Source organism: Lemur catta, chromosome 22, assembly GCF_020740605.2.
Source record: "Lemur catta isolate mLemCat1 chromosome 22, mLemCat1.pri, whole genome shotgun sequence".
NCBI lineage: Eukaryota > Metazoa > Chordata > Mammalia > Primates > Lemuridae > Lemur > Lemur catta.
Genome location: NC_059149.1, coordinates 17,142,761 through 17,431,118, shown reverse-complemented (window position 1 = coordinate 17,431,118; position 288,358 = coordinate 17,142,761). Strand labels below are relative to the sequence as shown.

Sequence of the window (288,358 nt, the reverse complement as noted above, 5' to 3'; positions counted from 1 at the left end):
TCCTTAGGCAAATTAAATTTAGCAAAGTATATTTAAGCAAAGAACTATTCATGAATTGGGTAAATCTTGGAGCCCTAAGGTGTAGCAGAGAGCTCTGCGTAGCAGTGTGACCAATGGGATTTTATAGGCCAGACACAAAAGCAAAGTAATCACCTGAGTGGCTACAGCTAGGCATCTGCCTTATTTGGGATTGAGCATGATGTGGTGAGTTGGCTGCCTGCAATTGGGTTAAATCTGGCTGTTTGTTATATTCCCAGGTTAGGTTTTTGTTTATTTGCATACTGAATTAGGTAGCACCTTGTTATGTAGAAACTCAAAATACGGAGACAAGCTCAGGCTAATGGCCACCTGCTTATTTATTTATTTTTACCCTTTTGTACCTTCTGGTTTATTTTTTATTGGTATAAATTTAAGGGGTACAAGTGCAGTTTTGTTACATGGATATATTGCATAGTGGTGAAGTCTGGGCTTATAGTATAACCATCACCGGAATAATGTATATTGTACCCATTAAGTAATTTCTCAGCCCTCATACCCTGGCTCTTTTCCACCCTTCTGGGGCTCCAACTGATATTATTCCACACTCTCCATCCATATGTACACATTAGTTAGCTCCCATTTATAAGTGAAACATGCAGTATTTCACTTTCTGATTTGAGTTGTTTGATGTAACATAATGGCCTTTAGTTCCATCCATGTTGCTCCAAAAGAAATTGCTTCATTATTTTTCATGGTTAAATAGTATTAACATACTGTTACTGTAGACAGTGTCCAAAGGTGAATATGGGCATAATGTTTATACTTTACTGTAATAATGATATCTATCTTTTTATTTATTTCAGAATATTATGGGGGTACAAATGCTTTGGTTACATACATTGCCTTTGCACCACTTGAGTCAGAGCTACAAGCATGCTCATCACCCAGACAGCATGCACCACACCCATTAGGTGTGAATATACCCATCCCCTCCTCCCCCCTCCCACCTGCCCAACACAAGATGAATGATACTTCCATATGTACACATAAGTGTTAATCAGTTAGTAACAATTTAATGGTGAGAACATGTGGTGCTTTTTTTTCCATTCTTGTGAAACTTCACTTAGTAGAATGGGCTCCAGCTCTATCCAGGATAATATAAGAGGTGCTAATTCAACATTCTTTTTTGTAGTTGAGTAGTATTCCATGGTATACATATACCATATTTTATTAATCTGCTCATGGATTGATGGACACTTGGGTTGTTTCCACATCTTTGCAATTGTGAATTGTGTTGCCATAAACATTCGAGTGCAGATGTCTTTATTATAAAATGTCTTTTTTTCCTGTGGGTAAATACCCAGTAATGGGATTGCTGGATCAAATGGTAGTTCTACTTTTAGTTCTTTAAAGTATCTACACATTACTTTTCATAGAGGTTGGACTAAATTGCAATCCCGCCAGCACTGTATGACTGTTTGTATTTCTCCATATCTATACCAACATTTGTTGTTTGGGGACTTTTTGATATGAGCCCATCTCAATGAAGTTAGGTGATATCTCATTGATTTTCATTTCCCTGATGATTAGAGATGTTGAGCAATGTTTCACATGTTCATTGGCCATTATTCTGTCTTCTTTTGAAAGGTTTCTGTTATGTCTTTTGCCCACTTTTTAATGGGGTTGTTTGATTTTTTTTCTTGCTGATTTTCCTGAGTTCTATATAGATTCTAGTTATCAGCCCTTTATTGAATGTGTAGCATGAAAATATTTTCTCCCATTCTATAGGTTGTCTATTCACTCTAATGATAGTTTCCTTGGCTATACAGAAGCTTTTAAAGTCAATCAGTTCCCATTTATTTATTTTTGTTGCTGCTGTGATTGCCTTTGGGGTCTTCTTCATAAAATTCTTTGCCTAGGCCAATGTCTATAACAGTTTTCCCAACATTTTTTTCTAGAATTCTTTATGGTTTCATGCCTTAGGTTTAAGTCTGTTACCCATTGTGAGTTGATTTTTGTGAGAAGTGAGAGGTGTGGATCCTGTTTCAGTCTTCTATGTGTGGCTATCCAATTTTCCCAGCACCATTTATTCAATAAGGATTCTTTTCACCAGTGTATATTTTTGTCTGTTTTGTCAAAGATCAGATGACAATTTGAGGATGGTTTTATATGTGGGTTCTCAGTCCTGTTCCATTGATTGGTCTATGTGTCTGTTCTTATGACAGTACCATGCTGTTTTGGTTACTATGGCCTTGTAGTATAGCTTGAAGTCTGGTAAATTGATGCCTCCCAATTTGTTCTTTTTTCCAAAGGTTGCTTTGGCTATACGGGATCTTCTCTGGTTCCATACGAAGCATCAAATTATTTTTTTCTACATCTGCAAAAAATGATATTGGTATTTTAATAAGGATTGCATTGAATCTGTAGATCACTTTGGGTAGTATAGACATTTTAACATTATCGGTTCTGCCAATTCATGAGCATGGTATGGTTTTCCATCTGTTTACATGCTCTGCAATTTCTTTTCTCTGTGCTTCATAGTTCTCCCTATATAGATCTCTCACCTCCTTTGTTAAATATATTCCTATGTATTTTATTTTCTTTGATGCTATTGTGAAAGATATTGCATCTTTGATTTGGTCCTCAGCTTGACTGCTATTGGCATATATAAATGCTTCTAATTTCTGTGCATTGATTTTGTAGCCTGAGACTTTGCTGAATTCATTTATTAATTCAGGAGTCTCTTTGTTGAGTCTTTAGGGTTTTCATGATATCATATTGTCAGGAAAGAGTGATAGTTTGTGATAGTTTGACCTCTTTTTTCCCCATTTGGATACTCTTGATTTCCTTCTCTTGTCTGATTGCTCTGATATTGACTTCTAGCACTATATTGAATAGAAGTGGTGATAGACAATGCTTTCAGTTTTTTCCAGTTCCGTGTGATGTTGGCTGTGGGTTTGTTGCATAAGGTTTTAATAATTTGGGGGTATGTCCAATCTATGCCTATTTTGTTAAGAGTTCTTACCATAAAAGTGTGCTGAATTTTGTCAAATGCCTTTTCAGTGTCTATTGAGAGGATTGTATGGTATTTGTTTTTGTTTTTGCTTTTATTTATATGGTAAATTATATTTACAGATTTGCATATGTTGAACCATCTTTGCATCTCTGGGATGCAGATCAATTTTCAATGATTTTTTATATTACGTTAAACAGCCTCAAAATGCAGTATTAAAAAAGTTAATACAAGTTTTTCTTAGAAAATTTATACTCACATAAAGTGATGAAAAGTTTAATGAGTGGGTCATTTAACATTTTAGTGTTCAACATTAGATGTGACTAATATCATTCTTATTTATTTCTTCACATATTTTATTATTCATTTTTCTTAGTTTATTAGATGCTGTAGGCTTCAACTGTGTCCCCCACCACTTATTTTCTTAACTCTTTTACCAAAAATTCTCTTCTCTTAATTCTTCTCTCTTATATATACACATTTTCCCTTTATAGGGCCCCTTCTTTTTTTTTTTTTTTTTCCAAGCCTTTTCTAACTCTACTTACAAACCATCAATTCAAAAATGAAATGCAACCAAAGGTTTTTGGAAACAGTGTAGAACTTGAATTTTGAGGAGTCGAGCTACCATTCACAAAAGAAGGATATTTCAAATATTCTCTAGTAGATATATACTGGAAGATAGCCACAAATATTTTTCTGAATAAAATGATGTTAATTATACCTATACCAAAGTAAACATTAAAGAGACATATCATGCAATTTCAAAGAATACTTTCATGTCATTTCTTAACCTGACATTCTTATTGCAGCAAATGTACAAAGATTGGCTCGTTATTCTGTAAATTAATTGAATTCCTTCTTGGGAAATTAACTTGTTTTATTTTCCAAATAGCTGAGATCTTCTAAAACATGACTTCCCTTTAAAGGATCTAGACACTGCTCAATTTAAAATATGACACCATTAAAAAAAAAAGTCATGTAGTAATAAGAGAAGTATGTTTTTTTAAAACCAGCTTAAAAGCTGTTTGTTGTCTAATGGAGTAGAAGTTACTAAGGTCAACAAATGTCTAGACAAGTCTGGCATAATATATGCCCACTCATTATTGTCTAATTATATTCTTTTGACAACAGACAGCATTTGTCAGAGTATTAATTCAAATAAGAGTTTTGGCTATCAAGAAGTTTTGATTTGAAATGTAATTGAATGAGACCTGATTAAAGTCTGACTTTCCTGGCCCCAGTGTTTGCAGGTTGGCTATTCCCATTTATCAGCCCTATCACTCCATAAGGTTCTTAGCTGTACCAAGTGATTGGTGAACAAGGACAACAGCAACAAAAGCAGAATACATTGTATGGATTTATTTCAACACTATTGTTTAATGGCTGTGTTTAATGTGACCTATATGGAAAATGAGGACTCTGAATAAAAAGGTATTACTAATAAAAAAAGATATATATATATAAATGGAAAAATATAACAATGTTTACTATTTCAATTCATGAACAGACATATGTTCATGTTAGAAATTTTGGTTTAAATGTTTTTTCTTGTGTTTTGGGGGAGTGAGTTTTATAAATTTATATACAGAGAAAATATGTGCTTCAATTTTTATTTCTTGTATTTTGCTATGTTGTTTACAAAATACATTAGTGTTTTGGGGTTGTTTTGGAGATTTAATTCATTTTTAGTTCAAAAGGTTCAAGTTTTTCTCATCAGTTTCTTGACAGCACATTTAATTTAGCTGCAAACATTAGGAAAGTAGTTTTGAATGACACAATGTAATGTAATTTAATCTGAAGGAATAAATCTAGTGTTTATTACATAACTCACTGTATGTTTTCAAATGAGTTTTGGTGACCTGTACTCACTGAAGGCAGTGGCTGAACTAACATAGTATAAACAATCAGTTTGGTTAAAAAACATGAAGCTGTCAATGTCATTAACAAGTCATTCAGTTAATTGTTTTGTGGCAAGAGAACATCTGCTAGCTTCTGATATTTTTTACTTTCTACTGGTTTTGATAGCCTCAATTTATACCATGTAAATAATATGAATTGGTTGCCATTTCAGGCTAGATTTTTATTCCTAGAAAAGAATAACCAACTTCATTAGACTCCTGCTCAACCCTCACACCTAACCCTTTCCATTTATAACTCTAAATCTGTGAAATTTACAAAATGATTCCAGTATGCTTTGTTTAGATTTTATCATTGATCACTGATATCTTATCTTTCCTATAGTCAATTGCACATTAAATGACTTCACCTTTAACTTCCTAATCTCTCTCTGTGCTTGGCCTTTTTGAAGAATACTGGCTTTCTGGATATGTTTAGTAGTTGGTTTAAGACTAGCTTTTTTATTTCCTCATATTAGGGAGTAATGCTTACTTTTATTTTTCCCTTGACCTAGTTTCATAATTAAGTTTAGGTTTTAAATGGGTATTTTAAAAGTTTATCAAAGCTATTGTATTCTATTTTGCTATTTTCTCTTACACATTCAAACATTATCTTCTCTTGGAATGTAATTATTTTAAGAGTGGTTTTCATACCATTTATGTGATCTAATAGAGTATACCCTTGCAAATTCTGCATGCACTGTGATTCAGGAGGCTTTGTTTTTAATGTTTGGAGATATCAAGAAAGAATTTATCAGCTATATCTGTTATAATCTACCTGCTATACAAATGACGCACAAAATACTATTTGCTAGAGTATATCATCATAAACTTGTTGTTCAATACATTTCAATTCAAGCTACTTGAATTTCATGGTCCTAAAGGAAAATGATGTATAACTTTTATCCAAAGAGACAATATTATGCCATGATATTTATCATTTCTTTTGTTAATAATCTACCTAAGAAATGTTCTGATTACACACTCATAAACTTACTAGTTTCATCTAACTCAATAAAATAGAAATAGTAGATTTCTGTTTTATACTACATTATACTTTTTTCTGTGTTATGAAAAAAAAATCTCTAGGCTGGAATAGCAATGTGCATTAAATCCTAAAAATTTATGTTTTAGTTAAAACATTATAAAAACTCTTCTGTGACCTCTTAGTAATATCCTCTAAGGCTTTGTGGAGGGCCATATTCAGCTTGCATACTCCCAGCAAGTTCACTCTCTCTGGGTGCCAGGTAGGGTGCTCATAGGGTGCAGGGCACAATGTGTAGGCTCTCTCTGCTGGTGCCCTACTATCCCAATGAATGAACATTTTCCCCCAGATCAAGAAGGATTTTTTTCTTTTAAAAATCTTCTCCCTGTCATCTTTGAAACATAAACTTGTCCTCATAAAAATATCTAGATGTTTTTTCAATTCTGTTACTTTTGGGGCAAAAAAAAAAAAAAATTCTAAGTTGTGACTAACCCAAACTTTGTAGCTGTAACTCCTAAAACCTCTTTTCCTAACAGAGGACAAATAAAAAAGAAAAGCTCCACTCTTGGATATGAAAACAAAAGTTTTCACAGCTCATGTTTTTTCAAAATTCTAATTTGAAGCCTCAAAACTGAATATTGCTGGAGTTTTTTTTTTTGTTGTTGTTGTTGTTTTGTTTTGTTTTTTAGTGCCTTATTCCTTCCCTCTCTTAAAAAAAATGGATGCCTTGCCCTAGAGGAGCAAGAATTACCAAGAATTTTTATAAATTCCAAATAATTTATAATATTTAAATATCTGACTTACATGTATTTTGCATAGTACAAATAATATCTATGTTTTATTACATTGGCTCATGAGTGGCATACTTTGCATCAAAAACATGTTTTCTACTCATTTAATGACTATATAGTAATCTATTGTGTTGATATGCCATGTTTTATTAAACAGTACCCCTAACATAGATTTGGACTTTTTCTAATCTTTTGGTAGCATAGGTGATATGAGAACTTCAGCTACATATGGAAACATTTCTTTATGAACATTATTGCACAAATAAATTTTATGGCAATTCTTTTCTGTAGTAGAGGATTGAAGGTGCTATCAAGAAAAGAATGTTTCCATTAGCATTTGAAAGAGTATTAAGCTGAAAACACTTTTTTTCAGCAAAGGACAAAACAAATTACCCAAATTTAATGTATGACTCTTCATTAATTCATGGTAATTTTATTAATTTATGACTATTTATTTTGTAACTTTTAGCATAGAGACCAATAAAATGGAATTTAAAGCAACTCTGAAATATCACTATTCCCAGAAACAATTTTTAGAAAGCAGTGATATCCATAAGTGGTATTTTCCCCTAGAAACAGTTCCCCAATAATATATCTCAGGCATGCACATACACAGATGGATCCATACAAACTTACTTAAACTCTCCATTTGAGATGGTGAAGATTATTTTCCAAGGGAAAAAAATGACAGACATGTTAATGGATCAAATATAAAGATATTTGAAAGTAACAGGTGGATGATTCAGTGTTGAGATACAGCATGGTAAGCTTTTTTTTAATTTTTAATTATTATTGGAACATAATAGTTGTATATCTTTGTGTAGGGTACATGTGATGTTTTGATACTGGCATATAATGTCAATTAATCAATTCAGGGTAATGAGGGTATCCATCACCTCAGGTATTTAAGATTTCTTTGTCTTAGGAACATTCAAATTCCACTATTTTAGTTATTTTAAAATATATCCTAATCAACATTATTATTTTTGAGTCACAGATTTTTAAATGAGAAATATATTATTATAAAAGAGTGAAAAAGATGGACAATCTTGGATCTCTATTCAACTGTTGATTATTATTTTGCTATTTTTAAGTAAAAGATTTCTTTTTTGATTTGTGCTTACTTTTTAATTATTAAAAATACATTTAAGTGGCTAAGAATGTCAAACCAATAATCATATTTAATTTTTAAAAGGAGGAATTAATATGAAGGTTTAGATGTATATAGTAAAAACTGCTGGGTTGTAATTCCATAAATATTGTATGAATATTTGATTATAACTCTCTTGTGTTCTTCTCTTCCATTTTACAATTCAATTTCTAAAGATGAAGTCTGTGTATTCACTATGTGTGCTTGTGAACATTTAACTCTCCTATTAATTCCTTCACATTTGAATCTTCCCTTTCCTTGAGGCAATGTCTGTGTAGTATAATGTCTTATAACACATGTATCTTTTTTTTTTTAATTTGTGAAACTCATTTTTTGCCTTATATCACCATCATTTCTATGCACCCTGTAGTGGAGGCAAAACTTTACCTCTCTACCCTCTTAGGGTCCCAGCTGGCCCTGAGAATTAAATTGACCTAAGATAGATTAATAATAGAAAAGCATACAAAATTAAAATAAGTTTTATGTGACACAGGAGTCCTCATAAGGAAATTAAAAGCCAAAGAAATGGCAAAACCTACATGCTTTTTTGTTAGGTCAATCAAAGAGAAAAGTATCTAAATTATATGTGGAACCTAAAGGAAGATAAAAATTTTTATTCTAAGAATATATGTTTGTACAGAATTCTCTTGGTTATGATTCCCCATCAAAGAATATTTCCTTTCTCTTGGTACAGGGAGGGCATCTTTCACAGGAGAAATTTTATCTCCTGTTTTCAAGAAGAAAAAGGGAGATTAGAATACCCTTCTTGCATGTGCTGTTTTTCAAGAGTCTTTAGCTCAAGGTCATCCTTGTACCAAAGTGACATATTTTGGGGCCACATATTCTGCCACCCTTCAAACTTTACTTCCTACTTAAAAGACTGGTCCCTGCCTTGCAGTCAGAAACTTGTCTTCCTTGTTGTGTATTTCTAGCAGGACCTATGTCAGTAATTTAAACCTAGTAGACCCTCAATGAATAGCAATTGAATTAAATAAAATTGTAGCAGCTGAAATCCCCAGTGTGGGCAGACCTATAACTTAAAGACCAAAAAGTTATCAATTTAATAAATTTTTTGTTTAATTTGAGCTTATTCACTCTAACTCATTAAACAAATTAGGTTGCTCAGAGCTGTCCTACTCATATGTAAAAAAATAACAAGATAATTGATAACCGCTTCACATTATCCTGCTGTATTATTTTCACCTTTGAATATTTCCCCTATTGTGCGACTTAAGGAGAAAGGAAAGATGTATAGGAACCACTGGTCTCTGAGAAAGCACGTTTATCACATCTTAGGAACCACGTTTAGCTCTAGCTTCAGCTCTAGGTTTTAGAATCATGTATCAGAAATAATGGTTTTTAAAGTGCTGAATATCAGAACACCATTCTTACTATAACTATGAACCTCATAGAGCCTTGATAATGGAAGAAATATAGCTTCATATCTTCAATTAAATTTTTCCTGCAGCACTTTTTCATGCAGTACTTTCCATCATGCCAGGAAGCCTAATTTAATTAAGACTTCTTCCAAGAAATTATATTACTTACCTAACATCTTCTTTTCATGGATTTTTGAAGTGACTTATGGTGACAGATATTATTCCTTGGAAATTCAGTTCATATTATTTGGTACTGTGCCAAGGCAATTTTCAACCAAGAAACTAATTTATTTTATTATAATACCAGCCTTGACACTACATAATGTAAAAATAAGGGAATAAATAAGCAACCAAATAAACCAAATATTACCATAGGCAAAAATTCTGTTTATTCTTAAATATTAATAAAAGTGGATTTCCATATTATCACAGTCTCAAATAGAATCTATATTTAGCTAAAGATAACCATTAAGATCTTCAAATCGTCTTCCCTAAAAATAACATGATACTTAATTAAAAAACATTTCATAATAGAAACAAATATTTGATTGCTTCCTTATGCAACACATATGAAACAACATCGGTAAAGAATCTTGCATCATCATAATGAATTTTAGGGGTGGAATTGTTTGCTCTGTTTTTTTTTCCTACTATTTAGTCACTGAAGTCTAATTTCATCTAAATTATCCTAAGAATCCAATTATTATATTAGAGTTTTAATGATCTTAGGAAAGGTTGGATCTTCTTTTTGTAATTTTTTCCCAAGACTTTAAAATGATATGCTTGTGGTTTCATGTCATAGGTTTAAGTCTGTTATCCATCATGAGTTGATTTTTGTGAGAGGGACATGAAAGCTTAAGAATTCTGGAAGGAAATGTTAGGAAAATTCTTATAGACATCAGCCTAGGCAAAGAATTTATGAAGAAGCCAAAAACAATCACAGCAGCAACAAAAATAAATAAAGGGAAACTGATTGACTTTAAAAGCTTCTGCACAGTCAAGGAAACTATCATTAGAGTGAACAGACAACCTACAGAATGGGAGATAATATTCTCATGCTACACATCCAATAAAGGGCTGATAACTAGAATCTATATAGAACTCAGGAAAATCAGCAAGAAAAAAATCAAACAACCCCATTAAAAAGTGGGCAAAAGACATGAACAGAAACTTTGCAAAAGAAGACAGAATAATAGCCAGCAAACATATAAAAAATTACTCAACATCTCTAATCATCAGGAAAATGCAAATCAAAACCACAATGAGATATCACCTAACTCCAGTGAGAATGGCTTTTCTCAAAACAAAAAACAAGAAATGCTGGCGTGGATGTGGAGAGATAGGAACACTCTTACACTGCTGGTGGGACTGCAAATTAGTACAACCTCTGTGGAAAGTAATTTGGAGATACCTCAAGAAACTAAAAATAGAAATACCATTTGATCTAGCAATCCCACTACTAGGTATCTACCCAATGAGGAAAAATACATATTACAGTAAAGACATCTGCACTTGAATGTATATGGCAGCACAATTCACAATTGCAAAGATGTGTAAACAATCCAAGTGTCTATCAATACATGAGTGGATTAATAAAATGTGGTATATATATACCATGGAATACTACTCAACCTTAAAAAACAGTGCTAAACTAGCACCTCTTATATTATACTAGTTGGAGCCAGAGCCCATTCTTCCAAGTGAAATATCACAAGAATGGTAAAACAAGCACCACCCGTACTTGCCATCAAATTGGTACTAACTGATCAACACTTAGGTGCTCACATGGAAGTAATATTCATTGGATGCCAGACAGGTGGGAGGGTGATGGTGGGGGTGGGTAAGCTCACAACTAATGGGTGCAGAATGCACTGTATGGGGGGAGGGCACACTTGTAGCTCTGGCTTGGGAGATGCAAAGGGCATTATATATAACCAAAATGTTTGTATCCCCATAATATTCTGAAATTTTTAAAAAAAGAAAGAAAAGAAAGAAATTGGAAAAAAAAGAAATTATCGAAGTTGTCAAGGTCATGAATGAAAACACTGAGGAAGTGCCCCAAATTGGAGGAGAATTAGGAGACGTGACAACTAACTTCAATGTATGATTCTCATTGGATCCTGAGCCCAAACCAACTTTGACAGGGCAATTGGTGAAATGTAAATAAATTTAGCAGATTAGTTATAAGTATCATATCATTGAGTTCCTAGTTTTGATCATTTTACTGCTATCAATGGTGATATCATTTGGGAAAGCTGGGTGAAATTTACATAGGAATTATTTGTAGTAATTTAACATTTTTGGTAAATATTAACTTATTTAAAATTGCAAATGAAAATTTCAAAAATAAATATAAAATTATCAAAAAATGATACGCTTGCATTTACCACATTTTTAAAAGAAGCCTCAAATAAAGCACTGTAAGTTGAATGAATTTACAGAAAGCTGTATTCATAGGTTATTTTCATTCCACCTTATGGAGAATTTTCACTTCATTTTAAAAAATCAGTCCTTTAGAGGCTTTTTATTATAATTATCTTTTTGTTGTGTTCAAATTACTCAAGTAACAAAGGAGTAAGGATATGCTTTTCCTGTTGAAAACAATGACACTGTGATCTTAGTTCTCAGTCTTAGAATTATATAACAATTCTATTATTCTTTGAAAACTCAGAAAGCTGGTTTTGTCTCATAACAGGAACAATTACTCTTTTACAAGCAGCCTGGTCAGATTTTTAACTACAATTAAAAAAATGTTTTAGAATAATGCTCTGAAATCTTTTCGCTAATATTTTGCAAATACATTTTAAGAGATTATACTGAGTACATAGGTATAGTTTGTATTAGGTTATTACGTATGAAATGTCTGATTTCCTTAAGTACTACGTTGATATCTCTGATATGTCACTTTGACACTTCTTGTTTTATTTTTATTATGAAGGTACATCCTCAGTCTTTCAAACACACATTGTGGCTTGTGATTATCCTTCAAGTTTTTTTAAAGCAATTTTTGTGAAACCATGGATAAGCAAAAAATTCATGTTATATTTGAATATTAGTACTGTCCTGGAACGAATGCCACACAAACAGCTCGAAATACCAACAGAATGTTTGGGAAGGATGTGGCTAATCAATGCACAGTATGTTGATGGTTTGAGAAGTTTTGTTCTGGTGATGTTAATCTTCAAAATAAGCCACATGAGTGACCTGAGACCAAGGTGGATAATGATAAGCTGAAAACTGTAGTGGAAGTGAATCCATATCAATCTATATGTAAATTAGCAGCAAGGTTTGATGTCACTATTCCACTAATATTGGACCATTTGAAACAAATTGGCAAGGTAAAGAAGCTGGATAGATGGGTTTCACATGAATTAAATGCACATCAGAAGAGAAATCGTCTGGAAGGTTGACTTTCTTTGCTGCCATGACATAAAGACGAACTATTTCTACACTGTATTGTTATGTGTGATGAACTGGGTTCTTTTTGACAATCTCAAGTATTTGGTTGCAAAATGGTTGGATAAAGTGCCAAGCACACTCCAAAACCGAATATTCATCAAAAAAAGTTAATGGTGTCTGGTGGTCCAGCGCTGGTATTATCCACTATAGCTTCATGAAACCTAGTTAATTGATTACAGCAGATGTCTACTCCAACCCAATTGGACAAAATGATGAGGATGCTTGTGATTAAGCAGCTGAGATGGGTCAATAGAGACAGACTGACTCATTCTCTTGCAAGATAGCACTTGACCACATGTTGCACAAACAACGCTGCTCAAACTACAGCAGCTGAACTTGAAAGCTCTCTGTCAGCCTCCATATTCAACAGACCTTGTACCAACTGACCCCCACTTCTTTCAGGCTTTGAACTACTTCTTGCAAGGAAAAATATTCAATTCTCCACAAGCTGTGGAAAACGCCTTTCATGATTTCATCACCACTTGCTCTCCAAGCTTCTTCGCTGCTGGCATAAACAAATTACTGTTAACATGGCAAAACTGTGTCGATGGTTTAGGAGTGTACTTTCATTAACTGCGCCGCTTCGTGTTTGAGATATAAGACATTACACTTTTGATTCAAAATCGGACATTTCATATTTAATGACCTGATATATGTGGTTCCATCTGTCAGTGTTAACATAATGATCCAGAGGAACCTGAAAAGCTTGTTCTCATGGACACTTTTCATTTTCCATTTATCTTTTCTCGATCGTGTAGATCCCACAAGTTGAAATCAATAATACTTTCCAATTATTTTATAATTGTCACTTTATTTCTCTACCCTGTGCATTTTGCTGGGACTCACTGTTCAGATAGTTAATTGAAATTGTTGTCAATTTGGGCAGCATTCAAGAGTGCATGTGGTTGATAGCAGCTGCCAAATTTTCCTGCATAAATGTTATGAAGAATCAATGTACCATAATGGAAGGAAAATGATGTCTCCTTTTGAAAATGGATTATTTTAAATCAGGACATAAACTATTACTGAATTATCCAATTAATTGAATTTATAGTACAGAAGATGAAGTTCATCACAAATCTTGAAAAAGATTTCATGAAAGTTATATTAAACAATGATGATCCTGGCACAGAGGTAAAAATATCAATGCTAGAAATTTATAATTTGAAGGACAATTAACAAGTTGGCAACCAAAGGAGACCAAGTGTATGTTGATGATCATTGGGAAAGTCAAGAGACTAAATTTGCTTTGTATATATGTATACATTTAAAGTTGTTTTCCACCTCCAAAAGAAGTCCATAAGATAGAATTTATTATCTTTATTTTGCAGACAAAAAAAAATGAGAACCAGACACAGTCAATGAATAGAGGAGTTAATGTTTAAATCTAAAACTGGTGGACAAGCGTGTCCCCATGGGTGTTCCCATTTCAATATTCATATCATAAATATGAAAATAGTATCATGTATTACTAGAAGTGATAATATTAACATCAGACATTGAGTTATTGGGCAATTTACCTAATATCTCTAATATGTAATAGTCTCAACTATAATAACATTATAAATAATCAAACAAAAACCCATCACCATCACTAATGATAGCAAGGACAGCAACATTAAATAAATCTCATTGTAGGGTTTCTTCTTATTCATTCCTCCACAAACATGTATTTAGCACTTACCATATGCCAGACACTTTGCTATATACTGTGGTGAATAAAATATCTGTGGACCTTTCAATTCAGAATTTTAGTCTAGTAGGGGAAAACAATAAACAAACAAACATATTTTAAATGCAATTTCTGGGACAACTATGACAAAACAAACTGTTATGAAAGAGAGAAAGGGTACATGAGGCTGATTTAGTTGATGTAGTCATGTAACTCTTGGCATTTACATTGATACCTGAAGACCTAGAAAGATGAGGTGCACATATAGTAGTAACATTCACTGGGTGTTGGGCAGGTTGGGAGGGGAGAAGGGGGTGGGTATATTCACACCTAATAGGTGTGGTGCTCACCATCTGGGGGATGGACACGCTTGAAGCTCTGACTCCGGTGGGGCAAAGGCAATATATGTAACCTAAACATTTGTATCCCTGTAATATGCTGAAAATTAAAAAAAAAAAAAAGAACAGGTAGTGAAAATAGCATGAGCTGAGTCCGTGAGATAAAGCCCTTTGTGTTGTTGAGGAGCTAACTATAAGATCAATTTGACTAGAATGGATCTAGAAGTAAAATAAGACATGTAATAGGAAACCATTGTTTAATATGGAGCAAGAAACTAGCATAATCAATATATATGTACGATAAAAGCAAATCAAATTTTCTGTTAGATAAGGAATGGATTGGAGGGGATGGGGCAATGTATAAAGGAGGCGGCTTGTAAGGAGGCTATTTTAGCACTATTAAGGCATGATTATACGCTACACCTAAGTGGTAATAGAAAAGCTGGAGAAAAATGGATGTATCAGTGACATATTTTAAAGGTACAATTGGCAAGACATTGATAAATTAGATGTGGTACTAATGTAGAGGAAAAGTACAAAGAATAAGTGTCAGGTTTCTGGCATATTATTAGGCTTATAAAAATAGTAATTTTTTACTTATTTATAAAGAGTGTAAAATAACATAGAATTAGGAGACAACATTTATTTCATCTTACCATTGTCAGCACAGAGATCTGTCTTACTCATTCATCCATTAATTCATTCTTTTTTATTTGCTACATAAGATATCAGTATGCTTTCTAATTTGAATATTCTTCACTCCTATTCCTCAAAATGACCATATTACATAGTTCCTAAAGAAACATTAACTATGTCTGCAAATATGACATTAAGTCAATTATTTCTATGAAGGTTTCCCTTTGATAATAAACATGGTGTGTGGAAATCTATAATTTACCAGGTGTTTTTGTTTCCAATGGAGTCAGCATACGTTTGTTACTTTTGGATTTTAAATTTCAAGAAAAACCTTTTCCAGGGCAAGTAGCTGAATATTCTTCTGCTGAATCTTTTTGACAAGTTAATTGGAGCCAGAGTATAGCTCAAAATCAAGAGATTAAAAACAAAACATCAAGCAAAGTTAGAGACAGAAAATGGACTCAAATTACTGAGTTTATGTTCAATACCAGAGAGCAAAATTGGGGATAAAAGCAAACAATTAATGGTCATAATCACATTAATTAATATTTCTAACAGTGAAAACAAAGCACTTTGACATTTCTTATTAATTTGCTTCCTGTGGTCACTGCTACTGAGAGGTCTATTTGGAGATCAAAGGTAGATCTTACTCTGAAATAAGGAGGTGGTAGAAGGCTGTGGAGTCAAACAATGATTTTGAATTTCCATTTTTTCCTTTGTAAAATGACAATTTCTTGTTTGACATCAAGAGTCACATCAAAATATATTTAAGTAATATTTAAATAATTCTCTCTTGGTTATTTTTTTTTCTTTCCTGAAAAGCTGTTGTAAAAGTCTCCCCTTAGAATAGTTTAATACTAGACACAGCACTATGAACTGTGACATTCTATTACTTTGACAATAGTATCCTGGAGGAATGATGATCCTTTTAGAGGTCTATTATCACTTCATCGCAACATGTAGTAAACAAGGCTTCTAAAAGTCAATGTACATCCTTAGAGTTTATTGTACCTGACATGACACTCATCTGGCAAGAATATGGCTATATCTTAATAATTAAAATGACTGCATATTTCAAGCTCTAGTGCACAGATTAAAAAACAACAACAACAACTCATAGCTTATGTATTGTCACCCCACTCTCTTGTATGCCCATGGCAGACATCAATAATTGATCTTGGCATACTTCCCTGCTGAGTCTACACTAGGCCTCACAATTCCTCTCAAAAAAGAACATTCTGTGCAGCTACGGACAATCGATTGAGGTTGCTGATGGAATGCAAGTGATTTGTCGTTTCTCTTCCATAAGAGTCGATTTGTACCTTGCTTAATACAGAAAATGGCATCCTTGTATTACATTAACATTTTGATATATGTTTCATAATGTTAAAAAAGAGTAACAAATGAGAGTAGTATATTTTAAGTAAGCAGTTTATCAGGGGAAAACAACATGATTTCTGAGCTTCATTTGGACTGTATTGTTAAGGAAATTGAATTATTTTTAGGGTAGTTTTTTTTTTTCACCATAGTAACAAAGTGAGCTATGCCACTATACAATCTTAGTTTGACAACAAGATCAGCAGGTCACATATGACTAAATCATTTCATCATATGGTTTATGAATACTTACAATGTAGTCAACAATAGCATGCTATTCTGAGGAGCACAAACTAAAGACGGGACTGAGGTTCTAACCTCAAGAAGCTAAATCACCAAATTGGGTAGAATTTTTCAGGAGAAAGCAGCAACTTCATTTTACTTGAAAGCCTGTGACAAATAAAAAAAAAAAAAACTGCTATCATGGAAAGAAGGTAAATTGTGTTTGTAGCTAACAAAATTCAAGTTCATGTCAAGTGTTAAGAAAAATTAATCAATATCTAAATTGCATTTGTAGATATTCCTATCTCACAATATGAACTTAAATGAAAGTTAAAGTTAAAAAATTAACTTTAAAAACACTGAAATCTTTACAATGACCTTGTTTAAAATATCATTATTATTAAAATATTGTTAATTTGAAGCTACTTGAAGAGAGTTCTTTCTTTCATATCTTTGTGTGTTTAAACTTATTCCATGGTATTTTTAATAAAATTAAAAGTTATTTTTAAATGAAAGGAAATTAAATATTTATATAGATGATAACCACTCTCTGGCATTTTGAGCTGCCTTTTTCAACAATCATTTGCTGTCTGACCACGCTCAAGCGACTTAGCTTACCATATTCTCAGTTCAATGTTCCTGACAGTAGAATAAAGAGTTTGCCTTGAGTTACTTCTAAATTTCTCTGACTCTTTCTATCACTTATTTTCAAACAAACTCATTTGAAAATAATAGATAGAGAGGTTTGGACCAAACAACCTCATTGTTTATCTCCAAAGCTAATAGTCTTCAAGAATGAAGGTCTGGATTGGCCCAAGAGTGACAATAACTCATGGCCTGAGAATGTACTCTGAGGCCACCTTGCTACTCCACAATAGATTGTCCCCTGTACTTCAGGCCGGGCATGGTGGCTCATGCATATACTCCTAGCACTCTGGGAGGCCAAGGTGGGATGATTGCTTGAGGTCAGGAGCTTCAGCCTGATCAAGAGTGAGACCCTGTCTCTACCAAAAATAGAAAAAAATAGCTGGGTGTGATGTCACACACCTGTAGTCCCAGCTACTCTGGAGGCTGAAGCAGGGGGATCACTTGAGCCTAGAAATTTGAGGTTGAGGTTGCAGTGAGCTATGGTGATGACATTGTACTCTACCTGGGGCAACAGAGTGAGACTTTGTCTCAGAAAAGAAAAAAAGAGACTGTCCCCTATATTTCTCCAAAACATGGTAAGCCCCTTATTAAAATCCTCCTGTGTCTCAGATGTCATACCTGAATGTTGTGTTTTCCTGGCATTGCTTCCCTTCCCTACTGATTCTACTTCTGTAGGTCTAGTATATGATTTCCCAACATCCTGTGTTAACCATGCCTTGCTTATCAAACTGCCTTTCCCTTAGTTGATAGTGTTACTATGCTTATCAATCTGCCTTTCCCTTAGTTGATAGTGTTACTTTCTTTATTCGTGATTGTCAATATTTGCCTCTGAGGCACTGGCCCTTTAGCTGAGAGTTGGTGAACATGAGATACCGGACATAAATAATTTAAGGTTTATGGCTCTCAAGATGCTTAAATTCCAGTGAGGGATATTATACTCAAGAGTGAGACAACTATAGTATGCTGTAACAGGATATTAAAATGTTGTCATAGAAGCACAAAGGAAGGAAAATATCAGCTTACATATGGAGACTGGTTCAAAGATGAATTAGAATTTGTTTGGACTCTTGAAAGATAGATGGATTTTAATATACAAAACCTATATGAATTATTCAGGCTATGCATTTCCAGATACATTATTAATTACATCAAGTTTACCTAAGTGTCATACACACAAGTCAGATTCATACCATGTTTTGAGGTAAATGTTGGTTAGAATTCAGATTTTAAACAATTACCTATGTGACTCAGAGATAATTGTTTTTTTCTGAAGCTGAAAAATTGCCATATATCAACATCATAGGCTTTTGAAGATTAATTTAAAGGGATGTACAAAAATCTTACAGCATAGGACTTGGAATAAAAAAAGAAATACCATTTCATTCACTTTCCTCTCTAATGCAATTCTGCAATGTATCCTTATAGATTTTCTCAGATCTGTCATGTTGAGGAAAAAAAATATAGAAATATTCTTCTATCAATAAGATAAGATAATCCTGGTGAGTGTTGTGGGCACCTCTTCTAAACAATGAAATAGGAGGTACCATCTAGTATGTTCTACATATTAGAATGAGTTCAGAGAAGAAAAACAGCTCCTGCCTCTGTGCATAAAGGACATAAAAATTTTCCAAAAAGTCAAACTTACAGACATTCCTTTGAATATTTATTTTCATGATTTTTGAATGAACCAAGTTCAAGAAACTAAGTATATTCTTCCATTTCTTTTATTTTAATATCTGAACCTACCCTTCTTCCTGCAATTGTACTCTCTAGGTATAAACCTTAGAGACAACCTTACTCATATACACAAAGAAGTGTGTACTGGAATGTTTAATCAATTTTTATAATAGCAAAGAATTAAAAACATGTCCATTGAATTTATACATTATGATTTAATCATAAATGAAATTAGCAGTAAAATAAATAAGTTATAGCTACACATAAAACATGAATGAATCTCATAAATAATATTAGCAGAAATATAATCAAGTTTCAAAGGAATAGATACAGTATGATCCATTTTATATAAAGCATTAAGCACAGATTTTACTAATCGTATGGACATAGGTAATATAATATAAAGAAATATATGGAAAAATTCATACCCAATTCATTGTTTGTTTGTTTGTTTTTCTCTTTTTAGAGATAGAGTCTTGTCTGCCATTCAGGCTAGAGTGTAGGGGCAAGATCATACCTCACTGCAGCCTTGAACAACTGGGCTTAAGCAATCCTCCTGCCTCAGGCTCCCAAGTAGCTAGGACTACAGGTGTGTGCCACCATGCCCAACTAATTTTTTTTTTTTTTAATTTTTGTAGAGCCAGGATCTTCCTATATTGCCCAACTGGTCTTGAACTCCAGGACTCAAGCAATCCTACCACCTTGGTCTCCCAAAGTGCTGTGATTATAGGTGTGAGCCACCATGCCCAGCCCATTCAAATCATAATTACTTTGAGGTTAAAGTGATCAGAAAAGTGTTACTAGGAGACTTAAACTCTATGTTAATGTTTTCTAAGCAAAATGGTCTGGTCAATTTATACTTAAATGTGATAATTAAATTAAATCAATTCTTTTTTCTTAACTTCACACTTAATAATATAGTACAAGAACACTTTTAATTTTAAAAGATGTAAATGTATATATTTTAGTTAAAATCAGGGACACGGCCCTAACATGTTCAATCCAGAGTGCAGAGATATCCTGTTGTGTGTTGTGGTCGGTTTTTTTTTTTCTTTTTATTTCTCTTTTTTGCCATGTTTTTGCCTTTATCAGCTGGTGCATTCATCCCCTGGGTGCTGTACATATTGCCTGCTAATGAATTACACCTGCATCTTCCTGTGGAGACTTGTGCCCAGCTGATGGGACCCACCTTCTCAGGAAATGCCTGGGAGGTTTGACTCCCCCACACCAGGAGGACCCTTAACTAATGACTAATTACTGTTAGGGTATAAAATCACAAACTTATCCCTTCTGGGTAGAACAATCTCTATGGGGGTAGATCATAGTGAGGATGCTGAGTAGGCAACTCATCCAAGTCAAGATGATAGATCCTAGATTTCAGGGGAATCTCTTGAGATTTACATTTGTGAGTCATCAGTATATACATGTGATTAAAAAAAAATAGATGGAGAAAAAAACAAGGATTGAGCCCAAGGGAGCTCAAGGAATTGGAGGCCGGGTGAATGCAGAAAAATTCAATAATGAATACTAAGAAGATGAGTCAATGAAGTAGAATTAGATCCAAGAGAGAATGGTGCCCAGAAGGCTAAGAAAAGAAACTGTCAAAGAAAGAATAAATCATCAGCTGGCTTAAGTGCGAGTACTAGATGGAGTGAAAAGAAGTCTTGTAATTAATCACTCAAGTGACTTTTGAGTGGTTTGTTCCATTGCTGAAAATAAAAGCCTAATAGGAATGAGGTTTAAAAGAAAATGTGAAGACTACAAAAATAATTCTTTGAAGAGATTTTTTAATTTTTTGCATGTGTCCTTGTTTTATTTTTTCCTCCCTGTGAAGTGAAGCAACGAAATAAGGCAGTAACAGAAGAGAATGTGTAGAGTGTGGAGCCAAGGGTCTTTGATTTATAAAATGAAAAAATATATAGCATGTTTGTAAAATGCTAGAAGATTTTCTGTAGAGAGGGAACAACTAATGATTCAGGAGAAGGGACTATTGTCAGAGTTTCAGTAAGAAGAAAGAATAGGGGGGTTTGTCTTAGGGTGGAACATAGTAGTTCATCCACTAGAGAAAGGCAGAGTTTATAGGTACATATGAGCATATGACTCCAGATTTAGTGGAGGGAGAGTTGAAAAGTCATCTTCTGCCATATTCAATTTTCTCTCATGAGAGTGAAGACAAGAAGGAGATTAGAGAAGAAGGAAAATCAGTGTGAAAAGTTCATTTGGCTGAGCAGAAAAGAAATTTGACAAGAGAAAGATAAAGGCCACTGGAAGCCACAGTGAGATTTGCAATTGTGAAATTAATGGGAGACCAGTCAGAATGGCTGTGGGGTCATTCAGAATGCATGTGCTGAGTAGGCAAGAAAAGTGGGCTTCAATACAAAGGCAGTTTTAAGAAGTGAATACAAAAAAGCAAGAGTGGAATAAGGGACATGAGAATATATGCAATAAATTGATTATAATGATGGGTGAGGAAGGACATGAGGAAATAGCAAGTATGGTGGTTGAATTATTAGAATGGAACTCCAAAGAGGAAATTTGTTGAACCATAGCTTTTTTAAAAGATAATAGGAAGTCTAAGGGAAGGATGTCTGAAATTGCATTATGAAGAGGGAGAAGATATTGATGTCAAGGTTTTGCATATGATCATGCTATTGAATGGATGAGGTAGGGCAGAGCACAATATCACTGGAGGAGACTAGGATCTTAGATGCCAGGGTATTATACATATTGAAATCACCAAGAGTCAATGTGGAGTAGTGGTGAAGAGAGAGAGAAAAAGAGAAAGTGAGCCTAATACCAAAATTCAAATCATGGTGGGCGATGGGGGTACCCTGGAGTTCCCTAAATGATTGCAACAGGAGGATAGGAATCTATAATCTTTTAAAAAATCTCTTCCAAGAAACATAATTAAAAGACACAAAATTGGAAGGGAACTAGCAATTAGGAAACTATTTGTAACAAATATAATTTTGATAAACTTAATATATAAAGGGCATATGTAAACTAGCAAGAAAACATTAAATTCAAATAAGGAAATTGATTTAACCAGATAATTCAAAGAGGCAATATACATTGCTAATAAATATATGAGAAAAATGCCTCACTTGAAATCAGATAACATAAACATTATTATCTGTAAAATTAACGAAACATTTAAAAAGTAAATTCTCACCCTTTTCCAAATCCAATAAAATGGGCACTTTTTTCTGAGGCTGGCCATTGCATAACATTTTTGAAAATCATTTACTAATATATACCAAAAACCTTAAGTATGATCATAACTTTTTTCCTACCTCTAATATTTTCTCTTAAAAGATCAATGATTCAAAGATTTACGTTCATATATGTTTTTGAAAACATTATTTGCAATGAGGAATAGCTAGAAATAATATAAATGCTCAGAGATGGTTGTGGCAGAGGAATATATTTTGTATATTCACCATTTAGGCCACTAAAGGTAGAGAGAACAAAATGTGACTCTTCACAGAGCTTTACTGTTATACATTCCAGTGCTTATGGTTGAGTCAACATGTGGGGGAGAAAGAGAAATTAAAAAAAAAAAAAAAATCCTTTTCCCAGGCTGTTTTTGTGGGAAGAGACTTGTGTCCATAATAATCTGTTTGTGAATTATCATATCTGCCGTTACCATTGAAAGCACTGAATACTACCTTAGTACTTTTTCTCTCTCACTCTAACTTTAAAATCTTTGACCTTTTTAAATGTCCTCCATATAGGGCCTAGTACAGTACCAGGCACCAAATTTTCCTCAAAAAAAGTGCTTACTGAATATATTGGTTGAAGAAATAAAACAACAGGGGTCTTAATAAAGCCAGGTTTTGTTAGGAGGATGTGATTGCAGCTCATTAAATTTAAAATCTTTCAAAATACTCTAAAAATAGTCAAAACTATCTAAGAATGTCTATAAGCAGTTCATGGCTGCTAATAGTTTAATAGTTTAACTTTTGAAAACATTGTCTACTAAACTACCTCAGGTATTTAAAGGTAGTTATGAATTATTTTGAATTTTCTAATCTATTACCATTACTTAGATTTCTGAGTTTCTTTTGGGTTGATAGCAGTTTTCATTTGGGTTTTTTTTCCAGTTTTTAAATTTTTAACTGAAACACAGTTTTAACTGAAACACCCTAAACCAATCATTTAGTGTTTTTGAAATTGCTGCAATTATTGTACTCCAAGAAATCTTGCTTCAATTTACAAAGAAAAAAAATAAACAATAAGATTTTTTTATTACCAATTTGTGTAATCTTTTATTGTCATTTAAACCATATGGAAATATCTATTTGGGAAAATTAAAATAAAATGTAAATCTGGTACAGCGAAATGCTAATCATTCTGGTAAAAAGTTTAAATAGTTTTTATTTCTGAATGATAAACTATCTTTCACCAAATATTTTTAGATACAAAGCATTCATCTCTTCCTTTATATTTGCTCTGGGCCATCTTCTATGGCAGAACTATTTTATGTGCTAGGCAAAATGTAGTTCATGCAAAGCCTTCTACTTTTGCCACAGTCTAATTGGGGAGGCTCTGTAAAATATTTTGCCTGAAGACAGTCATGAGGGCTGCATCTGGGACTATCAATCCATTCAAATGAAACACTTACAAATACTGCAGAGTATATCCTCACCCATCATTATGACAGATACTAAGTGAGATAAAGACCCCAACCTGTCTGGAGGATTCAAAGTCCATCTATCTGAAGGTGGCAGGTTTTATTTCTCTCATTATTCAACCGTGTAAACTGATGAATTGGAGGTCCAATGGCTGCCTGTTTTTGTTGTGTCTTCTTGAACATGCATTTTCCTTTCATTTTGAGTAGGTATGTTATTTTCCCTATGTACTAGACAACCTAACATTTTTTCTTCAGTGAAAATGATACAGAGTTCAGGAAATCTGCTATATTAACATGACAGAGTTACATTCTTAAAAATGTGACAATTATTAGAGCAATTAAATTATCTGCTCAATAAGATGCCACCTTTGTTTTCTCCATAAGTTATTATTGAAAGAATTTCTTGTCTAATTTTCTCAGGCCGGCATTCTGCCAAGGGCAAGGCATAGGATATTAAAGGTGGAAGAGTTTTAGAGCTGAGCATTTTGATATCCGTATGGAAGGTGAGGCTACAAACAGGCTTGAGAATTTGTTAAGGTCAGCCAGCTGCTCATTGATGCAGCTCTGTGGGATCTGAGAGCAGCCATTGGACTTCAATCCACTGTTCTATCTGCTAAACATGCTGGGCTGTTACAGTTCTGCCTGTGGATCAAGTCTTTGCCTCTTCCCAGCTGTCTAACAGTACACGTGTGTGTGTACATGTGTGTGTACGTTAGGTATTCATATATGTGTAAGTATACACACAGAGACACAGATACATATGGACTTGCCTTGATATCTTGCCAAGTGTGAGTATACTATGACTTTGAGGAAATATTTAGTATATTTTTAAAAAATACTGTTATTTTGAAATGACTTGTATTTAATCTTGTGTGAAGGCTTTAAGTAAAGAGTAATGGATAACAGTGGTTTTCCAAGAGAAAAGAGTCTAGTGGGACGTTTGAAAGAGTGGAACTAATTTCATTTATCACCATTATTGATGTTAATAAAATTTGCAGATGATAACAAATTAGGAAACAATGTAGACAAAAACCATTTCTATAATGCAAAAGTTAACATTGGTTTAACTATTGTGATTTACTACACAAAAAGTCTAAAATATAAAATAAATGTCTTAATAATTAGGATATACAAATATTTCCTTTTCTCGAAACATGCTGAGTATCTATTGAGTTTTTAACAATGAAATACTAACAATATAAATATAACAATGTCTCTGTAGTAATAGAGATATGCAAAATAATATATTAGGTATACAACATTTTTTTAAAAAAGAAAAAAAGGCTTAAATAAGGACATTAATTGTCTGGCTCTCAAATCAGGAAACACTGAATTATTAGAATCCACATAATATTTATGGTATTTATACACACACAAACACACAAACACATACATGAATCCCCATGTGCAAACACATAAACACATGCATGTTTTCTTTTTATTTTGAAAAGTAACTAATGTACATTTAAAGTGCTTGGAAAATAAATAGCAAATAAATACTTATGACATCCATTAGGAGAAAACTATCTGGAGTATTAAATAACATGACTGTAGGCATAAACTGCTTGTTCTGATTAATTATAGTCACTGTGCTTTTATATGACTTTATAGTCTACATATATTTTCATGTAGTGTCTTGTTTGAGCATCCCAACAGACCTGTGAGATTGAGCAGAAAGAAAACTGAAAGTCACTGATGTTAAGATATTGCAGCTAGAAAGTGACAGAAATATTCTATGAACCCAAATCTTATACATTTCATGTTTTTTTCTGCTACATCAGTTTTCCCCCCAGTCTGTTCTCTGGACCAGCAGCATCAACATCATCCCAAAACTTGTTAAAGATGTAAATTCTTGGCTCTGCCTTCAAACTCTGAGGGTGGAGTTCAGCCATCTGTACTTTAAAAAGCTTTCTAGGTAATTATGATACACACTCAAGTCTGCAAACTGCTGCCTTAATCAAATAATTACCCCTGCATCCAAATTTAGCCTATTCACCTAAAGATGTAGCAGAGTGTGAAATCCAATCTAGTGTAGATGTTTCAATATGTAATATGTTCCAATACAGAGTTGGCTTTTAAAATATTATGACTTTTATTTTTCATCATTTATCTTGTGTGGCTTTTCTTACTTTTTTATTTCAAAAAATTTAGGGGTTACAACTGGGTTTGTTACATGGATGGATGGTATCCTATACAAGACTTTTTAATATTTTGGAAACATATTTTCAGTGCTGTACTTTCCAAATTGAAAATCAGTGCATATAGTGTAAGGAGGAAACAGAACGCTTTAATTGGAATTTTCTTGGGAACAGGTGTATTAATTTCCTATTTCTTCTATAACAAATTACCACAAACTTAATGGCTAACACAACACAGATCTATTCTTTTCCCATTCCGAAAGTCAGAAGTCTAAAATCAAGATGCCAGCAGGTCTGTTCCTGCTGAAGGGTTGAAGGGGAGAATTCATGTCCATGGCTTTTGCAGCTTCTAAAGTTGGCCTGCATTTCTTGGTTAGTGGCCTTTTTCTCAAATCCCTCCAACCACTTGCTCTGTCATCATTATCTTATATCTCTTACTACTAAATCTGATTCTGCTGCTTCCCTTTAATAAGGAGATTTCTAATAATCCAGGAAAATCTCTCCATATCAACATTTTTAGTTTAATTCCTTTACCATATAAAGTAACATGTTCATAGGTTCCAGGCACTGGGACTCAGACATCTTTGGGGTTGGGGAGGGGTATTATTCAGCCTGTCACACCAGGGCAGGTGTTGTTAATATTTGAGAAAGATAATTCAGTGCCTTTTTGAAGACAATATGTCTGAAGCAACAGAAACAAAAAAAATGCAATAGTTACACATTAGAGACACTCAGTTTAAACTGATGATTGAAACATCTAATGATAAATGGATTCACATCAGTGGGATAACGAGCATGGCATGACAATCATTGCACTGTACTGTAATTATTTGTCTGCTAGTCTGTCTTATTAAACCCTGAACACCTTTAAGGGGCAATATCATTTTCTTTAATAATTTTACAATCCCCGAGCCCATCTCAGTGCCTGACAACTAATAAACACTTAGTAAAATTTAAATATCAGTGGTACATAAAATGAAATTTTCCACTATAAAAGTCTTTGAATTTTGGTAAAAGAAATGTCATGACTATTAATCTTTGATTTATCTGCTTAAAAGTTTATTTTTTTTCTAGTTTTACAGATTTTGGTGCTTTTTTAGAATAAGTAATCAAATATCCTAGGTTTTTAAGACTCGATACTGTGGATGAGATATATTATACTAAGGTAGATGAAAAAGAATAGAGCATAAAACTCAGAAGAGGCAAACCATGTATAATTAAGAAAGAAATCAATTAGTAGGCCAATTGAAAGTAGAATTCTGAATATTAACCTTAACATATATATTTTAAAGCTATGGTAGTAATAAAGAATATTGGGACTATATCAGAGTAAGATATAAACTTTTGCTCTGAAATTTATATTGTTATGAGCAAGAAGCAATCAAATAAAGAATTATTTTTCATTGTTAAAGATTTATTTGGAGCCATCATATCAGATATCCATAAATTCTACCTCCCTCAAATTTAACACTAGGAATCTAAAGCCTGGAGATAATATGTACTATGAATTATGTATAAATGAATAAATGAAAAACAACTGATTTATAGTAAACTTCTCAAATCATATTAGTGGAAAAAGCAAAATTTCCCTGGTATTGCCATTTTTTAAGTCTTTGCTATATTTTGTGAGATGATATAATGGCACAACAATATTTAAGACAGCAGTTTTTATGGCTCCTTTGTAGACCGTTGTTCCAATAACTGTTTAGTAGTGCTGGCATCATAGGAAGAAAATTGTATACCTCAGCTGCTGTCCTCCGTGTGGCAGTAATGAAGTCCCTGTAGCAATCTAATTGTATCGACTTAGCAGGAAAGTGGAATTATAATTGACAATATAGAGCCAAGCAAATTGCACTATCAGAAGAGACATGCTGACTTAAGTTCTATTGACACGAATGTCAAAAGTACTTTCTTTTTAATGGCTAAAGTTTATTTTCTCTAAATAATTTAACTTTCAAACGTAAAATTATGAAAGAAACTTCACGTTTTCAGTTAAAACTGTTTTATTTCTTACTCCCATAAATTTATAGTGAAATGATTTAGAAAATGCTGATGAATCAATATCCATTTATGCTAACATCTTATAATATTCATAAAATACAAATTCAAAGATAAGAAATGTTGAAATGCTTGCATCAGAGATTTTTTTATTTTCTTTTGTGTATTGTTTATATTTTGAGGATAATAAATCTTTTCTATATTCTGAACAAGGTTTTAAAATATTTATTGCAGTTTTTCAATTAAGCTTTTTTAACTCAACTATTAGCAAATCTGGAATGTACAAAAGCTTTGGAGGTGAGCATTATGACATGAAATATAAGACTAATAACATATCAATTGGTTTATTTAAAAGGAACCTGGATTATTAAAGTTAGGAATGTCAGTAAAACTTAATGTTAAGTTTGTTAAGTCAAAGAAACATTCAATGCTCAGGAAAAAAAAAGACAATAGAGCTTCAACTTTGTAGGGAGTTTATTTGATATTAAAATAATTGTACTCCTTTCAGTTATTTATAGTCACTGTTTATGAAAAGAGAACATGAAAGACATTGAATAATGCCTGATTTTTATTAGATAACCCTGGTCTCCTCTTCCTCATTTACTATTGTGCAACTTCAAACAAGTCTCTTGGACTCTCACTTTTCTCTGGAAATAACGATAGCACAATATTTGTGAAAAGTAAAATCATGTTACATAAAGCATTATATGAGTGTGTGCATATATATGTAATACAAATTATGTACATATTATATGTATGTACTATGAAATATAACATGCCTATGTGTGTGTGTATATATATATGTATGAAATTCTCTCTACAAAGAGAATGTACTACTCAATTGGAGATTTTAATGGTTTTGCCATGTGCTGTTCCATTTTCATAAAATATACTTTATAACAAATTCTAGTCCCCTATTTGAATTATAAAAAATAACACAAAAAATAGACTAGATTAAAAAATAAAAGAAAGAATAAAAACATAATTTTAAAGGATGAACAGGATGATGTGTGTGAACAAAATAATTTCTTAATTTTAATGTGTTCATAGTGCATACTACAATGCTGTGCATATAATGAATGACAAAAACAATATTTCTTGGCCAATTAAAATTTATTCTTTACATCTTTTCAAAAATCCTTCATGATTTTCCAATATAGTAACAACTGCTCTCTCTTGAGCTCCTTCATCAGTTTTTCTTAAACTCCTTTTTATGTGCTCAGGAATTGATTACTTTCCATCCTATATTATTCTTGCTTACTTATTGATCTTCTTTGTCCTATTAGTAAGTAATTTAAATCTGATTCTTCTTGGATTCAAAGTATACATAGCACAAGGTATTTGTTAAAGGAAGTAAAACTACTTCATTATTATTGAATGGTGGTACATTTTTACCAAATTATGCTCCTTTCTTTTGGGGAAGGCTGTTCTTCCTACCTAACGCACATGAAATAGCAAAGAAAGAAGGAAAATCCACTAACTATCCAGATCAGTTATATCAATTCCAGTGGTCAGTGAGGTAGCCTATGTAACTATCAGATTTTTCTCAAAATGAGGTGAAAGGAATTATAAGAGTCAAGAAAGAATACTTAGTAGACTAGAAGGTTGACTTCAAATTCTATCAGTGCCAAATCCAGTTAAGCAAAGTGTGTAAGATTTCTTATTGTCCTCAATTTCCACATACGTAAAATAAGAGAGATGGATCATTTATTTCAAGATTTATTCATATATATCTGCTTAGTAGAATAGTCTGTGTGGTATATTTTTCTATTCTTCCTGTCTCTTCTTATGAATATTTAAAGAGTTGTACCTCATTGGAAGAACTACCTATGTCCCTCCAAATTAAATGCAATTAATCATACTAAACATAATAATAATAAAGTCTGAGATTAGTCATACTTCTTCCTCAATTTTACAAATAAGAAACCTAAAGTTTAAAGAGATCAAGTCATTTACTCAGGATTTCCCTTTGAAAGACATGCTGAGCCAATCTTTTCTAAAATTCAGTTTTGTCTGAGTCCAAAGGTATATTGCCTAAATCTAGTATTATATACTTATCCTAATTTTTTAAAAATTCTATTAAATTTTGTTGATAATCATTATTAAATTAATTCTGACTCAATAGGTTATACATTAAAGTTTATATTTTTAGGAAATATTAACTATGCCAAATCTGTATGCTATATCCAACAAACATCACACAATTGGTAGAGGAATTAAAGAAAAATGTGTATTTTAGTGGTAGGCAAAAAAGAGAAAAGATATTTTGTCATGTCCATCACACATCAAACCAAATTAAGGACATCCAGTTACTTTTGACAAGTTTTTCATGCCATCAACAAGGGTAGTATCCTGTTATAATTATTTCCCTTTAATTATAGACTAGAACTGAGGGCGAGTGTTTCAAATCCCACAGGGTAAATTTAATCGATAACACTCTAAAAACAATATATAATTCCATGTTATTGTAAGTCTTTTAAAAAAACAGCCTTTACTGTCAATCTAATAAACTCATGGACCACATTTTCTGTTGAAATTTTATGAGGAAGTCATAATTCAGAGAGATGAAACATTTCTTCTATTATCTTCCTCCCTCCTTCCTAACTTTCTTCTTGTCTGCTGTCTTCCTTTCTTTTTCCATTTTCTCTTTTTAAAATCCCTTTATTTATGTATTTTCCTAGCCTTTGGTATTTGTATGACAAAAAATGTTCTAGCACAAACTTTTAATTAGTGGACTAATTTATCATTAATGTCTACTATTCTTATAAAATTATTCATTGAATAAAGAAGTAAATCAAAGTTTCTGTATCTCCAATTTTAAACATGATAGATTTACCTATATTATAAACTTTGAAATCTCTTGGTGGCATTGATTCAACGAACTTCCTTATTGATTGTGCTCACCAATGCTTTCTTGGCAACATTAAATTAGGTATACCATTTCCTGAAATCTTAGGTTTATGCAAATCCACTATGCTCAAGATAGACTAGGGCTTTTAGGAGATGGATGAGGCAATTTCTTCTCTTCTGAGTAACTGATGGCCGTTCCTGAAAAGTTTTATCATATTCCAATTTGTTATGATAACCCAGACACAAAATCCTTACTAAAACACCTGGAACAATTTGAATTCACCATCTTTAGAAAAACTAAATTGCTGAATTATTTTAATATTTATTGTGCTGGTCAGGTAAAAAAGAAAGTTTTTTTGGTCAGTTTAATTTTATTGATTTATAGAATATACTTGGGATTTAATATCATTTAAAATCAGTGACCTAAGACATTACCAAATTAATAAAATAGAGATGAAGTATTGGCTCTGCTTCCTATTAGATTGGATGCATCTATTCTATTGATGGCTACAAGATTTAAGATTCACTACTATAAGACTGTCACTCTGTGGCTAATTAAAATGGCATGTGCTGTTAAAAAGTTAATAAGAAGAGATAAACAAGTTGTTGACATATACTAAAATAGATTTGTCCACAATGCTAAGTAACTAAAAGGCCTGCTCTTGCGGCAATTATCAGAAGTGAAACTGATGAATTCCCTGTTCAATATTTTGAAAGTCTTCTGGATTTATAAACTTAGCATAGATTGCTTTTACCTCCATCCTTGCTGTTGTTTCTTTTTTTTTTTTAACTCCAAATGCAAGTGTAAGTAATTTCAACATATTCATGGCATGCCTGGTATAATAGTTTTTGTTGTTTTTTTAAGTATGAAAGTTTGTTTTTATTAAAGTGAGGATATGGAGAAAGGCTATGAGATTTTTTAAAATTTGGCTATATCCTCTGTTAAAGCTTGATTTGAACTCTATCACCATTTAGCAATTGTGTAAATCTCATTATGCAATGAGAAAATTTTTTATGACATGTATATAAAATATATATTACCAGGCTGCATATATTAAGTATTTAATGATTATGCCTATCTTTAAGAATTGCTCCCTCAGTTGTAATATAAAGGAATAATAAAAATCAAAGTTTATTTTGTTCTGTTCCCATCTGATTAGGGAGTTGGAGCAGGTAAACTCACAACTAATGGATGCAGTGCGCGTTGTAGAGGGGAAGGGCATGCCTCTAATCCTCGCTTGGGTGAGGCAAAGTCATAAAGTATCTCACAGGGTACTTGTGTTGGTGTGGAGCAGTAGCCATGCTTCTCAAGAGAGGCATTTACTCTTTTTTTTTTTTTTTTTTAAGACAGAGTCTCACTCTGTCACCCTGGGTAGAGTACAGTGTCATCATCATAGCTTATTGCAACCTCACACTCCTGGGCTCAAGCGATCCTCCTGCTTCAGCTTTCCAGAGTGTAACTGGGACTACAGGCACACACCACCATGCCTGGTTAATTTTTAGATTTTTGGAGAGACAGGGTCTCCCCTTGCTCAGGCTGGTCTGGAACTCCTGAGCTCAAGAGATCCACCTGCCTCAGCCTCCCAGAGTAGCAGGATTACAGGCATGAGCCACCATGCCTGGCCACGAAAGACATCTACCATTGAAATTACTGTGTTGATATTCTATTTACTTATCCTTTTAAAGACATAAAGGATTATAAATATGAGCACATTGTGCTTGAATGGGTCAGCCCAAATCAATCATGGTGCTCCTTCCCCTGGAGACTGGGAGAAGCCTTCTCCATCCCTCTTTCCAGGTCGCTACTACAAATTGATCAGAATAGGCACATATGCTGTAATCCATTTGCCATCCTTGTGCTGAACAGCTCTTACAGCTTCAGTAAAAGCATTTACTTGTAAATTAAAGAACCATAAAAAAATTATTTACCAAACATTTTTTCAAACTTTTTAAAAACCTTCATTATTTTATTCTCATCCATTTATTGATAAATGTAACTCTGATTTCTAAGAAATCAAGTTGTACTACTACTCAATTTTTTTCTCCATGTAAATATGGTCTTATTTCTACTACCATTTGTTTGTTATTTTGTTTATTTGTTTATTTATTTATTTATACTAATATTATACTCTAAGTATTTCCCTTAGTGTTTTTCTTTAGATAATTATCATAAGGATTTCAATATACTAAGTAGGCTTACAATCTTTAATAAAAATTAAAGTTTAACTAGAAAGTGTAACTGTTAGTGTTTTTAAAGATTTCTATTATTAGAACCCTTCTATTTAAATTATTATCAACTTAAATTTCCAAAATGGTTTTCTTTTCTTTTTTTTTATTTCAGGATACTATGGGGGTACAAACATTTTCTTGAAATTTTTTCACATAAGTGAAAAATCATAATAGAAAATAGTACTTAATTCTATTGATGTTAGTATTGATATTCATAATTATTATGATGGATAAGATTTCTATTTTCAAAATAATTCCTGTGTATATTCTTGTTTTAATGTTTACCCTTCTCAATATTTGACTGCTCTTGACTTTTCCTTCCACAGCTTAACTGAGCATTCTGCATTTGTGATTTTTTATTAAGTCTGTCTTTCTCTAGGACCTTTTCTTCATTCTGTCTTTGTGTTTGGAAGCGGTAAAATGGGCTATGCATGAATAAACCTTCAGCCAAACGGACCTGCAGTACTTCAAAACCACTCATGGTTAACTGCTCCTTAAATCATTTCAGCAGACAACCACAGAACTTCCTAGAACAAAAATACTAATCACAGACCATAGCACTCTCTGGTACATATCACATCTGCTTAGACTCAGGGGAACTCAAAATGACTTTTCAGTCTGTTTATCTAAATGCGGAACCATGCTTAATCTAGATATACAAAAAGAAATCAAGAGAAAAATATTATGATTCCTATGGACATAGAATCCATGCATTTATTGCAGTATCATATGCCATTGTATAGCCACTCCCTAAGCCTCAACTAATTTTCTTTGCCCCAAATCCTCATTAAACAAAATGCCTCAAAGGAGAGAATAGGGGGGTAATTTAACAAAACTGAAGACATAGGATGTGAAAGTAATAAATAAGTAATTGTTAGAAATATATTGTTCCCCAAATCTGCATATTCCCATGCTGCCATACTTGATATAATTTCCCAAAAGTTTCACTAACTTTAATAATGTAAAGAATCAGTGAAGTATTTCTGTCTCAACCCAATTTAAGGGACTGATACTACTTCACTTGATTCAGAAAAAGCTGTGCAAGTTACGAGGCTTGATAGAAGGAGTATTAAGTGTATCGAATGTGGGTCATTGGTTCATGATTGAATTAGAAAGGAAGATGAGAACATGTGGTCAGGGTCTCTGTTTTGCTAATTTACCTGCATGTGCCATTTCAGTTTGTATTTCATAAATATTTAAACACATTTGTTCCTTTGTATATTGATGGAATGACTTATTTAATGAAGTATTCCACACTTGAGATCACTTTGGTAATACTAGTTGTTATCATTTTAGCTAATAGAGTATAAATAAAAAATGAGAAGTTGGCCTAAAATCTAAGTACTTTCTTTGCTCTTTCTTTGCTCTTTTCTGTTGCTGGGAAGTAAACCAAAATTAATTATTTAAATGTTTACTGTGAGCTTGCTATGTGTAAATAATGATATTGCTAGAGGTAGGGATAGGGGCAAAGAACGTTTAATTGTGGATATTAAATCTAATAACTTTTTCAAAATGTAGATAATATATCCTTCATAGATCCCAAAGTAAATAGTAGAATAAAAGTGATCTATGCAAAAAAATCACAGATTTTCAACAATTACAATGAATTAAATAGTGATAAATTCAAAAATCAGAAATTATTTAGTAAAGGTTAAGTTTCACATATCCCATTTGTATACAGAGAGACAAAGCCTTAATGACTATGCTAGACCCTTATGCACCGCGATTTTTCTTGTATGGACTAATGAATCCAAATTTTATTCTCCTTTATTCATGAATCATTTTAAAGCAATTCATGAAAATTACAACTCATCTACCTCCTTATTCATTATTGAATTTTGTAAAATGGACCTCAGAGTGTCTCCTAGAATTCATCAACCATTTTGACACTCATACATATTAATCTTAACTCTAATTAAATTGTATTCACTTTTTAGAAGTGTTCCGAGCTACTTTTGAGTGGAGCAATAATATATAATCTCTTTTGAAATTCTATTGATAGAAGAATTCTGATATGTTATTTAGTCATGTGGTCAGAGAAAATGTGAGGCCAAATTACAGCCAGCACCCAACCCAGGGAGCAGTTGGGAGAACTACAGGAGTGGGGCAGGGGAGAGCCTGTACTCTGAAACTGGCTGGTCTGTGGCTAACTGGTAGGGGAGGCTGAGGAGGCCTAAGTGTGACTTGGGAAAAGGGTGCACAAAAGACAGTGTCTAGACACAACTTGACACCTGGTTCAGTCGTGATGGCTCTAGATGAGTTTTATTTTCATCAGTCCCTTGTCATTTCTCTTTCTATTACCAAAATATGTGTGTATTTACAAAATTATATGTTGGCCCTCCCCAAAATTTGATAAAACAGATATTGATACTCATGGTGGAGTGTAAGGAAAAGTATGCAAGGCCTGTGTGAAAGTCTGCCATCATTTCCTGGCCCCCTGTGTACTGCAGAGTTCACTATATCACAGTGCATGCTAAGGTCATTCTGCTGAAATTAGGAACAGAACATTAAGAATGATTATACTCTTCCATCCATTTCCTCATTTACTCAGTAAGTGTTTATTTAGCATTTACATGGGTCAGCCTCTGTTTGGCCCTGTAAATAAGTAAATAAAATATGACCAGTCAGCAAAACATGTCCTGATTGATTGCAATGGACACAGAATTTCAATGTATTCATAAAATTCAGATAAAACCATGTGTAGATTACTGTATTGTGAGCAGATGGGAAGGGTGAATGTTGACTGTCTTTCCAATTTATTATTGAAAATGGTATGTTTTTCTATTTCCTTCTTATTTAAATTTATATAAAATAATTACTTGTGGGGTTAATTTGATAATGTTGAAGATAAGTGAGATCAAGTAAAAATTGAAATATATATGATATACATGTATTAGAGTGAGGAAATATTAATAAGTTGCTTTAGTAAATTTTCCTATTGTTATTGAGTGTGTACTACATCCATATAGCATGATTAGGCTTATTTGTTCAATTAATGACTATTTCTCAAGTCCACTTAACATGGTTTACATGTTTATTAGTATTAGTTTAGTAATATAGTCCTCATTTAAATATCTCCTTTGGGAATTGGAAAATCTTAGTCAAGAAATGTACATTTTAGATATTTTTAATATAGTAAATATAAATTATGAAAAACCTCATTACTTAGTTTCATGGAGTGCTTTTTTGGTGAAAATGCTTTAAATGAACATCCTCATGAGTAATCAAATGAGCATGAATGATTCCTCATTTTCCATCCTTCACATCTTCTTACAATGAGAGGACTGTAGTGCTCTCTTATTTGTATTACTAAACTTAAAAGTAGGGAAGGATGACTCGTGTTGAACAGCTACAGCCACCACACTCTTGGTGTGTGCATCTGCTCTTGTTTAAAATACAATGCTTCTTCTACTGATGTTGAGTTCCATCCAAAGAAGTTGCAAGGATCTGTGTCTTATTCCTGTCTCATATGTTAGATTAAAAAGATTGTAAAGAGCAGGTGCATGAAAAAATGCCTATGACTTTAAGCGAATGTCTCCAGGTCACTGTTTCCAGACTGCCTGTTGGAATCTTTGTATCAGAGATATAAAATCAATTCTTAGAAGAATTTCATCCAAGTTCAATTTTGCCATTTTTCTTATGTAGCTGAAGAATAAATGTTTCATTCTACATTAATTTATCCAACTTTTCTCTAAATCTTACCCCCACTACATATTACTTCATTACAATGCGTGATTCCCCTTGTTATTCAGACCTGGGTCCTCCCACTTCTTGGCTTGATTCCAAAATTCAGTTTTCTTTTCCTTTTAGAAGGCTCAGATCAGAATGGATTTTCTTCATGAAGCGATGATAAACAATATTGACCTCTCACTATTTTTACTCTCACACAGTTCTCACTTTACATTGTCTATGTTTTCAATATACAGACATAGACAGCCCACTACAAATCCTGGCAGATTTTCATTGCTCTCATTTTGCAGGAAAGGTACCTAGAGCACAAATTTTATGTCCAAGTTAACAAACAGAGAGAAATTAATGTTCTGAAATACATTTATTTTTGCACTGCTTTTATATTTGCACTGCTTATGCATGTAAGCATAATTTATGTGTGTATAGATCAACATGTATGTGTATATGTTGGTAGGTTATTACTTGTTATGCCACTTAACATACTTATTGTGATCTATAACTGTCAATACATATAAATATAATTCATTTTAATTGCTCTGTGCTATTCTACTCTTTAAATATACCAAAATGTATATGTTTCTCTATTATGTTTTCCACAACATTTTACTATTACAGAAATATCCTTGAACATGTTTTTTTCTTAATAAGTGCTGGGGTATATATATAGAGAGAGAGAGAGAGAAAGAGAGAGAGAGTTTGGGATATATGGTATGCATATTTTCAGCTTAACAGATATTTTCCTTATTTCTCTCCAAAGTGGTGGTACCGATTCTTATGTTACAAGCAGTTTTTGAGAATTCTGATTTCACCTTATTTGTTCCAACATGAGGTATTTTCAGTCAATTCAAATTAACTATACATATAGGTCTATCTGGAATCTCTATTATATCCCAGTGCTCTATTTATCTATCCCTAAATCATCAATATTTGTTAGAACATAGATTTTATTACAAATCTTGACACCTGGTAAGATAAACAGTGATCTTACTCTTTCAAAATTGTTTATTCTCTGTCCTTTACTAAAAAATATAAATGTATTTTCATTTTGAAGCAGAAAATTAATTTACTGTAATTCAAAATTAGAAAAATAATTCAATGGGATGATAAGGGTGCCACCATATTCTGAGAAAACAAAATTATTTTCTGTGAATATAGCCACAAATGATCCTCTTTTATTGAAAATCATACTTTTATTATAAAATAATTTTGGTTGTTTTCATTTCTTCTCATGTATTTTATATGTTTATTCTTAAAGAGTTATTTCATTATTTTTGTGTGTGTTGCTCCATTTCTCCAAATCTACTTTACGAATTCTGCAATCCTGTTTTCTTGCTTTTTCTTTGCGTGAAAGGCCTCTGTAAGGGGAGAAAAGGGGTGCTTCCTTCCTCCCCATCATAAGGGTCATGGCCGAATTCCCTATAACAAAAAATAGGTTAGCAAAATAAAAGCATAACAAATTTCTTTGATCATAGTTTTATGTGACATGGGAGCCTTCATATTAAAGACCCAAAGATATAGGGCAAGCTGTCTGATTTTATGCTTAGGTTTGATGAAGCAAGGACAGCCATGTAGAAATGTGATTGGACAAAAAGGGTATGAGATGATGGTAATAGACTGAGTGGGGAAACCTAGCAAGGCCTACCTGTTCAGATTCTTCTTGGCCTCTCTGTTGTAGTGTTTATTCTTCCCTGGTGTGGGGTAGAACCCCTCTGGAATGAGGGTTGTAATTTCTTTATGGCCGGCTGTTACTCACAAAGGTGGGAGAAAGTTAGAGTAATCTTTTTAGGATATATGGCTTTAGGGAAAAGGAGTTCTGGTTTTTATGACCCACTTTGGGGAAGAGGAATTCTAGTTTATGTGGCTAGCCTTGGGGGAGAAGGAGGGACAAGAGACAGGAGGGCAGGGGAAGGTCAGAGTGAAACTTTGCTTCTGAGGCCTTCATTTTGGGGTGTTGTTTTCTGAGCCCCAATACCACCATTTTGGTTTATTCTTTATTTATTATAATCTTAAATGTTATATGAAGCCTGTATCAACGCTTCTGTGAAGCCACCTGATCACCTACCCAGAGAGTGATCATTCCCTTCATCAAATTCCTAGAGCATCTATTACTCACACGGAGATTATCAAAAGTGCTTGGACAGCTGTTAGGGAATCCACGGCTCCCTGGAGTTTCAAAAACTAAGCATCCTTCTAGTCCTCCCTACAGTGTATGCATGTATCCTCAGTGTAAATTTCCTTATGGGCATACAGTGCCTAACTGCATCCTACAGTTTAAGATAACTCACCTTCTTAGAGTTAGAACACTTAATTTCCTGACAGCCAAATTAGAAAATTCTTCCATTTCTTATTTATAGTGTTTGCCAAACATTAATCAATTCCTACAAGCTTCATGATTTTCCCCATATGCATATACCACTTATACTAGTTGTTATTTTTCTTCAGATTAACTCACTACTTCCATTAATATTTAAGTAAATGTAATTTTTAAAGAAAATTGTATGCCAATGCAGTAGATTGGGAATGTTTTACCTGCCTTAAGGTACCAGGAAAGAGAAATAAAATGACAGTTTAAAAAGTTATTATATTCCAAATAGAATGATACTGGTTCGCTGAAATTTTCTCTAATAGCTTTTTTGTGAGGGGGGGGGAAGGTAAGAGAAATTAGTAATGTACTTAATAGCACACACACAAAAAAAAACTTGCTAAGAAAGCTAAGAAAGCTTGGAAGAAAATATAAAAGGGAATAGATATCACTTTATGTGAATCAAAGCTGTTTCATTTTGTGCCTATTTGCTATCTAGATTTATTACACTTACCATTTAAAATAATTTTCTTATTACCAGCAGTACAAATTTCACCTTTGGGGAAACACAAATCATAATAATTTGTATATTTATTTATGGATACTAGCTCTGTAACTCCTGAAAATTGGAGACAATATAGTATATATTGTAGTATTTAAAATGTTTTGTATGTAGTAGTTATCTAGTAAATATTTGCTGGGGAAGTAGTGTGGTATAGTTAAGGAATCAAAAACATTAACAATAACACCCATATCAAAGGACTTTGAGTGTGTTAAAGTTTTGGGGCTTCAGATTGTTAATTGCTAAAAGACAATTTGTGATACCCACTTTTACTGAGTGGTGTCGATGCATGAAGGGAATACTCTATGCAAGGAGCTGGCTTACTGTTTTTCCCACAGGCTGTGTAGGGTCTGACTGAGAAAGTGAGTTCCAGAATCAAAAGGCTCTTATCTCTTCTGCCCCTACCAGTTCTGCCCCTATTAACTCTTGGAAAAATTTCTTAACCTCTCAGAGTCTCATTTTTCTTACCTTATAAAAAAGAATAATAATGATCATAATTATAATAGCTTCCCTTTCTGGGTTGGGTGAGGATTAAATGAGTTACCACCTGTGTGGCATTAGTATCTGGCACATGGTAATCTCATGTGATCTTTTGCTGTTAATATTACTATTATTGTTAATTCTCTATTTGGGTGGATGTGAGTAAAAATAAATTACTTCATTTTCAGTTTAAATAGGAACACTTAATCTTTTAGTTCAGGAATATGAAAAAATGTAAGCTTGGCATTAACGTATCTAGTAGGGAACAGTAAAATACTGTTAGAACGCAAAATGCTATAGGTAGTATCAGAACATGCATTAATGCAATTTCATCTTAATAATGTATCATCAAAATGATCTAGTGAATAATTGCTTTTTAATTCATCCTGAAATCCATATGCTGTTTCAAATGAATTTCAATATGTGAATTTCCACTCTTCAAATTAGATTTTGTGTTTCCAACAAATAGGTAATATTTATTATTATTTCCTCTTCTATTCATTCCAAGCTACCCTTTCTAGTAATGTGCAAGTAAATAATATAAATAAAATACATAAATGAATAACAAATAAATATCAAGGATCACATTGGCTGTTCATATTTTCAGTTATTCTCAGAATCAGCAACTGGCATACTTCTAAAAAATTTTGTTTTATGTGCATCTAGTCAAACTCCCTCAATATTTGTGCTGTTTCTTGATTGTAAGATTGGTACTTTTAAACCAGTTGAATGCAGTGTACAAAGGTCATCAATTTATATTATGGTCAAGGCCTTTTCAGATCACCAAGTAGAAGCCAAAATTAAGTATTGTGACCTGGAATATATAGCTCTAGGTCACTGGAGAAAATTCACTTTTACAAATAAGTAATTTTTAAAAATACAATAGAAAGAATTGATTCTAAATTCTCTCACTTATACATTGAAGAGTTTGGAATCAAGTCTTCTATGCAAAACTTTGGAAAAAGCGCCCTGGGCACCACACAGAGTAGCAACAGGGATGATCAGATGGGAATACCACAGCCAGATCTGTGCAGTCAGCTAATTTCCTGTCCCAGGTGGACCAGGGTCCTAAAAACAGTGATTTCTTGGTTTAGTTACAGTAAAATCTTGTTTTTGGCATAAACATTTTTAATCACTTCTTATCACTTCTATCCATTTCAAATATATTAACCAAGAGTTATTTTCAATTGCAAACTATTGAATCAAAATAAAATACAATTCTTTAAAAGCTCATGGAAATAGTTGAGAGGCCAGTCAGGATCAAAAGTGGGTTCTATGAGATATATCCTCTTATGTTATTCAAATTGCATATTTTTATTCAAATTGTATATTTTTTATTTGTTATCTACAAACAATTTAATACATAGTTATATTATACTCCCAAATTCTGATGTAGGTATTTTTCAGCACTTTATTACCTGATTTAAATTTTTAAAAATCAGAAATAGCAAAACTATAAACTTTTTTAGAAATTCTAAATATTATACAATGTTTCATAGAAAATATATTTACTGACATATGATGGAGTGAAAAAGGAAAATCTTTATGTACCAATACTTATTTATATTTTGAATAAGCTATTATACATTATTTCCTTTAATCTTTGTATAAGTTTCTAAAGTAGATGAATTTACCCTTGAGTAAGGAAACAACTCAGAACAAATAAATGCTTAGGGTGAACATAAAAATTATTTGGTATGAAGAATGTGGAAATTTATGACTTCATGAATCCCATCCTCTGACGATCACACCTTATATTCCTGTTGAAGAAGACACACCTCAAAAATGAGGGAGAAATGGCAAATTAACTCAATCAGATCTTATTGAATACTTGCTTAGTGCCTAACTACCTCATTGAACAAATATAATAGATGCTACAAAATAATTTGTTTATTCAATAAATGTTATTGAGCATCTACTTTTTCTACTTGAGGGAGCTATAGCAGTAAACTACCCAAAGTCCCTGCCCTCACTTGGCTTCTATGTTCATGGAAGTGACAGAAAATAAACACATGGATATTTACTTTAATGCTAGGTGAAGATAAATACTATGAAAAAAATGAATTAAGAAGAGGGAAATAATGACGGACGGAGAGAGGGTTGCTATGCTATTTTATAAGAGGCAATTAAGGAAGGCCTGGTTGAAAAAAATAATGTTGAATATAAAACAAACTTTCCAGTGCCCCATGGGATCCTGCTTCTCCTCACTTCTCTAACCTCATGTACACGTTTGATTGCTCTGCTATAGCTACACCTGCCTTTCCACTAGATCCAGAACAAGTACTTTTCCCTCAATTTAAAATGCTCTTGGCCCTGATGGATGCCCACATAGCTTCCTTACTCATTTCCTCCTGAATTTTACTCCAAGCTTGGGTTTTCAATGAGGGCTTAAAATGCTACCCTATCTAAATTGCAACACACATTTTCATTATCCTCTTTCCTTGGCATTATTTAGCTCCTCATCACTATCTCACTTACTATATGCTGCATTTATTTTTTTCTTGACGTGGATTTTTTGTTTGCTGACATCACTGCTCTATTCATAGCTTCTAGAAGTGCCTTATGAGTGAAAATGTTAATCCAACTTTTGTTTAACATAAGAATAAACATGATGATATTTATTTGATAATTAAATATGAAATGTCTGATTTCGAATCAAAAGTTTATTATATCTCAAAGTATGCACCTAAACTATCGATACAGTTTTGCCATCTTAACAGTAGCTTGTTTATGCCAGCAGCAAAGAAGCCTGGAGAGCGAATGGCAATGAAATCATGGAAGGCATTTGCCACAGCTTGTTGAGAAGTGAATATTTTTCTTTGCAGGAAGTGGTCTAAAGCCTGCAAGAAGTAGTAATCAGTTGGTGCAAGGTCTGGTGAATACCGTGGATGACAGAGTTTCCAAGTCTAGCCTCTGTAGTTTCAGCAGCATTGTTTGTGTGACATGTGGTCAAGCATTGTCTTGCAAGAGGATTGGCCTGCTTCTGTTGACCCATTTTGGCTGCTTAATTGTAAGCATCCTCATTATTTCATCCAACTGATTGCAGTAGGCATCCGCTGTAATCGATTGATCAAGTTTCATGAAGCTATAGTGGGTAACACCAGCGCTGGATCACCAAACAAGCACCATTAGCTTTTTTGGATGAATATTCAGCTTTGGACTGTGTTTTGGCACTTCATCTTTATCCAACCACTGTGCTGAACACTTGTGATTGTCAAAAAGAAGCCATTTATTGGAACACATAACAATATAGTTTAGAAATGGTTTGCCTTTACATCATGACAGCAAAGAAAGGCAAGCTCCAAGATGATTGCTCTTCTGAAGCTCATTTAATTCATATGATACCCATCTATCCAGCTTCTTTACCTTGCCCATTTGTTTCAAATGGTCCAATATTGTTGGCATAGGAACATCAAACCTTGCTGCTAACTCACACATAAGTCGAGATTGATTTGCTTCCACTACAGCTTTCAGCTCATCATTATCCACCTTGGTCTCAGGTTGCCCACGTGGCTCATTTTCAAGATTAAAAAAATCACCAGAATGGAACTTTTTAAACCACTGACAGACTGTGCGTTCAATTAGCCACATCCTTCCCAAACACTTCCTTGATATTTTGAGCTGTCTGCACTGCATTGGCTCCAAAATGGAACTCACATTAAAAAGTAACATGAATTTTTGACTTATCCATGGTTTCACAAAAATTGCAGGAAATAAGGCCAAGGTTGGAAACCTGTAAAATATTTTTGCTATAACATGATAAATCCTGAAACAGAATGCTAACAAGGAGGACAATACAGATAGATATATGTGAAAAGTATGAAAAATAAAGAATGATGGAGCAATTTGCTGCCCAAAAAGGATATAGGATCTAAGGATCAATAAAATTATTAGATTTTAAGCTGTAACAACTTAAAATGCTATGCCTCTACCAATAGAATCAGTGACACCTTGATGATTAAATAGTTCAACTTCATATATTATATTTAATTAGGAGAAGGCTCCTAATTTAGAGTACTACTAATTCAGACCTGGGGCTTACATTTGAAATTAGAATTAGAGATATGTTTTCAAAGATCATTGTCTCAAAATGCTTCCACTACCAGCCCTGTGATATCACCTTGTTCAATCAATGACATGAAATAGCTATAGCTTTTCCAATTCCCAAATGAAAAAAAAATGTCTATGACCATGTAATATTTTCAATCAGACATAATTACACTCACTCTTACCACGCCCCTAAATATTTTTCCAATTATCTGAATTATATTCTTTCTACGTGAATTCATCCCTCCATACAGTCAACAGATATTTACTGAATTATCTAATGAAGCCCATGTATGCAACAATATATTAAACAGCACTATAGTGATTCCTCAAAAACTCCTTTTTTTAGTTATAATGAAAATCATTTCAATTTCAGCTGCATTACAAAACAAATCCTCCAGGAAAATGTGTGGCAGGGAGTAGGCAATCAATAAACGTGAATTTTAATCTCTATTTTTTGTTTACAGTGTGCCTAAGTCTGTGTTTCATGGTAGGGTGACCATAAAAGAATTGCAAGCAAAGGAGTTTATAATCTTATTGTGAGCTAACATGAGAAACAATCACAGAGCAACAGAAAAGAGTATAACATATATATCTTGCAAATTTTTCTTAGCTATCAAGAACAGCCAGTTCTCTTATTTAGTTTCTTAAAACCAAAACCGAAAGGAGGCTGATCATGGTATGTAAAACAAAAGAAGAGAGTGGCATCAGTCCGTTTCCTTTTCTGCCTTTGGTGGAAACGCAGATTATTCTCTTACTACAAGTGTGCCTGGCCAAGGTTGTAAGTATGATGGGACAAATATTCACCTCTCCCTAGGGGCATGTTCTCCTGTATGGTCTCTACTAAGATCCTACAGCAGGAGAGTCAGAGGATCAGGGTCTGGCCTGAGCAGGACATGTACCCCTCAGCACTGAAGGAGAGATGTGCTCCCACTGGCCCCACTGCATTATGACCGTTCAGACTTCTTTTTACTTCCTCTTTATATCATCAGAAGCTGGGATGCTCTCTGTTTCTTATCTGCCTCTACTCATTACATTATTAGTGAGACTTATTTATTTTCCTCTTTTAAAATCTAAATGATTCCAGAGAGTTGAAGTCTAATTATCAGGCCAACTGCTTTTCTTTTTTTTTTTTTTTTTTAATCTAGATAGTTGATATTTTGGAATGCTAGGAACAAAACCTTGTTTGGGCTAGATTTTGTTGATCTCCACAAGGTCACCTCTGTTTTACCATTTAAAGCTGTACATTTTAAATTAAAACATATTCATTATGGTTCTCTTCTGTCTTCATCTCCACAACTGAGATAACCCAAATGGAACAAATTCTCATGAGTTCAGTACAATTATACATTAGAAAATTTTACATCAAAACAAATGTGATACAGTACACGTAATTGAAATAAATCTGGTAAAATGTAACGAAGCTTGTCAAAGGGGGGAAAAAAACAATGACTTTCAATAGAGTAAATATTTCAAAATTTATGATCTTTCATAACCGATGCTGTTTTCCAGTTTAGGATGAGGGTTACAGAATCTATCATCCTTGTTCTCATTAGGTTTTTCTGCCTGGTGTTAGAATAAAAGTCAACATCCCTTCTTCTTTCTCAGATACTTTTTCTTACTATCTTTTTCCAAACATGTTTTCCTGTTGCTCCTTACTGTTTAAAATAGTGTGGGCTTTCTGCTTGCCCTATTAAGCTCTCCTGCTGTGTTTCTGGCAAATTTATTTTTCCTTAAAGATTTTTCCTTTTTCCCCTGCTGTGTATGTGCAGCAGAGCTCGCCAACAGGTGTCTCACGCTTGCAGTCTTACTGTAAGTGGTATCCACGGACTGTCTGTGTTGTTTTATCTCTTGGTGTTGATAACCTATGAGTGAGCAAGAGACTTCTTAGCCTCCTTCAAAATTGCTTTAATGGCTAATCTTTTTATTCCTATCACATGAGAAGATCTGAGAATGGAGTTACTTCAAAGTTAAAAGCCTAAATCTAATTTTGTGCCTAAAGAAATGTCAAAAACTGTAATTGAATTTTCATCCAATTAAATACTGAATAAGCATTTCCTATATAAAAGTGCCTAATTTTAGGGTACATAGGATATGTAAAATGAGCTAAGAATGGCTGAAAACATCTCTTTTTAGATGTCCACATTTTAATAAAACTGTAATTCATCTGGGAATACGTTTCCCTTTTAATGCCTTTTTAGGTTTCTCTTTTCTGTCAGGCTTGGCTAGAATCCTCTTCTACTTCCTATCTCAAGAGGCAGCCCATTTGACTCAGATAACTTTCATCATTCTTAAAATTCTGTTGCTAGGCTGCTTCTTTTCCATGCTGCAAAATCTGACTATAGCATATTCCATAAACCAAGTAGGAAAAAAATCCATTCCAAATGGCCATTTCTCTTAAATAGCAAATTTTGACTATCGTTATGTTGAAATGTGCCTTTGAGAATTAAGTATTGTAGATAGGGAGAAGTTTAAATTGCCATGGTAAGTAGACTTTATTGTATTGTTTCAATCTCTCTCAACATTAGTAGCTGTTTAGAGACTCATTTTCTTGAAGCAGAAAACAAAATGCCTTTCTCATGTGTATAGTTCATACCATATAATTTGGACACTTCAAGAATTTTGTTTTTAAAATTATATTTCAATCGTATCTTTTAAAATTAATTCCTATAAAAATACTTATACAGCACTTAAATAGGGCCTCACTAGCTAAAAGGTGGAAGATAAATTTTAAAAATGAGTATTTTCAATGTTTAAAATGAAAAGGGCACTTTAACATTCTACTTTTCTACTCCCAGACTGCCTTTATATAAGTCAGTGTAATATTCACTTGAGAGCTGAGGAAACTGGGGCAAAGGGAGGCTAAAGAACTTGGCCCAGGCTACACAGAATGCAATGGCCAGGCTGGGATCTCAAGTCAGCATATAAGTCCAAGACTGCATTTTAATCTATTGTGTTCTATTTCTTGTTTGAATAAACAGCAGACAATTGTTGTAGTGTTAAATCTAACATGATCAACACTTAATGAACAGTGACAGCAACATGACTGATCGCTTCTTCTAGAATATAAGTACTCCCAGTGAGGGATTAAAGAGGTTTTGGAATTGAGATTCAATTTTATGGCCATGAGAATAGCATATTGCTATTCCAGTGTGCCAAGTGCTAGCTTCGTCATCAGAAATTAAAAGCAGTTTCCCAAATTATCTTGCCTACTATCCAGCAATCACATGCTTCTCTTTTATATTGGCATTTCCCATAACAGGGAACACAGGTCTGAGCAGAAATTAGAAGCTCAAATTATATTTTAATTTTAAGAAATAAAATTAGTGAGTGAGATGAACAGATAATTTACTGTTTACTTCCAGCCTGTACATTTGCATCTCTGCCTTCTACTCAGTGTGCATGTGAGTAATATTATCAAATTGTTAAATGTGATATTTAAAAATAATTATATCAGTTATATCTCTTCCAATATAAATTTAGGTTCTGTTTTCAGCTTTAGCATTAGATTGGCAATTTAATGGTAAAATTTGAACTATTAGGTTATCAATACTCGGATTTGAACTAACTTTCTAACTTCCTCAAACTTTTGTGCAAAGCTTGATAGTTCCTTTCCTCTTCTTGATGAAACTTGGATTTTAAAAATCTATGTCCCTTAACTCACCTTTAAACTTCTCAGTTCTCACTTCCAGTTCTAAATTATTAAAATCCCCTCCCTTATTGAGTCATGAGGATGCAAATGTATGGCACACCTTTCGGCAGTGCCATTAGTCACCCTTTCAGACAATATTTCTCCCTTGCAGAAAATAAAACAAGGCATTCTATTAGTAGCTTTTATTCTTACCCTCAATATAGCCAGGAACAATTTAAAACAATTGTCTTAGGTATTGCAAACTTTCTTAACTTCTTTCTTTCTTCCCTTAGACACATATATTAGTAGGAGTCTTTTTTAAGCCCTTCCTGTATATTCAGAAAGATGCCACATCTGATAATATTCTCTTATGCCCTCCTTCCTCCACTTCAATTTTTAGAAAATAAATAATAAAACTTCACTGAAGAAATGGAAAGACTTTTGGGGTAAAAAAGGAGAATATTGTACTTATACCTCTGGGTATTCTAGGTCCCTGACATTGAAATCCAAATGGAGCAAGTTTGGGTCAAGGAGCCTCTGATGAAGCATGCTGTGGAGGAGGTGAGTCTCAGTACCACTTATCCCCACACCAGGCACAAGCAAACTTCAACCACAGCACAGCTATCTTCAGTTTTGCACATGCTGGTGTAAGTCCTCCATGTCAGAATACTAGTGAATAAGATCAAGGAATATTCTCATTGGGTTTTTACAATTATAGCCTGTCTATATTATCCCTACTTGGGGTAGACCAGCAGCCAGGCTAATATGCCATTGTCTCTAGTTTTTCTGCCAACACATCACTGAGAAAACATGACTTGTCTCTCGATCACAGTTTTGTCACTTTAATTATTGATCCCATATTAAGTTTCCTCATTTATTTTCCACTTTCTATTTCATACCCTTTGTATAGACATGCACTGGCCCCTGATTTAATACTCCAACATCAGACCCCATATACTCATCTGTAATACCGTTTATTTGCTATTCTTTACCCCTTAAAAATTGTCTATACTATCTCCATTTCCTTATTTTTTTATTTCATTTTCTATTTAACCCACTCCAATTAGGCCTTCAAATACAGATCTCTTTTACTTCTCTTCATTTTAGTTTCATCTCAGCTGTCACTTGCTTTGAAAGGAATGGTTTTTCTACCATTTTTAAAGCAGCCCCCAATTATATTACCATGCATGTTATCTTTGTAGCATCTATAATGTATTGATAGTATATTACTTATGTAATATATAATGCAATAATGTATTATTGTATTTATAATCTTCAGAGCATGTTACTATTTGGTATGTTGTTATTTATATTTTCTATGTGCTTACTATGTTTTTCCCAAACATATAAATTGCACAAGCGCATCAATCTTGAAGTCTATCTGCACATAGTTGTGACTTCATACATACTTTACTAAATGAAGAAAATCTTCTGCCCAGAGTCTCAACTACTTTTCCCAACTCTGAGTACTTGTATAAAGATACTGAAATGGTGCCTGTTAGATTGGAATAATTAGTACATTCCCTGGACCTTAGTATTTTGAACTGTTGTCTGCTTCCATGAGGTAAGGGAATAAGTAGCAAATGGTCTCTGCCATTCTAGTTAATTTCTCTCCAATTCCATTCAGCTCAGTAGACTTCACTAGAAGTCCCCAGGGCTAGATTATTAGTGATAAACCATGTGTAGGTCACTCCAAATTAATTCATTCTCTTTTGGTCTTTGTATGCTGTGTTATCAAATTTACTGAACAAAATAACCCTTCTGAATGCCAGATTTTCCATACTGAAGAGAAAAGTTGTTGAAAAATTCACAAAGTCTGATTCTATTTGTCCATATATCTTTCATTTAATCCCAGAATGTCTTGCTAAAAATTTTATTCACCTTATCAAGATTTTGAAAGTCTGTTTCTTCATAGACAAAGTTCAGAGTCAAAATTTAAGCCAGATTTTCCCTGAATTACAGGAGGATACAAGTAAAGAAATTTACATTAATGAAAGCAATGCTTATAACCATCATGATCCAAGAAGGCTGAAGACTTTCTTGATATTAATTAAGAAAGACTGGGTTTTGGAAGTTATTTGATTCTAATGAATGCTTTTGAGACATGAAATATGATATAAAACAGAATGGTAAAACTGAAATGAAGAAGGTCCTAATTAAGTAGCCAGGAGTATAGAATACAACCTTGAAAGCCAAAGGAATTGCAAAGAAAGGATTTTGAGGATATTGTGTTAATATTGCAAATGAGGTAGAGAAATAGTTTGAAATCAGAGAAATATCTTGTACAATGATACTGTCTTTCGGGATATTGTGATTATTTCTCTTTCAGGAAATCTACTTAACTGTTCTGAGGAAATAAATATATCTACAATCATATATTTGGTAGATTCCTTTAGAATGGCAATAAACACTTAGCAAAAAAAATTCTATTTTACTTGTGGAATTTTCATAATGCCAAGGGAACCAAGGTATTTTAGAGAATATAATTACAACAATACTTAAAAATGGATCAACGCTTAACAGTTTAGGCAAAGGATGTACAATTTAAAATTTAAGATAGTTTTTTTAATCACTTAAAATTATTAATGTGTTAATTAATGCTCTGCTAGTACTGCTACTGCACTCTACTTACTGCACTCTAACAGCCACTGAAAACTTTTGTGATCTTGAAAAACACTCAGATCTCTGAGATTTAAGGGGAAAAAAAGGAAGTTTTAAAGAAAACTCTAACCTTGTTGTCTTTTTACAGCTTGGACTCTCTAAAGTATTTTGTGATGAAGAAGGCATATAAAATAATAATATTAAACTATGCTTATTTAAGAAAAATAATATTGAGTTCCTTGAGGAGAAAAAATAGCTTTATTCAATAACATTTTGTTTGTTTTCATGACAACCTTTTCTTTTGGCCTTTTGTTATTTCATTTCTTTTTCAAAATTGTTAGAGGCATTTGATATATTTACTGAATCTCTGTTGCTTCACCAAAAAAAAAAAAAAATCAGTCACACTATTGAAAGACTATTTTCTTTTCAGTTGTGAGTGTTTTATTTTAGGACTTAGTAAGTTCTCCTTTCTTTTCTAAGGCATGCTAACTTCACCTTCATGTCTAAATAGACTTTGTAGACATAGAATATTCTAGAAAAGAAGTCTGCTTTAATATGAGATTAAAGGGATTTGATGATCTGAAGAATCACAACAATTGACTTGGAACTTTTCAGAGACCACCTCTACAAAGGAAAGGTCTCCTTCTCACCAGTGAGGCCCAATCTCCTGCCCTCTCCTGCATTCCTCTTACATACCTGTTCTTACCCTTCTCTTGCACTATTTTGTTCTTCCCTTTAATTGTGATAGTTCCTAGAATTTCTTTTATATTCTTCTTTTTTAATTCTGCTTTTTAAAAATTTATATATGTTAGGTGTATATATGTGGGGAGTGCATGTGATATTTTGATATCTGTATTCAATGTGCAATGATCAAACCAGGGTGATTGGGATACCCATAACCTCAAACATTTATCTTTTCTGTGTTGGGAACTTTCTAAATCTTCTTTTCTAGCTAATTTGAAATAAACAATAATTATGTTAACTATGATTTTCCTACTGTACTATCAAATACTAGAACCGATTCCTTCTAACTGTATTTTTGTACCCCTTAACTATTCTTTTCATTCTATACTCTTCCTATAATGTATTCTCTACTTTGTAATCATAACCACTGTCAGAACTGTAAAATCTCCACCGAAATCCCCAGGCAAAGTAAATTCCTTGACAGGTCATTCATTATCGGTGATAACACTTATGCTATATAACAGGTAATGGGTTTTGCATCTACATGATATTGGTGTCTAATTAAACACTGAAACTTTATGGCTAGTTTCAAGGAAATAGTAAATATTAACTTAAATAATAGCTGTAACAAACAGGATTCTTTATATTATGAAATAATTTTCTATTTACCATCTACTATTAGCACTTCTTATTCCTTTAAAATTATGATTTAGTTTATGCAATGATTTTTATTATATTAACCAAAATATGCTTCAATCATTAAAAATTGGAAACATAATATTTAACAGTATATTAATGCAATTTGAAATTACAGCTGTAAAATTAAAACAAAAAGGGAAAAAGTCAAATAAAATTTTTTTCTTTAATTTCTTAATATAGTTCAACATTTTATTTAAAGTAGGATTGGGTCCATGAACACTATAACTTGAAAATTTTATTTGAATATATTTTATATTACTTACTGATAAGTTTAATCCTTTATTAATATAGTTTTTATTTTTGTGTAATTTATTCTGCATTATGTTGGTCTATTAATTATTTAATTGATATAAAAAAGAAAAGCAATCTGAGAAAAACCTAACAAAAAACAAAAAACTGAATAATTACTGCCCCATACAGAATCACATTTTTATAAAAATTAAAGTTTCTATCCCTCAGAGAATAAATATGTTATTCTGAAAATTGCATACATGGCACATATTCAGTACTCAGTCATATTCTTTGACTTATCTATATTTCTAAGTTGTATAAGATAGTAAACAATGTATTTCCTCTTTGAAAGTATTAACTTTAGAACCTAAATTTATACACTGGCAAAGAATACCATCTCCACTTTTTCAAAACTGACTTCTAATATCATTATATTATCAGATACTACAATATAATATGTAGTGTTCCTTTAGAGCTCATTTTTCTAATAATTCATTGAAATACAAATAAGATGAATAATCAACAAAACCCTGAATAAAACTTTTAAATAGATAGCTCTATCTGTATAACTCTAAAGTATATCTTCTTTACATAGATATTTGCAAGTGCATTGGCATTTTTATTGAGACATATATACTGAACCATGTATAGCCTGCATTTTTAGAGAAAGGTATAGAAAAATCTTGTGATACATTTAGTCTCTACCTACCTTCCAAAACAGGTAAAGCCTATTCCAAGAGTAGCTTGGACTCAGTAAACTAGTTGTTGAGTTATAGATAACTGGAAGTAGAGCCGACAGTCTGCAAATCCTACTAAAAGAAAAGCCTACTGTTTACATTGGGCAAACCTGACTATATATATTGCAGATGTAAAAATCAAACAGCTCTAATAAACTACATTGATGAGAATGATTTGAGAGTTTCTGTAACATTTTAATTACACAATAAAAATCAGTTGAGCACTCACTGACCACTATTCTTGGGTATATTGTGCCTTCTGTTAAAAAAAAAAGTTTATTTTTAATGCTTCTTTTCTTCTCTCTCTCTCTCTCTCTCTCTCTCCTTTTTTTTTTATTTTTCAGATGACACGAGAACAATACATACTAGCAACACAACAGAATAACCTGCCAAGGACTGAGAATGCACAACTTTACCCAGTGGGAATTTATGGATGGCGAAAGAGGTGCTTATACTTCTTTGTCCTTCTGCTGTTGGTTACCATGATAGTTAACTTAGCCATGACAATATGGATATTGAAAGTTATGAATTTCACCGTGGTAAGTACCACCATGATTTTACATCTATTGCTTTTGAATCAAAGACTGTCCAGCTCTGTTTTTATTTTTTTATTTTTAATCAAAAGTTATTCATCTCTATCTTTACAAATATATATCTTTAAATTCCAATGTTTGTCATTTTAATTTAAGCCTACATTTAGTATGTTTAGTCATGATATACATATGATATTACTACCTGGCACTTAAGTGTGGGAAATTTGTATCATGAGACAGCACAGCAAATTGATTCACTGGAAAATTAGAAGACATTTAACCAGTAAGCCTAAATTAGTGCTTATGATATCTTGGAATTTAAGGTATAAGACTCCTAATTTAAGAAGTCTGTTTTTAGAGATATTATTTCACAGTAAACTTAACATTAATATTATAACTCACAAGTGCCTTGGAATTACTCCATATAGAGTATATGCCACTATATCTCCCTTCTGTATAATATACTGCATGATTGAATCTAAACCTTGGAATGTCTTCTGAGCTACATAGAACAATGTCTATAATTGCCATCAGCTGGTGACCCCATTCTTTTAGAGCACATACCCAGTAAATAGAAGATGGAAATTAAATAAAATTTTAGGAAAATTAATGACAAAAATGATTATATAACTAATTTATTGATGAATTTTGGTTCAGTTTATTGAACGCATACAATAACTGTATAAGCTTGACTTAGGTGTGAAAAATGTGCTGTTTCAGCAAAGTCTGGTTTAGTTCATTTCATAGTTTGTGGCTAAATCCTTAAATTTCTCCGTTCAGCTTTAAACATTCTGCCTTTGTTTGGAGAACTCAGATGTCTTTACTTACAATCAGTTATCTTTTACTTGCTGACAGACTACTATTATTCTTTAGAACTCTGTATCCTCAGGGGTGAGTCTAAAGCTGGCTGTTTAACTTCACTGATAATATTCCTATACTGGGCAGATATATTTTTTTAACTCTGCTAGGTATTGATTTAGCAGGAATCCTCTCTTCCTGACTTCACTAACACCTAATTCTAACTTGTAAACAGAATTTCAAAAGAGAAAGTGAGCCCAGCATTTGTCCATGTTGTAAGGCACCACAATCTTGGTGCATATGCTCATGAATAAAAATGCGCTGAGCAACAGTTCCATTTTTCCTAATACCGTGCAAATTTTGAAGAGTATTGATCAAAAAAGAAACTAAAGACAAAGGAAGGATGAGCAGGAGTCAGTTCGTTCCTAGAGTTGGAAAATAATAGCTATGTCCTAGACACAGATATGTGTTCAGGGCATGGATCAAGGCATGTGGGTCACCTGAGGGTGGCTCCAGGTAGAGATGAGGGCTGATAGGCAAATTATTGCTTATGAAATTCTCTGTTGATGCATCTGAAACCCTCATTCGTGTAAGAGTTGGCTTGGTTTCCCCTCTCATTTGAGACTAGTTTGGTATAAACGTCACCAACTCTACCCCTGCTGTTTCTGTTCTTAGCTCTGCTCCTGCCTTCTCTGACTAGTGTCTGGGTTTCATTAATGATTCATTTATCATATGGTAGGGGCAGTGTTCATGCTCCTGCCAACTCTTTTGTGCTACCTTCAATATCAGCCAAACTATCAGTTGCTGATGTCAACATTTTCAAACTCATTTTTATCTTAAAAAAAAAATGGAAAAGAGATAAAGAATAGGGTTTTCTCCAAAGTTTGAAATGTCGAGTATATTGTTTGATTTCCTCTCTCAAAAGGTATCTTTCAAAAGCTCCTGAAAGGGAATCAGCTCTCTAGTTTCAGGGAGCCTTGATTCTATCCAATGACCAGACCACGGGAATTTTCAGGTTCAAGCCATGTAAGCTCTCACACGTTATTTAAATTAATTAGGAAAACATACTTAAATACATTAACTGTGTGGCTACATGCATCACACTCCCGATACCTTGCCTCATGCTGACACCAAGCCTGGATGAGCCTTCCATGGGACATAATTGAAACAATCGCCTGTGTCTTCAGGATACTTACAGGCCTCAGAGTTTCTGTCACCCATGAAGCTCTCTAATTTGAACCTCAGCTGGTCAAATTGTAAATGCCAACATAGTTTTAGGGATAATAAAAGGGGTTGTTTCCAAAGGAGTCCTGGTATTTTTTTTTTCATTTTTCTTTTGTTTAAATTATGATTTTTCCTTTTCAGAATCAAAAGAAACACTGTCCTTCCTTCAGCCATGAAAGCTATTTGCATGTAGCTGAAGTAAATGTACAGAAGTTGTAACAATTCTATCAAGATAGTGTTTGTAAGATTAACAAACTCTCCATCGCACTGTAGTTATTTATAATTTATCAGAGAAATTCAGAATTCCTTAAGTAGATTTTAGCAGTCCTGAATACTACATATTAAGTGGTATATACTTGAGAAGTATAAAAATAATTTGTAATCCTCTTATATGAGAGCAGTAAAAAAAAAATCAATTTTATGTTTCCACTAGCACATTATGTTTGTGTCTGTCTCCACAGAGAATACTAAAGACTAGTTGCCGCACCATTGGGAGAAGCAGAAAATAATGTGTAAATTGTTTGGGAAGTATTATTGATCTGGACAAAATGTATTTCACTTTTATTATAAGTGTTGCCATCCAAAACAGGAAATATGTGGCTGTTAACATCTTTTATTTGAGCAAACAGGACATGTTATTGTTATCAAAATGTTGTATTTTCAGCATAGCAAGGATAGCTGCCAACCTGTTTTATGATGCTTGTTGGAGTCCATCATTATGACCAATATTGTGCATGATCTGTAGGGTTGAAATGATCTTATTTGGGGGAAATAATTTGTGTTTCTAATTTTGTGCAAAATAAAATTATTTGGCTTATTGAGATACCCAGTTGAAGAAAACCAAGAAAAAGGAAATGAGTTCATACTACAGGGTGAAAGACTTCAGACAGATGTAAGCAATAATATCCTGGCTATGAGAGTTGATAAATGTAGAAGTGAGTTGAACAGGGAGATTCTGAAACTTCATTATATTGAGATCAGTGTAACCCAATTACATGGTTTTTAGTCATTGTTGTTTGGTTGATTGCTATAATATATTTGTGGTTCAACATAAATGGGCTATTCTAGCAAGTCTATCAAATCCAACCATTCTGCTGAGGCAACATTCTTTTCTATGTTCAAGTTTCATTCTAAGTAAATTAGCTCCATATTTAAAAATTGTAAATTAATACAATAATATTCATTTTAAAAATAGTACCAACTAAAAGTTGGTGGCATCCAACTGCAACATAGTTCTATTATATATGCTAACTAGCCAGCAAAACAAAGAATGGAAACATAAATAGCATTTATTAAGCAAAGGGGGAGAGCAAAGTCATGAATGTTCTTACTGAGAAGTCAAGAAAACCCAGATGTAGGCAATAATTGAAACAATTAGTTGATTGAATAAATTGGAGAAAAAAAATTCTTAGAGGCTTATATATAATCATTGTGATGAATGTTCGCTACAAAGAAGTCCCAAGAAAAGAAGGATTGAATATCATCATAATTTAGGATTAACCAGGAACTGGGAAATTTTAGTTCAACCATCCATATATTGCTAGAGGTCACTTTCCAGTGTTCTCTCTATTTGGTCAGTTAGCATCTGCTTAAACCCTCCTTTCAAACTATCCCATTAAATCACTGTATAGTTTATTATTATTAAATATATTGACGTTTTGTTGCAGTCTCCTTTTCAAAGATGGAATTCTAGTTGTTATTTCAATATGACAGGAATTTTTTAAATTAATTTATCAAGACCACCATATGTTCTCATATACCCCCCCACACACAGATCCTTTATCACATTTTCAATGTTTAAAAATCAGAATAAGTAAGGGAGATCCTTATGCAATTATTTTTATTTATTTCATTGCCACCTGCTTTTCTTCATTTCAAATATTAAATATATTGCACATCCATGATTATATGTTTACAAAAAGAACAATCCTTTCAAGATATCTTTCTCTTTATAGATATAGGCCATAGAGTCATCTCGATTCTTTCTATCATATTTTAAATGTGCCATTCTAAAATTGAGAGTATACATGCTGCAATGTTTAGTTTTCTCCTTTATTTCTAAAGCTAAAATTTTTTGAAGTTTTTTTGTTGAAATATAAAATGCACATTTTTGTGTATTAAATCCTGTATTCTTTCTAATATCTTGTTTAATGAAATACCACATATTCTCATGTTATTCTTGTGACCAATTCTTTTTTTTTAATCTTCATTATTAATCCAGTGGCTTTTCATAGCCATTATCACTCTACTGAAGATGTCTACAGTACCTTTGCAATATTCTGTCATTAGTCACTGTGCTTTCCAAAGATTAGTTACCCACCACAGGTTTCTTCATTTCTCTCTCTAGTAGGGTAATTTTTGAATGAACTTTTTCATCCCTGTGTACGCAGCCAGTTCTTATATTTATCAAAGCTGTGTCCTCAACTCAAGTACATTTTTATTTAGTGTCTAGAATCTATTGATATGGAAAGACATATGCAAAGTTTAAATTTGAAATAAGCACAGGCTTCATTAGCTTTTAATTGTATTTCTCCACTCCTTAGCATATTCATCACAAAACAGTTTATGTTTCTATGACCTTGTTCATTGTCTATTATATTTCCACTCCCCCAGAGAGAATGTAAGCTCTATAGGACCAGGATTTTTGACACTTTTTCCATTTCTGTATTCCTAAGGCAGAAGACAGTGCCTGCCAGATAATCAGTCCTTAATAAATAATTGTGGAATAAATATCCATCTTTGACATTACTTGCATTGAAAGACAGCTAATTTTTCATGTCACTATGCCATACATCCTTCCAAAGAGCCATTTTAAGCTGAGAAGAATTGGTGCAAGGACTACCAATGACCCCATTGCTATTTAAGGCCTCTTGCACAGAAGATGCTTCCTTGGTCTATGCAGCGGTATTTAACTGTTTTTCTAGGCAGAACACCAAGTTAATCATTCTCAGCATCCCTTACATTCAAGACCTCACACATTCCAGGGAGTCAGGGCCAATCTTGAGTATCCACAGCAGTAGTACAGACAGCTACCATTATTGCACTTTTAAACTATGTATTGTAAAAATATTTTATCCTAAGAAGATTATAAATATATATATATTTAATGCAAATAATAATAATCAATATTAACAACTGTACCACCATCACCCAACTGAAAAAATAAACTTTACCAATATCTCCTAACTCTATCTAGAGATGAGCACAATCCTGAATAATGTTCCTGCATTTATTTAGTTACACATATGTGTATAATTGCTTGTATAAAATTTAAGCATTATATTGTTTTTACCTCAACAATATGTTTGGGAGATTTATCCCTTGTGTAGTTGCAATTTATTTACTTAATTTAATTGAATTAATATCCCTTATTTATCCATTCTCATAATAAGTTTTCAATGTATTCTTGTTCTTGTTTAGTTTTCTATCACAAACAATGATCCTATGAACATTCTCATATGTCCCTATTGATAATTATAATTGCACAAGTAAAATAGTTTCTTTAGGTTCTAGAGTCTAGGATGTAAGTTCAGGACTATTAACCTTTAATGCCATTTTTTCCCCCAATGTGACTGAATCAATTTATATCAACACTAACAACTTGTAGGGGTTTCTTTTGTCGAAATTACCAACTTAATTCTTAGAAGACAATTAATTGCCACTTAACCTAACTTGTTACCTCCTAAGCCACAAATCTGACCATCAGTCTATCTCATGAAGATCCTCATTTGTTTATTTACTTTTTGGTTAATTAATTGATTGATTAATGTGTCCCTTTCTGGTAGATTTATTCTTACATTTATTTTATTCATAGGTATTTATTCATGTATCTTATCTCTATGAAAGGATTTACTATGCTGTATTAGATATATAATTATGGTTCATCTAAATATATACCACTTCTCTACCAGACTTCCTTCTGCCCCCACCCCCATCCCGTTGATATGGACGTTCATAAGGAGCAGAGGCTCGTCTTATTTTCTTATTTATCTTGGAATCTTGGTTGGGCACACAGTAGGTGATACATTATTTTTTGAATATATATAATTTTAAAAGATGTAGATTCACTTTCACTAGCGGGCTTATCAAACTTAATGTTTTAACTCTTCCACTTGTTCTTTCAGTAAATCTGCTTCAGATTCCAACCAGATTCCATCTTTAGCTGAATTTTCCTATCTCATTAACAAAGGGGCATTACTCAAGCCCATTCACATCTTTTAGCCAGTGACCAGCTTCCCTGATAGGAAGACAAATGTAGCACACATTCTCCCAGAATACGAAAGTACTTAGGAATGATAGTTTTTCAGTGAAAGTGTAGTCCTTTGAAGTTCTAATTACTAGATCTGGCTGACTCCCTCAATAATAACTACAGTAAAATCCCACCCTTTTATTTCTCTCTCTCTCTCTCTCTCTCTCTCTCTCTCTCTCTCTCTCTCTCACACACACACACACACACACACACACACACACACACTTGGATTTTATTTAAAATCACTTTTTTACATTATCTTCCTTGAGGTAAGATACGTTGGTAAATAAGAGGCACCATAGGCTGGCAATTACTGGTAAAATACTACCAACTATCAGAACCTCTATGCTACCATGTGTTTACAACCCCTCTAGAAAAGTATGGCCTTTAACTGAGAGATAAAATCACTCTGTGTTTCATGACTTCCAGCCTCATCTACTACAGTGGACCCTCACAGCCTATCCATCAAAATCAGACATAATTTCCCCAAAGACCTCTTCATTTAACAGTTGGAAACTATGGAATACTAAGATTTTCTAGAAATTTGGTAACCCAATTTGGTGGCCCAATCATCTCATGTGTAGGTGATTTTGTGAACTTACCTTTGATTATAAAAGTAAAACACACATACATATATGCAAACACACACATGCCAAACAAAAATAATCCTCACCAATTATAATCTAATTTCCAGGTAGTGAAAGAAAAATGAAAAGGATCAATAACAGCAGAAGCTAGAAAAGGGGAGAAATTTTATTCAAGGAGTCCAAAAGGGCAAACTCAGGGGTGTAAGTTTTGTTATTTGCATTTCTCACAGAATTGTTATGGAACATTGACCTAAATCAGACATCTCAAGAGTTCTGAACCTCATGGTCTTTCCTACTAGTAAGCATTCATTTCTCTCAAAACCCCATAAATATATCAGGAACTATTTCTTATATGCAACAATTTAGAAACATAAAGCAAAAACTATTTCTTATATGCTATAAAAACTATTTCTTATATGCAACAATTTAGAAACATAAAGCAAATTCATTTTTATATTCATAAATGTTATATAACCAGGGAACAAATCTTGAGTCTCTATTACCTGGCAGTGGGGTATTTTCTTAGGCAAAATCAGTGTCGACAGCAAGATTTTCTTAGATTGCTGGTACTGCCACAACCATCTCAGAAAAACCACCAAGCACTGGTCAAAAGTCTAAACTCTGGCCCATTTTGTCCATTTATTAGCTATGTTACCAAGGGTGAGTTATTTAAACTGTAGCTCAGTTTCCTTCTCTATAGAAAGAGTGCAATATTATTATCTATTATTATTATCTATTTCATTAGGCTCATATAAAAATCAAAAGAATTAAAATAATGAAAATGCTTCAGAAGTACCTGGTGTATACTAACAAGTATCTAAGTGTTTGCTGTTATTATCATTCTTAGTCATTTTCTGCTCTTTCATTTTCACAGAAATTCTATCCACTGTGTGAATTATTAAATAACTTGATTCTTTCTATTAAGGTTGAGCATAAAACAATCCCAGACACATGAAAGGATCTCAATAAGTGTGTATTAATAAATACATAAGTAAATAAATAAGAGAGTTTATAATCGTATTAATACCGATGATATGCATTAAGGTTAAGGGCATGAATCTTGGAGACAGCCTGATTCACATGCAGGCTCCATGACTGGCTGCTTAGCAAGGTGACTTTGTGCTGGTTACTTAACCTCTCTATCTCCAGTGTCTTCATCAGTAAAATGGTGATAATAATGTTGACCTCGTGGAGACATTAGAAGTATTAAGTGAGTGAATTTTTGTAAAAGCTCTTAAAATAGATCTTAGAGTAAGCACTCAATTTGTGCCAACTAAGTATAATGACAAATATTATTCTCATGCATGATTATCTGTGAATAATGAAACTTATTGTATATAGTACATTTTATCAGGAAAAATGTCCTATTCCCTTAGGATGATGAAGGGATAATAAAGATTCCTTATTAAATTCTAATTTAAAGCTGACATATAAAAATGGTTTACATGAAACTTTTAAGAGCTGTCAACAATCATTATTATTTTGATGACACAAGGCTGATTATTTTGAAAACCTACATTACTCGAAAGCAACCTTTCTGGCCTGTCTGAACGAGGGAGCTTATTTGTCAGAGAGAGCTAATCTCCTTTTTGAACCATCTGAAAAATCTAATACTTAAAAATTATCTGGATATTAGAGTGGGATTTTTATTGTTGATTCTAAATGTTCTGAGTGTCTTTAATGATCAGAGTATTAAATTATTACATGACTGAGATATTTTATTATCAATTATTTTTTATAACACTCTGGATTATAACCCTTTAGGCCTAACTCTTTAAATATAAGAGCAAAGTTTAAGATGCTGGGGAGCCCATATTTATTTAGCATGTAGTTTATTAACAAGATTATATGCTTTATAGACAGACCTTATTGAATTTCACAATAATACTGCAAAACAAATATTGTATCCCTTTGACAGATGAAGACACAGAAACTTAGGGAAATTAAATAAACTTCTCAAGGTCACACTGATGAGGAAGATTAGAAACATGGGCTATGCAATTTCAGAGTTCCTGCTCTTTCCACCACATACCATTGTATCAATGTTATTAAAATTAAATTAAAATTAATTCTTTCAATATTCTTCATTAAATAATTTACTCCCTTTAAATGGTATACCTCAGTGCATTCATACAACACCATTAAATATATAAATACGATATTACTGATTTATAATTATATTTTGAACTTCTTGGGCAAAAGACACATCAATACCCTCAACTCTTATTAATTTAATGGAGAAATGGACCTCATCTCTCACAGTCAGTGAGTAATTAGAATGGTTAAAACTGCTGTGTAAGCTCCAAGCATGATTACACTTTTGAGTTTGGCAGAGTAGGCATTAGGTTTAATTTCTGGATAGAGCAATGACACTTATTAATGGCACCTTTATAAAGGAAACAATGATTTTTCAGAAAGGCTATTTTATTCCAGTGATTGCAGTCTAGTCTTTGCATCGGTTAAAGTATGTTTTGCTGAGGATTAACTAATTGGCCATGATAAGAGACCACGCTGAAGGTGATTTAGATCATCATTTTTGTCCACCTTTCTGGGCTGCCATTTCCATTTTCCCAGTCCATTCCTCAGCACATGCATCATGTCATGGTGCTCACCCTGGAGCCGAGATGGGGCTCCGCCTTCTGGGGCAGGACTACAGCTCTGCAGGTGAATGCCAGGAACAGCAGACTGCACGGGTCCCTCAGCATGGTGTGTGTGGATTTATTACAGACTTGATGAGAGTGAATGATATCATTAATGTTGCAAGACTGCTTCCATTATAACCCTCTGTTTGCACCTCCTCATAATTTTCTGACAAATTGTCCCTCTCAGATGAAATCTTTCATGCTTAGTCTTAGCCCAGCAGTACATTTTCTCTCCTTGACTTTATAAAGAAAAATTTAGTCATTTTTATCCAAGTTCAAACAACTACCAAGTGATAGTTCTGTTTACTGAAATAAACTGCAAAAAACTGTGGCATAAGATAAATCACAAAACTATACATAGCATGTGCAAAATGAAGTTCATTAGAATACTAGGAGAAAAACTAAAGATTAAGAGAATTAGCTATTAAATAAAAAGTTATAGAAATCACAGACTTGTTAATTAATATGTTTAATACATTGTATAATATACTAGATCTGGAAAAGACCATAGGTCAGTGCTGTCTTTTTACATAAGAGGAGACAGAAGTCTAGAAAATTAAAATCACTTGCCCTTGTGAATAGCTCACAGCCAGGACATAGAATAGATTAAATCACATTGAATGTAATGAAATATGTGTGTATCTCCACATGTGTACTTATTCTCACAAATAATGGCACATATTCATCTTATATAATTTGACTATTTTAGTAGGAAATTAAGGGAGGAAGAGTAATTATCTTAAGAAGAATTAATGTTTTTGTTATTTTGGAAAAAAAAGTAAGTATTTGCTTTTCAAAAGCATAATTGAACTGTGCTTTTGGTTTGGGGGATGGACATACTTGAAGCTCTGACTTGGGGGGAGGGGGAACAAGGGCAATATAAGTAACCTAAACTTTTGTACCCCCATAATATGCTGAAATTAAAAAAAGGGGAAAAAATCCAAATCATAATTCCAGTATCCATATTTGTAGTTATAAATTAATAAATGGCTGACATAAATTAAAAAACATAAAAAAACAAAGAAATGTGCTGTTTGCTGTTTCCAGTAAAGATAACATTATTTTAATAAAAATCTTATTGGGCAAGAATTTATATGAATTTGTCATTTTGAATAATAATAACACCATAGACCTTTTATTGCTAGTTTGTTAACTCATCTTCAGACCAAATTAATATTAGTACTATTTATTATAAGCAGATTTAGTTTGAAGTTTTCTATCTGTGCTGGTATTTTTTAATACCCCTGGAAATCACCATTAAAACTCCCTTGCAAATAATTACTCTGTGCTAGAGGCTATTTATGTCAGCTGAGAGCTGAAGCTTCAGGATAGACAACCACTCCATTCCCCAAAGCACTGGTGATGGACCACAACACATTTCTAGATGTATTCAAGTGTAATTCAACTTTTCTTTTAAATTTTGTAATTGAATAATGTCATTAGAGAAGTACATAACTGTTTTCTTACAATTTACATATTTTGGCCATTAAAAACTTTGTATTTTACACCAGGAAGACACACCTATTACAATCAATGCACCTACACTGACACATCATTGTCACCCAAAGTCCATCATTTACGTAAAGATTCATTCTTGGTATTGTACATTCTATGGGTTTTGATAAATGTATAATGGCATATGTCCACCATTATAGTATGATACAGAATAGTTTCAGTGCCTTAAAAATCCTCTATGTTCTGCCTAATCATCCCTCTCTCCTCCCTAACCCCTGGCAACCACTGATCGTTTTACTATCTCCGTAATTTTGACCTTTCCAGAATATCCCATAGTTGGAATAGTACAATATGTAGCCTTTTCAAATTGAATTCTTTCCTTTAGTAGTATGCATTTAAGGTCACTCCATATGTTTTAATGGCTTAAATATCTGATTTCCTTTTATCACAATAATACTCTATTGTCTGGATGTGCCAAAGTTTAATTATGCACTCACCTAGTGAATAACATCTTGGTTCCTGGTTGCCTCCAAGTTTTTGCAATTATAAATAAAGCTACCATAAACATCCATGTGTTAGGATAATACATAATGATTGAGAAGTCATACTTGGTTATACAAATAAGTTTTTCCTTCTTTTTTGAAGACCAACTTGAAATATGTATGATTCTTAGAATGACGGATCTTTAAAGAGTAATTATAACATCAGTTATGTACCCCAAAGAAGTAATCATAAATGTGAAGAAAAAATTTATGTCTAAAGAAGCATATCTTGTATTTATATGAGGCAATGTAAAGATATAAACAAGGAGAAGAATTAAAGATATAATACATTTATATGCATATCAATCATTAAAAATTATTTTCCAAACAATATTAATAATTTTGAATAAGTGTTATGGTATAGCATAAAGGGAAAAGTGCAGATTCAAAATAATGTATGTGCTATTACTTCAAGTCTCTAAAAAGAATTGCACAGAAAAAGACATTAAGCAAAAAGCTAAATATTAATTAATAATTATCTCTAGTTATGCTCTTAGAAGTTTTTTTTCCAATTATCTTCTTGTCCTTCTTTTAGTATTTTTTATTCAATGAATGTGATTTTATAATTAGTTAAAATATTATTCTTAAAAATAAAAAGCAAATCTACCTTTGAAAATCTATGTGAATTTCACTTTACTGTGTCCAATATAAAAAGTCTTTGAATGTTTTCTTTAATTAAATTTAAAAGTGGTTATCAGTGAAAATCTAAATGTTTTACAGACTTCATGAAGTAATAATGAGTACTTAAAAGTAATACTTTGCCAATTGAAAATCCATGTTACTATGCTATTATTTCTATTTTACTTAAGAAAATTTGAAACAAGTATTCAATTTTCAAACCAACAAACTATTTCCTTCAAGATGAAATGAGACTTTTAAACCTGCCAAGATGGGATCAATCTATATTTTACTAAAGAAACACATAATCCCAGATTAGCAACACTTTCATCTTCTTATGTCTGTCTGCTAAAATAGTATCAAGCACAAGGAAAAAAAAATCTTACTGACCTGGTAAAACCTATATAGGAATCTAATCTTTATTTATAAACCATTGGATATTAGATCAAGAAATATTTCAATTTTTCTCACCAATTGTTTTTATATTAAAATGAATTTTGTCCCTATTAAACAGTCTAAGCTGAATAACTAGAAATTTATTATGTCTGGTTTGCCATTGAATGTGAAGTAGCCAAACTTGACTGCCTTGGTTATGTTTTCTTTTGTACTGTAAGGATGAAAGGACTTGATTCCCCATCTGACTAATCAGGTCTCATTCTTGCACTTACTGTGATATATTTATACAGTCATGTCTTGCTTAACAATCGGGGATACCTTCTGAGAAATGTATCTTTAGGCACAATTTGATCACTGGGTGAACATAGTGTATTTACATACACCTTGGTGGTTTAGCCCATTACTTACCTAGGCTACAAGGTATAGCCTAATGCTCCTAGGCTACAAGCCTGTACAACATGTTACTGTACTTAAAACTGTAGGCAGTTATAACACAATGGTATTTGCATAACTTAATGCATCTAAATATAGAAAAGTTACAATAAAAATGTAGTATAAAAGATAAAAAATGGCCTACCTGTACAGGACATGTAACATGAATGAAGCTTACAGGACTGGAAGTTACTTTGGGTGAATGAGTGACTGAGTATTGAGTAAATCTGAAGGCCTAGGACATTACTGTACAGTACTGTAGACTTTATAAACACTGTACACTTAGGCTACACTAAATTTATTATTTTTTCTTTCTTCAATAATAAATTACCTTAGCTTACTATAACTGCTTTTACTTTTTAAACTGTTAAATTTTTTAACTTTTTATCTCTTTTGTAGTAACACTTAAACACAAAAACACTGTACAGCTGTATATTGTGTTCTTCTCTATAAGCTTTTCCTATTATGTTTTTATTTTATTTATTTAATTTTTTACTTATTAAACTTTTTTGTTAGAAAATAAGACACAAACACACACATTAGCCTAGGCCTACATAAGGTTAGAATCATTAGTATCACTGTCTTCCACCTCCACATCTTGTTCCACTAGAAGGTCTTCAGGGGCAGTAACATGGAGCTGTCATCTCTTATGAAAACAATGCCTTCTTCTGGATACCTCCTGAAGGACCTGCCTGAGGCTGTTTTACAGTTACCTTTTTTTTTTTTTTTTTTTTAAGGAGTAGAAGGATTACACTCTAAAATAATGCCAAAAATTATAGTAAATACATAAGCCAGTATCATAGTCATTTATTCTCATTTTCAAGTATTATGTATAATACTTTTATATGACTGGCAGCACAGGTTTGTTCACATCAGTGTCACCACAAACACGAGTAATATATTGTGCCACAATGTTATGACACCTATGATGTCACTAGACAATAGGAATTTTTCAGCTCTTACGGGACCACTGTCATATATATGTAGACTGTCGTTAACTGAAGTAGTTTTATATGGCACATGACTATATATGCATATTTTAAAGCAGGACATTACTTTCTCAGCTGGTAACTTCATTCATTTAAATTGACTTGATAATTTTGTTTTGGATATCTTTCACCACAAAATAAACTTAAAAGTCTCATAAAATAGCAAAACTTATAGTTCTACTATAACCATTATACGTATTACCTCCTTCATTTGTTTTTCTGATATATTCTAGGCAATAAAGATTTCTATTTGGGATTAAATCTATATTTACATGAAGAACTGAGAAAAGGATATACATTCAATTTTTCCTTAAGATCACCTTTAAAGTAGCAAGTGCAATACAATGTGCTATTGTACTGAAATAATTTCCAAATATGTATTATTTTAAGTAAAATTAGTGAAAGATAACAGATTATTCATTGACCTTTATTTGGCTATTATCCCTTCTTAAAATAAATCGCTATAGTCTATCTTATTAAAAGTGTGGATAAAAATCCTTCCTGAGTGTTACTACCACAGGATCTATAGGGTTTCCTACTGCTAATCTCCTTGTTCTTAGGTAATTCTGTATTCATTTGGCCGAAACTTTTTAAGTATCTCCAAGTGTAGAAATATCAAATTGGAGGCAGACAAAAACTCAAAAACTGCTGATGCCTTGCAAAGTTTCACCAATATGAAAATCAACCAAAATCAAATTCCTACACTTAAGACAACTCTGGTTTTCTCTTTTGAGAACATCAAATATAGAATGACTTGCTCAATCACATCTACAGTAAATAATAAATATGTTATTTTTATTTGTTCACTAAATTATGACCAATGAATTATCCCATATCCATGAATGTTGTTCAAGGCAATTCAATGCAACTATTTGTATTATTCCTTGGAGAATATGTACAGTATAAGTAGCTGATTTATCTATTCCTTAAAGAAGGTGTATTCTAAGTATTTGTTTAGTGAGCTGTTGACAGTTTAGATATTGATTGATATGTTACCTGAAACAAGTGGTTATGAAAAAATTAGAATTATAGTTATTGTCATTGAACATGCCCCAAAATTCTTCTCTTTCACTTTAAGTCTGTGTTGTAAGTCTATAATCATAAGGCTCTACTTTGAGATATGATTAATCTATGCTAATATAGCCATAATTTTGAAAATTTTATGGCTAATGAAAGAAATTAATTTGTGACTCAGATTAGCTATCCTTTTCTTTTTTATTTCCTATAGCAAATATCCAGATATATCCAGATATATTCTTTGCTGTTCTTGTACTGGGGTGTGATGGACTGCTATCATAGCAACTCTCCTCAGAAGCAATTAACACTCTGATTTACAGTCAACTGTATTACTTACCAAACTTTGAGGTTTCTGATCATTTATATAGGTCTACATTCTCAAATATGTCATATAAGAGATTCTAACAGTTGCATCAAAGCATTTTGCCTTAATATTTTGTTTCATATATGTTTGTCTATAAACTTCATTTTATAAAACTTTTGTTTTATAAAAAAGTTATTTATAAGCAAATATAGAAATTATCAGTCTAAAACCTGTATGCAAAACTCTTTGTTGTCACTTCTTCAGGGTATTGGTGATGATCTTACAAGGCATTAATTTTTAAAATGTTCATGTGAGTACTGATAGTTTTGGTATTATAATTGCAGATCATCTATGTTTGAATTCCATACAATCCTGGCAGCCCCTTGATAGTACCCAAGTAATGTGTACACACAAACACACTCACATACATAAACAAATATGTACATAAGCAGCAGGAAAAATAAATAAACCTCTCATTTTAGTGAATTAGGAAATTAAATCTTCAAAGCAACTCTACTATATTCCAAATAGTGACTTGAATCTGTATTCTGAAACTCCAAGCAGAATTTAACAGTTTAAGCAATCAGGCCCTCTCCTGAACTTTGTTGCTATTTGGTATCTCAAATAAAATACAGGAACTAATTGGCCCGTGTTTGCGCCTGGCAGGGAGTAGGGGGAAGAACAGCTTATAATGTGCATTTTTAAAGCTCTATGTGCCGTAAATCTGTCTTCAGTTCCACTGATTTTTTCTATGTAGATCAGAACCTAAATAGAAATTACTTATCAGATAAAGCTTAGTATCTTAATACAATTGGGTCAGGTAAATTGTGAATGTAAAACATCTCCCTTAAATTAGAAACATACGAATGGGAATTATCAATTGTTTTTTGAATTTATGGTTAATGGTTAATTGCAAAGGTGCTTATTTTCTGTGGCTTCTGTCTTCATACAATTCTATTTTTATTGAAAAAAGTCACCTTCGGGCCAGGCACAGTGGCTCACGCCTGTAATCCTAGCACTCTGGGAGGCCAAGGCGGGTGGATCGCTCGAGGTCGGGAGTTCGAGTTCGAGACCAGGCTGAGCATGAGCGAGACCCCGTCTCTACTAAAAATAGAAAGAAATTATCTGGCCAACTAAAATATATATAGAAAAAATTAGCCGGGCATGGTGGCGCATACCTGTAGTCCCAGCTACTCGGGAGGCTGAGGCAGTGGGATCACGTAAGCCCAGGAGTTTGAGGTTGCTGTGAGCTAGGCTGACGCCATGGCACTCACTCTAGCCCAGGCAACAAAGTGAGACTCTGTCTCATAGAAAAAAAATAAAAAAAGCTTAAAAAGAAAAAAAAAACAAAAAAAGTCACCTTCACTTTATTACATTTGTATCCATTGTACACTATAGCAAAAATAAATCCATTGAAGAACACTGGGAAAATTCCTAAACCTAAAATTAACTGAAAAAATATTATATAAAGAGAACATTTTGGTATTAAATATTAATAATCAACTACCACAATCTGAGATTTCCTGAATATAAAACAGTGATTGCATTGAATTAGTTTTAAAATTTTCTTTGGAAAAACACATTGAACTTATTTATGAGCTGAATTTTCTAAAATCTGCAAAATAAGTGGAAAAAATGTAGTTATGCACTAATGATCGGTAACATGAATGATAAAAATGACACTAATATATTTCCTAGAGTTTATTAAATTAAATTTGAAATATATAGTATGTTGAAAATCAAATATGAATTATCTTTTTTTCTTTGTGCACTGAATTTATAGCTTTATTTATTAATTGGTACTATGCAGTATTTCAACATAAGACCAATCACATTTCTGACAGAAATATTCTGGGAAATTTGCTGAGATACCTGACTTGGAATTTATTATTTCTATCTCAGTGATTAAGCAAAAAATTTAATTCTATTTATAATAATCCACTTCTTAAATTTGTGTTCCTAAATCATAGTTTTAAACTTTCTTTAAAAAGCACAGCATATACTACCTAAAGAATAAAAAATCAGGTTTTCGAAATCCTAATTGCTGAAGGATATAGACTTTTCAGCTAATAGCATAATAGAAAATGTGGTCTTATTTGAATCTTTTCATAGAATCAGTAATGGAAATATCAAAATTGTCATAGTGATATGTACTATGGAAAACAATTAGTGTAAAAATATTTACTTAGATATGATTTAAAAGTAATTACCTATTTATACCTAATAGAACATTTGAAGACTGAATATAAATGGACAGTTGCCACTAGAGATAAATAGAAATCCTGTTTGCCAAGTAAACATAGAGACAATTTTGTTGAATATCTATTCAAAAAAGCAGTATGTATTAATAAATGATTTTAGCTCTACAGAAGGCATTTTTTAAATTTTTTCAATGGTAACTTTAGTTACTCTGTTTATATATATCCATATAGTATAAGAGATGGTTGGGACCACATATTTTTATTCAACAAGCACCCAGTACAGTCTAACTTGGTGAATAACTATAATGAGGGAATTACTTCATTGTAGTTACAGAGGTAACAAAATTAAATAATAAAATGCATGATTATGACAGTTATAAATCATAACTATAGCTAATGAGATTGTTCAAAGGTTAACTAATTTCTCCTAAAATATCAATGAAAGAGTTGGTATTATTATCCCAAGTTAGAAGTTAAATTAACTTGCCCAAAGGCACACAGCTATTATAGTAAGTAGTGAAAGCAGAATTTGAACTCAGACCTATCGTTCTTGTTTGTCATTTACTGAACAGATCTAAGATTATTTGCTTATTTTTATTGTGTAGCTAGGTGATAACTTTAAAGATTTTGCCTTGCCAGCCCTAAATATCCAGTTTAGCAAGGGTTCAATGTTCCATAGGGGGAAAAATAGTTTTTAAAATTAAACTACATTTCATGATATATCTAGATTAAGATTGTATAGGATCTGAAATTGAGAAATAATTTTAGCCTCTGAATTGTTGTTTAAAACTAGTTAGAATTCACCAGTTGAGAGACTAATATACAAATGGACAATAGGCAGACCATCTATGGCAATAAAATTCTGACCCACAACCTCTGTTGCAATTAATTGGCCCAGAACAGTCAGGATCTTGCCAATGACCGCCAGCTTCCCTATTTTTTCCCCAACTTCCAACTCTGGACGAAACAGGGAAAAGCTCAAACAAATCACCTAAAATGCCTCACTTCTAGTTAACTCACCTCCGGCTTCCCCATGTCAGCAACCTGAAATGAGAACATACTGAAGTCTTTTTTTCACTATTTTTCACTATTAAGACTTCCCACTTCTCTGCTTGGCTATGAACCTCTGATAAAGCCCAGTGATTCCTTTTTATAGTAAATTCTGAATAATTATATAGTCTTCATTTGCTCTCATTTGGGTGGTCTGTTTATTTACACACAGTGATCACAATGATTGTGGTGTTCTCATTTTTCTATACTTCCAATACCTTTTGATTTTTTTAAATTTAATTTTCAAAATAAAATCAGTCTTGTTAAATTTTGTCTCAAGGTTTTGTACCTACCCTTTTCTCTTCTCATTTTACATGTTCTTCCCAAGTGATCTTATCAATGAGTGCACCCTATTTTAAAATCAAAACAAAGAAAGAAAGGACTACTATCTGACACCTCTGAGTTCTACACTGGTCTATAAAGTAGCAGCTTCTGGAAAGTCCCACTGATCTGCCTCCAGAATCCTCTTTCCTGGAAATTACCTGAAATAAGAATTGCCACCTTCTCTCCCTAGCCTTCCCTGACCCCTGAGTTCCCTTATTTCATTAAGGACATTTACACTGTCTCTTCTATAGCACTTTTTTTTATTAATCAAGGTTCTCTGGGGAAATGGAACCAATAGGTGTATATACACACAAGTATTTTAAGGAATTGGCTCACATGATTATGTTACAGAAGCTGAAAAGTCCACAATCTTCAGGGTAGGCCATCTGACTGGAGATCCAGGGAAGAGATGATGCTGCAGTTCAAGTTCAAAAGCAGTCTGCTGTCAGAGTCCCATCTTGCCTGGGGGAGGTCAGTCTTTTTTGCTTTTAGGTTTTTTAACTGATTAAATGAAGTCCACCCATATTATGGAGGACGATCTGCTTAACTCAGAGTCTACTGATTTCAATGGTGATCTTATCTAAAAAATACCTTCACAGCAACTTCCAGAACAGTTTTTGACCAAATATTTGGAATACTTTGGCCCAGCCAGGTTAAAACATCAAATTAAAAATCACATACTTCAAATAACTTCCTAATTGGTCCACTTCAAATCTATCTTTCCTACTGTAATTAGAGTGAACCATTTAAAAGGCATACTTGGTCTGTCTTTCTAAGATTCCCTATTGCCTTATAGTTAAAGTCCAGGTGGCTTCTTAGCACAGCATGCAACATCTTTTATAACCTAATTCCTGCCTAACTTTTCTGCCTCACTTGTATTGCTCAATATCCAAGATTTTATGCTCCAGTAATGAACAGCTGCTGGGAGATGTGTTTGGTTTTATAATTCCCTCTACCTAGAAGGCCATTCTGTGTTATACTTAAGGGGAAAACTCAGAATCATCCTTGTAGCTTCTGCTCTGACACCTTCTCCATAGAAACTATAACAGTTATTTAGATTTTACAAACACTTTTTCTTGTGTTAGTAATTTCTCTGTACAAACCCAATATAAGCGCCACAGATTGGGTTAAGTGCCTTTGCTTGGTGTTCCCATGACATCTGGGCTGATCCAGTCTTGTTCCACTTACACCATCATGTTGAAAGTACCTGTTTATTCACTCCAACTTGATTATGGAGTTCCTGAGGGCAAGGCCCATGTGTTATTTATATTTGTATTCTCAGTAATTTAAAAATAGCCTGACATAATATTGTACATAATCAATCTGTTTTCAAAATTACCTCAACTCAACATTGAAATCACACAGACATATGCTTTAAGTAAGGAAAAATAGCAAATATAAATAAAAGATGGAGGACAACCTGATCTATTTCCATGATTGTAACTATTATAACAAATATGTACAAGATTGAACATCTATACACACATTTTTAAAATTATGGTCTTTCACAGTGAAAAAAATTACGTGGGCCTAACTTCCTTTAGTGGTATCCATCTTTAACCATGTTCTAGTCTGTTTTGCATTGCTATAAAGGGATACCTGAGGCTGAGTAATTTATAAATAAAAGAGGTTTATTTAACTCACAGGTCTGCAGGCTGTACAAGAAGCATGGCACCAGCATCTGCATCTGGGGAGGGCTTCAGGGAGCTCCCACTCATGACGGAAGGTGAAGGGGAGCCAGCATCACATGGTGAGAAGGGGAAGAAGAGATAGAGGGGAGGAGGTGTGAGGATCTTTTTGACAATCAGATTCCCCCCAGTAACTAATAGAGCAAAAACTCACTCATTACATTACATGGAGTTGTGACGGACAGCACCAAGCTCTTTATGAGCCATCCCACTGTCATGACCCAAACGTCTCCCACCAGGCCCCACCTCCAACATTGAAGATTAAATTTCAACATGAGATTTGGAGGGGACAAAGATACAAATTATATCAAATCATTTAAAATGGAGAGTACAGCAATCAGGCTTATGACGGACTTCAAGGTATTTGTGAGGGGGCGGAGCGGCAATCAAGGGTGGAGCATGCGCACTGACAGCTCCTCCTCTGCGTCAGGAGACCGCGCAGGCGCGTTGCGCTGTGCCCGAGTGAGGGCGCTTTTTCACCGTCAGCCACAGGGAACTAGAAGGCGATGTAGGTGACCATTGATGAGGAGGGGTGGTCCAGAGAAGCGTCCGTAGTCAGGTAGGTGTGGTCTTGTGGCTTCACGCGACGTACAGGACCCTTCCCGACCTTGTTATCTCCACAGCGGATGCCAGGGCCTTTCCCGCCTTCAGCGCGTCGAGGGTGTGGCGTTTGGTGTGGCGAGCGGCGGACGGGCTGTAGATGCGGATTATTTTTACCTGTCAACCCCTTTCGCCCCCCCGCCCCCCCCCCACACACATTCTCACGTTAAAGGAGAGTTGAGGTGGATGGTTAGGTTTTGGGGTTTGAACTGGGTCACTGTGCCTGTGAGCGCGGGCCTTTGCCAGGTGCCGTCTTAGCTCCCTCCGGCCTGGCCCGTTGGCGCGGCCGCGTCGGGCCGACCTGCCCCGTCAGGCCGCGGGACCCCGGGTGGCCGGGCTTGGATGTCCGCGGTGACAGAAAGCTGAAGGCCGAGAGAGAGCTGGGGGCCAAAGGCAGGGACTGCACCGTGAGATAGCACTTCTGGCGCTGGGAATAGCCAGGGGAAATGGGGCCTCCGGGTCTCTGTTAAAGTAGAATCTGAAGTTAGACCTGAAGGACCTTTAACCTTTGGATGCAGAAAAGCGGGAGCAGATGGAATTTTACAGATGCTCTGCGGGATGGAAAGGTAGATGGACTGTAGGCTCTTGTGCAGATTATTTTTCCATATTTTTAAAGAAAAAAAGGAAACTAGATTATAGAAAAGGGACTGTCAGAGTTCCCAAATTGTGTTTAAGTTGGTATAGTCTCTAGATAATAAAGTTTTTGCTCGCTTATTAAAAAAAAAAAAGGTATCTGTGATGGAAAAAACAAACCAAAACAGTTGTAAATAGAGATCTCTTTTTGTTTTTATCTGTTCATTTCTACACGCTTCTTCCTCCTTACAAGGAAATAGAACTCAGCCTCCCATGTTATGCCTTCTCCATAGAAACTATTAACAGCTAGGTAGAATTCACAAACATTTTTTCTTGTTTTAGTAATTTCTCTGTAGGAACCATATATGAGCAGGCATATTCAATGACACAGTTGAACATGATCAAGTTTATATCAGCATGTTTTCTTTCTCATATATTGAAATGACAGCTGTGCATTATTCCTTATTAACTCGTTTTATCAATAATAAGGCATGCTAAAAGAGAAAAGAATAGCAAGTCTCCGACAGGAAGGAGAAAGTAAAGAGACTTTCACAAGTTTTGGGAAAAGGGCTCAAGTGAAAGAAACATAGAGGGAGTCACACACTAGGGTTCTTAAACTTCTCTGGGGGAAGAATGAAGATAGACTATTTAAATCCCATCTAGATTGAAGAAATAGCTGAAAACAAGGGATGTTTTTCCCACCTCTTATTTGGATTTTTGGGAGCAGAGTGCTTTGCAGAGAGCCCCCACATGTCATCAGTTGCCAAAACAGAGTGGAAATGTGGTTGGCACGTTTAGGCAGATATGTATAAGGATGGAAACTGCCTAAGGCCCTCTTAACAATGATGTGAAATTGAAGAAATGCAGGAGTACCTATATGCTCCCAAGAGAATGGATATTAGTTGTGTTGAGAGTTAATAGGTCTCCCATTGAACTTCTGTGGTCCTAGATGAGGTATTTCTATTGCAGAACTTGCAGAGTGGACATCTTTAACTAGGAAGTGGATAATGAATAATTCTGGAGACTCAGAATATCTGTGAGAGCCATGATAGGCTGTGTTTGGAGCAATCACATTGCTTAGCTTGTGTCACAATCACAACTCACCCAAGTCACTGAGTGTGAACTATGATATGTGATGCCCATAGGGCATCTAGAAACTGGGCAGGGCAATGACCATAACCATGGTGTGTCAGAAAGGATCTAAAAGATAAGAAAAACATCAGCATGTCCATGAAAAGCCCCATCCCAAATTCCATATGGCCACTTGAGCTCCCCTCCAGTCCAGACACCACCAGATATAAAGTTGAAATATGACTTGGCTGAAAATTGTTGTCATTTCGTGTGAGCCTGTCTAAACTGGAAGAGTAAAATAATTTTTATTGAAAAGATTGAGTTCTTCACTCTCTTCCATCTTAATATCATTAGTAGAAATTGGGACTCATGAAGAAGTTTAAATCACTTATGGAAAGTACAGAAAACAGGCATATGTTTTCATATCTACATTTTAATGTCTACTTATTTTATTCTTTTATACTTTTTTAAAAACTGGTTTTGGAATGACATGCAGGTAAGTTAAATTTGAAAATCTGAATCAGTTATGGTGTTTCTTTTGTCCTATATCAAGAATATTTGAACTAGACCCAGACAAGGGTATATTTTCACATTCTTTTTCTTTATTCTATAATGTTCTGCCCTTTTAATCTTTAATGTTCTGCTATTTCACAAAACATCTTCATCCACCCTTCCACACTCTCTCTCAATCTCTCTCTCTCTCTTTCTCGCCCTCACACAAACACACACACACACTTTATATGGTCCATTTGCCATTTATCCATTGTTTTTATTCCTTGTAATCTTCTTAATATTTATTAATATTTAATATAAGTTTTAAATTTGCATTTGAAAATATATATTTATATAAACTATCTTTGATCTATATTTCAAAAACTATTTATTGTGAAGGGATATTTTTTTAGAAAACAAAAGGATGGGCCACTTCTCCAAACTCTGCTGTGCTCCTTTTCACTTTTTCCAGCTTACGCACTGTAATGCCCACGTTGCATACTTTGTGCTGAGTGTAAGTGTAGAAGAACAGCTGGCTCTGAAATTCAAAAACTAAAATCAACAAACAAAAACCAAAGAAAATCTAGAGCTTCGTGATAGTTGTTCACATAACGCAACAGTAACATAATTTATATGTAATAAACAAATAAGATATTAGTTTGCAAATTGGCATATGAGGTTTTGACTGCCTAATGGATCAAATGAGTTGGAAAATTTTATTATTTTAAATGGTCTGTGGCTGCATTCCTATGACAAAAAGATACTGGTGCATTTTTCTGATTCATTATTAAAAAAAATACTAGGACTCTTTGGATGCATAGAAAGAGTATCAGCATGTCTCCATTTACATTTCTATAGAAAATGTTAGTAGCCATGGGTAGTTCTGTTTGGCCATTAGTCTCTCAGAACAATTCAATGTTGATGGATTTGGCATTAATATCTCCTTGAGGGTTACTTGTAGGTAGGAAGGTAAAGCTATTCTTTTAGAATTCTTGGTGGAAAACATGTAGAGTTTCAAATTAAGTAATAGGAAATTTTTTACAGTGTTTTACTTTACAGATTCTAGTCTTTAGTTATGTTCCTTTCCATAAACTGAAATTTCAATATTTTCCTTATCTTTAAAGAAATGTTACCAACCTTATAGATTTTACAACTATCATAAGCCACAGAAAAGTAAATCAAAGAAACTTCAAATATTCAAGTGGTCCAAATTTGATGCACAACTCATGTAATAAATAGGTTGCCACATAATCAGTATTTCTCAACATGGGAAATGTTAGTGAGGGGTCCAAAAAAATTCAAAAACAAACAAGTAAACAAGAGAATAGGAAGGTGATTAGTAATGACTATATTTAACTATAGGCAATTTATATACATAACTTTTATCATTATAACAAACTTTATAATTTTTTTATCCTAGAAATGAATGGAATTAGAAAATAGATTTGCAAAAATGTCCTAAAATTATTAACAATTTTTCTAAATATTGCTGTTCCTTAAGGTAATTTATATGCATCTTTTTCAACATGAATTCAGAGGTTTCTTTTTACTTTTCATAAGAAAATCAACTGTCCTGATCCTAAACATAATGCTCACTAATTAATAACTTCTCTCTCAAAAATGAACCCAGAGTAATATTAAGGAGCACTTGTCAGCCACTGGTTAATAATAATAATGAAATTATTATAATTGCTTTCATGTATATTTGTTGACAAATTGTGTAGACTTTTGTCAAGCACATTATTATTTAAGTCACTTTTCAATCAACAAATCTGATTTTTTCCAGCAAAACGTGACAGATTATTATATATTTTAGTATCAAGATAATTTAAATAATTAGTAGCAGAAGTGTAGGCTTTTGTTACTTGGTCATAACATTGCTTGCAAACATATATTTCATTATAGCATTGATTGGAAACCCAGATATTGATGCACCAGATAGTGTAGATTACTATTATAGATGATATATAAGGAAAAAACCCAACTACTTTTATATTTTTAAGATTGATGTTATAGTGTGTGTTTATGTGTTTGTGTTGTACCTGCCTGGGGTAAAAAATATATATATTGGATGATTGAATTCCTCCCCAGTGATCTCACAAAATAGTATTTGTTATTTTGTGAATTTACTAGAGTCCAGTCTATGGCTGTCAGCCTTGAAAGCTCAGAAATCTGATTTTATTATCACACCTAGGATAAATCATTACTTGATATTAAACTCACATTCACTGACTTTTGACTCTGATGCTTAAACTCAGAATGCAAAGTTATTAATAGATGAAAAATGTAACTATCTTAGATACCAAAAGATTCAATGTCTAGTGCTGTTTCTCCCAATAGGCAAATATATGTGGGAAACCAAATCGTACTTAAAAAGTTATATGAAGACCATAGAAACAGAACTAGATACAGAGTAAAATGAATTCACTATTTAAGATTATCAGGATGAAATTACCTGAAACATTCACTGACCAAGGCTAATGCTTCCCCATGTGGTGTTTGGATTAGTAATACCAAAGTTTGACTTTGGTTTTCTTTTCTCTGTGTCTCCATAGCAGGGTGCAATGCCCTCTAATTGACCTAATCTTTTTTTGGATAACTTAATATGTTTAATATGGTAACTTGTAAATCTTGAAGGCTTAGAAATTTCTATGTGGCTAACTGGCTAAGAACACAGGCCTTGGAGTCTGATGCTCTGAGTTCATTAACTGGACTTGACATTTCTAAGATATTTGACAAAATGCTAAACCTCCCTGAATCTTAGTTTCCTTTAATGTAATTGGGGTGATAATAAGACCAGTCTCATTAAGTAGCTGGAGGCAAATGCACAAGGGAGCAAATATCAGGATTCATCTATCAAAAGACTGCATTGCAATGAAAGAATTCAGGGTCAGTAAATTGCTATCTACCCTTTCATCCAAATGAAAAAAAAGTGTCTCTAATATTATATAATTCTAAAAAAAAGGAAGAAAAATAGGACCTTGTTCTTACATTGTTTATTAACATTTTTTGAAATCCTTTTACTTCTCTCTGAAGTCCCATATTATTTTATATATGTATAAATAAAATAATATATATATTTAGCAGTAGAATTTGTGTAGAATATAAGTCTCTGATGGCAACACAAATATTCTACCTTTAAAATATCTATGTGGATATTTGTACACATGTGTAACTAACATACATTATCAATCTTTTATCATAGAGGATATGTAAAATAAATTATCTTGCTGAAAAACTAATTATTTAAGCTTTACGCACTCCTGTTATTCTTCTTATTGATGTAGATTGTATTGATACTTCCTTAACCAGAAATGAAGAGGCAAAGAATTTTCTGGAGGATGTTTTATTCTTCTCAAGAATACAAATAAACTTCCCATACCCTGTCCACCAAAAAACCCTGTTCATCATTTTCTAAGCCCCTTCATTTATTAAATGAGGACCTGTGTACTTCATCAAGGAGAGGATGTTAATGCTTGTGTGACTCAGTTCTCAGGCTCAGTTCACCCTCTTGGTGTAATGAATGTTGGAGGGTCCTGAGATTTTTATTTTCCTTTTGCAGCTTGAAAGTTTACTCTAACTACCTTCTGTTGCTTAAAAGTAAATATACTTCTACAATGATTTTTTTTTTCCAAATTCTGGAGCACAAATAAATTTCTTCTCCATGATCTGGAACCTTTGTGATTTTTAGTGCTTGACTTTGATCACACAGGCATACCTGGGTTGCCAGGATCTTTATAAAATGCCATTCAGGTATTTCCATGGTATTTTCAATATGTTCTTTAAGTTTAACTAACTGTCTTAAAAGACTTGTAACATGTACTGATTGCTAGAGGAAAACAATTTTATATTACGAAATCATTAAAATAATTACTTCTATATTTGTTTATTTATTTGACAATATTAGCTCTATTTTAAATTTTATACCTGGAATTTTTAATGGCAATATTCTATTCAAGTAAGGCTGGTTTCATAGGTCCTAGTAAATTCTTAGGGAACCCAAAGCAAGATTTCTTTTTTTCTTCTTTACATATGATAATGTCAATTACATTAATAAATTTATAATCTACCATAAATTACGGTGCTTAGAATTTTTGAGTATGGTTAAGGTGTAAATAGGAAAGGAAATAAACTAGTAGGGAAGCAGACAATATTTGGGATTGGGAGGTAGGAAAAAAAAGAGGAGAATCGATATTACCTGATGTGTCACATTCCTTCCCAATATCTTCATGCCTATCCTTTGTATCTTCTCCAGAACTATTAGTATTATTTCATGATTCTTGTATTTTGGGGAACCTCTAGACTGCCAAGGACTTTGAAATCTCAAGTCTCTATGTATTCACAGGTAGTACAGCCTCACCTTTTGTGGTCAAGGAATAAATTTGTCCCTATGAGTGAATTGTCCTGATAATGTTGTTACTACTACTCCAAGAGCTATTTAAATTCATTCTTGATAAAAAGTATTTTAACCTGTAGAGTCTCAAAGTCATTGAACTACTCTTTGATGACTCATTTTTTTATTAAAATATTCAGTAGTGAACCATTCAGTACTACAGTTGTATGCCAACTTCATTGTACTTTCAAAGAAGTTACAAGCACACTTTTGTATTTTACACATGTAAATGATAGCTTGTAAATGCCAGACATTTAGGAATGCTCTGAAATGTGAATGTGAAAGCTGAAATTCTCAGAAAATATTTGACCAATTTATCTGAAACTATTCACAAACAACATGGTCAGACAGATAAGATTCTTCTTGACAAAAAAGAGAATAAATTAAACTTGAAAGTAGCAGTAATAGTGTTATCAATTATTTGATGTATGATCTGTGAGCAAGTCATAAGTTATAAACAAATAATTCATATTAAATTACTAATATTTTGAGACTGATTAGAAGATGAAAAGGCATTAGTCTATTTCAGGTTAATAAAATATTTTTCCTTTAATCTTCAATATTATTTTGTTCTTAGGCCTCTTAAGAATAAGCATGTAATTTTTATGAGAGTTCAAATGATTATCTGTAATACCATGATATGCAAATCAACATTTTTGTATATTGGGAAACGTGTAGATATTTATTTAGTATCCTTCAGATTGAGCATTTGGCAGATTAAGGATGTTTAAATATTTAAATTTGTTTGTGTGTTAAAAGCCTAATGCCAATCATTGCCTATTATGCAGTACTTGTATATTCCTAATGTATGAAATGGTTTTTCTTTAATTACCGTTCCTGATAAGAAACCTAAATAGATCTAATTTCAAAGTGCATTACATATTTGAGAAATGTGTTTCTATAAAGGAAAACTAATATATTTAAATTTTATTATTGTTTGCAATGAAGATGAGATTAAGGGAATACTTGAGGAGCTAAAGTCAAAAGAGTTTATCAAAGCCTCCAGTGATGCATTTCAAGGAGAAAGATAGACATATAATAGTTGCTAAAATTGTGCTATTTGTCCTGGGACACATATTTAACATTCAGATCCAACAAAACAGAAATATTAGGGCAAAAGCTAGGGAATTTCTCTTTTGGTAATATGGGTATATTAACATTAAACCTCTCCATTGTACACCCAAGTGCTTTTTATGTAGTTATAATAATGGAAAGAGCGATCCTAAATGAAGGCTAATGCATCTTAGTGGAGTTCACTACCAAACTGATTGAAGCTGACAGCCCTGTGCTGTTTGCAAAGAAAACCTCATGGGGAGTTAGGAACAGGTGCTAAACAATATGGCACATTTTATTTCATGCTGCTCACGTATGCCAGCCCCTGCCAGTCTTTATGAGGTCAGAGTATTAGTAAAATTGCAGTCAGCAGGCATACAGGGTACATAAGTAGAAAGAGGCAAGCAGTTATGCTGGAATGAGTTAGGCATGGACTTTCCCAGGTGTGTCTTACTTGCCCTTCAGCATATGGCTGTAGATAATAAAAGAAAAGAAAACTAAACCTCAAATAATTCAATCCAAATAATGCAACTAGTTATGACTTTACACATTTTAAATTTGAAGTGGACATACATGCTGGACTACACATGTGCTGCACTTAATTTTAATATTTCTTTATAAAACTAAATATTAACGCTCATAAAAATGGATGTGTGATGTAGATTCATACATCAATATAAAGCAGTAAAATATGTTGATGACAAATAATTCAATTAGGATCATAAGCCATTTTTTATTCCAATGGTTCTGGTTTTTTAGGTCTCAGTTTATTCATCTGTAAAATTAGAATATTGGGGCAGATAATATCTAAGATCCCCTCCAAAAGTGAAAAACTAATGCCTGTTCCACAAATCTCAAAATTTTAGAGTTTTTCTGTTTGTTTTTTTTTGTTTGGTTTGTTGGTTGTTGATGTTGTTGTATTAGTACACAATACAGGGCACAATTAATCCAGTGGCTATTACCTGGGGGCAAGGAAGGGGCACCAAAACATAATTTGGGCCAGGGCAGAGTGGAAGAATATCTTTACCTTCTTCCCATTGCAAATAACTGTCTTCTCATATAAGTGATTAATGGACGTTTAGTCTGTAATTTGGTTATATTGAGGCAGGAGTTTAGGGGATCAATCTCACAAGTTTATTTAAAATAACCGAGCTTATTTTAAATAGGAGAAAACTAAGGCCCAGGATGGCTAACCATCTTATTCAGTTTCACCAAGCTAGATGTGACAAAGTCAGAGTTTTTATGGCATTGATTTGGTATGTGTTGCTCTATTCCACACTGCCTGTTTTAATCTTTTTGAGATTCCAAACTAAGAGAAAGAGTTACTTGAAGTGGAGTTAACATGCATACCAGTATTAACATAATCTTAACATGACATTGTTACTGAAGTCCTGTCCTGTCTTTTTATCCATTGTCTGCTTTCTCCTATCCCAGATGATGTAATTCATTTACAAATCTGTTGTCAAAAAATTTATACTCCCTTCTTCCCAAACTTGAGAATGTTCTGTATTTATAATGGCTTCTTCGGTAAATATTGAACAATTTGATATCAATCTATTTTTTTATGTTTTTGTTCTATATGAAAACATACAACATAGAGGACTCTGAACAGAAATATTATTTGTACAAAATAAGCTCTACATTTGAATTTAGTTTGCTGAGATGAAGAAATGTATCAATTTAAGAGATGAGTGGGGAGTCACCTCTCCTCCATACTATTACTTATTTTAGAAATATGTAAGTTCACATGTGTAATCAATATCCTAGCAAATATTCCTGCTCTAAGTATATTTCTGCATGGTACCCTCCTTATTTTTTCTATTTTAATAATTTATAGAGTATTTATAAAGAAACTCAATAATGATCACATTAGCAGCCTGAGAATTGCTCACACAGCCTGAGAATTGCTGTGGATATGTGCTATCCAGCAGAACTTCCTGACATGAAGGAAATGCTCTAATTTTGGGCTCTGCTTATTGAGTACTTGATATATTACCAGTGTGATGAAGGAACTGAATTTTGAAAAAAAATTATTTCATCATAATTCAGTAAAATTTAAGCTTAAATAATCATGTGTAACTTGTAGCTACCATTCCCAGCAGCATAAAGGTAATAAGAAGGCATTATTAAGGGTTATTGAAGTTGAAGAAAGTGAGTATTTTAAATACTCACGACAGATTATACAGTATGGAAAATATGTGCTGCATAATATCTATTGATAATTTCGTATTTACCAAACCCTGCTTCATAATAATATTCTCTTTTCTAATCTAAGGTTGCATATTCTTTGAAGAAAAGAACTGGCTACCTTCAAACAGTATGCCAAGAATTTTCTTAACTTCATGTCTAATGTGAAATTTATACACATGCTGGTGTGAGGGTATTGGTCATTTTATATTAAGAAGGCAATGGCAGAATGCCTCAGAATTTTTAAAAGTAACAATGTTCAAAAATATTCATTAGTGCAAGTGAGCAATTGACTGTGATTGTGCCCAGTAAATAATTAGTTAACAATCTTCTTTGCAAGTTTCCTCAGCCACCAAACATCTTTTAAGGCAAAGATAATCACAAAGTAGAAGTTGCTAGAAGCTCAATTTTGTGTATGTGATGTGAATCTGCCGTAGATGGATTCTCCTATTTTAGTATAAATAGAGAAGACAGAAACCTCTGGAGAAGAAATAAGTTTACACACTAGGAATTGATGTGATATGCATTTCACACCCTCAGAACAATGAAACTACTAGAAACAGTCAATAGCTTTACTAAAATATTCCCTGGGTACCAAAAAGATTATAAGAAATCAAGAAATGCATGAACTAACTTGAAAAATAGATATTCATCTTTTGCTCAAAAGAAAATACTTTCTTATCAATTGTATGGAAATCAGTACATCCAAAGGAGTATACAATGTTTGCTTTAAGTTTGTAAACACTGTAATTCAAAGGTAATGTTGGCATAAATGATATTTTAAAAATATATGTTTATAATTTGCTATGCAATTGGGCTCTTCATACAATTCTAGGTTTATCAATTTCTTTAATATAAAATTCTGATCTTTGAGACACTTTAACTCAAAAAGGAAACAATTCTGGCTATTGCCAGATCAGTAGTGAAACAAATATTGACAGATCTAGAAATAGAGAAGAGGGATAACACATCAAGTTTCAAGGTTATGTAAAAATTTTAAGATTTCTGATAATATTTCTGCAAAATATTATATACTTACGTAATACAGGCAATCCTCAAGTTACAGATGAACCTACTTAACGGCGTTCTGTACTTTTGAATGGGGTCCCAAGGCTCCCCAAAAGGATAATTTATAATTAAATAATTAAATTAATAATTCAAGAACTAGTTTTTTCTGTGCATGTACACAAACCTTTATGGTGTAAACAGTTCCTTGACATGGTATCTTGATGCTGGCGGCTAGTCTTGTTGTTTATAAGGTTGCTCATGCACAGCATCACTTTTGTCTTAACTTTTTAATTCAATTTTGTGAGTCTGTGTTTACTCTTATGACCATGCCTCCAAAGCAAAAGTCCACTGAAAGTTCAGGTGAGCCTGCAACAAAGAGAAAGGTGATTACAATGGAAATGAAAGTAGAAATAATTAAGAGTTCCGAGAAAGGCCAGATGCCATCATTCACTGGGAAAGCATTTGGCTTCAGTGGTTCGATCGTGGGGACAATTATAAAGGATAAAGTGAGAATAAAGGAACATGTGAAAGACAGTGCTCCAATGAAAGTATAAGTTATTGCTAAGCAGCATAGAGGATTAATTGTTGAAATGGAAAGGTTATTATTGATTTGGTTAGAAGATGAAAGTAAGTGTTACATTCCTATTAGCCTAGTGTGGATGCAACATTAGGTGTTAACCTTTAGTATTCTTTTTTGAAAATTCTCTTATCTTCTATCTAAACTTTTTGTTTGAGTTTGTTTTTTATGTTCTGTTAGTTTAAATTAAAAGAAAGAGCACAGTAGTTTCTATACCTTATTATTACAGTACAGGGGTATTATTATTACAGTATTACACTGTATTATTACCAAATATGAGCAATTACGATATTGTTATTGTTATTATTACCATATTGTGCTGTTCATCAGGGATCTGAATTACATATAAATTGTTTCCAGGAATGTAAATTGTCTATAACCTGGGGACCACCTGTATTAACTTCCTGTGTGAGAAATTAAGGTTGCTCAATTTTACAGGTGGCAAATTTTACAGGTTAATTAAGTTTAACATCACAAGAAGTATTATCTCATTGTGTGCTTTCACCAACATTTCTGTCAGGTATCAAAACACTTTTTTGAGTATGGACAGAAAAAATACCATCCAGAAGATATTTCAGTTAAGTATTATAAAAATCTAATAATAATGCTTTGCAGTTTTTTGTTGACTAAAGACTTTACTTGAACCTTCTCAAATTTTGGCATGTTTCTATTAAGGTACTAGTAGTCAGAGACTAGTAAAATACTCTGTACTCTATATTTCTTTTATGTAAAACAATGTCCCGTGACTGGATGTACAGAATTTCTATAGTATGTTATGTTGATTTACCTCCTGTGCCTGCCTGGCTCATAGCTACAACCTGCTACCTCTCTTAGAGTTGATTGTAATTCAACAGTGATTGATATATGTAACATTTGGAATTAGCTAAGGAAAATATTCTTTCCTTGCAAAGGTCCATTAATTTGGGATAAATTTGCGTTTTTAATATGTTGGTTAATAGGTTTTTTTCTTTGTTGTGACCAGATAACCATGTACAGAAACATATATAAATGGAGGTACATGCAAGTAATATTGTTATATTTGCAGTTCTTACTTTTTGAAACACAACAGTAATATTTGGGAAGCATCAATAGCAAGCTTTTAGCAATAGATAATTTTTTATTAAAATTTTCTTTATTAAGTATTATAAAATTTAAACTTTTCCAGGATATAATACATTTTAGAGAGAGACTGAAGAATTCTGTTAGCATTTATGATTGCAGTCTGTAGGCTGTGCATTTTTAATATGGTTAACCTTATTGCCTTAAAAAAGCTATTTTCTCAGATTTATAGATTCTTAACATGTAACTTACAACAAAACATATATTAAAAAATACACAAGCAGTAGAACTGAGCAATAAAGTTTAAACAATAAGTAAACCTTAGAAAATTGTACATAAAGACAATTGCGATAAGAAACACACACCATTATGAAAAATAGGATAAAATTAGAAGCAAAAAAGAGATCCAAACTTTAAGAATATTACAGATACTTTATCCAATTATTTCAAAATCTAAAGGAAAATATGACTTTTCTAAGAAAATATGACTATCAAAAATTATATCATGAAGAGTTAAAAACATGAATATATTATTAATTATGGTCAAAATTGAAAATATAGTCAAATAATACCCCCTAAAAAAGGCATATGTCAAAATGTTTTATAGACTTTTCAAAAATTTTACCAAGATTTCGAATACACTTAATTATTAGCTTTTGCAAAAATTTGTAGGGTCTAGAAAAAAAAATAAGTCTTCTTCTCCTTTATGGGGTGCTGCACATCTCCCCACCTCCACAAACCACAGGTGGCCCAGCAGCTGTGATCAATGAGCCACCCCACCACCAGCTGCAGCCCTACAACCTGCCCAGGCACCAGCCAATACCTTCAACCGGTTCAGGTGCCTCCCAAGGACCCACGACCCATCCGGGTGCTGGCCTACATCCTGTGATGCACCCAGGCACTAGCCAAGGTGATTTTAACGTTCAACACAATGCCTATCAAAATACCCATCTCTTATTTCAGAGACCTAGAAAAAATAATCCTAAACTTTATTTGGAACCAAAAAGACCCTGTTTAAATAAACAATCCTAAGCAAAAAGAAAAAAATCTAGAGGCATAAGGTTACCTGACTTTAAATTATACTGCAAGGTTATAGTATCTAAAACAGCATGATGGTACGGATATACAAATAGAGACATAGACCAATGGAACAGAATAGAGAAACCAGAAATAAAACCATATAGCTATGGCCAGCAGATCTTTGACAGAGCAGACAACAACATACAATGGGGAAAGGACACCGTATTCAACAAATGGTGCTGGAAATATTGGATAGCCATATGAAGAAGAATGAAACAGAACTCCTGCCTCTTGCTATATACCAAAATTAATTCAAGATGAATACAAAACTTAACTGTAAGGCATGAAACCATATGCCCTTATTATGTACTCTTACACCTAGAAGAAAGTCTCCTTAAAATCTCTGCAGTGGTCCATGTGTTTGTGGAAAAGAAAATGAGTCATGTAATTAAGAAAGATGGACCTAGAAAACAATGCATATTTTTAAAAATACATTTTATTGGTCCTGTAGTTGGAGGAACTCCCTCTCTGATGCTGTCATTAAATTAACAAGTTTTAAATTTTGTTTTGAATTTTCACCTCTTTATTTGCCATCATAGGTAATTTTGTGGGAGAAAAAAAGAAGTTTCATCATGATTATATGGCCAGAGGCCATTTTTAAATCAGTTCACACTATTTTAAGCAATAATCCATGAGAGAGAGAATTTCATATATTATTATTAAACAAAAAGAACTATTTTTTCCTAAGTTATTGGATCATAGGAGCAGATTGAAGAGTAACAGATGATGTAATAACATATTAGAATGCACTCAAAATCATTCATCTTTAAAGTAAATCTAAGGAAAGCACTTATCTAATTGAAAAAGAAAAAAATTTTAAATAATAAATGCTGTTGGCAAAGGTGCTGGGAAGTTGGCTCAGTCAGATACCATTATTGGAAGTGTAAATCAAAGCATTCACCTTGATTTTCAATGAACATCCATCAGTATTGTAAAACACAACATATATCTTAAAGACACAAACATTTTTTAACACATAAACTTACAAATAGACACAAATTTTTATAGGGATGATTATTGCATAATGGTTTATATTATAAATAACTAGAAATAAACTAAGTGCATTAACATGGCTAATTACATATATTCACAAAGGAATAAGGTATTTTAATATATGGATATATTTACAGATTAATTGAATATTTGTTAATGGTATTAGGTTATTAAGTATGGATGTCCAGTTTCCTTAAGTACTAGGTTTGACAGTTGTTATCTCTGACATTTCACTTGAATACTTTTTTTTTATTGTGAAAGTATAGCCTCATTCTTTCAAATGCACATTTTGGCTTGTGATTATCTTTCAAAAATGTTTTTAGAGCAATTTTGTGAAACTATGGAAAAGTCACAAATGTGTATTATTTTCAAATATGAGTTCCAGTGTGGAAACAGTGCAGCACAGACAGCTTGAAATATCAGCAAGTGTTTAGGAAGGATGTGGTTGATAAACGCACCATTCATCAATGATTTGAGAAGTTCCATTCTGGTGATTTTAATCTCAAAAATAAGCCACGTGGGTGACCTGAGACCAAGGTGCATAACATGAGCTGAAAGCTTCAGTGGAAGCGAATTCATCTCAAACTAATCATGAATTAGAAGCAAGGTTTGACATTATTATTCCAACAATATTGGACCATTTGAATCAAATGGGCAAGGTTAAGAAGCTGGATAGATAGGTACTGCATGAATTAAATGAGCATCAGAAGAGAAATTGTCTGGAAGCTTTCCTTTCTTTGCTTTCATGACATAAAGGCAAACCATTTCTATACTTTATTGTGATGTGGAATGGAAAATAGGTTCTTTTTGACAATCTCAAGTGTTCAGCACAATGGTTGGATAAAGATGAAGTGCTGAAACACAATCTAAAACTAAATATTCATTTAAAAAAAGTTAATGGTGTCTGTTCGGTGGTCCAGCACTGGTATTATCCACTATAGCTTCATGAAACCTGGTCAATCAACTACGGTGGTTGTCTACTGCAACCAATTGAACGAAATGATGGTGCTTACAATTAAGCAGCCAAGATTGATCAAAAGATACAGTCCAATCCTCTTGCAAGACCACGTGTCGCAAAAAACAATGCTGCTCAAACTACAGAAGCTAGACTTGGAGACTGTCACCCACTGTATTCACCAGACCTTGCACCAACTGACTACTACTTCTTCCAGGCTTTGGACCATTTCTTGCAAGGAAAAATATTCAATTCTCAGAATGCTGTGGAAAACGGTTTTCACAATTTCATCACCACTCACTCTTCAGGCTTCTTCACTGTTGGCATAAGCAAGGTACCATTAAGATGGCAAAACTGTGTCAATAGTTTAGGCACATACTTTGGTTAATTGTACTATTTCTTGTTTGAGATATAAACTGAACTTTTTATTTGAAATCGGACATTTCATGTTTAATGACCTAATACATTGTTACATTAGGAACCAAGATACATATCAGTGTGTATGGTGTCCTATCCTGGAAATATGATGTATTTGATATCCTTTCTGCTATTGAAACTTTCTAAAAGTGCTAAATATTTAAAAATAGTTTTTCTATAAATGTTATAACTTACAAGAAAGTATTAGAAACCTTTGAGGCAAAAATACTGCAGAACAAACTTGTATGTCAGTTAGTGCTGAAAAAAATCAGTTGCCCTGGATACATATATCAATGGCTTAGAATTTCACTTTTATTAGAGAAGGAATGGCACATGACCACAGGCCTCAACCTAGAGCCAACACTTATAAGACAGGAGAGTTGGAGAGAAGGACTATTTTCCCTACAGAAAGGTGACCTTTTCACATACATTTGCCATGTTTGTGGTTGCAGGACATATAAAATGTATTTGCTGTAATGCAATTTTTTTTGAAAACAAGGCAATTACAATATCTGAGTTGCATGCTGTTTATCTGAAATTATTCCACTAGTCATTTCCCTAGGGTATAACATAATGCAAAAAAGAAATGGAATGGAAGTAATATTTTTGTAATTTGCATCTGTGAGTACATATGTGAGGGCTGTTCAGAAAGTACCCAGCCATTATTAATATAACAAGAATGGTTATATGGCTGGATACTTCCCGGACAGCCCTCATATAAGAAATGTATTTCAATAAATTCAGATCAACACATAACTACTTGTGTGTGTGTGCGTGCATGTTTTATGGATGGAAGCTCAGTAAAATCTTAGTCTCAAGGATAAATAAAATGAAATAAAATTTCTTATACTGGTGTCACCAAATTGTTTGAAATCTTTCTGAGACACAGCACAAGAATTACAAGGATCTGTCATGAAAAATAATTTTTAATGATTTACTAGCAAATAATTCTAAAAGATCTCCTTCAGTTGCGTTGAAGGTAAATAACTGCAAACCACATGACAAGTGAAAGAATTTGTTACCCTTTTATCAGAGTAATTGATTTTCTCAATTTCTAGTTACTCTTAAGCAAAAGGTGGTACAAAATCTAAGCATATCAAATGATTATTGATTATATTCTTATTTTTCACTTATAGGCGCATGTTTTTCAATATTCAAAGTTATTTATTTTATGATAGATTTGATAATATAAAATCTTTTGATAGAAATGCCTTATCCTGTAATATACTTTAAATATATTTTGGTCAGAACTTAGGAGTTATATTTAGAGCACTGAATTTATGGAAAAGAAACTCTGCTTTATAACTAAATCAGCAAAGTCAGACAACAGTTAGCAAAGCCAGATATCACTGTTATCCAACATCAGAGCTGCTTTCTTCTAGAAAAGTCTGATACATGCTTTTATGTGTTTGATAAAAATGAAAAAATATGGAGAAATAAATCATGAATCTCATTTTGTAGATTACTAGAAGCAGTCAAGTTTAAAATGATATATATTGTTCATATGATTAATTTTTCTAGTTTTTAAATTACAAAAGATAAAAGCTAAAATAGATTTACATGCTGTGCCTCAATATTTAATTTGTATGTATGCAATACAGTGAGTGGTAAATTTTTAAGTTATTCAAGAGGTGTTACAGTATATGCAGAGTAATGGTTCCCTATGATAGCCACTTCCATAGAAACTGTGAATATGTTAGTTTATATGGCAAAGGGGAATTGAGGTTGCAGATGTAATTGAGACTGCTAGTGAGATGACTTTTAGATGGGGAGGTTATTCTCAATTTTACAGGTAGACTCAATGTAATTATAAGTATCCTTATAAGTAGAAGAGAGAAGCAGGAGAGTCAGAGTCAGACAGATTTAAAGACATTACACTCCTGGCTTTGAAGTTAAAGGAAGTGGCTATGAAATGTCATGGAGTTCTTTTTTTTTTTTTTTTCCCTCTGTGAGGCTAAACTTATCTGAGTCCTCAGAATCTGGTGCTGGCAAGAACTGAAGTGGGGAGTTTGCATCTTTACTGTCCACTTAGGGCTCTTCAAGGCTGAGAAAATGAAGTCTTGGAGATAACACACTAGGCCATGGGTGTTTTATTAATAATTAAACAAAGGGTAGTTGTGTTGTGAGGTTTTTCTTAAAGGGGCGATTGTTCTAATCAAAATATAAAATATTTTAAAAATAGCTTGTGTTCCTGTGCCTGCTGGCATGGAATGGAAGGTGTTGGTTTGTGTCCAGAAAGAGATGAGAAAAGACATAAAAGTTATATCACTGGTCATCTTTTAGATGTAAGTTTCTGTTAAAGTGAAAACCCTATTCAATGTATCCTCACAAGTGTCTCGCATACTATGAGAGAAAACCAAGGGAGAAAGTAGAAGTACAAAATGGAGCTCTACCAAATCCATCAGGGACTACTTTAATGCAACCACCAGTGATATGGTTAAAAATGGAAAGTTCTGGGATAAATCCTAAACTAAACAAGAAGATAGGAAGACTGATAAGAAATGTAGTTTTTAATTGAGTAACCATGCATCCTCCTAAATCTCAATGAGGGATTCTAAAACAAAGAACAAGAACGTGAGAGTAAATTCTGCATAAATTAGTAGTCTCTGTCTCAGTAACTTACGTGGTTTTTCTGCTTTCTTGCTTTAAGTAATAATTTCCAGTCCTTTAAAAAGATAAACAGAAACAAAATATTTACATTCACATTGTGTGAGCCAAGGAGTGTCATTTCAGAATGACTCATTGGCAACCTGTTTTGTTGTTGTTGCCTTCTAATAATATTTACATATAATACTTTTGCTATAAAGCATTTCATATATGCTACTATGAAGCAACAGAAATATCATGAAGAAATACATTTAATACAGGGCTAAATGATCTCTAAAGTTCATTATCAACAATGATCTAGTGTGTTTTTATTATGTTAATCATATTAATGAATGACAGAAATATTTATTGAGTATAAATATAGGTGCAATTTTAAATTTGACTTGCACAATAATTCTTTGGCTTGTTCTCCATTTTTCAGATGAAGTGAGTAACTAAAAGAAGTATCTTCCTCAAAAACAAACACAAAACCAAACATAAAATATAATTTCAGGTCCATTCATACCAGGACTCTTCCAATGTTCTATAACATTTTTTAATGTGTGAAAAAAAAGACAATTGCTTGAGTAACCAAGATGGCATTGGAATATTTTTGAAAAACATATCAATGCAAGTTTCAAAATTAAAAACATGATTTATTTATCAACATTTAAAAATATATCAAAACATAATCCTGTAACTACTTGATAATTTTTCATTTTCCAGAGAGCATCTATTGATAAACCCAAGTTATTAGTCTTAAAGCCACCAAATGTTCAAGATGACTTTATCCATTAGTACTTTTTAAGTCCTTTATTTAAATAAAAATGTTTTTACACTGAAATCACAGTCATATTCTCCTATATATTTCTCAAAAACAGTTAAAATTTCACTGTTCACATATAAGTCTTTAATCTTCAAGGAACTTCTGTGTATTTTGTGGAATAAGTCTAGATTTTTTTAAAAAGTTAAGAATGTCAAGAACCAAGCCTTGTTACTTAAGGAGACTTAAGAAGTCAGCATTATGAGAAGGATTCAGCACAAATAGTGAGAAAATATCCAATTGGATATTAAAAGTAGTGTGGTAGTAAAAACATGTCTAGACTGTGACACTGGATTTAAGGAGTATGGGTATGTAGCAAAGGACAAAGATCCACATAATGAAGAAATTTGAGAAACTACAAGTTTTGAGAAAAAGATAAAAAGAATTGGCAAAGAAAGGGCGAGAAGAATTGTCCAGGAAGGCTGGAGAAAAACTAAGAAAAAAAAATGTATTTCAAGGATCAGTGATCATATGTTAAATGCTGTTGCTAACTATAATGAGACACAATAATGGGCCATTTAATATACAGATAAAGAGGTGTCTGTATTATTCACCTTGAAAATAGAAGTTTTGTGTGGAAGTAGAGGAAAATAGTCCTGAGTAAAATAGATTCAAGAAAGAATCGGAGGAAAATTGAAGACAAATGATTAGAAATAAACAGCTTCCCTGTGAAGAGAAAAGGAGAAATGGGGCTCTAGGTGAAGCCAAGTGGAGTAAAGAACTTTTATTTTCCACGTAAAATAGAATAACTCCATTTGTTGTTGTTGTTTGCTGTTGATGATCAAAAGGATCTAGAGGAGGAATAAAAATTTCTGATGCAGGAAGAGAAGCAAGAAAATTGTTGGAATGATGTTATTGAGTAGATGACAGGAGGCAGGACCTCATAAATATAGGAGTTCACATTAGTTAGAAGCAACGATAGTTCATCCATATGAAAAGGAGAGAAAGCAGCAAATACAGGTATAGATATATGGAGATAAATAGATGGAGTGACCAGAAATTTGGGAGTTCTTGTTCGTTTACTTCTATTTTATAAAGGAAATGGAAAATAAAGTCATCAACAAAGAATGAAAATGGGGAGGAGAGAAAAGAAATTATGAAATGTTACTCTGGGAAAGTGTGAGAGTGAATGGAACAGGGAATGATAACTTTTTTTTTTCTGAAAAATATAAGGACACGAGTTCTGTGATCAGGGATTTAAGTTGAAACTAGTCAACCTGATCCCTGCTTAGTTCTTCTATTTAAAATTTCAGTTTTATTTATTTAAAAAATCTGAACATAGTTATTTTGTTTTGTATCTGATAAGTTCCACATCTGAAGTATTTGTGGACATAGAAAGGACAACAGGTTGAAGAATCCAGGATATAGTAGGAAAAGATGCAAGAAGTTCAAGAAGCAGAGAACAACAGAACAGCTGAATATATTAATATTGTATTTCTAGCTCGAGTCCCAAAGGGAAGAAGCCTTAAGAACCCTTTTCTTATTTCTTGTATTCAGAAGAAATTTCCATTTCCAGTCTTATAGACCTAGAAATATAATACTGTAGTTCCTATGCCTTCATTTGTAAATAGACTTTATGTCTTAGAGCAGTTTTAGGTTCACAGCAAGATTAAGAAAAAGACACAAATTTCCCATATATCATTTAACCCCATACAGGCCTAGCCTCCCCATTTCTCAGAATCCCACTACAGAGTGGTATATTTGTTGCAATTGATGAATCTTCATTGGCACATCATTATCACTCAAAGTCCATAGTTGACATTAGGGTTCACATTTGGTGTTGTACATTCCATTTCTCTTGACAAATGTACAGTGACATGCATTCATCATTATAGCATTATATAATGCTCAAAAATCCCCTGTGCACCACCTATTCATCCCTTTTTCTCCCATAACCCTGGCAACCACTGATTGTTTTTGTTTGTTTGTTTTTTTGTTTTTTACCTTCTCCATAGTCTTAACTTTTACAGAATGTCATACAGTTGAAATCATACTGTAACCTTTTCTGATTGGCTTCTTTTACTCAGTAATATGTATTTAAGATTCCTCCATGTCTTTTTAACTCATTTCTCTTTAATGCTAAATAATATTCCATTATCTAGATATATCACTAGTTTATTTATCCATTCACATACTGAAGGACATTTTGGTTGCTCCCAAGTTTTGGCAATTGTGAATAAGGTTCTATAAACATCCTTATGCAGGTTTTTATGTGGACATAAGTTTCTAACTTCTTTGGATAAATACCAAGTAGCATGATTGCTGGACCATATAATAAGAGTATGCTTAGCTTTGTAAGAAATTGCCAAACTGTCTTCCAAAGTGTCTGTACTATTTTGCATTCCCACCAGCAATGAGATTGCCTGTTGCTCCACATACTGACCAACACTTGGTGTTGTCTGCCTTTCATTTTCATCAGGTTCTATTTCCATTATTTTTTTTGGACATACTTTTAAAGTGAATATCTTCAGTTTATCCCCTGCCTTCTTTCTCAAATAATCTTGAATGAGTTCCTTAAAATATAAAAATGTCCAAGAAATAAAAGTGTTAACTATACATTAAGAGCAGAGGGTTGAAGAGTGATACTAAAATAATGATAATGTAAAACCTCAGCTGAAATATACTAACAGCTAAAGAAGAGGTGTGGTATTGCTGTCTATATTTTCTACATTCATTCTCTTTTACATTTGCAAACATAAGATAGTCTTGAGTATTGTGTTCTCATGAAAATCAGAACACTTCAAAAAATTGTTTATGATATTTAGAAATTTAGACCTAATATTTTTATGGTAATTGGACTAGAGTAGATTTAGCTAAACATTTCTTATCCTTTTATACATATTGTTTTAGACAGGTTTAGTAGATGATAAACGACTGAAGGAGAATAAAATAGTGTAAAACTACTACGAGGAGGTATCTAATAAAAATAAGATAATTATAGCATTTCTACTACCCATACTCAATTTAGAATACTAATAGGGTAATAAAATCACTAGTAAGTAAAACAACTCATAGTGGTAAGAAGCATAAAAATATAGGTAGCGAATTTCAATGAAGAATATTAAAATTCATTGATGAGCTCATAAAATCAAATGCTTAAAACCAAAGTACTTCAGTATCTCAAAGTTTGTCTTAAAGGGTTTTTTGCCAGCTTTTTTTTTTTTTCCTTACTGATAGAAGACAACAGTAGCAGGCTAGTGAAAATCCATACAGGTAATTTTATAGAGAGGTATTTTATAGAGTTAAATATTTAAAAGTTTATAAAGGGTGAACTTGAAAGGAGGGAAATATGTAAGTAGAGTTTACCCAAATCATAAAGTAGAGGAAGAACATTTTCAACCAGCAGGAGTTCCTCAGAGATTTCCCAAAGGGAACACAATGTGTATATTGTGTGGATAATGGGTAGGGTCACAGCCTGCTCTTATATCTTTTGGAAAGCACAATAAGGAGAATATTTATATTTTGGTATAGAGTCAATGAATGTCTGTCTCTTTCTGTAAGTGCATAGAGGAGTTTGGGAATTGATTCTGCAATACAGTGAAGCACAGAGCAAAAAGTATAAATGTAGGATTCAAATAGTACTGGATTTTAGTTCTTATTTGGTCATTTAACTGGACAAGACTCCAGCATCTAGTTTAACTTGTACAACTTCATTATCTCATCTGAAAGTATGGATATTAATAACTACCTCACCAAGTTGTTGTAAGAATAAGTGTATCAGCATACATAATAGGGTTTGTGCAGGGTTTGGAATGTAGAATATGTTTGATAAATGGAAGCATATTAATCTTATTAAATTCTTATTGACCATAAGCAATAGATAAGTGAGTGTTCTCTCAAGAATTAGAAAGGAAGGTTTGACATCATTGTGAGATTTATATTAATTAACAATTAGTTCACTTAGAATAGGTTGCTTTAATTTTTATTTTAATAATTTATATGTATACACATTCATATATGCATATTAGTCAGGGTTCTCCAGAGAAATAGAACCAATAAGATATATGGAGATACATAAGAGAAGATTTATTATGGAAATTGGCTCACGTTATGATAGAGGCCAAAAAGTCCAATGTTACACTGTCTTTAAGCTGGAAAACCCATTCTCTGCCTTTTTATTCTATTGGGGCAGGTCCCCAGTGGATTGCATAATGCTCACCCACATTTGTGAGAGTGAATGTCTTTTATTCATGATTCTTTACTCCTGACTCTTCACTACAGATTCAAATGCTAATCTCTTGCAGAAATCCCTTCACAGACACACCCCAAAATAGTGTCTTACCAGCTATCTGGACATCCCTTAATCCAATCAAATTGACACAGCCATCACAATGTGTGTATCCAACATTGAACATTTTGAACTAACATAATGATTTTTGTGTATATATCAACTATATAGAACTTGTCATTTATTTGCATTATTTGGGATTATTTCTGATTATTTTATCCTCTGTGCAACCGTGATTATAAGATTTTGGAAAGTTGGGATAGGGATTTTGGTTTTTATCTGCAATAATTTCTAGCACAGTTGTTTTGTAATTGGAAGCCAACCAGTGAATATGTGAAACAAGTTAAAATATTACCTTTATTGTGAATAAAAAATGAAAATTTAATCTTACTATATTTTGAATCACATGCGTTTTCTTTGGTTTTAATAACAGTTACTAGGATTAAAATGATTCATTCACGGAGACATCAGTTGTTGTGCAAATGACAACATGATGTCTTTCTGTGTAAAAACTTCTTAATTTAATAATGTTTGCTACTTTTTAATATGAAAATCGCAAAAATTTATGTTTGCAATTACGTATCAGTTTCTTTAGTTTTAAACAGACACTAATCCCACAATTCTTTTTACTATGAATTGAAAAACATGCCATTTATAGATAGTGATAATATTTACACATTGATATATACATGGACTAAGAAAATAAAAGTATACATTTTTATTAGACTTGTATTAAAATATGATTATTTTATTCCATAATACTGTAGTATTAAATATAAATTTGTTCAGTTCGTAATATAAGGTTTAGACCTCTACCATAATCTACTCGTATGATGTGAAATGTTTCATTTTCTAAAACAACAATAACAACAACAAAATAACTCACAATATAAGTCCACAATATGATGCTAGATTGAAAATTGAAAAAATATTTATATGAATATTTAACTCTTCTAACATTCAGCATAGATTTTTGGCTGCTTCAATTATAAAGAGATCCAAAGAATGGCTTTGATTACGGCACATCTGACCTTTTCAAATTTATCTCACATATTTTGGAATGATGCACGTGCAAGATTAAAGCTGTCTGTAACTTTTAAAAAATTCCAATATCTCTTTGGTGGGTAAAATCATTTGGATATAATAAAAGGTTTTGTCAAGGACAAGTAATTGATTTTCAGGACGAATCAAAATCTAACAGTAAATTTAGGTATTTTAGCTTCTGAATAATAGTTTCAAAGTTCTCTGGAGGAGAATGTCTGCAATATATAATTTAGAAAAGAAGTTTTTTTCTTTCTAATAGATATATTTTAATTTTGCATATAGGGCGACCTAGTATGATTTGTCTTTTTCATGCTTAGATTAATTCATAGAGCTCTCCACTAAATAAAACTATGCCTAAACATTGAAAGAGAATTATGATGACTGAAAGTACTTCTGATATTAATCAAATAGGTTTAAAAACTAATTTCTAGCATCTCTTTCTTTGTGAACACATGAGCTTACATATGTGTGTTCAGATATGTGTGTGTGCCAGTAGATTTAGAATTATGTAGACAACAATGCATTTTAATGATCTACATTAAATTTGTAAGATTTGAAAAATAATTCATAAGTTTGAATGTTCACATGTGCAAGTTGTAGATTTGATATGAAAACCAAATCAAAAAGGATTTCATCAGTTAGTAACAATTGGATGGTGAGTAGATGCGGTGCTTGTTTTTCCATTCTTGTGATACTTCACTTCGAAGGATGGGCTGCAGCTTCATCCAGGATAATACAAGAAGTGCTAGTTCACCATTGTTTTTTGTGGTTTAGTAGTATTTCATGGTAAATATATACCACATTTTATTAATCCACTCATGTACTGATGGGCACTTGGGTTGTTTCTACATCTTTGCAATTCACAACTAATGGGTGTGGAGCATACTGTATGGGGGAAGGGCACACTTGTAGCTTTTGCTTGGGTGAGGCAAAGGTATTATATGTAAGCAAAAGGTACCCCATAATATTCTAAAATTAAAAAAAAAGGATTTGATTATCTCTTTCATGTGTTTAACAAAGTATCTTTAGTACAACAGTTTTTAGTGCAAAATTCATTTGTTTATTTATAGAATGTTAAATTATATTGTTGCAAATCATTCTTCCCAGTTGTGGGTAGCCCTTCTTCAATGGAAAAGTTCTGTTCCTTTCAATGAGGGATTTCTTATTCCATCTGTATTTTTAGCTCAATCCTCCTTCCACCACACATACACAGAATGACTTACTCAAAATTTGGCAATGAATACTACTACCAATGGGGATTATTAGGAGATATTATTTGTAAAAGCTATTTTTACTTCTGTTGAAATACAGTAAAAGCAGTCAATTCTATTCATTTGTGGCTTTTCACCAAATATTTTTATTAACATCTATATATTAATAGTTGAAAATACTTGATAAAATTAATAGTGTTTTATTTTTTGGTAGAAATATTTGTTTATGTATTGAATTCATTATTTTTTTCCTGTTGTATATACTTGCTTGCCTAATATTTATTCTAGTGTTGATGGTGGGAAAATATTGATATGTTATTGAAGTTCTCACATATGTATAATGTGATAATAAAATTAAAGAACTTTGGTTTAGCCAGATAGCAATAGCAGATGGAGGAGAAAGCGTTTTTTTTTTTAATTCTTAATTATACATAAAAATGCAATTTGAAATATTTATAATTTAAGCTATTTTATCTTAGTAAAATAGAATTTTATCTATTTCTATAATAAAACATAAAGAGAATACTTCATAAACCATCATAATATATTTAATATGTATGGGAGCAGATGTTAATTTTATTAAGCTTTCAATTCATTTTAAATTACCTATTTAATGTTCAGTGACCCAGTTTGTTGTTTATTTTAACTGAACATTTCTCCTAGGTATCATTCAGAATTATCAAAACCCATGAAATGGAAAACACTATTTATTTTTCATAAAGACTCTTTGATTATCAGTTCACCATCAGTTAACACCAACTAGGTCTTGCAGTTCTTGAAAAAATGTAAGAAAATGGACTCCTTTTGTGGTTTAGAATGAGATATCTTTGCTAAATTTTCTTTAAAGGTTACTTATTGTTGATAGCATCATCTTTTTGTATTTAAAATGAAAAATAATTTTATAATAGAGTTATAGAAAAATATTAGTTTAAACTAATTATACACACACAAACACATTTTTTTTTATTTCAGCACAAACAAATTATTATAGAAATAATATCTTCATATATATAGGAAGAATATTTATGTATTGATACATTCCTTCTCCCAGTTTAATAGGGCATTATAGTGTGTCCTGTGAGATCAGTATGAAGGGGATCCTTCAAATATGAAGAAAGATATATTGCTGCATTCTGAAACATCACTGAGTTTTCTTATAATTTAATGATCACCCAGATGAGGTTGGAAGAATTACCATGAAACCAGTTTGAGTGATTCTATGTGTAGCCCAGACTTGACAGAGTAATGAAAAAAGTGGATATATAAATATAAGGCCTTAAGTTCATCAACTTGTTTACTTACTGTCCAAACTCAAAGACAAGGAATGATATTGTAGGTCCATGAAAAGGGGAATGATTGGGTAAATAGCTCCATTTGGCTTTCATTCTAGTTAAAACCATGAACAAGCAGCTTTATTAAATGAAGATTTTTAGATAAGAATCATAATTTTTCCAGTTTTACAAAAAGTTTAATCAGAATTCTATTCACAGTAAAGTTGCACATATCAAGTAAAGGTCACTTTGTTTGCTTATATTGGATCTATTTAAAATTAATATGGTAAGACCTATAATCACATGCTGAAATGCTTAATTGTAAAAACTGGGAAGCCAAATGTTGTCATCTTTTGAAAAATGTGGTTTGGTGGAAAAAGTCTTACAAATACAAGATAAAATAATAATAGTTTCTGTTATCATTTATTGACTATATCACAGGAAAATAAATCATTACATCTGGGTTTTAGTTTATATTTGAAAAAATCTGGAGGAATTCCTAATTATTTCAGGTGCTGATGTATTTATTCATAGTCATTGCTTTGACATTGTTAATGATGTTCATTTGAAACCTTGGTAAATGTACCTACCTACCTAAGAAGTAAAGCTATTAATTTATTTAGAATCATCATAATATCAATTATTGACATATTTATTTCATAGTTAAATTGATATTTGGAGTGATTTATTAAATTCAGTGCTGTTAAATGGGCACTGAAATGATTATTTTTATTCATAGTGTATTCATAATATTTAGCAAATATTAAATTGACTTTCAAATTTATGTAGTTAATGTGACATTTGTGATAAATTACTTTTCAAGTGAGTTGGCAATAATTATAGGATATGTTGAATAACTTACTAGCAAAAGGGGTCCTCATATGAGGGAATTTGTATGGGACACGTAGTCTCCACTGAGAGACTCAACCCGGAGATTATGTCCTCCTTGTATATGTCATCAGAATATTTGGATATTGTATCTTATATTTAATATTAGATTGGAATAGTATGCATGGCTTTTGCCAGAAAAGTAGCATACATCTTACAGGTGTTTAATTAGCACCTTTAATAATATAGTATTATTGCTAAAAGTATAACTTATGAACAGATGTTAATTACTATATTTTTCAGCATGCAAATTATTCACTATTATGTAATACCAAGTACACTAAATGAATTGCGTATAATAACATTCTACTATGACAGAGATTGTCTATATTTTGAGCCATATAATAGTTTGGAGAAATATTAATTTGCCATACTTTCATCTGTGTTACATTTTTGAAGGAAACACCATTATAAAAGATGTACTGAGTTTTTAAGGGGAAAATTTAGAAAAAAATAATTAGATGTAATTAAAATGTCTGGCTGAGCATGATATTTTTTCCAAAGTATTCAAATTAATAAAAGTAGGTTTTTCTGAAGGCACTTAATCAGTCAGCCTGGGGTTGTTTCTCTTACTGGTACTGGTGAAGTGATTATTGTACCTAGGACCTAGATCATTAAAGATCTAATAAGTGAGTAAAATTGTTAATGCCACCTATTACATTGTAAATGTAGAATTAAAAGTAGCATTATCAGTGATAATTGCCAATTTCACTTCTGGGTATGTACCCAAAAGAATTGAGAGCAGGGTCTGGAGGAGATATTCATAACAGCATTATTCACAATAGCTAAAACATGGATGCAACCTAATGTCCATCCATGAATGAATATTTAAGCACACACAGTGGAATATTATTTAGCTTAAAGAAGAAAGAAAATACTGGTATATGCTACAACATGGGTGAATCTTGAGGACATAGTCTAAATGAAACAAGCTAATCACACACACACACACACACCCCAACAACAACAAATTCTCTATGATTCCACTTACCTGAGATACTTAGAGTAGTAGTCAAAATCATAGAGATGGAAAGTAGAATGGTTGTTGCCAGAAGCTGGGGAGAGTGAAGAATAATTGTATAGTAAGTATAGACTTTTGGTTTTTCAAGATGAAAAGAGTTATGGAGATGAATGATAGTGATGGTTACATAGCCATATGAATGTACTTACAGTTAAAAATATTTAACATAGTAAATTTTATATAAGTATTTTACCACAATAAAATAATGGAAAAAACACATAGGATTTTTATAAATGTACATTTACCTATGTGCTTCATTTTTCTTTCACTTCTATGTATTTTCTATTTATTTATTTATATTTATGTCTTCTTCACAGATATGTAAATTTATTGAGGTGAAATCCTAAGTATTCCAATTGTATATAATTCAATTGAATGTTACAATGTTAAAGACTGAAAATATGTCTATGAGAAGTGAGTGTATTAGTTTGGATAATATAGAAAGGTAATTTTAAGGAGGTAAATTATGGCTACCTGGAAGTAAATATGTTATCTAAATGAAATAATTAATAATTGAATGAGTTAAACATTTGAAAATCTTTTCCAAATGCCCATTAAGTGTTAAAATATTTCCAGAAAATGGAAGAGTGTATAGGGATGTCTTTGAAAATATTACCAAGGGAATATGCTATGTCTGCCTATCTCAATAATTCTCATGTAGTGGTCCTGAAAGGGCTTATTGTCTAGTGGAAGCAGGTACATTTTGTGATGGCATCTTTCAGAAACTTTCCACAAAAAGTAAAATCATAGGTATTTTTATAATGGCTTTAAAAAGCAATTTTTAAAAGACACACATTATGTTTATTAGAACTTTGCCTTGATTATCTTGCAACTCTAAAAGCCTTTATGTATCCTTTGTAAAACAGTTTTGCAGCAAACTATCACTGGAAAATTCCTCAGGGACCCTGTTATGAGCTGGTCTTTAAATATGGTATTGAAACTGACACACTGATTAATCTAGGTCAGTGCATCTTAAACTAAGGGTCAAATGAATCACCTGGGGATCTTGTTAAAATGCAGTCTCTGATTCAGGAGGTCTTATGTAGGGCCTTAGATTCTGCATTTCTAATGGGTATACAAACCACATTTTGAGTAGAAAGGATTAACTATGAAAGAAACTAGCTGTGTGTACGGAGGTGAGAAGACACTGGGGATATTGCACATGCTGCCGAGACTGATAGCTGGAGAGAGCTATATGCATTATGGATAGGACAGAATGCCAACACTAAGAGTTGCTTTGAATGGAAGCCATTAGATTTGGATGGGATATATCCTATGGGACTAGCTGTTCATAGGACTGCTGCCAAGACAAGTTATCACCATTACAGAAGCATCTACAAGGAATACAGAAGATAACTGTTAATGGGAGCTGACAGTGAATCCCATACAAAACACGCCTGCTAAAAGAATCTCATCACATGATGATAACATTCTGAGTCACCAACCCACTCTGAGTTTCTTTTTGCAACTGTTATTAGGATAGTGTGGTGATTTTTCAATATGCTAAATTATGAGGAGGAAAAGTGACATTTTCCTGTTGGGAAACATATTTAGATTAAATAATCAAAATTTAGTTTGGAGATCTTATTCAGTCATAGAAACCTGATTTTAACAGGAATACATGGACCAAATAAAAGTGTTGCCTATCATTTCAGTAAAGTAACAAATAAAAATTAAAATAATTGACAATCTTGTTTCAAAACATTTATCTAAGTTGAATAAAAATCTTATACTCCCAGCTTTAGCATCTGAACACTAGCTCCAGGGTTAGGCAAGAAGTCAGCTCCCTGCCTGTGTACCTTTTAAAACACTGCACACTTTTGTCTTTCTTAATCTAATGAACAGGGACAAGTAGTGACAAAATCTACTTCTTTGGTGGATTTAGAGTGCTTTTCGCTTTTTCTCCCAGTGTTTCTCAGTAGACGAGTACACAACTGGTCTTTGGATATGTTGATTGGCATTGTACAAATCTTTCTATGCACTGAAGAATTATAAGTATTCTGGTACCCTCTTACTAAGTGTCAATGCTTTCAGTAATTCTGGTGCCACCACAAATCTCCCCACTCCATTTCCATACACTATGAGGGGGGACTGATACCCATTGCCAACCATTCTCTAGTTAACATAAAATGTCTGTGTAGTATAGGGTGTTTTAATTTATAAATTCCCTCATATTTAGTGCATGCCTACATTATTCTAAACATTGTGTGAATGTTTTAGACAATGGTTTCTGAATTCAGACTCTTGGGTTTTGAATCATCAATGAACAACTATTTGATCCTGGATAAAACTTCAAAATGTGGAGTAAAAAGTAGCTTGTATCATTGTTTTTGGCTTAATATTTTGAAATAATCTTATGTTTACAGAAAAGTTGCAAAGTGAGTAAAGACAGTTTATGTATTTTCTTCATGCAGCCTCTACTGAGGTTAGCAACTTACATAACGATGATACATTTATCAAAACCAAATTGGTACAATACTATTGACGAAACTACCTATCTTATTTGCATTTAACCAGTTTTTACACTAAGGTATTTTTCTGTTCCAGGATAAAAATCAACACCCCATGTTATGATCACTTGTGTCTTCTTAGTCTTCTCCAATTCGAAACAGGACCTCAATTTTTTTGTGTGTCTTTTTATGACTTGAGTAATTTTATGAGTACTGGTCAGTTATTTTGGACAATGTGTCTCAATTTGGGCTTCTCTAATGTTTTCTTATCATATTGAGTTTATGTTTCTTGCTTTTATTTATTTATGGTTGGGAGGTGCAAGAAAACCACTGAAGTGTTCCCTTTTCAGTATTTCATATTATGGCTTACATGGTATAGATATTTTATTATTGGTGATGTTAAGTATCATCACTTGGGTAGTTGTTTGCTGTGTTTGTCCCCTATAAAGTTACTATTTTTATCCTTGTGTTACTAATAAATATCTTGAGGAAGTTACTTTGAGACTATTCAAATATCTTTCTTGTCTCTCCTCAAAATTCTGTTCACTTGTGTTAGCATTTATCAGTGGATCTGATAAATCACCATGGTAACTTACCATGATGATTGCCTAAAGATGATTTTTGTATTTCCCTGGCAGCTTCTATATTTATTAATTAGAATTCTTCTGTAGGAAGAATTATTTATTTATTTCATTATTTATTTAAGTTATGATCTATTCATGGACATTTATTTTATGAATTATAATTCAGTATTATCACTATTTATTTTGTTGCTCAAATTATGCCCAATTTGACCATTGGAGTCTCTGTCAGGTTGGCTCCTGTATTCTCTTGCCCTTTCTTCACCTTTTTTATAAACACTTTCTTAATTTCCAGGCTCATCTTCTATTTTCCTTGCCCTAGCTCTAGATCAACCACCTATCCAAGAAGCTCTAGTTAGTTGCTATTGCTGTTTGTTTGTTGGTTTTAAATTGAAGAATGGTACTTAGAAACAAAGACCTCTGTGATAGGTGTGCTCATTGCTGCTGGAGTGTAATTTCTCCCAGGCCCTTCCAGCAGACAGAGCTAGAAAATATATGTATAGATGCTAATCCACACATAGTCACATAACTGTATTTACTTACAAATCTGTATGTTGAAAACCAAGAGTTCACACAAATACCTCTAATCCCAATCCACCAGAAGAGAGTTTCTTCTAACCTTCCCTTTCTTTCTAACTTTTATCTTCACTAGTGAGACATTTAGCTCCCATTATCTATAATACATTCACTTACTTGTTTAATCCTAGCGTACACAAGGTTTCAGAATCACTGGCACATAACCCTATAAGAAATAACTTTACTAACTAGGGTTCAATATGTGTTTACAGTTATTTTTGTTTTTAGCATTATAATATCCAGACAAAATATGGCTTCCTGAAGTTACTTAGGTTAGTTCATTTCTCCCCCACATTTTTCAATATTATGTTTTTCATTTGTAATACAACTAGTTTCATTTGTTACCATTTATATTTCATTTTGTATTCCATACATGTTGTCGTTAATTTTAATTATTCTTCACTTTTTGAGTAGGTGAACCATTACTACAGTTCTAAAAGTCAAAACTATACAAACACATATATCCAGGAAAGTGTGACTCCCCTCTCATTCCTACTGTCCTATTCCTATTCTCCCTTTCTTTCCACCCTTCTCATGTATCCCTAGCCCTCCAATAGGTAACCACTCTCTTTAGAGTCTGATTTATCCTCCCAGTATTTCTTTTGCACAAATGATCAGATACATGTATGTTTCCTTAAATCTTTTTCTTTTTCTAAATTTTAGTAGCTTTATTGGTACTATATAATTTACATGTCACAAACTTTATCACTAAAAGTTATACAATGCAATAGGTTTTGCTGCATTAACAGTTGTTCAATGATCACCATGATCTAATTAGAACATTTTAATCATTGCCCCCAAAGTCCTTGTACCCATTAACAGTCATCCCCCATCCCACTCACCCCAGCCATAGGTAACCACTAATCGACTTTATGTCTATAAATTTGACTATTTGGACACTTCACATAAATGGAACAATAAAATATATGATCCCCTTCTTTCTTACATGAAAGGTAGCATACTGTAAATATTCTTGTGTACTTTATTTTTTTTTTCACTGAGTAGTATGTTTTGTATATCAGTTCAGATCAGTACATATAGCTTGTCCTCATTCTTAACAGTATCAAAAAGTCCTTTGTGTGGATGGATGTGCCATATTTACTCTCCTAAGTATGGTCATTTAGGTTGCTTGCAATATTTTGTTATTACAGACAATACACAAATAATATTATGCATGTGTGTTTTCATGTTGTTGGGGCATGCCTTTAGGGTAGATTCCTAGAAATGGGATTCCTGATCAGGAAGCAAGGAGATACGTGTACACACACACACATACACACACGTAAAGATACATATGCAAATTTTCCTCCAACACTTTTAGGCTGATAATTCCTTCCACCAGCAACATGTAAGAGTGCCTTTTTCTCCAGACTCACTAACACCACACTTTAAATTTTTGCCTGTAGATAAATAGACATGTATGTTAGCGTTGTTTTAAATTACATTTCCCTAATTAAGATTGAGTTTTAACTTTACCTGTTTGAAGGCCATTTTAAAATATTTATTTTTAAATTGTTTAACAATGTATTTTTTGGAATATTAAATAAATACTTATTGAATGAATTAATATATTACACATTCAAGAAGACTTCAGAATTATCAGGAGCACAATGTGTTTTTTCCATGTTTCTATCTAAGTTTTACTGCTCTATTCCTTAACTTTTAGGAATTCCTAAAAAGTAGATATTGGCCCTTCAACCATGGTATATGATACACATATTTTCTCTCTGCTTTACACTTATATTTTGACTTCTTATGGTGTTTTTGGCATGCATTTTAAATAGTTTTATATAGTGAAATATATCAGTTTTTTAATTATTTCTGATTTTGAGTTACTCTTAGAAACATTATATTAAGTTTGAAGGCAAATTCACCCATATTTTCTCCTAGTACTTGGATGGTTTCATTTCTACATTTATATCACTAATCCATTTGGAGTTTATTGTTATGTGTGATATTAGACGCAGATCTAACTTTATCATTTTCTAAATGGCCACCCAATTTCCCCAGCACCCTTTATTAGAGCCCATCTTTACATTACTGATTTGAAATTCCACCTCTGTCTTTTAAATGTGTGCATGGGTCTTTTTGTAGACTTTCTATCTATTCTACCAGTCTGTTTACCCTGAACCAATACCACAGTGGTTTAATACATAGGTTTTATATTGTTTTATTTTTCACCTTTTAGGGCAAATTCTTCTTCACAAATTTCTTTTTATTGTGTTTTCTTAGCTGTTCTTATCTGTTTTTACATATGACTTTAGTATCTATTTTTTTAACTCCATAAAATAGCTTATAGGTATTTTTACTGGGACTGGTTTTAATTCGTTAAATAAACTAGGTAAATCTTCACCCTAACTATTTAATGGTTGAGAAGGGAGTACAAATTAAGAAAAAGGCTATACAATCATATTCTGAGTGAAGATTTTTTTTTTTTCTGAACCATGTACATTTTGTCAGAAGTGTGTATCCTCAGCAAAATTGAGGTAGCACATTTCCTGTGTTGGTTTCATTGTGATAATGAAGTTTCCTAAGTTCCTAATATCCAGACTAGTTTTGCTTTTAAGTGCTCCACTACCCAAAATGCGATTCTCCTACTAGTGATATATACCAATCAACTTTCCTTATGGTATATATTAGAAATCCTGCCACCATACCCTTGGCTCTTATTAGTTGACATAAGAATATCTGATGGTGCATTATAATTTAAACAAATGGTCATTTCCCAAATTGCTACTGCAAATGTCAGCCTGGAGAGCAAGTTGGAGTTCAGTATCCTTCTGGAGTAGTATCTTTCCACAGAGATTGATTAAAAACAATTATTATTTGTGTCATTGCCATTATTGTGTAAATAACCAATACAGTATAAAAATATTCCTGATTTAAATTATGTTCTATTAAATAACTTTGAAACTCTCAGAATGTCAAAAAGAAAATAATTCAAGAAGATACCTTTGTAAAGCTTTATGTAGTTATGGTCCACTGTTTTTAACAACCAGGAGGATTTGTGGACACTCTTAACAGAAACAATTGCAAGGTAGATTTTGAATGAAATTAGTTCTGTGACATTTTTTGAGTATTGGTAAAGATGAGGCCATCTTTAACTTTTGCCCAAACTGAAAATATACAGGGATTGGCATGCTGCTTAAATTCTGGATATTGACTAAGAAAGTAAAACAGATTAATACTTTCAGTTTTCTTCAAAATATTTTTTGCTGTTGTTAACCACCTTCAATCACTTTTTTACTAGAAGGCTGGTAAAGAGACTGATGATTTGGACTTCTTTTTCTCTTCCCAGCAGGAAGATTTCATATCAACCTTCTGTCTTTAGAATCCAAATTATTCATAGGTAATATATCACAAGAAAGTTACTACGTAAGAAAAAGACAAAATAAGCAGGAATGTCATGTTGTTCAACTTCTTGTTTATATGAAATTGAATATTTTAATTGCAAATATTCCAGAAAGTAATAAGAGAGATTCTAAAACAATCAAGTCTACCTCTATATTTTAACTTTTAATTTATGTACCAAAAGAGTTATTGATTTGTTATAAAATCAGTACATATATATCAAATAATAGTTGGGATAATTACTTTAAATGAAAAAAATCATAATTTTTGAAGATATTATTGATTTTAAAAAAGTTTAAGTGGAAAGTATAATATATCTTATTGTTAAGCGTTAAGGTATCTTTGCACACAGGCTACTAACAGCTAAGTTCGACATAAAGTTCTCATGCTTACAAACCCCCTTTAAAGTTAAAACCATGTATAAAAATATACACACATTTAGGTTTAGATTAAACCTGAGAATTATTACTTTTTATACAGAATGTTTCATGCTGCTTCTTTTTTTAATTAATCAATTTTAATTTTTAAGAGAATATTTTGGTTCATAGCAAAATTGACCAGAAAGTACAGAGAATTCCAATATAAACCCTGTTCCCCCATTCCCCCACACAACCCCTCTCTCTTTCAACATCCTATCCCAGAGTTGCACATTTGTACAATGAACCTACGCTGGAACATCGGTATCACCTCAAATTCATAGTTTAGGGTTCACTCTTAATATTGTACATTCTGTGTGTTTGGAGAAATGTATAATGACGTATATTCACCATTATGATACCATACAGAAGAGTTTCCCTGCCCTAAAAGTCCATTGTGCTCTGCCTATTAACTCTTTTCTTCTGCTTAACTCCTGGCACCACTAATCTTTTTATTGTTTCCATAGTTTTATTTTTCCCAGAATGTTATATAATTGAAGTCATACAGTATGTATGTAGTCTTTTCAGATTGGCTTCTTTTACTTAGTAAAAGGCTCCCTGTCTTTTATGGCTTGATATTTTATTTCCTTTTAGTGCTGAATAATATTCCATTAACTGGATGCATCACAGTGTATCCACTCGTCTACTATAGGACATCTTGATTACTTCCACATTTTCACAATTATGAATAAAGTTACTATAAGTATCCATGTGCAGGATTTCATGTGGACAACCAAGGGGCATGATTGCTGGATCATATGCTAAGTGTATGTTTAGTAAGAAACCACCAAATTGTCTTCTAAAGTGGCTGTACCATTTTGCATTTCCCCTAGCAATTTATGAGAGTAACTGTTGCTTCATGTCCTAACTAGCATATGATATTGTCAATGCTCTGGATTTTGGCCATTCTGATAGGGTGTAGTGGTATCTCCTTTTAATTTGGAATTCCTTAATATGATATTAAACATCTTCTCATATGCTTATTTGCTGCTTGTATATCTTTTTTGGTATAGTGTATATTTGGATATTTTGGCAATTTTAAAATCAGGTTGTTCATTTACTTATTGTAGAGCCTTAAGAGTTTGTATATTTTGAATAACAGTCCTTTAACATACGTGTCTTTTGCAAATTTTTTCTCCTAGTCTGTGACTTGTATTCTCATTCTCTTGATTTTATTTCTTTTTAAAAGTTAGCCATGAGCAATTATTATTTGGTCCCATATTAAAAACGAAAGGTAACTTCCTCAAGCATGAGCAAAAATGTAAACTATAAGGACACTGTATGTTTCTTCATTAAACTGTATTTCCATTAGGTAACACTGTACCCTATGTATGATTGGATTTCAGTGTCAATAATAGATTGCTTGCAGATTGCGTCTTTTCTATTCCAAAATCACTGAGCTTTTCATAATATAAATATTCATCAACAATAAACATAGGGCAGAAAAAATAAAAACATGAAGGGAGCTAAATTTCCTACAGAATCTATTTTTGTTTTCATCAGTCTTCAAATAGTTTGCTTTTAATAGAAGCGAGAGACGCTTGTATACAGATTCCTAAATGTTTTAAAGGAGACCCTTCTTTTAACATGTATGGTGAGATGGATAATTTTCTAACTATGAAATTGCTAACTAGTTTTGACCTTGGGGACCACTTAAAACAAGTACCCTCTCCTCTCCTGGTGGGCTTGGAGCAAAGCAGCTGTATTTTGCACAGCACATTGAATCATAATGGACCATGTGCTGTTATGAATATTCATAGAGCTACCGTATTCTGCCTGCCCCAAGATGATTTGAGTGGATGTTGCTAGAGGGATTTGAAATATCACTTTTGTAGTATCCTTGAAAAGAATACACACATCAGGAAAAATAGAGCTGGAGCCCAGGTAATTCTGTCCTTAGTGTGTTCTTCAGAGCTCTCCTCCAAACGATTTTGCCCTGTAGCAATAGCACAGAAATCCATCATAATGACAGAGATGAGAACTTTAAACTTTCTGAGAATCTTAAAATAGGTTAAATTAAAATCTAAGTGGTCACTGTGGTATGGTTTTACTGACTGGCACACTTTCTCATACGTTTAAAGAAAAGCAAAAAAAAAAAAAAAAAAAAAACTGGTCAGATTCTATAAAATAGCAGTGGTCGCTGGAGGTTATGATTTCCAGATAATACATTTAACTAAAATTATAGCTGCTTTAAAATTATTACCAAAGATACTGGAACACTCTTGACAAAGCAGATGATTATGTTTCCACATGGACATTTTCTCCTACACATTCAAGAATTCAATGCCAACCATTACCCTCCTGACCTTTTATGTTGGGTTATGCTGACTATAAAGCCAATTTCTACATTTTGTTTTCTTAATGCCCCTATGGAGATTGAAATCAAATAGGCATATGCATACCCCAATACTTGCATGCTTATGCATTTGTTGAGAGTGCCTTTGTAGAGAGAACCATGATTATTGGTTGGGATCTGAACTGCACTCATTGACAGAATTACGTTGTTAGTAAACACTCTTGTTGGGGATTTGGGTTCTGTGTATCTTGGCTTCATCATAACCATGGCCTTATGACTCACACACAGTGGCATCTCTGTCTAAAAGGGTTGCTGTTGTTTTCTTTCTACTTTAATGTTGTGTATGTTGAATATATAATTTCATTTTCACAGTTTTGTTTCCATTGTGCTCAAATGAGTCCTGGATTATATTATATTGCATTATATTAAGTATATATCATTATATACTGTATTGTATTGTTCACATTATATTGTCTACATTATATATTGTTCACTTATGTACATAAGGTTGTTCAGTTTCACTCTGTTTACTGTGGTGAAGGAGGAGATTCCATGGTGAATCCAATAGTACATCATCTCAGGTCCATTTCTTGTACCTTCCACTATATCGGGTAACTTCTTTCCAAGACTAGAAGTGATCTTGATTTAAGCCTAGGATGTGGCCACGATTAGCATCTGGTCAACTGAAGAAATGACAGAACAAATTTACTTTCATTCATGAGGAGTAGCTTCCTGGGTGAAAACTCAAGCTGGATCTATTGGTAGGGTTATTGATGAGCCTTCTTATAAGGATGCTTCCTACTATGGAGAGATGAGGCAGGGGGAAGAGGAGACACAGGCATAATGAACTGACCTAGACATAAAGGCTTAGTATATTCAGGTAGGAATGATGATCCTGGGGACACTTTGGTGACATGCATAGGCCATTGAGTATGTGGTATTGATGGGGTATGATAGAAGTAAGAACTGAAGATATAGTTTCATGAAAAAGAAAAATCCATAAAATATCCGTAAAATATAGAGGCACAAACCATCTGGATCTAGAAAAGGCATGTGCCATAGCCATGGTACTGCACAACACCATTCATATTGCATTCCCTAAGAAAAAGTTGGACAAATAAATAGTCCTGAAGTGGGAAACCTTGTCCAAGCCTGCATTTGGACCCAATGTTTTGTTTAGAAATAGAGAAAAGGGAGTTAATTACTATGGCCTAATGGAGTTTGCTTAAATTTTAATCAGCAGACACCTTGAGTGCTGCTTAATGTGATAAAGTCAGTAAGATCCTTTGTGCAGCACTCTTCCTTTCTGGAAGTCTCCTTGCTTTGCTTGGGCTGCAGGGACCTCCTGGCAGGACTTGTTTTGCATCCTGTGAAGAGGTAAGAAGCCATGAAGGAATATGTCCCCTCACTAATATCTTTTCATCTGGAATATAACTTGTGTTTGTTTAGATGGCAAATAAAATTGACCTTGAATAAAACTGAGTGGTCATTGTCATTAATCTTTGAATCCAGACTAACCGTTTTAGTATAGCCTAGTCTAAGGAGAAAAAGATACTCTTACCAGTAAGTACCGAGTCCAGCTTTGTCCATTTAGATATTAAGTGCACATATAGAATATAGGGAAGAGATGGATATGAAAATGACTGGCAGGGCAAAAGTAGGATAGAGGAGCATATGGTGTCTGTCTTTGCATCACCTGGGATCATTGGGTCATGTCTGAGGCTTGAGGAGACCATATAAAAGATACTAAGAAAAAATTTTAAGAAAATCTACGAATTGAGGAAATCTGAATTACTGTTTTTATTGTGGCTATGACTGTGTTTGTGGTTTTTACCTCATTCATATGAGTAGCGTATGTGCCTGGGTGTAATCATGAAGTTAAGTTTTCCCAAATATTTTTTTGTCTTTTTTAGTTATTAGACTCAACTATTCCCATAGACAAAGATAATATAGCTGTCCTATTTACAAATTTCTACTCTCAGTTCTACAAATCCAAGATTAAGGATCCAGTATTGTTAGATAGATTATGTGGTAAAGAGTGTTTGAATTCTATAATGGATGCTTGAGGCCCAATGTGACAGTTTACTCCAGAGGAAATCAGCACCAGTAAATAACTGTAGTTAAACTGACCTCTTGGTATCAGAAAAGTGTCTCTGCTGCAGTCCTTTTTGATACTTTCTTAATATGGATCCTCCTGTTAGCCAGTACCAGTGCCCATATACAAGATGTACTTGGCAACAGAATACTACAGATGGTGAGCCTTGAATGTGTGTTTTAGTAGAAAGAGAGTCTGGAGTACTGTTTCCTTATTGACATCTTCTTAGCATCTATATTCTATCTCTTGTCTACTGGTATAACTGCTACTGGTTCCATGGGGATTCTATTTTTTTTATTTGCAATGTACATTATTTATATTTGTAAGTTCCCCCTTCTTTTTCATTTTTTTTTTACCCCATTTGCAGACTATTCTAACATCAGAAAGGATATTCCCCTCTATGAGCATGTATATGTTTTGGCTCTTGGAACTTGAGGTGATACAAGTAAGTACAAGCACATTTTCCATATGTGTCATGTAAAGTGATTTACCTTTTCTAACATCACCCTATCTGATTGACCTGGTCTGTTATGGCCTCCCAAAGAGATGGCTGTGAAGGATTAAGAAGATCAAATAGTACAAAGTTGTTCATTGCATGTGTTTCAAAGCATTGCCAAGGTAAAAACAGGTGGAGTTTTTAATGCCACCAGCTACTTATTTCCTTATTGCTTCAGTATCAATGGTTGTCATTTTTAAATTAATTGCTCTGGTTTCTCTAACTCATCTTTCATTTGGATCAAGCTAGTGAATAAATTAGTGAATGTATGTGTTTAGGTTATGGGGAGTTTAAAGCACATCCTAAGAGTTGTAATGTTGATTGCTTTTACATGTTTAATGGTTTTGAGGTTTTCTGTTAATGACTCCTTAATTACAAATTTGCTTTACTTATAAAATCATCTCATTTCATTATTAGCGATTTAATTTTCTCTTAAATATTTAATTTGTTATTTTAATAATTTACTATATCTTGGCTTCCATTAAATGTCTGAAAGACTAAGTTTAAATAATTTAATGTCTTACTCAGGTAACATTAAAATGGCTAAAGATTTGTATTTTTGATCCCACAATTTTTTAAAAGTATGCATTAGGTATCATGGAAAAAGTGACAACTTTAGCAACAAAGAATCTTGGTTTGACTGATAGCTTCTTCACTTGATAACAGTGTGAACAAAAATAAATAATTTAAATATCTTAATCTCAATTTTTGCTTCATGGGACTGGTTGAGTGAACATAGGCCTAGTACTTTGCATGATGTGTGGCCTATTATGAAAGATTAATGTTCTAATATCCTAAAGATAATATATATTTATATGTAAGAGTATATAAGAATATATACTTCCTGGAAAATGTAATATTTCTTGGAAAACTGCTAAAATGAATTGTGTATCTGTTTCATTTTTTTCTTTGATTACGTTATTTTCAAATATCTAAAGTTTTTGCGTGAAAATTATTCTTTTGGGAAAATTATAATAAAACTAATGTTAACCTTATTTCATTGGGATAATAAATATTAAGATTGATTTGTTGTAATCTTATTATCCTTTAAATTATTGTTCTCTTTATGCTTTTAAAAAATTAATAGTATAATGGTTCATATTTTTACTGATTTTTATAGTAAATTTAACTGAAACATCAATTATACCAATATGTATGAAGACTCAAGTGCAGTTTGAGTCAGCACGGTACAAATGCAAAAACAAAGCTTTAATTTTCCTCACAAAATTATATCTAATGTAAATCTTATATAAAGTAAAGGATTTCTTAAATTCTTATAAATTAATAACAAAGCCATATATAATGTGGGCAAGAAAGAAAATATAAGCATTTTGTAACACAGTGAAATGCATTTCTAAGTTGACTTAGCATTATTACGGAAAACATACTTTCTGAATATTGTATCAGAATTTATCATCACTGTTGAAATCAAAATAAAATATAAAGATGAATATCTAAATTATATGTTTTATTTGGGAATCACACAATTGCAGTTTATGTCACAACCACAGGTCAGGTTGGTCTTCTGTATGTCTGAGGGACAAAGAGAAGGTTGAGGATTTTATTAAAAAGAGAACGTTATGTATTATTTTGAAAGAAAGCTCATTCGCACTAGAGAAGCTTTTGGGAGTTGGCACACTTTGATTGGTGAGTGATGGCAATAAGTAAAACTATTCTTAGAGTCACACAAGTCATTTCAGCAGCTAGGTAAAACTGGTCTTATGGTTACAGCAAGCCATTTCAGCAGCTGAGCTTGCAAAAAATTCAATTCTTGTGACTATGTGCTATGGGTTCTATGTGCCCCCAGTGTTTTTTCCCTCAACCTCTCAGCTCTGACTTAGTTGGGTATGATAAGAGTGACCCAATTCATAGAAGCAACTTTCACATTTCTCTGTTTTGATTAAGATCTTTCTCTTAAAGCATTGCTGACCAACTAGCTTGAGGTGAGGCTTACTTTTCACTTGTTGCTGAGATGTACCTGCCTCTGGTGGTCTCTGGTCCCCCATCAGGGGGAAAGTAAGGAGTAAATATCAGGGGCCCAACCATATTTGAGTAACAAAGAGACCAGAGTAAAATTTTTTCAAGGCAAGTTTTTCTGGAGTCCAGCATCAAGTTTTATTTTATTAGTCCCATAGTATTAGCAATCCTTTCAAAGCTTTGAGTTAACATTATCCTGTTGGAACAACTGGCTTTATTAACATTAGAAAGGCAACAGCAACAGAACTAATTAGCAACAATATAGTAAATTTAATTTGTAAAATGGTTAAAATCTGATGTAAGTTCAGCAATTGACCAGGAAATTTAGTTATTTCTATTGTATGTAATATTCTAAAATAGTAACCAAAATCATGACTGATAGCATCAAACCAGGTCCCTCAGGCATTTATTAATTTTATCTAATATTTAGAACATTTACATCAATAACGTATCCATATAAACATAATTTTAAAAATATTTATTAATAGTATTAATATACAATGTAACATGTCAAATAAGCCTAAGGAGAGACATACCCTTTGAAGTTTTGCAGGGACCCAAATGGAAAATACAAAAGTTAATTTTAGGTTAACTTAAACTCAGATTAGAATTTGGTTTGGGGAAAGTTTGTCAAATGTGTTAAAAACATTTTTTTATGTGAACAATTTTTATTTAACTTATAAAATTTATTTATGATTAAAAACATTTAATTAAAGTAGAATTACATGTCATTGTGAAATAGTAGTCATTTATTTAGTCAGAGTGAAAATTGAAAGACTTCAAAAAAAATCCAAAAAGTCATATAGTTGAGAGAATTAAAAAATTTAGATCTGTATTAGAGATGAATTAGGTTTTTTAAGTAGTCAAAAACCTAACAAAGAGAACACAAAGCACAAGAAACTATATTAAAACATAAAATCTCTATTTAGGCTGGTTAATTGTATGGTAAAGAGAACTCTTTTGTAGACTATTTCTCTTGATGGGAATCCCGTTTGAAAAGGTACTTGAGTTCAATTAGACACCAGATGAGCATGTGTCTACTTTTCAGAGTCTTGTTATATTTTATATATAATGTCCAAGGATTTTAGTTGTACTTACCTCAAGAAATAGGAAAAAATATGTCTGGTGCATTTTCCTGAAAGCAGAACTACTTGTAAGAGTTCTTTTTTTTATATACGTCATTTAGATATAAAATGTCAAGGAATATTGAAATATTTTCTTTCAAGAACTAGCAATATATGAAAAATAAGAAATATTTGAAATGAGTGTTTATACATGTGATATTTGAAAGTATTGCATTTTATATGAAAGCAGTGTCTGTCTTGGTTTTTAAAATGAAGAGTTTTGAAATGGCAAGGTCAGTGAGAATAGAGTAGTCTACTCTAATGCAAAGTTAAAGGTCTGCATCATTCCTTTGAGTCATGCTTTTATAAAATGTTATTACAGGAATTCAGATAGCATTTGCAATCTTGAGCAATTTCTCCTGCAGAGTAGCTGTAAGCACTTTGCCTTTAATCCTGAACAGCACCATGTAGACCCAGAAAATTCCTCCATCTGTTCAATGATTGTTTTTCAGTTCTTATTCAATAATCCATAGAGTCTTTCTTCTCCCCCCCTTTTTAAAAATTGATTTGTATTGCAATTGTCCACACACCAATGAAAAGAGAATATTCCTAAATCTCACCTCTTAAACAGCAGCAGTCAATTTATCTGTGAAACTGTTACAGTACAGAGTGCTATTGCCTTTTTCTTAAATGCTAACTGCATACATAACTTTAAGAACAGCATTCAAATTCATTTTATTTGCTTTTGTTAACATTATTTTAAGTGCAATTATTTTTTTCCACAACATACCTGACTTCAGGTGATAGACATTCATCATGAAGTTAAAGTATTTGGCAATTGTCTTGTGACTTTGGATTGTTGTGCCTGTGTGAGTATATATTTTTGTCCACACAAATTTTTTAAAAATATTGGCAAACTACCAATCTTCTTTTACCCATGTTTTACTTCAATACTGTTTCTTTTTTTGTTTCTTCATTTTTCCTTATTACATTATTGATTAATTTTGGTTTATTATTGTATTTGATACAATGGAGTAATAATCTTAATTTATCATTTTCCAAATGTCTAACAAGTTGTCCCATAAACATTTATTAAAAAGTCCATATTTTCACCAATGATTTAAGGTACCAACATTATCAGATATGAAAGTAACATATGAGTCTATTTCTGGATTTTTTATTTCATACCACTGGTTTTGCTGTCTATCCATGGGCCACTACTCTATTGTTTTAATTTTTTAAAAGGTTTATAAAACAGTTAATGTTTGGTAAGGCTACTTCTCACTGGTGGCTAAAAATAGCTTTTCTATGTCTATTCTTGCATGCTTATTATCCTATAATAGAAGCATAGTATCTAATTGATTACTTTCATTTAAAAAGAAAACTTGATGGCATTTTTAGGGGGGACTGTTACAACATAATGTAACTCTGGGAGAACTGACTTCTTTATAATAATGATGACCCAGATTTTAATAATAAATCAAGAGGTTTAAATTCAAATTAATATGAAGCAGTGATTTAAGTCAGATTAGTTTTCTTATTTTTAAGTGGTTTCTTTGTGAATAGGTCCTATTGAATTGAAGATAAGTTATATATGAGAAGATAAGTTGAGTGGTGTTGGTCCTTTTGCTTTATTTTCCTTAAATCAGAGACTTTTTTGCCTTAAAAGCATGTATTGTGTTTATAAGAAATATTGCTAAAATCTATGTATAATAAAAGCTTTAAAAAATTCTTCCTAAAATAATGTATGTGTAGTTAGAGTTTACGTTTTTTCAATCTTTGGAAATTCAAGGCATGAAAGCTGATATATGAGTTTTTTCATTAAAAGTATTTTCTCCAGGTTTTATTCTCCAGATTTACTAGGATTTACTAAAAATAAAATGACTGTAATAAAAATGATGGCTTCAATGTAAGTCTGTAAGAAAGAAATTCTGTCACCTATAATCAGTAATTATCAATTTTCTATGATAATGGAAATTACAAGTAGTGGAATTGAAAAATGGAGAATTGAGAAGGCTTTTGAGCAATGATATTTTAAGGGGATTTTTAAATATATGTGTGTGTTCATATATATGTTATATATATGACAGGATATAAATATCTATAGTATTATTTATAGTATATATAGTATATGTATAACATAAATATGTACACATTATGTCTATATATGAGTATATATCTATCTATAGGATATTTGGTATGTTTATATACTATATAAATATAGACATGTGAATATATATTTTTTCTTTCATATATATTCCTAAATTAAGGGACTGACAGCAATAACGCCAAACCAAAAACTCCTAAAAGACTTACAAAAAAATCCTAAATCAGTATTTATTTGCAAATGCATTTTCTTATTAAGAAATGTTCCCTTTAACAAACATATAGTGGTTAAAGGCAGAGCCCGTGGAGGGATTCAAATCCCTTCATCCTTGGTGTCTCCAAGAGGCTAATCATGCCACTAGGCAGGGTTAATACTTAGCATCTATAATAAACCTTTGCAGAGGAAGCTTTGTGAAAGATCCTCCGTTGTAATTATCTCTTGTCTTTGGGGATTTACAAAAATTATTTTTAGATTATAAAGGTGTTTTAAAAAGAGAAAGAGAATGCTTCTTTTGGAAGTTCATTATAATATCACCTCTGTCATTAAAAAATGTGTTTTTTTTTGAGCAAATGACAGGCTAATAGAGCTTTGTGATGAAGAATACAGTGTTAAGGTGTGATCACAATTATCATGGTTTTCTAATTATCAATTAATATAGTATTGCAGTGATAATTTAGGCTATTTTTCAGAGAAATTTCTTTAATTTAAAAAACTTAAGTATTGCTGAAAAAACTCTTGTTTTAGCTTCTTGAAATATCTGATGGAATAATGGTTTACATTTTAATACAAAATGTATCCAAATTATTCAATAATGACTTGAATTACAAATCAGCCTTTCTTCCAAACTCCCTCTAGGAGCACTTTTTATGCTTTTTCATGATATTTGATTCCTTAGTCTCTCCAGGCATATATAAATCTGGAATAGAATCTAATGGAGAAAGCCAGAGTTACTGAAGATCCTCCTAAATTATGTAAGGCATAATATTAATTTTTTCTCCTTAAAAAATTAGTGATAATTATCATAATTTGAGCCTGAAAACAAAATCAGATTTATGAAATCTAAGACAAAGTTGTCTAAAGATATTTGTTTCAGAAAAATGTGTGTAATAAATATGATTTTTGATAAATATACTCTGTTGACTTATTTTCCAATATTATGAATATACAAAAATAATAGAATTCCAGGATTCATTCCAGAATTTATTCATCTAGAATTGAGTCTTTGTGATTAAACACGGATAAACTTTCCATACATCTTATTGTTATGACATGCTAAGGTTTGAAATTAATAACTATTGTTTTCCTTCACAATCTTTGGGAAAACTATTCAGTGTTGGCTTCTAAAATACTCGTAAATTATATAGTAGGGAAGGTTTATTTGTCATGTGTGACCATTTGAGAAAATATTTTATGGCTTAATGACTTCTTAATTATATTGCTCATAAACTTTCCAGTAGGCTATCTACTTGAATAAGTTCTAGATTTTATATGTCAAACTGTTTACAATAGACATCAGTAATCATCTAACTTCATTTCTGTGAAATACATCAGTGATTTCCTTGATATGACTTCATACAATATTGTCCAAAGGCCAAAAATCCTATATTCTTTTAGTAAAATGTACTTAATGTGAAATTGCAATGACACATATTTATTGGCAAACAGCAATAAAAGTTTCAATACGATCTTATATGAAGTCTAAATATTTGTTTAGCAGTTCTCAACATTGTGATCTCAGGTCTCTTTCAAATTCTTAAATGTTATTGAGGACCTCATAGAGCTTTTGCTTATGGTGGATTATATTTCTTGATACTTAGAAAAATTTTGTTCATTTACTAGTGCATCGAAAATTAACAATAAAATTCAGTTACTTAACAAATATTTTCATGAAAAATATAATTTTCAAAAATATTTACTGAGAAGAATGTCATTGTTTTTCAGTTTGCAGATACCTTTAGTGTTTGGTTTAATACAAGACATGTCTGCTTCTATTGCAATATATTGTTTTGGTTGAAGTATATGAAGAAAGTCTGGCCTCCCACAGACAAGTAGTTGGAAAAAGAAGGAGTAGTTTTCATGCAATTGTGAATATCCTTAGAATCAACAGAAAAACTTGACAAGTGGTAATTTATTAAAGGTAGCTATCAATGTGCTATAAGAAGTCATGCCACTGAATCTTTTCTAAAATCCATTGATCTGTCTTGCTCTTTAACCAGATCTTTTCCACACGCATGATTTTGTAACTACATGAAATGATAATTTTGAGAATATCAGTTTACTAAGTTATGTAGAACTTCCAAATGCAGACAGATTTCATTATATAATATAAAAAAATCACATGCTAGTGTCACCAAAAATATCTTTTAAAAAGTCTTTAAATACTAAAAATGCTATTAAGCTCCTGGTAAAGGATAAACGATTTTCAAAATTCTAATTTTTGCTTAAAAGTGTGAATTTTATCTTCATCAAAAATGTTATCAGTTGTTGTATTAAAAGAAAAAAAACTAACTTTATTTCTTGAGAACATATCCAGTAAAATCCCAAGTCTGAATAATCATACTTTGTCAGTTTTTCTTTAAAGTAAAAAGTGTTTTCCATCAAGGAAGAGACTAGTCAGCTCTTAGCTCAATCATGTAAGTGCTTTATCTCCAAATAGCAAATGTACTTTGATATGCAACGGAGTGCTTTATGCATACTTCCTATTTGTCATTAAAAACAGGTGTAATCAGAGGTCATGATTTAATGAAATTAATAACTTCTACTCTACCATGAAAGACATTCTAAAGACAAACCTTTCGTCTTTCAGGATCATAACAGTGAATAATATAATGGCTACAAGTACACTTTGATGACTGTTCCTTGTTTCATGCAAAGGTACTGCTACCATTGCTTTTTCACCATTCATGAAAATGCCAACCCAACTAAGAGATAAATAAGGTCTTACTATCATTAAAAAGGTTTTACCTCATGTATTCCTTGAAAGGATCTTAAGCCTCAGGAATCCATGGACTGCATTTCGAGTACAGTGGGCTAGATTATCCTACATGTATTGTCATTAATTTTGTGTAAGATTGCTAACTCAAAAAAAAAAAAGTTAATGGTAAGAATAAAGAACACACAATTTAAATTTAACTACTTTTAATATGTGCTGGATATTATTCTCTGCCCTTCCAGATCGATTTCCTTCTTTCTACTCTGTGCTTTGTGCCTTAAGAGGCAAATCACTGTGGACTTTATCTCCTGAGTTCCTTGGCTCATTGGCTTCCAGTAAATTTGGCCAATGAAAACATTGGCAAGAGATCAGAGGACAGAGGATAAAAATATCAGGTTATTTATTGTCCCACTGCCTTCTCTCCAGGCAGCAGTTTGACAACCACTGCATTTCTCTACCCAAGCCCACACCTCCCATCTTGGCTGTAACGCAGGGTTAGAATAAATAATGCCTTCTCACTATTATTACTTCCTTGAAGTTTCACCATATCTTGCTGATTCCAGGAACTTTGAAATACTTTTGATAATTGTCCTTTCATTGCTTTCTTCAGTCACCCTTTAGAGTATACTATATGTTTCCTACAGGATAGATATTTATAGTAATAAAATATTTTTAGATTGGCTAGAGAATAGGGCTGCTAACAGAGTGCTGCTAAGCCAGGGTTCCCAAAACAAACAGTAAAGTATCTGCCTTCCAGTAACTTCCCAGTAAGAAAGATAACAAATTTGAAATGTCTTAGAGACAACTGAAAACATTTTTTATTTGATCTTAGACAATTTTTTTATTCTCCTCATCATCCATTCATTCCCTCCAGGATTATTTCCAATTTTTGCCATTCTAACTCATTTATTTTAGTAAAACACCTTGTCCACTTTTCTCTACATAAACTTTTCATTATCTGCAGTTTCCTCCTGTGAGAATATAAGGCTCTTTATCCTTCTCACATTTCAACTAGAGTCCAGTTTGCATTAATTATTCATTTTCTGACTCTTTTCCTCAACTTAAAGACATACTGAAGTTTTCCTAAATTAAACTAAAGCAGAAATAACCGACCAAACTTTACCCTTATGATCACTTTAATCTCTGTCCTCATTTCTTTCCTTTCCATAACTAAAACTCTTGTGTTTTCTTCTTGCTCTATTTTTTTTCTCTCTACTTTTTCAACCCAATTATGGCATACATGTAAATATGCATTGATGTGTACTACCAAAGCCATAATACATTCCTTTTATGAAGGTCACTAACTGCCTTCTATTAACCAAATTGGTGGACAAAAATGTTCCCTTACTACCATATTTAAAAATACTACCCCCTTGCTCTCCACACTCTGGCAAGTATTCTTAGTCCTCCTCCCTATTTTATTTTATACGACTTCTTACCATCTGATGTACCACAAATTTTATTTGTTAGCCTTGTATAATATGGCTCCATTTGCTAGAATTTAAACTTCATCAGAGAGTGATTTGCTTCTTTTCTGTTCGTGGCTGAATCTCTTGAATCCAAAACAGTACCTGGAAAATAGTACACACCCAATGAACATTTGTTGAATGAATAAATGGTGAATCATCATCATTCTTACTAGGATAAAAACATGAATTCTTTTATAGGTTAGATGGCACTCAGTGTTAATAATATTTAGGTATATATTTGCTTTAAAATTTTCTGAATCTATGTTCTTCATTTGGCTCCCTTAGTGGTTTGTTCCCCTATTTCACTGAACTTTCTTCAGTAAATGGTAACCGTTAGCAATATCTTTTTAATTTTATTATTACTTTTTCCATATTCTTCATGTAGTTTACATTGACATTTTATTAGTTAGGACTATAGCCTCTCTCACTTTTTACTACTTCTTAAATCAAAATGATAAAGATGATAAATGTAACTAAAAGCTAAGAAACATGTAGCAAAATCTTATACACAAACTAAATAAATTTAAATCTGAAAATAAAAACACTATTTGCAATACATTTGCAAGATGCCTTTCTCAAACTTTTTTCACACCATGGCACAAATGAAAATGATAATACTACATGTCAAACTGACATGAACAAAAGATGCTACTCTCGGCTGGTGATGACAGGCCATGCAGTGAAACAGACTTAGGCTTTAACCAGTCTCTGTGAAGATGGATGAATAAATTTATTGGCGTCCTGTGCTTTTACAGAACACTCAAGAGCCTCAGTTCATTGGTTAGAAAGCTCTAGCTAATATTGTCACTATATAAAGAGTGTTTACAAATCAAATAAAAAAAAATAAAAATAGGCCAGGCACTGTGGCTCACACCTGTAATCCTAACACTGTGGGAAGCCAAGGCAGGAGAATCACTTAAGGCCAGGAATTTGAGACCAGCCTGAGTAACTTAGAACTCTATCTCTGGGGAAAAAAAAAAGGATAAATAATAGAATAGAAAATGTAATATAAAAATGAAAAATGACAGCAAATTGACAGCAAGTATATTTCAAGATTAAAGGCATGAAAATTTAAACAATATTTATGTATTTTCCCCAGTTGCAATGCGAAAGTCTTTGAAAGTATATTGGAATTATCCAGTATGTGTACTTAAATTGTAGAACATCTTAATATTATATAATTGCCCATTTTTCCTGCCAACTATTCAACAGCCAGAAAAACAGTTCTTGTCATCATCAGCATAATTTGCAAAGATAAATGTTAGAAGGAGTTAGAAAATGTTTGAAAAAGTTAGTGTCTTTTACAGTATTAGAAAACTCAATTGTGGCATTGACAAAAATAGTAAACATTTGGAAATGATTCAAAAAGTCATCAATAGATGATTGATTAAATGATAAGTGAAAATAATGACACAAATATAAATACACACTGACATGTAAAAATGTCAACATATTCCATTAAGTAAAAAAGTATAAATTACAGGCCAGGTGCGGTGGCTCACACCTGTAATCCTAGCACTCTGGGAGGCCGAGGCGGGTGGATTGTTTGAGCTCAGGAGTTTGAGACCAGCCTGAGCAAGAGCGAGACCCTGTCTCTACTAAAAATAGAAAGAAATGATCTGACCAACTAAAATATATATATAGAAAAAATTAACCGGGCATGGTGGTACATGCCTGTAGATCCAGCTACTTGGGAGGCTGAGGCAGAAGGATTGCTTAAGCCCAGGAGTCTGAGGTTGCTGTGAGCTAGGCTGACGCCACGGCACTCACTCTAGCCTGGGCAAGCAAGACTCTGTCTCAAAAAAAAAAAAAAAAGTATAAATTACAGAACAATATAATAGTTCTGGATACAGAATGCACATTTTGATAACCATGTGGGATATGTGTGTATATTTTTCAATATACACATAGAGAAAAATAGATTAAACTGTCTTTATGAGGTTGGAAGGATGGAGTTCTTTTGATAGGACATTCAATTTCTTGTTAGTTTGGGAACACCCAAACTTTATGAAGAGTGTTACTGAATGTCAATCACTTCTTTAAAAGCTTTGCATATATTTTCTCTCTTAATCCATAATGTTTGAGTATTTTCAGTGATGGCCTGCATTGTAATGAGAAAAGGTAGCTTTAGTATCTAACATTGTATAGAAGCCTGTTCATACTCTGATCATAGTGTCTTCCACTTTTTAAATTCCTGCCCTCTTCTCTCCTTAAACTCCAGAACAGAGTTTTTTGTGAACTTTGTAATGAGCTTCATCATTTCTTATCCATTTGCCTTTAAAAATTCCCTCCTGACTATATTTTTTATCAACAGACCCACTGACTGCTTCTCTCAAGATCCATCTGAATCATCTTGTCCCTTAAAGGCTTCCATTACTCCTCTTCCTCAAGGATAACTCATACTACTCTCTGTCTTATCATAAATCCTGTATTATTCTACTTTTGCATTTATTATACTTTAATGATTCCTGAGTTACCTGAATGTATTTGGTACTTAGCAGGGAGAGAAGGAGGAGGGAGAGAAGGAAAGAGAAAGTCACAGAAGAAAGGGTGGAAGGAGGAAAAGGGGGAAATAAAGGAGGGAGGGAGGTAAGAGGGAAAAAAGAAGGAAAAAAGAGAAATAGAGGGAAGAAAGAAGCAAAGATGGAAGTAGGGAAGGAAGGAAGGACACAAAAAAAGGCTAAGAGATGCAAAATGAAATATTATTTACAGACATGTGTTTATGGATGATTTTATTTTTTTAATTAATAGGATCTTTTGAAAATATAGTAGCATAGGGTTTGTAGTCAATATTCTGGAACTCATGACACTGCCAAGAAAGAAAGGGTTTAAATATGGACACTGATGGTTTCAAAATTAAATGGTGAAAGTTAGTGGTGTTAATAGCTAGAAAAGATCTAGGGTAGCAAAGACAAGACTTCTGTACTTGTGAGTTTGTCTAGGTTGGTCCTGAAAACTATGCTAGCTAATCTACCTCTTCTCACAGGCTTTCTTTATTAAGCAAACTCACTGAGTCTATGCCTCTTTTCTTAACTCATTTCTTCTTATACAAGGAATCTTTTATAGTATGCAGAAAAATAGCTCAACGTAAATGTGAGTTTTCTTTACATTTTCTAATTAGAGAATTTCACTTTGTTATGCACCAATGAGTGCCTGAGGCATCTCTGGCACACTTGGAGCTGAAATTGAAAGTGAAATTTTCAGTGTTTAAATTAAGTAGTCTGAAATTGTCTGCAATGCAATTTCCATGAAGGAAAGGCACATGGCCTAGCCAAGTCCTATCTATCAAATCATTAAGTTAAATATATATGCTAGTAAAATATATGTATAAATATTATATATAGTCAGCATAAAATACTCTAACAGATTCCAATTTTCAAAGAACCAAACTGTTCTCATTGCTAAAACTTAAATAGTTCTTTTGTGAATATTTGTTTTACTTTAGTATTTCTTGATGAACATAAATTTCCTATGACTTTTTCCATATTTGAGATGATTTCGTGAGAGATTTTAGATAGCCTTGTGTTTCTTTATACCCGAAATTTTGGATGAACTTAATATTAAAATCATGTGAGTTTTAAGCCTTTGCATTTATATATATCAAGGAAGTTTCAGTATTAAATTTTTTAAAAAGTCCATATGAGTTGCATATTTTGGAGAGTTTGCCAGTATCAAAATCTTGTTTAGCTGTATTAAAACATGACTAAAATTTTCTTTGTTTAAAAAATACTTGGCCCATGCTCCTTCTACCAGCATTCTTAAAATGTTTCATTGTAGTATTCTGAATTCAAGATGGTTATTTTCTTTTTTAAATAACCTACTTTTCGTTTAGAATTTTAAATTTAACATATATTTTATTGACTGCTACTGTGTATCAAGCCCTAATCTGGACTCTTGGAATACGTGAGTACACAAAATAGACAACAATCCATACTGTTAGGGCTTATATTTATATTCTAATATAGGGGTCTTTTTCTTTTTGAAGTTTGAAAAGGGTAGAGCAAGTCCATGGTCCTGTTTGACCAGATGTCATATCTCTCTGGGCATTCCACTACAGGTTAATTGTGTCCTTGTATGATATTATACAGATGACTTAGGTAGATATGACATGTCCAAGAATTTAAACTCTTAAACTCTGGACACTGGAATAAGAATATCTTGGAGTTGTGACTGATATTACAACATTGCATTTGCTCTGGGATCCCAAGACCAGTTATATGCATGAATTGATTCAGTGACTATGTCATGCGTTTTAGAAAAACAGTGACACTTCTGATATGAGGAATTGTAGTAAAATTTTAGAATATGGTACAAATCTCCTTGTATAGTTTTATAGAAGGATGAGGAAGAAGACAGAACAGAGTAAGTAAAGTAATTTAAAAAGACAGTGTGAATTAATACTGACCTGAAGTAGTATGGCAAGAAAGAAAAGGAAGCATGGGATCAATAGATAGCAGCCTTTTTGGTGTTTATGATGCAATTTCCTATACAAGAATGTTAAACTGGTCATATGAAAGAGTTCTGAGATAATCTTCTTGCATTTTGTTGAGAGATATTTTTGGTTAACTTAATTGGGAAAGAATTTAAAAAATCACATTTCAGAATAATGTAGAATAAAATCATCTTATTAATTTTAGGGCACATTTATTCCAACAGTGTTAAAGTACTATACAAATATGTTTTGAGATAGTGTAATCAATCTCTAAAGACATATTATAAAGTGGAAAAAATGATCATGAACATCTAGGGGCCATCTCATTAAGTCTGGGAAGAACTGCATACAAATATAAAGCAACTAGTCTTTCTAATAGTGTTACAATAAAATGCTCAAAATATTTTAACAAAGAAAAAAGAGGAAAGAAACATATTCAGTGGGGAAGAAATGATACTTTAATTGCCTTGAACAAACCTACTCTAACTAGGGCCTTGGGAGGAAGTTTGCACTTGTAATTGTTTGATGTGCCAGTCACATGTGTTTTCTCTGCTGAGCGGGGCCTGACCTTTCTGTGTTGTGCAAACAAGTTTCTGAGGTCAGTACTTTAGAGTGGAGGATCATTTTGAAATCTGTCATGCAATTGAAGGAAGAAAAAAGGAATATATTAAAGATAATAAGAAAAATGTTAAAGAAAATTTTAGAGCTCCTAAAGAACAGATAACAAATACAGAATGCAGTACTGAACTACAATAAAACCATAATAGAGAAAAGAAAAAATGGAATAACCACCAACACCAAAGCTGAGATAATAACAGTTGAGGTATAAGCAAAGATTTTGTTGTAAATAGAAATCGGGTATTTTGAATAGCAATAATTAGTGATGGTTACTAGCTTTTTTGAGCTAAAGTATAATATTAGTATAAAGTGTTGTTGTAAAGATTTTTTCTTTTATTTTGTTCCTCTTTGCAAGAATTATGAAAATAAAAAAAAATAAAAAGGCTGAGAGAATGGGAGACTCAAATTAGTGGATAATATAGGGTAGAAAACCAGGTAGAATTATTAGGGGTCCAGAATCATAAACCATTCAATGCAGTTTAACAGGCTGGATTATATTATAGAGAGAAAATGCAATAAAATAGAATAAGATTAATATAGTCTGTACAGTGGAGATACTGGAAAGGATTGTTAACAGCAAATGAAGAAAATATACTTCCAATAAATCACATTTAGTGCTCAGCCCAACGAATTGTGAAGCAGAAAATAAACCATTGTTCTGTAATCATATTGGGGATGAGAAAGGTACATGCTTTCTATCACTATGGAAACAAACGCTAGTCATTTCAGCATAAAGGTTGGACTTTCAGGTCAATAAATTCAATATGCACTATTCTTAGTTCCACTAAATTTATAACAACACCTACTGAATAAGCCTAAAGTGGAAGTTTAACAGAAATGGAAATTGGGCACACATTACTCAAAAGCAAATTTACCTTAATTTCTTGTAAATGGGGGTAATATAGAAGTGGGCAATTGGGAGTTGGTTTTCATCAAACGTTATCGCTGCCACTAAATTAAGAAATAACTAAAATATGCAATTTCTATAGCACTTAAGCAAGGAAGAAAACAAATGATTGAAAATATCGGGTTTGTTGCTGACTAGGTTCACAAAGGTGATGAAATAACTTAGATTAATAGCAAAAGTACAATGAGACAAAAAACCTCATATGGGATAAAAATTGATAATTAGCTGTAGAGAAAATTATATCAGAACTCCAAATGAGGAAAGACTTATCAGAAGTTATTTCTTAAGTTCTTAGCAGTCAAAGCAATGAGAGGAATAGGATGAGTTACATAACTCACATCATTATTATTATATTATGGTCTAATAACTCAGATATGTGTATTGCCACTTTAGCTAACTTGCTCAATCTTCTGGCTGTCCATTTTCTTTTAGTCCCTGAATTCATTAGGGTACATTTTAGATCATCCTTTCTTTTTGTTTTATGATTTCAATAATATATTAAATAATTTTATTACACTTTTTTCAACCTTTAAAATATTTGTTATTCTGTTCCTGGCCTTCTTAGGCTACCATGTGGTTGAAACCAAAAGTGTTGTCAGATATTTAATATTAACGTACATGTGACATTGCCATAGAGTTTAATTAAAAGTGCCAGTAGATAGTTAACATTAAGATATATGTGACTTTATTCCAATCTGCAGTTATGAAATGTGCTTTTGGTACCTCCAATGATGTCTTCCTGATAGATTTTGGATTAAAATATTTTGAATCTCCACAAAAATTTGATTAATTTTATCCAATTTTAATATGTTCTTGACTCTATATAGCAGCAATGGTTGGCTATCCAAACCATCTGTGAAGGATGCATTTCATTGTTTTTTTGTTTGTTTGTTTTTCTATTTTCATTCCCTTTTAGATCACTAGTTCTGTAAAATACAATAAATTTCTTATGGCAAATTCATATTTCTATAAAAGTATTTAAATATTTAGTCTCAGTTGCTGTATTTATCTTGTTGATCATTAACAGGGTGGTATGGCCGTAGATGAGACAAACCATTTCATAAGCAAAAAAGTGATAAAAATAATTGTATTTCTGTAAAAGCAGTTTTTGATAAAGGTATAAATGCTTCCTAATAGCAAGATTAATATAATCATACTACAGGAAGTTCTCTGTTCCTCTCTCAAGCTATTTCTGTTTTTTGATTATCTCTAAAGATTTACCTTTCTTGAATAGTTTTTAACTCTTAGGGCTAATACTTCAAGAAGAAACTCATTATATCCAACTAAATTTTTATTCTTTACAGTTGTTAAGCGTTAACCCTTAGTTTTCCAACCATTAGAAAGAACTCCTAATAGCCAGAATCATGATAGCATACTTATAATGTGATGACAAATGTCTTAGTGGTATATACCCCCTTAAGCTGCTTTTCTTAATATGTAAAATTCCTTCCCCAATACCCAACCTCAGAATAAAACCCAATAAAAAAAGGGCATGTGTCTGTAATGACTGCTGAAGTCATACCACCTGGAAAAGTGCCTAGAACATGGCAGACATAACTTATAAAGCAACTGATACAAAAGGATCCATACTCAGAGAAAACATTTTCAGGTCTAGGAGGAAAAATACACTTCTTCAACAAAGTATATGACATACATGATGGAAATATTTGAATTTATGATAAGATGAATACAAATACTCTGACTCAGGGGAATGGGCGGGACATGGACAACGTATATAACCTGAGCTTTTGTACCCCCATGAAGAGCTGAAATTAAAAAAAAAAAAAGATGAATACAAATAAAATGCCAGTTGAAAATTAAAAAAAAAAAACACCACTAAGACTAATAGTTGTTGTCTGAACAATCAAAAGTAGTGCATAATTTTAAGTAATTACTTGAATGTATTATTAATAAAAGAAAAAAGTCATGGCCTCTCATGCAAGAAACATTTCCCTTCAAGTGGCCCAGGAAAATTGGCATTGAAATAATAAAGAAGAATATATTCTAGCACACTGTACTTAATATTAAACAAAGTTTATATATTTTAATAATGTAATTTATCTTCATTGTTTCCAACTTTTTCTGCCAGCCTGTCCACAAAGAACACACATCTTTCTTATGGTTATGGAAAAAATGTAGATGTTAATGATCTTGACAATGCACTAAAGATGTAGCTGGTAAAATGTGGGTGGTGAAATTGAGAGAGGGAGGAGAAAAAGAGATAATTATTACAGCTGATAGAACAATCCTCAGATACCTATGTATTTCTTTTCAAAATTGATAGTCAATAAATCAACAAAAGTAATGATCATTGAAGAAATAGTTGAGGAGGGGAAGAGTGGGTTATAAGAGTAATCTCATCTGTAATTGATGAATAAAAAATACCAAGTTATAAATCTGGTATCCTAAGCACTAGAGAAAGTCAAACTTTAGCCATTTAAAATCTGTATAAAGAAAAGGATATATGTCTCACTGCCTAGAACTACTGAAGGAAGAAATTGACTGTGTGTTCCACTTTGGACTAGATTTGCCAGTTGCACTTAGAACTTAGTCAACGATCCCTTAGGACAGTATCAAACTTCTTATACATTAGAATTATCTTTTCAGCTACCCTCAGTTTCATCTGTCAGAGATCTCTAAGACTGAGCTATTAGAATAGGAGCTGAGAAACAGGTTGAACATGGAAAAACATCTCTCCATATGTCTTCCTCAGCCTCATTATCTTCTTCAGGAATTTCAAGCCACCAGCTTGATTCTGGGAAGAAATATCAGAAATAACAACTTAACCCCCATACTCTTTCCATAACTCTCACTTATGTTGGGTCTTGGTGGCATGAAAACTGTGTCATCCAAATGCTATTTGTTTCCTCATAATAATATTCCATGCATAGGCTTACAGAATTTAGTAAGCATGTTTATATCCATTATTCTATTTAATCTTCAATAAACTATTTTTTCTTCAATTTACAGAAGAAGAAATTGAGGCCCAGACTAAATGGTATCCATGTGGCCTGCAAGCTGATAAATTGGCCAGATATGCTGCCAATTTTTTCCTATAGTAAACTATTTCTTTTATAACATAAAAACAGGGAATTTTACATTTGAATCCAAGTAAAGAGGTCATTAGTATCTACTTATAATTTACCATTTTTGACTGATATCTGTGGGTAAAATTATAAGAACAAGTGAGATTTTACTTTTGTACCCCATTTTTCTCAACATTTCCTTAATATTTCTCATCCTGTTGCCTGTCTGCTCAGACTCCCTATGAAGGCAACTTTTCATGGGTGCAGTTGTGGGCTCTGGATAATTTTGAGTACCCACCCATTCTCCAGAACATGTCTTTACTATGTTCTTGCTTTTTCTCCTAATATAATGAGATTATTTATTCAGAATATGGAAATTCTACATTGACATAAAACATTAAACAGGAAGTACCGTATCACTTTTGTCTCTGGGATGGGACAGCAGTTGCTCAACTTTATCACTTTCATCTGTAATTCAGTTTCTAGATATGTTACTTCTCATAGGAAATATCTGTCTTAAAAGAGCCCTTCTGGAAATAATTTGTTTCTCCATTTTGGTATGAAAGAGTGTGTGTGTGTGTGTGTGTGTGTGTGTGTGTGTGTGTGTTTATCAGAAGATCTGGTCTAAAGATAACTCCTCTGCTCACTCTCTTCTTATTTTCTAGACATGCTATGTACTCTCCTCAAATAGTATTAGAATATTAACAGAAATTGCCCTCATGAACTCACAGGCTCTTGTTGGTGATGAAATTAAATAGCATAATCAAAAGTTTTTTAGAAACTATAAAATAAATAAGCATGCTCCCATTAATACAAAGGAGTGATTATTGATTATAATGATTAAGTTTTCTTATATTGAAGCAGGTCAGAGAAGGATATAGTGTGTGCCAACCAGGACAGTTCCAAGTCCTTTGACCACACTGGTGAGGTTATATTCACTCAATCCACAGAGAATCTGTACAGTGTAGTGTGAGCACATTTCATGCACATTTTCATTTCTGTTAAAAATTGTAAGTGGTTTATCTGAGCCTTTTTTTAAATTTCAAGATGTGTCCTCAGCCAGTCCTTCCAGGAAATATCTAAACAAACAAAATATACCCTTAGTAAATTCACTTTTTTGTTAAGGGACTATTCAAAAGTGCTAAACATGGATCTGATTGAAAGGAACTAAAATTCCATGGAAGATGTCAAATACTTTATTTACAGTCATTTTCTTATTTAGAAGAACGACATGATTTCTATGATGACATGCACATTTTTCTGACTTGATGCTCTGTTTCATCTCTGCTATTTTCAGGAACAATGGCAGTTTAATTCTTTGTTAAAATATACATTCATCATTCAAACTCTTTCCATTTTTGAAAATGAGTTACCTTATTGGCTCAAACTTATTTCTTAGTCACTTTTCCATATAATTTGATAGTGAGAAAATGTCTAAAATATTCATGTTTATTTCTGAAAGTACTCATATTCTGTTATAATAAATGGAATGTTTTTATTAATTTGGAGACACCTATTATAATGTAATTTTGGAACATATGATTGAAAACACGTATTTATATTTAAATGAATCATGAACTCTTGTGAAGCATTATTTAATATTCTCTTTTTCATTAATATCAAAGGACCCAATGAATCAAGTGGTATTTCTTTGAAATTTATTGAAATTATTGAAAAGTCCTACTTCAGGGCATTGTAATAACACTTTTCTATTAATAAAAAATGATAGAAGTAGCAGGATAATTTTGTAAAATCTTCAAGCACCCCATTAAGCACAATTTTCCAAAATATTATTAAATGAGCTAAGAAATGAATAACAGTGATTTTCTTGAAGTGCATTAGTAATTTTAAGTATCTGCTTTAATCAGCATTTCTAGAAACAAAATCTCAAAGTAGGTTGTCAATTACATTAAAACTTCCAATTTCAAATTTATGATTATAATTTCATGGTATTTTATAGTAATGATTGTTATTAAATGTTTCAAATACTTACATATGTCTTCATTTACCAACCTCTGCACATATTGACTGGAAGGCATTTCCATCATTTCCAAAAGTGCCTTTTGGTACAAAACATTTGAATCATGATTGCCCAACTCATTGTTATGTGATTATAGTAGAATAATTATGATTTGTGCTTGTGCCTATAGCATTGGTTGGAGGTGTTATATCACATATTTTCTCTGCTGTCTTTAAACTAAATCCTTTTTAAATTCCATGACTTCATAATACTTTGAGGTGGTTTATAAGTTTTTTATATGATGGATGAAATAGTGATGGCCTTTTTATTTGCCTGAATTCATCTTAGGCAGATTCCAAAGCATAATAGTTAAAATCCCTCAGACTCCAACCTGATATTTACATAGTCAGAATCTCAGGCTGGGAATCCACCTTGAATTCTCCATGGAGTTATTAGGCATTCTCAAATGTGAGAGGCACCAATTTAAGGGCATGGGGGTCATAGTATCACAAATACATGGCATCTCTAAATAACAGAGAGATAAACAGCTGATAATAGGTTAGGGAAGTAAAATTAATTTTTGGTTTAAGAGATTAATTTAGTTTTGCTACTTTCTTTTTTCTTTTTTCCTTTGTTTTTATTCTCCCAAAATTTATGTGCAAGTTCAACTATATAGCTAAGATTGCAAACATTTATCTGATATTAAAACTGGTATCATGGATCCCAACTTTGTGAAAGGTATAAATTCAAATAATGTTAATTTATTTTCATGGGATGTGAATTAGAAAAAAAATCTAGATTAATAATCTATAGACCAACAGGAGACTGAATCAGTGTCACTTCAGAGATGTGTTTATTTAATATATTTTTATCGTAAACTTACAAAGTTTTAGAAGTCTAGCTATATCAGAGAACAAATAGACCAAAGCAAAGACTCTGTTCTCTTAGGATTTATGTTCTGTCTAAAGGATATATGTATGAATAGATTTATAAAACACATTCTTGGTTAGTACATGGGTGTGTTCTTATAATATAGAATTACAGATGACAATTAAGCAGGTATGTACAAAGGAAATATAATTTTAGTGTTCTAGAATAAAGGCGATAGACAAAGAGGTATAACGGGTCTTATCTTTAGGATGCTTAGCAATTTAAAAACTGAGTTAATTCTTTTTTTTTTTTTTCAGACAGAGTCTCACTTTGTTGCCCAGGCTAAAGTGAGTGCCGTGGCGTCAGCCTAGCTCACAGCAACCTCAAACTCCTGGGCTTAAGCGATCCTACCGCATCAGCCTCCCAAGTAGCTGGGTCTACAGGCATGCGCCACCATGCCCAGCTAATTTTTTCTATGTATATTTTTAGTTGGCCAGATAATTTCTTTCTATTTTTAGTAGAGATGGGGTCTTGCTCTTGCTCAGGCTGGTCTCAAACTCCTGACCTCGAGCGATCCACCCGCCTTGGCCTCCCAGAGTGCTCGGATTACAGGTGTGAGCCACCATGCCTGGCCTAAAACTGAGTTAATTCTAAATAATCAACATCGTCAGCATAGATTAGAAAACTACTTCACCTGTAATGCTAACATAATGTCATCCAGTGATCTAAAATATTTTACTGTTTTCCTGAAACTTCCATTTAGCTTATACAAGATTATTATTATTGTACAGGATCTATTATGACAATTCACTTATGATAGGAATCTTAAAAGAAAATAGGGAAGAATCCTTTTTTTTCCAAAGACAGAAGAAAGAAATAAAAGCAACATATATTTGAACTTAGTGAACAGAGTACTAAATATAAATAAGCTTAAAAATAAGGTGGTCTTTGAGGTATGAAAGATGAACTAATCTTGCCTACACAAAATTTGTTCTGAACTTCCTTCAAATAAGCTGCACCTTTTGTGGATTAAAGTAATTGAAATATTAACTAAGAGATCACCAAAGCAATATCATAAAATCTATTTTTGTCTTACTATGTTGCTGCTCTAGTTGTTGATATTGTCTCATGCTACCTTATTTTGAGGCAAGGTATTGATAAGAATAATAAAATTAAAACTTAATGATAAAAATTTGGTCAAAATTTTAATGCCTTTATCTTTATGCAAAACATAACATTTCTTAAAATTTTTAATCTTAAAATTCTGGAGCAAAGTCTGACTTTTATAGTTTATAGTAACAGCTTTACATATAAGTTATAAGTGTTATTTATTTGTTATGGTTTTACTTATCTCACATAATGCATCTGACTAAATGCTACTCACCTAAATAATTCACATCATAAAGTCTTTTATTTGTAGTCCATATCTATCAAGTTGCAGAATGTCAAATACTCTTGAAATTCAACTATTTTATGTTATTTTAAGTTATGTCATCCTTATAGTTGCTACTGAAAATTTTTATATCTTGTAACATGTACATTATTAGTGAAATTTTAATTAATAATATGCAGCATAAGTGTGTATTGAAATACCTTGGCCCTTGTAAGAGATTTCCACCACAGTTAGCTGTAATTTCTGATTAAAATAAATAGCTCAAGAAAATGAGGCAGAGTAAAAGGTTAGGTTACTCATTAAGATGCACACTGTTGTGCAGTTCTTTAAAGTTAATGCAGAGTATGTGTTTTTACCTGATGACTACGTGAATTATTTAAACAGAACAGCTGCAAAAGGCAAGACCTGGCAGCATTTATGCCCAGATTATCTATTTAAATTGGAAATGCAATTCATTTGAATATTTCACCACATTTTTGCATCCATATGAATTAGACATTCACATGTACACATAACCAGCGATCCAAAGGGAAACACACATAATTATAATTGCTGCTGTTTACTGGTTACAAACTATGTGCCAGACTTTTTACTACATGGTTTACATATATTTTCTGTAACCCTTACAAAAATACCTCAGAGTCTTAACTATTGTATGTTTTTTCTACAGAAGAAGAAACTGAATCTTGTTTTTTTCTAATATCACAAAGTTAGAATCTGAGTCCAATTTGTCTGGGAGACGAAAGACCATAGTCATCTTTTCATTACTATTCCTCATTGTGGATTAGAATTTGGTAATGTCATACAACACACATTGTTTTTTTTCTGACAATTGGTATTTTACGTCAATTCTAAGCTCAACACTGGTTTGGTGGGAAGGATGTTCACATAGTTTTCAACAGGAGATGCAGGTCCTTGCCTTTGAGGAGAGTGCAGGACACTCTTACTCAGTGTTTTCTTCCCTTGTGTGTGTCTCCCTCCTGTCAGCTGCCTTCAGCTTTCCTTCTGAGGTATTATATGATGGAAATACTTCCTGGTTCTCCCTCTCTTCCATGACATGGGGATGTTTGGAAGTGTTTGCATGTACTGGAAAGAGAGCACACTTTTAAGAGTGTGTTGAATTAAATGAAACACAGAAATGTGTTTCCTTAATAAGTGATATTGAATGTCATCATATATAATCGTGGAAATATAGCATGCTAATATTAAAATAATAGGTATACATGAAGGAAATATTTAACGAGGATTAACCATGTGCTGGATGTTTTATTAGGTGGTGGCTATATGATAGTCTACAATAACAAATATGTCTCATGCCTTTAGGAAGCTTAGAGTTTGGGGGGTAATTTAGAAATATATTTAATATAATTGCACTTATGTCAGCTTGCACTTTATGTACTATAGGCAGTACAGTGAAGCATCACACCCTCAATCTCCTTGTGGTTATGTCTGTTCTTGGTTTCAGCATAATTAGACATTATATGTAATGAACCAAGCATTTTCTAAACTGAAGTAGACATGACCTTAAGAATTTCTCTAAGTAATTCTAATGTACTTTATATACTAATATATTTTATATATCGTATGGCCAGAAATAATGGTTTCTATCTCAACATTTATGCAAAATCTTTCAAGTTTTCTTTTTAAAAGCACAAATAGAATGTCTAAAGGAGAATCCCTTCAAGCTATGTAAGAGTTGCAAGGTTATTGCTAGGGTAGAACATACTTACGGTCTTTTAATAAATATTAATTAAATATATATTTAATTTGAAAAATAAAACTGAAGAATAGAAAAAAACACATTAGTTGGCTCAATAATCACATTAATTTAATTGTACAATATAGTGGTTTAAAATCTAAATATTCTTTAACTTTTTAACATATTTCTATCTAGAAGCATATTTATTTTGAAGAACTCAGGAACTTTGTTAATATTTTTGTTTTTAAAATTGCTATTGAAATTTCTTTAAAAAAAAGGAAAAACAAGAAAAAGTCAGCCCTAATATTCGGTTTCAATTAACAAACTAAAGATTTCTATTTTTTTAACATTTCCCTTAGACATAGAAGTGTTCAGTTTGAAAAGAAGTGTGCTTGCAATGCACGTTTTAATTCAGACTCTGAAAATTCCTATTTAAAAAAATATTAACTTAGAATTATACAGAATACCCGTGTTATGGTCCTAGAATAGAATTTTGTGCTTATGTGAATGTTTATACATTACAATTCTAGCTGGAGATCCATTTGAGTCATTGAAAATCAGTCTTTTCTTATCCTTTGTTATCTTTTTGTACACATAGTAGTTTGACCTTTCAGAGTTATAAAACTGATATATTCAAAACCTGGATATCAAAGCAGATATCTTCTCGTTACTTCCTTGATTTTACTCTTGTTTATCTCCAGTGAGAGCTCACTTTCAAAGAGTTTTTTTCCTCCCATACATTGTATCATATTTATTATGTGTGTAAATAATTGTTCATATCTGGAAATGGCAAAGCAATATTTTCATACTGGTAATCTGCTTTGCAAATCAGTGTATATCTTCCTATATGCTGTAATATATGCACATTAATATATATCATTTATGTAAGACTAAAAGATGGATGGAATCAAAGTTCTCAACAAGTAATCATTAGTGTATTCAGAAATATGATGGTTAACTTTAACTCCTTTTACTGACATATGAGAGCAGGAGTGTCTTAAATAACAAATATTTTATTAATATAATTAATACAAATTTTTGGATCTGGCATGTTTGTACAAAATAAAAGTTAGACAGTTCTCCCTGTCTCTAGTTCTGACCCCAACAGGCTATCGGCCAGGTGCAGTGGCTCACAGCCACAATCCCTGCACTTTGGGAGGTTGAGGTGGAATGATCACTTGAAGCCAGGAGTTTGAGACTAGCCTAAGCAACATAGAGTGACCCAGCTCTACAAAAATTTTTAAAAACTTAGCCAAATGTGGTGGCGTGTACCTGTAGTCCCACCTACTTGGGAGGCTAAGGTGGGAGGATTGTTTGAGTCCAGGGGTTGAGGTTACAGTGAGCAATGATCAGGCTACTGCACTCCAGCCTGGGCAATAAAGTGAGATGGTGTCTCTAAAATAAATAAATTAATTAATAATAAAAATAACAAAACAGAGGATATAGAAATACTTAATGATATGGCTAATATTCATCTCCAAACTATGTATATATAAGGTTCTTCTAGTCTCATTTATAGCTACTCAGATTGAGAGAGAATAAGAGGTCCTATTCTCTTATATAGCCACATGAGAAAATCTCCAGGAGGAAGTATAATTTGAGAGTCACTATTTTAAGGCTTTATATTATAAGCGCTTATGTATATTTTCTGGTATAAATAAATGCTAAATAAATATATGTCGGTTATTTGAATGAGTGACTAGTTGCTTTTTACTGTCATATCTGTAATCATCAATTTGATAACTTAATTTATTCACTTACTGAGAATCTAGCATAAGCCAAGCACTGAGTTCTGTTTTTTTTTTTTTTTCCCCTAAAACGAAAATAATCCTGGGGTTGAAAACCTAGTTAATAAGAGAAACATTAAAATAAAATGTACACAAAATTATATAATTAAAAATATGTTATCTTGTATGAAGTAATATAAAATGTTTATAAAAGAGATTAAAAGTAAGAATGATTTTGAATAGGGGTCAGGGAAAGTCTCAATTGTGAAATATTTAATCTGAAATCTGAAAAATATTAGTCAGCCAAACACTGAGAGGAAGAATAAAGATCCTCAAGCAGACAGGAGTATGGAAATTTCAAGTAAAACAAGAATACTGGAGTCTAATAAACAAGGTGCCATGGAGGACTAATGAGGTGAGAGTTGTAAGTCTGGTATTATGAAACTTTGGTACCATCTAAATGCAATGTGAAGTTACTGAGGGGTTTTAATAGGGAAGTGATATAAACTGATTTGTATAGAAATAGTCACTCAGGCCACTGTGAAAAAGAATTGAAGAGAAGTAAATTTGGAAGTGTAGGAATGAGAGAGAAGGTGTGTGCAGGTGTTCAGGGGAGAGATGTTGACAACCTGGTAAAGGGTGTGTGGCAGGGGAATGGAAAGTGTTAAGACTAAAGATCTATTTAGTGATGGATTGGACATTGAGACTGGGAGCCATGGGAAAAATGTGTAGAAAACAGCTCCCAAGGGTCCGGTGGTGCTATTTAGGACATTAAGACATATCTGGAAACAGCTGCTTTTGTTTGAATAGATTCTGAGGTCATAAATTTGATTAAACAGTCTATATAGCTGATGTTACAAGTACCAAAGCAGCAAATTCAAGAGTTCCATTTGTGTCCCTCCATTGTGATGATTTGCCTTTCATAGTTTCCCTCATTCCATGATGTCTGAATAGACCCTAAATTGTTTTTCTCAATTTCTACTTCTTATATTTTTTTTTATGTTGTGTCTCTATCCCACATGGGCTATTGAAGTAGAGGAAGTAGTTGGAAAATGTCAAAACGAAATGAATTTTCATTCATTAAAATCAATCCCTAAAATTCAGTCTTCATTTCTTTTCCCCTCATTTATGCATATCACCATTCTGTCTGTAAATAACTATCCTTCCACCTGATGTCTGCTTTGACACCTTCATTTAAAACAAAATAAATATGAGAAAACTGAGAACACAAAATTAACGGCTCCTTCTTTCTCAACAATCAGAATTCAGTGACTACTTTCAAGTGTATTTAGGTGCTTTGAGAACTACTTTGGAAAGAATGGACAGGGTCACCATTTTGAAAGTCTCTGCTTGATCTAGGGAAACATATGCAAGGGGAAAAAATGCACCAGCTAGAACTTTTCAGAATGATTTTTCAGAAACAAGTGGACATTTTCTCATTCTTGATGAGAATCTTTCTCCGTTTTTGACGTTGAAACAATATTTTATCTGATTAGGAGAATTAGCATATAAATATGTGGGAATCACATTTTATATATTAATATAATATACCCATGTTGTGATATAGTGATATAATGCCTCTTTGATTTATATTTATAATCTAATGTTAATTAATATTTTTGACACTTAAAAGAGATGTTATATGATAGGTGGAGACATGAAACTAGTTATATGGAGAACTTGTCCTAATCCTGAATTCACCACTGTATGTAGCTGGATAATGTTAGGCAGCCATCTTAAATTTTCTGAATCTTGATGTTATTATCTCTATAATATGACAGACAATATGTTAAAAGTTTAGTTTTTCAATTTGTTATGGTAAATGATTAAGAAATGTTACATATATACATAGCATATAGAGATGGTCTTATTTATGTTCATCTTATAGGTCACATTCATTCAACAATTTGTTTTTTCAGTGCCCGCTATATTCCAGGTACTGGTAAGTAATTTTAGTAATCTGTGCTATGGGCAAAAAATGAAAGAAAAAAAACTTGCTAAGAGAGTGACTGGCATGGGATGAAAGGGGGATTCAATTCAGATTGGGTGATCAAGGAGGCATCTGTGAGATGGAGAACCGAGTCCTACTTTGGAAGAAAGAACCAGTTTTGCAAAGACATACAGGCAGAGAGAAGTACCGAGATTGAGGTAAAACTTGATCTACAGAGGGCATAACCTTGATACGTTCAAAAAGCACAAGGAAGATGAGGAAGCTGTAGCTTATTTAGCAAGGGGTAGGTTTGTAGGAGATGAGATGATGCATATATCTGATAGGTAATTTGCCATGACTTAACAAACAGCCATTCACATGAAAGTAAATAACTATGACAATGGTGAGCTAACTAGGTTGCTCAATGCAAACTTGCTTGCCATCCCCATTAAAAAATACCTGCTTAACTCCCATAGAAAAGAAAAACCTTACTGAAACACAAGAGATTAGGATATTATTCTAATATTAATACTGAAATATTCTAATGTATTTAAAAACAACATGTAGGCCAACTTTAATATTTTACTATTTTAAGTAACAAATTACCTGACATACATCACAGCTGTGCAGTAAAATATAGTTGAAAATTGAATGATTGAAAATCAGTAATTTTAAGGCTTTGATGTGGTCACATAATCAGAATCTCAGAGCAGAATTATTTCAGCGTTACCATCACATTTAATTCTATACTTCATCTGTTTTTTAAATGTACAAATCAGCCACAATGTAGGCAAGGTGATCCTTGACATAAGGCTGTATTAGAAGCAGATTGGTCTGTCTGCCACATTTAATATCCTGTTGAGGAGACTATGTCACTTAAATAACCAATGATGTGCTCATTAAGGTATAATAAAAACAATTCATGAGTCAAGAAGAAACTTTTTTCTTCATCTGATGGTATTGAATTTTCTGAGTGCATTTTAGTTTAAATCCTAATGGAATATGCATGAGAAAAATAATAGTGAGGAGGCGATATAAAGGAAAAATCACTCACATCATAGCCTTAAAATAGTGAAATAACTTAAAAAGCTTACCTATTCCGCTAAACTACATTTTATCCATTGGCCTCCAGTAAAAAAAACGGAATTGGTGTCATGTATTTCAGCAGAGGAAATTTACCATGGTGAACTTGGTAAAGGACTGTCAATCATGAAGAACAGGCGCCCTGGCCAGATCTGCAGCCAGAGGCTTATTTAAAGCCACTGCCAGAAGAGCCATATGGACTGAGAAGCAGCAGCAAATACACTCACTTTTCCTTTCCTCTTGCTCCCCAGTCTCACGTCAGTGCCTTCCATTGGCCAGAACTAGCTGGAAACGGGTGGGAATTGAAACCTAGACAATGTAGTTTTCAGGTTTCAGCTCCTTAAGATTAGATCAGAGCAGGGTAAAATCCAGGCATGGATCTAAGAGCAAATAGGAACACAAGTGGCATGGATGTCAGCAGCCTTAGGGAAAGAACTATGCTGAGAATCTGTTTCCTTTTATAATCACAGTCAAATATCCTCGTGAATTTTCAATGGTGCCAAAGACGAAAGATCCTTTCTGACTCTTAAAGAAAAATCATAAAACATCTAATTTGAAATGACAACCTAAAGTCTGAATTTCCTCACCTAATTTAAAAATCTAAATGTCATTTTAATCATTTATCATTATTTCTGAGTATAAAAAGAAATTCTAAGATTATTTGAATCACCTTCTTTCTCTTCCACTTCTCCAAATGCTCATAAATGCTCAGGTAGTCTAAAATACAGTCTCCTTTTAATAGGATATGTTGTGATTACATTAAGTTTCATACTTCATAAGAATGGACATTTTCTTAGCATTTATTAGGCAATTTCTTTAGTATTATGTAATGCTAAAGATTTTCTAGCACAGTTTTACACAAAATGAACATTGGGGAAGTTTTATGTGATTTAAAAAAAAGTAAATTGCACTAGATAAATGTAGATAAATGGGTGTTTACAGCTCAGTCTAAGCGTGATGATTGTTATCACGTGAGAATGAAATTTAAAATTGAGCGAAAGATAATGCATCTCTTCCTCTGGCATCCTCCTCCTCTAATCTCATATTGCCTACTCTCTTTTTTTCATGATACTCAGGTACATTATTTATTTGTCTCCCCCATCCATCTTCTCTGTTTCCTTCTGTGTTCTTCCTTTCTGAACTTTATGCATGCTACATACATATATAGGGGGCAGAATGCTCTTTCAAATTCCTATCAAAATATTTCTCCCAATTGAAACCTATACTTTCTTGGATATCTCTGATGATTTTAAAGCTCTGAGGATTAAAAGTATGTAATCAACAGGCTTTTATCTCCAGTTATAAAAGCCTTTAAATATATAGTTTATATGAATATTGCATGTATACGTTTTCTTAGACTTGAGTAAGGCATAGACTTTTAGGAGAAAAAAAGGAAATTGTTCTTCTGAACTCCCAGGAGTATAAACATAACATTTTGAGAAATATTGACTTATGAAACTAAGTTTTGCCATCAACACTAAAAAAAATAAATAAATCACAATTGTGATTTATCACTTCAAAGACAATTCTGTTTTACAACTGGAAATATATGTTTTGTTTTGTTTTTCCTACGGCTGTCATTGACAGGCTAGTAGAATTACAAAGAAAGTGATTGCAGAAATTCTCAGACCCAAAGGATGTGCTGCTACTCTCTCTCTCTGTCTCCCTCTCTCCCTTCCTCATTAGTATATGAATATACCCTGTACTTAAAAAAAGGAGAAACTTTTCAAAAGATCTGTTTCTTTTAACCTATGTTGCTTCTAACCTGTTTAAAAAAATAAAACAATATGAGAAGAAAATCAACATATTTTATAAGTTATGAAGCATGTATTAATACTATGAACTTCATGTTTTATTGCTATGATGAATAATTCAAAGAAAGATAAGAAATAGTATATGCTGTTGCATTAGCATGGGCAAAATAATCTGGGAAAGTTAAATGTTTGAGGTGTGAATCAGGCTGTATCTTGAATGATTTGGATAGGTGGTGTAGAAGGAAGACTATGCCAGGACCATTAACAGCAGAGAGAAATCAGTACATAAGATGAAACTGACCAGCTTATGGTAAATTATTATTGGTTTTCAAACAATGTTCCACTGACTGTCAGGATTTCAAATATTCTGCAAATGTATGCTTAGATTTTCATTGTTTGAAACATATTTAGCATAACAAAACAGAAATACAATTGCCACACCTATTTGATTACATAAATTAATTTGAATTCTTTGAAGATCCACAAACAAATTAACTCATGTTGCCAGTCTAATTGTTGAATACAGTTTTTTTTTTATCTCTGTACATGTATTTTACTTTTCTATTTAAAAATGGTATTGATTAGTAAGTTGTAGCTTTGCATTTTTAAAAATATAGGCCTAGGAATGAGCCCTCATAAAAATTATATTAGATGGTGGTACAAACATGAAATTTTAATTAAGGCATGCAAGTTTGTATATTCAGTATGTGGTCTGGTCACATAATAACATAAATTTTATAAAGCAAATGATCATAATAATTTAAATAATGTTTTTGTCACATTATAGATAATTTTTTCTTGGAATGAAAGACCCAGTATGATCCAGAAATGAACTCTGATTTACAAATCATCTAAGCAATCATAATCACAGATTATAAGAAATAATAATTATTATACAATAATCTCAACCAAAAGGGCATTCAAAGAAGTCATAACTAGAAAATAATCCAATGAAGCTTTTCTTAGACAAGATTTTAAATAATTCTGAAATGCTATTCTATCAGCAAAAGCAGTGGGAGTGCAGCATTCTTCTCATATCTCAAAACAGTAATGATCAGGTCCATTTTCTGAACCTGACAGGTCTGGGAGATTTGTACCTTAGAAAAGGAAATGTTCCTCTTAGAAGAAGTAATTAATAAGTGCAAGTAATAAGCTGAGTTTTATAGAAACAAATATCCACATTAGGATTTAAATCTATTTATTTCAAGGAGAATTTACACATGTTGATATGAAGTTCAGTAATTGATGGCCAAAGGCATGTACTAAATGGCCACTAAAGGGCGGTAATAGTGAAAGTCCACATCTAGGAGGAAAAGATGCTTGAGCAGCACAGAACTATCAATAATCAGGGTCTCTTAAAGGTACAACTTTATGTAATTCAAGCAACAATGCTAAGGGATAGTTAACATTATTCTCATTTTAAAGCTAGAAAATTGAGTTTTAGAATGCCCAAATAGCTTGTCCACTTTGCAAAAGCTGAGAGAAGCGTCTAGGCTGTTAGCTGAATTCGGGTCAGTCTGGCAGACAAAGCTCCCATCCTTCACTTTAACTCTATTGTTTTTCCAGTCAGGGGAAATCTAGACTATTTGATGTCAATTGAAGGTCACAAAAAGCTTTCACTTGAGTTGATGGTTTGAACCATTAAATTAAATAGACACTCTTAGAGGAAGATAATTCTTTAGTTCAAGAGAATTTCTCAGATTCTCTAGCTGCCTGTTATAAGAGGAATGAAATGCAAGGTGAGGGTGTTTTGATGAAAGAAGAAGAAAGAAGTGTCCAGGGCTCTACTCACAGTTGACAATCTTAGATGAAGTGCCTTGTGAAAGAACTTTGATGTGCCCCAAGTTAGGGTGAAGATGCTGGTGGCAGAAGCTGAAGGGGATTACTAGTAAGCTTCTATGATGTTTGAGAGATTTCTTTGGATCTCATATAATTTTGTGTGCCCTTCCTACTTAATCACTGGAAGAAATTGTGGGCATGTTCATTAAAGATAGATTTTTACTCATTCTGGCATTAATTGGAGAAATTAATGGTATGTTTTATATGTTGGAATAAAATATTACTTTACTAGTTATTATATGCAATAATATTGCAGGCTTTTTGAATACATACAATGAAACATAGTAATTGCCATCCTTTTCATAAAATTGAACTTAGGCAAAACCACCACAACTTGATTAGAAATATTTTATATTAATGCAAAAAACAGAAAGAAAATAGAAAAAAGGAAAATTATCCCTATAAAGCAATTAATTTCATCATTCTACAATGGTGAATGTCTATAAGATGCAATAATATTTGTATTAATTGGGAATAAGACCTAATTATAAATTGTCTAAATATAATTCTCATTCTTGTTTTTACACCGGAAATGTTATATTCTAATATTACTAGCTTTTACTATCAACTTTAAATCAATTATAAATAGCCTCCCGTATTTCTAACATAATAGGGAGTAAGAAATAAACATCTCTCAAGGTGAAATGAAAAGTCAGCCAAAGTTTTGTACCTCCCAAAAATAGAAAACAGCAAAGCCCAGAGATTTAACCTGGATAGGCGTAGGTAACATTATTCTGATTTTATTTTATTATTTTTTTTATTTCAGCATATTATGGGGGTACAAATGTTTAGGTTATGTATATTGCCCTTGCCCCACCTGAGTATTCTCATTTTAAAGATGAGGAAATTGTGTCCTGTAAACTTCAAATAACTGTGTTTATATTTATTTATAACTGATGTTGGGTCCCTTCCATATGTAACGTTATTTCTTAACAACAACCTGCTAAGGGAGGATAAGTTTGACCATGTTAAATATGAGGGAACTGCTTCACAAAGTGCTAATGCAAAGTTCAATTGATGAAAGCCAGAACTTTCTGCAATAAGCCAATCTGTTCCTCTGTCTTCCTTCAAATAACACAATATCACTATTTAATACCTTCCAGATGTGCCTTAGTGTTGTGATTTGCCTTGGGCATGGGAGAAATGACAGGGTGGCCAGAGTCAACCTAAATCTTACCATCTTGTAACACCACTGACCTGAGCTCAAAAATAACCCTCTCGGTACACTGGCCATGAAAATTGCTCTTAGAAAAATCCTGAGAGATTTGAAGAAGACATTTAACAGTCAGTCCTTATATTAGCTGCCAGGTTCTGTAGATGCAATATTGAGTAGAATGGTGGCGGGGGGGGGGGGGGGTGCTATTTTGTCTATATCCACGAGCTCCAAGAGCCTAGTAAAGAGGAATTTTTTTCAATGTGTATATATTTAGTATTGGATGAACGAGTAAATGTGACTATATTAGGAGACAGAGGGAATAGATAACATTGCAAAGTCTTCCAAGACTAACTGGTCTAATTCTCACCATTTTCCATGAAGATTTGGTATCAGCCAGGGATTTCATCTGAATTATTGTTCAGTTATCACTCCCTTTTCCTTGGGGATTGTCAAGGATTAGACGCAGCAATAGGAAATCAGAGCAATAAAGGGAAACGTTACAAGAATTTCCACTTTTCTGATTCAGAAAATATGTTCATTTGAAGTCTTCACACTAAATTGAAAACATATTGTCCAGGAACTAAAAGAAGCAGAGCGTTAAAGTTATTTGTCAACGATTTAGGTAATCTTTCCAGCTAGACCCCAAGAGTAATGGAGAGAATATTGGCAAGGAACATACAATGGCAGGGTTAAGAATTGCCACAAAAAGGAGGAAAATAACAACCATTTCCTAGTCTTACCTTTAAAAACTGTTTTTTTTTTTTACTATTGACACCAAAATTTTTTCTTATGTACATTGGCTATTTCGATTAATTTTTCTGTGAATCTCCTTTCTTCTCTTTCATTCTCTGCCTTCTTCTCCTTTTTTTCTCTCTTTCTTCATCTCCTTTTCCCTCTCTCCAACAATTATTGAGATTGCTGAGAGTTTTAAATCACCTCTACTCCCTCAACCAGTGCCAGAACTTTGGAAATAATGATAAAAATAGCCTTAAGTGCTTTATTTTATAATTAGTATCATTAATTCTACACATTTGCCTTTTTTCCTGAATATTTTTTAGTTAAAAAATGAAATTGTTGTTGAAATAACTGTTCTAAACTTCTACTAGAATAAAACATATATTCAAAACATTTTCAGGCTTCAGAGGTTTTTGGTAATTACTCTTTCATATTGTCTCACATTACATTATGAGAATGAGATTTTATACATATATTTCTTGCCTATAAATAGTTTCCCTAGCCCATTTTGATAATAATAAGCTGTTATTGTTCCTTGAAGTTATATATGTAAGGTTAATTAGAGCACAAGCTATTTTTACAAAGTGTATTAACATCTAGGAGACAAACTATTTGTGTAATTCTATGATTCACACAATTTGCTAACTGATTAATGAGAAGGTTAAACCCATGTATTCATTGCTTCATTATAATGTGTTTTATCCCAGAAAAAAATAGTCATAATATGTAAGATACCATTTTGGAGTTCTATATGCATAGCTCTGACGTCCATTTTGATGCTTTCATCTTTTTATATATTTCTTTAAAAATTTAAAATGCTATAATCCTGTAAATCCATTTCTTAGGGAAGTAATACTGTCGGGTTATGATGAGACTTATATTTTGTAATCCTCAGTAATAAAACACACTAAATCCCTAAATGGGTAGTGTGATTCTAACTAAATCCATAAACATGTATCTGATAATTTATATCATTAATAAATTACAAAAAATGTGATTTACTAATGAACAGAAGGTTCATCTCTTATTTTTGGTTAACCACAATAGAATGGCCCTCATTGTTAAAAAGCAATCATACTGAATCTTAGTTTGCTTATTATTTTATAAAACAGTCGTGGAGTATTTCTTTCCTCTTACATATATACAAGTGTATTAGAATTTGATTTATCCTTAACTGTGAAAAGAAGTTTATTTTCCAATGGTAAGTCAACTTAATGGGAAAGAAATTATCCTGACATTAATTTCATTGCTTCTGCCATGTTGTAAATTTACATTTCTAGTACAGCAGAATTTTCTAAAGTAATCACTGAATCATGGGCAAGTGCCAATTTATGGATTGATAATATGTTCACGGTAAAGGTTGGCCGGGTATTGACTTCATGGCTATTTTCTTTTATGCTCAAGAAAATATGTCTTATTGTCAGTGGGGAAAATTGAGCTAGCATTTAGCTTGTTAGTCATTGTTTGAAGAGCACAGTGGCTGACTGATAAAATTTTCAGGTTAGCAAGGAGTGAATTCTAGCTCCTCCACTTTATACTGTGTGAACTGGGTATGCTCCTCATTTTTCCCTTAGCTTCAATTTTCTCAACTGCAAATTAGGGGTAATAATAGTACCTATTTGCTAGAATTGTGAAAATTGAATAAGATAATATTAATAAATATAAAGTGACCCATAATCAACACTCAATGTATTTGACATTTTATGCCTCTTATTCTTCTACTTCCCAGGGCAAATTGATGTTGATTAAGTAGTTGTTATTATGTAGAGGTAGCAAGTATTTCTTGTCCTGTACCTTAACATGTTTTGATACTTTCTGATGTATTTCATGCAGTTCAAATGTGAAGTATATAGTTCTGTATATTGCAATGGCATTCTCTTTAAGAGACAAAATGAGATATTTGAAACAATACTGAGTATTGTCAATGTTATAATTATTGTTACTACAAATGTTTTTATTTTGCAAAGAACTTTCAGTCATAGAATCTCAGACACTTCTATGTTATTTTAAGGATATAAATATTTGAGACTTTTAGTGCACTGAGATTCTTTGCTAGTAAGTGGCCAAACTACTGCTGACATACTTGCATACATTCTAGAATACATTCTTTACATTCTAGCATACATTCTAGCATATGTGCTCAAACATTGACGGGACTTGTTATATGATTTAGTATTATTTTCAAATGTTTGTGATTTTTGTATTGTTTTAATACTTTCTAAATATATTAACATGCCAAGGTGTGTATAGGTCCCTGATGTTTTATTCATTTTAAAGTTACTTTTTTTTTTTACAATTTGGTATTTCATTGAATTTTACATAAAACACGTTAATTCAGTTATAAATAATTTTATTGCTTCTGATTCATAACATCTGTTAGCATAATATTTTACTCTTGTATTTCTGAATGCTTTTCTCAGATTTATCATTCAATGTTTTAAAAAATTGGCATATTTATGCCAAGATTATATTTATTATAAAATCTTTAATATTTTATTTCTATAAGTTTGCTATCTATAAAGTATCAAAAGTACTATATGTTTAAAATACAACCTGATATTTTATTTTATCATGGGGTAGGACTGATTCTAAGGGAATTTTCCATTGGGGAAATAAAACACCAGAACAAAGCTTAAATAAATTAGTAAAATATGATATAGTATTCGGGCTTTATTAGTAGAAATATGAAATTTAATTAACAAATAACAGTAATTTAACATTTGTAAAAATATGCTTTTTTAACTCATCACGGTCTGCTTTGTATCATATATGATGTAGCTTTCTGTGGTTTTCCTTTTTTTTTTTCTTTTTAAAGGGTCTCTCTCTGTCACCCAGGCTAGAGTGCAGTAGTGTCATCATAGCTCACTGCAACCTCAAATTTCTGGGCTCAAACAATCCTCCTGCCTCAGTCTCTCAAATAGCTGGGACTACAGGAGCATGCCACCAAGCTCAGCTAATTTTTCTATTTATTGTAGAGCCAGGGTCTCGCTCTTGCCCAGGGCTGGTCTTGAGCTCCTGACCTCAAGCAATCCGTCCACCTTGGCCTACCAAAATGCTAGGATTACAGGCGTCAGCCACTACTCCCAGCCTCTGTGGGTTTTTATGTTTATCCTGCTTGGGCATTGTTGAGCTTCTAGAACCTCTAGATTTCTATATTTCAAAAAATGTTGACAAAAATTTTACAATTTTGTTTTTAACTATAATAATTCTTTAATGTACATGGGGAATTAGTTCCAGGACCCCCATCAGGTTTTTAGTTGATATCAGTATCTGTTTAAACCCATCTAGTAATTCTTTTCCTTAGATTATACTTTACTTCTAGAATTTCCATGTTCTTCTTTTTACATTTTATCCACTTCTGTATTGAGAACTCTATTTGTTCCCACCTGATGTCTATATTCCCTTTAAATACATGACCGTATTTATAAAGGTTTTTTTTTTCTTTTTAAGTCTGTGCCTCTTGATTCCATCATCTATGTGAGTTCCGGATCTGGTCTTATTGACTGTTATTTTCAGCTCTCTGTGGGTAACATTTTTCTGCTTCTTCACGTTGATATTAAACCAGACTTTGTGGATATTGTGGATTTTCTGGATTTTATTGTTTTCCTTATCAGAATGTCAAATTTTTTTCAGATTGCCATTGATTTACTTTCAGATCAACTTGATCCTTTCAAGGCTTGTTTGTAGGTTTATTATTATTATTATTATTATTATTATTATTATTATTTGTGTGTTTGTTTTGAGAATATCTATTAATAGAATAGTCGTTTACACTAGACCTATCATCTCCCTACTCTAAAGTATGCCTGTTTAGGGTCTGTACTGACCATATGTTGTCTAACATCTCTCCATTCTGGTTGATGTCTCTAATGTCTACCAGCTCTCTGTGATTTTTCGTAACTGTTCAGTATATAGCTCCCTGGAAGTTTTTCTTTCTCTGGAAATAGTAATTTGACTGGCTTCAGGAGCCTTGTACTACAAATGTACAGGCTGGTATTTAGTCAAAAACTCAGGACGATACCTATGATGATTCCTGGACCTTCTCTGTTGTCTATTGTTTCATATTTTTATAAGTTTTCCTAGAAATATTGTTTATGGCTGTCCCTTTGTCATGGTCAGAAGACACCTCTGTCAGTTGATTTTTTCAATGACTTTTAAAACTTTTAATTTTTATTCTCTTTAATGTTTCTTAATCTGTGTTGTTAATTATCAATTTCTATCTTTATTATTTCTTGTCTTTCTATTTCTTTGAGCTTTTAGTGCTTTATTTTTCAACATACTGTATCAGCTCCTAGCTCATGAATGTTGTTGTTTTTTTGTGGAACTTGAATGGATTAAGTTAGAAGGAATTATCTATGTTAAGAAAGGACTATCCCTTCAATGTTTAGTCTCCCATTTAATAAGCAGTGGAGGTAAGGATTTAAACCAGAATGTCTAACTCTGTACTTGCTTGGCTCCTTCATATTGCTGGGATCAATCTTGGAAGCACGATTTTAGTGGCTGCACAATCAAGGTCTTACAGAGTATAAGAACATTTTTCAGAACTCAACATTCTTCCACTAACTCAGCTAACTTGTCATCCTCTCAGGAGTAGGATTGTGTTGCTTTCTATTAATACTGTAGCGTCCTGCCAGTGTGGTTATCTGGCAAGTCTCTGCCACTCCTTTTCAACTCCTGCTGTCTTTATTCTCTCAGATTTCTCTCTTTATCATTTCTGCTGGCTCATTGCTTCCATTTCATTATGGATTTTGCTTCTTGTTGTCTGTCTCCATATCTTTCTGCTTTTTACAACCTTACCCTCTGTTAACTATCTTTATATGCATTGAATTCAAACTCCCTAATAGAAAGTATTTTATTGGATTAAAAATTCATGATTCAGGATTAATTAACCCTAATCAATAGAATTCTTGAGGTAGTCTAACATACAAGACTCTGGAACAGTATACATTTCTGTTATTGAATCTATAAAGGACCTTTGGTTACTGACACACTGATGCTCCTCAAAGGAAGATGGGATTACTTCCCGATAAACCCATCATAAATTGAAAATATTGTAAATTGAAAATGCATTTAAATATACCTAACCTACCAAATACCATAACTTAGCCTAGTCTTCCCTAAATGTACTGAGCATACTTACATTAGCCTAGAATAGGGCAAAATCATCTCGCAGCACAGCACACTGTGTAGTATCAGTTGCCTGCAGTTGTGGTCACGTGATTACATGGCTGACTGGGAGCTGTGGCTCGCTACCCCTGCCCAGCATCACGAGAGAGTATCATACTGCATATTGCTAGCCCAGGAAGAGATAATAATTCAAAATTTGAAGTACTATTTCTACTGAGTGTGTATCACTTTTGCACCATCTTAAAGTAAAAAAATTGTGTGACACCATTGTAAGGAGGGGCCGTCTATATACAATTACCTAGACACCTCTCAGACCTTCTCAAATATCAAAATACAGAAGATCTGACACTGGACTCAGGAAATTTATTGTTTTTCACTCTTGTATTTAACAAGTAAAAACCTTGCCTCCTTCCGTGGACACTCCCTCAACTAGATACACTGAATATGCAATACGTTGTCTGATTAACCCAGGAGTTCCAAAGAGAGTCTTTTAATTAATAATTCCTATTAATGACCTTCAGCCCTTTCATTTTGCAGCTTTCACACGATTTTGCAGTATTCAATGGTTTCCAAAAGTCTTTGTTATCTTATTTTATCTTTTTATCTCTGCCAAGTAGAATGACCATACATTATTATTGAATTTTACAAATTAAGAAGTTAAATCTCAGATTAAGTGACTTTACCAAGATCTTAAAATAATGTATCTAGAGATTCAGAAAGTCTTCATCTAAACCAAATAAATGTGCCAGTATTTGCTGAAGAATAAATGAAAGTCTCTGCTTTGTTAGGTTTGTGGACTTTATCTTCACAAGAAAGAGAAATCAGTTTAGCTACTACTGTTGGCATGATTAACAATTAAATTATGAATTCATTTGGAGTTGAGAAATTAGAAAATATAGGCTTTGAATTTTTAACTACAAATAGAAATTTTGTTCTTGTTTTACTGCTGATTGAAAATATAAATTATCTTGCATTCCTGACATAATTAGAGCAAAACATCTGCTTGTGGTACATAAACCAATAAAGTACACAAACACTTTGGGAATGAATAAAAATATGCAATAAAGATTGAAGAGATTTATATAATCACTTAGATGTAATAATAACATATTTGGAATTAAGAATAGTGTTTGGATAAATATCTTATTTGTAGCAATAGAAATGCTAGCTTGCCAAATTCAAATTGAAATACACGTATAGTTTTTGAATATTCTCAGCAAGTATTTGTTATTAGTGTTGAACTACAGAAAACTGCTTAGAAATAAATCCAGATACTTCCAACTCAATTATGTCAACTTTTGAGAAAATAAATTTTATCATTTGATATAGCTTTGTATAAAATTTATGTGGATTCACAAACAAAATATTTAAACATATAAGTGCTAAAAATTGGTCATTAAATAGAAATTATGGGAGGATTTAATGTTTGCTTAGCTTTAGAGGTTTATTGCAAAGCATTTTTTAGAAATTTGAAAAAATATTTTAAGTGCTATAAAGACATGTTTAGGTATACATACATATGTGTAATTACTACATATATTTATTTAACAACTATGCTTATATACTTAGGGATTTGATATTATACGGACACTATATTATAGTTTACTCACTTGGTTTATATTTTATCTTTTCTGGTTGACTCTCATAGTATGTTTATGTATTCTAAGAATGTTATAATGTTAACATATTATAAATATTTGAATATTAATGTTTTGGAATATAATCTCTCTTAAAAGATTATGTTCTTCATTTGAAAGCCTTATTAATTTTTGTTTTATTTTACTAAACTTTCCATAGAAAATATCTTACTGTGTTCACATCTAAATGGTGGCATTATAGGAATCATTTGGTTTTTTAATGCTTGTCTTTATTTTGCATATTTTGTTCAATAAAAGTTATTACTTTAATAATTTAAAATAAGATCATATCTAATAACATTAATCTCAGATTATTTTCTTAAAATCAACATTGCCAAATTAGTCATTAGTAATAATAATTGACAATAAATTAATATTTATGGAGTGTTTCCCTTTTTTAAGCACAATGTTAGGCACTAGAATCACAAGTTTGACTTACTGTTTATTGAGAAAACAGGCAAATCATAAGATAAGTACAATACAATAAAAGATACACACTTTGTAAGTATATGCAGAATGTTACTTCGACTAAAAACAAAGACAGACACACAGTGGAAATAGTGATGTTTAAGTTAATAACTGAAAATGAAGTAGGAGACAGTAAAATTGTTGAAAGAATGAATTTCCAGGCCCAGGGTTTATTTATGAGAAATAGTTTCAGGAAAATCCAGACTTTCTTCAAATAATGTCTACAAGTCCAGAAAGGTAGCTCATAGAATAGCAGTAGTTGCGGGGTAAATTTCTAAAAAATAGATAAAGCTAAAGATAGAAACAAAATCAAAGTCAGCTGATTTTTTTTATCATCCTCATGACAATGGAGAACATTTAAGTATTTTAAACAGAATTTTAAAATGAACAGATTTTTGGCTAATCATTACAGAATAAATTGCAGAAAGCTGGACACGGAAGACCAGTTAGAAAGCTATTATAATACTTTAGGTGATTTTGTCTGTTAGTGAGGGCAGGAAAAAATTAAAGAGAGGTGAAGAATATAGAAGGAACAGCAGAGTGAAAAGAAGACATAAAAGATAAGACCCACAATTGTGAATTGAGAAGTAAGTTGCCTGGTGAAACTATTTACTCAGAGAATGGTTGAAGCAGGCTCAGAATAGGGAAGCCATGTTGAATTGATAATACCTGTTGGGCATCAGAGTGTAGCTGTTTAGTGGACAGGTGGAAGTAGTAGTAGAAGTCTGGGTTCTAAAGAGAGGTATGGGTAGAAGGGAGACAATTGTAAATAAAGTCATGGACCAAGACTGAATCACTAAGTAGGTATATGAAATTCAAAAAGAAGAGGGCCAAGGATAGAATGACAAGGAAATATGACTTTTAAAGATGGGCATAAAATAAGAATAATAATAGCTAATACTTATGTGTTGGTTTCTAAATGCCAGTAAATTTTCCAAGTGGTTTGCTCATAATAACATTCATAATCCTCTCACTAACTCTATGAAGAGGAAAATATTCTTAATGGTATTTTGCAGATGAAGAAACTGAGTCACAGAGTTGAGTAACTTGTCCCATGTCATAGAAATAATACATGTAAGAATAAGATTTCAAACTCATGCTTCAGAACCTTGCACTTCAATACTATTCTCTACTAATTTTGAAGGGCTCATAGAAGTAGGAATGCCTGGAGGAGTTATCCAGAAAAATTATTGGAAAACCAATAGTGAGTGTTTGGCCCAGAAGCCAAATATTTCAAGAGATGCTAGAGATCAAATGTCAAATTATATGCAGAGATCAATTAGGGTAAGGAGCAAGTTATCCACTGGATTAAAATTAAGGCTGTTGGTGAAAGGATGTGTAGTTTAGAGGGAGGAAGCCAGATAGGACTGAGGAGTAGATCGGAAGAGCTGATAAACAAATATCAGTGATATTCTTATATGAACAGGGAAAGAATATACAGGCAGATTATTTTAGGATTTGTTCTAGCTGAGATAAGGAAATTTCCTGGGTTTTAAAGCTTGATCCACTTGTCTTTGGCAATACAAGCTCTGCTGGCTTCTCACCAGGGCCAGAAGACATTTAAGCCTAGTATCTCTCCTACTGCATAATCGCACCAGAAGCACTAGTGAATCCCAGTATGATTTGCACTATGCACCAGGTAATATTCAATTTAGAGTCAGTTGAGACAGAAGAATAACCTTGAACTCTGATTTCTTCTCTTTGCTGTCTCTGCTTAGCTCAAATTTTCTTAGCTTCTATGAAACCCCACACACTTCATTTTTCTCCCTTTCTTTATGCATGTTGTTTCAGTGTTTCTTTGCTTGTCTCTTTTTGCCTTTCCCTCCCAAGACAAGTGTTTTCTTCAAGTTAATCTATTGTCCTTACATTCCACTCTCTTTATACACCATTTCTTTCCTACTTTCCTGAGTCCTCCTTATCCAGTAACTGATATTGATTCCTAGATCAAACAATTAGCTCTAGTCTGAAAATTCCTAAAATTATATTTTCAATTGAGTCCTCACATTTGAGTTCTCTTAATTATGTTATTTCAAATTTACCCTGAAAGATGAATTTTATTCTTAAGTTGAGTGAATTTTACTAAAAAAATAGCTTTCATTAAAGAATACACAATGCAAATAATAAATGCACTATTTGCATTTATAACTATTTTTCTTAAAATCAAGCATCATGCTATGCACTTTATACATGGTATTAATTCAAATAATTATAACAATAAACCTGTTAGGTTTGTCTGTGTAGATGTTCCCTGGTCCCCTGGTTCCCAGTGTCAAGAATGAATCCTGGTACTGAGTCAAGCCGATGACCAAGTGATCACAGACACAGAGCAATTTATATAAAACAGTTTATCACATAAAAGAAAGAATGAAAGTAAGGAAGGAAGCTACACAAAGTGAAAATACATTCCAGAGAGAGTGGAACAGGTCACTCTCCAAGAATGGACAAAGATGCTGGAGGCTGAGCACATGCTACCTTTTATAAGCCACTAGTTTGTCCCACCTTTCCCCTGGCAGGATTGGTTGTCATTTCTTCCTTTGGGGATGATTAACAGATTGGTGTTATATAAGAGGTCACTTGACAGGTTACATAACAGGGTAGGTTATATAACAATTTTCCTTTCTGTGCATGTATCTTTTCCGGAATTCTCCACAAAGCTCCACTGGTGTTATTCTAATTAGATGGTAATGAGCTCTAAGTCAGTTAAAGGTTACTAGGAACTTTTTACCATGTATGTTCTCACCAGGGAAAAGTTGTTAACAGTAATTTGGTTCTTAGCTACAATTCTGTTCCTGATTTCCCCCCTTAGCCACTCCTTGCCACCTGTTTACCCTCCACCAGACCTAACAAACCTACATAAAAGGCACTTTCCATATTTTATATATGTGAAACATGAAACAGAACAACTTGCCCATATTCATATAAAAAGTAGTAAGAGGGTTCTAGAGTTCTTTCCAGCTCTATGTACTTAAATGCTCAAATCCTTAGTTTTTATGCATATTCTCAAGATAAAGCAAAAGCTAAAAGGAGACTTATTTGATTCATAGTCAAGAAATTTGAACAAATTAATCAATTGAATTTAAAAGAATAATATAGAGAAATTAATCATTATATTATTCCATACAAATTCTTATTTTATTGATGTAAATGTAATCTAAAATCCTTTATGTTATCATCTTTCTGTTTGCCTTGTGGTTGCTAAATTCACATCTTGTTTTATTTGAGTTTTGTCATTATTTCTTATATAATTATATATATACTTATAAGCCACCTTTTTCCAGAAAGATTTCAAACACCAGATAAAATGATGAAGCAAGATAAAATTAAACATTTAAAATTGATAATTAAACAATTATGATAGACAGAAAATGAAGGTAAGAGAAGATGAAAATAAGACAGAGGTTTATGCCCAAACTGCAAGCAGAAATTCTCTGTAGTCAAAAAAAATTTTATTAATTTTCTAAAAGTCAGTGCAAAGAAGGAAACATGATAATTTGTATGCATCATGCTGCCTATGGGGTAAAATCAATCAATTGTTCTGAATAAGCGTAACTATAAAATAACAGCAAGGCCTGATTTCCAATACCCATAATACCAGTAATAAAAATATAGCTATTTTTTAGACTTCGTACTTTTATTTCGATAGGCAGACTTACTGGGTTTCAGAGTAATAGCCATTTGTAATTAGGAAAGAGGAAAGTTATACATACCTAAAGAAAATGCCACTACAGAAGTATTTTAACAGCATCAATAGGCAGAGTCAAGATCCATAGCAAAAAGCTAATTGAGAGGACTGACCCTACACATATATACACCTGAACAATGGTTTGTTTTATACAATATAAAGAAAACTCTTCTAAAATATTAGCAGTGAATATTTTAACATACCTATAACCAAATGATCTTAGGCATTAAGCCATTTCAACAAAAGATTTTTAAACTATGTAATAATTGATAATGTTAAAAGTTCCTGGTATATGCTTTCCTTAGGTCATGATCCTTGGGAAATAGATTCTAAAGTATTGCTTTCTGTTCATGAGAATTATTGTGGGGTGTGTTCAATATCAATACCTGTGTGGGAGAGAAAGAAGCAGGTTTGGACAGAGGGAAGAGTTGAATCACCATGCCATTACCACAAAGCCATCAGCTCTTCTGTAGGAAGCCATGGATCTAGAACTCCCCTTCAGAGTGGGCAATCTTGAGGCAAAAGGGCTAAGACTTTGTACCCCTATATGTACCAGTCATTGGGTGTACACTCTCCAAATGGATACCATACCATGTCTTTAGCTTGGGCAATTCCTGGAATGGGACTCAGCTGAGAATCACCAGCCACTGACACTCCTAATAGCAGGGGAAATGAATGGAAATGAATGCTTCAGTCCTAAGGGAATGCTCAGGATATTGTAACATAGTATTCAATACAACTCAAAACTAGAACAGCTGAAAAAGCATAGCTGGGTAAAAAATATATACTGGCTAATTAAGATTATTGGGTATTAGCTAGTTACGCATTTAGAATAGTTTACAAAATGATGGTTTTTGTTTTAGAACAATTCTCTGCATTTTTTTTTTTGCTTAGCATTCATAAGCTAAGATAGAGACTGTAAGGCTATCCATGGTTTACAGTCAAAACGTTGTATTTACAAAATGAAATGTTAATTTGTATTCAATTCTTATGCATAGGCAGGGAGAAGGAATACTTAATCACTGTCAATTTAAAGTAATTTCATTAATAAAGAGATATAAAAAATTATTAGTCTGAATTTTAGTTCCAGCAGAATGACAGAGAAAGATAAGATAAAAAAAAGTATTGTCTTTATCATCTGGAAAAAATAGATAACATGTTTTTTAAAAAGAATTAAATGCATCAAGTCATAAGGGAATAAAGGAAATCCTCAGTAAAGAGACATACAGAGGAAACTGAAAACCAGAGCAGTAAGTCCTTGTGCTGCCTCCTTGACATTTTAACACTCATCAGACAATACAAGATAAGGCTGTGGGTATCCATGAAACAGGAGGTTGGAGCTGACATCACTGCCTAAAGGGAGAGTCCCCTGATATTATTTCAAATGTTATGAAAGAAAATAGTAATTTTTTGATGATTTTTCCTTTAGCATATCATAATACTTCTATTAATATCTTCCTTATGTACAAATGATGGAGAGTTAACTTAAGTGAGAGGACATGGAGTTATATAACTCCATCTTTCTCTACTCCCATGACAAATTTATAAATTATTTTTTGAAATACCTCACAGATATTACTTTTATATTTCCACTCAGATTGCTAACTCCTTGAATATAGAGCCAGACTCTCATGTATTTATTGCTCTATATTGCTGGGTAACCTCATGGCGATGAAACAAAAGTGCTCTGATAAGAAGGATACAGTTGGGAACAAGGGACTAATCATAGTGTAAGAAGGGAAAGGAACCTTTAAGTCTTAAGGTGAACACATTATTGATAATAAGCACTCTATTATAAGTAGCAAAAGGTCAAATATCACCATGACTATTTCTTAGTAACAATAATATAAAACCATGATAGTTTACTTGTAAATCCAATGAGAACCCATTGGTTGTAAAAATTTACCATTAAGGTGAATATTTCAGTTTTAAGTAAATAGTTGAAAATTGCTTTTTACTCAGCGTTTACCCATAACCAAGACACTGATTCTTTGATGAATGAAGTAGGACCTTAGTCAAGGACCTCTTAGTTGTAAGAAACTGAAATATACCCAGGGGCTACTTTATCTTTCATCTATCTGTCTCTCTTGGCTTATCTCTTCATCTTACACATGACCCAAAATGACTGTCCCCCACCTCAGCATCATATCACACCTGCCCCTCCCCAGCACTCCTTGTTTCTTTCCCCCTCACTCAGTTTTTCTCTCTTTAATCTTACTTTATACTTCTAATGTCAATGACTAAGTTACTTGCATATCTGAAAGACTGCTGGTTAGACAGTGTCTTGGCTGGCTTTGTGAACTGCAGTATATCCTTGATCAATCAGCAATGATAGGAAAAGAGAAGGAGGAGAAGATTTTGCCATGCCCTATCCAGAAGCATCCCTTATAGGGCTGTAAAAAGAGAATGTTCTTTAGAGGAGTTGAGTAGAACCAGCAACAAAATATTCTATTACCCAGGGCAAAGTAGTGTGTACCTTGGATAAATGAGAAGAGATGGAGAAATGCCTCATTTGGTCATTTAACTCCTTATTTGCACATACAATTTATGTTCGTCAAACAGCTTCTATTCTTTCATTTGTCCATCTGATGCCTTGTCATCCTTCTCTTTGCTTTAAGACTACTGTCCCTATTACTGAATTCATAAGGAAATACCTTACATATGGAGGACAATGAATAATGTAATAGAAAATATTCTCAACACAATTTTATGGCAATTTAAAAAGTAGAATTCATGTAGCTGATTACTGTAGAAATCCTCAGTAAAAGCTCAAGACATTGCATTGAAGTTCACTTCAGTGCAGGAATTCTGCCAGAGGCTACACTCATATTAGCTCAATATGGATTCTTTCTGCTGCCAGGCTCTATCAAATGCTAGAATGTAGAGTTCTAAGAAAAATGGATAGTTTTTCTATTAGACTTGTTCTTTAAAATAACATAATGTCTCTCAGCTGGAATTTTAATAGGAAATTATAGCCTCTGGCAAGTAACTAGGGCTAATATTCTCTATGGCTGATTAAGGACAGATGCATTAGTTTTCCTGAGCAGGTGTTAGGATAAGCATTTTATTATGAAAATTAAGGAAATAAACATAATGGAAGACTTATTTACAAAGATGTTATCAAACACTACTCTCTCTTAAACAATAACATAAGGCAGAGGGGATAAAAGGAAATAATCTAAACTTTGTTTTTTATTTGTTAAAAAGTCACACATACATTTATGTATCATAGAGGAAGATTAAATATTATAATTTTTATTTTTTCTTCCTCCCCTCGATTCTTGGCAACCACTGATCTTTTTACTGTCTCCATGATTTTACCTGTTCCAGAATGTCATGTACTTGGAATCATACAGTATATAGCCTTTTCAGATTTGCTTCTTCCTTCAGTGGAATTTCTATGTCACTATTCAACAATATTTAGGATAAGGCAGGTTTCCTAGAGTCCTTAGTATACCTGAGAAAAATGTACATGGAATGTATAATTGTACATGTGTTTATTTATATTTTAAATGGAAAACATATTTTTGAAGTGTTTTTATCAAACAAATAAGATGCATTTAAAATGTAAATGGTTATATTTATAGCTAGCTAATACAGGTAAAACCATTTTTTTTTCTAGTTTCTAGCCAAAAATAAGTCAAATGAAGCCAACATTAGATGAGATGTTGGATGATGGGTGATAAAAAGTAAAGGGCAGGAGGGCGAGGAGAATTATCATTTTGGAGAAATAGTGATGACGACTAATTAGGACAACCACACCTGGGTGACATAATAAAATAAATTTAACTTGCATTTCCTATCCATACAGTAGCCTGGATTGACTAAGAGTAAGAGTGATGGACTTCTGTTCTGTCTGAGTGGCTTATTATCTGCATAAAATTCACTTAACCTCATTTATTTTCTGTTTTAAATAAAATGAGGAAAAGAATGAGTCTATTTTCCAGGGTTGTTGTAATGTGCTATAGTCTCAATATCTGCCACAGTGCTGTATGAACTCAGCTATTATGTTTAGAGCCATAGTTAGGGTGGAAATTAAAGGTGTTATCTTAAGAGTCTGGAAGGAATTCTTAGACATGACCTTACCATGAGGAGTACATTTGTGGAGTTATCATACCCTAAGGTCTTATCCTTAATTTGAAGATCCAGAAATTTCATTTTGCTCAAGGCAAGAGGTAGTCCTCCTTTTAGGGACTAAATTACTGGCAAATATCATTTGCAAAAACCAGATGTGTGCTCCAGATCACCTCTCTTTCCCACTTTGTACTAACAATAAGAAATAGCATTCATGAAACAGATTGAATTTCTAGCAGTGTTCAGCATATGATTCCCAGTATTTAAAGATAGGTGGTAAGCCAATTTATAACAGAATTCTGTGCTAATGTGCATATATGTATGTATATATATATATATATATATAGGCTCTCAATAAACATTTGTAGGGACTTGGGAGCTTGTAACTCTTTAATCACCTCTTTTTGAGCCTCCATGCTAAAAAATGAACCTCCTTTTTAATAGGTCTCTCTTCAGAGTTTATAAAATATAAGTGATTAGGCCAGAATTTCCACAATGTATTTAAAAGGATGTTATTCCACGTACTCCAAAAGATGAGTGAGTGAAGTCCCATTAGATAAAATGTTTAGAAACATCTATATTAAATAAAGAAGTGTTTATTTACTTCAGCATTCTCAGAATGTTTAATATGTTAATGTGTATTATGAATCCGTAAGTGGGAATATATCATACAATGTTTTCCTAAATTTATTTTAAAAAGTAACTCTTTTTTTCATTGGGTCTATTATAATTCTAGTGTTCTGTTAAGCACAGTTAGGAAAGACAAGCATGCTAATAGTGAAGTTTCAGGCTTTATATCCTTGTTAAAAGATTAACATATGGAAGTTCCTCAGCCACCCACTTACAGATGACAATCTTTGGGGTACAGAACATTATTATTAATCCATTACTTATTACTTTCCTAAGTCAAATGCCTGAGGCTTTTTGCATTAGTCTCCATTTACCGTCAATAAATATGATTTGTTTATAATAGCATCCTCAGTTTTTCTATAGCAAATTTCAACCACTGATTTTATCCCCAGGTGTAACCTTAACTTCAAGTTAAGGTGGATCCTGTTGCTTCCATGCACATTTAAGGTTGCATTATCCAGTTAATATGAGACTGATCAACATCAGGATTATTTTCTTGATAGTGATTCCAGTGTCCTGCGCAAAAATATTTTTTTCTCAAGAATATTAAATATAAAATGTGTGTGTATTTCAAATGTTCCTACTGTACTAAATAGCTGTGATCTGGTCTCCATTATCTTATGTGAACTTTATACACACACACGTCTATGTATATTTTATATGTATACACACATATTTTGCTCTATTGTTAATTAAATTTTATAATATTACCATTTATATGTCAAGTTACAGGGTACTTTGGGCTAGTTCCTTACTTGTAGTTTTGTTGTGTTTATTACTGCATCCATTTTTACTCCATATGGAGTGTGAATGACTGTGATCCTATCTGCCTTATCAGATTAATATTTTTATTTTTTATTTTATTTTGATCAGATTTTTATCCTGCATGATTTTTTTATTAAGCAATTATAGATGTTCTGTGAGGTTAGTGATACGTGGATAGTTAGAATAAGAAGGAAATATATATATATATAAGGGAATTGTTTTATCAGTAGAGCAAGTTTTGGAAAACAAATTGAATTTTATTTTATTATACTTTTTGAAAATCATACACATAGCTAAAAGAACACCAGTACAAGTAAGAGAAACGAAGTATATTTGTTGTCACGTTTAATAGACAAATATATTTAAGATTTTCTCTTATAACTCTGACAATTTAAGATACATGAATTGTGAAATTTGAATGACTATCGACAAAGAGAAAAGTAATAAATCACGTTTCAGATTAGTTATCTTATTAACTACAATCTCTAAAAATGTTGCCATACAAGTTGAATTAGAGGTCAAATTCCTAGGTCTATCAGTTATCACTGTAGAGTTTATTTCCTAATAATATCCAGGAATAAAAAAGGTCAGTTAAACTGAAAATTAAATATGGGCTTATGGCAAGCAACGTAGTAAAAACACATATATAAAGCAGGCTGTTAGCTTATGCTTTGTTTGTTTTTTTCTCTTACTTACGGTTGGAGAAAAACAGCTCATTAAAAAGTATAGATATAATCGGCATAAAACAAGTGAGAGAAAGAAAATGCTTAGGTGTTTTAAAGAGAACCTCCTCTTTAATTAGGAGTTGAAAATTAAATAGATTTTTTATTCATTTAGCATACATTAAAGAATAAATAGGCAGTCCTACATTTATACAGGGGAATTCTACTTTATATAATTAAATGAAATATAATTATTTATATATCTGAAATCATATATTATGTAGATAATATAAGAAGATAACACATTGAGCTTAAGATTGAAAACTTTCAAAAACTAAATATGCATATAGCATAAGCAATATCACACTTGATTTTGGGTGGCCAGTACTCTTATTTCTAATCATCCTATCAAAACATTTTTAAAATTAATATTGAATTGGGGATTACATGGTGATATAACTTGTTTCCATTGCCCTTAGATAGTCTGATAGTGACATTAGGTATTTCTATAGCTACTCCATAGGGAATATTTCAGAACACTTCCTTCTGGGAGGCATTTGAGAGTATATATGACCAGCCACTGTGTGAGATTTAGTCAACAAAATCCTCTTGAGACAAAATAATTTTTAAAAGCTCCATGTCACATTATATGTTCTAATTAATATTCTTGGCTTCCTGAATTCCAAGAATTTTGTGTCTACCTCTGCCATCACTTCTTGGAGTATTCTTTAAATCGCATCATGTCTGAAAATTCTCTCACCTTCAAGATCTCACAATCCACAATTTCATTTTCTGATGATAGAATTGTCTTAACATCTGTCGTATTTCTTAACTTCTACTGAACTTGATCATTAATTTATCACCATTTGACATTCTTTATCTTTGTTCTATTTTGGTAGCCCAACACCGCTTCTGGCTTAACTCGTCGCTACTCAATAAGAAAAATAATGGTCAACTATTTTAGGACATTATATTTTGATAGCTTAGAATGCTATATTCCTATGATTTTCTACCATTCCTTTCTAGCAAATCCTCAGTTGTGAGTATCTCTGTTAATTCTGTCTGTTTCTGTTCTCAGATAGGTATGATGTTGCCAGACCACACTGATTATAGCCAGTAAATGGGTGACCATGTAATTTAATGTCTAAGTCAGAGAACCCAGAGTGTGTCTTTACCCTACCAAAAATATATGTGGTTTATCATTAGAATAAGTCTTCAACTCTGCTTGCAATTAATTAATTAATTCATTTTTGGTTGGTTTCCTATAAGGCATTTCCAGTGTCAGCTTTCAGCTTCTTCACTTGCCTCCAAAAACTTTCCTTTATTCTTATCCCAAGTTTAATTTAGTTAAGATGCATTACTTTTTCTGTGGAACGATTGAGACCTCACCACCTAAAAGTGTCTCTCTTTCTTAGTAGCCAGATTCCTTTAGTCCAACTTAAAAATATTTTAAAAATCCTTCAATTCTTAATTAAAATCCGATTCATTCTTTCTTTCTCCAAAACTTTTCTACATTAATTATCGCCTATTACTAATACCTTCATGTTATACTACCACATTGGCTTTCTTTTGTGAGAGAGAGTACAGAGTAGAGGGGGAGAACATCATAGTGTCTTCGTTTTCCTCATATACTGATCACAACTTCCCTGACTATATAAAATACCTTTTCCCACCCACAGACCTAGTCATCATTCAATAATTCTCCTTTGTTTTATATACATCTTTCCACACTGGGCTTGATTATCCACAATGATAGATTCAAGTACTCCTTGAGCAATTGTTGCTCCACTACCCCTTTCTACAGATGTGCTGATGGATAGAATATGTATCTGAATTTTGCAATGATACCTCAATGTTAGAAAGTGAAAAGCTAAATATACTTTTGGCACTGAGCCTGCAAATGTTAGTATTCTAGTTTTTAAAATCACATTTACATATTTATTCATGGTTATAGAACCTTAGATTAATCTTAAATGCCCTTCTTTTCAGTATCTCCAGATAAATTAGTCACTGAATCTGTAGGTTGTTCTTTCACCACACTCCTCTCAGTTACTATTAAGTTGTGCATTATTGCTAATACTTTGTCAGTTAGCCCTACACAGTCCTTCTGCCAGATTAATTTTGAAGCTTAACTCCAACATTTCAAGCCACTGAGCTACTTAATAACTTTTTTAGGTTTCTTCTCTTGGAAGATAGGATAGAATCCCCTTTTCTAAGTAGATACTCCTTAGCTTTGCATTCATGACTTTTCTTTCTCTGGCCCCTAAACATATTCTCAGTTGTTTTCTCTCCCAGTATTTCAAAGTAGAAACCCCATAAATTGGCCAGATCATAGGGCATTCTATTTCCTAAGTGTTACCAGCATGTTCATTTGTTCCACTCTCCAAGGACCTCTCCTGTTGAAATGCCACATTGTCAAGGCCTTTACCATAGTCTTTCATGAGAAATGATTTATTCTCTTACCAGATGTAAAATCTCCTCTTTTTAACTCCCAACATCACTGTTTTTACTTATTTTATTACGTCTCATAAACATTATTCAGGTGCTTGTTTTATCCTCCTCATAGACTGTTGTTTTATAAAGAATAGGACATATGTTTACTCATGGCATGAATACTGGCACACTATGCTGACTAATATCAATCATTAATTACTTGTTAAAATTGTACAAATGGGACTATTTGAATATTATAGAATTATTTGTATAATTGTAAAATATTACTAGATCTCTTGGCAAACAAAGTTGTTTCCAATAGTCGAGTAGCAAATATCATTATACCTAATAAATAGTTGAACTGACTGATGCATGCAGAAAGTAAAGGATTCATTCATGGATAAATCCTAGTCTCTTACAGAGCGAGGAGACGATACCAGTCTTTTATAACCCTCTTTTTATTTTAAATAAAGCCCTCTATATGCATGCAAAGTGCTACAACCATTCGTTAAGTAGATTCAATCTCTCATTTTCCTTACATCATCACTGATTTGAGCTTGTTTTCTCAATTTAGGCCTAAGAAAATTATGGCCAGATATTCATTCTCTAATTAACCTAAAAGTGAACTATATTTCATTGCTTGTAGGATGGTATGGGAAATCTGAGAGTCACCAAGAAGGGAATCCGACTTGAAGGTATATCTGAGTTTCTACTTCCATTGTATGTGAAAGAAATTCATTCCCGAAAGGTATGTGATACTGGCTTTGGCTTACTGTAAAACATAATTTAGAGGTTATGTTTTAGATTGAAAAGGAAGATGGAATCCCCTTGTCTCTTCAGCATGTATTTATTTTCCTTAAGCTATAAAACCTATGTGTAGAAATCACAACAATAAAATAATTGAAAAACAGTGGAGAAGGTTAGTTTCAAACTGACAATTCAGAAAACCATTTGAACTAAACTGCAATGTTGCTTGCTTTTGTTAGTCTAGAAAATTCGCCCCTCTATTTTTGCTGGAAGTTTAAAATACACAGTTATAGTAATTTAAAGGGGGCATTTGATACATTTTGAGTAACTTTGACAAAAAGCACTGACTTAAATTAATGATTTTAATTCAATATATTATACATCTCTTCAGGTTTAATGAACATGCATTTTCTAACAAAAACAACAAATTGTTTTAATTTAGAAAGTAAATTTATTTCTGGATGTACATTATTTAAACAAGCCAGAATATTTATCCTTCAAATGTGTGTGTGCGTGTGTTATATGAGTTTAATCACTTAGCAGCATGCTAGAAATCAAAAGATTGTAGCTGAGTCACGTTCATTTTAGCTTACGTGTGTTACTTCTCAAAAGGTAGTAACTATTCTTGAGTACATCAAAATTTTACTAGAATCTTTCATATCTATTAGACATTCTCTTGAGATATGTGTGTTTTGTGGACATAAATTTATTAAGGTAGAAATAATGGAAAGCTTGTTATATAAAAGTTGGAAAAAATATTATACTTATTTCATACATATGAAAATCTACTTTAGACTACAACAGTGTTTTAATATTACCAATATAAGACGTTAGCAAGTGGGTTGTATAGTAAGCCATAATTTGAATAATTTGCTTCAAAGTTATTTTCCTTTAATATCAAATTGAAAGCAAAAGATTTTTTTTCATAAAACTTTTAATTGGTATAGTTATATTAATGTTAAATTTATTTTTTAACATGGGAACTGACAAGGCTTCACTAATATACTATATTGACTGCACTCTGGTACTGGAAATTTTATTTTGACACTACTTTACTTTCTGGAGTTTGGTCAGACAAGTAACACTATAGACAGATGTAGGAACACCTGACCTTACATGAGTAAACTTTAAAAAAACTATTAAACTTAAAATGAAAGTTTGTTTGCTGCTTTTTCTTCCTTTTGTTTTTATGAAAACTGAAAAAAAATAGCATGCTTACACATATTCGTTTCTTTGCTTGATTGGAAGTCATCATCTTTCATGGTTATTTACTGAGATCTTCCTCTGTTTGGTGCTATTAAACAGTTTAATATGTGAAGGAATGAAAATTTATATAGGGAAATCAAGAAATTTCTTAACATAGGAAGAAGGTGAGAGTAATATAGGCCAAAATTTCTTTGAAAATGCATCTTATTGGTAAGTCCAGGGATAACAAAGATGATTTGTCTCTAAAGCCATTTAGACCAATTTGTAGTGGCTACCTGGGAACATAATTTATAGGGCTATGAAGCCCTCTCCCAGCAGGCAGATCACAGAATTTATCTTTTCATCTGGGATATTTTTGAGAGTATAACAACAGGTGTAAGCTAGATTTTCCTGAGATATGGGGATATGTCTAGATTCTATCTATGGACCACATAACGCAGAGTCCACTAACTTTTTTTTTTTTTTTTTTTTTTTGAGGCAGAGTCTCGCTCTGTTGCCCCGCTAGAGTGAGTGCCGTGGCGTCAGCCTAGCTCACAGCAACCTCAGACTCCTGGGCTTCAGTGATCCTACTGCCTCAGCTCCCGAGTAGCTGGGACTATACAGGCATGTGCCACCATGCCCGGCTAATTTTTTCTATATATATTTTTAGTTGGCCAGATAATTTCTTTCTATTTTTTAGTAGAGATGGGGTCTCGCTCTTGCTCAGGCTGGCCTCGAACTCCTGACCTTGAGTGATCCACCCGCCTCGGCCTCCCAGAGTGCTAGGATTACAGGCGTGAGCCACAGCGCCTGGCCAGAGTCCACTAACTTTATAGCATTAAAGCCATTGGGCTTCCTAACCTTCAACCCTGGGAAAGATTACCTTAAGTTCATGAGCATTTCCAAAACCAATCACATTGATTGATGACTATATGCTCGCTTTCACACCCCAGCCCTGTTGTGTCACCTTTCTACATCCTCTCTCATTGTTTGCCCCCAGTATCTAGGAAGCATGGCAAAGCATGGGCATATAGGCACATCAGTAGTCAGACAGGAAATCCAGTTTGAGAACAGAAATAGTAGGAGACTCATTTACTCCTTGGGAAATTTCTCCACATACGCACTACAAAAATAAATATTTAAAATAAAGAGAAAATATATATATTTTATTATACAAGCAGATCCCACATTACAGTTTGCTTGTCAATGAATACATACGGGTGTTTATTCTCTGCTGTAAAGTCTATTCTCTTTTAAGAGGCCAGCCACAATTTCTCTGAGCTTTAGTTTTCTCGTTAATAAAGTGAGTTTGGTAGAAACTTAACAGGAATATTTCAGTAATAAAATAGAAATGAGATTTTTAATTTAAAAAGATCAGTTATACATTTTAATCTTTTCACACATTTTCATATATTCAAATTTTTGATGATAAAATTCCAAAGTTCCTGTAGCTCTCAGGTAAGGACATCTATTGAATTCAAAGGGCACTTTTAGAGTCAATTAAGGTAGAGTCAATTAAGGTATTACTGTGTATGACAATTTTGATTTATGTGTATGTGTGCATTTCTCCCCCATATTATAACATATTTCTATTTATATGGGTGGAATGCCAGGCTGCACCCTTAGAAGAAAGTCTAAGGATAGTTTGAGCACATTGGAACTTGTTGGGGAGTGGGAGAAAAAACAGTAATAGCATGGTAAGAGGCCCTCATGAATCTGGGAGAAAATTAGATGTTACTAAATAATAAGAGTAAGTGAACTTGGTTGTAGAGGTGCAATATTCTTTGGACTTAAAAAAAATTAAGGGGGCTCTGAAAGGAGTTCTACTTAGGATGCATTTCTTCTAGAGATTAAGCTATTGTCTCTCATTGGTGATGTCTCTCAGCAGACAACACAGAAGCCTTACTAAGGGAAGCTTTCCTCATCATCTTCAATTTAGTTGCCTTTGTAAACTACTCAAAAATGTGTATGTAGTTTTCCATCTTTTTCTCCACCAAAACATACATACATACCACACACATAGTTATGACATACCCCTATACTTATACCTTTCCCTAAGAATGATGAGAGAGAGTGATATAGCAGACCAAGAACAACAGAAGGTAAGCACGTATCAGCTCAAGTTCCGCTTTGTACAGTATCAGATTTTCTGTGTAACAGCCTATTGCAGAGAATCTGTAACAGGGATATATTAAGAAAAGAGTGAAATTGTGATACTAGTCAATATTACACATCTTTAAATGCCCTAAAATAATCTGATATGATGATTAATTTTAGTGTTAGGAGTCATCTGCCCTAGAGTGGCACACATAATTAAGTTCTGGGTACCTGTTAATTCATCTTGAATAGCTCCAGCTACCAATTATTAAGTACTTTTCACATGTTAACTGCTATGTGAAGGGCCTGGCACATATTCTCATCTAATTCTCACAGCACCCATAAGAAGTAGACATTTTACAGATGATAAAAAGAATGTGGCTCAAAAGAGTTCTGTAACTTACCTGAGTATCACAGGAAAAAAGTCATCAGGCACGGATGCAAATTCAGGTCTGTCAGGGCTTTGATCCTCGTGTCCTTAACACTGTGAAATCCCTATAGCAGTGAATGGAATCAGCAAAGGCTTATCAGGAAGAAGGTGAAGGGGATTTCTTTAGAATTCTATTACTATTCATGTTCTGAAAAACACTCTGGACTTTCTCCAAAATACATTTCTTGAAATCCATGCTCTGGAGTATGTTTTTAAATAAGTACTTAGGCTCTTTAAAATTTTTTATTACTTAGGAAAAAAAAGTCTATTTGGTGAATAGGATTTTAAAGAGGCATCAGTGTTATTTTTTTTAAGAGATGGGGTTTCACTGTGTTGCCCAGGCTGGAGTGCAGTGGCTATTCACAAGTGTGATCATAGCTCACTGCAACCTTGAACTCCTGGTCTCAAGCAATCCGCTTGCCTCAGCCTCCCAAGTATCTGGGATTATAGGCACCATCAGTGTTAATTCTCATAACAGAGCTGAAATAAATTGTTCTCCAAATAGTAGATTTCTTCATTACCCCAGATTCAACATGTCTTTATGCATGTGGGATGACTGTTGCTATATAGAGCCTCTAAGTCATGATGAAGATAAGGATTTACTAAAAAATTCCAAAGCTGTAGGAGCGGACCACAAAAAAAAAAAAAAGCAACACATACATACATTAGCTCAGTGTTTCCAGTCTTTTTCGAATATGAACCACAATAAGAAACATATTTTATACACTCTGAAAATTTCTAATTTAATATAGTCTAGCCATGTATTTTATATTCTAATTCAATATGTGTGTGTATTATATGTGTAAATTATTATTGCAACCCACTAAATTGATTTCATGACCCTGCAATGTGCTTGATCAACAGTCTAAAAAAAACACTGCCCTAGCTAATAGCTACTAAAATAACACATTCAATAAGTTTTTGGCAAGTTATTTTGTCTCAGATGTCACAAATATAATGGATTCTGCAGTGGAAAATATGAAACACTTTATTTGAATTACAAAGGACAAAGTGCAAAAGATGTAAATTCTATAAGCAACAACCTTATGTGTTTTGATCACTGCATACAGCTATGCCTTATAGATATTAAGTGCCTAGTGAAAATTTTTATACTTTTTATTATAGTCTACATACATACAGAAAGATACACACATCTCAGGGAATGTTTCCTTTATTGACTAAATGAATGACTAGTGTATTCAAAGGATATAAATCAAATCTCTAAAAAGATACTTTGCTCTCATTAGAGAAGTGGAATATTTTGCATGTATATGAGATGTCTTTACTCCTGATCTTTTGTTTTTGTCTCACAGTTTTTCCCAATATAAACACTTGGTGAATTAGATGCTAGAATGAACTTGTATTGTCTAAAAATAGTAGTCATCTTCTTTCACAGTTTTAAAGAGTCAAACTACATGCTACCAAAAAAAATTTGAAGAGAATAGAAGATCTAACTTTGAATTTTCAGAGTTTTGTGGCTTTATTGTGGCTCTGTTGGTATAGACATACTGACTCACCACCTATATCCCTGTGACAGTAGCATGCACCAAAAATGACACAAAATGGGAATTGAACAGTGGTACTTGAGCTACAAAATGATATTGTACTTTGCTTCTTGTTTCCAGCCTCCGAGCTGGAGGTTTTTCCAATTTCTTGGTGTTCTTTGGGAAAAGAATTTTATGACACACCACATAAGCCAAGCAAGTGAAAGCTTTTATTGAAAGCGAAAGTATACTTTTAGGGCAGGCTGGAAAAGAGCAGCTGCACTAGGAGGAAGTGGTTTCAGATCTATTGTAGTCTTACTGATTAAAGGAAGGAATGTTCAAGGAGAAGGGGTTGGCTTTTACTAAGAATTTGGGTATTAATTCCTAGAATTGGATTCCTTCCCATTTTCATACTTTATATGGTTGTTTCAGAAGTGTCATGGTGATTTCACAGGCAGAGAAATTTTAAAACTGCAATGTAAATGATACCGTAACTAGCAAAAGTCCATGTAAGGTGGCAGAGATAGCTGACAAGCCAGTGGAAGCACATTCTTTCTTGTGGTTATCAGCCCCTCTGGTTAGCTTCTGCTTCCGAGCTGTTTATTGTAACACCTGCACCTGATCTTCAATCCCTGCATCTGGTCTCAGCCCTGTCTCTTAGTCTCCTACTCTAACATTGTGACTATGAGACTATGACGGTGCTTGATGAAATTGCTTTATTAGCTTATAAATTAATATTTTTTTCTTGTCCTTCTCAGGCCTGAGACCTGAGCATGGGAACAATATTAATGACAATATTTTTGAAAAGATGAAAGATTTATATTATCTGAAGAGAAACCAGAGTTAATGACAATATTTTGACTTGAAATCAGGTACTCCACACTAACTTACTGTCCATGAATAGTCTTGTATGCCTCTATCTGAAAGAATTTAAACTGGGCTTTGACAAATGATAAGGATTTGAATTAAAAATCAGTTGATTTTTGTAAGCAAAATAAGTAGTTTTTAAAAGACATGATTTGTTCAGAAAGCAGTGAGTAGACCAGTTTGGTTTGAGTTGAGAAATGCTATCAGCCAACATTCTCAAATCCAAGCAAACACACCTCTAATTGTATTCCAAGATTTTCCAGGGAGTACACGGGTATGGATGTCCTTTTCCAAAGCTTCAAGTTTCAAATGCACTCTTGCCTAATTTTGATCTGTATGAGAATGACTCTATAGCTTGTTACTTCTCTTTTCCAACTTCTCTATCTCTATTAATCTTTTATTTTCAAAATAAATAAGGAATAATTTTTATCACTCATACTATGATACATTTCTCAGGATATAAAAAGTTGACAGTGGGGGAGGGGGTTGGCTAAACAAAAGGACAAATCGAGAATATATTGCACCTAAAATAAAAAGTTAAATAAATAAATGTAAAAAAAACACCAGCAGCAGGTTAAGAAATATTGAATAGGCAGCATACATATTTATCCATGCCACCCATTCATGGCAAAAATATCTCTTTTTTGCAGAATTATAAATAAAAAATCAGTTAGTAATCATGAGATAATATTGGGACATTTATTTGAATTGAAAAATTCAACCATTTTTCTGATAAAAAAGTAAGGCTGGTTTTACCGATGATGTAATTTATATGGCAGACATGCCCCATCATTGGGATAAGTTCAATCTAGAGCCCCATAACATTGGAATGTTCCACAAAATACATTTAAAACATACATACAATATTGTTGTATCAGTGTCAGGCATTTTATCCTTATCAAATATTAAAAGTTTGATATTAAAAATATTTGAAATATCACCTTTAAATTATTCAAGGTGACATAGGTTTAAAAGTATTTTAGGAGATGTGTGAGCAAAAACTATTTAAAGAAGAGGAATATGAAAAAGCAGAGAAACATCAATTTGAAAAGCAGCTTAGGGCTCAGGTATGCAGGCTTTGAATTGTAAGGAATTTGGAATTCGTCGTCAAGGCACTAAAACTTTAAAGTGCCTTTATCAACTTATCCTTTTTTAGGCTATTACATTTCAAATTAATAAAATACATTTCTTTAAAAATATCAAACAGAAATTTGACTGAAAAAGCTTTTTATTTTTAACATTAGTTTGGGTTATTGAGGCTTAATGTGTTAGACAATCATTCTAATTAATATTTCTGAGACATAGAATTTTAAAAATTTTATTAAATGGCATGTTAGTGAGGTACAAAGACATGTAATAAGTTAAAGACAAAAACACTCAGTATCTTAATGCTAACATCAATTCCTCTTAATTATTACAAATTAAAATATTATTATTGGCTAGATGGATGTTTTGTAAATAATTTTTAGATGGGGATTGTTCCTTCAATAAAATCTTAGGAAAAACAAAACCAATGTAAGACACAGGGACAGGGAGATCATCCCTCACTAATGGCAGGTGTCTGCAACACCCTTCATACTCTTAAATTATAGCCCTGGAAAACACTGGCTTCAACTGTTTTCTCTAGGTTCATTGTATGCTTTCCTCATGTATATTCAGTGGACCTATAAAAAAATAGAACTTGATCACAAATTATGCAAATACTTCTGTATCCACATTTTATCACAATAAATTTCCTCCTCACTGTAAATATTTATCATTTATTGTCATCATGACAATAAGGCTCATCCTTTATTGTCATCATGCTTTTCGATGCACTTCTACCATACTTGCCCTCTGACTTTCCTTTGGTTTGAATCAATAAAATAATTGAAAGATTTAAAGTATAATCTCCTCTTGTTAATTTTCTATCTCTGTAGCAATTGAAATCTTCTTTGAAGTAACAAGTGGTCTCCTGTAAACCAGAACTTGCTTTGAATCAGCGCATTTGTGACAAAACAAGTAATCTTAATCCCAAATTTACAAGATGTATCAAGATCCTGAAATTCCTACAGATTAAGAATAGAAATAAAAATTTATATTTGATATAGTTTTGATTTTATTAACTTTATTAAGATGCTAAATACAAAATTTTTGTTATAAATGAACCCGTATGTTGCCTTTGATCATTTTGCTTTTTAGAAACTTAAAAAATTTAGCTTCAAATCTTGTTCTGTATTCAGTGATGATCCAATTATGCCCATAAGATTTCTGTGGATTTCCAGGGGACTTTCTCCAGCTTCAATTTCCTGTCACATCTTCTTTTCTTTCCCCTATATTCATCACATGAAAGTTCTTTCCTTGGTCATGGAAGCATCCCAAATATGTATCCATGTTATTTCCTGGATTTCTTCACTTAAGCTCCTAAAAGGCACACACATTCATGCATGGTTTTTGATTTTGTAAACACCTAAGGTTTTAAGGAATGGAGTGTTTACATGGCGGTATGCAAACAATTTAAATGCAACATTAGACATCCTATTATTTAAAATTATTTTACCATATTGCTGAGTCATTCTTGCTGTCTTGCCCATCTTCTTTTCCTCTTTCCCTCCCTTTCGTGGACAACAACCAAAAAATTCTTCCATCTATGTGAATATACATTTGTATATTTTTCTATGAAAAACAGATGGAAAAATATCACCAATTTGTTAATAGAATTTATATCAGATAATGAAATTAAACATGAGGACAGAACAGATTTTTTATTTAGACATTTCTGTGTTTTTAAAACTGTTACAATAAGCATATGTCATGGGACAAAATTATAACTCAGTTCAAAGCTCCAGTTTTAGTGTTCTGTCCCTCAGGAACAAAGAGAATTTTGTGATATATTCTCTTTTCTTGTTAGTTGTAGGCCCTTTTTTTTTTTTTTTTTTTTGCTAAAGAAGGATTAGATCAACCTGCATAATTCACAAAAAGAAAAGGAATAGAGAGACAAAGAGAAAAGGTGGGAAGCACTGGAGGTATGTGTCGAAAAGTGAACGGAGTAGAAAAGGAAGTATGAATTTAGATTATTTTCATGGATTTCCAGATATGCAAATAAAGGTTTTGAACTATTAAAATTTACTTTGTGCTGCTGAACTGTTTCTTTGACCCTGACACCACTCTGAAATTGAATTACATGCTTCTTGTCTTTAACCAGGTTACAAAAATATTAATTTTGAAATTTGAATGACTGGAAAATAAAGAAAGAGACAATAAGAGGAACAGTTAATTAAATGCCATATTTTTAAATGTGTCTGCTAGTCACCGCTTTATTCCTACAGATGCTCTAGTAGTGATCAGTTCAGTAATAATTATTATAGACACATTTATTCTTTGTGATAAAATATTTGCTAAATTCATTTCCTCTGTTTATCTTTTTCTTATTTCTTAAATTACAAATTAGTGCAAATATTCCCATTCAATATATTTCACGTATAATTAATGATTGTCTGCTATTTCATTTCTTGCTGGGTACTATTTGTGAATTTTTAAAACAAGTTATTATAAATTAGCATTTTGTCATTCTGCCTTGTATCCTCTAGTACTTGTGGAGGGCAAAAAAGCAATTCATTAATACATTTGTTTTTATATTTTTCTTTTTCTTCCATTATTTTCCTAAGTTTCTTTGGCTCTCATACTGAAATTTACCAATTTTTTTACTTTATCAGGAAGCAAGACAAGAGAAATTTTCCATAAGTAATGTAAATGTCTGCAAATTAGCAACAGCACTTATTTTTTCTTTTTAAATCAGTGTCTATGTAACAGCATGTCATAGGTAGATCTTTTCAATGATTTGCCATCAGCACATCCTTTGATTTTACTTGTTAACTACACTTCCACCTTCTGCCAAGTTCCAAGTTGGTTTCCTTTTTCTTTTTTTTTTTTTTTTTTTTTTTTAAGGCAGTCTCTCTATGTCACCCTGGGTAGAATGCAGTGGTGTCATCTTAGCTCATTGATTACAACCTCAAACTCCCTCCTGGGCTCAAACGATGTTCCTGCCTCAGCCTCCCAAGTAGGTGGGACTACAGGCATGCCACTGTGCCACGCTAATTTTTATATTTTTAGTAGAGATAGGGGGGAGTCTTGCTCTTGCTCAGGCTGGTCTCGAACTCCTGAGCTCAAGCAATCCTTCAGACTTGGCCTCCCACAGTCCTAGGATTACAGTCATGAGTCACCATGGCACCACCCTTGGTTTCCTCTTTTGATCATCATAAACTAAATCAGGAAGGCAGAAACAAAATACTTCTGACCATGCCAGAGTTTAGCAAAGAGGGATCATGGGAAAGCATCCAATCTAGTCAAAGACTTTTGCAGAGAAATTGGTTCTAATAAAACCTAGTGGTTTACATTTTATTTGGAATAATTATGATTGGCTAAATATTCAATCAAACATCTAACCATGTATGTTATTTCAAAATTCATGAAGTTAATGGATGGCTACATAGTTTCCAAAGATAAGTATACAAAATGTGATTTTTGATTAATTAATAAATGTATATCATATTATAATGTTATCACATGTAACTTAATGTTTTGCTTTAATCATGTTGAGTGTTTTGTAGACAATTTTTGTTGTTATGACACTTATAAAAATAGTTTAATTTCCTAAAAACAATATCTAAAGACTGATTTCAGCTAGATTTTGCTGCAGAAATTAGTTAATTAATTAATAGAACAATAGCTTTTGCCCAAAACGTAATAGCATAAAACCTTATACATTTATTATTTCTCTCAACTTTATTGATCGATCAGGCAGTTTTTCTTGTTTATGCAAACTGATCTGGAGCTTAAAAAACTAGAATGTCTTCACATAAGTGTCTAGGTTGGTTATGGTGGTTGAGATGGCACTCCATGTGGTCTCTCACCCAGTAGGAGAGTCCAAGCTTGATCATCTGATGACAAAATGGTTCCCAGCAGCTAGAGAGAGAAAGCCCCTTTGTATAAGTCCTTCCTAATCATCTGTTTGTGGCAAGTCTACTAATGTCCCACTAGCCAAAACAAATCACAAGGTTGAACCCAAATTGAAGGGATGAAGAAACTTGACCCGGCCTCCTGATAGGGTAATGGTAGTAACTTGGGTAAGGGGCATGCAGTGAAGGGAGGAATTTGTGGCCACTTTACAAGCTACCACAAAGGCTATCATTATTTCTTGTCTGAATACTTTTATAGCACTTCTTTATTTTGTACTTTAGGAATGACACTTTCTCTGAAAAGATTAAATTGTGTATGTATGCTTTTTTTTTAAAAGAAGTAAACATTTGTTAAACTTACTGAGATAGATTTTATTTTTTTAATTTAAAATCAGATAAAATTCCTGAAGTTTTATTATTCTATATTTATAGCAGAATTTTTTAGGCCATTTAAAGAACTTTATAGAAGAATTTTTAATGATTTTTGAAGATAGGAAAACCTACTTATTGAGTTTTTTTTTTTAAGTCCTGATTTGGGGACATTTAATCTTTCCTGCAATTTTAAAATAAGCAATATGAATATTAGAAATATTGGATGCTAGGATTATGTATATAAACAAATGTAATTTATATGGCATTACTATGAATTATAAGTCATCTATCCTGCTAATAATTGTTCATCTCTTTGAATTCATGTGATTGTGTTGTTTTTATGATTGGTAGATTATTAGTTTTTGACATTGATTGCTCTAAGAAGATTTACATCTTGGCTTTATATTATATTAAAATGAATACCAGTCAAAATAAGGTATGTGTTCAATATATTTTACCTAGAATCTTTACACCATAAATCACCCTAAGTTAGTATATATGTTTGTAATGCATTATTATATGCGGCTTGCCTCAATACTTGATTTAATGAATATTATAGATTTTTACATATTCACCATAGTCTTATCTTCTCTTAATTATCACTTATTGATAGTTTCACTAAATATACTGACCTCTGAAACTTGATTCTTTTTTATTTTCTATTTTAGTCAATGTCTTACTGCCATAATATAACCAAATTATATCCAAGTTAATGTAAAAATAGATGTACTATTTCTGGACTTATTGAATAATTTATTTTTAATTTTACACAGTTAAAATAACCTTAAAATTTAAAATTATAGCCATAGAGAATATTTATAAACTAATCTGGCCACTTTTTGAGGAAGTGAAATAAATTCTAAGAAGAATGATATATTACCATAGTTATGAGATATAAAGCTATATAACTATGATATATATGTGTGTGTATATATATATATATATATATACACATATATATATTTAGGTTTTTTCTGGGATAGAAATACCTTAATTATTTTCATTTGAAAATGATATTGCCACATAATTTATAGTTTACCTGATGATTTTGTTATTCCTATTTTCACAAATGTAAAACCATTATTAAAAAATATAGCAAATTAATAATATATGAATCATCATTTTCACTATGTGTTTCAGAAAAATACTTAGAATAAATTGGGAAGATGATAAATGGGAACTGGAATACTAATGGTTTATGCTGTCTTAGAAATATGTTTATTTATTTTAGATGAAAATTATAACTGGCCAACTAAGGGAATAATTTCTGTCTAACCTATATAGATAAACACAACTCCATTTATTATTTAAGTGATTAAGATAAAATTTACAATCTCTAACATTTTTGAAGTTACTAAGAAAAGATAGTCAATAATGAAATTAACATAAAGCCATACTCCTTTATTTTTAGAATAAAAAATAACATATTGTTTAATATTTTGTTACTTAATGTAATTGGCTATCTATTATTTTCACTGGCAACCAGGAAGACACCAGTGTTTCAGGATGTCATCATTGATGTGTTATGCTTCACTGGAAGTTTTTTAGAGTCATTCAGCTGTAACAAAAATATATATATTTGGAGCAAATAATTTCAGTTTGACACTTCTGTGAATCTACTGACACATTGTTTATTGAAGCAACGTTCGATTTTGTATACAAGTAGTTAGAGTTCATCACAAAATTTCTAGCCTATGAACAACCAGCTCCTGTGTGTTTCTGTGTGTGTATAATAGTGGTTTTTAAATAAATACATGTCCTGTGTAATATAGGTAGAGTTTTCAATCGACATAATAATTTAATCTATTTCACAGAAATTATACATATTCCAAAATTATTTGTAATGCAAAGTGGTTATAATAACTATAAAATATTATAACTGGCTATAGAAAAATGTCAAGGTATTTTGAATATGCCTATCACCATCTAGAAAAGATAGTATTCTAAATATAGACTGTTGATCCAGTTTTAGATAGATCATATCTAGATTTGATACTACTAAAATTGATCAACATATTAATTAAAATAACTATATTGAGGTTTTTCTCTTGAATGTGGCTGAGTTGAGCTGTTTCTACTGCATTTTATAAAGGCAACTGAAAACAATGAAGATTAAACATATCAACTGTGGTAAATCCTTCATCTTTTCTGAAAAGGGGTGGAGTTATATAGAAAGTTGGTAAATGCTTAATTACAGTTCTCTTAGAAAAGTTTTCTATGTCTCAGATCAATAAATTCCCTATAATTTCAACCTACTGTTATAGGTCTATGAACATCAGTAGTTAATTGGCCTTATTCACCTTTCATTAACTAGTTTGAATGTTTTATGTAGATTGGGGATTATTGAGATTGCATTACTTTATATTTATGAAATTGAGCCATTCTTTACACTAATTGGGAATTATTGGCATATTTATGTCAAAACTGGCACATTCCATTTGGGATTAAAAAAGTTCAAGTTACTCATGAAGATTCTGTATAATGTAAAATTTTATTGGGAAATAACTGAATTTTTGTAGGTGGACAGGAGACATTTAGTTTTGACTGTTGGAATTTCATTATTTACAAGGGTTTGTTTTTGGGAAAATTGAAATATCTCTTCTTTTCTGAAATCCTATTCTACTTGTCTATGCAGACGGAAAAAAATCAGCACTCATGCCTAGCAGGCTTACAGTCTTAATAAAATCGGAATGCATTCATTCTTACATATATCACAGGGATTTTTACTTTATTTGTGTTAGATATATGTTGCTAAATTGTGGTTTGTCACATATTCTTTTGATTTTTGTTTTCTTAAAATCTCTTTCTTTAGACTCTGTGTAAGCCTAAAAGGACATTTTTGGCTGTACATTTTAGATCATTTCTGAAAAATTTATAGGGTTAATATGTCTTTGATAAATCATTATGTTTACTTTTCCCCAGGGATATGAAGGTGACCATTCTATTCTCCACATCTTTAAATTAAAGAATCATGAAAAGTCTTTTAAAATTGTTTAGATGTTACACATTAATAAACTCTACTAAAAGTGTATTTTGTATACTACTGCTGGAAAATAATAGCAATAGTAATACCCTAATAATGACATCTAATATTTATTGGATAATTGCTATGTGTAGCATAATATATTAAATGTGTTTTTAAATTATTTCATGTAATCCTCAGAAGAGCCAATAATATTGGTACTATTATCACACTTTATAGATAAGAAATTGAGGTTTGAAACTGTTAAGCAGTTTATCTAAACTCACATGTGAAGTAAATGATAGAGACAGAATGTGACCTTGGTAGACACAGGTCTAATAGTCTTCAGCAACATACACTGGATTACTATGCCATATTGACATAGGTATAACATATATACATGGGATATTTTAGAGGCTAACACACATTACGCAATCTTTTCCTTCATCAACAATAGCATGTCTCTTTATTCCCTACCTTGTACTTCATCTGTAGGGTATGCTGAATTTTTTCTTTAGCCCTGATCTTTTGAATTGATGCCTTTGCGTGGGTTGCTTCTTCTGCTAATGTTTTCTTAAATTTCACCTTACTCTTCCTTATTTGTCATAATAATTGATTCAGGAGCTGTATCCTTCAGCAGACCTCCCTAAACTGTTTTCGCCATCCATAATTGGGTAGGCGCCCTTATGTCTCCCACAGGTTAATTTATGCAAAATCTCCAGGACACTTGAATATGTACTACAATTGTTTGTTCATTTTCCTATTTCCTGAATGGAAAAATTAAAGTCAGAATCTCTCTTATTTATCTTTTGCATCTAGCTCTTAGTTGTACTTGATAATTTTTGTTACATTAATCAATTAGTTAATGATGCTTGGTAAAATAAAACACTAAATCAGGATATCTACTTAGCACAGTCTTGAGCCCGGAGGCTTAAAAACTCTCTTATAACCTATTGAATTCCTCAGTGATACTCTGTTAAGATGATGGAGAGAAGATTAGAAAAGCCCATTATTATTTCCTTTTTTCTGTCTAAATGTGTTGTAAAAGTATATTTGCTTTTATTGCCCATGCTTTTCAGGTTTTATCCAAAAAATTGTTACCTAGACTAATGTCATGGAACTGTCCCTTATGTTTTCTTCTAGTAGGTTTGTAGTTTGGGGTCTTACATTTAAGTTTTTAATCCATTTTGAGTTAACTTTTCTGTATGGCGAGAGATAGGGATCTAATTCCATTCTTCTGAATCTAGATATACAATTTTCCCAGAACCATTTGTTAAAGAGGCTGTCTTTTCCCAATTGTGTGTACTTGGCATCTTTGTCAAAATCAGTTGGCTATAGATACATGAGTTTATTTCTTGGCTTTCTATATAAAGCTGTAGTAACCAAAACAGCATGTCACTGGCATAAAAACAGATTCATAGACCAATGGTCAATTGACTTTTGACAAGAGTGCCAAAACCATTCAATAGGGAATGAGTGGTCTCTTCAATAAAAAGACACAGGGATAACTGGCTATTCACATGTTAACAAATGAACTTGGACCATTATCTACATCATATTAAAAAATTAATCGAAAAGCATCAAAGGCCTAAATATAAAAACTGAAACTAAAAAAATATTTGGAGAAAACACAGGAGTAAATTTTCATGACTTTGGATTTAGTGATAGTTTATTAGATACAATGTCAAAATCACAAACAAGAAAATAAAAATAATAGATAAATTACACCTTCTCAAAATTTAAAAATATATATCAAAGGAGAGTATCAAGAGAGTAGGAAAAAAACCCACACAATGGGAGATAATATTTGTAAAAAATATATCTCATAATGCTCTAATGTCCAGAATATATAAATAAATTCTACAATTAAAAACAAAAGACAATTAACTCAATTACAAAATGAGCAAACAATTAAATAGACATTCTCCAAAGAAGACATACAAATAGATATCAAGCACATGAAAGATGCTCAACATCATTAGCCAACAGGAAAACACAAATCAAAACCACAATGAGATACCATTGCAGAGCCCCTGGAACAGTTATAATAAAAAGAACAGAAAATAACACATACTGGTGAAAATATGGAATAATTGGAACACTCATACATTGTTAGTAGAAGTGTAAAATAGGACAGCTACTATGGAAAACAGTTTGGCAGTTCCTCAAAAGGATAAAAAGTAATAAAATATGACCTAGCAATTCCACTCCTGAGTGTATACTCAAAGAATTGAAAACAACTATCTAAATAAAAACTTGTACACAAATGTTCATAGTAGCAATATTTACAACAACCAAAGGGTACAAACAACTAAAATGTCCACCAATGGATGAATGGATAAAATATGGTAAATCTATACAATGAGATATTATTTAGCTATAAAAAAGGAATGAAATACTTGTATATTATGTCATGTTTCAACATGAATGAATCTTAAAAAGCATGCTAAGTAAAAACCAGACACAAAAGGTCATTAGAATATTATATGATTCCATTTGTTTGAAATGTCCATTGTAGTTAAATCTATAGAGACAGAGAGGAGGTTAGAGGTTACTATTGGCTGCAAGTAGTGAGAAATGCAGTACAGTGTTTCTTTGGAGTGATGACAAAGTTCTAGAACTAGATAGTGATGGTAGTTGCACAACATTGTTAATATACTTAATACCACTTAATTATACATTTTTAAATGGTTAAAGAGATAAACTTTGCTATATTTTTACCACAATAAAAAATAAAGCAACTAATACAGAGATGCATTAAGAGATTTACAATTAAATTTAATAATACCTGTAGAAGTAAAAAAGTATTTCATATTCACATAATGAGAGGTAAAGGATTTTCTCAATTATACATCAACAGAGATCTTGCATCTTCAGTTCTACAACCTCATTCATGGGTCAAAAGTAAACAGATACACAAAAAGTCACACTACTTTTCTCAAAGAATTGTTCTTCTTTCCAAAAGGCATAAAATTTTTGTTTTCACAAGTAGCATAAAAAATATAGACAAAACCAACAAACCAGATTCTGTGTTATCCCTCACCAAATAAAGAATAAATCTATCATTTCCCTAAAAGGTATCACCAGATGCTCAGACCATTAAACCAGATTCCCAATCACTGCAAATGAGGACTCAGCAAAAATAAAACTCTAGTGCTACTTGGGAATAACCTCAGAAACCAAGAGACCTGTTTCTACTTAAATAGCCTGTGAAGTATACCTTTTAGTCAATGCAGCTTAATGGGGTCTGGCAGCTGAGTCCAATTGGGCATATTGGTTGAACCTGAAAAATATTTCAAATTATAATTTCTAAAAAAGTAAAAACATGACTATTAAACAAATATAAAAATGAAAATGTCAAAGGTTTATTATCTCATTAGTACTATAAACATGTAGATGGCAATACTAGTTCAAAGAGCATTTTGTAAAATATAGTTTTTAATGGTGTACTAGAAAAGACATTTTGAAATAAGTTTGCTAAATTACAGACCAAACTGATTAATATCTCATAGGTCAATTAACTGTAACCTTTGGGGCTATTTTTTTCCTACTGGACAGAAATCTATAATTTAGTGTATATCTCTATAGCATCTAAGCCCTTAATTATTATTAAACAGAAAAGTCAAATAGAGGCATATTCCTCTAGATATTTAAATAATGTTTAATTATGTCTGCCACATAACACCCTATATGAAATTGAGAAGACCCGATGACCGCATTTTTGTCTTAAACACTTAAGTCTAAGTTTAAACATTTGAATATTATATGGCTATATATACATTTAAAAAATAAATTACATATAAAAATAAAGACAGCAAATGGGAAATGATTTGCAACAACTAAAATAATCATATGTTCTTTTAAATATATATATATAGTTTGTTTAAAATGTTACATAATTCTTATGTAAAAATTATTTATGTATTTATAAGAAAGCATAGATACTCTATTAGAGAAATTGAAGTGTTTACAAAGAAATCACAGGTAACACTAAAAAGCATGGCTATTATATACAAGGAAAAAACATAAACTCAATAGTAATCAAGAAAATACATAATAAAAGTATCAACACATACATTTGTTTACTTTACAAATGAAATTTTTAATGGTACCCTTTCTGTTGTGATGATACAGGCACTTACAAAGGGTTAATAGGAATATAAATTGCTTCAATCTTTCCAGGAGCAATTTTATGCATGTCTTAACAGCTTTAGAAGTGTTCAAAGACTGCTATGTAACAGACTTATTTCTGGATATATATCCTAAGAATACATTGAATAATTTAGTATTAATTCTAAGAGCAAAACTTTGAAAATAACTTACAGTAAAGTAAATGTGATATAATATTAGTGCTTTCTTTAAAATTAAATGATCAAATAATTTATCATGATCATTGTTCATAGTATTAAAAATCAAAAAAATTCTATAATGTTTGGTATGTTGTTAGATATATAGTATTGCTGTCAAACTCAGGTGCAGCCTCAGAATACTCTTCAGCATACTTTACATAAGGACTGTCAAACAGCAGAAGCTTTGTGAGAAGCTTTGTGGGAATTTCTTTGTCCCAGCTGAGTTAACCATCTCATTTTAAATATACTCTGCACGTGTTCACTAATAAAAAGTGTAATTGGAGGCCAGAGAATGGCGAGTCCTTTGTAACTAAGCTGATTGGACAAGGCTCCATGAAAGAGGCAATTTTTAAACTGGGTCTTAGCCAGATGTCTAAAACGGTGAGTGGAAATATAATTAGAACCAATATGCTATAAATAAGGCAACTTCCAGGAATTAGCAGGACACTTCAGTATCCTGTAGAGAGAACACTATGAAAGGAAGCAAAAGACTCATTATAGAAAAGTAAAAGACTTATGCGTAAGCTTTAAAACAGGATGCCAATTTGAGGACTCTTTAGAGAAAAAACCAAATGCACTCTTCAGTGTGAAGCCAATCTTCAAAAGCTAAATAAATAAATAGTTTCTATTACTGATAATCATTATTTTGATAAGGTAGTTATTAATACAAATCACCTAAGCAAGACCAAAAACATATCTGTCTTCTATAGTGAATGGTTGATTCTATTAATAATTATAACAACAGTCTTTTTCCCCATAAAATTGTCAACAACTCATATGTATGCAATATAAACCACTGAAGATTAGAGCATGAATTTCTCTCTAATCTTTACCCATATATCCATATTGATAAAGAACCTGTGCACACTTTGTTTCTCCTACATTAACACATCACTGATCTAGGAGTGACAAGTATTGAGGTCTAGAACTCACCTTCATTGGTTTCTATGAAAACTATCTATTACCCTAGGGATAGTTAGGGATTCTATTTCTCTTGTATAAATATCAACTTATCTAATTCTCTTTTCTTTAGTGGCAAGAATTATTTCTTTTTCTTTATAACACATCAAAATCAAACATTCTAGGTAGGAAATATTTCTTCAGTAAGTATTGTATGTGAAGTATGACCTCAAAAGCTCAATGTTTAATCTTCTGTCCATAGAGTATTAAGAAGCTTCAGATTTCTGGAGCTGGAAAACTAGATTAGAAAGGCTCAGTGTATCTAAAAATATTAGGCTCAGTATATCTAAATGACAGAGTAAACTCTCCAATAATCTCTTGGTACCTAGAATGCCAAGTTCCAACATAAGGAGGAGGTAAGTCTCAAGCAAACAGGATGCTTCCCCTTAATGTATTTAGAACAGTTTTAATCTTGGAAGGTACTAAAACTAAGCTAAGAAGACTCCAAAGAGAAGAATGGAATGACCCATATATTTTCTGTGAAACAGCCAGAGATTTGTCAGGCTCTTAATAAAAAGCCTAAAAAACTATAGATGCATGAAGAATCTGCTAGGACTGGCTTTCATCTATTAAATATCTATTTGGAATAATATACATGACTTTAACCTGTCAAAAGCTGTGCAGTGAAGGTAGCTATATCCAACATTGTGATATGTTAATATATGCTGTAGTTAAGATTCTTCATGCATCTATAGTTTTTTTTTTGTTGTTGTTAATGAAGTAGATTTAAAATTTATTTTTATTGTGAAGAGATTAGAGAGATTTATGGATTCATCTAATCCAGCCTCCTGAGACTGTATGCTTATTCTTTTTATTATAAAATTAGTTAAAAAGAAAGGGTAATGTAGGGGGAAAAAAGGTAGTTTCCTCTGAAGAGTTCAAAATTTGCATGCACATTATTGAGGTAAACTCTAATTTAGTAGGTTTTAGCTTTTGAGTACTTGGCTAACTATAGCTATGGTGCTTAAAAAGAAAGCAGCATAGAGGTGATATATAGTTTGTAAAATTTATACCTGTTATGTTTTAGTAATGTTCTTTATCTAAATTCTCAAAGAAAACCAAAGGTGAACTCTGCTTTTCCCGCGTTCTTCCTGCTCCCTGTGGATTTATTGCACTCCTTAATAAAGTGTTAGCACATAAGCTTTTACCTCAGGCTCTGATTTCTAGGGTATTAAACCTAAGATGGTAATTAAGATTAAATTATATAGCAAGAGCAGAAGTGGAGCAATATCTTCCTATTATTTCATTTTACAGAGACGTTTCCCCATTAAATGCCTAGACTGGGAACCAGGGCCATTTCTTTAACTCATCAATTTATCAGGAAAGATACATGGCCTTCTAGGCATTTATGATAGCAATTACCATGCTTTTTGTCGGCTGACCATTTAAAACTACCTTGTGGATCATTAAAGATATGTCTCAGGGGTTTTGTGCATATTTTGAGTACATTACAAACACAAAGACCCATGTAGAGGTAGATCATAGAAGAACACTAGGCTCTTTTTATGATGTCTTAATGTTGTGCTGCTCCTGTTAGTAACCTAAATATTTGGCATGGTATTTAGAAGTATATTCAGTTATATACCAAGAAAATAATGTCAAGTAGATGCTTATCTCATTAGCACAATACATGCAGCTTGGAAAGTAGCGATATAGAAAATATAGAAACCTCTGAGATCTGTTATCATATTTCACAATCTTTCATTCACTTTTTGAGACTTTTTTCAGTCGATATGACTTTCATAATAACTATGAGTAGTTGGTCAGAGGAATCTTATGTACCTAATATCTAACTTCATGGTTTCTCTGCGTATTTTTATCATTGAGGTCACATTGCTCACTGTAGTTTGACAAAGATACCTGGAGGGCTGAATAAAAGAGAAGCAGATCATGTGGTTTTTGTAGTATGCTGGTTACTATTATGTGGTTTTAAAATAAGTGAAACTAATAAATGTTATATAATTTACTCAGTTGATTCTTCCACTGCATAACGCCCTGTTTGTGTCCCACATACTATGCTTGTGTAGGGACTAAGGGAAAGCTTCCCCTCTACCATCTCTAAAGTATCACTGAAATGACTGACAATAGACAGAGTAATCAGAGAAAATGGTATACACATTTATTTATGAACACATGGACAAAGGAGTTATGCAAATATGAGACTCACAGAAGGACCAGATGGCTGAAGCTTAAATGCCCTCTTCATGGGGGAGAGGGAAGTGGGGGAGGGGGCTATAGACAATTTAAGAAGGGTAGTAAATAATTTTTAAGGGGAACGAATGAGCCTGGAACACCAAACAATGGTTTAGAAATGATTCTCTTTAGAAGCTTAATAGGACTTACAAGTTATGGAAAGGTGAAGGGCAGAACTGCATTGTGAACAAAGGTTGTCATATGTGGATAAGGGCTCTTAGGTAATCTCTCTGAGCAGCCCAAAGAAAAATAGATAAAAAGTCTGTCTGGGAATAGTGATGACTTTTATTCTATTCTCTTCTCCAGTGGTTAATCTTCCCTGGTTATTTGATAAAATTTCTAGGGAGGGGCTCTTAATACAATTATAATTTTTTAAAGCAATTTCCTTCTTCAGATAAGGAAATTCCAGAGAAAGCCCCTCACTATCTTTGGTAGGTGAAGAAACAAGAGAAGATTAGAAAATTAGGCAGCTTCTAAGACTTTCCAATTTCTTTTAATTCAGAGTTCTCAGAGTGACAGAGCAGCATACTTGGGGATATCATTCCCTGTGCCCAAATATTTGTGATGCTTTTTTTTTTCCTACCACAGGCATACTAGCAATTTAGTGACTTTTAATTCGCTTAATTTGTAGTCGTTCTTTTATTGTTTATGATAAGACTTTCAGTCAAGTTGAAAAGACAGATATGTAAACGAATAATACAGAATGATATTTGTATGTATCCATACATCATATATGTATGTGTATGATATATATATGTGATATGGCTGGATACATATTAGGAGCATTATTGGTGTAAATTTAGCAGAGATGAGGAAGTAACTATTTCTGAGTGGAGTATAATGTCATTTGAGCTGCCATTTGAAGTTCACTAGATAAAAATAAAAGACAGGTAGTCCATGCAAAGGGAACAGCTTTGCAAAAATTGAAAATTATGAAAGAACATGACCCAGTGAGCCATCTCTTTACAGTTGAACATTGCTGAACTTTAAGAGGATAAAACTGCAGAAAGATAGATGTCAGTAATGGGCAGTTAGGCAGATGTCACATGGCAAACGTTGATTGTGTCTTTCTGGGAAATTCACATTCTATTCAGTATGTGAGAAGAAACCAGAAATAGTTAAACAGAACCAGAGTGGTGGAATAAAATAAAATTATCAAATTTGAATTTTTATTTTATTTATGTTTTATTATATTTATTCTTTTTAATTTCAGAATATTATGGGGGTACAAACATTTTGGTTACATATAATGCCTTTGCCTCACCCAAGCAGAACTACAAGCATGCCCTTCCCCCATACAATGCATTCTGCATCCATTAGTTGTGAGCTTACCCACCCCCACCATCACCCTCCCACCTGTCTGACATCCAATGAATATTACTACCATGTGAGCACCTTAGTGTTGAACAGTTAGTACCAATTTGATGGCGAGTACATGTGGTTCTTATTTTTCCATTCTTGTGATACTTCACTTCAAAGGATGTGCTCCAGCTCTATCCAGTATAATATAAGAGGTGTTAGTTCACCATTGTTTTTTGTGGTTGAGTAGTATTCCATGGTATGCATATACCACATTTCATTAATCCACTCATGTATTGATGGGCACTTGAGTTGTTTCCACATCTTTGCAATTGCGAATCATGCTGCCATAAACATTCAAGTTCAGATGTCTTTATTATAGAATGTCTTTTTTTTTCCTTTGGGTAGATGCCTAGTAGTGGGATTGCTGGATCAAATGGTATTTCTATTTTTAGTTCTTTGAGATATCTCCAAATTACTTTTCACAGGGGTTGTACTAATTTGCAGTCACACCAGCAGTGTAAGAGTGTTCCTATCTCTCCACATCCACGCCAGCATTTGTTGTGTGGGGACTTTTTGATAATTGCCATTCTCACTGGAGTTACGTGATATCTCATTGTGGTTTTGATTTGCATTTCCCTGATAATTAGAGATGTTGTGCACATTTTTATGTGTTTGCTGGCCATTATTCTGTCTTCTTTTGAAAAGTTTCTGTTTATGTCTTTTGCCCACATTTAATGGGGTTGTTTGATTTTTTCTTGTTAATTTTCTTAAGTTCTATATAGATTCTTGTCATCAGCCCTTTTTTGGATGTGTAGCATGCAAATATTTTCTCCCATTCTGTAGGTTGTCTCCTTGCTCAAATGATAGTTTCCTTGGCTGTGCAGAAGCTTTTTAATTTGATCAGGTCCCATTTATTTATTTTTGTTGCTGCTGTGATTGCTTTGGGGGTCTTCTTCATAAATTCTTTGCCTAAGCTGATATCTATAACAGTTTTCCCAACATTTTCTTCTAGGATTCTTATAGTTTCATGTCTTAGGTTTAAGTCTGTTATTCATTGTTAGTCGATTTTTGTGAAAGATGGGGATCCAGTTTCAATCTTATGCATGTGATCATCCAGTTTTCCCAGTACCATTTATTGAATAAAGATGAATAATATTTCTTTGATATTCTTCACTTTTTAAAATGATGTTAATGAATAGGAAAACCTGAGACAGAGATATGAGTATGCCAAAGCCTAGGGCAAATGAGTTTAGGGCCACAAATTTTACTTTATACAATGCTCAGATGATGATGATGATGATGATGATTATAAGTGCTGTATTACAGTGAGTATCTCCTATATGAATGCCTGAGTGTTATAATACAAAATTAAAAGCAGTGGATTTTTGTGAAAAAAATTGTATAAAGAAAGTGCATATTTGAGGTTGTCTAAAAAATATTTAGGAAACGTCCAAATGAACACTATTTAAAACTCTATTAGGAGTACATTTTGAAGGAGATTGTCACATATAATAACATGTTTAAGAAACTAAGAGAAGCCTATATTAAATCCTGGTAACACCAGAAAAAACAAATAACAGATCATTAGTGTTCAGAGGTTTTCATTCTTTATAATTCAAACCTTGCTCTGAAATCAAGTGCTGTTTGGCCTTGTCAAATGTTTCTAGTTAAAGTCCATCAGAGTTTGGAGCCAACAGCTTGTACATAGCTTAGTAAGATGAAATATTTATGAAAACCAACTATTTACTTAATTTCTGCAGAATTAATAATAAAACTTATGAATGCTAAAAGACTGTCAGGTATTTCACTTAGCAATTCTCTAATTAAACATTCAAAAAAAAGATTGTCAGGTATTGAATTCAATTGAAATTTTTAGTGAATTCCTCAATCAGGGTTAGAATATGCCTTCTATTACTTTCAATATTTTTTTCTGTCAAATATTTGGAATAAGATTTACTTTAGTACGGTTTGAAACAGCAACAATAGCATAAGAAATTGCATGCTCAAAACTCTATTTTAACATACACAAATGAAACCTCAAGAAAACAAGCAAATATTAAAATGTTAGAATATACTTAGGAGAGATTTTCAAAGAGAAAGATACCCTAAAGAATTTTACTCTGAAACCTGTTTCTAACAAATGCCATCAGGAGGAAAGAAGGCCATCTGTCTAAGTGTTTGCTTGTTAGAAATTTGCAGATATTTGCTTGTTAGAAATCTGCAGATACGTTTGCTAAAAGTAATTCCATTTTTCTTGTAAAATAACAAAAACAATTTTAATTTTTTCAGTTTTCTAAGATATTAAGGTGGCAAAGTCCCTATGTTTTTGAGCTGATATAAGATATAAAATAAAATGCTTTGTTATGTAGCTCTTGAGAGGCTATTGCAATGCCCATTAGTTTTTATACTTAGTATTCAGGCTGCATTTGATGTTGCTTGCGTTTTGTTTCTTTGTTAAGAATGAGTACTCAAAGAGTAAATTCCACATAACATGGTTGTTAGTTTTAATGTATGTTATCCCATATTTTTGGATTTTCTTGGTTGAAGATTCAAAATAGAATATGCAAAAATTCTCAATTGTTTAACATAAGAATTGGGGGTAGTATAGTTAGACATTTTGATTGATAATAATAAAAATCCAAATTTAAATATTGTCACAAAGACTGGGGAAACTCACCAGGAGATTGGATGAGCACTGCCTTCTTTGCATGTCCTGGAGAGTGTGAACCCTTGAATTGACTGCAGAGTTTAAAAGAAATGTGTGGCATGTGAGTTATTTCAGAGGGAGATCAAAAATGTTGTTCTCATTGCAAAACCAGACACTTGACTGGAATATAGAGGAAGGAAGGAAATATTCAGTCATTTTCAAAGTGCAATAAAGTTTATTGTAATTAAAATAGAGCAACAAGCCTAGGACTGTGCTATAAAGGAAATATTTAATAATGAAGAAGATTATTCATTTTCTATTATTATTTAAATTTTAATTATCATTAAATCTTTTAATGAATAATCTTATAACTATTTAAAGGCCTTAGTGAATTATTGTCATTGGGGAAAAGGTCTTCAGCATGAGACTTAGGTGATCAAAATATCTCACAAACAAAACTATGAAATTTTATAGCACTTTTTTCACATTAAACTTCATTCATTTTTAAGTTGACATTCACAATGATATATTTGAGTTGATACAGAAATGGAAAAATAGCTTGTCATCTCCACCTCCACCTCCACCGAAGAGCTAATCCAAGTGATTTCTGAAATAAAAATTTTCACATAGGACACTAGGTTACATGTCCAGGTCAAGGTATGACTATTTAAATGTAAAATTTGATTTCTACCATAGCTTTTTTTTTTTTCCTGACATAGGTCAACGCTGAAGCTGAGGTTATAACAAGGTGTTCACCAATGTTATGGATTCAGATTAATATTCTCAAGTAGACTGAGAGTCCTTCCCTAATACCACAGAAACAGCCAGTGGGTTAAAATTAGCGGGAACATAATTTATTACCCAAACTAGGACATGTTTAAGTTTGAAAGGAGAGTGCCACACAGTAGCATACAAGAGCCCACTCCTGGGTGCTTGCAAGAGATGATTGTGTGCATTGACTCACAACTCCAAGTTCAATGGTAGGTAGGATTGATTGCACCAAAGAAATCTGTAGCATTTCAGAACTTTTATTCCTGGAGAGCCAGATAAACTTTTACAGAGCACTTGTGATTATACAAGACAATACTGGAAACTGGTACTGTCTCAGACAAATGCTGACACATAATCACCCTATTTAAAATTGAATTTATATAGCTTAATTATCAACATTTCATTTAAGGCATTGGTAAGGGAATAAAAGCACTCATTACATGAAAAGTTCTCTGATGGTCGACGGGTATTATATAAACAACACACTATGATAAATGAAAATGGAAAAGTTTAACTTTGGTTTTTCAAGGCAAGATTCATAAAGAAGAGATGCAAAACTGGGATGGAGGCTTACAGCAATAGTTGTTCAGTTGTTTCTAGAAAATACAAATGCTTTATAGCAGATGTAGATCAGGATTGTAACTTGCACAGCTGAGGTTCTAGGAAACACTACCGCAAGGCCCAATATCTAAATTCCAGATAAGCAAGCAGGCTGATCTGTCATATGTATATATATATATGAGACAAACAAATAGGAAGTTAGAGGAAAATCAGCATTATACAAGGAACATAAGTCTCAAGTTTGCTCCAACACTTAAATCAAAACTATCATTCCAGAACTCACCTCCAGTAACCAGTATTTCTAAATATCTTGTGTTGGGCAAATGAAGCATCTTGTTCAAAACTTTTTTTTTTTCTGAACTTGCTGGATATGAAGGTATCTATATAACTTCATGGAGAGAACTTTACTATTATATATTAAAGTTCACATGTACCAATTCATATGACTCAATCAAGAACAAATGAAATTATTATTCTTCTCTAAAAGTTTTCAGACTGGAATATAGATAATCCTAGAAAAATGTGAAGAAATTTCTAAAGAATTTGATTCACAATCATTTTAATATTTCAATTATTAGATGGTCAACTTCCATATATGATTTTTTCATGAAACTGCCTTATAAAGCCTACATTCACAGTTTTCCCATTTTTATGGAAGAAAAATATAGTCTTCATACAACGCAACTTGGCTGATGTAATACCCAGGGATATTAAAATCTCTTCAGACAGTAAGCAAAGAGATAATTTGAATTTGGAATATTATTTTAGGGAATATTTTTAATTTAGTAATCAAAACACCATAAACCCATTTGGTTTCATGTCTTCTGTTATATTTATTTTTGTTGAGTTTGAAGCTTGGCCCATTTTGTGATGTTCCAGATACAGAAAAATAGAATAAACATAGGTTAGTTTTAAAATAGGACTGGGATATTTTTCAGGACTGTCACATTTCTCAAAATACATTAAAATTTTTATATGATACCTCTCAGATTTAATCTTTATTTTAATAAGAAAATTAAAGGCTTTTGTGAAATCATGTCATCACATATTTATTCCATTTACAGCCAATCCTTATCTTATTTCACCTTATACAATGTTTAAAATTTTTCTTCCCTTATTAACAAAAAAGACTTATTAAATTATAATTAAATATTTACAACTAAACATATATAAAAACACACATTGTTTTTTAAAATTATTTAAGAGGTAACCAAGCAAAAACATTTGAAGACTATTCATCCAATCAAACCTGGGCTGACCCCATGGGAGTGTCTCCAGTCAGATGACTTCCACTTCATATCTCCTCTGTATACTCACTGTGGATGGTAAAGTTGATAGCATCATGTCATAGCACCTTGTCCCCCAGAATTTTTGACTGAAGAGCTTGCTACACTATGAACAAAAATTTCTCTGTCATAGAGATCAGTTCCCCAAAGGCAATCTGGGTTATAGAGATCATATAAAAGTTGAAAACTGAATGTGTAGTTGTGCTACAGACTGTGCCTCATAACCACCTTGTGAGCTATGAAATACACAGTAGCTCAGGATTGTCTTCTGAGATCTGCATATTTCTGATGCAATGCCTGGTTTAGAAATAATCAAAAATTGCATGAAATAAGTAAACCCATATGATTCTATTTCTGGAAATTTATCCTAAGGAATTAGAGATTTACACAATGATTCACACAATGATTATGGCACAGAAATGTTCATATTGCATTACTTTCATTAGCAAAAATTAGAAATTCCTTAATATCCAACAGCAGAATTATTGAATAAATTAATCTACTGTCACAAAATTATTTGAGCCATTAAAATCAAAGTCTCAAATAATAATTGAAGTTTGAAAATACTTAAAATATAATGCTATGGTAAAACCTCAAACTTATCTCTAATACAAATCAGTTGCATCTTTATGAAAAATTACAAAATCATAGAAAATATACAGTCATGAAATGTTTATAATCATGTTTGATGTTATTAGTATTGTTTTAAATACCCTTTCCTATTTTACTCTTTTCTATTTGCTATTTACAGTGTATAAATTCTGCAAACCTTTATTGCACTTAAGATATATATTTAATAATTTGAAATAAACATATATTTCAATTAATTATACAAATTCTGCCCATTAATTTATAGTCAAGATGATGCATTCTAATTATGCATTCTAACAGTATTCAATATACTTCAGACACTCAAATAAGCACATTTCATGTTGAAGGCTATTTAATTATGTAATGACTTTTAACAAATTAGTAATATAAAAGTATCAAATGCAAATGTATTATGATATCAATTTAATAATCTTTGTTCTTACAAGTATCTCATGTTCTAATAACATATGTATGCAACCATAAAGAAAATGGATTTTATTATAATTGAGAAGCAAGCCAATGATAAAATTTATAGGTTTTACAAATAAAGTATAACCAAAATTTATTAAAATTCTATCCTCTAACTTTCATTCTTAGGCAACAGTGCTCTATGAAAAATTATCTGTGAGTTGTTAGTGAGCATAATGACTTTCTACTGGGTTGTAGCAAATATAACAAGTACTACCCATCTGAATGCCAACTAGATTTTAACTTGAAATCTGAAAGGTCACGTGCAAAAATGGTACATAGCAAAGTCAAAGGCAATGCATATATACATATGTGTGTGTGTGTGTGTGATTTCTTTATGTGTTGTATGCCATTCCATGTATTGTGCTTTCATTGTTTCTATTTATGTCCTCATATTTTATCACTAAAATCTTTCAAAGATTATAATAGATGTTATCACAATATAAACAATAAATATAATTTCCCAAAACTTTCAAGTAAAAGGAAATTTGGCCATAACTTTATTTCATATAAATATGTAAGTGCGCATATGGAAGTAAAACTCAATAGAAATCAAGCAGGTGGGAGGGAGGTGGAGGGGATGGGTAAATTCACACCTAACGGGTATAATGCACACTATCTGGATGAAGGGCACACCTATAACTCTGACTCAAATTGTACAAAAGCAAATTATATAACCAAAACATGTGTACCCCTGTAATATTCTGAAATTTAAATAAAAATAAGTGCATGCATGCTAATTTTTTGAAATGCTACAGTTGATCAATTTTGAATAGACTAAATTTGATTTTACCTAGCAACAGATGTAAGAAAAATGAAGAAGAAAAAACTAATATAAAAATGGAATGTTTTTCCATATCATCAGAGTGTATATTCTGAGCAAAGAATATGATATAAATGCAAAATAAATAGGTAAAGAAAAGCTTTGAAAGATTGTTAAATATATGCAGCAATTACAATTGAAACATTTTAGACCAATGAACCAGCCTTCTCACTCTACAGCTATGTGAACTGAGTTCCCAAAGGGATTTTACAAATGTACCATCTTTACAATCCTATTGCTCCTCATCAATCATCACAAACTCATCAAAACATCAGGCGTAAAACAGTGACAACAAAAATGTCATAGCAGAGAATGTTAATGAAATTAACTATATTATGCATTACAGCATTATGAGACTAACCAAAAGACAAGTAATAGTTAAACTCTAAGCAACAAACAATAAAAATGCTTTATATAGCCTAAACTGTGTATCACATCATCTAGTTCACAGTCTACTTCTATCAAATTCTCATAGCAAACCACAATCTACAATACACACCAGTGGCATTAGTACAATGATTGGACGAATAAATTTAAATGATAACACTACTCATATCTTAATGTACTTTTTTTTCCCCTGAGATTATTGTTCATTGATCTTATAGTCATTGTAAGGTCTTTTATCATCTTATGATATGTAATATTTGCTCAGTATTGGGACTGTCACATGATCTATACATATACTTCAGTATGCACGTTGTCAAGGATATTGCTTAATCCATAATGTACTAAAACAAGACCAAAACCTAATAACTTTTACCTAGAGAGTGTGAAAAGATAAAGGGGACAATTGTCTACCACACTCATTATAATTGAAATTAAATAAGAAAACAAAAATATTATGACAAAGCAGAATATGGATAAACATATAATTGCATGTTTCCTAAGCCTTTAAAACTTTAAAAACTCGATTAAATTCCATTTTTTTCCAAGTTTCTTCAGAAATGTCATTTAGATAGTGAAGGAATCTCTAGCTCTTCATACTTTATCTTGCAGTAGCTCCCCTACTCCACCTTGTGGCTATGATGACATTGATCCCAAGGCTCACTGTGACTACCAGTCCATGTCAGAACTGTGTTTCTGAGGTTTGATCATAGTTCCCTTCATTTTTACCTCATCTACTTAGGCATCACCAATTTTGTTCTCAGTTGCTTTGATCATAGACAACTTGGAAGGATCCAGTAGTCTTTATCTTTGGTTAGGATAAGATCCAAACTCCTTAGAATGGTCCATCAGATCTCTAATTTCTACATCTTCACTACATTTTCAGGTCACAAACTTCTCTGTAATTTGTTCTATGGAACTAAATTGATTTCAGTTCCTCATTTTGTTCTTTTCCTTCTGATTCAATTTAGTCTTTTCCCCCTACCAGTTATGTTCTGCATTTCTTCTTGGGTCCCTACCTGCTACTCCCTACCTCCTACATAGTATTCTGCACTCTGTACAAACATCATGTCTTGAAGAAAACCTTTTTTAACATATGTGTTTATATTAGATAAGTCATCTTAGTGCTGCTATATAACTGTAAAAAATATACATCATCATATTGATTCTACTCTATCGCATTAGTATCTCACCCACAAAAATATAAGACTCTGAATGATAATGAACATGCCTGTTATATTTATATTCCTATAGTCCCTGCCTCATAGTAAATTTTGGTACAATTTATATGACCCGGTAGTTCCAGACTCTGAAGGAACTGTAGAACCAATGAGCAATAGGTAGTACTAAGCCTGTCCAGTAAATACATAGGACTGTTTGGTATTTGGTAGCTACTTCTAGAAAAGAACCTATTTTTAATCCTCTTTAGACAAGTAATTGAGGCAGATCCTTGATTTTGATTACTTAAATGTTAACTTTTTGAGTTCTTTAAATATTGTATAAATCCGATATGATTCACAAAGTGTCAACACTGAAGATACAAAGACCTTAGTGAAGTGACTTTGGTTTTTGGAGTTGTTCTAGGTATTCAAGATTGGTACCGAAAGGGAATCAGATGAGGTAGCATGGGAGAGTGGTTTACGTAGACATATAATGTACAACTTAATTCCAGTAGACTCTTGCTGGCTATAATTACCTTTCCAATTATGTTGAGACCTGTCTTAAGGGTGCCACCTGGAATCAGACTCTTTGATACAGGGTAAATTTCTTAAAGTAGACAGTTTTGATAACTTTGGATAAGGAAATGCTTGTGTTTATCTAATTCTTAATGCTTCAAAATTGACATAAAATAGTTTTCTTGTCTTGGGGACATTGTCAGAGATAATACACATTTTGAAACACAAATCTTCAGAATGGCTTTTTAATTATTTTTAAAAATTTTTAATTTTTTACATTTTTATTTTTTTATTTATGGCACACACAATTGTACATATATAAGGAGTACAATATGATGTTTCCATACATGTATAAATTATATAATTATCACCTCATAGTAATTAGCATATCTATCACCTTAAACATTTTATTTCTTTGTGATGAGAACATACAAAAACCTTTTTCCAGCTGTTTTAAAAAATATACCGTATTGTTGTTGAATAGTCGTCCTACTGTGACATAGACCAGCAGAACTCATACCTCCTAACTGTAGCTTTGTACCCCTTGACCAACCTCTCACTATTTCCGCCTCCCTCAGACCGTTCTTATTCTCTAGTAACTGCTATTCTACTCTCTACTTCTATGAAAACATTTTAGATTCCTCATATGAGTGAGATCATGTGGTATTTGTTTTTCTGTGCCTGGCTTATTTCACTGACATAAAGTTCCATCCACGTTGCTGCAGATGACAGGATTTAATTCTTTTTTATGGCTGAATAGTATTACAGTGGGTGTATACCACATTTTCTTTAACCATTTACTCACTATGGACATTTAGGTCAATGTGTAAGTGTTCCCTTTTCTCCACACACTTGCCAACACTTACTATCTTTTGATTTTTTTTTTCATAGTAGCCATTCTGACTGTAGTGAAATGATAGCTCATTGTAGTTTTTATTTTAATTTTCCTTATAATTAGTGATATTGAGCATTTTTTCATACACCTCTTGGCCATTTGTATGTCTTTGAGAAAATCAGGCATTTTTCCCATTTTGTAATTATTTGTTTTTTATTGTTGATATGAGTTCCTTACATTTTGAATATTAGTAGCTTGCTAAATGTATAGTTTGCAAATATATTCTCCCATTCTGTAGGTTGCCTATTTGCTCTATTGATTGTTTCTTTTGTTATAAAGGATTCTTTTAGTTTGACGTAATCTTATTTGTGTATATTGCCTTTTATTGCCCATGCTTTTGAGATTTTATCCAAAAAATTATTTTCTAGACCAATGCCATGGAGATTTTTTACTACATTTTCTTCCAGTTATTTTGTAAATTTAAATCTTACATTTAAGTCTTTAATCCATTTTGAGTAAATTTTTGTGTATGTTCAGAGACAGGGATCTAGTTTCATTCTTTTGCATGTATATATCCAGTTTTACCAATACAATTTATTGAAGAGTCTGTCCTTTCGCCATTGTGTATACTTGGTACCTTTGTCAAAAATCAGTTGGTTGTACATATGTGGGTTTATTTCTGGGCCTTCTATGTTCCATTGGTATATGTGTCTGTCCTTATACCAGTACCATGCTGATAGGTTATGATAGCATTGTAATCTGTTTTTGGTATACTTAAAAATGATTAAGGTGGTAAGTTTTATGTTATTGTTTTTTAGCACAATTTTTAAAGAAGTTTTTTAAAACCAAGCACAAGGAAGGGATGCCCTCCCTCTCAATCTGTGAATATTTTTCTGTGGGGACACAGGTCACTACCACTGTATCATCATGAGTCTGCAGTTGGTGTGTTATCATTTTTCAGCACCAGAGGGAGCCCTAAGCTGAGGTTTGCCAAGTGTGCTCTGGTGGTGTGTTCCAGAGCAGAAGGCCTTAAGAGGGTCATCTGTCTAAGTCCACCACTTTCCCTCTGGGGATGGGGTGGGTCTAGATGCTCCACCCATGGTAGCCAGTCTAGGGTCAGGCACTGCAGAGCTGTGCCCTGCTCTGGACCTCATTATGGAGGGCCTGATACTGGGCTCCAAAGCAACATCTTATGTCTGCTTCCTCTCCTTTCACCAGGAAGACAATGTCTCTCTTCATGCTGTGCTGACTGAGGTTGGGAGATGGATGAGGTGGCCATTCTTGTGGTCACCACGGCTGCTATAACACTTGATCACACCTAAAGTCCATGGCCACTGGGACCAAGGCACCCTGGTGTGTGCCTAAGGCCCCACACAGCTCTGGCCTTCCTGCCACTTGTGTTCACTTGTGGCCTGGGGTAAGATAGTGAGGACTGAAACACAAAACCATCCTTCTGGGGCCTTGAGTTTTCATCTAGTGCTAGACAAGTCCAGATGCACTGTCAGTAGGCCCTATCCTGGGGTCAGGGTTCATGGGCTTCTGCCCAGTACTGGGTTTTATTCTGACTTTCATTGTGGTGGACCAGGCACTGTGCTCTACATCAAAGCCCTGTACTCACTTTCCTGTCCCTTCCTTGAATGGGCTTTGTCTTTCTCTGAGCTCTGCTGCTAGGAGTTGGGGGAGGGGTGAAGCAGGCAATGTGATTCTGTCCTTCCTACTGACTTCATTCATTTTTTCTTATTTTTATACTAATACCAGATACTATAATTTCTCATCTGGTTTTCTTAGCTTTTGTGAAGGTACTTTTATGCATGGATAGTTGCTCAAATTGATGTTTCTGTGGGGAGATAATCACTGGGGAGTCCTATTTGGCCGTCTTGCTCTGCCCTTTCTTTCTGACTTTTTAACCTTTTCATAGACTTAAAAATATTATACTATGTCCTGTTTCTTTTTTTTCCTCTCTCATAAACTGTAATACCTTTATGTACATTTTACAATTAGCTTAAGGAAAGTTTCAAAATGTTATTTTTTACTATGTAGTGTTTAGGGATATCTTACTTCCATTAAACATAAAATAAAACAATGAAAACAAAAACTAATGCAAAAAACTTTCATGTTTACTATGAAGCAATTCAAAAAGGAATCTATCTTATTATTGTTCAGGAAATACATATTTTAAAAATCAAGAAAAGAGAAATTCATGTATGAAACACAAATGCAGATAAGTGTTAGTGTAAAAGAAGATAATAAGGGGTTTCTCAATTTTGGTTTTGTTTACTTAGTTATTGTGACCCAGTGAATGTTTACATGTATAGGATTATACTTCTCATCTTTTACTTTTTCTAATTCCAAAAGCCCTGTATTGTTTCTTCTTTTTTTTTTTTCCTGAAGTATTATTTGAAACTTTTTTTGACTTGGATTTCCGTCATTTTTTTAAATTCTAGTTTTTATTCTCAGATAGCATGATATATCTTGATTATGGTACATTATTTTTGTTTTATTAATTCAAGGTTCTTGAAGTTTTAAAACTTGACTACAATAAAAAGCAAAATACTAAATAAAAGAAAATATTATGAGGATAATTATATATGTCCTTTTAAAATTAAATATAGAAATTAGAAGAAATGAATTTTTATGGAAGATATTTTGATGAGACTGGATAGCTCTGTCTAATTACTCCTTTGTTTTACAATAGTATGGCTACTTGCCAAATATAGATATTAAATTTTTAATTAATTAAAATCAGGTAAAATTTAAAAATTAGTTCTTCATTCCTCATGCTCAATAAATCCTGTGGCTAGTAGATAGTGCATTAGATAATGCAAACCTTTGCATTATCACAGAAAGTTCCCATGTACAGAACTGATTGGACAAAGTAAGGCAACTAAAATAGTTGGGAAGCAATGGACAGTTTATCTGTTAAAGAGCATATGTTTGTCATAACATTTGGGCTTATCAATAACGTTCTCATTTTTCAGCCTGTTAATGTTTAAATTACTAAGGATTTTATTTAGAGAATTGAGGTTCATTTAAAACAGGGTTAACTTAGTGGTATTTAGTGCAGTCATTTACTAACTGGTACCCATGTGATCATCCAAGGAGTAATGTGTCACAGATTGAATTCTCTCAAAAAATATATTATGTCTTTTCAATGAGAATCTCTTTGGTCATGCTTAAATTACTTAGGGTAGGAGCAGGTCACAGTTAATTTAATCCTTTATCTTTCAACATTTTTGATAATACCAGATCTTTTAGTAATATTTTTACCTTGAAAGTTCAATAATTTTTTTACTCTACTTTTTCTTTTCTTCTGGGACTTATATCCTTCTGACTGTCTTAAAATTTCTACGTGGTTTTTAATATATTCTTTCTATACCCTAAAGAGAGAGTCTTTACCTTCATGAAATAGAATAATTTATTGGACAATTTGTAGAGAATCATTCCATCCTAAAGTGAATACTCAACTTGAGAATTGTTTGAGCATTTGTTTTTTTCAGCATTAAATTGCTAGGTTGGTATTCTCATCATTACACTTTGGTAAATTTATTGACAAGTAAATTTAAGAATAGCTATGAACATCTAGTTAGCTCAGATAGCTTATATTTGATAACTACATGTTTATAGTTTTAGTAAGTAAAAGAATTGCTGTGGCTGTCATAGTACAATTTTAATCTGGATATAAAAACTTAATTCAGAGGGTAAATTTAGTGGAATAATGTAAAAGGAAAGGAAGAGTGCCAGGGATAGAAATTCAACAGGATCTCTGTGGTTAGAGTAAAAGTAGATTGCTATATTTTAAACAAAAATGTGTGATGATTAAACTTTCAATTCTACCAAATCTATTTATTTATTAAATCAAAGGAAATGCCCATTGCCTTTTTCAACTTACTTGTCTTTTATATAACATAGTTAATGGAGCAATAATTCTTAAAATATACTTACATAGTCTTTAAATTATGTGTCTAGTATACTTTCATAATCCATAAATTGTATATACAAATATTTATGTTGTTTTACTTTGCTAGTGTTCACACAAGTCTAGGTTTAATATTTCTAATAATTCAACTGAAAACGTAGTCTCATCAATTTTTAAAAGTCTAAACAACAGTCATACATGTTATAGCATACAAATATTGAAAGAATGTGAATACAAATTCAACCCATATTTTTTTTCACAATTTTTGGAACTGCAATTGTTTTTATAGACTTTTGTTTTTTCTCACATTCAAGTTTATTGTATTTAATTCACAGTTCCTCTTTTAAACGCTCAGGTTAAATTTTGCCAACATTGAAGACAATCTTTTGTGGGGGGGGAGGGGCGCAGTGGGGATGGGTGGGGTGTGTGTGTGTTCTTCTACGAACCATCCTCTTTGTGGCATTATCAGAGGTAGCAGTATTCTTAATGGTGTAACAGTTGTTTGCACACAGTCCTTAATCCACAAACTATACTTTAAACAGAATTCGGACCTACCACTTGAAAAAATGATAGAATTAATTTAAATTACTTCATATATTTTCAGAGATGAATATCTGAAGTATCAGTATACCTATCGAAAAAGGGCTAGACTTACTTTTTTAAAGCTTCAGAAATAAAACTTTTGATTTGAGGTCAAAAGAACGGAGTTGTGATAAGAGACAGGCAGAGAATGAAATGAACTTTAGTAGTTTTTGTGCAACTGTGTCTCATTTTACAAAATAAATATATTCCTCAAAACGTGAGAAATTACTTTTTTAAAAGTCTTAGTTTAGACATACTATTAATAGCAAAAACCCACTTTTAAAAGGCAACTGTGTGTGTGTGTGTGTGTGTGTGTGTGTGTGTGTGTGGCGGGCACGCACATATCTTTGCTCAGTGCTTTGCATGTAGCCAGAAGGGGACCAAAACAGCTTTAGGGGAAAGTTTATAAAGTCTTTCTGTGTATATCCAAAATTGAAAATTCAAATATTAATCTTGAAAGAGCTTTTATATGGCTTATATATTAAAGCACTTGTATATTGACATTGACATAGATGTGACATACTGCCTAGAAGGTGAGGATGGTATTGGGAGAGATTTTCATAGAATTTCAATATCCAGGATGTAAGCTCCAAGTTTGCAGGGAACATAGTGTTCCATGTTTTGATCACTAAAATGTCTCAACCTCTACAACACTGCATTGTGCATAGTGAGTGCTCAGCGAACATTTGTTTAATGAATGAATGGACAATATTTATAAATGATCACCCTACTTATGTCCTAGATTATAAAAATGAGAATACAGGCAGTTGTAAGTTACTTGTCTGAGGCAGGTGGTGGCAAAAGCCTAATATGTGAGTTCTTAAGGCAGTGATATTGTCCTTCAATAAACTATTTTACTGTTAAGTGCTAAATGAATGATTAAAGTCAACATGTAACCAGTTTATATATCCTAAAAGAGAATTTCCAAACAAACATCGTATATTCTATATATTTTCTTACATAAACCATTCTGTGATTTACAGAATATTTCTACATGAGGTCAGAAAATAAGGTAGTGTCAATATTATTATGCAGGTATTTTTATCCACTTAATAAACTCTTCATAAATGCCTTCTTTCAGCAATATGCTAAGCAGGTGGGTTATAACTGGGTACACATGATTGTCATGGTCCCTGTCCCTGGACATTTCTTTTTGTGACAGAATCAAGTAAAACAAAATAAAACAAAGCAAAACCCAAGGAAATGCATACATCAGCAAAATAAATTTGCCTTGTGATAAGTACTTTAAACAAAATAAATGGAGATTAGGGGGTTTGGAGATGAAATGAATTTGTCGTTACAGTGAGCAGATGAGGCAATTTTGAGGAGGTGACATTTAAGCTAAGAACTGACAGTTGCAAGTTAAACTTAAGAAGGGACTTTCCCCCATTGGGATAAAGTCTACAAAGACACGCATGGATGATACCGGAAGAGGGGCAGAAGAAGGGTCACTACATCATTGATGTACATGATCAGTAGAGTTGGAAATGCTTGCATCTGATAGCGAGTGCCCACTTATGAAAATGTAGACATTCCTTTTCTGTCAAGTAATTGTTATGCAGCACTCATATTTTTATATTGTCAACCAATATTTGGAATGTTAAAATAACTGCCTATTATAAAGCAAAGAAATATAATTTTGATAATACCCAAACAAATGCAGTAGAATTTATATAAGTTTGACTATGCTTCTATTTTCTATTTTATTTATTTATTTTATACATGTTTCCCAGGATAGTCCACTGGTCTTACAGTCTGACAGGAATGTAACAGTGAATGCAAGAAATCACATGGGGCAGTTAACTGGACAGCTGACAGTAGGTGAGTGTTTTGGGGTAAAGATTGCTCCTACCATCTTACTGCATTGAAGACTCTGTGCTTGTTTTAATTGGGAAAAGTAAAAGTGTGTTTTTTCTATGATATATAAGTTGACATCTCATGACATCCCAATTATCTTGCACATGATTTGATGTGTCATAAGGCTAGATATGGTTTCCTCTATTTAGTAATTATTATTCTTATCAATGCCTTATTATGAGACTGAATTACACTTACTTTGCTGTTCATTACTCTTGAATTATGAAATTTGCCATTTTCCTAACAAATGTTTTCATAGTATATGTTAAAGTATAGTAAATAGACTTAAACAAACATATGAGGTGATATAACATCATGAGGTCTATGTATACTTTTTTAGGGAAATAATTTCTAATGAATATCTGTTTATATAAATAGAAATTTTATAAGTTGAATACAAGAAATGTTAATATTTATCAGTTATTCACAAACATGATGTTGAAATTAACAATACTCTAGGTTTACAGGCTTTAGAAGTTATAGATATAAGTTAATGATAAAATATTAGTTTTTCTCATATCAAATATTTTAATTTATAAATTTATGTTATATTCAAATACAAGGAGTTTGACTCAATTTTTTATAAGAAGGCAGATAAAAAGCCACTTGTAATTATGTAAAATTATGCAAAGTTTTGATATGCATGTAGATCCTAAAATATTTTTAGAATTACTGGTTCTGACACATTATATTTATGTATATCTATATTGAGAGAGAGAAGTAAATTACAATTTTGAGAACTTAAAGGGGAAATTAATCATCATTTAAATGTGAATGTATGTTTCCAATATTTCTAATTAAATTATACAAAAATATCAAATTTGAAATGTGAGAATTATAAACATGAATGTATTTTGATTCTGTATTTATTTTCTGGTATATGAAACATTTTTGAAATGTTATTTGTGTTAGTGCAGCCAAAAGGGAATCATTTTAGTGTACATGTATTTTCTAAAAATACAGTTGCATTTTATTCATAAAAATTAAATTTTATTTATATGTTCTTTAAATCATAAAAGTTTGTCATTACCTGTCTATTAATTACTATAACTGGATAGTGTTTCATGATAAATATCAGTTATAAAGGGGAGCTATAAGCAAATGTATTAAAAAATTAAATAAGAAAAATATGTGTGTGGACACAGAGCTGATTCAGAAGCATCAGGCCCTGCACTTAAATGTTCATGCCAATTCACTGCTATGATATTGAAACTACAGAAACAGGCCTACAGAAATGGCCTAAGCTGGGCAATTTTTCCATATCATAATTTTATTAAAGTTGAGAATTCTTCAGCTAAGTAGAATTTTTTTTTTGCATTCAGTTCTTGACATAGAAAGAAATCGTCAGTGAAAATGTCAAAATGTCAAAATTAAGCACAAAGGGACTATATACCAATGCCGACTGTAAAACACAATAGCTACATAATTTCTGTCTGTTTGATTATATGGGCTGTAAATAAATATCGTTTGCATTTTGCTACATGCTTTCCTGCAAGAAAAATAAAGAAGATACTGTGCTTGTATTTTCATTCACTATTCCAAACTGATTTTAATGTAGGATTAATATTTGTCAGATAAATGAAAAGAGGAAGAAGAAGAGGGAGAGAAAAGTTAAGTGTAGTTTTAAGTTTTAAGTTGTAAGCAAATCAGTAAGTTTATGATATAGCAGTTTATGTCTGTAGTAGAAATACACTTATTCCAATGAGGCTTAAACTTAACATTCTGGTCTTCTGGGTGTACTGTTGGTGACTTACATTTTTCACTGCTTTGTCTTTTTTAATGAACATAGAACAAATAAAGTAGACTAGGGATGGGGATGGGGATATAATGTATTCACATTTGAAGTCAAACCACACGGGGCAACTTAGTAATAGGTTGGGCACTAACAAAATAATTTATCTCTTGTAGACTAAGTTTTCTCATCTCTAAAATTGGGATAGTCATACTTATTTTTGAAGGTTGCTATAAGAATTGGGGTGATTTTGATGTCTGCAAATGATAGGCAATTATCTACTGAATCTACTATTATTTTGATGATGGTGATTGTAATTATTAGTATCAATAACTTAAGTTACATGAAATTATGTGAGAAATCTCATGATGATTTTCTATGCAATATACCTCTGTGACGGTAAAGTACATCTGTTAGATTATGATAATTTTGCAGAAAATGCAATAAAGGATGACAGAAAGTGTATCTGATGTTTGGAAACTTTTGAATCATGTGAAGATAAAGTTACCTTTATGTAGAATTTGATGACATAATTTACTTAATTTAAGCAATGTAAACAATCAGGCTTCATTTTTCTAAAGACTGTAATTTTAATTTTATTGACATAAAGTAACTGTTTTAACTCTCTTTTCTGTTTTTTTTTTTTATTTTTCTTTCCCTTTTTATTTAGGGGGATGACCTTGATTATAGTATAGTCATGATACCATTTTGCAATATTTGAAAAAAATTACCACAAAACACTGATAATTATGAAAAGAATTCTAATTGAAACAATTATATTGACTACCAATAGAATCTATCAATTACTATTATAAAACTATAGTCAGTTCTACTAATGTTAACAGACTAGAATTTGAATTTTCATTTTTCCAGATTTTATTCCCATTACATACTGGTATGATTTTTTCTCAAGAACATATAAGTGGTTTCAGCAAAGCAAATGTCCATTCTCTTGTGCCCTGCCTTTCTCTCTCTCTTTATGAGCCTATCTTTCTACTAAGTGAACTCACAGGGATATGTGTACTTCAGGGATTCAGCAGATCCAATGTGCTAGTTATAATCTAGACTTCCTTGCAGATTATGAAACCAAATTATTTATAATCCAATGAATGCAAAGTAAATATTTTACCCATATTCCATCTCAAGTATAATTAAAACTACATCTAGACATTTTTAGATTTTAGGTAAAAAATATCAATTTGACAAATAGTTTTATGAACTTATGAAGTTCTAGGCTTTATGATAAATTTGATCAGATAATATTGAAATTTCTCCCACTGATTCTAATATTCTAATTTTCATTACCTAAATAACATTGGAGGATATTAATGAACTCAAGATTTCTTCCTCCAAATTTTTCTTCTTAGAATAAAGCTGAAAGAGAGGAATGAGATTTTTGTTGAGAAGTGGTTAAAGAAAGTACAACATCCCACGAGGTCAGACTCCCTGAAGAAAGAGCAAGAACTTTCTTAAACAAGTCTCAGAATCATTCTCCAGGTCAAAATTTTGCGTTATTTGATATCTATAATTACTATGTTTTTGTTAGCAGAACATTCCTTTTTTATAGGTGACAAAAATAGTGTGTGATTTTTAGGTTTGTTATATTTTCATATGTGTTGATAGCATGATGATATTTTTCATGAGTTTCTATTACATCAAATAATGTGAATACAAGATGTAAATTATACACCATTTTTGTGAAGCTTACCTTATTCTCTAAGGGAACTGCTGCAATATGTGGTATATAGAATAAAAACCATTTTGTTAGGGTAGTGCAAATAAAATGTTGTCATGTAGTTTTGATATAGACTTTATTTATCATAGTAATATTAGTAATTAATCCTGTAGTAATTGGATTTGCTAAAAATGTAATGATCTTTCCCACCATACCATGAGGATAATTAGTTCTCCTTTATTTGCCAATAACATTACGTTGATCTTTAATAGAATAAATTTAAACTGTTATGAGTAGTTAAAAATATAAATTGATTTCAGCAAAATGATTTCTGTTTAATTAATCTTAGCCAACTTGGCTAAAGTATTAAAATACAGATTTCTTTTTCTTATATTATAAAATATCTTTAATTTTGAAAAAGCAATAGCTAAACACTAATGTGTTCCCTCCCCCCCTTCTTTTGTGCCTTTTGTCATCAGCCTCTAGCTGGAGGACAAAAATAAAAGAGAGGCTGGAAAAGGAATAATGTTAATGGATAGAGCTAGTTTTCTTTTTCTCTTTATTGTTTATGTAGTCTCCATCATTAAAATTTCAGTCATAGGCAATGACTTTTGAGAAATCCAGTAAGGCTGCTTTTGTGGTTCTGTGTCACAAACATAAGAAGAAGCTGCCACATCTATGTTATTATCCCAGCAAAACATTAGGGTTAATTGGGTATTAAAATACTGGAATGTCATTGTTCTGAAAATTTAGTTTTAGCATGTGTTTAAAACCACAATCTTATATTTCAAATAGTATCTTATATTTCATCTTAATTCTGCTAGTTTGATGCTCAACAAATTTGGAGGAATGAATTCTGAATGAATGAACTCCTAGCTGTTATTTTCAGAATCATTTATTCATCTTTGATATTCTAATTTCCATTTAGCAAAAATCAGTGACATAACTCAAGTACATAAAAAACTTAGTTACAATGTTTAATTCCTTATTTTATGTTTTTCTTCGGTAATTCGTGAATGCTTAGAGGCATGACTGCCTTATTAAGTCCGACTATATGGTAAGAAAAAAAAAGGGAATGTCATTTGCAAACGATTAAACAAAGTGATGTTTATATTTCATACTAATTTTCTTTTTCCTATTTCACACTTTGATGTTTGAACACCACATAGCAGTGAAAACTGTTGCAGACAGCTTTTGCAGCAGAGTTGGCCCTGGTTTCTTCAGAGGTCTGAGGTGCTTGCCTTCTGTGTCCAGGGAGATTTATGAAGTCAGGGAGTGGGAACGTTAGCCATCAGATGTGCCAGAATAGAGGGGTCAGTGCCTTTCCAGAGGGCACTCTACACACTTAATCAACAACACACTTAAAAATCAAATTTTTAAAAAACGATGACAAGAGATTCCATATGAAAGCCATTAGTATCCTATAGGATGGTTAAACTATAGTGATCTTCCTGATAGTAAAGCTGTAAAAGGAAATATAACCAATGACATGATCCCACCATACTTTGGAAGAACACACATGACCTTATGGGAAACAAGTGGTTTTTTTTTTTCACAGAGAGTAAACAAAACATACATATTGCTTAATAGAAAGAAACCTGGATGATATAGTATGCACTATTTTTAACAACTCTACATCAAAAGAGACATTGAGGCTGGGTACAATGGTTTATGCCTGTAATCCCAGTACTTTGGGAGGCTAAGGTGGGAGGATTTCCTGACGCCAGGAGTATGAGACTAGCCTGGGCAACATAGCAAGACCCTGTCTCTAAAAGAAAATAAATAAATAAAATTAGCCAGGTGTGGTTGTGTGGGCCTGTAGTCCCAGCTACTCAGCAAGCTGAGGCAGGAAGATCGTTTGAGCCTTTGAGCCTAAGAGTTTGAGGCTTCACTGAGCTATGGTCACACCACTGCACTCCAGCTTGGGTGACAGAGCAAGACCCTGTCTCACCAAACAATAAAAAAATACAATAAAAAAAATAAAAAAAGAAACAAAGCAATACTGTGGCAAAATACTTTAAAGAATGCTGAAACCTATGACAACAAAGTGAAGTTTTATAAAACAATTGTGTGAGTGGGGACAAAGAAACATAGTATGTTTATTGGTCCAACTTAATTCAGGAATAAAGATCTAGACATACTTGCAAGAGAGAATGTGTGTGTCTTTTAAATATTCCTTAAATGACATTAACCTGTTTTTGTCATTGGTCAATTGAGGTGAGATCCCCAAACTTCAGTGATTGTGGCTTGATCTTTTCATTTCAGAAATAGCATAAACTGATGATATAGTTATATCCTTTAGTAAAAACTCATGACTCTAAGACTTAACTGGGTTGATACCCCTCTGCCCACCTTAATACATCCCCTGACATCCAAGTCACACACACATACACACACACACACACACACACACACGCACACACTCACTTCCCTACAGAAATGGTGCCAGGTAAGTATTAGGAAGCAAAGTCAGGACAGCTTCTGGAAAATTATTTCTGAGTCTACACACATAGGATTGGTTAAAACACATTAGCCTTTTATTTCATGTAATATACCACAAGATAATTTGCGTCCTGAAGTTTTTTGAAAGTATTTCCTATTCACCTACCATGACAAAATAAAACCTCAATAATGTAAGCAGTGAGTAAAATCACATAATTTTAAGGGCAACTATGTTACTTTATTTTTTTAGCCAGTCAGAAGTTTTATAATGTTTCACAAATTTAAGTTAATCTAAAATTTTACATCAGACACAGAACATGTTTGCCAGAAAGGCACTTTGAGTATGACTAATTATTAAGAGATTTTATAGAAAGTCAGAAAAAAATCAGAACATAAGGTCAATAAAAGTTATTAAAATATCTAGGAATACATGGATTTTCATTAATAATATAATGAGGAAAATCATGTGATATACCAAAATTTTGTGGAAAATATTTCACCTGGCAATTATGATTTCCTCAGAAACTAGTTTTAGGAAAGATATACACTTTAACAATTAATAGCATGGATTCTGGAGCCAGCTAAATTCCATATCTGTCACTTCCCAGATATGTGACCTCATACAGGTTACTCCAGGCATCCTTTCCAGGCTTCTGTGGGGTGTGATATGAGTATCCACCTCATGTAGTAGATGTGAAAATTAAATAAGTTAATATATATGAAGGGACACTCCCTGGATCGTAGTATGCATTTTGTGTATGTTAGTGATTGTAATTATTATTAGATCTGCATGTAAATCACTCTGTACACTTGACCAAGCCTCTGGGATTTACTCTCCTTTTATATGAATTGAGTATGTTTTACTAGATTGTCTCCATGGTTCTTTCCTGTTCCAAGTCTTAAAATGAAAAACTCCTTTTCACCTTTAGAGAAGGAAATACGTTGATGAATCTTCCGGTCCATTACATTCTCCAATATTTAATAGTCCTGACAAAATGACATCTGTTGTGATTGTTTGACATCTTAGTCACACAGGATAAGTAGGGATTTTTGCACTAAAATTGAAAAGGAAGAAGGTAAATATGCGCAACTAAATCAGCATCCCAGGTGTGTTCTTATTCTTTCATCAAGTTTTGGCTTACGAAAAGTTCTTTTGTATAAAATTTAATCCACAAAATAATTTAAGTCCAATCAGCTTATTTTTGTTAGTACTAAGCATAAGGATGTTTTCTTCCTAAATGAATGGAGAAAAATGTAGATGAGGGTTTTAGAATAAATATTTAAAGACCCCTAAAGTGACATGTAATCTTGCGTTAAAGCAATTACTGTGAACACCTGGGAATTGCTTAATTGACTGCAGATGGTGTAGGATATATAAAAAGTAGAAGGTTACAGATTATTCTCACATACCAAATTTATGGATTTTTGTCATTGGCTTATTTCTTTTTAACTTAGAAAATGCTGTAATGGTCTGAGACAACTTAATAAGAATGAATATTTTCTGTAAAATTAGCTATGCAAATCTTGGAGAATAGATCAACAAAATACTTAGGTTTAACAATTCATATCCATTTTAAATGATTTTGCATTGTTGATTTTAGCTCATTATTAATTAGTTAATTAATTCATATTCATTAAACTGATATTAATTAGTTTAATATTGATCAGTTTGGGAAAATTATAAGTTGAAGCAGATACCTATACTATCAGGAGAAGGATGGCACTCTTAGAAATTAGGACCCACAGTCTGTGTAACTCAATTGTAATGAGAATTATGTCTGAAGGACAGACAGGAATGCACATGTTTTGAAAAGTTATATCACAGGAATATTTAAATTATTTTTAATATCCTGAATCATTATATTAACATTTTGAAGGTACTCTTTGTTATTACCTTAAAAACATAAAAATAGATTGACTCAAACGTTTAATTGAATTTGCAATTATTTGTGGAGATAGACATGCAGAATCGAGGAATACTACAGATTTTTCTTCCTGGAGGACATAGAGCAAAACCTGAAGTTGATAGTTTAGCTGGTCATTTTCAACCCTTCTGGCCTCTCCTCTTTCCAGGCACCCCATGCCCTTGTTTAGGATCAATCATTGCAGTTCTACGAGGCCATCTCCACTCAACAGTGCTCTGTGTGTTATCGTCCTAAAGACCATCCCTGCATGGCAATGGCCTCTACTTCTCAAGACCAAGGGTGGCTTATCAGCAAAAATAGTTCATGCCCACATGGTAGGGGATACTAATGCTTTGACTGATAGGAAAATGTCTTCAAAATGTTTCCCTCTCCAGGCAAAATACATGTGTTTCAAAATATATCTTTGGTAAGAATGTCTTCAATTGTTAAAGAAGTAAATCTAGTCTTGAGTATTTAGGAAGGAGGGTGTTAGGATCAAGTGAGAAATGGTGCCTCTTTTAAGACATATTATAAAATCGCATCCCTCTCCATCTTAGCACTACCTAGGCCAGTCCGTTTATGTACTGATAAAAGGAGATAATACAAATGTTTTTCAATAAACATAGTGCAAGAACTTATTATTTCTTCAGTTTATAATACTGAGGAAAGCACTAAGCAGAGAGATATTTCATTAATTCTGTAATTATATGTTTACTCAGAATATGACTATAACTCAGTGTTTAAATTTTAATAGTACCATGATTGTAATAAAATAAAAATGGTATGTTATAGAGCCCGTTAAAGGATAAAAGTAGAATAAAGTAAACACAGTAGCAAAAGAATGGTTTTGGACTTTATATTTTAGATATTTAATTAGACCTTGTAACTACATGACTTATCTGAAATTAGTGAGTCTATGGCTTATACACTTAACCAAGCCTTGTTTTTAATGAGGTTCCCTTTGTGGGACCTCAGATTTGCAGGTGCGTTTGAGTTTCATATATAACTAACTTATTGAACATGCAATTTTGTGTTGGCCTTAATAAGAAACTTGTCTTTGGAAATTTGGTTAATGGGGCATAATGTTCACAAATGTAAGGTTATGGGACTAATTATCCAAAAAACATCTGGAAGTAGATTGCTAAATAAAATTTAGGTGTCCATATGTATACAGAAGATCGTTTACTTGAGTATTAGGGGCCCTTGATGAGGCTGCAGCGAAGCCCAGACTACTGCGCAATACTATTATGATGGCACGGTCATGGGTTAAAGAGAGAGAGAATGTAGAGAGCCATAACTTATGATGGTCTAGCTCTGTTAACTACAACAGATTCTTCCTCCTAAGTTTCACTTTGGATTTTGTGTCTATTTTTATGTGTATTTTTGGAGAAATTCCAAGTCAGATAATGCATACCCCAGAAAAAAACAAACCACAGTGGGGATAGAAAATTGAGCATAGGAAGAGAAAAAAATGAACCACAGCAGTTTCTTCTGTTTTCAAATATTTATTAGACTCCTGACAATATACACCTCATAATTAAGTCACACATAATGAGGAAACAGTGTTACCAAAATCTCTTAAGACTATCTGAAGATTGTTATGAATCCCTTAGTCAGCATTCTTTGGACAAAATATTTAATCAGCTCTGAATTCATTTGCAACTTTTTTCCTAAAATATTACCTCTAGATACTTTGTCATATATTTGCCTGAAGTCAAAAATTTCTACTCCTATCTGTTCCCTTTATGTATTGATCCTATAATACTATGGAAAAATGGAAAATTTGATCATTTTTGTCATGTCTTATTTTGAACCTTTCCATTCTGAGGTTGGTCACATGCCAGCTGCTTTGTTTTCTACATGCTCATAACCCATCAGTTTAATATATAATTAATATGCTATCCCCTCCTTTACCCTCTCCCATAGGAATTAGAGCATGTAAATAAGTCATACATTTTGGAACCCATTTTCTCGTGTCAGATTTAGAAAAAAAATCCCTCATTTCCAACCTTACATTGCTTTTGCCATACTTTATCATTCTATAAACATAAAGACCAGGCCACCACTCCAGTGAAAAGTGGGTGGTTCTAAGAGAATAGCCTTTCTTTCTTCATACCTCTTCCTGAGCTCTTATGATTTGAGCTCCTTATTCCTCTCACCTGCAGGCTCATTGATCACTTGATTTGTGAGCTACTTTTAACTGATTCAGTAAATATATCAGCAACCTAAGTCACACTAGAGTATTATAGGTAAATGTATCTGGGGAATAAAGTTTCAATATTATACACTAAGAAGTTAACCATACACATTTTCACATCACAGGCTCTTATAATTATCATCGTAATTACAATGACTAAAATAAAAGATACTGACAATACCAAGTGCTAGAATGGATGCAAAGCTACTGGAACATTCATACTGCTGCTGCTAGAAATGCAAAATAATACAACCATCCTGAAAAACAGTTTGCCTGTTTCCTATGAAGTTAAACATCCCACAATACCATCTGGTCCAACAGTCCTACTACTAGGTCTTTGCCCAACTTAAATGAAAACTAATGTTCATACAACAAAGGTCATATAAATATTTACAGTAGCTTTATTTACAATGGCCAAACACCAGAATCAACTCAAATATTCTTAATCAGGTGAATGGATAAACACACTGTGGTACATTAACACACTGGAATGATATTTAACAATTGGGGAAAAAAAAGCTATTGACATTGTGCTAGATGAAATAAACTAGTCTGAAATTTATACACTGTAGGACTGAATTTATATAAAATTCCCCCAAAGACAAAACTGTAGTAAGAAGAGATTCATCTGTAGATCACAGGGGTGGCCAGGGGGGAGGGTTTGTCTGCAAAGGGATAACACAAGGGAGTTTTATGGGGGTGATAAATCTATTCTGTATTTTGACTGTGGTGGTGGTTACAAAGCAATATACATGTGTTAAATTCATAGATGTATACACCAAAATTGACTGTATATTACCATTAAATATAAAATAAAAATCAATAAGAAACACTTCTCATTTAAGTATTTACCAAATTGATATGATGCCAATCTTTTTTATATGTAACTCATTAACATTCTGAACATTAATATGTTTTCCATGCAACCTATTTAAGGAAATACTGCACCTGAGGTCCAGTGGAAGATTTATCTTGTAAGCCTGGCTGTTATAACCATGCTTGACACATAATAGCCCCTAAATAAGTGTGGAATACACAATTAAATTATCTCAAAAATTTTCTCCAAAACCTAATTTTTTTTCGAAGTATTGGCTTTTATGAGATAGCTTTCAGAAATTTGTGTTACTATGTTTTCTTTGGTCTTGATTTCATTTGTTCTTTACTTCATATTTCTAAAATATGAAGGCTTTTATAATCTTCATATTCTGGAACATTGGGTTTCTTAGGTAATGCCTACATTCCTTTGACTAGTGTTTTTTTTTCCCATTTGCAATTATATTTTTTCTGAATACTAATTGAAAAAGTCTCTTGTTTTGAATCATCATCCATTCAAAACTCAGCTTATGATTGCACAAATCTTGTCAAACACTTTAGGAAACTTTTGATAAAATCTGTGCTACAGGCAGGGCGCGGTGGCTCACGCCTGTAATCCTAGCTCTCTGGGAGGCCGAGGAGGATGGATCACTAGAGGTCAGGAGTTCAAGACCAGCCTGAGCAAGAGCGAGACCCCGTCTCTACTAAAAACAGAAAGAAATTATCTGGCCAACTAAAATACACATAGAAAAAATTAGCCGGGCATGGTGGTGCATGCCTGTAGTCCCAGCTACTCGAGAGACTGAGGCAGAAGGATTGCTTAAGCTGAGGAGTTTGAGGTTGCTGTGAACTAGGCTGACGCCACGGCACTCACTCTAGCCCGGGCAACAGAGCGAGACTCTGTCTCAAAAAAAAAAAAAAAATCTGTGCTACATGTCTAAGTATAGTTCTTTCTCAGGTATCATAACATGCTCATTGGCTGCACAGATTCTAATTATTGAAATAACTAAATTCTCCTTATTGATTGAAAGCAAGTTTAGATTAGTCTTATTTATAGTCTTAAAACTAAAAAAAAAAAAAAAAATCAAATAATTTCCAGCTGAGGAAGTTCATCACTAGAGCTTTCTCCATCTATTTTTATGTCATATATATGTGGATAACACCGAAATCCATCCCTCCAGCTTTTCCTCTCTTTTTCTTTAAGCACGAAACTCAACAAATCAACTATGTTTTTGTCTATGTCTACCTGACAACCATGTTGATTTCAAACTCAGCATGAATCTACAACTGGCTATTCTCAAAATACTGATGAATAATCTATTTCTGCCTCAGTTTTTATATGAAAAGATAGTAGTAACTAAGTTTTTGTTCAGCACTAATAGTCCATATTTTAGAGTGTTTTATTTTAATTTAACAAAACTAGTCAGTGTCCCTTCAAAAATCAGCTCTTGTTTCTGTTTTCTTATCCATGATCAACTATTTAGAAAAGCCTATACTGTTTTTTAACGCAACACTAAATAGGTCATCTCTGCTTTTGAGTAACCTCTTTAAAGCACAGTGAAAATAGAAATTATCTATCATATTCACCTGCTGGAATGACACGGATAATAAGAGGAAAGATATGAATGCAAATAATGTAAAACTACTGAAAATTACACATACTCCACTGAACAAAACTTATGATTCTTGGAGTAAGTAGTTTTAAAGGAGAGTGCAATTGGAATATAAAAGGGATAGATGGTAAAAGGCTGATTTAGTGTCAAATAGAAACTCATAGGGTCACTGGCTGAGCATAGAAAATGATGAACACCAAATATACCTTTTCAAAGAACCAAATAATTTTCTTTATATGGAAGATATTTAGTGGATTGAGGGAAATGTTAGTAGGGGCACAGTATGAGTAACAAGAACAAATAGTTTTGAAATAGAATTTGATAAATGTTTCAAAGAAAGAATATTATTTAGTGTTTCAAGTAATGATGACTATGATCGTAAATGGACTTTCTGGCCTCCTTCCATTCTCTTCTTTCTTATGCCTTTTCCCCCCTGGCCCTTTTATAATTTTTATGGTGACATATTAAAAGCTTTTCTATGATCTGAACTCATGTTTTCTCTTTCTGTGTAGTCAACATAATCAAAGAAATCAAAGGAAATATTTTAGCCTAACTGAGCTTTCACATGGGGATATGTTTCAAGAAGCACAAAGCTACATAGTATATACTAAATGGTGACCTTGAGTTTTGGTGTAAAGCCATAGAAGCACAATTAGAAAGTTTAAATGCTTTTCCAACTGACTGTCCCTACATCCCTCTTGCCTTCAGAGCTAGAGCCATTTCCTCTGGCTCTGCCTCCAGTTCACACTCACCACAGTCCCTGGAGCTAATTTCATTGGTTGACAAGGAGAATCTTGAAACAGATTGCAATGTTAGTATTGGTTCTGTTTTGTCCTTGCTATTTCCACCCCTAGTAAATATATTTCTGGATATATTAGAGTAACAATTAATTATCCACTTTGTCAGGAAAAGTAGTTTGCATATGGAAGACCCAGGTTTAAACTTAAAAAAAACATGGTTGGGTCCATATTGTATCATTTTCAATGTAAGTCTAAAAAGTTGGACATTATTTGTTTGGAAAAGTTCACTTAAGTTTGAGCTCAGAGTGGCAAGATAGTATCAAGGATACACTTTATGATGTAAACCAGAAAAAGAAAAAAACAAATAACTGGGTACAAGCTGAGTGTGTCTAGGGGATGAAAGTATTATATACTTAACATATGCCTTAATCTGGGTTTTCCTGGAGACAGATGGAAAACTGGGTGCAGAAAGTGTATAGCTGAGTGCTTTTGAGGGCTATACATGTAAGGATCTGAGGAAGACAGGAAAACAAGACTGAGGAGGGGAATGAGATGTCCCTTATGCCCTGCAATTCAGACCTCAGCTGATCCTTCGATGAACATCTTAGGAACCTAACTGCTGCTGAAAGCTCAGCATCAGTTCAAACTTGCCTGGAGGCAGAAAGGCATGAGAGTAAAGAGCATGGACTCTGGAACCAGACTGCATGAGTTTAAATCTCGTGCTGCCATTTACAAGCTGCATAGTTTGGGCAAGTTAGTTGACCTCTTTGTGCCTGAGTTTCATGAAGTAAAATGGGCATAATGATGATATCTTGTGGAGTTATTTTGATGATTAATTAAGTGAGTTGATGTAAGTGAAGTTCTTAACACATATTAAGTCCTGTAGAAGTTCTAACTGCTGTCATTAGTAGTAGTAGCAGTATTCATTTCTTAATAAGAGAAAAAGCAGAAGATAGTTTTTACTCAGAGTTACCCAAATTCATATTGGATGGTGTAGATGATCATCCAAGGTAACATTTAATTCTAGCATCTTAAGTTTATTAAGGGTTATCACTTGATATATCAGCATAGGCAGGTGGTGCTGTGGGTCATGACATTCATGAGACTGCTGCTGGGTTCTAAGTACAATTAAATTACCCACAACATCTGTCCCTTTAACAAGTCACTGACAGGACATTAAGGTTTTATATTTATTCCCTATTAGTTTTTTGACATTATAACAGTTCATTAATTCTGGTGAAAATATACTCTTCTAGATGTGAATGTTTTAGATGACCATAAAAATGAGTAGTAAATTTAATGCCTTGCATTAATTAAATTACTTTACATTGATATTTATTGGAAATCAACATTGAAAAAGTCTGAACTTCATAATATACATTTTTATTTATTAAATTTTCATTTCTCCCCAAAATTGACTTACAAATGCAAAGCAATTCAAATGAAAATACTTATGATGATGAAATATTTCCAAAAGATTCTCATTAAAATAAAAAAGAAAAATTTAACACATGTACCTAAAATATTACAAGCACAATAATTAATGCAGTGTGGGATTAGTATAGGTATAGCCAGATCAAGAGCAGTAGAATAGGATATAAACCCCAGAAAGAAACCATGTATCTATCATAATCCAATATAAGACAGAGATGTCCTTTCAAATCACTATGCATGAGAGAGGGGGAATTATCTATTAAATAAATGAGATGACACAATTGGTTAATATTTATAACCGAAAGTAATATCTCTACATCTTTATATAAAACAATAAATTGAACAGGGAGTAAAGGTTTTGTTAAGTTCAAAACAATAAATAATGGAAAAAATGTGGTAGAAGAGTATTTTGATCTAGTTTGGGGAAATCTTCTATAACATATACTCTGTGTCAGAATATGCAGAAGAAAAGATTTATTTATTTATGTGAATGGAAGTTAGAAGTATTCTGAAAGTTAATACTCCCATAAACAATACTGGAGTCACCTAAATAGCAACTGAAGTACCATGTGTTTTGAGATTCTGAAGAAGACGTCCAGTAGGTGGCATACTTCTCAGTTTCTCTGAGAACAGTTGTTGGCATAAATTTTCCCCAATCACTCCTGAGTTTGAGTCACTGCTCTCTTGCTTCTTATCAGAGTCGGAACTGTGATATACTAACTGTGGGATTACATCCACATAATTGTCACAAGGATTAAATCAATCAATGTATATAAAGCATGATGCCTTTTAAGTAAAAACCACTCTGTGTCAGCTAGTTCTGCTATTATTTTTATTTTAGTGAATTCCATCAGTATTTTTATTAACTTAGCAAGTATTTGTTGGGTGCTACAATGTGTCCGGCATTGTGTTAGGAATGGATATACAACAATGAGCAAAAACAACAATGATTGCTTCTCCTGTGAATTACAGATGTTAATGAATCAATCATAAACTTACATCTAACTGTACATACATTATTAGTGCAAAGAAAGCATTTAATAATTTATAGATTGTCTTTCAAAATATGCTTTCCCATTTCAGAACTACCATTTTTCTAGAATTAGACCAAATCCCCCTTCCCTGGTTTTATGCACGTGTACACACAATGGCATATGCACATAAATCATTGATTATAGACTTTATCTATATTTTGAGTCTGTAGAAGAGATTTATATTTCCATTTATCGGCATTTTTCCCTTCAAGGCTCCTAGCCTCTCTATTTTATGGGCTATCTCTCTTTAGGCTTCTCCTTGAAATTCAATTTCTTTCTCTTTTAGGCAGACCAAATGAATGCTTTTCTCTTACCTGAACCTCAGTGTTCAGGACCAAAGACTCACATATGTGCATCTTAACCATTACAGCATGGTTACAACATCTATACCAATATAAGATAACTTATATAGATTTTGAAATTGTCTTTCCCTTTTTGTTTCCCATAACTTTAAACAGTTGAAGTGGCTACAGTCTCTTTTTTTCTTTCAGTTTTTATTGTATTATAACATATATACAGAGAAGTAAACAAATCTTAAAGGTGCTCTCTGAGGGATTTTTACAAAGGGAACGCAACTCTGCAACCAAGAGCAAGGTCAAGATATAGAACAGCACCAGAAGCTCAGAAGTCTGCCTTCTGCTCTCTGTCATTGCCACCCTCAAACTTAATCCTTTTTCTGATTTGTGAAGTTTATATAAATGAGTTCACACATTATACATTATTTTGCATCTGGTTTCTTTCTCTTAATAATACTTTTCTGATATTCTACAATGATTGTGAATGTAGCAGTCATTCTATTTTTTCACTGTGTATAGGATTCCCTTTTATAAATATACTAAATCCATCTATCCATTCTACTCTTAATGAATTTTTCAGTTCAGTTCAGTTCATATGGGGCTTTTATGAATGTGCCAAAAAACACTCTTATATGCCTATCTTTTGATGTACATTTATATGCATATTTTGGCATATAAATAGAAGTAGAAGCACTAATCTATTAATCAACTTTGGGGAAATATTTCATTATTATAATATTCACTCTTCTAATCTAGGAACAGAGACTACCACCCTCACAATTGTTTAAGTCAGTTATTTCTCTCAGCAATTACTTAAAAAAGTTTTCTAGGAAAAAGTATGAACATCTTTCACTAATATTACTCCTAGAATTTTTCTTAATTATTTATGCTTTTACAATTGGTATTTTTTTATTTCATTTTTAATTATTGCTAATATGGAAAAATGAAAATTATGTTGATTTTATGTTATGAATGCATTTATGAATTTTAACAGTTTGTAGATTGCTTCTTGTTTTATATGAACAAAATTATGCTATCTGAAAAAAATAATTTAATTTCTTCTTTTCTCTCACTGCTTTAATTTCTTTGCCTTATGCATTGCCTAGGGTGACCAGCTCAAACTTAAGTAGAGTGGTTGAGTAAATATCCTTTCTTGTTCCTACTGTTAAGGGGAAAATATTCAATATTTTACTTTTGTTAAAATGTTTGCTGTGTATTTTTGGTAGACACCATTTATCAGATTGAGGAAGCTCCCTTCTGTACCTACTTTACACTTTTCTGAAAAAACCTTAATGGATTTTAAATGTTCTCAAATGCTTTTGCTTCATCTATTGAAACAATCATATGCTTTTAGGTTCACAGGAAGTGGCATAGAAGTGTACCAGGTGGGTCCATACCAAAAAAAAATGATTTAAGAAGTTTATAAGAAGAACAGTCCCATATATTTGTTCTATATTTACCCATTCTCTTTTTGTTTTTCTTTCCTTTATGAAGTTTTAAGCCTTCTACTAATAGAATATAGCCTATCTGCTTGGAAAGTTTCTTGTAGTTATACTTTAAGGCATGATCTGCTGGTGAAAAATTCTCTTAGTTTTCCTTTGTCTGAGTATGTGTTTATTTCCCCTTCATTTCTGAAGGATAGATTTACCAGATAAAGAATCTGAAGTGGACAGGTGTTTTTTTGTTTTGTTTTGTTTTGTTTTGTTTTGTTTTCCAGTACTTGGAAAACATGTCAATTCTTTCTGGTCTCCATGTTTTCAGATGAGAAATTGGCTGTCATACAAATTGGTATTCCTCTGAAGATAATGCATCCTTTTCTCTCTGGTTGTTTTCAAGATTTTTTTTCTTTGTCTCTACTTTTCCAGAATTTTAATTATCATATGTCCTTATTTCTTTGGGTTTATTCTATTTTTGGCTTCTTTAATCTAAAGTTTATGTCTTCCCCCAAATTTGGAAGATTATATCCATGATTACTTTGAATATTTTTTCAGCCTCTCATTATTTCTCCTGTCCTTCTGAAACTTTGATGATGTAAATGTTAGAACTTTTGTTATTGAACAGTCCCTGAGAATCTTTTTACTTTTTCAGTTTTCTTTTCTATTCCTCTGAGTCATTATATTCATCTGTCCTGATGTTCATTGATCATATCTTCTGTCATCTACACTCTACTATTAAACCCTCCAGCAAGTTTTTAATTTTATTTCTATTATAATAGTATTTTTCAGTTCTGTAAGTTTCATTGGTTCTTTTTTATAACTTCTATTTTTTTTGCCTAGATTTTCCATATTTAATTTGTTTCATAAGAATTTGTAATTGTTTGTTGAAACAATTTTATTATGGCTGCTTTCAAATCCTTGTCATTAGTTCCTACATCTGATTCATCTCAATTATTGGATTGAGTTAATTGTCTTTTCTCATTCAATCTGTGATTTTCCTGCATCTTGGTATGGTGGGTAATTTCCAATTGCAACTGGGACATTATGGATATTATCCTAAGAGACTCTTGATCCTTTTAAAATCTCTATTTTAGCAAGTAGTCACCCAGTTTAGGTTTAGTGGGTAGGTTCTGGCCTACTTTATGGGATGTAGTTCCAATGACGATTTCCTTTTCTGAACCCATTGCCATGTTTTTTTGCCTGTTTTTTTTTTTTTTTTCCTGTCCTATGGGGGTGGTCTGTCAAAGCTTCTGCTTGACGCCTACTGGTGTCACCTGAGGAAACAGAAAACACTTTTCTCAGTCACCCAGTATCCACAAGTAAGGGATTGGAGATGACATGCCCACAAAACCAGTGGTTTCCCTTGCTGGTTTTCTACCTGACTATTTTTCTCAGGACTTTTGCGTAATTTCTACTGGTATTTCAGGAAAAGGAAGAGCCAGTGTGGGTCTTCTTTCTGTTTCTGGTGGACTGAAAGCCATGAGGTCTATGTCTAGGTATTCTGAGTGTCTACAAGACTCTGAGACATAACACAAACCTAGAAAGGGGGCAGACCTACCAAACTGCCAAAAATGACAGAGGTAGGGCTTGAAAAAGATTATCTTGTTTATAGAAATAAGTTGGCATGACCATTCCTAAATACAGGTAATTTAGAATAATACAATTATCAGTTACAGTAAGGAGCAGGCCAGAGTTGACTGCTTTTAATATAGATTGTATTATATAAAAATGAGCACTGAATCAATCTATTTCTAGTGGAAGTTGTGACATAAACTTAGATACATCTTAGGAAAAAACTTCAAGTCTGTGCTTTCAAACCTTATGGGATGAGACTCTCTGTAATAAAATAACTGCAAAGCTGAAATTCAAGCATTTGATAGGCAGTTTAGATTTTTCCTTCTATAGATATTGAGATTTTCTAATTTCTTTTATTTGCCTTTTAAAATGAATAATTTTGTGTGTCTGTACGCCAATGTGTATGCTTATTTACTATAATTTATTTGTGTATTTATTTTATTGCAGAGCAAGAGGCGAAAGTTCTGAATAATTGACTGGCTATATCCATAGCCTTCACTGAAAACAAATGTTGTTTTTACAACATAAGGTTTGATGTTATAAATTATAATTTCTGTGTTTTCTTACACTATAATGTAAACATTAAAGACTAGATTATGCTAGTATATGCCAAAGGAATAAAGGTTATTTTTAGAACACACTATAAAGGTATAATGTTTTCTAATACTACCTTCACCTTATATATTTAGGAACATAAAAAGATTATTTGTACATAAAAATACAATTTTGGTATGTTAAATGGTAAAGACATATTTAATCAGATAAGGATATTAGGAAGAGAGAATTAAATTTGGTCATAGAAAAACTAGGTTTCAATGTCAACTGTGTAACTTGCTTAGTGAAAGAAATTTAGTCAATTTTCTCAACCTATCTGAATCTCAAATTATTTCTATGTAAATATACAGAGAAATACCATAGAGTTATTATGAGGAAAATTGGATAATTTACTTCTTTTGTAAGTGTCTTTCTAAATTAATAGTGCTGTTTAATATAGCTTATAATATCTCAAAGCATCGAAAAGGATAATTATTTTTTTAAAAAGAAACAAATAAAAAAGCCCAAGTTAAAAAGCATAAAATTATTATGCCACTCATCTACATTAAGCTAGTGTCTACAACTGAGCCTTAAAATTGGTTCTGACCTGCCTAGCAACTTATGTTATAAACAAACCAAAACCAAAACCAAAACCAAACAAAAATGTGGATATTTGATTATATATTTCACTTGTCAGATTGAAGAAGGCATACTAGCACATTTAGGGAAAAATTTTTCTCTTTAGGCCTTGAACTATAGGTTAATACATAAGGAACACTGAATGACATAATGGCCAATCTTTTAGACTATAATTTTGTGAAAAAAAATGCTGAAATATTTATGGATTGGACATTTCTTATATAACCTCTGCATAAAAGCCAAAGAATAACATTAAATTTTAACTCTCTAAAAAACATTTAGCAGGTGTCTAGGAAAATGCTCCAGGTACATTGCTTTCTGAAGATTTGACAATACGCAAAAAGCCTAGAGAACATTGCCTAATGACTAGTTAACATGTTGAGGCAGGGAGTCTCTTTCAATTGATGTCTCAAGTGAATTTTTGACAAGTGTCATTTTGTAGTCTGCTTATACAGTGATTCTCTTTTTTAAAAAGTGCCTAGGATGCTACTTTTGTGTATGGTTGATTAAGGGCTTATGCATTTTTTTAAAAAATGGATTTATATGAATTAGAGGGTTCTCCAGAGACACAAAAAATAGGATGGACAGATGGATGGATGGATAGGTAGATGAGAGGAGATGCCTTAGGGAAGTTGGCTCATGTGAGCATGGACACTGAGAAGTCCCATGACAGACCATCTGCAAGCTGGAGAGCCTGGAATACCAATTGTGTGGCTCAGTCCAAGTCCAAAAGCCTCAGAACCAAGGAAGCTGATGGTGTAACTCAGTTGGAGGGCTAATTCCTGAGAACCTGGGGGGCCGCTGTTGTAAGTTCTGGAGTTCTTCTGTCCAAGGGCAGGAGAAGAAGGGGTTCTCAGCTCCAGGAGAGAAAGAGAATTTGCCTTTCCTCTGCCTTTTTGTTCTACCTGGGCCCCTATACAAGCAGATAGTGTTTACCCACATTTAGGAAGGATCTTCCTCACTCAATTCACTGACTCACATACACCAATATCTTCTGGAAACACTCTCCCAGACACACTCAGAAATAATACTTCACCAGCTGTCTAGGTATTCCTTAATCTAGTCATGCTGACATCTGAAATGAACCATCACAAAGCCATATGGACAAGTGAGGGGGAAAAAAAGGTTACGTGCTTACCTTACTTGCTTCAGGACAGGCCAAAACTGGTTTTAAAAGACTTGGGAAGAATGCACATTCACCAAGGAAGACCTAGGCTTCTCAACTTATTTGTCTCAAATAAGATAAAATGTGTAGCATTCCATGTTCTGGGTAATACTGATATTTGGCTAAATAAATAACTAAATAAATAAATAAATAAATAAATAAAAATAAACTGTTCGGAATGAAGACAAACCCAAAGATTAAGCTCCATCTGCAAGTAACAGATATGAGAGACAGAAGAAAAGTCAGTTACCCCTGTCTGTCTCCTTCCTACCATGCAGTATCTCCCCATACTATGCCTTTGCTGGGGCAAACGTCCAGAAGTTTGCCAAAGACAGACAGAAACCAATTCCAGATCCAGAGATAGGGTTATTCTCCCTCAGTATGGAAATGCCTGTTTCCAAAGTACACCAGGCTCTCTCTTCCCTCCATATATATTACAGTATTATTCTTTCTGCTTGGAACATTATCCCCCCAACTTTTTACCTAGATAATTCTTTCACATCCTTTATACTTTACTCCCATGTGACTCCTGCCTGATTTACTTGCCCCTACTGTGTGCTTCCGTGGTGCCCTCTGATTCCCCCTATCATAATACTAATTGTGTGATGCTGTAATTACCTGCTTCTTTATTCATAGCCCTCACTTGCCTTTAAGGTACTTGAGTATAAAGACCATGTTTCATTAGGCGATGTATTCCTGGTGCTCACCTCCAGGGATCTTCACTTCTATTCATCTTCACTCCTGTACTCCCATGGTAACAACTTGGACCTTGCCATCACAGAAAACCCTTAAACTCTGACATTTTAAAGTCAGATATCTACCTCTTTGATCAAAATTTCCTATTAATACAGCCATTTCACTTTATCTTGCTATAGCTGCCAAAAAGTTTATAAAAGATAAAATTTGGGAGGACATCAGATCGACTGCAGGAAAATAAGAATTTTATGCCCATATGAGTGGAGAGATTTGTGCAAGATAATGTGAATCTTATAAGTTTATTTGTATGAAAATCAAGAGGAGGAGAATTATATTAGGTATTAAAAAAAGAAAAGTATTCTGCATAAACCAAAATAAGTGGCTAGCTCATCTTTAGTTCCAATAAAATTTGTCATTTATAAATCCAGATAGGAAAACATTTCCAACCCTCTTCTGATCTTACATCACCCCGCAATCTGTTTTGTATTAACTAATATCTATTTAATATATGTATATGTGTGTACATATATATATATTGACTGGACTTTAATTAAAAGCCCAACAGACATAATGATACCATTTACAAGTATTAAGACTTTAGAGAAATGGACTTTTCTTGTATTTTAAAATATGTCGGATTTTTCTAGGAAGAATTAAGATGAGTTTATATACACAAAAAATGAACTCAATTTAACTCCTATATTAGATTAATGTACAAAATTATCAGGGGTTCTTTAAACTTCATAAAATATCTTAAAAGGAGATAAATAGAAAAGCCTTAATCAAATATTTGCATTTATTCTCACACCAACCTAGCTTTAGAATAAAACTTATTACATCAATCTGCCTTTTGTCAATGTAGGGTATGAAAGATTCTCCAAATATGGATTTTTTCATTGTTTTTTATTTTTTCTTTTTGAATCCCCATATGATATCAGCTCAAGTTTGTATATTAGTTATATATGGCTGCTGCAACCAATTACTATAAACTTAGTGCCTTAAACCAACACAAAATTATCATTATGCAATTCTGAGAGTCAGAAGTCTGAAATGGGTCTAGCTGGACTAAAATCAAGATGTCGACAGGGCTGTGTCCCCAACTGGGGACTACAGGGTAAAATCTATGTATCTTTTTTTTTGCCTGATCTAGTTTCTAGAGGTTATCCTTATTCCTTGTCTCATATCCCCCTTCCATCTTCAAAGCCAGCGTGGCCGGTTGAGTCTTTTTTAAATTGCATTGTGCTAACACTGACTCTTCTTCAGCTTCCCTCTTCAAATTCCAAGGATCCTTGTGATTTCATTTTGCATCCAGGATATTCTCCCTATTTTAAGTTCAGATGATTAGCAACCTTAAAGCCATCTGCAGCCATTGTAGCAAAATATATTCACAAATTATGAAGATTAGGACATAGGCATCTTTGAGGGGGGCATTATTCTGCCTACTATAGTTTAAGTGTTACATACATTTTGATCTTTAGAAAAGATATAATAAAAAGATAAAGATACACGCTCTTTTTATCATTTCCCTAATGATTAATGATATTGAGCATCTTTTTTGTGTTTACTTTCTGTTTGCATATCTTCTTTGATGAAATATCTGTTTGAATGTTTTGTGCCTTTTATTTGTGGGTTGTTTCTAATTATTGAATTTCTAGAGTTCTTTGTATATTTTGAATCTAAGTTTGTTATCAGATATATGTTTTTATGTTTTGTAAATATTCTCCCCTGGTTTGTGTCTTATCTTTTTATTCTTTTAACACTGTATTTTAAATAGCAATTGTTTTTAATTTTGATAAACTTGAATTCATCCATCCTTTAGAATGGATCACTTTTTGAGTGTCATATTTAACAAGATCATTGACTTGTTATTTCCATATCCCTTGCTATGATCCTGCCTTAGGGCCTATTTCGCTGAGAGAGTCGCTAACTCACGGCATAGGGAATCATGTAATCTGTGAATAGAAAACTTTTTATTTCTTCCTTTCCAAACTGTGTGTTTTTAAACATAAATTCATTTCTTTAATAAATAGAGAGCTACACAGTTTTACTTTTCTTGAGTGAGCTTTGGGTGTTTGTGTCTTTCAAGAAATTTTTCCATTTTGTCTGAGTTATCAAATTTACAAGCATAAAGTTGTTTATATCTTTATTAACATTTTAGCCACTTTTGAATCTGCAGTCATATGACTTTACTGATTTCTGATATTGCTAAATTTGTGTCTTTTCATTTTTCATCAGTTAGAGAAAAATGGCTAAATGTTTATCAATTTTATTGATCTTCTCAAAATAGCTGTTGATTTCATTCATATTCTGTATTGTTTTCTCTTTTCCATTTCATTGGTTTCTACTCTGATCTTTATTTTCTTCTTTTAATGCTTTGGATTTAATATGCTCTCTTTTTTTGTTTCTTAAAATGGAAACTCAGGTAATTGATTTTATGTTTTTCCTTTTTTCTTAAACAGGTGCTTAGTGCTATACATTTATACTAAAATACAACATTAGTGCTATCCAACGATCTCTTATATACCTTGTTTTCATTTTATTTAGTCCTAAATATTTTCTGTTTTATTTCTTCTTTAACTCATGGACTATATAGAAGTGTATTATTTAGTTTTCTAAATATTTGAGAATTTCAGGTTTTCTTCCTCCCCATAATTTATATTTCTTATTTAATTAAAATACCACTGCATAATTTGTATTACTGGCATTTTAAAAACTTTATTGAGACTCTTGTGGACTGGAATATGTTCTACCTTGGAAAATGTTACATGTAACTTAAAAAAATATTGTATTCTGGGTTTTTTTGGGTAAAATTTCCTGTAAGTAGCAGTTAGGTCAAGTTGTTTAGTTATGTTGTTCATGTCTACTTACTATATCCTTGCTGATGTTGGTCTGCTTGTTACATTCAGCATTGGGATATGGTGTTTGAAATCTGTGAATGTAATTTTGGATTTATTTCAGTTCTATAACTTTTTTGCATGTAATTTATGACTCTGTAGTAATATGCTTTCCTTTAAAATAGACTTTATTTGATATTGAGTCACTCCTGTTTTCATTTGACTAGAGTTAGCATGTCATATAATTTTCCATTCTTTAATTTTAAGTTATCTGTATACTTTTATTTAAAATGGATTTCTTGTAGGTAGACTGTATAGTTAGGTTTTGCTTTTCAACCAATCTTCCAGTCTTTACCTTTTTACTGGAGTGTTTAAATTATTTATATTCAATTGACATAGATAGGTTTAAATCTGGCATCTTTCTGTTTGTTTTCTACTTACCCTTTCTTTGTTTTCTCTTTATTATTTTTCTATCTTTGTTTGGATTGATTGAATATTTTATATAATTCCATTGTATCTCCTTACTGGCTTAGTTTAATTATTTTAATGGTTGCTTTAATGGTTTTCACAGTCGTTGCACCAATCTATACTGCCACCAACAGTGTACAAGGATTCCCTTTTCATCACTCCCTCATCAATACTTGTCTTTTTGATACTAACCATTCTGACAGGTATGAGGTGGAGGACAATGGTTTCACAGATGAGCTCTCTGAGGATACACCTCATTATAGAAAGCTAAATAAAGGCATGAGCAAAACACACAAAGATCTGGCTAAATATCAGATAAAAGGAACAAAAAGTGTAAAGGCCTGTGTGTTTAAGAAACAGCAAGAAAATCACTGTGATTAAAGCAGAGATTGAGAAGAGAACTGACAGAGAAGCAAGGACCAGATAGGGTACTACAGACCATGTTGAAAAGATGGAATGTATTGAGTATTATAGGGAACTGTCCAAGGTATTTGAGTAGGGGAGTTACATGGTCTGATTTTCATTTTTAAAATGTGACTCTGGCTTTTCTGTGAAGAATACACATTGGGAAATAGGGCAACAAAGTGAAAGTAAAGGCACCAATGAGAATTTTATTTCAGCAGTCCAGGCTGGAAATGATAGTGCTTTTGACAAAGAAGACACAGGAGAGATCTGGAAACATATTATTTGGAACATACGTGAAGTATACATCAGTGAGATTTGCTAGAGGATTGGGTTTTAGAGAGAAGCCATGAGTAAATATTTTAACAGCTTTACATATACCACACAATTCATCCATGTAAATGTACATTTCAGTGGGTTTTAATACTGAACAGAGTTGTACCAACATCATCTCAATCAATTTTAGAATATTTTCATTATCCCCAAAAGAAACCCTGTACCCTTTAGCTCTCAGCACCCAAAGACCCCACCCCCAACTCTAAGCAATTAACAAGCTTCTTCCTGTTTCCATAGATTTGCCTGTTCTGGGAATTTAATATAAATGCCATCATATAAAATGTGATGTTCTGTGACTGATGTTTTCACTTAACGTAATGTTTTCAGTGTTTATCCATGTTGCAGTATGTATCAGTACTTCATTTCTTTATTTTTTTTTAAAGATAATGTTTTGCTCTATTGCCTGGGCTGGAGTATAGTGGTACAATCATAGCACACTGTGGCCTGTAATTCCTCGGCTCAAGTGATGCTCTTGTCTCAGCCTCCCAAGTGTCTGGGACTACAGGTATGCATCACCAAGCCTGGCTAATTTTTGTTTTCTATTTTTTGTAGAGATGAGGTCTTGCTATGTTGCCCAGGCTGGTCTTGAACTCCTGGCCTCAAGTGATGCTCTGCCACCTGGGCCTCCCAAAGTGCTGGGATTACAGGTGTGAACCACCGTGCCTGGCCTTCATTTCTCTTTATGGCCAAATAATATTCCACTCTATGGATATACCACATTTTGTTAGTCCTTTCCTCAGATGGCTAATGTGAGTTATTTCCACCTTTTGACTATTAGGAATAATGACCTTAAGAAGATTTGTGTACAAGTTTTTGTGTGAACATTAGTTTTCATTTCTCTTGGATATAGATCTACTAGTAGAACTGCTAGGTCAAATGGTAATGGTTTAATTATGCGAGGAAATTACATCAGTAATTATGTGTAATTCAGTATATTCTGATGTTGGGTGAAGTGTTCTATAGATGTCTTTTAGGTCCAGTTTGGTGATAATATTGTTCATCTTCTAATTTTTTGTTTATCTTCTGTCTAGTTATTATTGAAAGTAGGACATTTTATTTGGCTTAACCTGTGGCTGAAGTTGCCTCAAAAGCAGTGGCAGGGGAGTTCCTGCAAGGGACTGTCTCATACCATCATGAGATGGGACTAGCTGGAATTCCAAAGAAAGCATTAAAGGCAGCAGGATCAGTCCAAATCATTTATCAGGGGAACTTTACTACAAAGGACTGCAGCATGCTCAGAGTAAATATTAAGAAAGGATATGTTCTACCCAGATATGTCCATAAAGAGGGAGGTGAGTTTTGGAGATTATATGAGGATTTAAGAAATTTGGCTCAAGCAATTTTAAGCATCCCATGTAATCATAAAAATACACATTAGCTATAACAAATCAATAGTAATACACAGTTGCCTAAGAATATCATAATTTATTATGGTCATATTATGATAAAACTGTATTATAGTAATATTTCTTAATTTGTTTATCTTGAAATTTATTCTTGTTTAGTGTTCAGTTTACTGATTTATAACACTAAAACCATGTCCCCACTAAATAAATTTCAGAGACAAGAAAGCTGACTATTATCAAGAGTAAATACAAAACTATTTTTAGGTAAAAACTAAATGTCAATAAACACACTTCAAATATCCTTATTAAAAAACATAAATGGTAGTAAAAATAAATATACTAAGAGTCACTCTATGTCAAGGACTAGTAATAGTCTAGTAATCTATGAGGTGCTTTTATATTGTTTTCTTTGCAATTTCTGAGACTGTTAAAGCTTAAACGCAAGGGATTGCAGGCTGGAAATCAAATGTACTCTAGATGCAAGGTGTTCCACCCTACTTCAGTGTCACAGGATGTTCAGGAGGGCATGGAATACTTTTAGAGTCAACACCAAGGCTTTCTGGTAACCACCAGGAGATAGGAAGAAACAAGGAAGTATCCTCCCCTAAAGCTGTCAGAGAGAGCATAGATCTACTGACAACCTTATTTCAGACTTCTCTGTTCCAGAACTGTGAGAGAATAATTATATTTCTATTGTTTGCCATATTTTCTTATGTCAGCCCTAGGAAACTAATGCAAGTCACACAGGTGTATACATCTCTCAAAACTTACTAACGTATATATAAAATATATATATATATATGTAATTGTATTAGTAATATAAATATATTTGCTAGTAAGTGTATTTTCATTCACATATAAATGTACATATATATGTCCATGCATTTTAAAATGTATACACTGTATCTAAATAATGTTTCCTAAAAAACTTTATGACAAGAAATTTGAAAATTATTTCAAGTGAACAATTCTTAGAAAAATATTACCTAACAAATATAGCTTAAAAAGATGTAGAAAACCTGAAATCCTTTAACCACTAATGACATTGTATCAGTAATTTAACATTTTCTTATGAAAAATAAATGCCAGGCATAGAAAAATTATTAATTCTTATTTGTATATTTCCTTGTTTTTATGTGAAAAATCATCCCTTTCCAAGTGTTATACTTTATTTTTTTATCTTAATACACAAGTTAAGCATTCAGTAAAATACTTAATGGGAGTGTAAGTAGCAAGATCTAAATTGTGAAAAACTTTCAGAAAAAAATTGTAAAGTATCTTTATAATCTTTAAGTAGGCCAGATTTTTATAAATGAGACATAAATAGCACAATTCACAAAAAAACTTTGATAAATGTTACTACATTAAAAAGAAAGACTAGTATCTACTTATATTTTATGCATTCATGACACACCTAACTTTTTCTAAAATTTTTTACATTTCTAGCCTATGTGGTTCATCTGAGTTTTTTCAAATTGTCTCAAATGTCCAAAAGGTTTTCCAATATATTTATTGAAAAAAATCTGCAGATAAATGGACCCATTAAGTTGAAACTCATGTTGTTCAAGGGTCAACTGTACTTCAAATGTAGATGATACCATGTTGCTTTCCAAACTGGCATATTGATCTACATTTCCACCAAAGAGTATGCATCATTGCAAGCACTGTATTATCACACTGGGGGATTTTCACCAATCTGAGTGAGCAAAATTTATGCTACTGTGGTTTAATTTCCCTGATTACTGTTGGGGTAAATATTTATTTTGTGTTTATCAGCCACTTAGGTATTTTCCCATTTTTCTACCTGATTTTATATTTGTTGCAGTTTTATATTTGATGCAGTATTAAATAATAATTGCATAAAATTAACTGTAGTACACACCATAGTACTGTAATAACTTTGTAGCCACCTCCTGTTGCTATTGCAGTGAGCTCAAGTGTTACAAGTATCCACTTAAAACGCCCTGTGACGGTAGTATCTCCTCTGCTTGAGCAGTTCATCTCTCCTTAAATTGCATACGCCAGTAAAAAGTGAACCCTCATGGCTCTCTGGTATTTTTCATTGTGTCTAGTGCAATACCATAAACCTTGAACACCACCATGGAACTCATATGAAGTGCCACTGGTGATGCTACAAATGCTCCCAAGAAACAGAGAATAGTCAAAAGTCCTGACATTGCAAGAAAAAGTGGAATTGCTTGATAGGTACCATAGAATGAGGTCTACATCTGTGGTTGCCCACCATTTCTGGACAAGTGAATCTTGTGTAAGGACTATTGCAAAAAGAGAAGAGGAATTTGTGAAGCCATCACTACCTCTATGCTAGCAGGTGCAAAAACTTTGCACTTTTTGTGAAATAATGTTTATCTTAAATTGAAAATACAGCTTTTACGTGGGTGTGGAATTACTATAATAAAGGCATACCTATAGACTCTACTATGATTTGAGAAAAAGAAAGTCATTATATAACTTAAAGAATGCATATAGAACATTAAAAAACTAGAGAAAATATTTGAATATATTTTGAATACTTGAATCCTTTTATAGCAGTTATTATTTTGTTTACATCTTTTCTCTCTTTTACCTGTCAATTCTCTTTCCTGCTTCTATCCCTGACGTCTCTTTGTTTGATTTTGAAGTTTTTGACATAAACTCCCTCAGAGATTTTCCTAAGGAAGGATTTAGTCTTGGTACTTTAGTTATCAAGTTGATGTTTAAGATAACTGAGAAAATATGGTTCTGCCTGAATAATCCCATCTCCCATGATCTACTTGCTAAGGAATGAGAGCTCCTTACCCAGAGTCATTCAGGCACATTGCTCTCCTGCAATACTGGAAGCATCATTTGTTGAGATAAGGTTGAACTAGACATTTATTGCTCCTCTGAACAACTCGATCCTGCTTTGACCTAGCCTAGAGAACATGAAACCTAGCAACATGAAAAACAGATAAATAACACAATGCATGTTAGGATATAATAAAATCAGTTTCATAAAGTCTCATATATTAACTGTAAGCATAAATATGTCCAACAATTGACTGTATCTCTGATTACATATGTGTTAGTCCATTTTGCATTGCTATAAAGGAATATGTGGGATTGAGTAATTTATGAAGAAAAGAGGTTTATTTGGCTCACAGTTCTGCAGACTGTACAAGGACCATGGCACCTTGTACATGGCACCTTCTGATGAGGGTTTCAGAGAGTTTCCAGTCAAGATAGAAGGGGAAGGGTAGCAGGAGTGTCACCTGGTGAGAAAGAGAGCAGGACAGGGGAGGGGAGGTGCCAGGTTCTTTAAAACAATAAGGTCCCCTGTGAACTAATAAAGTGAGAACTCACTCATTACCACAGGAGGGGAACCAGGCCTTTCATGAAGGGATCTTTCCCTCCCACTTGGGGATCTCCCACTTGCCCCACCTCTAACACTGAAGATCAAATTTCAACCTGAGATTTGGAGGGAACAAACATCCAAACTATATCAACGTATTTTACTGTTTTCCATTTGCAGAAAAGGAAAGCAATGTATGTAAATGCAATATAATCAAAATTATTTTCTGATTTAAAATATTTATTTACTATCAATGCATTGCTAATTGCAATTTTGCCTTCTGTAATTATGCTAATATGGTGAATAAAATGTAGTCTGCAGTATTAATTTTTATATCTATTTTTCAATTGGCTGATTCTACATGCATTTATTTATGGCTTAGATGCATCTCATCTATTCTGAGTGCATAAATATTTTCTTCTTTGCTTATTTGCCTTTGCTTATTTAAATTTAATGAATTACAATTTCAACTCACTTCACCATATTCAGATACCACTCCACTTATATTTCTAATATTTTATATGACACACAATATAGCATTTTTGTTAATAAATTACCTTCCATATAATGACCTTAAGAATTATGCCAAGAAAAGTCTTGCTCTGTGTGTGTATATAAAGTGATCTAATGCACTTCTATGCCATTGAAGTCAGTGATATATCTTGTGAATCAATTAAGCTTGGCAATTTAGTGTATTTGAAGAAAGCAATGTAGTGGAAATGTTAAGGTTTTATACGTAAAATATCTATGATATATTTCAGGCAATTCAGGGTTAATGTATGTCTGAGTCCCTCAACAGTAGATTTAAACATAGAGACTTCAGAACACAGAAGAAGTCCGTGTATTGACACATTGTCCTCAAGTACAGCTTTTTAAACATCACCCAGTAGTTGGGTTACTATGGCTCATGTTTTACTATGGCACAATATAGGAAGGTTAGACTATGATTAGAAGAAAACATGCTCAGATGAACACAAGTTGTTGAAATAATGTTTTCAAGATCAAATGTAATAACTAAGACCAAGGACAATAGGTTGTCAATGGTTTCCATAATAATGTAATTAAATTCTATGAGGAAAGGTCTTTATTTTTAAAAAGAAAAAAAAAGGTAACAGATTATTAAAATGCAGCTGACACTATTTTGTACTTGACTGCCCACAGATTTAACGCTAGTTTTATCTTACTTAGTGTAGCCTAGTTGAAGCTTTTGAAATTTTCTATGTGGGCCTAAAAACATGTTTATAATTTCAGAATATAAGAAAAATATGTATCTGGCTTTCAGAGAAATTATCTTGCGCATTATCAGGGTTTTTAATTAATTTTTTCATCTTCTTTAATGCTCCTCAGAAGCTATGACAGTGGGGAGCGGTATAATTTTCTGCAGCCCATGGGCTAGGATTGCAAGTAGTGCTGAAGTGGGGTTGGAGACCAAAGAGAGGGAAAGAAAGCTTAAGTCTAGTATACATTGATCTATTTAATATGTGTCTATTAAATGCCACTGGAAACCAGTTATAGTTCTAAATTTGAGGATATTTTGTAATACAAAGGTGAGCTCATATTTTGAGTTTGTGGGGAAGGGAGTCATATATCTAATAAATAATGGTACTACGTAAAGATAAATGAAAAGGAGGGTGCACAAGTTGTGGTATGCCTACATCCCTGACTGGGCTGAGTTGTATCTGACAAGAGTCTCTGACATCAATAGCAGAAAAGGCATCTTTCACATCTTAACAGGAAGAGAAAATATCCCTCCATGTGCCAGATGTGTTATGCCAAAATAAAAAAATTGGTGTTATGGTAATGTCAATTTCTCACCCCTGTCCACTGCCCCAAATTTCTTCCTTCTTGGTTATATTTTATCTACAAGGCCCAGTTAGATTTTCTTGCTAAAGCCCTCCTAGCTCTCAGATTCATTATTTTTCCAAATATGGGAGCTGGCTTTGTGGTTTAGATTGATTTGCAAAATTGACTAAAAAGTTAGAAATAGATTTCCAATTCCATTTTGTAATTACATTTATTTAATATCATGTGTCAATAAATCAATGAATTTATTGATTGGAAGATACATTAGAGAACACCAAGAAAACTTTGTAATTTCAAGATTGACTATAAAATGGATTCCAATTCAGTTATAGTAAAGGGTAGAAAATATCAATATTAGAATTTATGAAATGGAGAGTAACTAAATATTAAAAGTTGAATAATGCTTTACAAGTACCTTGTGACATAGCTAGTACTATTGTCTGCATTGCAGAGAGAAAGCCTAAGAGTCATTCAGTCCACAAATATAATATTTACTGAGCATCCAGCAGATGCCAGGTTTAATGCCAAGTCTTTAGCCTGCAACAGAAAAAAAAGTGAACATTGTCTCTTTTTGTGGATACATGAAGTGTTTTTAACTGGCTAAACCCACAGACCTTATTAAGACTATATCAGGCCAGGCGCGGTGGCTCACGCCTGTAATCCTAGCACTCTGGGAGGCCGAGGCTGGTAGATCCTTTGAGCTCAGGAGTTGGAGACCAACCTGAGCAAGAGTGAGACCCCCTTCTCTACCAAAAATAGAAAGAAATTAGCCAAACAACTAAAAAACAGAAAAAGTTAGCCAGGCATGGTGGCACATGCCTGTAGTCCCAGCTACTCGGGAGGCTGAGGCAGGAGGATTGCTTAAGTTTGAGGTTGCTGTGAGCTAGGCTGATGCCATGGCACTCACTCTAGCCTGGGCAACAGAGCGAGACTCTGTCTCAAAAAAATATATATATATATATACATATATATATATATACACATATATATATATATGTATATATATATATATATATCTCGGACATTGAGAGGTCACTTTTATGCTCAACCAACCCAACCCAGAACTACTCTAACAAATTAGAGAGCCTCCTGAAAAAGATAATAATTTAAAAATACTAATTTAGATGTAAAACATACAACAGAGAAAAACAAACTAAATAATATATGCATTGCTACTTCTTTCTTTAGAAAAACATACATGTTAATGGTTTCCTGCATACCAGTTTCATTTTTAAACCTTTCCTCTGACCATAGGAGCTGATGCTGTGGAAGCTCAGTGTAAAAGATTTGAAGTGAGAGCCAGTGAAGATGGCAGGGTGCTGTTTTCTGCAGATGAAGATGAGATTACCATTGGGGCTGAAAAGCTGAAAGTTACAGGTACTGTAGATTGAGGTCTTGGAACATTGTTTACTTCTTGAAAGAATATGCAACTGCCCAAGAATCTACTTAAGAAGATGCATGATTGCCAGAACTAAAATGAAGTCTCACATAATATCATGATGTCACAATATGTGGTTTTCAAATAGTCCTCACATGGAAGGCACTGGTTGAGGTTGCAGAAGAGAATGTCAATATTAGCATCCTTAATGATTGAAAAGTAAAGCTGTGTCTCTCAGGTGGAGGTAGGTGAAGGAAAGCAGTTTGTATGGGTAGGTCGTAGAAGAAAAGATGGAATGCAAATAATGAGAAAAGGTGACTAAAGGTGACAAATAAAATTTAGAGACATTAATTAAAAATAAAAGATATGTGAAAGAAAAATTAAAATGGAAATATCAACTTTAGAATTCAGTAGTAGAGAAAAGTTAAAATATAATAAACTAAATCTGTGTTCTGTGGGGTACATAATTATCCTCAAAAGTACATAAATAAAGAAATAATGCTGTACTCATATTAAGTCATTAAAGTCATTATTATAATATTAGGGTCATTAAAGTAAACCACCAGCTGAAATTAAAAACAAAACAAACAAAAACAAAAAACTGAAAGACTTAGAAGTGGGACTGGGAATGGGAAAGAATTTGATGAAGACAATTTGAAGCGTAATCTCTTCCAAATTACTTGATTTGTAACCATGATGCATATTATTTTGATAAAATATTTTAAAATCCTTTAAAAGTACCCAAGGAGGTTCACATTTAAAAGAAGCAGAAGAAAATATATATATATATATGTACCTACATATATATATATATAATTTGTTTGACTTAGTATTTTGCAAACTTGAGTTTGGGAACAGGTCATGGGATATCTATGTGCCTACATGTGTGTGTTCAGTATGTTCTCAGTATATAATGAAGTGGTTGTGTTAGCTCTTTATATTTACTAATAAAGATAATATTAAGATTGCAAATGTCCCAGACACCAGGGCCTGTGTTGATTTCAAGAAAGGCGCATTATTAAGTGGTGATGAGATTTAATAAGAATTGTTGAATGGGGAAACTCACTGGGCATCCCTAGGCTGGCATTCCACCAGCCCCACCTCCACCACCACTGTCCCAGTCCCTCCTTTCTCTTGTGAGAGTGCCCTGCTGAGGGGCTGGAGCCTGCGCCATTGGGGTAACTGTTTGGGGGGGGTCCATGAATGCCCACGGATTTGATCCCCTTTTTCTTAAGATTCCCTGGGAAGGTCAGGAAAGGAGGCATGCATGGAGGACACAAGTTGACCTTCTTGAGTCCTGAGTTAGGAAAGCAGGGACAAAACAAACAAATAAAAAAAGCATGAGAGTTTTGTTTGGCACAGAACACAGGCAAATCAGAAAGAGTTTTAGGCTCCTGAGCATTAACATTTGAATTGCTGGTTAGTGGGAACATGGGGATCCCTGGGGTAGAAATGCCTTCAGGGTGATTGAGCAATAATAATCTTCAAACCCTGGCAATGCCTACTTATTATCACCCTTGAGACCAACATAATGCTGAGATAGCTTTTAGGATATTACACACTTATCCATAATTTCTTTAATCCACAATCAGATATTCCCACTGAGCACTTTCTAGACATAAGTGAAGGAAGGTTCTAGAGTTCTTGGCAGCTTTTCTGGTCTCGTGGAATTTAAACTTCTTCTAGTCTTTACATTACCTCGACTGGTCTCATCATATAGTAGTTCCAGTAAAGTGCTGTCTTCACAAAATTAGACCCATTGACTGACTTTTTTATTTTTCTTTGCAGTAGGTGGATAGTCAGCTTCTTTTTCTTCTTTTGCTGGGTATCCTAGAAGCCATCATTGAACTGTTAATTAGACTAAGTAAAGTAAGAAAGTGCTTCCTAAAATAAAATCTAAGTTTTTCTGCTTTTCAATTAAGTGCCTTAGGGCAGTCATCTATGCTAACATTTTCTCTCTCTCTCCCCACCTTCTTCCTCCCTGCCACCTTAGCCACTCCATGTGTGTAGTGTGTATGTGTGATGTATGTATGGTATACATGTATGTAGTATAGATGGTTAAGTAAATATATCTCATGCTAGCTTTCTTTTTTTTTCACTTATTTCTCTGTCTCATATGCACATAGCCTTGCATTTATCCCTCATAATGCTCTTGATTGATCTATATTTTCCAATTATTTCAGACACTCGTAATTAATTTATTTCACAATATAACTCTGTATCATATGATTTCAGAAGATCTTAAATAATAAAGTAATAAAATTTTGAGGCCATAATTGCAGAATCTAAGCAGATTTTTGTGAGAGGTTGAAGCTAAACACTTAGGATGAAAGAAATGCCAGAGGACTATGACAGCTCATGTAGCAAACAATGCTGACTTTTAACCTGATGTGGATTTATAAGAGGCTCTACAATGTTAATAAATAAATGCTAAATTAGAGAGTATTTAGCTTGATTAGAATTCCCTCCACTATCCATTCACATGTCTGTTTCTCACAAAAAGCCCATATACCCACAGACACACACACACAGACACGAACATACACACAATGCACACACACTAAAATTCCTGCCAGGTCTTTACTCCTTTACCAGAATACTAGATATTAACTTTATAGTAGCTTTATTCATTCCCATGATTTTTCCTTTATTTTGCCTAAAATAAAGGAAAATAAAGATAGTGAAGGCAAATATATTTTAAAATTCCACATGCTTCAAACAAAAAAAAAAAATGTGCATAGCCTAGCATGCAGTTTTAGGGCATTGAGATTGATTAGTAACCTCACATATACTTTAAAGTAGTGGTTAATCACTTGACAAATAACACTACAAAGAGACACTGACTCCAGGATGCTTCATATAAATTAGGTAGCTGGGCCTGTAAGACTTCAAAGTTACAAGTGACAAGAGATCTCTGTGAAGTTTACTCTAGAATTTTAAATTTGTGCCATGAACATTTGATATTTAAGCAATGTTCGTAAGAATTAAAATTAAAACGGATCCCTCTAGCTTGACACACTATGAACAATGGCATCTTATAGACTTTTATTGCAGGGTGACAGAAGTGGATGCATTTATCTAGACAATAGATGTGTCTGTATACCTAAGGTAAAATCATTTATGACTAAAATCATTCACAGATCTAGAGTAACTCAGCATATTTTTATTTACTCTGTCTACAAAGAAGCAAGAATTTACTTGATACATTCAGATGCTCCTAGGATGCAAGAGGATAGAAGTAAAATGATAAATAACTGAACTACACCACCTGTCAATACCCCATCACCATAATGAGTAATCATATGCTTAAAATTTTTGATTTTTTAACTTTTGATATTAGTTTTCTTATTTGAAAGTAGCTTCCTTAAATCTTAATCTAAATATACTTGAGTTTATATGCTCTCTCCATATCACTGAATGTATAGGAGGTTTATATTTTAGCTCACCTATGAACACCTGAAGACTGTTTTCATTTTGTATTCCCTACTACTGGCCAATGATATTACTTAATGTAATTATCTTTTGAGACCTACTAAACAAATAAATGGAAAAAACCTTTACACACAGAAGGCTCTTAAATTTGTTGCTTTCAGGCAGAATCTATCAACTGCAATCTGCAGTTAATCCATTTGTATTCCAAGAAGTATATTAACTTTAAAAAACAAAGTGGAAATGTAAGTCTTCCAACTTTATAAAGTGAAAGACTTTAGCCCTTGTTGGACACCTTCATGTTAAATTAAAGCTATTAGTTTGACTTAAACCTGTTTTGCCTATGAGAGAAAAGGGGAAATACCTAAATGTATAAAGAGAAAGGATATCTCCTTTTTTTTCAGACAGTAGCAATTAAAACTGCCAACCTGAAAGAATATTGAGAACCAACCCTGAAGCCACCCTGTGCTTTGTTTGTGTGAATGCCAAGAGTATTACTCCTTTGTCTCTGTTCTAATTGAATTATTGGAAGGATAGACAAGTTCCAATGCTTGTTTGACAACAGAATGAAAGATTTTCTGAAGAGCTGTCTTTTAAATTAAACACCATGCTTCTAGGTTAAAATCAATATTTTCTGGTTTGTTTTTATTAGCTTGTCTTCTACATCCTTGTTCTTGTCTATTAAATTGGCACCTGTGATGGGGTCAGCTCTGGAGTCAACCTTTCTATTAGGTGGGTCATTGTTCCTCTGAGCTGTCCAAATGCCAAGAATGTCGTAATACTCAGGCAACGGGGTAGAGCTGCTTTGTCTGAATAGCCCCTGAAGAAATGTGATTAGATTAGGTGCCGAGAAAAGTGATGTGCAATCACTTAATTTTCTCTGGTGAAACATTTCAAGTTTGTAGACTTGGATCAGCCATTCAACTCAGTTTTCTAATTGCTTTTTAAACTTACCTAGGGTAAAGATTTCAGAGATGCTAAAGATTAGTACCACTCCGCTCCCCTCAGATCTCCAGGGAAAAACTCATTTCAGGTTTTGAAGCACATAAATAGTAAACTATGTCGTCTTCACAAAATAAGTTGTTTCCTCTGGGCACCTTCCTGGCAGTCCTCTCCATGACTTATTTTATTTTTCCAAGCTTAAATTAAATGTTTTCTATTTTTTTGTGAAAGCAAAACTTCTTGAAAATATAATTGAATAATAGAAAAGTGTGAGATGTGAGGAGAGTCGTAAAAGAGCACAATTCATTTACAGGAAAAAAAGTGATTGTAGCAACTAACTTTTTCTCTGGGTAGCGGTTTCAACATTTTTCATTTGCCTTTTAAAGTTCTTCTTATAGCTATAGGCCTTAGATCCACAAAATCTCTTGTAAATATAATTTATTCTGCCATTGTATAAATGGTCTGGTTTCCTATATGTCATAATGACATTTAAAAACTACATCACTTATAGAATGTGGTGAGCTAGAATTGCTTGACGTCTTCTTGTTTCCTTGCTGGCTGTCAGGGCCTGCAGTTTGCACACTGAGGATGTGTGCAACCTTCTCCTGCTTTCTAAGGATCCTGCCCCCAGTAACAATGAGCTGAATCCCTCTCATGATTTGAATTTCTCTAATTCCCCTTCTGCTGCATCACTCTTATTTCCATTTCTGCCAAAAACTCATATTTGCTTTTAATAGTTCATGTGATTACATTGCCAGATTATATTGTCTGGATACCTGGATCACCCAGGATAAAGTCCTTATTTTAGGGTCAGTTGATTAATAACCTTAATTACATCTGCAAACTCCCTCTTTCCATATAGCATAACATACTTACAGTTCCAGGATTTAGGGTGTGAACATCTTTGGCTGGGGGTGAGGGTCATTATTCGGTCTACTATACTCTACAAATTATTGAATCTCTCTAGGCCTGTTTTTTCATCTATGAAAGGAGCATTATAAGAAGCACTTACTACATAGGGTTTTAGTAAACAAAAAAAGAGGCATATGAAAATAACTTAGGACCAACACTGGTACAATGGGGTATTTGATAAATGATATTTCCACCAAATGATAATTTTAAATGCCCTTACTGTTCTCCTTACTTGTTAGTTATTTGTATAACAAATACTTGTGCAGAAAAATAAAAGACATTGCACAATGGATGAAGGAAGAAAATAACAGAGTTAAAAATATATAAAGTGGGAGTATATATTCAATATGAGAAATGTAAAATTGTATTCTTTACTAGCTATTTAGAGATATTTGAAGAGTTCTTGAGAAAATATAAAAAGAAGGATAAAAGAAGATGGGTAAGTAATATTTGAAGAGTAACCCAGAAGAGAGAGACAGAGACAGAGAGAGAGAGAGAAGGAAGCTTTATCAAATTTTCTGAAACAACCTCCACCTTTTTATGAAAGAAGTGCTAAAGAATTTGCAGACATGTTTTAAAGACAATTAGACTTAGAAAAATTTGAATGGGATCCCAAAGAATATACAAGAGTTTTTAAAATTATACATATGAGTTCTTTAAATTTACAATTGTTTCCTATAAAAACTAAAAATTTGAAAAGCATAATTAACAAACCATAGAAAAATATTCTGCATATTTGTCTTGGTTGGCTTGGGCTGCCATAATAAAATATCATGGATTGAGTGGCTAAGACAACAGAAATTTATTTTCTTCAGTTTTGGAGGTTGGAAGTCTGAGATCAGGGTGGCAGCATGGTTAGATGCTGATGCAGATGCCTTACTAGCTTGCAGACAGGTACCTTTTTGCTGTGTCCCCACATGGCAGAGAGAGAGAGATCCCAGGTGTCTCCGCTACTTATCATAAAGAAACCAATCTCATCAAAAGGGCCCCACCCTCATGGCCTCATCTGCACTTAATTATCTCCCAAAGGCACCATCTCCAAATGCCACAGGTTAGGACTTTAACATGAAATTGGAGGGGGATACAATCTAGTCCAAAGTAATGTGGTAAATTATTTTATTAAATCTTTAAAAAATCAAGTATAAATATTAAATTTAAACTCTGTGAAGACTTTTACATGGAAAAATAAACTAACATAGTGTAGGCTTGTAGGTTTCTAATGATGTGGCTTTGATACACACTGATACATCTCAGAGAATCTAGACACATCAATGGCTATGTGTTCCTTAGCTTATTCCCCTTCAATGTCAAAATGCCTTGGTAGGGCTTTTATAGTAGCTGAAATGCAAACAATGGAAGATTGCAGTGCCTGTCGAGTGAAACATGGGCCCTCTGTGCTATTGAATGAAAGAGGATCCTGCAGTTTGGGTCCATTTTATTTCTCTCTTTGTTCTCTTTATAAGTGACAGTATCAAACCTATGGTCACCTTGCTCTGTGGGATGTATCATTTCATTGCTGAAATAGAGTCTCATTCCTGATTACTCTGGTCAGGTTAGATAACTGTAATTCCTTTAACCCTCATACTCATGCTCAGAGGTAAGCTAGAGCTCACTTTTCAACAAGATCAAAACATTGCTCTGGAAGTTTTAAACAGGCTCAAGGTGAGTGCTCAGGTTAAAGCCTCCAAATTCTGACTTTATTGAAGAAATCACCAGCTGAACACCACTTATGAACTTTGATTGTGAAATATTAATAAATTCACATGTAGTTGTGAGAAATGATATAAAGAGATTCCTTGCTAAATTCACCCAGTTTTCCTCGATGGTAACATCTTACAAAACTATCCTACAGTATTGCAACTAGGATGTTGTCATTGATACAGTTAAAACAAGAACAGTTCCATCAGGGATCCTTTCCTGTCTTCTTGAAACCACACCCACTTCCCCCCTACTCTCACAGTAACACCTGGCAATCATTCATCTGTTCTTTAATGTTATAATTTTGACATTTTTAGAATGTTATATTTAAATCCTACAGTAGTTTATTATCTTTTGGGATTGGATTTTTTTCACTTAGCATAATTTCCTGGAGATTCATCATATTTTTGCATGTATCAGTAGTTTTCTTTTCATTCTTGGGTAGTATTCTATGGAATGAATGTATCACAGTTTATTTAATCATTCATCCATTTAGAAACACTGCGTTTGCTTCTAGGTTTTGGCTATTATGAATACATCTACTATGAACATCATGCACAGGTTTTTCTGTGAACATAAGTACATCATAGACTACATATTAGGTCATAAATCCAGTTTCAGCAAATTTAAAGAGATTGGAATCATGCACAATATCTTTTTGAAGCAGAATGGAATTAAGATAAAAATCAATAATAGAAGTAAAAATGGAATATTTATAAATACATAGACATTAAACAACATACCCTTAACCAATTGGTAAATAAACAAATTATAATAGATTTTTAAAACTCAGAGACACGTGAAAACAATAAAATAATATACTTAACCTTATGGAATGCAGCAAAAGATGTGTTCAGAAGGAAATTTAAAACTGTAACATATGTTAAAAAATAAGAAAAATCTCAACAATTTAACTTTACACCTTGAAGAAGAGAAAGCTAAGCATAAATCAGTTGTGTTTGTATACACTTGCAACGAGAAATTCAAAAAGGATACAAAGAAAGTAATTCCATTGACAAGAGCATGCAAAATAATAAAATACTTAGGAATAAATTTAAGCAAGGAGGTAAATGACTTGTACGTTGAAAGCTACAAAATATTGCTAAGAGAAATTTTTAAAAGACCCAAATATACGAAAAGACATCTCATATTCATTGGTAAGAAAACTTAATATGCTTAAAATGTCAATATCACCCAAGTAGTATTCAGATTCAATGCACTCTTTGTCAAAATTACCATAGTCCTTTTTTTTTTTTTGGCAGAAATTGAAAACCTGATCCCCAAATTCATGTGGAATTAAAGGGGCCCCAAATGGCCAAAATAATCTTGAAAAAGATAAACATTGTCAGAGGATTCACAGTTTATGATTTGAAAACTTAACACACAGCTATAGTAATCAAAACAATGCAACTGGTGTAAATGTAGATATATAGATCAATGGAATTAAAAATTCAAATTATAAAAATAAACCCATACATGTATGGCCAATTGATTTTTAATGAATGCCAAGTCTACCCATGTATTACATATATGTGATTAGTAATTATAAAAAAATTAATTACGGTATAAGTAAAAATCCCCATAAAAGCCAAAAATAAAAAATAGAAGAAACAAGACTAGCAAATCACTCAAAATGTCAAGAACATAGCCAAGATATGAAATCGACTTAAGTGTCCAACAACAGTTGAATAAATAGATGAAATGTGGTGTATGTACACAATGGAATGCTATTCAGCCATAAAAAAAGAATGAAATCTTGTCATTTGTGACAACATGGATGGACTGGATGACATATGTTAAGTGAAATAAGCCAGTTACAGAAAGGTACATACTGCATAATATCATTCATCTTGGAATCTAAAAAAGTTCATCTCATAGAAGTAAAGAGTAGGACAGTAGTTACAAAGACTGGGAAGTGAGGGGACAGAGGAGAGAGGGAGAAGATTGGTTAATGGGTATAAAGTTACAATTAGAAACGAAAAATAATTTCTGGTGTTCCACTACAAAGAAATATAAATGTTCGAGGTGATGGAGATGCTAATTACTAACCTGATTTGATCATTACACAATGTAAATATGTATCAAAACATCATATTGTACCCCATACATATGTATAATTATTATATGCCAATTACAAAATTAAAAATAAAAATGACAAAAGAAATGATTTGGAAAACAATAAGAACCAGAAAGAATACTCCTAAACAGGAAAGAAAAAAGCAGAAGAGGTAGGGCACAGTGGCTCACACCTATAGTCCTAGCACTTTGGCCAAGACAGGAGAATTGCTTAAGGCTAGGAGTTCAAGACTAGCCTGAGCAAGAGCAAGACCCTATCTCTACTAAAAATAGAAAAATTAGCCAGGCATAGTGGTGAGCATCTGTAGTCCCAGCTACTTACAAGGCTGAGGCAGGAGAATTGCTTTAGCCCAGTAATTTGAGGCTTTGGTGAGCAACTATGATGCCACTGCACTTTAGCCAGGGCTACAGACCAAGACTCTGTCTCACAAAAAAAAAGGAAAAAAGCAGAAGAAAGAAGGTAACAAAATCGTATACTTCCTACATTCGAGGGACCATAGGCAAAGATCATTAGCAGGTTCAGATTGATGAATTCATTAATTTTCATAAATACAATTTATGGCCTTTTATGATTATTAATAATTGTATTCAATATTTTTTATAATTTTTTAAAATTCTTATTTTTAATAATACTTGCAGAAAGTTAAATATTCCAATAGGAAAAGGAAATGGTTCTTAAACAAATATTTTAGGGGGAAAAAAAAAGTTGTTCAAACCCCATGAGGTCCTAACCAGTCTTTTCCAAGATAAAGGGTTGCATGCATTGCTTTCTTGTCAATCATTCTTAGCATTGCTTAGAGCACATGTGTTTTCTAATTGGATAGGCATATTGAAAACCCTCAAAAGTTATGAGTTTTCCACAGAATATAAGAAGTCTGTAGTTACTTATGTTGCACAAGAATCAAATAAAAATTCAGACAAAAAGGAGCACTATTATTTCAAACTGGTAAGACTGATTCTGCCTTTTAGATGTTGTGATGAAAAGTGGCACTTTTAAATAAATCTCTTTAGCCAAAACTGTTTGAAAACAATAGAAAAAACAGGAAAAAGGCATAAAGTAAATTTCTAAGCGAAATAAATCGTATTCTAATGCTCTTTCATTATTATTGGTTCTACTCCCAATTTGACAAACTGTGACCATTGAGCAATCATTTTGAGTTACTGTTTTGATGGAAACACTATGAGAAATTCTTAACTTTGGCCCACAAAGAATTAGCTATCAGGGAATTATTCAAAAAAATAAGTTCTGGACAATGATAATCAGTGAATACAAACATATTCAGTTTTGTGACAATGCAGCTGTTTTGAAGGGTAGGATGGGGAGGGTGTTGGGTTGGATGAGGAGCAGGCTGGGAAGTAATTACTGCAGGGAATCAAGGTGTAGTCATTAAGAGCACTGCCTCTGGCATTGTAACTCCACTGCTTTCTGTAAGAGTAATCATGGGCAATTTAGTTAATAGGTTTCAAAATTATCAGCTCCTCATCTGTAAACCAGGGTGATAATAAATAATAATACCTCTCTGGATTTTCCTTGATTTAATGTGAGCTGATCCATGCAAGCATGTTATCTGACACATAAGTGGTCAATAAATATTAGAAAGTATTAGCATTAGTATTATTATAACAGACATAAAAGTGTTACTTTACTATTATGTATTAATGAAATGATTGTCTTCTTCTGTAGCATTTACTATAAAGACTTTCTAAATTTAATTGTTTGTAATTTCCCTCTCTCTGTATCTCTCTCATATACACATAATTACATATAAAATATTGTCAAACATCTTAAGTAGTACTCATTATATTCAGTCCAATGTAACAGAAGTAATTTAGTAGGTCTTTCAGAGATATTTAAATAAAAGATGATGTAAGATCACAAGCAGGAGAGTTAAAATGAAAAATAAATGTAGGACATACATACCAAATTCTAAATCAAAAAATAAAACATTATCGCAACAATAAAATTATTCAAAGTAATGAAATTGATAACATAGAGGCAGGCATAGCATTTGCCAAGTACAGTCATTTGAAGTAATTCATTGACTGATCAGTACTTAGGGGGATGTGTATTATTTAATATTATCTTCATTCTGCAAACTGTATCTCAGGCTAAGTGGTTTGTAGGAAATACTCACAGCTATCAGTGTCATGCCAGGAACTAGAACTGTGTCTCCTCACTAATAGCTCAGTCTCATTTCTACTTCATTTTGTTTGTGTCATTACATGCATGTGTATATAATACATTCAGATCCTGAACAAGAATTTCTACAACAAAAAGAAGAGCTTCTAGGATCTGATTTATTTAGTAGCTAGGTTATTATTTCAAGCAAATTTATTTAGTGGGCTGGAAAAAGTTAGAGGTGAAGAGGAATGAGCATATTTAAATACTATATATCTGACTTTCTCAACTAAATCACAGATACTCCTAGAGAAATCTCTCTATCTGGATATAGCTATGTAAATTGAAAACGTAGGTTATGCCTGACAACGTCAAAGGAAGAGGTTAAGATAAATGATTGATATCACAATCAATTTGGAAAAACAGTAATACAAACTTGGGCTGAAGTTTAAAAGGTCTGTTGCAATTTGAGAAAGAACTAATTTTAGTTTTGAGTCGACTGTATCTTCATTAATCAAGTTGATCATCGTCTTTAAAAGGAACTTGCTAGAGTATGTCAAAACAAATTTTATTCCTAACTTCACCTGTGGGTTTTGTGTGGGTGTGCTTTGCATAAATTGGGTAAAATTTTCATGGCCAAATGATAACCAGGGAAAACTTTCATCTCACTATAAAGGTAGGAAGGGAGAGAGGGAAGGTAAAAGGAAAAAGATATTACAAGCTTGAATGAGTTGCCTACATTTTTTACTTATTAAGTAGTTATATTAATTTCCTATTGCTGCTATAATAATTAACCAAAAATTTAGAACCTTAAGAAATATGAATGTATTATATATATACTAGTTCTAGAGATTAGAAGTTTAAGGTGTTTTCACTGAGCTAAAATCAAGGTGATTGCTAGGCGGTGCTCATTTCTGCAAGAATCCATTTCTTTGCCTTTACCAGTTTCCGGAGGCCCTAGACATCCTTTAATTCATGCCCCTTGCTCTGTCTTGAAAGCCAGCAATACCAGCCAATTCTCTCTCATACTGACATGTGTCTGTCTCTGATTCTCCCTCTTCTGTCTCTCTCTTCCAGTTTTAATGATCCTTGTGATAATTTTGGGACCTCTTAGATAATCCAGGGTAATCTTGCTTTAAGATAATCCAATTAGCAATCTTAATTCTGTTTGCCATCTGAATTCCCCTGTGCCTATACGGTAACATATTTGCAAATTTTAGGGATTAGGATAGAGATCTCTGGAAGCAGGGAAGAGCAATATTTTGCCTGCCACACTAATCAATATTTGATCTATTTCATTAAACAATATTTTTACTCATTAAATTGGGAGCTCCTGGAGGATAGGAGCAAGAAATAAAGTTTTCCTACTTTCTTGAATTCAGGATTGGTAATAAAAACAAAACAACATGAAGATACTAAGTGGAATCATAGATCCCAGGGACTGGGAACGATGTATAGGAGGGGTGAAGAAGAGAGGTTGGTTAATGGGTACAAACGTACAGCTAGATAGAAGGAACAAGTTCTAATGTTTGATAGCAGAGCAGGGTGACTATGGTTAACAACAATGTATTGTATTTTTTCAAAATAGCCAGAAGAGAGAACTTGAAATGTACCTAATACATAGAAATAATAAGTACTTGAGTGATGGATGCCCTAAATACCCTAATTTGATCATTAAACATTCTATGCATGTAACAAAATCTCACATGTACCCCATAAATATATATAAATATATTGTATAATTTTTTTTAATTAAAAAGCAAAACAAAACAATAAACTGAACCAGGAGTGATCATATCTGTGCTCTAACCCTAACTAGCTTGGACTTTTTCTAACCCTGGGTAGTGTAAAAGCTGTCTGCCTTTGTGGGTGAGTTATTCACCCTCTCTGTGCCTCCATTCCTCAGTTAAAAAATGGAGATATTATTTTATTTCTCTCAGAGTTTTGTTGTGTGAATTATATTATTTGACTTAATATTTGTTCAGAGCTTAGAGCAATAATGGAAGTCATTTAAATGTTCAGTACATGTTAGCCATGACCATCAGTATTGTTATTAGTAGTGGTAGTGCCAGCTTCTTCATCTGTGAGTTTCTGATCTCCTCACAAGGTCAATGTGAGGATCAAAGGTATTATGTATGAGAAAACACTGTACAACTAGGTGAAAATTAGGGCAAAGTATTTTCCTCTTCAAAATGTGGCTAAACTAAAAAAGAGTTTGGCCTTTGACCAAACTGGAAAGAATTCCCAAAATGCCTCTCATAATTGTCCAACTGAAAGATAGGAGCTAGTGCATTTTTTTCATCAGCCCTTTCCCCCATTGGGTTGCAGGAGAGCCCTCAGGGGTGTTGACTCCCTGGCAAGGCATTTTGGGGTTGCCCTATGCTTCTTGGAGCTCTGAGAAGCAGAGAGATGCTCAGCACATGCTTGAGGTGGGAGGAAGTGAATGTGAATCTGAGGTGTTCTGGAGCTGTCCTTCACATCTGGTACTGAAATCAGAGGGGAGCTAGGGAATTTTGATCATTTTATGAGGAAAATAGAATATATAGGTTTTGATCATGGTTCTGGACATGATGCATATGTGACATACATAGAATAAGAAGGACAATGTTTAAGAATGATTTAATCCCATTATAAATTTTTTTCAAATTTCTATCTAGTATGAGACTCATTTATAGGATCAGTTTCTCATTTACTAACAAATCATTTAATATCACTCCTTTTTCCACATATAAACACGAAACCCAAGCAAAATTGGCTAAAAATTTATGTTTCATTTCATGACTCCTTTTATGTTTATGACTGATAAATGAGTTAATTGGTAATTATTGATAATTATCTTTGTTATTTTGACCTTTAAGGTAAGTGGATCAAAATAAACTTACAGCAGTCTATTTACAGCATCACTCCTTTATTGTATGACAGGTAAAATAAATGTCATGGAGCCAGAACTTTATAATATATCTTAAGCTTTATTCTGTCCTTCTAACTAAGTTTGAATTTTCTCTCTTAAGGATTTGTAATGTCATTCTCCCTTTCAACACTTCATGACAGATATCTCATAACTTCTCATGTCAGTCTGATTTATCTTTAGACAATATAGACTTAAAAAGTCATTTTATCTCTTAAGGAGATAACAACATACTTCTATTTAAGATGGCATCAAATTGAGATACTGCTGTCTTTTAAAAAGAATAGCATACATTTTGTTGGAGTAGCTAGCTTACTTTTTAGGAAAAGTCCTTTAAAAGCTCTTCTATATAGCAAAGTAGAATCCTTTAAGATGAGATAATGTTTCCCAAATTTCTCTGCATATTTAAAAATATGTTTGAGGATGGGGGCATGAGGGGATACGGGGATGAGGGAAAAAGAAAAAATCCTTTAAAACAAGGTGAGGGAAAATGAGAGTGACTATAATTTGTAAAGTGGCTTCTAACTGGAATTAATTAGTGAAGATTTTATAAAAGACTCTTTAAAAACATAGATACTTATGCATATCTTATGGATATCTAGCATCCATTTTTAGGTCATTCCATTGAATGGTATTCTAATATTTCAAAAGGTTCCATGACATGTATTTTACCTGTCTTGCAATAAAGGAGTGATGAGTAATTCCATTTTGTGGAATCACAGTAGTTTATTAAATTATTCCCTATCGTTGAACATTTTGGTTGTATCTAAATGAACTTATACAGTTCTGTTGTCAACTTCCTTGTAGCTACATTTTTCTACACATAAATGACTATCTCATTAGGATAAATTCTTTGAAAGTGAATTATTTGTTCAAAGGCTAGGGACACAAGAAAGTTTTTGTCATTTCACCCTCTTAGCAGCAAATGAGAATTTTCATACCCCTGAATCACCATAGCTCACTAAATCTTTTAAACTGACTTCTAACATACCAAAAATGCTAAGCAATTGTGAAGTATATGTTTTAGTGTAATATATGTATATAAATATTTGTATGTATAGGTAAATAACATAATATAATTAAAAAAACTTACACAGTTCTATGAGGAAGATAAAACAGAAACTTCTTATTTTACATATGAGAAAATTAATATTTCAAATAATTAAATGCCTTATTCAATGTCACATTGCTAGTGATATACCAAACTCACCTGTAACTCAAATTTTCTATTATATCATGTGTCCTCTCTAATGTTACTCTGTTAGAGAAACTATATGTTTTCTGTAACATTATGCAGCGAACTGACAGAATAAATATTGCTACACAATAATTTACCTGAACAGAAAACATTATCTAACTTAGAGCCAGATTCCTATTTTCTTGTTTCTTATATGATGTTAGTCACTTTAACAACAATAACAACCTTTATAATTTGAAACAAGAATGGAAATTTGCTAAGACATAACATTACTTAATAATAGTTATTTAAAATAAACTCCAAAGGCAATCACAGCAACAACAAAAATAAATAAATGAGACCTGATTAAATTAAAAAGTTCTGCACAGCCAAAGAAACTGTCATGAGAGCAAACAGACAACCTACAAAATGGGAAAAAATTTTCGCATGCTACACATCCAGTAAAGGGCTAACTAGAATCTAGAACTCAGGAAAATCAGCAAGAAAAAAATCAAACAACCCTATCAAAAAATGGGCAAAGGACATGAATAGAAATTTTTCAAAAGAAGACAGAAGTATGGCCAACAAACATATGAAAAATGCTCAACATCTCTGATCATCAGGGAAATGCAAATCAAAACCACAATGAGATTTCACTTATCTCCAGTGAGAATGGCCTTTATCAAAAAGTCCCCAAACAATAAGTGTTGGCATGGATGCGGAGAGAAAGGAACACTCATACACTGCTGGTGGGACTGCAAACTAGTGCAACCCCTGTGGAAAGCAATATGGAGATACCTTAAACAGATACAAGCAGACCTACCATTTGATCCAGCAACCCCATTATTGGGAATCTACCCAAAAGAACAAAAGGCATTCTATAAAAAAGACATCTGCACTTGAATGTTTGTAGCAGCACAATTCACAATTGCAAAGATGTGGAAACAACCCAAGTGCCCATCAATACATGAATGGATTAATAAAATGTGGTATATGTATACCATGGAGTACTACTCAGCTATAAGAAACAATGGTGATATAGCACCTCTTGTATTTTCCTGGATAGAGCTGGAACCCATTCTACTAAGTGAAGTATCCCAAGAATGGAAAAATTAGCATCACATGTACTCACCATCAAATTGGTTTCATTGATCATCACCTAAGACCACATTTAGGAATAACATTAATCGGGTGTTGGGCAGATGTGGGGGGGGAGGGGATGGGTGTATACATACATAATAAGTGTGATGTGCACCATCTAGGGGATGGACAATCTTGAAGCTCTGATTCGGAGGGGTGGGGGGGAAGGGCAATATATATAACGTAAACCTTTATGTACCCCCATAATATGCTGCAATAAAAAATAAATAAATAAACTAGTTGACTACTTTTTAAAAGGGTTTCTTTTTTATTTTAGTGAAAATGCTAGTAGTGAAACACAAGCTAATGAAGGCTATTAAATGTGAAAAAGAAGGAACTCTGTATCATTTTCAGTCATAATATATCTTAATCTAATTTTTTATTACTAAGCAATAATTTACTTTTGAAATGTACTTCATCTTGAAAAAATAGCTTTATTCTAATGCATTTTTTCGGCTGAGCATCAAGTATCTTTTTCATTATCTCTTTTTATCTATTGAAAACCTTTAGAAGTGGATGAGAGGACATGATTTGGCATCTGAGAGTAAGTGCCCTGATATATTTTTAAAATTATGAAAAAATGATGAAAAGTAGAAACATTTTGAAATGATTTCTTTTCAGGAATCTTGGAAGCTTATTCTCAAGTCTCAAATAAATAGTATTATTTTTGAATATTAATTTGAAAGAACAATTTAAGAATATCATTTCCCTGTTTTACTAAAAAAATTAACATTGGCTAGGCTCATAACAGCTTCAATAAATTCAGATCATCACCTCAGGATGTTAATAACCTAATTCGTGTTAAAGTATCAAACAAAGAAATATGCTAGGAAATAAAAATGTAGCATGTTTTACATATCAATTATAAAATCAAAAAAATTGATTTATTCATACTCTTATTAATTCTTTCATTTCCATTGTTTCTTTCATTTACTGATCCTCAACTATATATCAGAATTCTTGATCAGTGCTTAGTGCACAAATCTGATTAAGACAAAGTCCTTGATTTCAAGGAACTCATAAGTTACTGGGTAAGAACTTAAAGCAAATTGCAATACAATGTTTTAAGTGCTGTATCAGTAATTTTTACAAGGACCTGGGGAAGTTGAACAGAGGGAGAAAAAGAAATGAGGATGCAGAAAATGTTTCACAGAGACTATAATCTAGAATCAAATCTTAGAGAATGAGTAGAAATTATCATCAAATAGGTGGGGGTATGCTGGGAGTAAGAAGTAGTACCCAGGACAGTCCATAAACATTGCACATCCTAGAGAGTTTTATTGTCTCTGGAGTGTTGTAAGTCTACTAAGGTATTTGGGTTTAACTTCTATAGGATATTGGATTCCCAAAGCATTTTAATTAAGAATTACACAGTTTTGTGTTTTAGAAAAATATTTTGCAGTAGTATCGAGGAATAATTAGCAGAAAATATAATGTAAGTGATCCAAAAGCTGTGGAAAGAAGTGCACTAATAAGAGAGTTGAACATGAAAGGGCATCTCAATATATTTCCCCAGTTTCTTACTTGGGTTTTGGGATATGGTTGTAGAATTAATCAAACTAGGATAAAAAAAGGAGGAAAAAGCTTTCAAGGATTTCAGGAAGGTCTTTGAAATATTGATCTTTATCAATATTTATTAATTAACTCACATTTAGAAAACATGTTGTTTATAAGAATAGGTATCATATAAAGAATATGTCTTTGATTTTTATTTTAGCCTAGAAAAAGAGCAACACATAAACTTAAAAACGTAAAATTTCAGAACAGTTATTATAGGTTCCAAATGAGTGTTATAGGTAATAAATATGTTCAGAGAATGTAGAGATCGTGTAATGCCTATAAAACCTGGGAAATTTAGTAAACAGATTTTATAAATGAGTAGAAGAAAAGATGTGTGAGCAAATGAATGGATCAGATTACAGAAGTATTGAAGGGTGGGCAAAAGCAGTGTTCAAGAAAATAATTACAGCTTTTTGCACAGGTGAGGTATCAATAGGTTTGATAAAATTAGTCTGCCAATGTATAGATTGTATTTTGTGGAGTTAACCAAGGCAACACCACTACTTAGATCATTGAAATAACACAACAGAACACATTGAGTATGTTGAAATGTGTTGACATTACTTCTTTTAGAAGGTAATGATGCTTTCTGGATTCAGAGGAGCTCTTCTTAATGGAGTAAAAGAAAATGACAGTTAATAATTTTTTTCCAACATAATTACTCCATCCCTTCCCCAGAATAATGTATTTTCTGTCAATTTGAAGAAACAAACTCATTTCCAGTTGTATTTAAGAAGGAATGAGAAGAGTTGTAGTATACAAGGTTTGACATGTTCGAAAAAAAATCATACAGCTGTAGCTGTTAGAAATTGAAATACCTTAGACATCATGTTATTCAGAACCTAATTTTACAAGTAAGAAGCAGAGGGCTTTAAATACTTGTTAAAGATCAAAAATCAAATAGAGGCAGACCTGGGAATAAAATGAAACTGTTCCCAGTTCAGTCTGTGACCTTACCAATTTAGATTCAGGGAAAACAGATGCAAATAAAGGAAAAAGAAAGCAAGGTATGAAGACTTACAAAAAATTTGAACAGGTTAAAATTTGAAGGAGAACCTTTTAGCCCATGGAGATCTAGATGAATTTGTCCAGGACCTCATCCCTATTCTAGCTTTGGAATTTAAATGCTGCCTAAGATCTCTGTGAATTCCCCTGGGAAGAGGGATGGGAGGATAGATGCTCGTGTTCTGTTAACTTCCTTTGCCTTGTGGGCTCTGGATCCCTCTTGCAGTCTCTCTTGTGTACCATACTCAGTGGGACATAAAACTCACTTCCTTCTTTGTCCTCCTCCTCAAAGAAAAAAAGTCAAAAAATATTCATGATTATGGTAGATTTTATTGTGAAAAGGCCAGCAAAAGTTCTCCTTTGGCAAACATCAGGAAGAATACTTAAAAATAAAATTTCCTAGTCCTGTCTAGCCTCCTTTTTCACAATGTGAGGTGCCCCAGTCTTCTGGGTCCTTTGTTTCCCTTCTCTCTGGTGCTTCTCTTTTTGGTTTATTTTTCTTGTGGGGCCAATGACTTCCATAAGGATCTATGGGTGCTAGTGGGTTAATAATGAGTAGGTTAGAATATAACAATAAGAGATATAAATAGCATTTAGAGTATAGGTAGTATTTAGAACATATGTAGCCACATCAGGAGTGACCTTTACATTTAATATTAGTGATATTTTTTGTCCTTGCAGTGTGTAGCATTTTATGTTAGGCATTTGTAAAGGATAGCATCCTAGCTTATGTTTTAAATTGTCTTTAAACTTACAGTACGATCACAATCCATATCTACTTTTTCTCCTTTCCAGCAAAACAGAATATACCATCCTTAGTCTTTTGTTTTGAAACCAGAAATTATCATGTGAATGGCTTCTAGTATTTTTGGACCCTGAAGTTTGCTTGTCTCGTTTTTTTTCTGACAGTTACAATAGTCAACAGTGTATGTTTTTCCCTAACATTGTAGTCACTTTACATTATCTGAAACATCCTTAGAACTTATACAATCAAGCAGAATTGAACATTGTACCCTGTTGAACAATAAACTAACAATAAACATTTATTTATTCAATAAGTGTAATTGTACATACTAATAAACGTCTGTGTTACTTTCCTTTTGTCCATTTTATGTCTATATTCCTTTTTGATTTCCATAGTTTCTGTAGACTACAATGTGAGAATTCATGACACAGTGTTTCCTTTCCTGAAGTGAGGATAAATCAGATTTGTACTCTTTGTACCAAATAAATGTTGACAAATTTTAGGGGTTCCAGATAAAGTACAAGATGCCCTACTAATTTTGAACTTATTTGAATTTATTTGAATACTCAAAACATTTTTAGTACAAGCACATCCCCTGCAAAGATTATATACTTATGTGAAAAAATAATTTGATGTTTATCTGAAATTCAAAATTAACTCAATGTCATACATATTTAATTGCTAACTCTGGCAACCCTAGTATAAACTATTTGTAAAAATTATAATTCATGAGAGGTACATTTTTTGAATTTTGATTTTTTTATACTATTAGAGTACTTACCGGGTTAAGGTGGATTTTATCTTCCCTTACTATTTAATAATTTCCTTTAAGATTATCTTTATTGCATATTATATCAGTCTTTCTCATTGAAAAACTAAACTTTTGATGACATTCTATTTTTATTTTCACTGATATATTCTGTGCTCGTTACAAACACAAAATGTGTACCATTTTGTACACATTTTGTGTTTGAAAATAAATATTTATTACTGTTGTCTAATTATATTTCTGTCACTTTGGGAAATTTTCATAATCATACAATAGTGGAAATTAATTTGTGAGCTTCATACATGAATAACTATCCTTTTAGGAAGTTATATCTTATTATAAATTGCCAGAGTCTCTCCTTGAGATATGCAGATTTATACTTTGAAATATTCTTTCAAATGCCACCCCTACCACAGTCACGGAATTAGAGTTTTACCTCAAATTATTATTTTACCGTTAAAGATCGATCTTAAGGAATTTTTTACTTGCAGAAATAAAATATCTTCTAAAATATCAAAAAAGCAAACCCCTTAAAGAAATAATTGCTTTAAATCTGTGAAAACAGTTAAAAAAAAAAAAACCCAATCACTATATACCCTACATAGCCTCTGTAGGGGAGAGAAAAACAAAAAAAACTACACCCAAGTAACAGGTCAACAAATGTCAATAGTTTTTAGCTTATAAACTAAGATTTGCAATCTTAGGGATTTCGTACAGCAGAACCTTATAAAGTTGCCCTCAAAACCATAATACAGATGAAATCATACTGTCTTTGAAAAAAAATCTATTCCTCTGCGATTAAAGATCAAGGTCTGTATTGCTATTTTGTTACTTAAAGTCATCTGGTGGTTTTAATACATTTCCCTATATAGCCACTATTTTTAAGGAATTTGAAAGCTCTAATTTCCTAGTGGCATATTTCATCACTGCTTATTGAATTAATATATTTAATATGATTTTTCACACTTCACACTAAGCAGTAGTAGATTTATTCTGTAGGTTTAGAATTTATGTTTTTGGATTGCATTGTGTTATTAAGCTAGCGTTGAGACCATTGATGGAGCAGCATGAGATTCTTAGAGCAAGACGTTTGAAGAAGATTAAACCAAAAGAAAATAAAGTTTATTATGAAGGTAATGATTTAAGACATTTATGTAAAATTACAAAAGAAAAAAGGAGATTTTGTTATCATCTTCTTTAAAATGTTTTTTTCACTTGATTTTTGAAGCAGAAAAACATTCTATTTTGTTCAGTTAAATTAGGGAAAAGCTTTGTGAATCTTGAAAATCAAATGGAGTCAGTAAATGAAAGTTCATATAGGTATCATTCAACTGCCTGAGGAAAGGGTTAGAGTAAGTGACTTCTTCAGAAAACCATGACCCCATACAAAGCATAGAATTATTTTTTTCTAGATCTGTGAAAAATGATGTTGGTATTTTAACAGGGATTGCATTGAATCTGTAGATCTCTTTGAATAGTATAAACATTTTAACAATGTTGATTCTGCCAACCCATGAGCATGGTATGGTTTTCCACCTGTTTAAGTCCTCTGCGATTTCCTTCCTCAGTGTTTCGTAGTTCTTCCTGTGGAGGTCTTTGGCCTCCTTAGTTAAATATATTTTTAGGTATTTTATTTTCTTTGTTACTGTTGTGCAGGATACTGAGTCTTTGATTTGGTTCTCAGTTTGACTGTTGTTGGCATATAGGAATGCTACTGATTTCTGTACATTGATTTTGTAACCTGAGACTTTGCTGAATTTGTTTATCAATTCCAGTAATCTCAAGGCAGAATCTTTGGGGTTTTCTAGATATAAGATCATATCGTCAGCAAAGAACGATAGTTTGACCTCTTCTGACCCCATTTGGATGCCCTTGATTTCCTTCTCTTGTCTGATTGCTCTGCATAGGACTTGCAGCACTATGTTGAATAGAAGTGGTAATAGTGGACAACTTTGTCTGGCTCCAGTTCTAAGTGGGAAAGCTTTTAATTTTTCCCCATTCAGTATGACGTTGGCTGTGGGAAACAATCCAAGTGCCCATCAATACATGAGTCAGTTAATGAAATGTGGTATATGTATACCATGGAGTTCTACTCAGCCACAAAAAAACAATGGTGATATAGCACCTCTTATATTATCCTGGATAGACCTGGAGCCCATTCTACTAAGTGAAATATCACAAGAATGGAAAAACAAGCACCACCTGTACTCACCATCAAATTGGTATTAACTGATCAACACATATATGCACATATAGTAGTAACATTCATCAGGTGTCAGGCAGGTGGGGAGGGGAAGAAGGGAATGGGTATAGTCACACCTAATGGGTGTGGTGTACACCTCTGGGGGATGAACACACTTGAAACTCTGACTCAGGTGAGGCAAAGGCAATATGTGTAACCTAAACATTTGCACCCCTGTAATATGCTGAAGTAAAAGAAAAAGAAAACCATGACCCCATATAAAATCAACTATAATGAAATAAATTAAAGCAGTTCATGGTTTTAGATAGAGCCTTAACTCCAGAGAGGTCAAAGGAATGTGAGGTGTTCTCTGCCATTTGATGGTCACTGTAATCAAAGGTGGGAGGTGTATGTGGGAAGATTGCTAAACACCCTGGAAGGCCTATGTCTTTAAATAGCTAATAATATCCCACAGTGGTGCTCACCCTCTACATTTTCATTCATGACCTGCTATTTATCAGAAGACAGAAATGAGTATTGTGACCTATCCCTCATTCAAATTCACTTCATTAAAAAATAAGGCGGGGGAAAAAGGTGACTCTTTTTTCTTTGATCAGAGAGTGGGAATTCTCAATCTAAACTTTTATAAAAAGTATAATCTTAAAATTGGTTAACATAGGGGCACTTAGATTTATCATCCTTGACTCTTCACTACTTTGTATTCTTCTTCCAATTTTTCTCTTTATTTTCTGAATTCCTGCTTTCAGTTTTTCCATTTTTAGAAGAATATTGGATGCATAAAAATAGAGATTAAACCCACTGTGTCTGTGGACTCACTTATACTGACTGCTATATTCGTGCTACCCCCAGGCACTGAAGGAGCAGTATTTGGGCACTCTGTGGAGACTCCTCATATCAGAGCAGAACCATCCCAAGACCTCAGGTAAGTGCTCCCTCTGACACCTGTGTCATGGTCCCCATCACTGTAGATCATCCTGGATATATGAAGAACTAAAATAAAACATGTGCTATGTACTTTTATGAAGAATTGACCTTCTCTAGCTCCATGGTAAATAGTTGGGTATTTGACGACAAGGTAATGTGGCTCATCATTCTAACTTTCTCTATATTTTTCCCTAATATACTTACAATGAATATAAAAATAAATATATCAGACAGAAGAAATGTGGAGAAGAAAAGGAAAAGGAAGTTTCTTTTCTGACATAAATATTGAAATATGTGACATACCTAGGCATCAAAAGAGAGAAGGCAGAGAGTGGGAGAAAGTTATGAATGATCTCAGGGACTGTCATATAGAGGGAAATATGGAAGCGAATAGAAACTCAACAGAAAAGGGCAGAACTTAATTGCCCTATGATTATGGGTTCCTCAGTCTTATATTACTAATAAGTAAGCTGCATCCTGAAATTGTGATATTTCTAGGAGGCACAGTTAAATGTAAAAGTCCTCACCACCAAAAGATTGTGAGGTGTCAACATTAAGATTTACTTGAATTCTTCCCAGGATAATCATGACCATTGTTGACAAAAGTTGAAATATTAAATTCCAGACCCTACTAGAGAAGGATCTGCTCCCTGGATGTTCTTATTTCAACAAATAAGTTAAGATTTGGGGATTAGAGATGGTTTACATAATTAATTTCAGATAGGTACATTACATTCCAAAATGCATTTGCTGCTATATAAGAAAAAAAAAGGACAATAGTGATACTAAAAAATAAATCCCATGTTAAGAGTCACTTTTAGGTTAGATCCAATTATCAATCTAAGAGACAGAATCTGTCTTGGAAAATACAATAAAAGCATTAAGTTAAAAAACCCTTTTTAGTTCATAATGATTGATGTTCAGTCCTTCTTATTTAATAAGTGGATAAATGCTTACATGAAAACAGAAAAATAAAGTCAAAAATTTTAAGGCAAAAAAAGCTATACTGTTACAACAGTGAATTTTGCAGACCTTTACAGTTCTATGATAAAATTTCCTAAAGAACTCAGTTTCTCGGCCGGGCATGGTGGCTCATGCCTGTAATCCTAGCACTCTGGGAGGCCGAGGCGGGCAGATAGCTCGAGACCAGCTTGACCAAGAGCAAGACCCCGTCTCTACTAAAAATAGAAAGAAATTATCTGGCCAACTAAAAAAAAATATATAGAAAAAATTAGCCGGGCATGGTGGCGCATGCCTGTAGTCCCAGCTCGGCAGACTGAGGCAGGAGGATGGCTTAAGCCCAGGAGTTTGAGGTTGCTGTGAGCTAGGCTGATGCCATGGCATTCACTCTAGCCGGGGCAACAGAGCGAGACTCTGTCTCAAAAAAAAAAAAGAACTCAGTTTCTCACTAGTTGAAGTAACAGACTTAAAAAAGATAGTGAACGATATTAGAAAAAGGTGGCCCTCTTCATGTGACCAAAGCATGTTTTATCAGAGCAAAATAATAATTATTTACTCTATGCAGAAAACAATGTAAAAGTGTTAAAGAATGCGTATAAACATCCTCTTAATGTGCTCTCATAATGGGCTATAGTCTTGATTTATAGTTCTTTTCTCAGCAAGTAATTCAACATTGTGTAATTATTTTTCCCTCTCCACCTAACATGTTAGAAGTTCCCATTAGAACAGGATCCACATCTTCCTTGTTTATCCTTAGTGCTGAAGCAGCCAGCACTAGCACTGTATCTTGCATGTAATAGTACACTATTTGTTAATTTGAATTACTGCAACTTAGCAAAACTGAATAATGAGGAAACTAACTAAATGAGTGTGATGTAAGGAATGTGGCAGCAGTTGTCATTATATTACAAAGACACATGTGAATAGAATTGATTCCAACTGTTTTTGTTCTGTGTTTTAATATAAATACCAGTGTTTACCAATTTATTCAATAAAATGTTCAAACATTACTAAGTTTTGAAAGAAACATTTTTACTTCTAACATTTTAGTAATTATGAACTCATTTTACAATTTTTACTACGAAGAGTCTATTGCCGAAAGAGAACTAAGCATCAACTTTTTTGTAAAATTATTTTGCTGACATATCTCAAAATTCATTAAATGTGAATGTGAACTAAAATGTAATTAATATGTAGTGTTTCTGGCTTTTATTTTCTAGTTATTCATCATTATTTAAACATTGCAGTAAGCTAGACTTATCAGTTAGTGCTAAAAGCAGATTGACAACTCGTAAGATGAGTGTTACTATTAATAAATTCCAAAACTGAAATAGAACCAAGTGCAGTAATCATGGTGATATTTAATTATTGATTTGTGATTCACAATTAAAAGCTGTATGTCTGAGATCTTTATAAGGTTTGCTGGTAAATTTCCTTTCAGAGCAATAAGAAATACTCTTAGTTAACATTTAATTCTAATCAACAAGGTGACATTGGTTGGCCGAGTAAATACAATGATAATTTTGGGAGTAGGTAGCCATGTTGTCTTTGATTTTGTCACAGTCAGGAATAAAAGACTTCAGAATAAAACATTGCTAAAGTTTATTATACAGTGTAGATAATATTTTTGTTGGGAAATGCAGTGGATTTGTGGAATTTATTCAGCAGATATTTGATGAATGTTTAATATATACCAACTTCTGTGTTAGTTTTCATGTGCATTTTAAACCTACAAGTATAGATTTTCTTTGATTCCTCAATAAGGTGATATTGTTTTGTAGCAGGAGTCTGAATTTGAAAAGGCTAAAAAATTGATGCCAGGTAGTTGATAGAAACATAATAGTATCTTTTCCTGGAATGATCCAAGTGTTAATGTTCTTCCTTATTTATTTCTTATATTAATGTTTAACGCTAGTTAAATCACTAGTGTTCAAAGAGTCTGCACTGTATGGTGAGAAGTGATGAAACTCATTATATAATGCCCATTGACCAAACATTATTTGGATCTGAGATCCACTAACTGTTCCAAGAATAAGAAAATAATCTGGACTTGGAAATAGTAAAATGAATTAATATTTAATCAATTAATTAACATATTTTCATCATTCTCATTCTTGTGCAAATGCAACTTAAAAATGAAATGTTAAGGTTTGCAGGATCCGAGTTAATCTCTGGAAATACATATAGCCCTAACATACATTATTTTCATATTCAAGGAAAAGCTACCATTTATTAAGTAGTAAGAAGTTTGCTCTGAGACATTTCCTCAATAAAGCTGTAAATTACTTTGCTGATATTTTTCTACTTATGAGAAAAGAATTATAATAAAGTTATCTTTTCTTTACTTTTCTTTTGCTTTTTATGCTTTTCTTTTCCCTCCCTCCTCACCTCTCTTTTATCTGATGCTTATGTTCTGGTTAAGTTTCTGTTTAGTAATTGCATTTTGTAATTTTTTAAAACTTTAAAAAAAATGTTTCAATTCTTCTTTTCACACAATGTTGAGAATTCCACTAGAGATCTAAGTTACTCATTTTCAAATTCGATAATTGCATAACACCTTTAAAACAAAATCCTATTGCATCTTTGTTGTATAAACGCCATAAAAAACAGAGTTGCTTTGAAAAAAACAGGTGGTGGGGAGGCTCAAGTTTGACATTAGTCCTTTTCTCTGCTATAATTCCTGGGTATCCACCATGAAAGCTAGTATGAAATTCACTGATGTATTTGCTATAATGCTTTCAAAATGAATGCAATTGTAATTCACCAATTTCATTGGCTAATTACATAGAAATCCATAAGCATTGCCAATAAACTTGGGTTTCATTTTTCAGCAGGCCTTTTAGAGGGTGCTTTATAATAGAGTGGTGAGTTTAATTGAAATCCCTTACTATAATGTGAGATAGTCTGTGAAATCCTCCTCAGTAGAGGCATAAGAATTCTATACAGGAGAGAAGGAGGGCATCATTTAACTGGTGATACTATGTTGCTAAGAGTCTACTTTTTGGTAGTTCTAAAAGGGAATCCAGATTTAATCTAATCTGAATCCCAAAAGCTGAGTCCAGGACATTCTAATAAGGATTCTAGGCTGATTTGAGAAGTCCAGGATATCTAGAGAAAAACAGCACAACCTAAGACTTAAGCAGGAAAAAAAAAAAAAAAATGCAACTACATTTTACACCCCTTATGGCTTAAAAAATACTAGTACACATATTTGTCATTTGTTTATCATGCTATCACAATACAGAAAGGCTCAAAATGTCTAAGAAAATGCAGTTACAAGCCTCTCATCTTCTACACACGTTGTTATGAGCACACTCTCATAGACTGCCTGTGTTTTTCAGCCATTATAGTGTTTGGCTTTTCATTTCTGATCTTTGAACATCTATTTTAGTAGTCTTTTCTATCTTTAATGTATTAATGCTAAATTTGTCACATACATTGAAAATATTTTCTCACAATGAAACATTTGCCTTAAGTATTTCTGCAAAGTAATATATATATTTATATACATAAAGTAATATGCATTCACATATTTTTATGTATTAAACTTTATCAATTATTTTCCTTTATGATTCCTAGGCTTTCTGTTTTGTTTCAAAGGTTTCTATTTTCTAGATTTGGACATTCCCTAAACTTCCAATTTTCTGTAATTTATTTTGTATAGTAGGTTATTTATTTCTTAGTTTTTTATTTGCAATGGATGAAACTGGAAATTATTTTCTAAATTTTTTTCTAATTTTCTACTGAAAGTTACAGTCTGCAATTATTTATTACTTTTCATACTTTGAGTAGATAAAGCTACAATTATTTTTGCAGAGAGTGTTAAGAATCTAATTTTATTTTCTTTAATACAGATAGTCAATTTATTAAGCATCACTTATTAAACAATCTAGTATTTTGTACCCTGAAATGATTGCTACATTTGTCAGATATTAATTTCTCTGTATAATCAATTCTTATGATCTGTTTTAGATTCTCTTGGGTTCCATTAAACAAATTTCTATGGCTAATTCTAATATTTTGTTTTAATTAAAGCAACTTTAAATTGAGTACTAATTTTTAAAATTCCTACCTTATCTTCATTAAAAATTTCAACAATTATCGCACGTACTTTTCTCCCCCAAATATTTTAACATATTTTTTTCTGTTTCAAAAACTCCATTAAAATTCTCATAAACAATTTATTTCATATGTTATTATTTTGAAAAATGTTGACATATTCATGATATGGATGAGTTTATTTTTATCCAGGAATATATCAAATTCTTCAAATTTTAGATAAGGTAAAAAAATCAGATATCTTTTTTATATTTGATTATGATTATGTTTAAGATTTAGTACTGAATGTAAACAAATCATACACTATGTACTCTGTAAGATTTCATTTACTTCACATAATGCTTTTGTGATCCATTTATGATGTTTTCTGTATCAACAGTTTTTTTTGCTTTATTGCTGATTAGTATTCCTTTATATGAATATTGTATATTTTATTTATATATTTTCCTAATAATAGACACTTGGAATGTTCTTGTAATATGTTAAGAATATGTGGCCTAACAAAGTTTTGCTCACTCCCAAGTCGCAAAGGTATTTTCCTTTAAAAGCCTATGTTTTTAGCTTTTACTTACTTTTTAGGATGATAAATTTTATGTTTTATATACTTTTCCACAATAATAATATTTTTTAAAACAGTGTTTGCAACACCCCCTGCCCATGACTGGGTCCCTGGAGTTTTTATTTCTCAGGATTGTGCACATTGAGCCTCCAGCAATTCATCAATTATAGTTCAGATTTCTCTATCCCGAACTGGTTTTGATGAAGGTGTCTGCTCCCGTAAATTGTGATTTCCTGTGTCTGCCTGCCTTAGCTTTTACTTTTGATTGTAGTGCTTGGAATAGATTGAGGTTCATTTTGTCCATATAGATACCCAGTCATTCTAGCACTATTTGCTTTTCTTATGGGATCCCTTTGTTTCCTTTGTCAAAAATCAGTTGACCACGCAAGTGACAGTTTATTTCTGGATTCCCTATTTTACTCCATTGTCCTATTTGTTATCCTTTTTCCAGTCCAGCACTGTCTTGGTTACTGTAGCATTGTTGTAAGTTTTTAAGTTCTCCAGCATTGTTTTTATTGTAAAGATTGCTTTGGATATTCTAGGATCTTTCCACTAGCTACGTAATACTGAGAAAATAACCCAACTATGCTAAGATGCAAGTATTCCCTAGGGAAAATATGGAGAGAATGCCTACTTCTCAGTAGTAGTGGAATGATTAAAAGATAATCCACACAAAGTTTTAAGTATAGGATACGTTCTCAGTATTAACATTAGCTTTTATTATATTATTACAATTACATGGCTAGCTCACTAACAAAGAAGGGCAAATCTAATCACGTTTTGCTATGAGTATGCTATTCTATTTTTTAAGAGCTTTATAACAACAATTTTATTTATTCAGTAATGGAGCCCCAGAGAGTTTAACTACCTTTAAAATTGAAGTAGAACTTGTATATAGCTTCTTATCCAAAGTCCTACATTGAATTATCTCATTAGGTTGATGTAACCCTTGTACATAGTAATTAAGTTTGAATGAGTTTTAACCTCAATTTCCCCAGTCATTTCTTATGCATAACTTACATGACTTTATAGTATGCAACAACACTTTCAGTACAGGAAATGTTTTTCTATTATCTTCCAATGTATAATGTATCTTCTAGAAGAACTGGGAATATATTATTTATAAAATAGTCAATGAAATATATTATTATACAATAATCAACCCATTCTGGTAAGCTGTCATGGCTAGTAATATAAAGTGCCTATTTTTATTTCAAATTTTTTTAACTTCCTATATAAATCTATTTGTTCTACAGTTTTTTGGGGTAGATAATATCATAATTATATAACTACCTAATTTCAATGCCTTTTCAAAGTATGATGAAACTGCTTGTACTTAAATGCAAATATTACTTTTTTATTGTCAAAATTCATGCAGTTTGACTCTCTTGGCATTTATATGGAAGTGTAGAGCAAGCTTTGCAAATCATTTGTGGAAAAATGTATTTTTCCCCTATTTGGCACGTGATAGATGTATAGACAATGTATGGCTTCAGATAGTTTATGCCTGTGTGTAAATATGTAAATGTAGATACACACGCAATTACAGATATTGATATTGGATGATTCAGCATCTGTAAATGTTCACAATGAAATTATGCTAATTATATTAGTGTCAATTTGCAGTTTCTTAGGTCTCCATATATATAGTGGCCCTATGATGATTTTTTTGCCCACAAAATGGTTGTTTATGCTAAATAGAAAAGCTTATAGAAATAGTTTATAATCTTGCTTTAATTTTCATGTCCATAAGAAACATTTGACTACCACAACATGTTCATTTGAAAATAGAATTAAGAATTCCTCCAAATATTCTAATAAAGTTTTATTACAGACTCTTTAACTTAACACTCTTTCCATAATTAATTTTACATCCCTAGTGTATGTTACTTTTTTATTTGCCTAAATATTGGATACTATTAAAAACACAATGCTATTTTTAATAACATTTGTATTATTTCTTAATGGTTACTGCATTTAATTTTATCAAATTAGCAAAATATAGAATGAAACTTGTTTACTTCAAAGTCTTAACTCAGCACTTAAGGGATTTGGCAATACTATAAAATGCTACCACTTCGCTCATGTTTTTAGGTACCATGTGATACATGAATAAATTGTGTGTGTGTGTGTGTGTCTCAGGTATATGTCTTAGACCACAAATTAGTTGCAGAAGAAATGAAAATATTCTTATAAAATCTAATGTTCATATTTGGTCTTCATTGCCCTGAATATCAAAAACTAAGCCCCAATTTAGTTCTCTTCCCTTTACCTAGGCTTGAGTCATTGTACCAAGGGGCTTACACTGTGCCAAGGCATTTGGAGGTGACATTTGGTCATTGGTAGCCTCATGGATCCAAGCTGGTGTTTGCTAAGAGGTTCTCATTTTTACCTACATTCAGTCTTCATTCACTATAGGTTGCTATTGTCCTTTGAGGCTCAGTTACCCTGAGACATCACTACCCTCCCCAAACCTCTAACACCTAAAGAATAAACATCCTACCACCTGGGACTTGGCTTGAGTAGCAGAGCACAGTGAACCATTTGAGACCACTTCTGTCGATTTCCCTCCAAATTTCTTCTATCCTGTGAATCAAGAAAACAGTTCTCCAATAGGTAGGAGAAAAACAACAGATTCTCAATGATCTTGGTTTCCTTCTGATGTTTTTGTTTTTGTTCTGAGTCATTTTCATTACACCAAATGGTTAGGTTTTTGTTTGTTTTTTTTTTTAATTCAAAATGTCCATAAGATTAGGAAACTCAGGGCATCTCTGTCAACTTCCCCATTATCCACCACTTGTGGCAAGGGGCAGGGGGTGCTTTGTGATGGGAGAGCAGCAAGGGGTATGGGAAAATGGGACAGGAGAAGAAATTCCATTAAAATCTCAAAGTACTATCCTACCACATACTTATCTCCCTTAATTGATATAGCAATATCATAAATAAACATTATAATTATCAATTTAGAGATGATGAAACTGAGGCTTACTGCTGCTGGCCAACATTCCTGAACCGAGATCTAACCAGCTTTCCATCTTTGAATAGGGATCCTCTAGTCAGTGTGAGAAAAGCACCCTACTTCGTAGCTACTTTGGCAATGGATACATGAGGTCTAAAATGGATATGAATATAATAAACATATCATGGTTAAAGAATTAATAAAGATAAAAGTGGAAAAACTCAAATACCCAGAAATACTTAATATGTTTTAATGTTTCTGTACCATTGTCAAACATGGTATCAATGCCTTGCACATTTAATATGCATATTTAACTATGAAATATATGAGTGATAACACCAATGCATTATCCTGGGAAACCAACTAAACCATATTAATTATTGGATAAAATAAGTGTGCTTTTTCTCCCATTTATAAGTTCACCTAATTGTGTTTCCTTGAATATTAGATTCATAACCTGTTTTAGAACATTGGTTCATTTAATTAAGTTCTTATCTGACTGCTGTGTGAATGGTTTGATCATATCCAAACTTATATAGTTACAGTTAGTATTTAGGTCATGAATGGCAAATGGAAATAATAGTGACCACATATACGGCACTTAAGGTTGTGTATGTCTGACAGCATATTGGGGAAAACAATTATAAAATACATGTTTTAACATTCAGATTTTGATATTTAGATACTGTGTGCAAAATGTTAACAGTAAGTTTTACTAAATAGTAGGATTATGAGTGACTTTTTTTTCTTTTCAAATTTTCAAATGTTCTATGAAAAATATGTGGGTTTTCTTTTACAAAAAGACAACAAAATACAGACATTTCTTAAAATTAGATATATTCAAAACCTGACACCTCCAGCGATTATATGAAGATGTCCAAGTGGCCCATAGAGATGTAAGTTTCAAAGTTGCTTCGGTGAGTGAAACAACAACAACAAAAACAAATTGAAAGTGTTGAAATCACTTCTAAATGCTGGCTCTACTCCTTCAATACCACTTTTAAGCCTTTGAGTTCAACTTCACTACTAAGAATGAGCTGAACTTCAGAGATCTAATCATTTGATGTGGTTTTTTTCTGCAAAACAGCTCTGAATATATTGCCTAAAAAAAAAAAATTGCTCTGGATAATTGTGAATGTGAGCCTGAAGGGACCCTTGTATTAAAATCCTGAGGTCAAGGGGAACACAGGCAATTGTGTCCCCAGAGCAGAACACTTATCCAAAAAGAACAACTCGTGGATACTATTTCTTTTCATGCTAGTACTTTTTACCACTGAATTCTAGCTTCTGTATTCGTTTTTGCTTTTTTCTGTAGTTTTATACTTGAAGGTAATTTTGAAACTGCCCCCAACTGTCTTTTTTGCAGACACAACTATGTAAAACACTTTCCACTTATAATTTATGTAATCAACCTATAATCACATGCGTACCTTCCATTTCATTTATGTATATTAGCTTCTATTGGATTTTTCTTTTTCAGACTATTGCCACTCATTCTGTGGACGTTTCACTGGCCTGATAGAGGTCAGTTGATATAGGAAATTTCATATTTCTTTATTTTAATGAATTCCCAGAGGTGTAATGAGCACTTTGAATTTTTTGAAGTTTACAAAATTTTAACTGTGCATGCCTGCAAGTCTGCAATATTAATGATTTTCATTAAAGCTCTCATCTTTGCAAGACAGGGACTCTTTTTTAAGTAATACGCACCTCCTAAATTGTAGTAATTTATTTATTAAAGCTCTGTCATTACTACTGATAATACATAAAGGATTTAAAGAAGTAAATTTATCACAACCTACTATTCAGGAGCATTATGAAGAGAAACAACATAAGAAACTCTAAATAATCATTATACAAATGAGATTAAATAATTGATGTGAACAAATGAAGGTATTTATAAAGAGTGAAAAAACAGATAAGGCGATCCAAAATTGTTCTAAAACTTTGTTTGAAATGGCAAGGATTTTTATTTATGCCTCCCTGTACATTTGTCTGGTTGGTTCATTTCAGCTGAATAATACTGTCTTTTAGCTCACCATAATTTTTCTCTTTTCTATTAATGATTTTTTTTTTATTTTTCTCTTAGGCTTGAATCACCAACAAGATCCTTGATAATGGAAGCTCCTCGTGGGGTCCAGGTGAGCGCTGCTGCAGGAGATTTCAAGGCTACCTGCAGGAAGGAGCTCCATTTGCAGTCTACAGAGGGGGAGGTGAGTCCCAGAGGGGTAGAGACCAGCCCTTTACTGCTGAGGGTGCATCTTCTCAAATTATATGCATATGGTTCCAGGTGAAACTAAAGAACTTTTTTGTGAGAAAGTTTAAATCATAAAAATATTAATACTTCTTGAATAGGAAATTTGATCAACCTAATATTACTCTCTAAAGTTAGATGTCCCTGTATTATCTACTGAAAGATTCATTTGCAAGTCAATTTTAAGTGGGGCATCTAAATCCCTGTAGTTTCAAAATCAGCAGATAAACATAATATCAGGATAATATCAAGACTGAAGAAAGTCTTTGTTGGTTTTTGTTTGTTTGTTTGTTCTCTTTGGGTCTGCAAAAAGTTCTTCCAAAAAGACTACTTTGGTTGTTTGTTTGTCTGTCTGTTTCCATGGAGAGAGTACCTATATTTTTCTAAAAGAAAGACCCAATTTTATTTTATTGTTTATTTCCTAGATAAGGATATAGATGTTAATATTTTTCTTCCAAGTCACTTTTCTCCCTTAAGCATTTCCTTTAAGTCTTGTTTACACTCCTTAAGACATTATTTTTTTATCACTGCCTGCTCTAAATAACCCTTTCTCTTTGGTATTTTAGTCTTCCACCACCATTTGATAGGTATACATTTTTTCTTTTACCTTACTTGCCATATACATTGTGATTTTTGTGCCTGCATATTCAGATTTTTGTCAAATCTGGAAATGCGTTGGCATTATCTCTTCAGATATTATTAATAGCTCTCACCCATTTTCTCTATCCTTTTTTACTGACACTCTGAAGAAATGTTTAACTTTTCATTTTCTTACCCTCTGGATCTCTTAACCTCTCCTCCCAGTTTCTACTTCTTTATCTCTCTGTGTCTCACTCTGCTGACTTATTCGGGTCTATATTCCCAGGTGCCTGGCCCCAGTATCTAATCTCTTATTTAATCCATACATTGGGCTTTTAATTTTAATGATTATATTTCTAATTTCTAGGATTCTCATCTGTTAATTTTCAAGTCTGCCTGGATATCTTGGCAGTTGCTCTTTTGTCTGTTTTTAATTCTACTTTAATTATTGTAAGTACTTATACATGATTCATATTCTTGTATGTTTTTACTAGAATTCCAAAGTCCTTGAAGGTCTACATCTGTTGTGTTGTTGTTCCAACCAATTCATTTCTTTAGTGTTTTTTCTTCTCATGGTTATTTATATTTTCTTAATTATGAACTCACAAAGATCAAATTGAGAACAAAAATAATGAGAGGATAAACTTTCAGAGGGAGATACTGTGGAGCATTTCACACCTCTTCAGGTGTAATGATGAAAGCATAAATTAATAGAATCAAAATAAGAGTATTCCTTTTTTACCTTCGTGCCATTATCTCAGTTGTTGATTCAAGAGAAATTTTAATTACATATTTTGCAGGACCATATTAGTGTCTTGGTGGATATTACAACATAAATGATCTAGAAATATGCTTTATAATAATTTAAAAATATATCCATATATCCTTTCGGTATTTCTTTCCACAAAAATTGCAGACTACAACAATTTGTCTAACACAGCAAGACAGAAATCTTTCTTAAAAATCTTGCCTTCTTTTTAAAGAGTTGCTTTTATCATGCTAATTGTTTCATTCAAAGTATTCATAACAAATGAAACCATAATAAATATTGGTGGATATTAATCTATGTTCTGCCCCTACTTATGAATCACTTACTTATGTTCTTTTATTCAATATACCAGCAGAATCTTTTGATTCAATTATAGGTTAGCATATAATTGTCATTGAGTATTATGCTATAAATAACTCATAGCCAGAGGTTTTATCTGTGGTTTGTCTTCATGTTAATAAAAGTACAGAAAGGGGCAGCAGTTTATATTATATTATAATAAAATAGATATAATTTTCTCATGAAGAAGTGTGAGATAATATAAAATCTTTTTTGTTACATTGACTATGCCACATAAAGGCAGATTAATCATTTACTAAACAATATAGAAGGATATAAAGTTCTTACCCTTAGATAGTTTTTAAAATACTTAATATCAGAGCAGGCATGGTATTGAGATATCCAAAATAATGGATGAAATGCAGAAGAATGAAATTGTACATAAAATTCTGCACTGCAGAATGTTCAGTGTCATATCAGACATAGTAGTGCATGGAATTTCAAATTCAGCTCTGAAGACAACATGAATCATAATTGCATATGGAACATTGTAACTGGTATAATAGCATATGCAACACAACTAACCCATAACAACATATATGCCACAAAATCACACAGGAAGGAAAATAAATTCATTGTGACAATCAATTAAGATTTTCTGTGAAAAGTGATGGGCCTGATTTCAACAGCTAAGAATGGATAAATGGATCCTTGGTACAGAGAAGACAGGGGACTGTGACTTAAAAGCTCAGAGATATGATTCTGAGAACAGTGAAGAGTTTTGCAAAAATGGATTATATGGTTTATGGGGCCATGTAGAATAGACATATTCTAGTAGGTAAAATTGATAAGAGGACAAAAATGGCAGCTGAGAGGACATTTAGAGGACTACTGCAGGACTCCTAGTGCAAACCAAATAGGACTTGGACAAGGACAAAGATGGAGAAAATGGAATAGTCTCTATTTCTCCTGTCAATTTAGTGATGCACTTTAGGCAGTAATTAACTACATAACAATGGAATAAAAAACAGTTGGAGAGAGCTGTTTCTTTTGCTCATTAAATTTCATGATCCAATTTTTCCTTTTCTAGAACTTTCCCCATGCCTGTCAAAACCATGATTGCTGTCCTTGAAAGTGATGAGTCTATGATTTAGAATTAGTGATTTCCCAAGTCAGAAGATTTAGTGAAGTAGGTGTTGAATATAGCTAATATGTTTCATGGAGACTTCAAATCTGATTATGTACAATAGTTATGTTGTTCATTGTGCTGATTATCTACTTGGTATATCCTTTGGACTGCAAGTCAGTGCACTTCTATGAGTATTTTTAAAAATAGCCCAGAACGGATTTTTTGTTTGTTTTTTTAATTAATTGCCTACCTCTTCAGTATGTTGTATCCACTGACATCCTTATTTCTTTGTATATTCTTTAGCCTATGCATAGTTAAGAAGTTAAATTAAGAGAACCCATGAAAATCATTAATTTTCTGTGGTGTTTGAATAACTGGATTGGCCCCTTAAGCAGATTGTGCAATATTGCTTTTCAGATCAAGGGCTTTCTGTCATAGTGTACCATCTCTCAAAGGAGAAGATAGCTGCAGAGCTTTTGGGCTATACTGTAGGAATGTAATTTGTTTGTTCAACAAAGCATGGCCACTAAACCAATAGAATTATTTGTTGTATCATCTTCCTTATTAGACCATTTTGAGGAGGGTTGTAGATTGCTCAACACTCTGAGGAATGTAGATTACTAATATGAATTAAAATGCAATTTCTTTCTCCCTAGATATTTTTAAATGCAGATACAATCCGGCTGGGAAATCTACCAACCGGCTCATTTTCATCTTCTTTGCCCAGCTCCTCAAGTTCTCGACAGACTGTGTACGAACTCTGTGTCTGCCCCAATGGCAAACTTTACCTTTCTCCAGCAGGAGTAGGTTCCACGTGTCAGTACAGTAGCAACATCTGCTTGTGGAGTTGAAGTGACTGATTTCTCCTCACACCAGAATAGCCTTTTGTTCCTGTCCGTCTGCTTCACAGTTCTGCTCCGTTTCCCTTGTGATCAGTCCAGAGCTTCTTCAAATGGTCCACAGAGCAACTTCTTCCAGTGTGAGCTGGGATTCGCTGCCACCTTCTCTTGTGATTTATAGTACTGCTCAACACAGACAGTGTGAGTGACACAGCAGTGGAAATACCATCGTCAGCAGGAAAACTGGATCATAACTTTTGCTCAAAAGGGAGAATAACATAGGTGCCTTTGCTACATGCAGTGAAGCACATAGTTTTAGATTTTTGCAGGACCTGGATATGAACTGCACATATATACATTACATAAATGAAATTCCCAGTATCCAATGGCAAGATGAAATGGTTATTAACCCTGTAAGAAAACTAATTCTACAGTCTGAAAGCACAATTTTCCATTCATCTTTTTGGATGTAAACTTTTATCCCCAAATTTTAAAATTTTGAAGCATTATGTAATGCTTGCTTTACTAAAAATTAAATTCATGATTTTTAACAAAACGAAACAAGACAGAATCCTTCCCTGAGTTTTCTTTGTTTCTTTAAATTCAATGTGTTGTTACTCTTTGTCTACTAAGTCTAGAATTTTGTACATTAGGTAATTTTGAAAGCACTCAGCAATATAATCTTTCCAGAATTAATAAAATGCCATTATACTGTCATTTGCCAGATCTGGATGGCCTTATGTAGTATTTACTTGGCTATGGCATGTGATGTATTTGCTTTTAACAAAACATCTAATTTATTGCAATATGAGATAGGATTAAGAGGGATGTGAGATCCATAGATCATTTCTTTAAAAATTCACATGCTATCCTTCACACCTAGGTTTTAATAGTAAAATTTTTGTTGTTCCACTCACTTTATAAATGACTCTAACTGCAAAAATTCAGTCATCTTCTAAATAAATAAATACTAATGTGATGCATACTGCATATTCCATTGGGATATCATCTTCAGAATTATTCTCCATTTATTTTTTATTGAAGGTTAAGATTTAAGAGGGTTTGAAATTAAATTAAAAATCCTTGACTAAACAGTAAAAAAGAGAAATGTTAATAAACATATTGAAAATGTGTTTATTCCATTAGATTTATATTTTAAGGAATTTGGTCACATTTCTATTCAGCTGTTAACACTTAGTTACTTTTATTAGACTGTTAAGCTGCCCTGACATCAGAAATCACAGATCCTTCCATTCTCCACTGCTCAATTTTGTAAATTAGCTCTTAATAAATAACTCCAGAATACTGTAGATTCATTTATCACAGCACTCCTTAACTCAAATTCTTGAAACTTACAGAATCCAAGAATGTAAAACTGTATTAAATATTTCCTATTATGGGAAGATGACATGATTCCTATGAGGTAAGTCCTCAATTTTCACATCAATCAATCTTTTTCTCCTCCATGGACACTTTTAACAGATGTGTTGAAGCTTCATTTTGAGGGATAATGGGTGTAGTGCCTTTGGTGTTCAGGTCTGTACAGCTTAGAGTGAAGAGGGCGATTAGAACTTGCTGAAGAAATTTGGTTAGTGAAAGTAGGAATACTGGGTTAATGCAAGGAGAAAAGTGAACCATTTGGCCAGAATTATCTTGTTTGAATAACAAGATATTGAATAATTGAAAAAGTTTCATCTCACTGTACTCAGCAGAAGGGTTTGAAAGCTAGTTCATTTCATTATTTTTAAAATAAAACTTGATGTGTTTTGGGTTTATTATATAAATGTATAAATCAATATTGGAGTAAGAATTAATATATGCAAATGCTTAAAAAATCATATCATAAATGAGTTTATATTAAAACAACATTCAAATTTAATATGAGAAATTCTTACATTAATCTTTGCAAAATACTCAAAGTAAAATTCAAGAAATTATGGGTGCTAATCACTATATTATGGACTTTTAAAGAAAACATTATGTATTAATTTGAGACATATTCAAGTTTTAATCATTCCTAAATTAAAATAATTAGAAAGTTTTTAGTCAAATGGGAACAATACTTTTGATTAGTAATTGGCCCCGTTTCTGATCTCACCTGTCTTCTACTAATCAGTTGAGCTGATTTAGGCAGGCTGAAATCTCTCCAGACTTCAGTTTACTCAACTTTACAGCAAAAGTATCCAATCAAATGGTCTCTTGTGGTCCCTTCCAATTCTAACATGTTTGAATTGCAAGAACAAATATTATAGAAGGCAGAAGAGATCACTGAAAATTTAAATCATATGTCATAAAAGGAGAAAGGATGACAAGAATAATGAGAAAAAAGATGTAAAAACCAATTCCAATGAGGGGCTATCAAATTTTTAATCCAAATATATTCCAAAAAGTATAGACACAATTCAAAAATAATATATAAGTTTGAGAGATTTAAACTATGTCCAGATGATATAAAGATATCTGTTCAATTTAGTAGAAAAATAATGATGGAAATGGCTTTTCTATCCAACACTAAATAATTGGTTTAAATTACTTGACTGGCTATTTCAAATTCCTCGGAATCTACATATAGACCCAGACTCTGAATTTGAGCTTCTTAAGAAGGCTTAGAAAAGTGCTACTAAAAGTCTTTGATTTCCTTCCTCTCCTCTCCTCCCGTCCCCTCCCCTCCCCTCCCCTCCCCTCCCCTCCTCTCCTCTCCTCTCCTCTCCTTTCTTTCTTTAAAAAGGCTTGATTCTTTCTTTATACAGAGGTCCCTTAATTGCAGACTACCCAAACAGATTCATTATCTGCATTCCCGGTACCATCATTACGTTGCAACATATATAAATATAATGCAGTTTACTTATATGATGTAAATTTCATCCTCCCTAAATGACACTCAGAAAATGATTCCTTTAAAGGGAGCCCACTCAGATACCTTATTACCTGTATCTGAATAACATCATACTCAGTTTAACCCAGGAATTAATAATAATATTAAATGATTAAAATAGTTGAAGGTATTTAATGGCCAAATTTTCTATACAATGTTCAAAGCCAATTAATATTTGAGTTTTATATGGGTGAGGTCTTGTTATCTTATTCTTCCAGTAGCTTTGGTCTAATTTGAATTGTTCATGTGACCATATTTAAAGGAAGGGAAAAAGGAAGGAAAGGGGGTTGGTATCATTCCCAGCATTAAAGTTCCTTGCCAGGAATGGATAAACTGAGATGTACTTGAGTTCAGTTTTGGGTGATCAAAAGGGGAGATATAAAAAGGACACATTAATCTTTTCTCTTTCAGAATATTTCAATAAAACACTTTAAACAACAACAAAACAGTTCCAAATTTTCTGGCTCTTTTGCTCAATACCTTCACTATTTCTACCCTATACTTATTAGTCCTGTTTTTTTTTTCCTTATTTTATTATGAACCAAATGCTTTATAATCTGGAACATAATTATTTATCTAAGGATTTAAGACAATTATACACTTCAAATTTTACTGTAACTTGGGAATCTTAGATTACAGTAACCCAAATGTAGGGAAATGGAGCCAGGAGCTCCAATTGCAGCTCTGCCCCTAGCCAGCCATGTGAATATCCTTAAGAAATGTATTTGATTATCTTAGCCACAGTTTACTTATTTGTGAGAGGGGTACAGCGCACTAGAAGGTTTTATTGGTCACTTTCATCTCTAAATTTCAGATTCATTTAAGAAAACACTCGGCCATCTTGGGTTCAGTGGCCTAGTCTGGACTAGCAGTGATTGCCTTCTGCACCTTAAAAAGCTGCTTATAAATGTTGAAATGCAAATCGTTTTGGCATCCTAATTCTGGTGCCCTTTTCTATCCTCCCTTATTTGCTCTTACCATTTGAATATTAAAGTCCCTTTGGGAAAAAACCATACTTGGTTGACAGACTTCAGTAATGTAATTGATATTAAAAAGGAAAAGAATGTCATTATTCCAAATGACTATTTAGGAAATTAATAGAAATATTTACCAAATGTAAATATTCTGTTGGTCTTTCTATTATTACTTAACTCCATCAAGCTAAAAAGTGCTAATCATTTGAAGAAAAGGTAATATGATCACAGAGATCAATTGCTGAATTTTTTATAACATGTTATGCCATTCAAAATTCCTACATATTCTACCATGTGAATGACTCAATTGGACAATGCCTCATTTTACAAAAATGGTATTTGATACAATAAAACTCCTTATGAATTATGTCATTGCAAACATGGTATCTCTGTATGAGGCAGCAATAGCCTGGAGAGTGTCTAATGCATATAAGTATTATATTTTGTAGCAGCCATCAATATAATGTTAAATGATTAAAATAGTTGGAGGTATTTAATGGCCTAATTTTCCATACAATGTTCAAAGCCAATTCATATTTGAGTTTTATATGGGTGAAGTCATCTTATTCTTCCAGTAGCTTTGGTCTAATTAGAATTGTTCATGTGACCATATTTAAAGATCCATGGAGAAATTATTTGCTCTATATACCAGTATATATTATAGTAATGAATATTGCAAAATGCCATTATCATAAAGTAAAATTACATTGTATTTTTATTCTTTTGAAACAATCATAAAATAACAAATAATATCATTGAACACTGTTATTCATATTGTTTTATACTGCAGTTCATTAGTTGTTTAAATGTCAAAGACCAAAGACTGGGATTTCTATTGTATTTAACTCCAAAACACTGCTGCTTCTACTAATTTATTCAAATTAATAGGGGGGCCTATAATTATAACATGAGATAGTCAACATCCTCCTTACAGGATTCTGAGCTGTAGACATTAATTAATGCTTTTGTTTTAGAAGGAAAACTTCATTAGTGTGGTTCACTTATCTTTTATACATGCATAAATAAATTCCTTGGTATTTATAAAACCAGTATATAAAGACTATATTCCAAAATTGGCCCAAAATGAATTTACTCAGCTGAGTTTAAACTTTCAATGCTTACTAAAAATTATTTGAAGAATATATTAATTTGAAATACTTTTAGAACCAGAGGGCTATTTTTTTAAGCATTAATTGATGTTGCTCTGCTCTGGGAGAAAGTCAGCGAAAAACATTAAAGGAAATAAGTTATAATGAACTGTGATTCTTTTTGGTTTTTTTCAGTCTTAATATCTCATTTGTTTGAATATTTATAAATAAAAGCCAAACAGGGTTAACGACATGCAAGGACATTCACTAACAGTGGAAATATGTAATTTGGAGTTTGAGTGTATCATTATTTATACAATTCTTTAAATCAGGTCCACTATTCATTTATTTTGTTTTGTACTTTCATGTAAATGTTTTCTTGTATATATAGATATATGAAAATGGAACTATTTTCTTACACATACTATGCAACATGTTTGTAAAATTGCAATATTACCAAAATTACAAAAGCTGTGCTTTTGTACTCTATCTTGCTTTATGTAAAATCAGTCTTTTTCTATTTAAATGGACTGTCTGTCCTATAAACTGTAGATAACATATCTACTCAAAAATCAGTCTATTGTATCTTTTGTTTAGATTGGAGTGGATTGGGGTATATTTTTTGGGGGGGGAGTGGAGAAAATGCAGCAAAGTTTTGGCAGTTGGAAACTTTTTTTCCTCATAAATGCAACCTTTTAAAGCATGCAATGAGCTCATAAAATTTAAGATCTCTCCTGTAATTCTTGTATTTTGTCCTAATTTTGGTGCTACTATGTAACCATGATTAAATGTGATAGTCAAAGAGGATCAAAACTCACATGCTATCATTTCATATATTTTATTGGAAAAAATAGTTCAAAGAGGGTGTCAGTATTAGTAGTGAACAGAGACCTTTTCAATTGTGTTTTCACATCAATTCTGTTAAGATGTGTGTTTTTAAAATATTTAGTTTAATCTATATATTTATGCTTGATAAATATGCTTCCCTTATGTAAAGCTGAACATACTGTTCCTTTTAAATATATGACCAATGAAACTAAATAATTCAAATTGATTTGACAGTAAAAATTACTACACTTTATCAGATGATTAGCTAATAATTTGTCCATTCTAGAATCCCTCTGATTTTGGGGATAAAATGAGACAAGTTACTATGTGCACAGACTTACACTCCTATACATACATATGTCTAATCACACACACAAATAAACATATACGTGCAACATTGAATATAAATGCATCCTAATTGTCATTTACTTTTGTATTTCTTTTTTTCCCCATGTTCTTGTTACATTCACTATATCAAGAACCAGCATAGTTTGAGACAACAGCATGGACTTTAATAACTTTTAGCAATATATCCAGTCCATTGTTATGCATGCCCTAAGGGTAACTGTTCCTCATAGATTCCATAAAAACAGTATCCATCAGAATTTTTTTAATAGTTATTATTACCTTTTTTTCTTTGCTGTCCAAATATCTCTATACGCTGGTCCAGATATTATTTAAAAACAAACACAAAAACAGAACAAATTACACTTCTTATGAAGACTTTCAAATGTTAATTCTAAACAGAACACAAATGAGTGCTTTTAGT

The 288,358-nt window shown here is 32.7% G+C and overlaps 1 protein-coding gene across 3 annotated transcripts; it reads left to right on the top strand.

Annotated features, from left to right (window-relative positions):
- Positions 1-53,077: 53,077 nt before the first annotated feature.
- SGCZ (sarcoglycan zeta) lies at positions 53,078-282,386 on the top strand. 3 transcript variants are annotated; one of them, XM_045535357.1, is made up of 7 exons: positions 53,078-53,272; positions 170,376-170,477; positions 209,888-209,975; positions 243,708-243,830; positions 267,364-267,436; positions 278,065-278,188; positions 281,642-282,386. In XM_045535357.1, the coding sequence occupies exons 1-7, from the start codon at positions 53,078-53,080 to the stop codon at positions 281,834-281,836; spliced, it is 900 nt and encodes a 299-aa protein (XP_045391313.1). In that variant the 3' UTR covers positions 281,837-282,386. The 3 variants fall into 3 exon arrangements, with proteins under 3 accessions (XP_045391313.1, XP_045391314.1, XP_045391315.1); XM_045535358.1 differs by lacking the exon at positions 170,376-170,477; XM_045535359.1 differs by lacking the exon at positions 243,708-243,830.
- Positions 282,387-288,358: the final 5,972 nt, after the last annotated feature.

What these genes read in the sequence shown, in the direction of transcription:
- SGCZ (XM_045535357.1), top strand. Translation starts at nt 53,078, where the DNA reads ATGACACGAGAACAATACATACTAGCAACACAACAGAATAACCTGCCA. An exon ending in AAGAAATTCATTCCCGAAAG is followed by an intron (nt 170,478 to 209,887) that starts GTATGTGATACT and finishes CATGTTTCCCAG; the next exon opens with GATAGTCCACTGGTCTTACA. An exon ending in TGAAAAGCTGAAAGTTACAG is followed by an intron (nt 243,831 to 267,363) that starts GTACTGTAGATT and finishes TGCTACCCCCAG; the next exon opens with GCACTGAAGGAGCAGTATTT.